Source organism: Gorilla gorilla, chromosome 5 (genome assembly GCF_029281585.2).
Source record: "Gorilla gorilla gorilla isolate KB3781 chromosome 5, NHGRI_mGorGor1-v2.1_pri, whole genome shotgun sequence".
Taxonomy (NCBI): Eukaryota; Metazoa; Chordata; class Mammalia; order Primates; family Hominidae; genus Gorilla; species Gorilla gorilla.
The window spans coordinates 25,341,465-25,627,287 of NC_073229.2; the positions used below are offsets into that span (position 1 = coordinate 25,341,465).

Consider the following 285,823-nt stretch of genomic DNA (forward strand, 5'->3'; position numbering starts at 1 on the left):
TGGGGGGGAGGGGAGAGGGATAGAATTAGGAGATATAGCTAATGATAAATGATGAGTTAATGGGTGCAGCACACCAGCATGGCACATGTATACATATGTAACTAACCTGCACATTGTGCACATGTACCCTAAAACTTAAAATATAATAATAATAATAATAATAGTAATAAAATGGAAATTATAGAACTGAAAAAAATATAATTACAGAAGGAAAAAAATCTTCTGGATAGGCTCAATCGTAGAGTGGGACGACAGAGAACAGAATCAGCGCACTTCAGAACATATCAATAGAATTCGTCCAATCAGAAAAACACAGAGAAAATAGATGGGAGGGGCAGTGTGTGTTGAGGGGAATCAATAGAAACTCAGGAACGTAGAACAATAACACGAGATGCAACAATTTACTGTCAGAGTCTCAGGAGGAGAGGAGCAAGAGAATCAGACTCAAAGAGTATTTGAATAAATAATGGCTGAAAACTCTCCACATTTTTTGAAAAACACACACGTACATGTTCAGGAAGCTGAGCAAATCCTGAACAAAATAAACCCAAAGAAATCCATGTGAAGACACATCATAATTAAACTTCTGGGAACTAAAAGTAAAGAAGTCTTGAAAGCAGCCAGGGAGAAACAATTCATTACTTCCTAGGGAAAAACAATTAGAATGATGGTAGATTTCTCATCTGAAACCATGGAGGCCAAACAAAGTGGCACAACATTTTCAAGAACTGAAAGAAAAGAACTGTCAACTGCAAACTCTATATCCAGTGAAGCTATCCTTCAAGAATGAAGGAGAAATAAGCTAATTCTTAGACAAAAGAAAACTAAAAGACTTTGTTGCTAGTGTACCTACCCTTAAAGAATGGCTAAAGAGAATTCTTCAACCAGAAAGAAAATGATAAAAGAAAGACTCTTGGAGCATCAGGACGGAAGGAGGAAGAATTTAAAGGGCAGAAATATTGGTACATACAATCGAATATGAATTTCCTCTTGAGTTTTAGAAATCATATTTAGGCCAGGCATGATGGCTCATGTCTGTAATCCCAGTACTTTAGGAAGCCAAGTTTGGGCAAATCACCTGAGCGCAGGAGTTTGAAACCAGCCTGGGCAACATGGCAAAACCCCATCTCTACAACAAATGCAAAAATTAGCCAGGTGTGGTGGTGCATGCCTATAGTCTCAGCTACTAGGGAGGCTGAGGTGGGAGGATAGCTTGAGCCTGGGAGGTTGAGGCTGCAGTGAGCCATGAGCATGCCACTGCACTCCAGCCTGAGCGACAGAGAGAGACCCTGTCTCAAAAAAAAATCATATTTGATGATTGAAACAAAAATATAACACCATCTTATATGTAAGACAATGAGATAATAATATTCAATAGTGGGAAAGTAAAGGGAACTAAGTGAATTGAACCTCAACTGAAGTAGAAATAGGTAGACATATGTTGATACCAATAGACTGTGATAAGTCACAAATGCATATTTTAGTAACCTGAGCAACCAGCATGAAAGCTATACAAAAAGATAACTAAAAAATGCTATCAATCAGTCAATCAAAGTGGAATCCTAAAAACAACGTGCAAGTAACTTACAGGAAGGCGAGAAAAGTTGACACGAAATTTAACATCTTTAGGTAATCCCATAATTTTGAGTTAAAAATGAATTATGGAAAAACTCAACACTAAGTGGCTTGAGACAATGTGTAAGGAAACAGTAAATTGGGAGCTAAGAAGCTTGGCTTTAGTAATAATTGATTTAATATAGATTAATGAATTCAATCCTGAGTAAAAACTTAGCGATATAATTTTGTCATTACTAATCTAATTGGAATAAAGGCATGTATTACTTTTTTTTTTTTTGAGACAGAATCTCACTCGTGTTACCCAGGCTGGAGTGCAATGGTGTGATCTCAGCTCACTGCAACTTCTGCCTTCCAGGTTTCAGCAATTCTCCTGCCTCAGCCTCCCAAGTAGCTGGGATTACAGGTGCCCACCACCACACCTGGCTAATTTTTGTAATTTTAGTAGAGACAGGGTTTCACCATGTTGGCCAGGCCGGTCTTGAATTCCTGACCTCAGGTGATCTGCCTGCCTCGGCCTCCCAAAGTGCTGGTATTACTGGTGTGAGCCACCGTGCCTGGCCCAAGCATGTATTACTTTCTACAGCAAAGGAGGTAACTGAGCTTGAATTATTCCATCGTAAGATTAAAGCTACAAGAATGCTTTTTTAAAAAATTAGCTTTAATTTTGGCATAATTTTAAATCTACAGAGAAATTGCAAAGATAGTACAGAGAGTTCCTGTATATCTTACACCCAGTGTCTCCTATTATTATAACATGACATTTTACATCATAATTAATGAATCAACATTAATATAGTATTACTAAGTAAACTCCATACTTTATTTCAATTCTATTAGCTTTTTCTTAAAGTTCTTATTTTTGCTTCAGTAACTCATCCAGGATACCACATTTATAGGAGTCCTTTGAAAATGAATACTTAACCATCCTGGCTAACACGGTGAAACCCCATCTCTACTAAAAATACAAAAAATTAGCTGGGTGTGGTGGCGGGCGCCTATAGTCCCAGCTACTTGAGAGGCTGAGGCAGAAGAATGGCATGAACCCAGGAGGCAGAGGTTGCAGCGAGCCGAGATCGCGCCACTGCACTCCAGCCTGGGCAACAGAGCGAGACTCCATCTCAAAAAAAAAAAAGAAAGAAAGAAAATGAATACTTAATGGCTAAACTTCATATCTTGGAAGAAATTTTATGTTCAGAGATGGAGCTATTATGTTACTACAGAGGGAATCTTGTGGGGAGGCTATTAGGGGACTTGTCTTGAAGCTGTTCTTTCCTAGCAAGCCCTCTGAATGTTTATTGTGAGTATTATGAGTGGGTTTTTGTAGTGTGGGTGCTGATGCCAAAGCTCCTCCAGGCCACTTTTTGGCATGGTCAGCATATTAACCCACAGTCATTAGTGCATGAACACGATCTTCCTCAGCCATAGTAAATTCACACTACTACCCCAGGCTTTGTGCAGTGGGAGGGACCTCTACAGAAGGAGAAGTTGTTGCATGGCTTGTTTTTCCACGCAACGTGCACATCCTCTTATCATCGGGGTTTGCCTTCAAATGTGTCCAGAATCCAACTACTTTTCTGTACCTTCACTATTTCCATATGAGGTCCCCTATGAGCCGTTATCATTTTTTGTCTAAGCATAAACGGTTTCCTGACTAGTGTCCCTGATTCTGCCCTGGCAACTCCATAGTCTGTTCTCAACACAGTGACCTGAGAGGCTCTTAAAATTTAAGTTGGCTCCTGTCACTTCTCGCTCGAAACCATCTAACAGCCCTCCCATCTCACACTTGTTTGTTGTTGTTCTCATACTTATTTTTTTAAACCAAAGTTTTTATTGCAAAGTAACATACGTACAGAAAGCATACAGAGCCTCTGTGTAGCACTCATGAAATGATTAAAATTGACTACACCTGTATAACCACCACCCAGGTAAGGAAATAGACCAACTGTTGGGAAACCCCACGTGCTGTCATTCAATCAATACTCCCACTTGTCTCTCCAAAGGGAACCACTACGCTGTCTTCTAGATTAGGTAAGCCTGTTTTTGAATTTTATGGAAATAGAATTACAGTATGTGTTGTTTCTCATCTGGCTACTTTTCCTCACTGTTATGTTTGTGAGATTTTTCCACGTTGTGCCATCCCGCGCTTTTTTAAAAGCCCAGACCTCCTCCAAGGTGTCTGGTGTCCAGAACTCTATAGCACCTTGGCACCAATTCCCACCCTCCCTTGGCTTTCTGATCCAATTTCCTACTGTTATTCCCCCTTATGTCCTCTGTTCTAGCCTCATTGGCCTTCTTGTTCTTCTCAAACTCACCAGGCATGCCCCTGCCACAGGGCTTTTGCACTTACCATTTCTGCTGCCTAGAGAGCTCTGTCTGAAGGTATCCCCATGGCTGGCTCCACAGACTCTGTCAGGTCTCTGCTCAAGTGCTGTCTTCTCTGTCAGGAGGTGATGCCTTACCTGACCATCCACACACTCCCTAGCCCCCTCCCCTGTTTGAATTTTCTCCGCAGCACTTACCACCCTACTATATATGTGTTAGTTTCCCATTGTTGTCAAAACAAAATATCACACATTTAGTGGCTTAAAACAACACAAGTTCATTGTCTCAGGGTCCCAGAGATTGGAAGACCAGTAGGCTAGGCTCCCTTCTTCGTTCTGGGTCTCACCAGGCTGACATCAAGATGTCACCTGCCCTGGCTCTTATCTGGAGGCTCTGAGTAAGAATCTGCTTCTAGGCTTATTCAGGTTGTTGAAAGAATTCAGAATTAAGACTGGGGTTGCTATTTTCTTGCTGGCTTCCAGAGGTTGCCTGAATTCCCTGGCCTGTGGCCTCTTCCCCTTCAAAACCAGGGGCAAAAATCATGAGGGCCAACATCCTGCCTACCACAGTATACATTCCTAGTTATTTTGTTTACTATCCATTTCCCCATCTAGAATCTATGTGGACAGGGATTTCTGTTTGGTATCCGAAAACCTAGACCACAGCCTGGCACATAGGCATGGAAAGATGTGTTGAATGAATGAATGAAGACTGGGTAATTAGCCTTTCTCTTCTTTTTAAAAAGCTGTCAGTGACTTTCATTTTAACCTGATTTTACCACCAGTGTGCCTTTCCCTGGCTTCACGTGCCACTGGTTACGGCTTTGCTAGTTAAGGGGATTACTAACAGGATAATGTCATATTTTTATGTTACCTCCTAGTGACACAGAGACACATCCTGGACAGGAGGTACAGAGTGGGGTCACAAAATGGACTGAAGCTCAGAGGCCAGCACAGGCCAGGGAGCCTCATGCACCCCGGTTGAACTAAGTGTCCAATCATTTCTTGGAATAAAACTCTTCAGGGATAGTAAAACTAGTCATGGAAATGTGTTAAGCATTGTTTTGCTCAGAAAAAAAACTGAAGACTTAGTCTGCACATGTTAATTACTCAATGAAAATTTCACAAACGATTTAATCATCTGGATGTCTCGAAATATTCTGTTGCTTAATATTATGTAGACAGCCTAAATCCTAGGATCATAGAGATCTGAGTTTGTGTGAAAAGCTTGAAACACGTACAAGTAACAGATTTGCTATTTGGGTTATGGTGTGGAAAAAAATCTCTGGAAACAGATTTATGTATTAGTTTTTCACTTTGCCACCAGATGTCCTTCATGAGTAGGAAAATATGATGACTTGAATGATATTTTGAAGTGTGAATGCCCAGCATTTTTGAGTAGACAGTGAAAGCGGAGTGTGACTGAATGTAAATGTTACCACAGACTTTTGGATGAGACACGACTTTTGAAGGCTGTCTCACAGGTGTAGCTTTCAGAAGCAATACTTATTTCACTTGCAAATTTTCATTTCTCATACTCTACAACCATTTATCTATTTTCTTTTCACTCAACTCTAAATCGATATTTTAAAAATTTGATCGAATTATTATACTTTGAAATTAACATTAAGAAGTACTCAGGTCCTTATGCTAATAGTAAAGATAAAAAGTTGGTCTTTGGAGTGGAACGTCTCAAGAATTCAAGGAGGCTAGACCTCAGTCTTTTAAACATGACAGCTACACAGTTTACAAGATTTTTTTTTTTTTTTTTTTGAGACAGGGTCTCGCTGTCACCCAGGCTGGTGCAGTGGTGTGATCTGGTGATCTGGGCTCACTGTAACCTCCACCTCCCTGGCTCAAGCGATCCTCCCACCTCAACCTCCTGAGGAGCTGGAACTACAGGCGTGCACCACCACACCCGGCTAATTTTTGTTTTTTTTTTTTTTTTTTGTAGAAACAAGGTCTTACTATGTTGCCCAGCCTGATCTCGAGCTCCTGGGCTCAAGTGATCTGCCTGCCTCAGCCTCTCAAAGTGTTGCTATTACATACCTGGCCAAGATATTTTTATTAAGTTAATTCTAAAAGCAGCAACTTACATCTTCAGGAAATGCAGTTGAAAGGGACCAATGTAAAATTTAATATAAAATCCAAGACTGAAGTTGCAGTTTATTGCTAATAAGGTAATATAGAATATGTGTTTAATATGTCAAATTAATAAACAGCATGTTTACAAAATAGATGCTATTTGGTCAAGTGTGTTATAAATGTATAACAGAAACCCTCAGAATATATAAGGAACAAGGACAACTACAGGTTTAAAGGATTTGTTGCATGAATTACATGGTGCCTTGATAAACACTTGGAGACAGAATTCCCGTCCTATTCCCACTATCACTGGAAGTATGGGATGAACCTGTGCTTTTTGGTGAGGGCTCCTCATTTCTTCATTAAGTGGGGCAGGGAGATGGGACAGGCAACGTATTGCCAGAAAACTGAAGGCCATCTGCATGAAACGTCAGCCGAGCAACCAGATGTTTGATTGGATTGGCTCCCACATCCGGCTTCTTGATCGAATTCCTCATCTTTCCACCCAGATGTTTTAGAAACACTCACAGAGAACTTCATGAAGCTTGTTCTGGGCCCACAGAGGAAGGGGCGGTAATATTTTGGTGTCCTGCAGGGGGCGAAGTTACCTCTAATTTTATCAAGTCGGTTCATACATTCCAGCGGACTTCAAAGCCAGATCTGCTCCTGTCCCTCCAACTCCACCCACCCCATGCCTCCTCCTCTTGAATCACATGTGGACGTTGTCTAGCTCCCTGTCCTGAGGCTTCCAGGGGAGCACTGGGGCTGTCTAATGAGGAAGGGTCCCAGAAGCAGGGAGTAGACAAGGTGGGGGTTAGGGGATTTTTATCCACCTAGAGATCCAACTGGCTTGGAGAAAGAGTAGTCCCAATTTCAAGGTTATTAAAATCCTAGAACTGTATCTCTTCCTGTCCCCTTTGTCCCAATGGATACAAGGGCTTGCCTGCAAGTGTCCCGCAAACATGATGTGCACATGTTGGGAGCCATAGTGGACAGAAGAGGAGCACATCCTCAGTTGGATGTCACTGTCCTTATGATCATTGTAATGTCTCACTGCACATCTTTTTTAGGAGCTTCTTCTGGCTCTTAAGGGAGATGTGTGTTCTCATGTTCATCACCTGGAGGTACTCTCGACACCTCCTCATTCTAGCCCCATTCGACAGAAACTGAGAATCCATCTTGGTGGGGTGAGGAGACTGCAACAGACCTGAATCAGAGTTGCTGCTCAGATGTTTAGTTGATAGTCACTTTAGACTCATGTCACATGAACCCATCTACTTCTTAGTGTCTAAGGAAAGGGAGAGATGGCGTGCGTGTGTGTGCGTGTGTGTGTGTGTGTGTGTGTTCTGCACTAGGTCCACCCCATAGATGTATACACAAGTTGAGTATCCCTTATCCAAAGTGCTTGGGACCAGAAGTATTTCAAATTTCAGATTTTTAGATTTTGGAATATTTGCATATACATAATGAGATACCTTAGGGATGGGATCCAAGTCTAAACATGAAATTCATTTGTTTCGTATATATCTCATATACATAGTCTGAAGGTAATTTAATACAATATTTCAAATAATTTTGTGGATGAAAATTTTCACTGTGTTTTGACTGTGTCCCATCCTATGAGGTCAGGTGTGGAATTTTCCATCTGAGGCATCATGTCAGCTCTCAGAAATCTTTAGATTTTGGAGCATTTTGGATGTCAGATTTTTGGGTTAGGGATGCTCAACCTCTACAATAGGTGGGTCACGCCTTGATTTTGTGTTTTAAATGACATAGCCCCACCAAGGTGCCCTCATCCATGCTTGAAATGTTGAGTTTCCTGTGTCTTCCCCACCTCCCTCGTAGGTAGAAATTCTTTTACTCTGCCTGCATCTCACCAGAAGTCTTATGAAGAAGGTGCAACTAGGTTTAAAAAAGGAGGCTCTTGGCAGGAAGCCTAGGTGTATTTGCTGGAATTTCAGATCTTCTGAGCAGAGCTCTTGGCTGCTGTGGGGCACTGCAATGAATTTATGTCCCTAACATGTTCCCTACAGAAAAAAGAAGTGACAGGGCTCTTGAATTCTAAGGGTCCTGGCATCCCAGACGAAGTATCGTATTATCTTTTCGGATGGAAGAAATCCCTGTAGAGATGGTTAAAGACTGGCATTCACATAAGTTTTGTGCCCTGAAATTAATAGCTATCAGATATTTGTAGAAATAAAGACTCTTCTAAATGACCGCTTGTGTCTGGGCCAAGACAGAACTAGAAAGAAGGACTCAGTGGGTAGTTGGAGTCAGTGGTGGTCTCTATTTACCCATGAGAAATAGATTCTTGGAAATAGGATAGGAATGCTTATAAGATTTGGACCAACAGAAAGCCTATGATCTCATAAATTCATGAATCCCACAGTCTATAATCTATTTGACTTCACTCTCAAATGCCTAGGACCATTTGGACTAAGGCTGGAAGTCAGAAAATTGCAGTTTTTATTTTCAACTCCACACAATTTTCACCAAGTAAAAAACCTTCATGTTTTACGTGAATTTGCTTCTACGATCCATAGATGACTGGATGTTCTTGGGCGGGGTAAAGGCAAATGAATTTGTGTCCTCATTGGCAGATGGTGTTGGTGGTGGTGTTATCTTGTCTAAAATCCACAGCAACCTGTGTTTCAGGACCCTGTCTATTGTCCTGACCATTCAGAATGCATGCCAAGCCCCTGCTCTTCCTGGAGTTATCTTTATCACCTCCCCTCAAGTTTTATCTTGCACCATATAAGTCACATTGTATTTCAATATTAAAATGCACCATTAATAGATAAGCTGGAGAATCAAGACATTTCCAAGAAGACAGGGGACGCCTTTTCTAATATATTGTCTGATTACACCCTCTTTCTTTTGGGTGCTAGGTTAAGAAGCCAAACCAAAGCACAAATGAACAGATAAGTCAACACATCCGACCCCAAACTCTCAGGACGCTGGCTTGGGTTACATGTGGCCCTCTCTGTGGTCAGTTTGTGAGTAGCCTCCCCGGAGGGTGTGTCCCAACTTCCAGCAGCTGCCGTGGAAAGCCACGTGTCCGCTAAACGTCTACATTACATCAATAAGAGAAACTAAGGAAGGGATGGAAAAGCTATCATTTTTCTTTTCTTCCTCAGTTCTGGCAGTATAGTGATTTAATCGCTGTTATATTTTTATTTAGTTAAAGCATCAACTTAGGCCTTTTAAATGATGGTAAAAGAGAAAGCTTCAGATCGGGGTATTGGTCAGATCATTCTTACTAGCGATGACCTCTTCGCCTTTGGCACCTCGCGGCTCTTCGCATGCCTCCAAGAATTCCCGGGTCTTGAAACCTACGCGCGGCGGAGGCGACGCCTCTCGGGAGAGGGAGGGTGAAAGAAGGGGCGGGGCTATTTAAATAGCCCGCGAGCTTCGCGTCCCCATTGGCTGCCAGCCTGTCGGTTACCGCGGGGCGGGGAGTCCCGGAGCTGGAGTGCGGTACCTGAGCCGGGCGCGCAGCAGAAAGCCCACGTTGGCCGCTGCGGGGAGCGCGGCGTGGCGAGGCGGGAGACCGAATTCCGGCGCCGCCGCCGCGGCCGCTGCTCGGTGCACTAGCCCACTTCCTTCCCATCCTTTCTGCGAGTGGGTTTGCTGGGCAGCCGGGCGACCGCCGAACGGAAAGCAAGATCCTCGCCGCCTCCGCTTGAGGAGGCGTGCGGCGCGCGGAGATTTTGAGTGGGAGCGACGGTGCCCGAGAGCTCAGGGGCGCGGAGTTCGTGAGCGAGAAGGAAGTTAAACCTCGCGGAATAGACTGGCATTTCGGGACGCCTTGTCGCCGCAGCCTGGGCCCTGCAACGGGGTAAACTTCATGGTGGCCCTGCGATCCGGGGAGGGGCGTGCGCCACGGTGATGCCGGGCATCTCCCGCAGCTCGTGAGCGGCCCCACTCCCCGCTGCCCCGGGTCCCACTCAGTCGCCAGGGAGAGCGAGGGGCAGCGCACGTGTGCGGCCAGCGAGGCCTAGAGTGACCGCGCCGCGACTCGCAGGAGCCAGGGCGCAGGCTGCAGCGCAGCCCGGACTCGGACGCACCTGGCCTGGACCGCGCGCCTCTAGAGAGCTGCGCGAGGCTGTGAGGCTCCCCTTCCTCCCCTCCAAGCGGTTCTCCTGGTGATCGCCCCTTCGCCACCTCTCTAGCCTGGGCAACTGGGGGCGCCCCGGACGACCATGAGAGATAAGGACTGAGGGCCAGGAAGGGGAAGCGAGCCCGCCGAGAGGTGGCGGGGACTGCTCACGCCAAGGGCCACAGCGGCCGCGCTCCGGCCTCGCTCCGCCGCTCCACGCGTCGCGGGATCCGCGGGGGCAGCCCGGCCGGGCGGGGATGCCGGGGCTGGGGCGGAGGGCGCAGTGGCTGTGCTGGTGGTGGGGGCTGCTGTGCAGCTGCTGCGGGCCCCCGCCGCTGCGGCCGCCCTTGCCCGCTACCGCGGCCGCCGCCGCCGGGGGGCAGCTGCTGGGGGACGGCGGGAGCCCCGGCCGCACGGAGCAGCCGTCGCCGTCGCCGTCGCCGCAGTCCTCCTCGGGCTTCCTGTACCGGCGGCTCAAGACGCAGGAGAAGCGGGAGATGCAGAAGGAGATCTTGTCGGTGCTGGGACTCCCGCACCGGCCCCGGCCCCTGCACGGCCTCCAACAGCCGCAGCCCCCGGCGCTCCGGCAGCAGGAGGAGCAGCAGCAGCAGCAGCAACAGCAGCTGCCTCGCGGAGAGCCCCCTCCCGGGCGACTGAAGTCCGCGCCCCTCTTCATGCTGGATCTGTACAACGCCCTGTCCGCCGACAACGACGAGGACGGGGCGTCCGAGGGGGAGAGGCAGCAGTCCTGGCCCCACGAAGCAGCCAGCTCGTCCCAGCGTCGGCAGCCGCCCCCGGGCGCCGCGCACCCGCTCAACCGCAAGAGCCTTCTGGCCCCCGGATCTGGCAGCGGCGGCGCGTCCCCACTGACCAGCGCGCAGGACAGCGCCTTCCTCAGCGACGCGGACATGGTCATGAGCTTTGTGAACCTGGGTAAGGATTTGGGGTAACGTAATGACGAGAACATTTCCCCCTTTTCAGTGTCCCGGGCCCAGGGGATGGAGTGAGGGGGTGGAGGAGCTCCCGGCGCGCGGGTCCTGCCAGGTGCGCCAGAGAACGCGGGGACAGGCAGGCTGTGCTCCCGCCACCTGCGCGGCGGTGGGCGGCACATGCGCTCCCCCGCGCCGCGGGCAGGGCAGCGCGCCGAGGCCCCCAGAGGCGGCTGGCCGGCCGGGCCGCGGGGCTCCGGGAGCGCTGTCCCCAGCGGGCGTGTATTTGCGGACTCCCTGAGCACGTTCCGCGCTTTTTTTCACTTCTGCCCAGCTCTGGCCAGGTTAACTCAACTGCAGCAGAAGAATCCAGCCCGAGTGTGGCCATCCTGGGAAGAGGGCTCTTCAGTACGATTTTTCCCTCTAAACTGCCTTCTTTTGCCCCCTAACTTGGAGTGCAGTTTTCCCACCGAGACTTTTAGGGAATCCGACAGCGGCTGGGAACTTTGAAAACTTGGCATGAGTATGTTTAGAGGTATCCACGGGACTGGGGGAGGTTGCAGAGGGAAGTCCCGAAAGCACCGCGGAAGGCGCTCGGATCCCGGCCGGGCGGGGCTCGCTTCTGCTTGGGGCGGGATGAAAGCTCAACTGGGGTAATCCATCCTGTGCCCCCGCTCACATGCCCTTGGCCATTGTCCCCAAAGGCTGAACCTTTGATCAATGCAGCCCAAGCTGCACGGGCAGAGAAAGGGTGCGGGGTAGGGGCCGGGGTTGGGCGCTGAGCTCCTCTGAACCGGTTGCCAGGCAACAGAATGGAAATTCAAGGGCGGCTAAATCGAGCTCCGCCACAAACGTTCTGTGGCAAACCCGGACCGAGTCACATCGCCCTTTCTCCCCCCTCCCACCCCCCTGAGTTTTCTCATCTGTAAATGAGAAGGGTGCAAAGACGACTCTTTTCTTCGGAGTCAGTGCCTCCGGTTTGCACTGCTTTTCATTCATAAACTGACTTAGTTTAGCGCAGACAGGATGGAGGGACGCGCTGTCAGCGGACAGATCGTGGGTGCACTGGCTACGCCCGGGATGGTTGCAGCTGCGCGGCGGGGTGGGTCTTCGCGGGCCTCCTTCCCATGTGAGATGGTGGTTGTGCCCAGGCCCTAAAGTGGGTGAGCAGACACTCGCCAAAGGAGCACACGGGTCTCCCAGCCACGTCAAAGACGCTCGTATTTTAACGGCATTACTTACTGGAATGATTCCCGCGTAGACTATCTGGGTGATTTCTTTACCAGCCTATCTATGATTCCCAACTCCACTGAGCTTTGAGGGAGAGAACATGGGGGGTAAGAGCCAAGGGAGGGTGTGGAGGCAGGGCGATTGGCATCCAAGTGGTGCAGAAATCCTCCTGGGAAATTCGTGAAACAGAATCTCACAGGAGTCCAGGCTCAGGGCCTGCCAATCTGGCTGCTTGCACTGCCCGGGGTTCTGATTGGACAAGAATTTTCACAATTTATTGGAACCAAATCCAAGGTTGAGCCACCTCCAGGAAGCATTCTAAGGAAATTCTCATGCCAGTCAATAAAATTTGTAGTGGGTGGGGGCCAGGGTGGCAGAGGACCAGCGCTGTTCCTTATTCTAACTTTTCTGCTGCTTCTGACTTAGTAAATTCCTCCCCTTGCTCTCTTCCTCTCCTCTCCTTCCACCCTCACCCCCCGCCCCCACCCCGCCTCCAGGTTTCCTGGCAGCTCTGGGGAAATGTTTTATTGCCTTTTGGGGGTAGTCCTAACCTGGACAAAGGGGAGGAAGACTGGCACTCCTGGCTACTTCACAGAGAATCGTGTTACAGTCCCTGGGAAAACAATTCCTGGGCTTGAACCGAGGTTCTCAGCATTAGCTGCCCTGTAGTATCACCCGGGGGACTTAGAGATCTAGGGTTATTAGGGCCGCTTCGTGGGCCCAGATCAGTTAGGTCAGAATCTTTCGAGGGTGGGGCACAGGCATCATTTTTTTTAAGTACCTTAGGTTTTTCTAATATGCTACCGTGGTCAGGAAACACTGGCACAGGAGATCCCAATGTCTGATGGAAATGGATACATTGTCCCAGTAAGAGATGAAGAGCAAAGCTTTCAAACATTGCTACACATTAGAATCACCTGGGTGTTACGTGGGAGGTAGGGGGGAACGCCTTAAAAAAATCCAGATGCCCAGGTGGCACTCCATATCAAATCAGAATGTGTGGAGGTGGAAACCAGGTAGCAGTATTTTTTTGTACAAAAATAAAGAGGATCTCCCAACGTTGCCCAGGCTGGACTCAAACTCCTGGCCTCAAGCAATCCCCCTGCCTCAGCCTCCTGAGTTGCTGGGGAGATAGAAGTGTGCCACCATGCCCAGCAGTGTCATTGTTTTGTTAAGATCTCAGGTGATGTCAGTGTTTGGAAACCACTGCCTTAGATGGTATTTGAAATTTCAAGAGCTGGGCCTAAGGCGAATTTGTAAAGTACAGTCATATTTACTGTATTTAGTGACCCCCCAAATTACCCTTATTCCTTGCTTCTCTGACTTTTCGTGGGCTACAGGGACACACTGCCTCTGAGTCACACTGCTTAAAGCTGGCTGTCAGCTAATCCTTGCTAGGGTGATGGTTTAACATAGTATCTCCCTAGGGATATTGACATTTTTCATAAAGGATTTTGAAAGATCTAAAAAAAATCCCCTAAAAATTTTCAAGAGAACTCACCCAGTAGTGCAATTCCAGGCCCCAGGACAGGCTGACATAGAACTGAAAGAGAATTCTAGGATGGGAATTCTATCCCAAGCCCCTCATATTCCTATCACTGGGCTCCTTGTACAAGTTATAGCTACTGTAGGTCCACTTCTGGACTCTATACTGATAGTATGAAGAGAAAACCTTTCGCAGGTAAGTAGAATCCAAGCAGCAAGCCATGCCACCTGCCAATGAAGCAATTCTATTTCATCTTAATCCATTTAGCAGTAGGAACGGGGTATTTCATCATCAGAGGCTAGAATGGGGTAAAATCTGATTGCCATGACTCTGAACATAGGAAGGACAGTTCATTTGAACAAAGTTATTGCATACCAATGTTGGATTCTCTATATAGGGGTGCTAGAGAATTACAGATTTCCTAATTGCTGTCAATGCCATGTTAACTGCCACATTACCTGACTCATCTATTAATCTACAGAAAGATAAACATGACAGCGCTGCGTTTTAAAGTACGCTTATACCTACTAGGTTAAGTAAATTACAAACTGGAAGTACAAGGGAAAGTATTACATAGTTGTAAACATCCGACTTCCCTGGGACTGGGGGAATAATTTACTCATGAAATACATTTGAAACACCCCGAGCCTTGTAAGCCAGCCGGACTATCAGGAAGTATGAATCAACAGGATAAATTTCTCTCTCATAGCGCAAGTGCTGGTCATCCAACCAGCTCATTGTTGTTTATGTTGACTGTTTCAGACTCTTTCTGGGTGAATAGGCTGGGATGTATCACCTTCTAAATGCTAACCGTCTGCTGCCTGGGCTGCTGGTGTGCAGAGTGCCTGGGTGAGCTCGTGAACTTGCATTCACTCAGGGCCACAGATGCCATTTTCTGTTTGTTTTCTAATGCTAAAAATGTCTTGGCAGCCTAGTCGACATCCCTGCCAATTTGGTGACCTTGGAGAGGTATCCTTCAGGTCTTAGCTTAAAATTCACCTAAGAGAGACCTTCTCTGCCACTCTATATAAACTGGTCTTGCCTCCATCCCACCCACTTCTGTACCATGACAGCACTCTGCTTATTTCCTTCCTTGTACTTATCACAAGTTTTTCTTTTTTCTTGTTAAATTTGCTTACTCATTTGTTTGTCTCCCCTGTAGGATGTCAGCCTCCAAAGGCGGAAACCACACTAACCCACCACAGTAGCCCAAGTGCCTAACATAATGCTGACCACATGGAAGATGCTTTGAAAAGGCTGAATTAGTGAACATATAGACATAGCCCATGCTTCAAATTCATATTTCACTGATTTGGAAGATTTGATTATTTAGAAAGGGTATACCTGATTTTTATTGAGTAAAATGTTTAAAGTGAAGACATTTAGGACAGGGAGGTTCACAGTATTTGAGGTAAATCATCGTGCTTTATTAATACACCTTTTTTATTAGTCACCCATATGTATATTAATTTGTAATATGCATTACATTTGAGAATAGTAAAAACATTTAATTAAATATCTGCATTTCAGATTTCACTTGTTTATTTGAATTCACAAGGTATTTATCTCCAAATGCTAGGATTAAATGGCAATTTAAAAAACTCAAATTGTGTTCAGAAAAGGGAATCAGTATATATTAGTACAAGCAGCAAGAAACTTGTGCTAAAAATACTGGCAATCTTCTGAACAAAATTACTCTTGGGAAACATAAATAAGAAGAAAAATGGAATACTCCCTACTTGTATATGTAACTAGATATAATGCACTATCTCTTTCTCCTAAACATAGCATCAGTAGTACTGTTTTTCATTTAAGCTACCTGTACTTAGGAAGATTTTTGTTAGCAGAAAATAAATCCATGCCTGCAAGCTACTCACAGCAAAAACAGTTTGGAGAATTTGGTTGCAAGAGTGTGATTCAAAGAAGCAGTAGATGTTCTTCTAAAGAGATTACAAAGAGTAAATTTGAAATTCAGTGGCATTTCAACAAAAAAAAGTTGTACAAAGTGTTCTTAAACTAAGATCAAAGGGCAAGCAGATACTATTGTTCAGACCTCAGATGGTGTTTCCTCTGGGTGTCCTTCTAAGAATGGGTATAAATCCTTTTTAAATGTGCTGAATCATGGTTAGTTCCTCTATTTGAGAGCTTACCTCTGATCAGCTTGGAGGAGGGTTTCCCTGGGATAAGAATCTGTTTAAATACAAAAACAATGCTCAGTGCTTGCTTTAGCATATAATAATTTGTTGCCCCTCTGTGTCTTCAGAGAGTAGCTACTTTATATGTTGGATTTCAAATTGATATTTTACTTGACTATGAATACTGGCTAAATACTGGCTATCAAACGTAGTATAGTATAGCATACTAAAAGATAGCAGCTCTGCTGTCTTTGCTTCACTCCTATTTACGAAGGTGAGTTAGACAAGGAAAATGAAGAGGGTACAATGTCTTGCATCATGAAGCAGCTTTCTGTAACTTTTTCGCAAACCAATCCTTCACTTTCTGCTTCCCATCTTATATCAAAAATGAACTATTCTAGGGAATGATTTTTTTTTTTTTTTAAGACAGTATCTTTTTCTGTCACCCAGGCTGGAGTGCAGTAGCGAGATCTCGGCTCACTGCAACCTCTCCGTCTCCTGGGTTCAATCAATTCTCCTGTGTCAGCCTCCAGAGTAGCTGGGATTACAGGTCTCCGCCACCACACCTGGCTAATTTTTTTTTTTTTTTTTGTATTTTTAATGGAGCTGGGGTTTCACCGTGTTGGCCAGGCTGGTCTCAAACTCCTGACATCAAGTGATCTGCCTGCCTTGGCCACCCAAAGTGCTGGGATTACAGGCTCACGCCACTGCGCCCGGCCAGGAATGACTATTGTTTAACTTAGCCCAATGTCATTACAGTTTTAATTTTTCTACTTTGATCTTTATTCTATTTTTCTTCCTCTTCTGTTCAGAATTTTAGTCATTTTGCCATCTTTGGTGCTTCCAGTAGTGGGAAGAAAAGTAGACAATATTTTAATTAGATAATTTTGTTTTTCACTAGGAGTTTTCATAAATATCTGAGTAAAAGGAGTAGAAATCACTGCAGAAACTCCCTAAGATAGAAATAGACAATTTACCAAGGCCCCATTCACGTAAACAGCTGTTACACATTAACCATCCTGTCCCACCCTCCCTAGGCCACAGCACAACCCAGCCATGTACCCAGCAGCTGGGCTGCTCCAGCCGCAGGGTGTCACCTGGGGGGCAGATATAGGGGATAGCTGGCATCTTCTCTTGTGTTCCCCACAAGGAACCAGTGCATTATGTTGTTCTTATTTCCCTGTTTTCATCACGACAGCAGAGTTAACTTTATTCAAATACACTTTCTTTTCTGATCATACCCTTACCTTCTCTTCAACACCCTCACTCCCATCTCTGATCCAGCTTTTACCAACTGGAAACGTGTGAGTCGGAAAACGGCACTAGTCTCTCCTGGAATATATGAAAGTGGTGATAGTTGTATGAAGGGGAAGGAAAGCCATCACCACTTCAGTGAAAATTAGAGTTAACTCTAATTTTTCAATGCCATTAACCTCTGAAGTTTCGAGAGTACCAGAAATTCTCAGAACCTGCATTCCCCCTGTTCACCTTTTACTACAAGCATTAGAAATCAGTAACATATTGTGGGTCACTGAAATTTATCAGATTTTGTGTTCGGTCACTAGTGTTTTGAAGATTTTGTTCTCTATACTTTTTTTCCAATGTGAATATATAGTATTTCAGCACCCTATGCATAAAGTTAAGGGTCTGAAGCCAGGCTGGGAACACAGCTACCATCCCTAACATGGTTTTTCTGGGGACACGTATGCCCCAGCAACAGAAAACCCATTTGGGGTTTATTGGTTAAATGAGTTTGGGATGACTGGTGAATGTATGTTCGCCATAGATCATAGAATTTAGAGCTTGAAAAGTTCTCGCATATCATCTAATCTGTTTGTTCGCAGTTAAATTTGTTAGATGTTTTCACCACCATTTTCTCTTTACTGCTGTTACCTCTTAAGATTGAGGGACAATCCATGAAAACACACAGAGATCCTAGTGCATCAGAGCAATAGGGCTGTTGGCCAGGCTGGAGTGGATAATGAAGGAGAAATTACAAAAGCAGGCAAGAGCACAACCCTGGAAGAGCCAAGGAAACCCAAATCTGGAATTGTTGGGGTTTTCTCTTAGTGGATAGCATCTTCTCCAAGAACTCTACTTTTAGAAAAGAAAATGCTATGTATATCTATAAATATCCAAAGGACTATTGACCCCAAAGAATTGTTTTCTGCTCCGAAATTGAGTTGAAAACCACGTTGCTCTGAGCGGCATTGTTCCACTGATATCCACTGATTCTCTTCCTGCCCTTCCCATTTCCATTATTAAGGAGATTGGGTCCATAATAGAGATGATATCTAAATTACATCAGTTAATTCCTTGATGGGTCCCCACAGTCTCGTTATCTCAAGCACAGTCCCAGATGACTGGGTCGAAGAATCTCCTTCAAACATTTTTGCAGGATGAGGTTCTGGTTCCAAGTGGGAGAGCCTTCCTGACTTTCAGATTCATAGGCATACGCCCTTGATGACTGATCCTCCTGCTGGCCAGGTCAGGATTGTCCTAGGCCTGAAATGTCCTTGCCACACAGTGCCGATTATATGTTCAGATTGTTTTCTTATCACCAAAGAGCTCAGCTGGCCACCGGGGGGAGTGGAGTGGAGTGGATTCACAGGGCGCAGAAAACAGTGCCCCTTGGAGGCAGAGCGCCGGAGCCCGCTCCACCCTGACCTCCGATATCCGCCACGGGCCTTATTATCACTCTCCTGCCGCTTGCCCTTTCACCGTCCAGAACGTCTGCGTTTGTTGATTGTTGTTGCTGTGTTTACAGTCCTGTTGGTTTCCTGTACGTGAACATGGGCTGGAAAAAAAATTCTGATTTGTGTCTCAGCAGAGCATGAGTGAACCATATCATTGGTGAGAGCTGATTAGGCCAGGAGATTTCTTATAATATTAGCCTTGCTTATTCTCTGAGACCAGTTATTTTCCCTCCCTCCTTTTAAATCTATGAATTACATTTAAATAGTCCAAAGACTGAGTTTTGTAAACTACAAAATTAAGGACTAAAAGTTTTTACTTAATTTTGATTTATATTCAGATTTTATTTGTAGACTTCCATATCGGAATAAGTTAACAACGGAGAAACTGTACATTTTTTAGAAAGAGAGGGTTTTTTTTTTTAAGATCAGTTTGAGGTTCACAGCAAAACTGAGCAAAATTTTGCAGAGATTTCCCATGTACCCCCTGCCCCACAGGTGCACAGACTCCCCCATTATCACCCAGCAGAGTTTGGTATCTTTGTTGCAATTGATGAACTTATATGGACACATCATTGTCACCTAAGTCTGTAGTTATATCCCGGTTGACTCGTAGTGTTGCAGATTCTGTGGATTTGGACAAATGTGTAATGATGTTATCCACCGCTATAGTATCATGCCGAGGAGTTGTGAAACTACTCTGCCCTACAAATCCTCTGTGGAGAAGCTGTACATTAAACAAGGAAAAACAAGTCAATGAAAGTATAAAAATTCAAAATACGCAGAGTTCGGGGAAAGAATTATAAAATACCTCAGTTGAAGAATATTTTGCTTCTGGGGTTTTACTAAAGTGGTCCCTAAAGAAGTAATTTTGATAGTCTATGACAATGTGGGATTTATTTTATAGTGCTTCTATGTGTTGACAACAAATCCATCAGAAATCTTTCTTTTTCCTTTCTTTGTTTTTAAGTGTAGGAGTTTAAAAATCTTTTTTCCTCCGCATAGTTTCACTGAGGTGTCTGTCACCATAGTACCTAGACAATCCCTCAGGCAGAGATATGAGTGATTAAATTTCTCCCTGGCTTGTGCCCTGTTTGATCCATGCTAGGCAGGATTTGGGGGAGTAAAATAAAGAAGCCTGAAGAATGAACAAGAATTATAGGAATTTTGTGCTTGTGAATTATTAAAATTTGGGGGGGTTATTAGGGGAGAGGTTAAATATTTTTCCTTTCTGAAAACTTACATTAAAACTTAATGTGACTTTAGAATTGAGAAACTGACAAAATACCGTACTGGCCCTAAGGGCAGGATCAGGGGACTTTAAAAGGCTTCCTCAGGAGAGACTATTTAGATCAGAGTAAAACTAAATTAATAGAGACTCCATCAATCCCGAGGTCTTTGTAAGTGATATATCGAATAGGCTTATTTGCCTTTGGACTGTTTTCTATGACAAAGCTACACAGGTTAATGGTAAATAAATATGAGAAGACAATAATGGAGACAGAAATGTGGTAAATGAAGAGCAATTCGTTTGAGGGATATTAGGGGTTTGTGTTTATTCTTTTACAAATATTGTGCAGGTGAGACATTTAGTGAATTCTCTCCATCTCTCTTCACGTCAATTACTCATTGTAGTGGGGTATTACTGAATTCTAGCTAAATTGCCCGCCCGTTATCTCCCACCCTATTCTGCTCCCTTACAGAGGAAACCTCTTAAAAATGGGGAAGAGGGCCGGGTGCAGTGGCTCACACCTGTAATCCCAGCACTTTGGGAGGCCGAGGAGGGTGGATCACTTGAGGTCAGGAGTTCAAGACCAGCCTGGCCAACATGGCAAAACCCTGTCTCTACTAAAAATACAAAAATTAGCCAGGCGTGGGAGCACACCTGTAATCCCAGCTACTTGGGAGGCCGAAGCAGGAGAATCGCTTGAACCCAGGAGGCAGAGATTTCAGTGAGCCAGGATTGCACCACTGCACTCCAGCCAGAGTGACAAAGTGAGACTCCATCTCAAAAAAAAAAAAGAGCTTGGGGCCGTGGCACTGTCACTGGGCTTGAGAAATTCAGCCTTGTCTCATAACATCTGACTTAGGATGTGCTGTGGTTTAATACTTCTCTGTGGGAGGATAGGTGTTTAATGGAGCAAAAAGAGAAGTGATATCCATGGGCAGGACTAAGGTGTATGAAGGGAAGAGTAAGAAAGCCATAGGTGCCTGGAGCCAAAGATACCTGGAGAGTTGCCTTTCTCCCCATGGAGAAAGGCCATGGAGCAGGCCTTTGCATTTTTATGGGGTCTGTTTAGGGCAGAGCCTTCTAACACCAACTCTTGATTTGTTGAGATTGTTTGACCCTGTTGTTATGCATGCACATACCTGTCATCATTGTAGGATGATCCCACGTGGCTGCAGGGGTGAAGGAGGTATCCAGTGGATGTTAGAGTCCCTTTCTGTCTTGCTTTCCCTTTTTTTTTCTCTTCTTTTCCTCCGATTAATAAAATTGGCAACTCCATTTCACTTATTTCCACTTTCGTATGTGCTCTTACCTATAGTTTTGGAGCCTTTACTATGGATCTAGCAGAGCAGATTATACACGTCCATGGAGTCTGGGAGTTTTCTACCACAGGAATGACTCATTTTCACCCACTACAATGGTTAAGTAGCTGGTTTTCTTGACAGTGCTGGAAGATGCTTATGATCAGTTTATTATAGAGGAAAGAGAACTGGATTAATATCCAGGAGGCTTGAATTTGGGCTCTAGTTCTTAGTATTATTCTTTTTTGTAATATCTTCTTCTTTTTTTTTTCTTCTTTTTTATAATATCTTGTTCAAGCCACTTAACCAAATTTCTAGGTCTCTTTCCTTGTCTGGAAACTGTATTGGCTAGATCAGCATTTTTCAAAAAGTTACTACTTTTCCAAAATATTCTGCAAGAAAAGGCCGTAGAAGCACTTTCTATTCTATTCCTCTCTTTGAGGTTTACAAATCTTTCTCCTGTTAATGCCCTGACAAGGCCAGAAGTAAAGACGCCTGCTAACTTGGTTCAGCAGAGTTTGAACTGACTTTTACTCTCTAACCCCTTTTGGCTGAAACCCCCTTGTGTGAGACCCAGGCCTCTCTGCCCCCACACCCACTCCTGAACCTTCTCCTGTTGTCCTCATAGATCAGGGGAGGGACCCCAGGAGGCTGCGTTTCCAGCTGCTCTGCTCTTCTGTGGCTCCAGCTCTCTCTGGTCCCCACCTTATGCTAGGGACCCCTTGGCTCTCCTCCCTCCTTCATAAGAGGGAACGTGGCTTCCTGCAGTTGCCAATCCGTGGGCTGCCTCACCACGTTTCCTGCTTGGCCCTCCCGCTTCTGTGCCACCAGATCCCTGCATTAAATCCCCTCTGTTGTAAACTCTTGCAGAAGATTCTCTGTTCCTGGTTGGACCCTCATTGCTAAAGGCTCTTAATTCCCTGGAACACAGTTGAGAAACCCCAGGCTAGATAATTCCCAAGATGATTCTTTTTAAATTTTTTGGTAATGCAGCTTAATTTGACACGTTGACGTATAAGGAACAGCTTAAAGTGTACAGTTTGATAAACTTAGACATAGGTAGGCACGGCTGCAACCATCACGGCAGAGAAGATGGTGAACACATTCTGAGCTACACTTTAAAGAATCTCCTGTGCTAGGGAATGAAATCATCACTCCCAACACACAGGAAGTGCTGTGCAAAGTCCCATCTTTCATCGACACCTTGGCTCTTCTTGCTTTTCTCTTATGGGCTTTGTACATCCTTAAGAATGGAATTTGCTGAAGATCTTCATGGCTTGTTTTCTTGGATCAGAGAACCATGGGGTCGAATCTTCATAGGGTCAAGCCTGCTCTTGGCAACTGTGATTGACCTTTACCCTATGTCTCACTTTCCACATTGATTTTGGGAAATAATAATAAAAATAGGCAGACCTCTTTTCTAATTTTGAAAGCAAGTGTCTGGGAGTAGTTTTGCATTGTGGTGACCCTGTCAGCATTTTGTTTCTAAAGACTGAAATTTAGAAGATTTGATCCTGCCGGAACACAGCACAAAGATGCTTCCCTGTGTTTCTGTTTTAAATTTGGGCAATTTGGGTAGGGCACAAATCCAAGAACTCTAGGAAAGTAGACTCCAATTTACCCCTGACATTTTCCCTATGCTCATCCTTCTCCAAATGTTCTGGAAGCTTAAATAGAAACTGCATTTTTTTCTGCACAAAAATACAAGTACTGTATTTCTTTATGGCCTTTTGCCTTAAAGAATGGCTGATGTCACTTATTATTCTATTATCTCAGCAAGGCAAATACTTACACTTTTACAGCTGCAGATACATAAAAGTTCTTACTTTTACAGTAAGAACTAGTAGATAGTAAGATAGGGGAGAATTTGGAGGTTTTTGGAGAAAACTAATATTTAGAGCAATGTTAACTGAATGTTCCAAATAGCACCCAGTCATGTAATAGAACAGTTTTGTGAAATAACTTAACTGTCCCCTACCTGCCCACCATTCGGGGAGGTTACTCTTTCCTTCCCACTGTCTTCTCTGCCCTTGTGGTCTGACTTCCATCCCCATCCCTCTGCTGAAAGTGTTTCATTGAAAGCAGCTAATGACTGTCCTGAGTCCTCATCCTCCTTTCCAAAAGCCTTGATAATGTTGACGATGCTTTTTTCCCTACTGGGCTATTTTTTAGCGCTTCTAAAAAATCCTCTCCTTAGTTTCTACAACACTGCCTGCTCACTCTTGGTTCCTTTCCTGTCTCGAAGACTGCTGCTGTATTTGGGGATATTTTCTGAAATACAACAAAAGATTCAGAAGGGTTGGCCTGTGGCATGAGACCTGCACACTGGGCTGAGACAGGACACAGGCAGGGAGCTGGGCATAGGGAGGAGGTCACACCCAGTTGCAGGAGTAAAGAGAGAACATGTGGCCATAGGTCAGGATGATGGGCAGGTACCAGGCTCCCAGGTGACCTGCCACCAAGGCTCAGTGGCCTGGTGGTAGCTGTTGTGTTCAGAAAGTGAGATGCATCTGCAGAGATGTCCCCCAGCTGTGAGTGCCTCCTCACATGTTTGCCTTCTCTCTTATGACCCATCTGTTCAGAGCATGCCCCAAGTGTGGTCCCATCCCAGACTCATGCAGCACAGCTTTTCTCAAACTTTGTGCAACAACCACTTGTTTTTCAAATTTGTTAGTTTTTGTGGACCCATACTTTTGGATCCACAAAAATTCATTACAAATGCATTTGTAGAAAAATGACATGGAAAAAAACCCGAAATATGTTCAAAATCACGCCTCAACTTTTAATCATTAGATTCCATTTGTAGAAAGTTGTCAGTCAACTTGCTGTTAAACCATCTAAACACTCCATTTCTGTATTCTCATTGCAAGCTGGTAACAAAGTTTGTGGATCAGCACAGATCTATTAACAAGTAGCTTCTTGGACCCCACCCTGACTCGGGGGATTTGGGTGTGGGAATCTGCACTTTGACAAGCGGTGACTGAGGTTTGGGAACCACAGTGCTAGTTACTCAGGCTTAACTTCAATCTTTGCCCTCTCGCCCACATCAAGTCAGTTGCCAGGCTTAGTGATCCTGCTTCTGAAATCTCTTACTCCCATCTTCCCATCATCTTTTCCATCTATCCCTAAGTTTCCTGCAGAAGGTCTTTATAATCGTTGGCCTTGACTTTTGCACTGGTCTCTCTGCTATGAATCCATCCCTGCATCGCTGACAGGCTGGCTTTTCTGTGGTGCAGGTGTGATCTGTTAGTTCTCCTCCATCACCTTCATTGGCTCCTGTGGCCACTAGATTAAGCTGATGTCTCTGAGGTCCACCCTGTCCATCTCCTCTACTCATCTTTCCATATGCTGTTATCCAGCCAGCACACTCTGCTCTGTGATTTTGCCTGTTTACCTAGTGAAACTGCCCATTGCCACATTCTCAATTCTGTTTTTTAAACCCCAGTTCAAATGCCATCTCGTCAAGAAAGGCTTTCTGAAATTTGCTTACCCATGTGCCATGGCTCTCTAGAAGAACATTTGGGGCCAAATGACAGGGGACTTGTCCTATGCAGAGAGGCATGGAGCAGCATTCTTTATTATCATTATTATTATTATTTTTGTAGACAGGGCCTCTCTGTCACCCAGGCTGGAACTCAGTGGTGCAATTATAGGTCACTGCAACCTTGAACTCCTGGGCTCAAGTGATCCTCCCACCTCAGCCTCTTGAGTAGATGGACTAGTAGGTGTGTACCACCATGCCTAGCTAGTTGTTTTAATTTTTTGTAGAGGTGGGGTCTCATTATGTTGCCCAGACTAGTCTCAAACTCCTGGGCTCAAGCGATCCTCCTGCTTTGGCCTCCAAAAGTGCTGGGCTTACAGGCATGAGCCACCAGACCCAGCCTAGAGCAGCATTCTAATTTCTGATGCCTGTTTGCAGCTGAGCTGCATGAGGCTTCAACGAAGAAGTTGGAGGTGTGAAGTTCCAGCGCTGGCTCTGCTACCCCTCAGCTGTGGGATTTGGTGAATTACCTTCAACACTGACTTCTCTGATTCCTATCCTATTAAAATGTTTTATTCATCTTTGACACATCCCTCCTCCCCGCAAGTGCCTAGCATGGTGCCTTTCCTTCGTCGATACCCAATAAGTGCACATTGAATAAATGTCAGTTTCTCAAAAATAAAACTGGTGTATGCCGTCTCCTTCCATTCTCTCATTACAAATAACATGAAGCATTTGAACGAGAGAATTATAAACTGTGAAGCATGTGTGCTATTATAACAAATGCTTATTAAGTTCTGTATGTGGCAGTGGTTATAAAAAGGGAAAAGAGAAGTTACCTTCTTGCAGGGTTTATGTTCTGTGACTTTCTAAATTTTTTTAAAGGCTTTGGGAAGAAGAAATATTATTTTCCTTCTATCTGATGTCATTATGACTTTAATAAGTATGAATACAAGTCAGACATGCCACTGAGTCTAAATTTAAATTTCCTGGTTGTGCCAGGCAGAAAGCTTCGAGCTTTCGTGCATGCAAGGAGGCACGACTCTTCACGCAGGTGCCGTTGCAAAATACTTATCTTGTCAGCTTCCACTTCAGGCTGGCAAGCTTGGCATACATTGTGAAGGTGTTAGACATTCTGTTTACATAAGGACTGAGGGGTGACATAATGTCTATTGAAGCAAAGTCACTTAGCTCCCCACTAGGCAACAGGGAGCATTTAAAAACTGAAAACTGATCAAAGCCATGGGCAGGATTGAGATACCTTTACCCAGGGGGCGGGTGGTCTCTTGGTTCGTTGCCCGAAACAGATGTGCATTATTGCTTCACTGTATTTCCAGACCATTGGTGAAATGAATCAGGCAGAATTAAACCCTGAGTGGCCAATCCGGAGAGCCTGCTTAAGTGGGCACAAGTGCGTCCAAATAGGTTGGAAAAAATGTCAAATCAGAGTAGGCACATACAAGATGTGATGTTTCTCTTTTTATAGACTGCTATAAAAGTTGTTTAAAATTAAACAACCCTTCAGTACTTAAATTATGTATAATGAGACAGGTAGGTCCTGGAACAGAGATCTTTGCCCCGCTTCTTATCCCACTTAAATTTTGCACTCCCTACCAGAGTATGTGAGATATAAACACTTTCATTTCCAGGATATAGTGTAGTCTTAGGATGGAGCAAAGGGAGAGAGAGAGATGGCTTGACATAGACCACAGAAGTAGCAAATATCTTTCACATTTTATTCCATGAACTTCAAGGATGTAGCCAAGGGAAAAATGAAAATAATTTCAGATGCATCTGTCCTATCAAGTATTTTACACTTCCAAAATATATGTAGATATAGAGGAAGGTGTATTCTATAGTGTATACTCCCTCTACCCCCCTCCCAAATAAGTAGTTTATTGCTGTTTTGCTTTTTATTTTGGGGGGCTGTATTTAGGAACGAACAATAGTATATAATGTTGCATTATTCAGGGTTGACAAGGTTAATGTGTCTTGACAATTGAAATATCTGTGCCCTTTTTTTCCATTTGGCCGGCTTCTGTTAGAATCATTTATCTTGTGCCTGTAGGATGCAATCTAACTAGGGCACTGCTATTCTCCTCTCAGTGTTGGATGACATGAGATGCTCTTTTCTGAAGCCAATGGATTGGGCATCTCTGATTTCTTGTTCACCTAGAGGACTTTGTTTTCAGGGCAGGATAAATGCTTGTTTATTCTCATGCATGCATGCTCTCCCTCCCTCTCTCATTGAGCGTGATGTTTTCGTGGCCCCTTGGTGCTTGAGACCTGGCTCATAGGAAGCTGAACTCAGAATCAAAACTTCTCCTGAGGTGCCACCTAGCATCACTAACCCCAGAGATGACCGGGGTAGCCCTGTTAACACTACACAAATAAAATATGTCACCAGAACATTTCACTGAGATGAGGAATTTATTTCCATGATTCTCTAAGGTTCAACTATAGTACATGCTACTTTTTCCTACTGGGCAGCAAACATGTTTTACTAAACTCTTACCTAAGTGCTTTCTGTTTACAATTCTACAATGAATTCCTGGCTTCCTTCATGTTGATTTCTACAAATATTGTGATTTACTTCCACACCTTTTTGAGGAAGCAAATTCCAAGTTGTGATGCATCTTTTAACTTTTACCAGCATTTTATTGTGAACAAAATTTCAACATATGGAAAAAGGGGAAGATTTTACAGCAAATGTCTGTATACCCTCCACTTAGATTCTATGATTAACGTTTACTGTATCTGCTTTATCAGGTATCTATTCTGTTTATCCATCCATTTTCCCATTCAGCTGTCCATCTTTTTTCTTTTTTGATACATTTCAAAGTAAAGTTGCAGACATCACCGGACACGGTTGCTCACGCTTGTAATCCCAGCACTTTGGGAGGCCGAGGCGGGCGGATCACCTGAGGTCAGGAGTTTGGTCTCAAACGTGAAGCCTCGTCTACCAAAAATACAAAAATTAGCCTGGTGTGGTGGCGGGCGCCTGTAGTCCCAGCTACTCGGGAGGCTGAGGCAGGAGAATCACTTGAACCCAGGAGGCCGAGGTTGCAGTGAGCTGAGATCGCACCACTGCACTTCACTCTGGGCAACAGAGTGAGACTCCATCTCAAAACGAAAAGTTGCAGACATCAATACACTGCTTTCTAAATAATTCTGCTTGCCTGCCATTAAAGTTCAATGTTTGTAGTTTTTTGAGGTAAAATTTCTATACAATGAAATGCACATTTCTTAAGCATACCATTTGATGAGTTTTGGTGTGTGTATACACCACTGTAACCCAAACCTCTGTCAAGATACAGAACATTACTAGAAAGTTCCCTCAGGCTGCTTGTTATCTGCCCTGAGCATGGGTGGTCCAGGACTCACCCAGAATTTAGGACCATACCTCTCTTCATCTTTCCTTTCTGAGGTTCCCTTCCTTTCTGGGATGCCCCAGATCTGTTCTCTGATTCTCCAGGCAGAAAGACTGTTGGTTTCCTGTTGGCATTCCTGCTGGCCAGCCTGGTGCAGACCAGGCCCTCCCTTTAAGCCAGAAGTCATGAAATTGGGAAATACATACCGTGCTGTTTCCTGCTTCCAGTGTCAGTGCCCAGAATGTGCCTAGTTTTGGTCAATCTCCAGCGCCTTCAGGTAGCTGGGTGTTATTTTTTAAAAATAATTTTTGCCAGAGTTTATGTTTCTAATCTGTGGGAGGGTCAGTCCAGTAGGATCTTATTGGCCATTGCCAGAAATGGAACTCTGTTCATTGTTTTAATAATTTTTTGTGTGTGGATGCCCAAAAGATCTATTTATAAAAGGATTTCAAATAGCCTATGAAGGAAAAAGTGTATAGGTCCTGTTGCTGCATTGTGTTATGTTCTGGGAGATGCAGTGACAGTGTGTCTCTAAAAAAATGGCATCTAAGGACTACTTGACACACCCTGAACAAAGAGTCTCACTCTGTCACCCAGGCTGGAGTGCAGTGGTGCAATCATGGCTCAAGGCAGCCTCAAACTCCTGGGCTCAAGCTATCCTCCCACCCTAGCCTCCCGAGTAGCTGGGGCTACAGGCGTATACCACCACACTCAGCTATTTCTTTTTTTGTAGACATGGGGTCTCACTATGTTGCCCAGGCTGGTGCCTTAATTCCTGGCCTCAAGTGATCCTCCTACCTTGTCTTTCCAAGGCACTGAGATTACAGGCATGAGCCACCATGCCCAGCCTTGAATAAAAGGTTTTTAAACTCAGGGAGTGTCTTCAGTGTTAGACATGACAGAGTTAATTTGGTTGTCCAGTGTTTATTGATCCCTTTCAAGGCACTGCAGTGAGCACTGGCTGCAGTAGGGAGGGGGCAGGATGAGGATACAAATGACAGGAAGATGTGGCAGCTGGCTTGAGGGAAGGAGGAGATGCACAGACGGCTGGCCCAAACAGAGCATGATGGTATCTATGATAGAGGTGAAAAAAAAAAGAGGCCGGGTGTGGTGGTGCATGCCTGTAATCCCAGCTATTCGGGAGGCTGAGGCAGGAGAATCACTTGAACCCAGGAGGCGGAGGTTGCAGTGAGCCGAGATTGCGTCACTACACTCCAGCCTAGGCGGCAAGAGCAAAACTGTCTCAAGAAAAAAAGGGAGAGAGAGAATATTGAGGGAGCACCAAGGAAGGTATGGTTAAGTTCAGGGTACATGACATTCAGGCTGAGCGTGGAAAGAGAATTTGGATTTCCCTTGGCAGGTATAGAGGCAAAGGCATTCCCGCTGGAGGAATGCATCAGGGGCAGTGTTGATTCGATGGTGCTGTGGCCCTGAGAGGTCTGAGGTGCCTGAATCTGAGCGTGAGTGGCTACTGGTGCTGGCACAGGACTCGGCAGGGGAAGAGATTGCAAAGGTAGGCTGACGCCAGATGCTGAGGGATAATGAAGCCAGTCTAAGGAGTTTGGACTTTATTTTGTAGGCAATGAGGAACTATTTACAACTTTTTAGTAAGACTGTGGAATGACTGATGTGTGCTTTGGGAGATATTCCTGGCTGCAGTGTGGAAGAGGCCTGAAATGGGAGACCAACTGGGGCATTTTTGCAATTGTCTAGGTAACATCCCCCCTCCCATTTAATCTGTATTTATAGCATTTGAGGGTCTTTTTGAAATTTTAAAATAGTTTACATTTTTTCTTTCCTGCAATTAAATTTAGACTGTTTAACCAAGAGGGGCAATTAGGTGACAAATTCGTGAATCGCACCCAAGAGATTAAAACTTGTGGAAAAAGTACTAATTCCAGTAACTAAAATCTGAAAGGTTACGATTTAAATAGACATTTAAATAGACTTAACCTGGTCCTCCTGGAACTCTTTCCCTCATTCCTCCTTACAATTAAAAACACACCTTTGTGAGCTGGTTGCTTAGAATTAGGAGTGTCATCTGCCGTCACGGTGCAGACGGTATTCGCGTCTTTGAAGCTAGTTGGCCCACGGGAAACTTCATCAGTGAGCTGGGCCTTGTTCACAGGTGCTCAGCCACCTGAAATGACCAGATTGAAATCCAGCTTCATTTTCCACCTGGTTTGTCTCCACTCTGTTGGCCAACTCACACCTGTTCCAGGTAGCGTGAGAGAGAGCTGTCATCTCCTGGGGATGGGGATTCGTCAGTGCCAGTTCAAACCGGTGACACACTCTCCTCCTTTCTACCTTCTGAACGAATCCCATAAGGCCTGGCTCTTAAGAAAGTTTTATTTACCAAGGACAATCCACAAAACTTCATTACCTCGGTTCACAAAAACAAGGGCAGCCCTGCGTATGGGAGATGATTTAGAGAAGTTGAGATGTTCGATGTCAGTGTTTGCGGTAGGCAGGATTCCAGCGCCGTGGGCTTTGCCTCCTGGTGTTACATCTGTGAATATGCCACCTTATATGGCAAAAGGGAATTATGGTTGCTGAGCAGCTGGCCTTAAAATAGGGAGATTATCCTGGATTATTAATCACATAGGCCCTTATAAACAGAGAAGAGGAAGGCAGAAGAATCAGAGGGATTTGATGGAAGAAGAGGCAAGAGGGACTCGAAACATGAGCACCTTTGAAGATGGAGGAAGGGGTCCCCAGGCCGAGGAATGCAGTGGCCTCTGGAAGCTGGGAAGGGCCCTGAGCTGACAGCCAGCAAAGAAATGGGGAGCCCAGCTCTGTACTTGTGAGGAGCTGGATTCTGCCAACAACCTGAATGAGCAAGGAAACATATCCTCCCTCTTCCCTCCAGATGGGAGCACAGTCCTGCTGACACCTGGTTTTTAGCACAGGGAGACACCTGTTGGACATTTTTTTCTTTTTCAGACAAGGTCTTGCTCTGTTGCCCAGACTGGAGTGCAGTGGTACAATAATGGGTCACTGTAGCCTCAACATCCCGGCCTCAGGCGATCCTCTCGCCTCAGCCTCCCTGGTAGCTGAGAGTACAGGCATGCACTACCTTGACTAGCTAATTTTTTTTTTTTTTTTGTAGAGATGGGGTTTCTCCGTGTTGCCCAGGCCGGTCATGAACTCTTGGCCTCAAGCAATCCTCCTGCCTCAGCCTCCCAAAGTGCTGAGATTATAGGCGTGAGCCACTGTGCCAGGCTATGGACTTCTAACCTGCAGGCCTGTGAGATAATACATTTGTGTTGTTCTGAGCTGCTCAGTTTCTGAAGGCAGCAATAAGAAATGAATACAGTGTTATTTATACAGGGCTTTGTTCCCTTGGAACCTTTTAAATTGGAGTGATCTGGGATGCTGGCATTTGATTGGCAGGTGCTGGAGTCAGACTGTGTTTGAATATGGGCCTTTCCCCTTAGAGAGTGTTTGGTTTTAGGTGAGTTTTCCTCTCTGTGCTCCAGTTTAGCACTGTGAAATGGAAGTAATAACTGCATTGGGTTCTCAGGGTGGTTGGGAGGATTGAGATAATACATGTAAAGAGCCTAGCCCAGTGGTTGGTACCTCTTAAGTACTCAGTAGTTAGAAGCTTTTATTAGAGTTGTTTGCAATAAGGGGCCATTAAAAAGATCTTCCTGTTCCATACCTGTCACACTATTTCAGACATCATTCTCTTATGCTAAGAGCAGGAAACTATCAAAAAGAAAACTGGAACAGTTTAGGCAGCGCTTACTGGGTTTCTGAGGTCTAGAAAGCACTTATATATGATGGACCCTCTGGCACTTGAGCAGCTCATGCTTATGAGCGAAACCTACGAGGCTGAAGCATTATGTCAACGCAGGGGAAAATGAAGTAGGACCCTTGGGGGCTATGCCAGTTTGGAGGACCACAAATACCCCGTGAATAAGCTCAGTTCCTACAGTCAGCTTCTGACTGGGGCAGAGACGTTTCCCATTATTAAGCTTACCGAGGTGAACGATCAAGATTCATTGCCAGTGTCCAGATAATCGTCATGTCCTGAGAAATATTTCCAATTCCTTAGTCGTGCAATTTCAGAATTTCATGCTCCCATAATTTCCATAGTCCTCTAATGTTCTTGCATCTCACCATACCCCCATCTCTAGGATTGTGAATTTCCTGCTATGTTATGATGATGTCCTAATCCTGGAATCAGTAGAGGATGAATCTGTCAAAGCAAAAAATCGGGAAATCCTGTATTATTTAGCAGCATCGGGTGTCTTGGTAAAAGAGGAAAGACCTGTAGTACCACCATTTTGATCTTCCACATTGATGCTACTAGTATTCTACCCTTCAGGACAAGAGCTTAGCGCTTTCCTGCAGATTTCCATTGTCCACAGTGTGTTTCATCTACAAAAGGTAATCACTGATGAACCCTTGTACCTCCACCGGGGAGGGGTGGAGATCAGGATTCCACGTCACCAATATGATTTGCAGAGTATGAAGCTATGCTTAGTTCAGATCGCCAGTATCAGGAAAATTCAGTATTTTTCTAACCAACTGTTGTTTTATCTTATGAATATTGAGACTCTTATAAATGATCATGTTTCTATATTCTTTGGTCACTTCAAAAGTCAGATCAACCTCTCTTTATCATATGGTATTTAGTATCCTATATTAACCGTATCTTATTTTCTTGCCCCATTTTCCCTTCATTCCTATTTCCACATATGTTCAATGTTTATTCCATAAAATGGTATTTCTATAAGTTGTCTCAGATCTATTTTCAGAACGAGGCAGGAGCAAAACGAATTACTGCTCAAAATCAATAATAAATGGTCAAAGGAACTATAGCCTGTTGTCATGGGAGCCAGTAGGTCCCACACCTATCTCTATGGTCATGCCTTTGGGACTCTCCTCTGAGGATGAGCCTACACCCTGTATTATGTCACCATGTGTGTGGGGCTGGAGTCTTTTGCCAAGTGGTTATGTGTCATGCACAGCCCTGAGTGCAGACGGGACACCGTGACATTGCCTGGTTGATTCATTGTGAAGGCATCACTACTAGGTTTGACTTGACATTAAACTTTCTTAAAGTATGGTTCATGGATAATGGGCATCAGAATCAATGGAGGGGCTTACTCCCGGAGATTTCAATTTAGTACGTCTGATCTGGGACCAAGGAATCTGCATTTTAAGAAGCATCCCAGATGGTTTTTAATCAAGTGGTTCATGGGCCAGATTTTGAGAAGTACTGCCTTAAAGGGTTGGTAGGATTTAAAGAGGCAGGGGTGTGCACTTCAGAGTATAGAACGGGTGAAAACAGAGGCACAGATTCTGGCAATGGGCACAGTGGGTGAGACAGGATGCTTAAGGGTGGGTGCCATGAACCCTGAGGGTGCTTTTACTCACTGTCAACGCCATTTGTAGATCTACATCAACATTGAAACATTCAGCGTCAACATTTGAGCGTGCTAGCTCAAACATTTAACATGTTGTGTGCCCTTGAACATCTGGGTGCCTACTGTGTGCTGGCTGATTTGCCAGGTGCCAAGGATCCTGAAATACTAAGGCCACATTCGTCTAAGAGCATGCTGTTCCAAAGGAGAGGCTGACGTGTAGACACACGGAACTTCCGAACTGCAGAGGTACCATGATAGAGATACGTTTGGGGGAGTATCAACGAGGAAACGATAAGGGCAGGATGAGGAAGCAGAGGAGATCTGAAACTGAAAGCCGAGCAGATATTTTTATTCTTTGGAGTTTCTGAAATTGTGCAGTGCAGTGTTTTAGCTTAACATTCTCACAGTGACTTTTGCAATAACGATAACTTTTTATTTTTATTGGATGGTTTGCTTGTGTGTTACCTGTCTTTTTACTGCTTAATTAAATGACCTACATAAATATAGCAGCCATGACTAGGTGTATCTTGAGACTTTTCCAGCTGGTTCTGGAACTTGAAATTTTTTTTAAAAATGTTAAAAGTCCTCTTTGACTTTTTATTCCCTAGTCTTAAAAACAAAATGACCTTTATTTGAAAGATTTAAAATGGCAAGATTTTAAATAACTTGGCTATTTTTTATTTCTTTTTAAGTCAGGTTTCCATGGTCATCAAACACTTTATGACTAAATATAAGATAACCTCCTCACTCTTGTCCACTTCTGCCCCATCCTGAGATGTTTGAGCTGTAATTCTGCCCACCTTGCTTCTTGTCCTGAACTGTATTAGCAGTGATGTTGGATGGATCCATCTCAGGATACAGCTTAAGTGACTCTAATTTAGAGTGAGAGCTAAAATTCTCAACCTACTTATCCTTGGCTACAACCCAAAGTTTCAAATGTTGTTGGATTACTCTCTTCCCGGCCATATTAAGCTCAGTGCCTTTGATGTAGCTTGAAGGCAGACTTGACCAAGTGGTATTGCCTCCCGCTGATATTTAGGTGGAAGCCAACACTATAAAAATGAACGTTTTACTAAGAGTGCTCGCTCTACTACCTGCAAACCCAGCCAGTTGCTCTGCCAAATTGGTCAAAGAAAGAACTGGCTTGAGAATTGCAAAGTGTGTTCCTCTGGCAAAGAAATGAAGCTCAGATCAATCTCATGGGGCTCCCTAACTAAAATGTAGTAGACATGTCAAACACTTTAATTGGAAACTTCCAAAAAATACCCATCCCAAATGCTTAGTTTATTATAAAAGCAATTTTGTTAAGAAATGAATAACAAGGATGAATCTTTGATATCTTTTTAAGCCTTACTTTATTCTTCCACTAGCCCATGCACCTGAATTTCTAGGACACAATACCTAACAGTGCAGCAGATATTTCAGAGTATATAATTGGGTTGACACATATATTTTCTGCCTCGACATTCTCTATAAGGTTGCAGAAAGATCTGGTGATCTGGATTACACAGAAACATCATTAAATTATATTTACAAATCTCTATGGAACAACCGTAGCATGTTAAGACCTATAATGGTCACAGAATTAGACATGGCTTCTGTCCAGTGGAGTCACTTCACTGGGCCAATTACAGATGAACTGGCAATCAGAAGATGCCCAGGGATCTCCTTAGAGAGCCTAATTTTCTTAGTTAGAATGTAAGATGTTTTCTTTTTTAGTCAAGTGAGACTATTTTTCAAGAAGTCTAATCTGGACCTCTGAGTAATTGATGACATAAAATGATGCGGAATCTCAGAAGTGATTTAATGGTGTACCTTTGAATGGTGTATACATCTCCTTCAGCACAATTCTAAGCCGGGGTCCTTTAAGAGCTGCTTAAACACTTCCAGCTACAGGAAACTCACTACTTCACAAACACACTTCATTTGAATTTTGTACTGTGATAGTTGATAGCTTTCTACTCAGTGGAATAATTTTCTACCTCCTTAAAACTTATTGGTCCTTGGTCATCCTTCTAGAGCAGGAGTTGGAACATTTTTCTTAAAGGGCCAAATGGTAAATATTTTCAGCTTTGCAGGTGTGATCTTTGTCTCAGCTACTCAACTCTGTCATGGCAGTGCAGAAGCAATACTTCAACAAACAGACATGGCTGTATTCCATTGAAACGTTATTTATAAAACTAGGTGGCTGGCTCATGAGCTGTAGCTTGGTGACTCTCATTTTAGACCTGTGTAATCTAGGTCCTGAAAATGAATTACTCAAACTCTTAATTCCAGGTGGGTTCCCTGACATATAAGGGGCACTTGCTCTCCCTTTGTATAGGCTTGATGAGTGAACTAAGAAAGTCTATCTAATGCCATTCAACTAATCTTATCAAAGTTTTTAAAGTCCTAGTAGAAATGAATTTGTAACTGGAATTATCTGCGGTTCTAAATACGTACCTCATGTTATTATGGAGTTCAACATAGGTTTTTTTTTTTTTTTTTTTGCTTTTTAGAAGGAGGTCATTTTAATGCTATATAATTTGTTGTGTGTGCCAGAAAGCCGTAACTTCAGGAAGGTGCTTTTAGTGTTCCATCATTGAGCTTTCTGGGATGGGAGGTGGCAATCTGGAGGTGAGAAAGATACAGGTGAACAAAAATCTTTGCCCTAAAAGTGTAGACTATTTTTATGGTTCTGAATACAGCCCTCCTTTCAGAGCCGTGGATTATAATTTAGATATCTGCACAGAATAGCTACCTGAAGCATTGCTCATGTGTTTTCCCTCTTTTCTCTTGGCTCTTCTATAGGGCTGTGGTAGTGCCAGCTTATTATCTGCTGGGCATAATAAACACCTACACCTAGCCTCCAGGGATCAAGAAACTGGGTCAGCCAGGAGTCAGCCTATCATGCTGCAGAAGCTGGTAATATTAAGCTCAGAACCAGCCTCATTTTAAGATTTTACATTATATAATGGTAAGAGCAATGCTGATGTTAAAAAAAAAATACTGGTTGGAGTCCAAAGTAATTGTAGACATTAAAGAAAGGTTTCAGAACATTTTAAGTAATGTTTATTAAAGCTAGCCCTGACCTCAATCAAGCACCTGCTACTTAATTGATCAAATGGTCACTGGTAAGCCCTGTCTCTTCTAAAGTGACTTTGCCCCAGTCACCCACTGACCTTTGCTCAGCACCTTCTCCAAATGAAAAAACAGATTTGGTGGGAATTGTTGTTCCTGGTTGAAATGAAATGTATGTATCCCTGCTACCCAAATGTGGTCTGTGGACCAGCAGCAGCTGCCGCACTAGGGAGCGTGTCAGAAATGCAGCATCCCAGGCACCTTTAGATTAGAAACCTGCATTTACAAGACCCCTAGGTGATTCGTAGGCACAGTAAGGTTCGAGAAGCACTGATCCAACCCACAGCCCTCCTTCTGCACAGCGGTAACCCAGCAGGGCCATCTTTGTTTCAGAAGCACCCATATTACAAAGAGCTTGAGTTATTCTGGGGAGGTAAGGTAAAGGAGAGAAGTCATACTTCAACGGCAGTGAGACTTTGCCCAGAAATCTACAAAATAACATTACTCTGAGTGCTAGAACTGTAAGTACTTCCATCACTCTGCTATACAGCCTTTTCTAAATAAGCATTAAAGGGTATAGGTTTTCGTCTAACATCAATTTTTTTTTGATATGTTGTGCTTTCTATTTGCATTCAGCTCAAAATATTTTTAAAATTCCCCTCGTGATTTCTTCTTTGACCTGTGGATTATTTAGAAGTATGCTGTTTAGTTTCGAAATATTTGGGGATTTACTGATTTCTAGTTTAATTCCGTTGTAATGAGAGAACACTGTATGATATCAATCATTTTTAATTTTGGTTTTATTTTAGGGCCATAATATGGTTGATCTTGATGGATGCTTCCTGTGCCCTTCAAAAGAATATGTGTTCTGTTGTCATTGGGTAGAGTGTTCAATAAATGGCGGTTAGGTCAAGTTAGTTGATAGTGTTGTTCTTTATTGTCTTTTTTTCTTTCTTTCTTTTTGAAACAGAGTCTTCATGTGTCATCCAGGCTGCAGTGCAGTGGTGCAATCACAGCTCACTGCAGCCTCTCCCTCCTGGGCTCAAGCGATCCTCCCATCTCAGCCTCCCAAGTAGCTGGGACTACAGGCACATGCCACCATGCCTAATTTTTGTGTCTTTGGAAAGATCGGGTCTCTCCATGTTGCCTAGGTCTCAAACTCCTGAGCTCAAGCGATCTGCCCTCCTCGGCCTCCCAAAGCGCTGGGATTAGAGGCATGAGCCACCACACCCAGCCCAAATCTTTATTGGCTTTCTTTGTACTTGCTCTATCAATTACTGGATGTTGAAATCTCCAACTATAATTAAGGATTTGTCTACTTCTTTTTTCAGTTCTGTCATTTATTTTTCCCCTTCCTGTGTTTTGAAGCCCTGTTCCTGGGAAATCCACATTTAGGACTGTTATGTCTCTGGATGAACTTGATTATTCTCTTTGTCCTTGATAATAGTCTTTGTTCAGTAGTCATCTTTGTCTGAAATTAATATGACCACTCTAGCTTTCTTTTCATTTGTGTGCACACGGCATAATGTTCTAACCTTTTTTTTGTTGTTGTTTGTTTGTTTGAGACAGAGTCTCGCTCTATTGCCCAGGCTGGAGTGCAGTGGTGCGATCTCGGCTCACTGCAAGCTCCGCCCCCCCCCCCCCCCCGGTTCAAGCCATTCAAGCCATTCTCCTGCCTCAGCCCCCTGAGTAGCTGGGATTACAGGCACCTGCCACCACGCCCGGCTAATTTTTTTGTATTTTTAGTAGAGACTGGGTTTCACCGTGTTCTCCAGGATGATCTCCATCTCATGACCTCGTGATCTGCCTGCCTCGGCCTCCCAAAGTGCTGGAATTACAGGCGTGAGCCACCGCGCCCGGACTAATTTTCTAACCTTTTTAACTTTTAACTTATCTGTGTCTTTAGTCTTTATATATAAAGTGGGTTTCTCATAAATAACATAGAGTTAGGTCTTGTTTATTTCTTGAAGCAATCTAACAATTTCTGCCTTTTAATTGGTGTGTTTAGAATATTTACATTTAATGTGATTATTGATGTGTCTGGGTGTAAATCAGACGAGATCGGGCGCGTTCAGGGTGGTATGGCCGTAGACTCTGGGTGTAAATCTACCATCTTGCTATTTGTTTTCTATTTGTCCCATCTGTTCTTTGTTCCCTTCCCCCCTTTTTCTGCCTTCTTTTGGATTGTGTATTTTTTATGATTTTATTTTATTTCCACTACTGGTTTATACCTTTATGTTTTATTTATTTTTAGTAGTTGCTCTAAGGTTTATAGTATGTGTGCTTAACTTACCACAGTCTGTTTTTAAATATTTTACCACTTCACGTAGAATGTAAGAATTTTACAACAGTATACTTCAATTTCCTTCTTCTGTTCTTTGTACTATTGTTTTCATATATTTTATTTCTTTTATGTTATACCCTGTTAGTGTTTGCATCAAGCAGTCAATCACGTTTTAAATAAATTAAAAATGAGAAAAAATCTCTTAGGTCTACCCACCTATTTACCATTTCTCGCAGTCTTTATTCCTTTTTGTAGATCAACATTTTTTTTAAATCTAGAATCATGTTCCTTCTGCTTGAATAACTTCTGTTAACTTTTCATGGAATACTTGTCTACTGGTGATAAATCCCCTCAGCTTTTATTTATCTGAAAAAATTCTCTATCTGTATTGTGGAAAGATATTCACTGGGTCTATAATTTGAGATTGACAGTATTTATTTCCCTTGCAGCACTTTATAGATAGTGTTTTACTGACTTCTACCCTGGATGGCCTGATGACATCTTGGTTCCTTTGTACATAAATTGTCTTCTGTTATATGGCTGATTTTTAAGATTTTCTCTTTATCACTGGTTTTCAGAAATGGTTTTATCATGTGCCTTGGTGTTGTTTTATTTAGGTTTCTTCTGCTTGAGGGTCTTTGAGTTTCTATCTGTGAGTTTATAGTTTTATTTAAATTCAGAAAAATTTGGTCATTACTTCTTCAAGTCACTTTTTGGCTTTCCTCTTTCGTCACCTCCTTCTGGGTTTCAAATTACCCATAGGCTGGACTCCTTTATATCTCATGCTTCAGTGTTTTGTTTTGTTTTGTTTCCTCTCTGTGTTGTCTCATTTGGGCAAGTTTCTATTGCTATGACATCAAGTTCACTAATATTTTCTTTTTCGGTATCTAAACTGCTGTTAATACCATCTAATGCATTTTTCATTTGACTAAAAGTTTCATTTGCTTATTTCGTGTGTCTTTCATGTATTTCCTTCTCATGCTTATGCTTTTCTTTGTATTCTTGAGCATATATTTATGATTTATAATACCAATTATATTGGTATTATATACCAATTGGTATTGGACCAATTACTTATAAGTAAGGTCCTTGCCTTAGTCATTCTATCGCCTCTGTTATTTCTGAGTGTGTGTTTATGGATTGATTTTTCTTTTAGTTATGAGTTATTTTCCTACATCTTCAAATGCTCACTAATTTTTGAGCATGCAAAGATGCTGTGTGCTGGATTTTGTTATATTCCTTTTTAAAAAGTGAGCATGCAAAGATGCTGTGTGCTGGATTTTGTTATATTCCTTTTTAAAAAGTTAGATTTTATTCTTCTGTGCAACGAAGTAACTTGCAGATCAATTTGATCCTTTTGAACTTTGCTTTCAAGCTTTGTTATGGTGGATTCAGACAGGCCTTTATTTTAGGATTAATTTATCCCTTCCTAAGACACATTCTTTTAAGAACTCTACCTAATACTCCATATATTATGAGGTGACTACATTCTGGTTCTCCAGCACACAAACTTTCCCCAGCCTTGTGTAAACTGGTAATTTTTTTTCCTGCTGCTTTCCCATAGTTCTTTCCCTGCCTTGGAGGTTTTCTTTGTACACAAGCAGTTCAGAACTCAGCCAAAGGTTAGAGAAGACCCCTCTGTAGATCTTTGGAGCTCTCTCTCTATGTAGCACTCTCTTCTCCAGTATATAGCCCTGAAAATTTAGATGCCTTGGCCTTCCCAAACTCCAATCTCTGTCTTCTAAACTCAATGAGATTGTTGGACCCTATTTAGTAGCCCTCTCCCTGGGCTGCCACGTAAACATATAAGTATCCTTCCATTTGTGAAATACATAGCATAGTGTGTTAGTTTCCTAAATCCGCCACAAGTGGATGACTTTAAACAACGAAGTTTATTCTCTCATAGTTCAGGAGGCTAGAAGTCTGAAACCAAGGTGTCAGCAGGCAATGCTCCCCCTGAAGACTCTAGGAAGGATTTTGTTCATGCCTTTCTCTGAGCTTCTGGTGTTGCTGGCAATCCTTGTCTTGTAGAAGCATCACTTCCATCTCTACCTCGGCCATCATAGGACATTCTCCCTATGCCTGCTTATGTGTCTCTTTTTCTTCCCTTATAAGGACATTAGTCAGATTGGATTAAGGGCCCACCCTACTCCAGTATGACCTCATCTTAATTATATCAACAAGGATGCTATTTCCAAATAATGTCACATTCTGAGGTTCTGGGAAGGACGTGAATTTTGGGGGGACACTATTCAACCTAGTACCTATGGCAACTGTGAGTCCCAAAGTTGCTCTGATCCCTTGATAAGGAAATTCTTTATGCTGAGATAAGACTAGTTTCAGATATGCTGCCTGCATCATTTCCAGACTGCTCTCCCTACGTCTCTGCACCCTACCTGGTAATCTGTGAGTGTTCTTTCATAATTATACAATGTATCCACAGCTTCATCTTCATAGATCAGGAATGCCCATTTCCTTGCAGGTTCCCTGTCTATTCCTGAACTTCAGGGCAGTGAGAAAATTCCATCTTGTGTGCCACTGAATGCCCTTCGTAGCTTCAGTCATAACTGTTCATCATCACTCTCTCACCCTGCTAAAATGCCCACTCTGAAAGTTTGTCTATTTTAGAATCTTGCCTCTAATTATCTTCACAAGTTTCCTTTGTGATGCACTGCCCTAGAAGTGGCTCCTTTTCCATATCAAAGTTCTGCAGATGAGAAACAGAATTATAGTAGATTACTCTTGCTAGTAGAGAAGAATGCCCCTGCATGGGGAAGATGCCAATCAAACATAACATTTTCCGCAAACGTTTTGCATATTGCCTTATGTTATAGTCCAGCTTCTTTCTGGAAAGATGACAGTCCATACAGGCCCCAGCATCTTTATGAATTCGTACTGAGAATGTGAATTCGCAGATTGAATAGCCACCAGACTTAGACAAGTGATCTCCCAGCTATCCAGGCAAGGAGCTGGATAAAGAGATGATGATGGTCACCAAGGTTAGAAATAACTGGCAGAATCAGGAATAGATTCAGTGAGTTTTGGCTCACAACTCACCACCAGGCATTTTTTTTCAAGACAAAGAAATCCATCTGGGTTCCTGTTGGGTCCTTGCAGGACCTGACTAGATTTGTGTTTGGAAAATTGCCATACCAACAACTACGGTTTGCAACCAAGCCTATTTAAAACAAGATCAACAAAACCCCTCTCTTCCCTACAGTGCCTTGTGGTATTTGAGTGTTAATTTTGACTTCTTTTGAATAGCTGTGGTGGCAGCGGCTAAAGGGTGAAGCTTTAAGATGCCTTAGAGGATCAGTCATAGAAGGCGGCTTGCCAAGCCTGACACCGAAGAAAAACGCAGCCCTTGGGTCCGGCTGTGCCTCGCAATTCTGGCATCCAGTCTTTTCTCTGACCCAATCACAAACCCCTTCATCCTCTCTCCACCCCCTTCCACATGCTCACACGCACACGAGGTGCAGCCACTGTCCCCTTCTCTGTGTGCTCCCTTGTCCACGGATGCATTTGTGGTTGGAGGGGAGTCGGTGCAGCCGTGGTAGAATAGAGGTCCTCGTGTAAGACTAACATGAGTGGTCTGTTTATTCATCTGTGCTTCCCACTAGACCAAGAGCTCCTAAGAGCAGAGACTGTCTTATTCTTGTTTATATCTTCAATGTCCAGCACAGTGTCTGCTCAGGACAGCCATTGAATTATCTCCTGAATGGTTAGATGGTACAAGGAAGGCTTCCCTTAAAGAATATCTTGCCGCTGTGTTGGGATTTGACATTCAATGAATCAGGAGATGATTCTTGAGGTTTCATATCCTTTAAGTTCCTCATTACCATGTATGTATGTATGTATGTATGCTTGATGTTAGTAATATCATCAATCTTACCAGGAACCTGGTGTCCCCAGGAAGGTCATACATTGCCACAGAATCTGGCCAAATGGTTCCTTGAGCAATTCCACGTAGAGGGGACGTCTGTGCACATGAGTGGATAAAAAATGCAAGCAATGTTGTTGAAAGTTAGAACTCAGCTTTTTTCCCCTTGAGGTCCTTGGCCACCACTCAGCTGCTGAAATCCAGAACACTTTGGTTCTAGTCCTGGTTCTGACACGAATGCCCTGGTGACCTTCGATTCACTTAACCTTTCCAGACCCTAGTTTTGCCTCATCAGCAAAACACATGCTCTTTAAGGCCCTTATAACCCTAAACTCTTGCCTTGCACCTGCTTTGAGTTTTAAGTAATGAACACATGAGACTAAACAAATCAGATTTTAAAAGCTTGAGTGAAATAAAAGAATTAAAAAAAAAAGAAGTGAATTTTAAAGACTAATTTCTTTCTTCTTCTTTTTTTTTTGAGACTGAGTCTCACTCTGTTGCCCAGGCTGGAGTGCGGTGGCACAATCTCAACTCACTGCGGCCTCTGCCTCCCAGGTTCAAGCAGTTCTCCTGCCTTAGCCTCCGAAGTAGCTGGGATTACAGGTGCCAGCCACCACGCCTGGCTAATTTTTGTATTTTTAGTAGAGATGGGGTTTCACCACATTGGCCAGGCTAGTCTCGGAACTCCTGACCTCAGGTGATCTGCCTACCTTGGCCTCCCAAAGTGCTGGGATTACAGGTGTGAGCCACTACACCTGGCCTCTTTCTTCATTTTACCTAAGAAAGCAGAATTTCACATCTTAATTTTTATTTTTCAACTTTTTTTTTTTTTTTTTTTTTTTTTTTTTTTTTTTTTTTAGATACAGGGTCTCGCTCTGTCACCCAGGCTGGAGTACAGCGATTATAGCTTACTGCAGCCTCGAACTCCTGGCTTCAAGTAATCCTCCCACCCCAGTCTCCCAAATTGCTGGGATTACAGGAATGAGCCAGTGTACCTGGCCTTCAAGTATATTTTTTGAGGTGGTATGATAGACTAGTGAAATTGAAACAGGAAATGTGAAATTATAATTTATTTGTTCCTTTTCCTGAATATGTCAGTCTGCATGTGAATTAAAGTAATTATTTACTTTATATCAGAGTAGAGCAAGGAACACCGTCTTTCCACCTTGACTTTGCTGCTCTGGGTGACTTTGGGCAAGTAGTTTAGCTCTCTTGGACCATAGTTTTACTTATTTATTTATTTATTTGTTTCTTTGAGACAGAGTCTTACTCTGTCACCCAGGCTGGAGTGCAGTGGTGCAGTCTCAGCTCTCTGCAACCTTCACCTCCCGGGTTCCAGCGATTCTCCCTGCCTCAGCCTCCCAAGTAGCTGGGATTATAGACGCCTGCCACCACACCCAGCTAATTTTTGTATTTTTAGTGGAGATGGGGTTTCACCATGTTGGCCAGGCTGGTCTCAAACTTCTGACCTCAGGTGATCTGCCTGCCTTGGCCTCCCAAAGTGCAGGGATTACAGGCGTGAGCCACCGTGCCTGGCTGGACCATAGTGTTTTAACATGTGAAAGTAGATGTCTGGTGAATAAAAGTTAAAGTTTTGAATGCATCAAAAACGTCTCTTTGAAATAAGTGCTGTTAATGCGGAGCCTCCAGAATGAGTTTTCTTCACCTCGTGCTGTAATTAGTGAGTAGAAAGTCTCCAGTTAATTTTGTAAAATATAAGCCATTACGGACATTGTTCTTTCTCCCTGGATTAACAACTCCAGCAGATCTGAGTGGCAATAGCACATATTAGTTGAACGAGGGTCAGTTTGGCCTTTGCCTTATATTCGGCATTATCGTTACAATGCGATACAATATCCTCTTCAAGATTCAAGCTTTCTTCTCTTATTTTATGCTTTTCTATGTCACATTTCTCCAAGACTATCTTTGGATTACTTATACACACAGCTGTTTTATGAGACTCTGTCGGAGCTTATGAGTCAGATTACTGTTACCAAAATGTTTGTGAAATCACTTCTTAAGTCATATATTTGCATCATGTACAACCTGTTTGACAATCAAAACATTATGCCCTTCAGCACTTGGCTGGTTATGATAGTAAGTTTTCCAGTAGAGTGTTCCAGCATAATATAATTGGGCAGTAGACAGAAGGAGCACAGTATATTATTTTAACATAGAATTCCAAGTGCATTTCTCTTCTTGTAAGATTGAGAAGGACACATAATATTCTGTAATAGACTCAGGGTGATCAATTAATAGCATAGAGAAATTCCAGTGCAGCTGGGGCATTACCAAGTGCAGCCCTGGAGCCAACAGGGGTGGATGGAAGGATGGAATGGCCGGAACACAAGACGCAGACGTGGCCACTGACACAGCACTGCCTGTCTGTGTTGGTTAGTATCTCAGGCACCTGCTGACACTGGCTGTTCTTTACCTGCTCTTGGCCAGCCTTCAAGGCCCATCTCAAATGGTGGCTCCTTCAAAAAGGCTTCGTTGATATCTTCAGAGTAGACTTAGAGACTCCCTTTCCTCAAAGTCTTTACGGCATTTTCTTTGTACTTTCTGATCGCTCAGTTGTCATTTGTCATTTGTTATTGTCTCATTGCCCCCACTTGTCTGTAACTTCCTTGAGGACAAGGAATGTGTCTTACTCCCCTTGGATTTCTTTTCTTTTCTTTTTTTGAGACGGAGTCTGACTCTGTTGCCCAGGCTGGAGTATAGTGGTGTGATCTCAGCTCACTGCAGTGGCGCGATCTCAGCTCACTGCAACCTCCACTTTCTGAGCTCGAGCAATTCTCCTGCCTCAGCCTCCCGAGTAGCTGGGATTACAGGCGCCCGCCACCATGTCTGGCTAATTTTTGTATTTTTAGTAGAAACGGGGTTTCACCATGGTGGCCAGGCTGGTCTCGAACTCCTGACCTCAAATGATCCACCTACCTCAGCCTCCCAAAGTGCTGGCATTACAGGTCTGAGCCACCGCACCTGGCCTACCTTGGATTTCTTAAAAGGAAGGGGTTGTATCTTGATTAAGGTGTGAGTGGTCAAATGTCAATGCAGTGTTATTATATGTCATTTTTCAAAGGACACATCCAAATTCAGCCAGTGACTTCCTGGGTTGACACTTGAAGGTCTGCTTTAATGATCTTGAAGGTTTGCTTTAATAGTCTTTCGCAGTAGTACTGGGCACTGACTTTTGCTAAGGCATGATGTGGGGGAATTCAAACTTTTATGCAGTCAGCCTTGCCCTCTTGGAGTTTATGATATTATCAGGGACAATATACAAATATATAACATATATACATATGTCTTAAGTGCTAGCTGAGTAAAACGGCACATAAATTCTATAGAAATATAAGCTTCATCCCCAGCTTACTAAATAAATACTCTTTCTAGCTCTGAACATAATTGCATCTGTAACAATGCTTATATTCTGATTAAATAAAAAGATGCAACTCAGTGTGCATGTCTGAGTGTGTGTCCACACATTTTAAGTGTTTTTCCAGTGGCCATAATATGTCTTATCAACATATTGATTTTCTGTCCATATTCTCGCAGTTCTTCTCCAGGGGATAAGAGTATGTTACTAGAGGGGATCTTAATAGTTGGCTTGATGTTTAAGCCGCCGGGCGATGCAGATGTGCAGCCAGCTGAAGTCCGTTTTGCAATGCCGGTATCCTGGGAGTCTGGAGGAGAAGCCTTTTAACGACTGTGAGATGTAGCCACAGCCCATAAAATGTGGCCGTGCGGCAGGGGCCCAGCTCTCCACCTGACCTCTAAACTCCTATGCGCCTTTGCATCCCCACACTCTGCTTTGCAGATACTCTTATGAATTCTGCAAGTCTTGGTAAATAGGTTAGCTTTTAGAAACCTGTGTTTTAAAGTACAAAGCATGCATCTCAGATGCGAGTTTAGAACTTGGAGAAAGTTCTCCTGTGTTTTCAGCCTCCACTGTCTGCAGCCAACCCCAGGGGAGGAATAGTATGGAAGAGAACTCAAAGAAATGAAAGCACAAGATACCCCTTTACTTTGAAACAAGAGGCCTGTAAGTATTCATGTAAAAAGTCATGGTAAAATTCTGTGTTCTTACAGAATGATGATCCTCTTATTTTAAAAGTTGTGGGGAGGCACTCTTATGGGAATAAAAAGACACCAAAAACAAAACAAGAAGAAAAAGTATTTTTCTACACAGAAAAACTTCAAGAAAACATCCCATCGCCTTTTATGTCCTAGCCTTTTATCCTTATTCTTTTAAAACACCCATTAAAAAGAAAGAGGCTGGCGAGTTTCATGCTAAAAGCTATTTGCTACAGGGGACAATTTGCCAGATATGAAAGTGTGGTTTGTGGGTGTTGACATTCGGGTTTGTCCTATCATGGCTGGGCAGAACCTCTGATGGACTCCACTGGGCTATTTACTGGGCTGACCCCTCTGAGAAGTGGGGACACTGTCCCTCCATTTTAAGGAAATGGCAGGCTCAGATGGTGAATGCAGGTGCAGTCCTTGGCCCTGCTAAAAGGAAAGAAAAAAAAATCTGTCTATAGAATGTGGAGCAAATAATACAAGTTTGCCCTCCATGGTGACCTTCTCTCTACCCACCCTCTTGGCTCACATCAATGGCAAGTTATAATTGGACTACAAGGACCAATATATTGTGTAGTCTAGAGGGGAAAATGCCAAAAGAAAAACTCTGTTGGATCAAGCGTATGTGTCCTGCGTTCATTTCTAGGTCTGTAAACAAACACAGCTGTTGAGTGAAGGATCCGTCTTCAGAAATGGTGAAAAAACAGCCATGCCCTGCCAGTGAGAGCGCAGCAGGGGAGAGTTGTTCCAGGGCTTGGGAGGAGCAGGCGAGGCGCAGCAGGGCCGGGACCATGTGTCTCCTCTGTATTCCAGGAGAGGCCATTCTGTGTTTTCAGCTGAGGCTGTTGGAGCATGGAGAATGATGAGTGTGGGAAGATTGGGAGGGAAGAGGATTCTGAAATTTCATCTGCTTTCCTCAAATTAAACCTTTGTTTAACATACAAGACCTTGGCTGCCTTTTTCTGGAGGTGGTGGAAGGGAACTTGTATCTTTTTCTCGACTAATTTTAAAATAATCTGCAACTTGGAGCAAAAGACATTAGAAACTCACGGGTCCAACAGCTTGTATTTATATCAGTTATTGCTAATTTATATCAATTACTGCTAAGATGAAGTTTTGGGCCTCACTCCTGTCTCTTTTCTCTCTCTACAGCTAAAACTTAGGTAATATCTATATTGTGTAGAGAACGTGCTATTGCGATGGACCTGCCATTTGCACATCAGATGTTCGTTCTGATGGTGTTATATGGAGGTCAGATTTCTTCACCATGATGGACCTCTGGCTTTTGGTTGCCTCTCAGTCCCCAATTCTTTTTATTAAAAAAATTTTTTTAGGGGCAGGGTCTCGCTATGTTGCCCATGCTGGATTCAAACTCTTGGACTCAAGACATCCTCCCATCTCAGCCTCTGGAGTAGCTGGGACTACAGGTATGCACCCCCATGTCCGGCTGCCCTTCACATTTTTATTACCGGAAGTGCAGGTCCCTCAGCAGTAGCTGATGCAGGACGAGGCCCAAGGGAGAGTAGGGGAGTGAGGTCGAGGAGGGATTTACTTTATGCCTGGAGATCTTCTTAGCTTGGCAGTTGATGGCTTGAGGCTTCCCTTCATGCCTTCATTTATATAATAGACATTTTCATAATACTTACGCTGTGCAGGTAATTCGTTGACTTCCTGGCCAAATTTTTTCTCGATAGTGGGAGACTGGTCGAAAGTTTGAACTTTGGCTTTTTGCAGTTGTATTCCTCCCTGCTCCCACTTGCAGTGTCGTTTTGAGTGAATCACTGCCCAGGCATGGACCATTCCCGAGACTTGTAGGCCTCGAGTTTCCCAGTGATTGGTTGATACTTCTGCCTTCTGATTGGTTGGGCGAGTTGGCTGGTGCAGGGATGCTAATGAGCCCAGGATTGTGGATTTATTCCCCCAAAAGTTTAAATTAGTTTCCCAGAGAGGGGGAAACCCCAGTTTGACCACATTTATTATTTTATTTGCTGCCTCAGGATTGTAGGAGGGACAACGTAATAATGTAATAATCTAATAATTGGACCAACTCTTAGCAGTACAGGTAAAGAAAAAAAGATTCCCCTCAAAAACAAAACAATACAAAGCTGGGTCAATCCTTGCTTGGTGCAGTTAGGTACCTTGCCCCGTGACCACACCTGATATTAATAAGGGATGCGTACGTGTATCAAAAACACACATTAACCAAGGTACATTTCTCGCCATGTCAGCAGCATCATCTCCCAGGGGGAGGGACCACCCTGATTCCTGCTTCTCTATCACTCATTGGCTTGACCCTCTTTTAGCACATGCTGGTAGACGGCAAGCATGTTTCTTGTGGCTGCTGTCACAAATTACCACAAACCTAGTGGCTTACAACAATCCACGGTTATTCTCTCACAGCTGTGTAAAGCAGAGGTCTGGCATGAGCCTCACTGGATTAAGATCAAGGTGCCGGCAGGGCCGTGTTCCTTCTGGAGGCTCTAGGGGAGAATCCATTTCCTCGCTGTTTCCAGTTCCTAGTAACCGCTTGCATTCCTTGGCTTGTGATACCGTCCTTCAAGTTCAGATTTCTCTCCGTTACTCCCACTTCCATCACCACGTTTCCTTCTCTGACTCTCCTGCCTCCTGCATTCTCTTTGTGGGCCCAGCTGAATAATCCAGATCCTTTCTCCATCTCAAAAATCTTACCTTAAGCATTCCTGGAAGATATTCACAGCTTCCAGGGATCAGGATGAGGACATCTTTTTTTGAGCGGCAGGGAAATGGCCTTTCTCCGTCGGCCACAATAAACTTAATGTCTTCACAATGACACAGTTTTTAAAGGGGAGATTCTTTCTGCATTTAGTGTGTGCTTCCAGTTTTTTTTTTTGTTTGTTTTTTATTTGGCAGATGGAAGAAAGATCCTATGAATGTTGAGGACTGTATCTTGTCTGCTGATTTTCTGAGTGGCTTTGCAATCTACCTCTAATAATGAGCTAAATAAAGTGGATTATAAGAAATCACTAGGCTGGGTGTGGTGGCTTACACCCATAATCCCAACATTTTGGGAGGCTGAAGTGGAAGGATTGCTTGAGACCAGGAGTTTGAAAACCAGCCTGGGCAACATAGTGGGACCCTGTCTCTACCAAAATGTTTTTAAAAAATTAGCCAGATGTGGTGGTGCACACCTGTAGTCCTAGCTACTTGGGAGGCTGAGGCAGGAGAATCACTTGAACCTGGAAGATCAAGGCTGCAGTGAGCCAAGATCGTGCCACTGCACTCCAGCCTGGGCATCAGAGTGAGATCTTGTCTCATAAAAAATAAAATAAATAAATAAAAAGAAAACACTAATTAGAAGGTATGCAATTCATAGACAATTTCCTTGCTCCTAAGTGTAGACTTGTTTTAAAGAATAGCCTACATCATTAAATAAAATCAGTTATATATTTTGAAGGCCTATCTTCTATGTCTTCATGGTACATGTGAAGACATTTTAGCTATCATTCCTATCCTATTGGTGAATTTATTGCTTTATTTCAAAAAAGTCAAACAAAATCAAAAAGAATCAAATACCTTCAGACACTTAGGATTGGCCCAGTAAGGTATAAATCAAATGGATTTGGAATAGTATAATTTTTATTTTTATTTTTTTAAATGATTGTTTGTTTTTTTTTTTTTGAGACGGAGTCTCGCTCTGTCACCCAGGCTGGGGTGCAGTGGCGCGATCTCGGTGCACTGCAAGCTCCACCTCCTGGGTTCACGCCATTCTCCTGCCTCAGCTCTCCGAGTAGCTGGGACTACAGGTGCCGACCACCACACCCGGCTAATTTTTTGTATTTTTAGGAGAGACGGGGTTTCACCGTGGTCTCGATCTCCTGACCTCATGATCCGCCCGCCTTGGCCTCCCAAAGTGCTGGGATTACAAGCGTGAGTCACCGCGCCTGGCGGAATAGTATAATTTTTAAAGATGTTTTATGCTTATTGTGCTTTTTATAAAAGATAGCAACAATCTTCCAATGAGGTCATTCATTTCTGTTGGTACAGTTAGAATGTGTGTCTCTGGGTTGGTCTCTTTGAGTTTCTTTTGGCATAGAGCAGTATTCTCACCCTGCATGATCATCAGAGCACCTGAGATGCTTCGTAAAGTGTAGGTCTGAGCCCCACCACGGAGATTTGGATGCAGTAGGTTGTGAGGGGGGAGCGTCGAGCTTCTCAGGAAACCTAGTTCTCAGCTGTTTTTCTCCAGATACAAATCTGTAACTTTTTGTATTTATCTTAGGGTGAAGATTTCATACTGTGAGCTCATTCAAGCCAGAGATAATTTCTTATCCAGGAACCAGTTGGCAAATCTTTTGTACCTGCAGTTAGTCCTACTTATTTTAATTTCCTGATTTGATAATTCCAACAGCCCTGCTACGTCTGAGTCTGCTTTTGGTGCTTGCTGTGTCTCTTGTGTTTTTTGCTCTTAGTGTGCCTTGTAATTTTTGTTGAGAGCTGGACATGATATCCTAGGTGAAAGGAACTGCTGTAGCTAGGCCTTTGGTGAAGTGGAGGTAAGGTGTTGTGGAGGGGAAGCCCTCTGTGGTCTGTGATTAGATCTGGGTCTCTTTAATGAGCCTGTGCCCTGGGCTCAGCTTTTTTCTTTAATGACCCTGTGCCCTGGGCTCAGTGGGTCTCAGGTTTTTTTCTCCCCGCTTGGGTGGGACAGGATGGCTGGAGATAGGTATTTTCCTTCTCTTCCTGGGGAGGCAAGAGCGGGCAGGAAGTGCGCATGTCCCTTCCCCCAGGTGGTTTTGGCTCTGGTTTATTAGTTTTTCCTGAGGGCAGGCCTTATTAAGAAGAACGGAGTGCTCTGGTGTATTGCAAACCATTCCCTTTCCTCTCCCACTGTGAAGTATGAAAGGATTTTTCTCCCACATTCACTTGGAGGACCTGGTCCAGCTCCTGGAAGTAAAACTTGTGAAAGCATGCCCCTCCCATGACTGGGTCGCCCTGGAGTTTTTCACTCTCAGTCTTGTCCACGCTGAGCCTCCAGCAATTCGCCACTTAGGATTCAAGGTTTCTCTGGCGTTGGTTCCTTTGGAGGTTTCTGCTCTGGTAAGTTTGAGTCTTTGTTTTGCCCTGGGCAGAGCGGGGTCCTCTGGGTGTTTCCAGGCCATGGGTTCTGGTCTCTTTGCTTCTATGTCCCAAGGCTGTCTTGTGGTATTTGCCACCTGCTTCTGAGCATGGGTCTCAAGCCTCGAAATGGCCTCACCTCAGCGTCCTCAACATATGTGTTCACCATTCTTATTTTTCCCCTGTTCTTATTGACTGTAGTGGTTCCTCTGAAAAAAAGTCACTCCACCCAGCCTGGCATCTTTTTCTCACTTCTGCCCAGTCTGCACAGGGACACAAGGTGTTCCTCCTTATTTCAACAGCTTTCTAAGAGTGCCAATTTAATCAATCCTACATCATTATTTTGAGCGGTAAAGGAACATTTCTCCCTCTCTTGAATTCCCCTAACACTTTGTGGCTTTCTTGTTGTACTCATCACAGCTTGCCATGATCTGTCATATATTATAGTTATGTGTGTCCTTTTCTACCACTTTATAAACTATAAAACCAGGAGGCCAGAGACTGAATCTTAACCAATTGCTGTTACTTCCAGGGCCAGAAATGATATATTGTAGTCAACTTGCATAACAGCTTTACTGACTAGATACAACAGTTCAAAAGGAATATACGCTTCTCCCCAAAACTAAACACATACACTGAGTATGTGATGTGTTAATATGCTAATGCAGGTAGGAAAAACAAAACCCAAAGCAAACAAGTTTTGCAAATGTGTCCCAGGTAATTTCTAAATGAGACTGGCTAAAGGTAGGGGAATTGAGCTAGCTGTTGGGAAGGACAAAGCGGAACTACACCGATCAGCTCTTCAGAGCCCAGACTTGCCAAAATGATGAGCAGCCTGAGAATTGTTTCAGCCAGTGCCTCCCAAACTTTGTTGGAATCACCTGGAGAGCTTTGAAAAGCCCAAGTTACACCCCATCCAAATCAGGATGCCTGGGGGGTGGGAGTTTGGCATCAGCATGTTTAAAAAGCTCCCCAGGTGATTCTAGCATGCAGCAGAGTTTGCTATCGCCCTGGCTTTTGCATCAGATGCACTGAGTAGGGGTCAAGTTCTGCACAGGTGTATTTGACCTTACGCCCTTGTTAAGACCTCTGCAGTGTTTTTGTTTTTCAGCATTTTCTGGCCTTTGAATTTAAAACTTGAAAGACTTAACTGGGAGGATCACGGGTAAATCAAGCATGGGAAAACCCTTATGGTAGTTGCCTTAGGGTTTTGGAATTTCAGGGGGAAGAAACAATTTAGAAAAACAATTCTTGTTACAATGCGCAAATTGTAATTTCGCAATTATTTTTAAAAGTCAAACAAGACAATCTATGATGCAAAGAGGTTGAGCTTGAATTTTTGAGTCCTACCGCATGTCTGCAAATGCAGATAGTTTTTCTTTCCAATATTCCTAACTTGTCTTTTCATTGTCTAGAACCTTGTCAAATAGATCATAATGACAACAGGTATCCTTGAAAACAGTGAATTGTGTAAACAGATTTTCTAATGTTGAGTCATTCTTGCATCAAAAACCCTTAGTCATCATATATAATTATTTTAGTAGACTACTATTTTAGCATCTTTGGTTGTAGTCAGATGAGGTTGCCTATGTCCCCTCCCCCAACACCACCCCCCTGCACCTCCCCTCGCCCCCCTTTTAAATGCTGCTTGTCAGGTTTTGATATCACGGTTATATAACCACTTGTAAACTTCAAGAGTGAGCTTGGAAACTGCCTTTTTCCTTTTTTAAAAAAATGCAGTGGAGCATTTTAAATGATACAGTGTAAGATTTATTTAAAATGGGAAAATAAGCCACATCCTGTTTTCAAGCGGTTGAACATACTTTCAAGTGAATTGATATCTAAATGCTTCTTCAGTGATGTGAATACAGCTTACATCATTGTTAAATACTAGGTCCTGGTGGTTTGGTTCAAATAATAGTGAAAGAAAAATCCCTTAAGGAATGACTGGAACCACATGTAACAATTGGTTCTGTCTCTGGGCCTTGTGACCTACCCGGTAAAGATTGCATAGTCTCGGGACTGGGAATGTTTTTCACGATTTATCTTCATCTGAGTCCTGGACATAGGTTGGGACTGGAACAAAACCTCAGTTGGAGGGATTCTGGATTAATAGATGTAAATATGTGTACTTGGAGTCATTACTGTCAATTTAACATCCCTGTTGATTTTATGGTATTACCCACACCCTGCCCTAAAAGCGCTCCTTGTTTTCTGAACCTTTTGATTCTGTACATCACCCGGGGTGCTCGTAAGGATTCCTGAGCTCCTTTCCAGATTTGCTAACTCAGAAGTTCTAGGAAAGGGGGCTGGGAAATCGGTGCAGTCAGCAGTTACACCAGGTGATCCCTATTATTTGAAGTTCATCACAGCAGTGACTCCTAACCTTGCCTTGCATTACAATCACTTGGAGTGTTAAGAATCTTGATGCCCAGGCCTCCCTTATTGAGTGAATCCATCTCTGTAGGTGGGGCCTGGGCATCAGGATTTTGTAAACATTCTGCCAGCATTGAGAGTCATTGAGTTTCAGCATTCTTAGGAACTGAGTGGTATTATTTGAGATAATTGTCAATTCCTTGGCTCGTTGGAAATTCAAGACTGGGTATAACTGAGTAGAATCTGTGTTTTTGCTTGTAACAGAAATGAGACTGAGATCCTCTTTCTGCTCTGATTTTTATTTTTTACCTCCTCTTCTCTCGGATTTAATTCTACTTAAAATCATACTGGTCAGTTAAGCCGCTGCAGAAAAACAGATGTGTACCTGACACGTAGTAAATGTTTGATAAACGTTAATTACTGTTACTGGAATCCAGATGTCAGCTGGGCTTGTCCAGCTCCTTAAGCTGACTGCATTGAATCTCCAGTCCATGTCCTCAGAGCATCTGCTAATTTGATGTTTGTGGGACTCTACTGGCCTCTGCCTTGGTGTCTGCTGCTGTGCCTAGAGTTGTTCTGCACTGAGTTGACCCAGATGTGAAATCACCCCTCCTTCACACAAAACCCTCATAATAATACCATATGTATATAGCACCCACGTAAGGTAATTGCTGTCATTATCCCCACTTTGCAGATGAGGAAACCGAGGCAGAGAAGTTACATAACGTTTTTCCTAGATTATCTAGTAAGTGCGTGGTGGAGCAGACATTAAGCCCAGGCGTATTGACCCCACAGCCTATGTTGAGGTTTCATGGTCGTATTTGCTGGCCTCTCAGCAGCATTCTACTGAAGACTTCGGCAGGGCATGGAGGGGTGTTACACAGAGGGTGGTGCAGGGCAGGCTGTATAGCAGAAACCCAAAACTGCGCATCAGCCATTCCTTTCCGTAGAAGTCCTTTTAGGTCGGATGCGGTGGCTCATGCCTGCAATCCCAGCACTTTGGGAGGCCGAGGCGGGTGGATCACCTGAGGTCAGGAGTTTGAGACCAGCCTGGCTAACATGGTGAAACCCTGTCTCTACTAAAAATACAAAAATTAGGCAGGCGTGATGGTGGGTGCCTGTAATCCCAGCTACTTGGGAGGCTGAGGCAGAGAGAATTGCTTGAACCTGGGAGGTGGAGGTTGCAGCGAGCCGAGATTATGCGATTGCACTCCAGCCTGGGCGACAGAGCAAGACTGCCTCAAAAAAAAAAAAAAAAAACACCAAAAAAACAAAACCCAAAAAAACCCTTTTAGCTGTCATGCTTCAACCTCCTCGGGTCACCCTTGGGAACTCCACACTCCCCTCCCTCTATTTTACAGACCACTCTGCTCTCAATGTGCATAACCAAACTCATTCAGGTCCTAAGCCAACAGAGTGGCCTCCAGTTAACGAGACACCCTGTGTCTTCTTGTCATTGTTCACGGAAAAGGCATGGTCCTGTTCGTCACTTTTCTTGCTTTCTCACATACAGAATTATACCTGTTGGGATCTTTTCATTGGTGAATTTAGAACCTGTCTTAAAGGCCCACAGCCCAATCTGTCAGTAATGAATTTATTTATTTATGATGAAATTATAAGGACTGAGGGGACCAGACCACTCTAGTCAAACAGCCAGAACACTCTCTCCCTGTAGATGGGGCCAAAGCAAACCAAATCCCAAACTCAATGCCAGTTTGTTGATCTACAATGAGAATGACAACTGCCAAAGGGACCGACCACCATTCCTTTCTGCCATTGCGTCCTCTCCCTCAGGACCAGTGCTATGGGGGTAAAATTATAACCAAGAGCTGGTTAGGCAAAACCAGAACCAGGATGCAAGAATCAGAGACTTCCAAAATTTGGATTTCTTCTCAGAATCCATGAGGCTAGGTCTCCTCTCCCCCCGGACACCGCTTGGGGAGAACGTGTCCTGTCTTTGTCTCTGGACCCTTCTATCTAAGGTCCCATGGCTGGCAGGTGACAGATTCCCCTCCCCTAGTTGGTGTTCCCATTCTCACATTTCTTCTTTAGCTATTTTACTGAACATTTGATCTGATTACTTTCATGCTTGACAGGTCTGGGAACCAATCTATCTCCTTGTGGTGGTTTAATTTGTCTTAATTGAGTTCATTAGGGGTTGATTTTAAAATGCAATTTTCTGAGGGCAATTTTCTCTTATTTCCAGAGTCTTGGAGGGGACTCTTCCAAGGCCCTCCAAGGGCCCTATGTGCCATTAACAGTCAGGAAAATGGCAGAAGAAAAATGCTTAGATGAACGTAGCAGATGCTCTGTTATGAAATTTTGCCCAACTGATGCCTGATGCTGTTTCTGTAGTGCTGTTTCTTGTACCTGCTCCCAAATGGTGCACCTAACACCCCAGTGTGACCCTCCCTCTGCCCTTCACCTCCATGTACACACATGTATACAGCCAGGAGAACTAGTTCTGTAGATTATGCCGTTTTAGGCAAAGCCAGATGAGTTCCCATATTCCAAAAGGAATTAGGGAAGGGCCAGAAGAGCAGAGAACACCTGTTGTTAAGTGTTCATTCGCCCCGGTGCATTTTCCTAGTGAAGGTGGTTAGGCAGGGTTCTAGGGAGAGGCTGGAAGGCAGAGGTCACTGTGGAGAGTATCCTATAGACAAGATCAGAAATAGGGGAAGGGATAAGCCAATCTCTGTCATGCATAAACATAGGCTCAGAAAGGATATGCAAATGACTCATACAATAGCAGAATGTGCACAGTAGCTCTGTTTCCATTCAATGTATTTTCTTTCAGAAAAAGTATCCAAAAGTTTTAAAAGGAAAGGGATAAAGAAAAATTTGAACAATGGTTAAATGTAAGCACAGGATTTAAAAATTTAAATATTCTAAGGGAAGCCTTCTAGCTTAATTGAATCATGTACATGGGGCCTTTTCAGAAACAGCTCACTAGATTGCTTGGGATTTCCACGCGTTTACTACCTGACTTTTGGTCATCTTGTTTAGGCTAGGGTTAATGGGACAGGTTCTCTTCCTCATTTCTCTCTCTTCTGGGTGAGCCTATTTTCCTAGGCTGTTTGGAATTTTTGGATAATGGCATTTTATCCACTTGGTCCTTATTCCTTGGGAATGTATGAAAGGGCCAGGAGCCCTGAACATCTTTGACCATCACCTCTGTTATTTCCAGAGAGACGTGGTCATTCCAGCCTCACCTGCCGGAGGAGGTATAGTCCTGGGCCAAGGTGGGAGTGGACTGCAGTTAGCAGTGGCACCTGGACTTCACGGAATGGGTCTTAGAGGCTAGAATAAGGAGTTTTTTGATGAAGAGAGACACATGGTACTCAATCCACGGCAGGGTTTGGGTGGCTCCCTCAGCCCGGTGGCAGAGAAAATTCTCAGCTTGCTTGCTCTCATTCCTGCTGTCTGCCTTCCACCCAAGAAAGCATAGCAGGCTGGGTGTGGTGGCTCACGCCTGTAATCCCAACACTCTGGGAGGCTGAGGAGGGTGGATTACTTGAGGTCAGGAATTTGAGACCATCCTAACCAACATGTCGAAGCCCCGTCTCTACTAAAACTACAAAAACTAGCTGGGCATGGTGCTGGGCACCTGTAATCCCAGCTACTCAGAAGGCTGAGGCAGGAGAATCACTTGAACCCCTGGGAGGCAGAGGTTGCAGTGAGCCAAGATCGCGCCACTGCACTCCAGCCTGGGCAACAGAGGGAGACTCTGTCTCAAAACAAAACAAAAATTAGTCAGGTGTGGTGGCACATTTCTTAGTCCCAGCTACTCGAGAGGTTGAAGGCCCTCTTGAACCCAAGAGGCGGAGGTTGTAGTGAGCCCAGATCGTGCCACTGCACTCCAGCCTGGATGACAGAGTGAGACTCCGTCAAAAAAAAGATCAACACAATACATTTTCCTGGACCCTCAGCTTTCCTTCCTTATTGAAACAAACATGGATATTGCCTTAGTTCTTTTTTGGTTGCTATAACAGAATGCCACAGGCTTGGCAATTATAAAGAAAAGAAAATTGTTTGACTTACAATTCTGGAGGCTGGGATGTTCAAGAGCATGGCACCATCATCTGTTTGGCATCTGATGAGGGCCTTCTTGTTGTATTATTTCATGGCAGAAGGTGGAATGGCAAGAGAACACTCAAAGGAGAAACAGAGAGGAAGGGGGCTGAATTTACTCTTATCAGGAACCTACTCCTGAGTTCACTAACCTACTCCCACAATAATGGCATTAATCCATTCATGAGGGCAGATCCCTCGTGACCTAATCACCTCTTAAAGGTCCCACCTCTCAACAGTGTTGCGTTGGGGATTAAGTCTCCAACACATGAACTTTGGGGAACACCTTCAAACCATAGCAGCTATATTGAGGAATACAATGGAAATTAAGATGAATGTTTGAGATAAGGCACAAGGTGTTAACAAAATTGTGGACTTTTGGCTAATCTGGAGATCTCTAGGATATATAAATTCTCTCTCCTTTGCTCCAAGGATGATGACCTTGGTAGTGAATGTTGAAGGTCACAGAGCTGCTGAAGTGGTCCTGAATGGCTGTGGAGACCAAGCTTTTATTTTGGAAAGATACAGAACACCCATGGTGTTCACCATGAGCTTGTGATTTAAAAAAGAATCTCCCGCATGCTCTCAAAGCATCATGCAGATTTTGGTTTTTATCCATAATACATCCCTGTTTATTGTAATGTAAGAATAATGTTTGTAATTATCTCCTAGTGATTAAAATAGGAGGAAGATGTGCTCATTAGTCTGTGTGTCCGCCTGCCTGTTGTCAAGTAGTCAAGGGACCAGGTTCATGTCCCCAGTTGTAGAATGTGGTAAGGTCAGCTCACTGATTCTGTTACCCTATCCCTTGCTTGCTTCCCAAGTCAAAATTTCTTTTTCTTCCAGGCGTCTGGGGTCAGGTTAGTTCTTCTTGATTGTTGGAGATAAATTTGCTAATGTTCTTCATCAACTCCAATGACTTAGTTCAGTATTTATAATCTATTTTCTGTGATTCCAAAACTAAGCATTTGGGGTAGCAACGAATATACCATTCTCTACCTTCTAAGAAGAAATTATATTTGTTTTCAAATAACTTTACTTCGCACTCATTCTACTTACATTAGAATGAAACAGCACTTCCTCTACGTCCATACCACCCTGAATGCACTTGATCTCGTTAGAATGAAACAGCACTTCAAGTACACTTTCTGTGCTTTTCTTTAATTAAAACAATTAACTAAAACACTAGATGATGTTTGTTTTATAAGCAAGAGAGAGAGTAGAAGGTAAATTTTGCAGCGCTTGGAAATTGTTTGACTTCTTAGGGGCAGTTACCTAAGTTGAAGCAGAATTTAGAGCTGAGTTAAAGAATTTAGTCACTGAGATAGTTGCCCAAGTTATACATGCAGACGTTGAGCTCAGAACTTCCATCACTGCCTCCCTTCCCTCAGTTTTCCCACTTTGGCCCAAGGGCTTTATCTAGTTGATCCTGGACTGGAACATTTAAAGGAGATTTTATAGAGACTTCGATATAATAAAAGATGAATCAACAGTAACATGAAGCAAAGTTGTCTGGCTTAGATGTATAGCTTCTTTCATGGGTCTCCAATAAAAAGGTTGGTGCCCAACAAATCTTTTATTTAGTCGGCAAGTCATGTGCCCATTTTGAGTCTTCTAGGAGGAAGAACCTCATGGTGTCAGTCAACCATCTAGTCATTAGGGTGGCTTCCTCAGAGTCACTGGTTCTCTAAAACTTGTTCCTATGTGTGTCATTCCCCAACTTTACTATTGGTAGTTGTCAAATTAAGAGAGTATTAGGTACGAATACTTGTGTGTGTGTGTGTGTGTGTGTGTGTGTGTGTGTGTAAGAGACAGGGTCTTGCTCTATCACCTAGGCTTGAGTGCAGTGGTGCAATCATGATTCACTGCAACCTTGAACTCCTGGCCTCAAGCAATTTTCCCACCTCAGTGCCCCAACCAGCTGGGATCACAGGCAGATAGTATTTTAACATTTTTATTGATATGGGAAGCTGCTTAGCTCTGTACCCCAGTTTACCTTACAATAATAGCAATGAAGAAAAGGTGAGAAGATATAAAAGAAGACATATAGTAGGGTGAGAATTGGATTCTTAGGAATACTGCTCAGTCTGGCTACAACTCAACTATCTACGCCCAGATGTTTTCTTTGAAGATCAGGCACCTACATTACTACAATATGGGGAGGACATAATGAGAAACTTTGTGGTATAGAGCTGAGAATGGCTCCTAAGCCTTCTAAATCACAGCCCTTAGGGCTCCCATGGGGAAGTGGAGTTCATATGCCGTGATCTAGCAAGGATATCTTCCACCTGAGAAAGTCATCCTTGGAACTGGCAGGTGCCTTCTGGATCTGTGCATGTGGTGAGGGGAAGGAGGTCAGAGGTGCTGGCTGAGTCATTCGGATTAGCCCTAGTGGTGGCAGGTGGCCTTCATGTGTGTTTCAGCTGCCAGACCTTAACAGACATGCACATTCAGGCACATACTTCAAACAGGCAGCCTTCAAGGCAAGGGAGAGGGGAGTGGATGCAATTTTATGCACTGTGGTTTTCAAAATGTTACAAGTAATACATGAATACTTTCTTCCAAGTATTCTAAAGCTCCCTCAGAGTACCTCTGTGTCAGTGGAATGCCCCCCTCTGGCTCCAGTATGGGGACTGGAGAATCGAAGATATAGAGGAAATTGAACTCCCTTGAGGCCAGTTGGGTAAGAAGGAAGTGCCATGTTTCTTAGAAGACTTCTGGTGTTTGTAGATTTGAGAAGGGAGGTGGGAGAGGACTTAGGTGAATATTAAAACAAACACATAAACCAAATGAAGACCTCTATCTTTCCGGCATCACTAATAAAAAAAAAAAAAGGGAGAAAAAGCTGAAAGTAAAGCATAAAACCCCAGTAAACACATCAGAACTACCAAATTAGTCCTCTGCACAAACACACCTTTATATTTAGAGCTGGAACCACTTTGGGAGTGACCTTTCTCGGAGGTTGCTGGCTTGGGCGGCAGTGGGACTCTCCCAAGCGACAAACACTCTTTAGAGCCCCCGTCCGGGACACCACTGTATACATTAGTTCATGTTTTCTTTGGCTTAAGGAATAGTGATGGCATTGCCCTTCTGTTTTTCCCCCTTTCCCAAAATGAGTGCTAATAACTTTTATATAAGGAACATTACCTGTTCGTTCAGAAGTCTGGTTACATACTCCCAGGCAGAAGTGCATCTCCCTGGAGAGGGAGACTGTGCCATTTGGAAATTATTTTAAATTACTGTTTACTGACTGTCGGCGACCATCAGAGCACAGTAGGAAACTTTGTAGGGAGAGGTGTGTAATAAAAGGCGTGACATATCTTTTACACCCTCCTCTCAAAGCAGTGGGAGTACACAGGATAAATGCACGTTGTAGAGAAAGAAGCGTGTATGGGTGCAGAACTTTAAAACAAATATTACTAACAGCTCACATGTATTGAGGGTACTTGTTCCAAACATCGTACTCTGTTCTTTAAAAAAGTGCTTTCTCATCGAATTTCCTCAATCCTTGAGGTAGTTGCTGTTATTCCTATTTTAGAGATAAGGAGACTGAGGTTTTAAAGAAGTTCAGTGCCTTGCCCGAAGTCACACAGCCAGCAATGGCAGAGTCCACGTGTGTCTGACTCCAAATCCTGTCTCTTGGCCACAAGAGGATTCTGCCTCTTTCTAACTGAGCACATATGGGGAGCTGCTTCCTAGCAGCTCCACATTGTTTCTGTGGTGGTAAACTTTGGAGTTTCAAAAACCGAGGCACAGGGTAGACTTGAAGGAGAAACTGGAACTGTGTCATAATTCTAGGGTTTCAGACCTAGAAAAGAGTTTGGGATTATCTGGTCTTCACCTTCACTGTTTTTTCTGAAGTCTGTATGAAGTGACTTCTGAAAGTCACTAAATGAGTCAGTGGCGGAACTGGAATCGAGTCTGGACACCAGACACCACCTTTCTGCCATTTGGCCTTCATCCTTCCCATTCCCGGAGGGCACTGTCTATCATTTCTGTTACCTCTGTTCATCATTTGGTGTTTACTCATCTGGCCTCACTGTTTATTTTCTCCTGTATTCGTATCCTATTTCTCCAACAAGATTATACACTGAGGACAGGTGCTGTGCAACTTTTTTCTCCAAGCTCACAGTCCACTGCCTCAAAGAGGTAGGCATTCAAATCCTGTGATTTTAGTGTTGCATTAGGTGTGCCATACAACTGTGCCTTTCGGGAAGCAGTGTTTCTGGACTTGGCTCTGGATCCTGAGGGTCTCCCCAAGGAGCCGAGTAGGAGGACCCATTCTTGCCCTGTGGCCCAGGCTATAGCCCAGCAAATATTTGTGGTGGGTGCCCAAGAAATCCAGTACTTTATTGAAGTGTCCCCAGTGCCAGGCAACCATGGTGCCCTCTGGGGGATGCTCAAGTTATTACCTCCACTCTACACCTGGGTGAATTTAAGCTCTAGTAAGATTTTAATTTGTAAACTTATTTATTATATTTTTTAAATTTCTTGAGATGGAGTCTCGCTCTGTTTGCACATCCCAGGCTGGAGTGCAGTGGTGCGATCTTGGCTCACTGCAACCTCCACCTCCCAGGTTCAAGTGATTCTCCTACCTCAGCCTCCCGAGTAGCTGGGATTACAGGCGCCCACCACCATGTGCAGGCTAATTTTTATATATTTGGTAGAGACGGGGTTTCACCATGTTGGCCAGGCTGGTCTTGAACTCCTGGCCTCAAGTGATCTGCCTGCCTCGGCCTCCCAAAGTGCTGGGATTACAGGCGTGAGCCACTGAGCCCAGCCAATAGTGCACTTAAGAATGATAATAAAAATGCGATTACTCTTACATAGAACATTCTCTTTGCCCAAGTGTTCTCAGGTGCACTATTTCATTTCATCTGTACTGAGCTCTCATGAGGCCATTATTCTTATTTTAGAGACAAGAAAACCAAAGTGAAGGGGGAGAGGGGTACTCAAATAGCAAAGAGATGCCATCTGAGGTCAGGAAGGGATTGATGAGAAACAGCCTTTTCCTGGTACCTCCTTGGGGCTTGCTGTGTCTTTTTGTGGTGTCTGGTGAGTGTGTTTGGGTGTGTATGGGCTTTCTTCCCTGAAACCACAGGCCACCTTTGGGAAACCAATTTACAGCTCTGGTTCACCTCACACTACCTTACTCCATGGGCTGTGTGGTTGAGGATGTGTTTGAGTTAAGTAGGCTCTAGATAGCACACACACTCATTTATTTCCGTGCTTCCTTCACCTCACTGTAGTGCTCATTTGTCCAGGCTTATTCTAGGGAAGCAGGAATAAATGTTCTCGCACTTGTGTTGTGTTTCTGTGATCAGTTTAATTCTGCATCTCCTAGTGGGTGTTAGACTGTTCACCCACCACAGTGGCACGTTTAATTCTTTTTAAAAAGCCAGGGAGGCTGGGCACGGTGGCTCATGCATGTAATCCCAGAACTTTGGAAGGCCGAGGCGGGTGGATCACCTGAGGTCAGGAGCCCAAGACCAGCCTGGCCAACATGGTGAAACCCCATCTCTACTGCAAATACAAAAAATTAGCCGGATGTGGTGGCTGGTCGCTGTAATCCCAGCTACTCGGGAGGCTGAGGCAGAAGAATTGCTTGAACCCGGGAGGCGGAGGTTGTAGTGAGCCGAGATCGCGCCATTGCACTCCAGCCTGGACAACAAGAGTGAAATTCCATCTCAAAAAAAAAAAAAAAAACAAACAAACAAGGGAGACTCTTCAAACTTAGTTTCTTTTAATCCTTGACTTAATATACATTTTTTTTATATGTCCCCCAGACAGCTTCTAACTTAGTAAGGGATCAATATATATTTGTTAAATGTGACACAGATAATTCTATTTCTATTTTATTATTATTATTATTATTATCATTATTATTTTGAGACAGTCTCACTCTGTTGCCCAGACTGGAGTGCAGTGGTGCAGTCTCAGCTCACTGCAGTGTTGATCTCGGGGCTCAAGCCATCCTCCCCATTCAGCCTCCCAAGTAGCTGGGACTACAGACACCCCCTACCACACCTGGCTAATTTTTGTATTTTTTGTAGAGATGGAGTTTCAACATGTTGCCCAGGCTGGTCTCAAACTCCTGAGCTCAAGCGATCCTCCTGCCTTGGCCTCCCAAAGTGCTGGGATTACAGGCATGAGCCACTGCGCCCAGCTAACAACTCTTTTTTTCAATCTGTACCTCTTAATGACTTCCTAGTCCACACAGTACAGTGCGTCGTGTTGCTGTCCTTTATTTGCCCTAACACTATCATTAAAGCTATGTCCGTGGTTACTTCTTGTCCCCTCTTATTGAATATTTAGTATTCAGTAGCCAAGAGACTGTTTATATTCTGCTTAATCCTCACCAAATTTCTTGCAAAATAAGTAGTATCATTACTTTTATTACCACTTTAGAGATGAGGAAGCTGAGGCACAGAAAGATTGAGTGATGTGCTAAAGTTCACATGGCCAGTAAATGGCAAAACCCATGCTCGTTCATACGTACCATGCCACTGTCTCTGTCAGCTTCAAGGTGTGCTCCTTGGGGATGTGGGCTGAGGCTTAGTGAGCTCGTCTATTTTTGCTGTGTTTGTACAGATTCAGCCTCAGCAAGCACACAGCAGGCCTGGCTGTGGGAGGCAGTGTGGTTTAGAGCAAAGAGTATGATGGCCTTTAGCATTTGTTAGATCTGGCTTTGGCTTGTACTCTGTCACTCACCGCCTCACCACATTATTTAATTGAGTCTCTCCATTCATTCATTGTTTCATCCCCGTGTTCACTGAGTGCCTATTGAGTGTCAGGAACTATGCCCAGTGATACACTTAAATAAAAAACAGACATGGTTATCAATCAAGTGATCATAGTTCTGAGTATAATGACAGACTGAGTGAAGTTCCCTGAACGAGCAAAAGCCAATAGGGAAGACTGGGAGGTCTGGGAAGGTTTCCTGGAACAAATGGCGCTTGGTCAGAGGCCCCATGTCAGTGGGGGAATATGAAACTCTTGGAGAACTGAAAAGATAGGTGAGAAGTGTGAGGTCTTTCAGGCCGTATTCAGGGTCTCCACCTTCTTTCCAAGAGCTGTGAGTAGTCATGAAACGGTTTTAAGCAACTGTGGTGAGGATGGTAGGGGCTGCCTTGATCACACTTGGAAGGGATGGAGTGGACACAGGGGGCCCATTTAGGAAGCTTTTTAGTAGCTGGGTTGAGAAATGGTGGTGGCTTGAATGGCAGAGGAGGTGGAGAGAAGCAAATGAACTTGAGAGAGATTCAGGGGGCAAACTGCCAACAAGACATGGCGATGGATAAGATGTGAAGGAGTGCCAGAGGGGGAGGCAAGATGCACAGGCTTCCAGCTTGCCAACCTGGAAGGAGGGTATCTTCTTCATTGAGTTAGGGAACTCTAGGAAGCCCCCCACACCAGATTGGTGGAGGGAGATTGTAACTGGGGCATGCTCGTGTTGAGTTTGAGGTGTTTTTGAGACATCAGAGGGGGATTGTTGAGTAGGCTTTGGTTGACAGAGTTCTGGAGGCTGAAAGAGAGGTGGGGTAGGGATAGGACTTGGTTCTCTGTGTGTACAAAGTAACTGAAGCAGGCCAGGCACGGTGGCACATGCCTGTAATCCCAGCACTTTGGAAGGCTGAGGCGGGCAGATTACCTGAGGTCAGAAGTTTGAGACCAGCCTGGCCAACATGGTGAAACCCTGTCTATACTAGCAATATAAAACAAGCCAGGTGAGGTAGCCCACGCCTGCAGTCCCAGCTACCTGGGAGGCAGGAGAATTGCTTGAACTGGGAGGCAGAGGTTGTAGTGCGCTAAGATGGCGTGACTGTACTCTAGCCTGGGTGACAGAATAAGATTCCATCTCAAAAAAAGAAAAAAGGAAAAAAAAAGTATAGATGAACTTGCCCAGGAAAGGAGTATAGAGCAGACGAGACAGCCCAGGACTAAGTTTGCAGAAGAAACTAAAAGGGAGCAGCCAGAGAGGTAAGAGGAAAACCGGAGTTCTGAGAAAGGGCTTGTCAAGAGGAAAGGCAATTAACAGTTTAAAATACTGCTGCTGAGATCTTGATAATATGAGATCCTAAAATATGAGAACTGAAACTTGGTTATTGAACTTTGCAACATGGCGGTCACTGATCATTGAGATCCATTTGGTAGAGAGATCTAGGCAAGAGTCAAATAGGAAAGGGTCAGAGTAAAAATAAGAGATAGGGAAATGCAGACATAGGGGCAAGACAGCTTTTATGAAATCTGGCTGTGAAGGGGAGGAGAGAGAAAAGGTCTGCACTGGAGAGGATGCACAGCAAAGAAGCGTTTGTGGCATTTGTATGATTAGAGGAGGAGAGATCTGAGTGTATGTAAATATTCCCTGGGAAGGAACCAGTGGAGACAGAGGAGCTCACTCTCCAGGAGAGAGAATGGATGATTGAAAATGTAAAGTGGAACTATCTTCTCCATAAGACTGTTGTGAAAATTAAATGAGATAACATGTAAAGTGTCTGGAGCAGTTGCTGTTCCTGTCCTCTATGACGCTGTATATTTTTATTGGGTCACTTCTAAGGTTCCATTTTTCTGGGTCTGAAAAGTCTTACTTATTTTTTATTCCTCTTTGCCGCTTATTTTCTTTATATAGAAACATGGTTTCTTTTCATTTAATTAGGTCCATTTTAATAAAGGGTATAGGAGTTTACAACTCAAAACAATTCGTAAGAACTATCAGATACGTACAATAAATCACACCAAGGGCGCAATAACATAAATCCAGTGGTCTGCAAATAAGAGGTATTGTAAAAATTGTTAAGATTGACTTTCATGTTTTCCCCCTCCTTTCTCTTGTTCACAGCCCGAGATTATGTACATATTGTTTTCTGAGGCCTGATGACCTCAATACTCCTTCTGGCTGGGGAGACCTCCTCATTCAGTCCATTCCAAATAGTCAGCAGAGGGAGTTCACCTATTCTTCATGGAATGAGCATGGTCCTTGTCCTTTATTATTTGGTTTCTGTCTCCTAACAAATGACGTTAAAACATCTTGCAGGCCTTGTGTAATTCTGGTCACTGTTGCCCTCCAAATGCCACACATGGGCCCTCAGGATGAGCCCTACAGAGTCTCATCCTTGTAGATAGGAAGATGTGTATTTGGGAACGAGGCTAAAGCCATGGCCGATTTCCCCAACATGCTTTCTATTTCTATTTTCGTTAATCTTTTTAAGTTCAATTTTTAAAATCATCTAAATGGATCTAAACATTCTTTAGCAATTTGCTTAAATCATCTTGTATATTATATAGAAATGTTAGATGCATTTATTTCTAGCCTGCTTACTCTGTATTTCACATAGGAACCAAAAATAATCTTTCCTTCTTCCCAGTTTCCTTTTGTGATTGTTGACATTTTTTTATGTTTCATCATTAAATTTATGACTTATCTTCTTGTACCTCTGCCCTTCTTATTATCTAAGTCCATCCTATCTATTTTTAAGGAATATGAAAGTATGAAAGTAATCTTTAGTACCAGTTCTTTCCAAATGAATCGACTGTCTTTTCATGGTGCTCCATGGGTGTGTGTGTAGGCGTCTGAGTGTGTGTAGGCATCTGAGTGTGTGTTCGGATCACGTGATAGTAAAGTGTTCACAGTGTTATCACAAGTGTTATTGCAAAATAAAGCTTCTCTGTGCCAGGATAAATTTTTTAAAAATTCATGTCTCAATTCAGATATTTTTTCCAGAGTTGCTTTAAAAAAAAAATTAACACATTTGGCAAAATTCATTTTTTCTTGCAAACTCCTTTGAACTTTAAATGACAATGTTTTATATGAGCAAGGGGGAAGATCAAACACAAAAGAGAAGGAAGTGTAGTAAGTTGATCTTGGACCATACTTTGAAGTGGTCTGTTTTCTCAGTAGGATGCTAACCTACAGCTAATAGGAGCAGCTGAGGGAAGGAGGGACCAGCTGTCCCCACGGAGCTTGGCAGCCTTCTACCTTGGGATTGCACAGTCACCTCCTCCTTGCTGGGGCTGCAGAGTTTATGCTGAGGAAGTGAAAGAAGGTTTTGTGTTTATTACAGTTTGAGGTGTACTTTTCACTCCAGGAAGGGGAAGCCCCTAGAACTTTTCCCATTTGGCAAGGGGTAACCAACGCTTGCAAACCAAGAAGTGTAGTCATGGAGATGAGAAAGTTTAGATGAATTCTGATCTCCCAGCCCCAAGCACCTGTTCCAGGTAGCTAGACACAGGGGGCCCCTCAAGGTTGAAGGTGTATGGTAGTACACCAGATGGCTTTTATGGTGGTCCGCTTTTAGCATTTTATAAAAAGTGACTAGTACTTGCCTTCTACCCACTAGTGTCATAAGAAGCAAAGAAGATAGCAGGTCTACTAAGTTGGGTGTTCTTCAAATAGATGATATTTTAAAATGCAAGGAATTATTGCTGTAATTAATATAGCTGGGAGTGTGGTGGCTAATTTGCTTGTTTCTCTCAATTTCTTTTCATGTGTCATAACTGAGTGCTTGTTTGTAGCTTCCTTTGTAAATCAGAAGAGTTATTTGGTGTTAGAAACTCAGAATTGTCAGACACAGTAAGATTGGTTGTGTTTTATTATAGGATTTAATGTCAAGCCTGTCATTTTGAGTGATGAGAAACTGGGAAAGGCGTCCTTCACTGACATAGTAGGAGAAGGAGGCACTTTTGTTTTCAACTCCAGTTTGGTCTGAAGCTATTAAAGGAATAAATGGAGGTCGTGCAACATGTTGATTTTAGACTCTTCCCATGTCTGCTGCTAGAAGGAACGTGAGGAGCAGCTTAGTATTTTGTTGTGTCTTGCAGACTTCTTTTGCCTTAAAAAAAAGTCTGTTTATGGAGGGGGAGGACATGGCTGAAAAAACACTTGTACATAAAACAGCTGTTAAGCGAATCTCCACACACTGAGATCAAGAGAACGTGAAGAAATATGTCCTTCCGAGGACCCTTTTGCCAACTTGGAGCCTCCTTCAGAAAATAAATACAGCCACGCTACAAGTTTCTGGTAACTTAGTTACTGAAAAATAAATTGAGCTACTTAGACCCTTGAACCTTTATTTAAAAAAAAAAAAATCTCTGAATTCTATTGCAGTGATGCAAATGAAGCCAGAGAAACTATGCAGAATGTTTTTTGCCCTTTTATTAACGAATGTGCCCCTGAAGAGTCTTGAAAATGCAGGAGGCAGAAGCCCCGGCCTCCTAGTAGAGGGAAAGCAGGTACACACTTCTTTGGTCTCTAAGCTCCATCTGCAATAAGGAAAGATTGCCTGATAGTGAAGTTTTCTCTGGATTTTTTTTCCTTCTCCGTGACTTGCTGTGGTGAAGGACAGTTGTGCTCAGTGGCTTCCAGAAAAGCTGGACGTCCCACCATGATGGCACATCTGGGCACACCACACCTCTCCTCTCCACTACTGGGAACACTGGAGAGGACTGACTGCCTGTGGCATATGCTTTGTGCTTGGAGTGTTGCTTATGAAAGATGAGGCCCCTTTAAAACCTCATGCTCACACTTAGAGAATTCTGGTCGTGTGCTACAGATGTTTTACAGTTTATTTCCAAACAGCTGCTTTTCCCTTCTTTAGTCTGTTGTTTTTTTTTTTAAATAAAATCCCTCTGGAAACCTTTCAGCTCACATCCTTGGCAATGCTTCCTTAGTACAAGTCCTTGCATTCTATGCCATGACATTCTCCTAACCAGCACCTGTTACTATAGGCAGGCCATCGATTTAGCAGGTTGCTGTTCTGTGAGTTAGAAGTACTATTGTGTATGTGGATCAGAACTGTAGATTCAATCAGCCTAGAACAGACAGCCCCCAGTGACAAGCCCTCCCTAGCATTTCATGAGAATACACAGAAAGAAGAAGGAAAAACTTGACTTATAATGTATGTCTCCCTCAGAACATCAGGTAGAAAAGCCCCATGCAGGTGACTCAATCCAGGGTCAAAGCAGGGAGGGTTTCCCTGAGGGCACAGCAATTTGACAAGTTTGTCCCATTTCAAACTTCCCCAGCAGCCAGCTGTCAATAATATCTTTGACCTTCAGAGGTAGGAAGAGCAGGAATAATTAAGATCCACAGACGATCCCCGAATCCTGGTAATGATTTTCACATCCTTCTTTCTCATGATCCTTTTCCCCAGAGCTGCCATTTCTCTAAACTAAAGTGACGAGTGTAAGTTCAGCCTCCTTCAGTTTCTTTTCCAATAATCCTCTGATAAAGATATTAGGAAGAAGTAAAAGTCCAATTGAAGAGGGCAGTATCAGGGAGGGAACAGAAGTAAAGAGTTTGGGAGATCATTCCTTGAATAACTAAGTGTTGATCGGCTCTTGGGAAAATGTGTTGATTTGTCTTCTGGCCAGTTGTACATATGCAGATACACCATCTGTACTGAAAAATATGCATGAACTTCTCTGGAAGCGCCTGAGTGAGTCAGTGTCTGAAAAGGAGCTACACCTCTAAAACAGTTATCAAGTATTTAGGGATGAGGTGCTGCAAAGCCAAGAGAGTGAAAACAATCCTTAAAGGCGTGTTTGGCCAGCTCTCAAAAATCTTAGACAGTTGCAACACAGTCTTTGGCTCAGACACTGGATTTTTCCCATTCATGTACTTTTTTGACAGATGAATTGTTGCAGGCTGCAAAAAAAGCTCGAAGAGGAATCTGTTAGACTCCTCACTCAGAGCAGGGATCTATTTGCTTGCAATCCTGTTAGCAAACCAAGGTGCCATTTGCTTTGTGTGATGTGCTACTTGACCACTTTTTCTTAGCCGTGGCTGTTCTGTCTGAAACGGTCATGGTCTCATTCAGCTCTAGCATATTTGCGTGTTAGGTTGGCATGAAGATTCTCAATTTAGTAAATGCTAGACACTAGTATAACTTCCCTGAATTCCTGCCTCTCAACTCCTATGGAATGTTTATGGCTTTCATTATAGTAATAACAAGATTTCTTGCACAAAAACTCACTTGACCTTGGCACTTTCTTTCTAGAGCCATCCTTCCTTTTTGCTGATAGGTGGGTTTGCATTTATTTTTGGCATGACTTTTTCACCTTCTGAATTGCTGACTATGGTAGATTGATTTTTTTTTTTAAAGAAACGCAAGTCATTTTGATGAAATGATCAACCCAGACTGATATAACTTTAAGTATAGTTTCACACCACATGTAATAAATGTGACCCTTTAGAGATACTAGAAACTGATGATGAATGTTTAGTTACAAGAACAGTTCAGACCCTCAGGTATGGGTATTCTTTGCACAACTCTGGAATATATTTCTTGAGTCACTGGAAGAAGATGGAGTCCTTGGAAACATGTTGTCAGGGGCTCAATTACCTTTAGACCTTTAAGTGTTCTTGGCCAAAGGCTTGGTAGTAATTATTTGAGGGCATTAGTGATAGACCACATGTTAAGGCTGTAGCTGAAACCAAGAGTCATCATATGCATCCTATATGGAAAGAACTGGGGATCATACTTCAGTCTTTCCAGCCAAACTATGTGTGTACCATCAGTAACTTAAGAAACACAGTGTATGCTATTGTGTGCTGGTACACAATGGGGAAAATGACTGGCTGCCTTCAAATACTGTCTTCTATGTCTAGGCTCAACGACGGTGGACCCCTCCGTATGTTTTTATGCCGAGAACTAAAGAATTTTAAAAATAAACTTGGATAGTTTTAAAGGGTGTAATATCCTATGAATTGTAATACTGTGTATATGCTTTAAGTGTATTATCAAAGAGTCAAAGTTATGGACTTTTCTCCTTCATACTTGGAAAATGTTCATCCTTGTAAAACAAATGGCAGCAAAATCAGTCCTTAGGATGAAGCAAATCAGAAGGAGTGACTTTGTTTTTAAAATTTAAGTAAATGTGTTAACATGTCATTTCAAATAATCATCTTCCTTCTGAACTAAAATTCCTAAGATACGTAGATAGAAAAGGCAGTGAGTTTGTCACCTGGTAGAAATAAGATCCCTCCCACCCCTTATTCCATCCTATCTCTATTTTTTTTTTTTTTAAGTGTTCTGTGCTTTGCTCTCCAAGGCGCTTCCTCAGGAATGCATTCTCAAATTACTCCTTGTATTTGGCAACCCAAGGAGCTTTTTCCTCCAGCTTTATTGAAGTATAGTTGACAACTAATTGTATGTGTTTAAGGTATACAACTTGATGATTGGCATATGTATACATTGTAAGATATCCAGTACAATCAAGTAACATATCCATCACCTCGGTGTTGTTAACTATAGTCAGCATGCTGTATGCTAGACCTTCAGAACTCGTTCATCTCGCACAGCAGGGATTCTGTACCCCTAGCCCTACGTCTCCTCAAAGGCTTTACTACACTGGTCAGTAAAGGGGAGGAGGAAAGGAGAACTGAATGAGTAATCTCAGGCTAATCGGTTTCAGGAAAGAGTTCATATGGAAACTGAGGTTCTGGAAATGTAATCTACTTTTAAGAATCAACCACACCTGTGCCTCCTCCAGAAAATCTTTGTAGTGCATGACTCTTACCAGGCGTATATGTAGAGGAAAAGGTCAAAGAAAAACATTTCCAAAGATACTGTGAAAAATAAAATTGTATTTTATCATAGAATTATAAAAGGTATAACTGGGGAAGTTTAAACATGGGTAGAAAAATGGAAAGAAGAATGAGACCCATGAGACGGTAATTCACATGAATCATTGATGTGAAAATATGTGGATGATATTGAGGGACAGATGGACAGACAGGTTGGCAGGTGCTCCTGGAGTTTCATGGAGAGGGGGTCACTTGCTCCCAAGCAGCCAGTTCCAAAGTGTCTTGACGGCTTCCTTTCTGGAAGTACTCGGGGCTGGTTAGTAATTATTTCCCAGCTTATGGGATTTCTTAGACTCTCCCTGGCTGGCCTTTTGAAAATGAATGACCCTCCTATCCTTTCAAGATGAAGCAGGCTCTTTAGGCCCTCTGATACCCCTTGCCAGCCCACACTGAGCCTGTGGGACCTAGAGACAGGCAGCCTTTCACACCTTCTGGATTGCTAACTATGGTAGACTGATTTTTTTTTAAAATAAAATCAAGTCATTTTGATGAAATGACCAACTCAGCCTGATATAACTGGGTCTGCTGCAGGAGCAGGCTGGCTGGGTTCTGTGTCCAAAGACCTGGGCCTGCTCTGTTGCTCCTTCTCAGGGTTGCCAGTGCTGCTTGGCACTGTTCAGTGTGTGGAGGTGTTGTCTAGGGCTGTTCCCTCTGTCCATTTTCTGTGAGCAATACATGCCCCCTGCTCCTTTCCAGAAACCACTTGTATTTTACTAATTGCTACAGTCAGCTCGAACGTGGGCCGCTTATTTTGATACTGGCTTGAGAACACACACAAGGCTGGGTGCAGTGGCTCACGCCCGTAACCCTCGCACTTTGGGATGCGGAAGCAGGCGGATCTCTTTAGCCCAGGAGTTTGAGACCAGCCTGGGCATCATGGTGAAACTCCATCTCTACCAAAAAAAATACAGAAATTACCCAGGCATAGTGGCACACTTCTGTAGTCCCAGCTACTTGGGAGGTTGAGGTGGGGGGATGACTTGGGCCCTGGAGGTGGAGGTTTCAGTGAGCTGAGATCGCACCGCACTCCAGCCAGGGTGACACAGTGAGATCCTGTCTCAAAAAAAAAAAGAAAAAAAAAAAGGACACACACATATACAGCTGTTCTTGTTGGGGTGTGTGTATATTAAGTTTGTTTTCAAGTAAGCTTCTCTGCCGCCTGCCCTTCTACTGGTTGATAATTTTTCTCGTATCTATCAGGGACAGCAGGTTGATGGTGTTGGCAGAGTTTGTCCGTAGCATCATGGTCCTTGAGGCTTTTGTGGTACAAACAAAACAGAATACCACACAACTACCAGTTCTCTCATTCCATAGGACGTCGCCACATGGCCCAATACTCCTTCTTGCAGGTCTGTCCTTGTCACACGGAGGATTCTAACATGATTGACTCTGTTGGGTCAATTTCTACTCCCAGCCCTTCTAGCCTCACAAATCCACTTATCTCCCTTTCCATTTGCATGTTCGAGTCCACCCTTTCTGTAGGCTCCTTCCCATGAGCATTTATACATGCTTGAGTCTGTCTTACAGAAACCTCCCTTGGCCCCTTCACCCTAAAGCACATGTGTTCTCTCCCCTCTCCTCAGACAAAATCCAGAAGTATGGTCTACACTCATACTTCCCTTCCTTCTCTTCTGCTCCCCTTGACTCCCTTGCCTCTGGTTTACCCCACCAGAGGGTGGAGGGGGCATGGTCGCTTGTATGAGAGGATGGCAAAGTTCCTTCTTTCTTAAAATATGTGACTTCTCCATCATCCCAGAGCAAATCACATCCTGTTCCACTACTTATTTAACTAATGTCAACGACTTTGGACTATCCTAAAGTATTTTCAGTAGACCTGTGGGTCCCTCCTCTGTGTTTGCGTCCACTCCCACTGCTTCGGTGAGATGGATCAGTGACTCTCTCATTGCCACATCTTCTTCCTGTGGGGAGCAGCATCTTCCCCTAGCTTCTGTGCCACCCTATCTCTGTCTGTCACCTCTACAGTCACTGCCTCTGGCCCCTTAAATGTTAGTGTTTTTCAGGCACTGTCCTTGGCCCTCTCTGCTTCTCCATCTTCATGGCAACCTCACATCCTCCCAGGGCTTCAGTTGGTCCTTGAGCTGCTGCCCCTTAACCCAGAATTCTGTCTCTGGAACTTTTGACTCTCCTAATGGCGCTCTGAACATCACTACCTGGAAGTCCCAGAAGCCCCTCAAATTCAGCATGTAGGAAACTTATTTCATTGTGACCCCCGTGCCTGCCACTCTTTCTGTGTTCCCTCTCCAGCGAATGACATTGCCATGTACTCAGCTTCCTAAGCCAGCAAAAAGGGCTTTATCTTAGATTCCTTCCTACCTGTTGTCTTATCCCCAGCTTCAATTGCCAAATCACATCCATTCTACCTCAGTATATTTTATATCCGTCTACTTAATTTTATCCTTTCCCACCCTTTGCCTCCTACTTAAGAATCAAAAACCCTGTAAGACTTCCTTGACCTCATAAGAACAGGTTAGATTCTTGTATCAGTCAGAGAAACAGGACCGATTGGATGGATGGATGGATGGATGGATGGATGGATGGATGGATGGATGGATGGAAACTTATTTTAAGGAATTAATCATGAGGCTGACAATTCAAAATCCATAATTGCGGGAGGAGGGTGCTAATAATTCTGAATCTGTAGGGCAGGCTGTAAACTTAGGCGGGAGTTGATGCTAAAGTGTCGAGGTGGAATTTCTTCTTACCTGGGAAACCTCCGTTTTTGCTCTGAAAGCCTTCAACTGGGTGGATAACACCCACATTATCAAGGGTGGTCTCTTTGCTTAAAGTTAACTGATTGAGGATGTTAACCTCATCTATAAAACACCTTCACAGCAACACCTAGATTAGTGTTTGATTACATACCTGGGGACTGTAGCCTTGCTCAGTTGACACGTAAAACCGACCCTCACAGTTCTCCCTCTGGGTGGATGTTCCCACACCACACATCTTCTAAACAGTATTTTACTATATTGAAGTGGGCTGTGTACTCACCTGTGTCCCCCACTGGACTGCAGGCAGGTATTATGTCTTGTCCACCTAATGGCTGCGTAAAATAGGAATACACACAGACATACCCAACTCAAACAGATGCAAACACATAGACAGGCACACAGGCATACCCAGATGCGTGTACATATCTGAAAGTGAATGAATGAATGTTCTTAGCCTTCTATTTTTTCATGGATGGCCTGTAGGAAGCAACATTCCAACAAGGCAGAGCCAGGAACAGAGGACACTTGATGGCAGGGAATGGTTGTCAGATATGAAAAATGTTTCAATGGGCCCTACAACCAACATGTGGAAGTTTACTCTAGCCTAGGTCTTGATTCAGCCATAGCAGACAAACTGCAAGAGGGAAACCAAAGATGAGCCCCTTTGCAGCTGAGTGTTTCATACTCAAGGGTCTAGTAACATAAACTAACTATTGTCTACCATGTATCAGATGCTCAAATATAGTTACATGATTTTTTCATTATGTAGCAACTATGCATCTTCATGTCACAAACTTGCAAGAAATAGAATTTCCTTATTATCTTATAAATTGGTTTGTCTCACGTGTCCCACTTCTGCCTGATGGGAGAAACTTAATATATAGTTAATGCCAGGAAAACTCAGTCGATTAAGAGTTTTTTTTAGGTAAGTCTTAATATTCCTGTAGATGAATGGATAAACAAACTGGCACATCCAGACGATGGGCTATTATTCAGCACTAAAAAGAAATGAGCTTTCAAGCTACAGAGTGATGTAGAGTTTGCTCTACATATTGTTAACTAAAGAAGCCAAACTGAAAAGGTTACATACTATATAGTTCCAACTGTACGACATTCTGGGAAAGGCAAAACTGTAGAGAGAGTAAAAACATTAGTGGTGGCCAAGGGTTTGGGGGAAGGAGGGATGAATAGATGGAGCCCACATGATTTTTAGCACAGTAAAAATACTGTATGATACTACAATGGTAGATGCATGTCATTATACGGTTGCCCAAACCCATAGACTATACAACACCGAGAGTGAACTCTAATGTCAACTGTGGACTTTGGGTGATAATGATGTGTCCGTGTAGGTCCACCGATGATAACTAATGTACCACTTTGGTGCAGGATGTTGATATAGGGGAGGCTGTGCTTGGTGGGAGGCGGACAGGGGGCATATGAGAACTCTCTGTACCTTGTGCTCAGCATAGCTGTGAACCCAAAAGTGCTCTAAAAGATAAAGCCTATTAAAAAACAAAGCCTTATTAGTCCTCCTCCATGGGGTTGCTTTTCATTTATGGGGAGTTCACATGGCTTCAAAGAAGTGAGAGGCGTGTGACCATCCTCAGTCGCCATGATTCCAGATATCCACGGGCTGTCAGTCTTCTCATCTTGTCCCCAGGCACTGCCTTCCCTCCACCCTGATGCCTGCTGATGTGTCTGTGTTTCTGCCTGAGCCCCAGCCACCTAGTCCAGGCTCGCATCTGCTGCTTTCGTACTGCATGGCATTTTCAGAGCTACCAGCTGCCTATTCCCCAGCACAGGATCCACAGGCCTATCTGGGAGTTCTGTTGCTCTCATTCGCAAGCTCTGTCCATGGGTAAGGCTCGTACTCAGAGGCCTGTGGCACTGATGCTCTTCACTCTTGCTCCTTATGGCCCCTTGATTTGGAGATTCTTTTTGTGTCTGGGAAGGAGTGGAGGGAGGTACACCTGGCTCAGCATGTGTTCTGTCAAACCTATTACTTATCAAGGGTCTTGACTCTTGAAACTCGAAAGCCAAAAGTTGGGCCATTTCGTTCTCTTGCTCTGCTGTAAGGATTTCTGTCTGGAATAATGGGTTGCTTCATGTCTAGTAGCCCAAATAGAAAAGTGTCATGGGGTAACAACAAGAATGTACACTTCGGGGGAGGCCAAGGCAGGAGGATCCCTTGAGCCTAAGAGTTCTAGACCAGCCTGGCAACATAGCCTCTCTACTAAAAATTTTTTTAAAAATAGCTGGGTGTGGTGGCTCATGCCTTTAGACCCAGCTACTCCAGAGGCTGAGGCAGAAGGATTGCCTGAGTCCAGGAGTTCCAGGTTGCAGTGAGTTGTGATAGTGCCACAGCACTCCAGGCTGGGTGACAGAATGAAACCCTGTCTCAAAAGAAAAAAAAAAAAAGAAGAATATAAAGGGTGTGGGAAAGTAATATGTTAGTTGATACCTTACAATAAATTTGCCACATTTACAACCTTAGGAGATCGTATTCTCAGCCCTAGGTTGAAGGTGAGGAAATGTGAGGCAGGGAGTTGGAAGAGCCTTCACTTGCCCAGGGTCGTAAGTGGTAGGACAGGGATTTGGACACAGGTTGGTCTGACTTCACTGTGCTATACTGCTCATAAGAAGAGAACATGGAGGAACGATCACTTTCTAAGGGATACCCAACAGTGTGAAAAGACCCATTTATAGTATTTCTGAATCCTGGAGAGGCTCTCGCTATTCTATAGAGAAATTTTCCAAGACCTCAGGATTCCAGTACTATCCATGGGAACACAGGAGTCCTTGACAGGAAACATTTATGTTTTTCCAGTTTATTAAACTGCAAGATAACAGCCACCCAGTTAAGGAAGGAAAGCGTGTTGAACATCTCTTTGCCAGGCACTGGAGATAAAGCTCCTGCTGTGTGCTGGGTTTTGCAGACATAAAGGAAATGAAGCATAGTCCCTGTGTCTGTAACCTTTCATGGGGAAAAACACAAGGGCAGACAATTTTCATTCATTCCCACTCTTGAGATTTTGAAAGAGGCATGTGCAAGGGCAGCCAGAACCCCAAGGAAGGACCCTGGCCTGGTCTGAGATGGTCAGTGTGGGTTTTTGAAGGACAAAGTCAAGTCCTAAGAAGAAGGAATTGGCCTGGGAAGATGATCTAGAGAGTGTGACTGGGGAGTGCTCCAGGCTGAGGGGATGGAGGAACAAAGCAAGGCAGTGGTAAAACAGCCCTGTTAGTTCAGGGATCCCCAAGGCAGAGGGATGTGGCTGGACAGAGAGGCAAGGTCCTGGCTACAAAGGGCTAGTTTGTCATGAAGCCACTTAGATTCAACCCCACAGCTGATGACAAGCCATTGAGGGAGTTTAATCAGGAGCGATGTGACCAGACTTGTGTTTTTAGGTACACTGCTGGGTGGCAACGAAGAGAGTGCATGGGATAGAACTTGGAGAAGGAGGGCCATCACATTGTCCAGCAGAGAGATGAGGGCCTGGGCTAAGGTAGGGGTGGAACAGAAGGAGAGCAGAAGACAAAGCCAGAAAACCTCGGGGAAGTCAAATGAGTGGGACTTAGCGCTGATTGGAAAGGGGAGAGCAATGGTAGGGAATGAGGTGTTGAAGATGACTCCTGGGCACCCATCTTGAATGTATGGGTGGATTGAGGCGCCTCTAAATGAGAGAGTGAGGAGCAAAAGTAGATTTGGGGGAAAACATGATGAGTTCAGTTTGACATATGTTGAATTTGAGGTATCCTTGGGAGATAGCAAGTACGCAGTTGGAGTCAAATCTATCATTTGTAAGAAAGGTGATAGAGATTTAGGATTGGCAGTCTATAGCCTGGAGTAAGAGTTAACACCATAAGGGCAGATGAGATTGCCCAGGGAGAGCACCCAGGGTGAAAATGAAATAGTTCTTGAGATAGACAAAGAGGCAAGCAGTGAAGAGGATCCTGGGGAGGAGGTTGGACACAATCAGACATTTATGGAATCTCAAAAATGGAGGAGGCCAGTGGGATCAGTAATGTCACATTCTGCAGAGAAGTCCTTAAAAAGAAGAGTGCCATCTGGATTGCCAGAGGGAACACATTGGTGGCCCAAGGGAGGAATGTTTTGGCAGATTTTATGAGGATGAAGCCAAACTGCCACCCTCGTGGCCAAGATGGCCTTGATCCTGTCGCAGGAAAGTCCCTTCTGTGCTTGGTAGAAGAAGAATACTTTTTTCACCCTGTTCCCCACACTGTTGCATTAAGCATGCTAAATAGCATCACCCCCTTCCTCATCTATAGGAATATTAATTTTAGGCTTTGTCTTGCTGTCACAATATTTTAACTAATTTTTCCTAAGTTCTTATCAGGTACATAATGGACATTCTAATTAGAAAAAAACCATCCGTATGCCCTAAACCTTAACTCTGAGGGTATCTTCATAGTGAAGAAGTTTCTATTTTGCCAGAAAAAAAGCGATACTTATAAAATAAATGTTTTCTCTTTTACTGCTTAGTAGAACCAATACATAATGGAATTTTAGTTTCATTTCATAAAATATTTACTCTGTAAGCCAATTAAAGTGACTTTTTTTAAACAAAAGAAGGTTGCTGTATTCACCATTGAATCAAATCTTTAGATTTCCAAATTAGTGAACTAATTCTGTGAAATAATCATCTTATTCATAGCTATTCAAATCTTTCTGGACAATTCGTTCTGTTTCCCAGGTATCGGCACGATCATAGGCTCATAAACAGAACTCCAATACGTTGTTTCTGTTTCTCTTTGTCATGTGATTTAGGGTTTATTTTTGTTTGTCAATTTAAATTCTAAGAATCTAGATCTCAGTGTCTCCTTGAAAGAATACTTTATTAAGTACTCCCTATTTGTAATATGTTTCAATGTAGACTAACCAACCCAATAATGAGTATTTGGTAAAGCAATAGGAAACTTTGCAGTAACTACAACAAATATACGTCATCATGCTCTTTGTGGAGATGACACGCTGGAAATTTCAGGTGGTGCTTATTTTTAAATGTATGCTCTATTTAATGTGTCCCTAAGTTCTCAGTCTCCAAAATAAATCTAACACGGGCAGCACCCCCCTCCCATCCACCACACAAAACATGAGCTGTTACACATCCCGAGCAATGAAGTGTATAGTCGCTTCAGCTTTCTCTTGGCATCCGAGGCTAAGGAGCTAATATTCTAAGAGGTGATGTATTTTAATCCTAATAAGCACCTAAGAATTCATTGAGTGAAAAGTTAAGGTTAGCAATCAACCTTGGCAAACTGATGCTTATAAATTATACCAATGTGAAATTGTGTTTGAGGTGAGAAACAAGAGTGGGTGCTGAGAGGGAGTAATAAACCATCCAACTGCAAATGGCGACATTTCATCACACCACTGTTCTCATTGGACATTATTCACAAGCATACTTTTGATTTATTTTTCTCAGTGGGTCTGTAAATCTCTTTCTTGGAGTGCAAATTGCATGAGTAGTAAGTTCCATGTGCCAGGAGATGGCTTGGTTCATCTCTTAGACCTTGACTTTATTAATAACAGCAACAAAAAGAAGAGACCGATGCAAGTTTTAGAGAACCTCAAAATGAAAAGCAAATTTATTCTAGATTCTACCTTTTTGTTTTATGTGTGTTTTTCTTTTACTATAAACAATCTTATCTGGTAATTTGTTCCATCATGATGCTTTGAGAAACGTAGAAACTGGTTATTGAAAAGATCAGATGTATATGTTGGTTTGTCCTTCCCCTAAGATAAGGTGACTTCTACTGCCATTGTGTTGTAGATCCTGTGCCTCTGTCATTCTTTCCCTTAAGCTAAATATGCTCTAGTACTCTCTATGAGTCTAATCTTATAGTCTGTTAACTAGTTGACTTGTTTGGTGGGGTGTGAAGTACCAAGGAGACCAAGTCTTGGATTTAATGATGACAAAAGTCAACCTATATTCCACATATGTCCTTATCTCTGTAGAGTCCATTAGGCTTCTTGTATTTGAAGGCCACAGGGTATACCTTTAGGCCACTCAGCCAAGTTCTTGCCATGAGTCACAAAGTAGAACCAGATGTAAGACCAGAGGGTGAGGACTTCGAGCCCAGCGGGGACCACAGGGATGGTCTGGACCACTTTCCTCACCTTACTGATGGTGAACTGAAGCCAAAAGGGGTCAAGTCCCTGTTCGCAGTCATGCAGCCCCTTAGAGTTGGTTCTGGGTGACCACCCTTCCAGTCCAGCACTGTTTCTGATACAGTGAGCATGAGCATCTCAGCAAGTATCTCACATCATTTTTGCAAATGAGCAAAACCACACAAATTTAGGGTTCGTGTTCTACCTGTTCCCAACAGTCTGCTTCCTACTTCCAATGCCAGTGACATTTTGCCAGTCCCATTCATCTTGGGGACAATCCTCAGATGTTCCTTCCGCACTCACTCACTTGGCACTGCTGCTTGCCACACACTGTGCTTTGGTTGCAGGAACAAGGACAGACCTCCACCTGTTGAGAAAAACTATTTCAAAATAATCCTCGCCACCACACCACATGTAGCATAAAGAAAATTATAAAGTAATTCCCTTAGACTTAGACTTTGTAATAACCAGCTCAGGAACCAGAGAAACCCCTGCTAGGGTTAGAGTTGACTTTATTTCACAGATTCCATGGCCAGACGCCAGAGTGATACAGAGAAACTCGGAACGTGGTCACCAGTGGGCCTTCTGGCAGGCCTAGGGAGATTGGATCATCTCATTACATCATTTTTAATTATTACCTCTTGACCTCACTCACTTTCTCTCACCACATCATGTACTGGTTTTAATTGGTCAGTAGCCGAAGAGTAACAAGCTTACTCGAACTTTCCAACATAGAACATGAAAACTTTGGCTACTGCGAATTCCAAGGTTTTGGATGGCAAAAATCTGGCAATGACTCCAAAGGAGGGAGGGAGGAGAGAGCAGCTTGTTCAATGGAATAACCTCATTTTAAGGCTGGAGTGCCAAGCTAATTTGTTAAAATTACTATACTCCTTTCTCAATTATCCATCTCAAAGTTTATTTATGTTGTGGATTTGTGATGGTCGCCACATCTCAGCCAATCAAAGTAGGGGACAGGGTCAGGTGCTAAATCAGTAATTCTGTATAAAGTAGAATTCAGAAAACTGCTAGTCACTTGGATTAATTCAGGGAAGTCCTGTTCAGATTATTGAAAAGATCAAAGTTATGATTTGTTTTTTTGAAGAAGGGCTATTTGATTCCAACTGAATGTTAGTGTGCCAGTTATTTAACTCTTCTGGGCCTTCCTTATAAATAAGGAGTATAGACAATGATGAAATTAAGGTCTCTTCTAGGCAGGCATCCTATAAGATTAGAACTATTACTTTGAAATACCTACAGCAACTGGTAATGAGCTGGCAGAGTAGTCCTCACCACTCAGCTTACTTTAATAAATAAGCAGCCATGATTTATAGTTGACAAGAGCACCAGCCGAAATCTATTCTCCTTGACTTATAGTTACACTGATTATAAAAAAAAAAAAAAAAGATAATGTCTCTGGTGCTTAAAAGCATATTATCATAGAGTCTTTAAAACTTGAAAGGATTTTGATTTTATTCTCTACTCTCATTCACAGTTGAGCCTGTGCCCTGACCTAGGTGTCATCTGCATTTGCTTAAGGAACCGATCACTTATTGATAGGTGCAAATGTTGAAGGGTCAGGTGTCATCAATAAGCATACATTCCAAAATCATGAAGTCCTGAATTGATGAAGTTCTACTGCACGGTTCTTTTGGAGTTGTTTATATTAACTTTATCAGGATATCTTCTCTCATCCAAAAGAGATGAGTGTTATTACGATAAAGGAAGGGGTCTGTGTGTGTGTGTGTGTGTGTGTGTGTGTGTGTGTGTGTGTGTGATCTAAAAGAAGCCACCCTGGCATATGATTTCTTCCCTCCTCACATACCCACTTCCAAACATGTCAGATTTACTGCAATCCTTTATCTCAGATGCCTGTACTATAAAATGGGATAATCCTTATCTTTGCTAGTTCACAGTGAGTAGTGGAGACAAATGAGATAGTAAATAGGAACATTCTTTGAACTCTTATGGAGAGAGCTTTTAAATACAGACTTTAAAAAAGAGTCAGATAATTCCAGTGGAAAATTTTGTAGATAATCAATAATGTCCATAAAATGTTACATTAGATCTCACATCTCCTTCACAGAATGGCCTTTGTCCCTGTAGCCTGAGTGTCTCACAAAATCTCTAACATTTATATCCTGAAAAAGCTCTTCTTCTGTCCCTCCCCTGCCCATGGCGTCTGGGAGGCCCAGTCTAAACCATGTCTGGGTGGCAAGGTCTTTGTTTTCTTCTTATTAAGCTCTGGGGGTTTGATTGTAGCTCTCCCCTACTATAAAAGCACCTTTCTTTTCCTCTAGGGTTTGGGGATGGATTGATATATTTACTTCTAGTTATCCTGGGGTTCCTTTTATTGTTCTCTCTTATTTCCGTATGCAGGAGCATGATAGAAGTATTTATTGGACTTTGTTTTACAAACCAACCAATAAATTGATTCATTAAAACTTCATTAATTTAAAGAAATTATATTTAACCCACATTTTCTAGGGTTCTAGGGCCAATGATTTGTCATTTGAACTAGCTAGGGTTAGGTATTAAGGCTGTGGTCATAAAATAAAGCGGGGGGGGGGGGGTGCCACATGTCCTTGACCTTGGCTCCAGTCAGTCAAGTTGGTCAGTGCCACCATGTGTACTTCCATGAGAGCCTGCTGCAGGTACCTAAGTTTTTCAGAACTGAGACTGTTCTCATCTGGCCACTTAATTTGGAGGAAGATATGTATCTCAGTTCCAGAATGTAGTAACGAAGGCAAAAATGAAGCAAAATATTTCTAAATTGGTGCTCTCTCCTGCACAAATGAATAGTATTCGTTCCTTTGGGTGGCTTGGCATCAACTTTTTAAGACAGCCTTTATTAACTCGAACCGAATCCTCTTAAAAATTTTCTTGCATAATTTCCAAACTGCTTTGTTTACTGTTTTCTTGAAGACCAGTCCTCTTGTTTTTGGCATTGGCTGATACTATTGGACTTCAATCCAGTGCTTCATCGCTGAGCGGTGACGCACTGAGAAACTCGATAGAGAAGCACCTGCAGTGAGTGACGCTCGGGTGGACTCTGCCAGGCTGGATCTGAATAAATCCTTAAGAGCAAACCCAGGTGAACAGGAAATCATTTCCTTCTGGTCAACATTGAGCTCTGAGATCCATAGTGATCAAATGCTGAGGTCCAGGACAATTGGGTGCTGCCAAGTCACGTTTCATCCACAGGTTTGGCATCACCTTGTGACCTCGGTGGGTTCTGTGAAATAGCTCAGGGGCTGAAGAAGTCTGTCCAGATAATAGAGTAGTGTCAGAGAAAAAATTTCCCACCACTTTTCCCTCCCAGTCTGGGAGATGTGTGCCAAATTGGGGTGGGTGGGAAGCTGAAGTGGCTTGCAGAATGCAGCATGAACACAGATGCCTTCTGCTTCTTTGCAAGGTTTATGGAGAACTGAGACATGGGGGTGCTGCTCATGATTTAGTGGGCTCCTGAGCCACAGTAGACACAACAGATGTTGTTCTTGTTGGCAGAAGCAACGGCCTGATATCAAGCAATATGGGGTGCAGATGGTCCTATACTACAATTGATGAATCCGGTCAGCTTGCTCTAGGTCAGGGAGACATAGGCACTGCCCAGAAATTCATAGAAGGCCCCTTCTGTCAGGGAGATGTGGAGTGCCCCTAGCCAGACAGAGATCCAGAGGGTACATTCCAAATCTGCTTCCTGAACACAGAGGACCTGCCAACAGGCCATTTAGAAGGCATTTGGTGGAATGCTCAAGAGAAATGCAGCCTGGATGAGAACCTTATGTGAGCCATTTCATTTGCTACCTAACTCAGTTCATCTCTTTGTGTCTGTTATTAAAGAAAAAGCTCTATTGCTTACAGATATTTTGGATTTAAGAGAAGAGTATGATTGATTATATAACGGAGCCCAATGGGAAGAGTGTCTTATTTGATGTTTTCCCTCATTCAATCATTAAATGTTAATTGAGGGCCTCTGTTCTCAGCACCAGCTGTGATGGTAATGAAACAGGTATGATCCCTCACCACCCCCTTGAGGCCCATTCAGTCATATGATGGAGCAGCATTCAGAGACCAATGATGGGCCCAATAGCTGTTCTTTATTAAACTGTTTCCCAGACCTTGTAATCCTCACAAGTAAGGGGTTTCTAATAAGGCAGTCAAAATTAATGGAACAGGCCCAGTGTTCAGCATGACACTAGATTTGTGGCAGGATTGAGTGAGGACAACACTATTTGATGGGCTTGCATCAGGGAGGGAGGAAGACAGGGCAGTCACTTGATGAGGAGGGAAGGGTGCTGCCATCAACAACAACCTATGCACCTTCTGAGCAGGTCACTGAAAGGAGAGGGAGGTGGCAGTGTCCTTGGATGGAGTGAGACTTGTCCTTTGATTGTCACCTGACAGTGAAGGGTTTCCTCATCCCAGAGAGACATTCTTAGGCAATTGCCTTCTTTCCAGATGGTGAGACTGAGTAGGTCTGGGGCCCATCTGGCCTTCTGGCTTAGAGTTGAATATGCGGTAGGGAAGGAGGGGGTCAGACACTCATTTATTCATTCACCGAATGCTCATAGAATGCCTGCTCCCTGCAGGTGCTGTGGGATACAACAGATGCTAAGAGAGATATGGTTGCTATACAGACGAACCTTTCTTTCCAAGGAGGGAGACAAAAGCAAATCGATCTGGGAAGAAAAACACTTCAAGCTGTGATGGGTGCTAGGAAGGAAGCCTGCAAAGGCTTGAATGGGAAAATAGTAGACTCGGGATGGGGTTGGCCAGGGCAGGTCCCTTCCTCCCAGGGAAGAGTGGCGCAGGCAGAGGGAGCAGCGTACATCCACCTCAAGGTAGAGAGACCGTGACTGGCTCAAGCTTGGCTAGACCATCCGTGGTCAAGAGCGGTGGGACAGGTTGGGGAGGGAGGTGACGGCCAGATCATTGAGAGTTTTAGCTTCCTTGAAAAAAAGTCTGGGTTTGGTCCAACTCAAATCCACTGAAGGGTTTGAGCGTAGCTGTGATGTCATCCTAGACACCACTACCACATTAATGGTCTCTGTGGGTTATGATACAACACTCAAATCTTAGGGGGTTCCCCACTGCCTTCTCGTTGGCATCAGCTTGTCTTAATCTTTCATTTCTTCCCATCCTGCACCTTAAGCTCTAACCTAATGGCAACCTCAACTCCCTACACATTCACATTCTACTTCAAGCCTTTGTCCATGCCACTGTCTCCACCTACAGAAAACTCCCCACCCTGCAAGGCCTGGTTCACGTGGCATCCCCTTCACCATGCCTCTCTTTTGTAGTTTTCTCGGCCCAGATGTGATCGCCCTTCTCTGCCAGCCCTTTGTAACTTATGAATACCGCTATATTTCATTGATTTCAAGATGCACCATTTTTTTTTTCACATTTAACTTCCGAAATCAGGTCGGGCCTAACAATTGCTAGTGTATTGTTTAATTGGCCCTGCTTTTCCTCTCTTAGCAGTTACATAAATGAACGCTGCATTTTACTATCACTGGCATATTAGATTGGATGAAATATGGTAATTAATTTTTAGCAGGTACTACAGTAATCAATATAATTGCATTTTCCCCTCTTGAAATCAGATCTCTGAGCATAGGCCCACATGGTCCCCCTTTCAGTATCCCAAGGTAAGCACACTTTTCGACATGCAAAGTTGGTGCCCTCCAATGAATATAAAATGCTAAAGGAGAGGAAAATGTGCAGGAAACAATAAGGGATTTGTTCCAGCTGGATCTGACACACTAAATTGGAGCATTATAAGAGATGGAAACGTCTAGAGTGGGATGGGTGACCCGTTTAGTAGTAAGCCCAAATGTCAAGCTAAGGAATTCTGATCTCTCAAGGATTATCCCACACTGTAAATTGCAGGCAAAGCCATCGGGTAGGAAATTAAAGCAGAGGTTAAAGTAACTTTTTTCTTTTTAAACTCTCACTTAAAACTTGCATATTTTTAAAAATTACCTCCTCTTCTCATTAGCCATCTGGCCATGTAAACTGGCTTTCACACTCCTTTCTTTCTTTCCTTCGCTTTTTTCTTTATTATTCAGTAGAGGTGCTGGTTTATACATAGTGATTGTCAGGACAGAGTTTTCAGGCAGCTCTATGACTATTGGGACCAGTCGCCAAAGTCCTTCATTTAAATGACCAATTTCACATTCAGTCTGGACTTCAATGGGGATGAAGATTTTAGAACCCGAAGACACATGGGTAATGCTGGAAGTCTTTTTCTCTTTCCCTATGAATGGAAAATTCATTCATTCATTTAGCAAACATCTGGTGTCTTTTACGTGCCAGTCACTGTGCTGGGTTTGAAGAATACACAGATAAAAATATGCTCGGTCCCTTCACATAGCTTCTATTCTAAACACAAAGAGAGTTTGTTAGTAGATGATTTATACAGTGTCATGTATAGATGTATAGACTACCTTCTGTACTGGATTGGTTTAAATTAGATGATTTCCATGATGGGACTAGAGGATTTTAAGAATATTTTCCAACTCTTTCTACAACTGATTTTTTTTTTCTTAGTGTATTAAAAAACACAGCCATTGCACAGAAATAATCTCCCACTTTCCAACCAACCTGATGCTTGTAAACTCCCTCTCAGGTCACACCAGAGGGACGAAATCATTTATAGAAAGCAAATTACTATTAAATCCTAAGCAATTTTATTGTTGAAAGTTTAACCCTATTTATATAATGCTGTCATTGATGTGATGTAAATTTCTTTGCCCATTTCAATGTTTTGTCCCTAGTCTACAGATTCTGTTAGATCCAGTAGACAGTGACGTGAAGGATTATGAATCCTCCCTGAGGTCTTTTCCGTGTAAAAGAGCTCTGTTGGTTGCTCATCTGTCATCTTTTCAGTGCAGCCAGAATAATCGCTGAGCTCACTGTCCGTATCTTATACAATGCGGACTTCATAAATGTTATCTTTTGGATTACAGAGCTGCACACTGACACACAGGTATGTGAAGAGATCTGTATCTATTCAACACACACATGATTATTATCTTGGTTGTAGTCACCTTAAAAAGTAGAATGAAATTTGTGTTATTTTAACGAGAGATACTGAGATGCTGCTATTCTTTGTGGTTTTCTATTAGGTTCATTTAAAGAAGCAAGCCTGTCCTGCTGTCTTATTTTAATGGTTTAGGACGGATGGAATTTTAATTGTATAGATGCAGCAGATCCTTTGGAAGGAAACCGGATCTACCCCATTAGAGTTTCATAGAGGTTTCAAATAACAGAAATGAATGTGAATCAACCAGCGCCTATTTCATTATGACTGGGGAAAACAAACAGTGTCAATATTTGGTACAAGAGCTCTTCCGTTTTAAAAGAGCCATGTAAGGCAAAATAAAACCTCACAAAGAGAATTTTGAGGGTCAGTAGAGATGATAAAATATTCTAGCACAGAAATCAAAAGACCATTAAAATCTTAAATATGCCATGATTTGAAAAACGTCCCAGTGAGGCTTCCCACACTAAGCGAGGTCATCGTAGAAGGCACGTTTGAATCTGTTTATCTCGGGTTGGAATGACACATGACTGCAGCCACACTCAGGCTCATTACTGCTGAAGTGTGAAGTGTCCACTTGGAAAGAATGCATTCTTTCACACATAAAGATTGCTGCATTCTGAGATGTGGGGTCAGCAATGTGGTTGGATGTTTTTTAGGAGATTAACATCGAACATATTTTCTACAAAGCCTGCTCAACAAGTTAACCACTTGGTGCCAGCCTCCTGGGGGCCCAGGGGACATGGGGCAAGCACTGCTCTGGGGATTTCCAGCATCCTGAGACTTTCCCTCACCCTCACACATAGCGGATCAGGGTCTTCAAGTGCAGATGACACATACATTGTGATCCACCTCAACCTGATGAAATTGATTTCTCTTAGTACCTATTGCTTCTACATGTGAATAGGCACCTATAAGTTACATTCCCGGTGTCCCATTTTTAGGATTACTAACCAGCTGATTGCCCATGTGAAGACATCTTTATAAGTATTTGCATTATGCTGGTGAGAATTTATGTAGCTCTTCTAATGTGTAAATTGCTAAACTTTTTCTTCCCCTACCTGAAATTTTGACTTACATGTGTATGGCTTTTGTAATTGCGTGAATGTATTCTATTGGCTATTGATGGTTTCTCTGATTCTAAGAAACACATACTTCTGCTGATCCTGACAACCAGAAAAAAAAAACAAAAACAAAAAAAACAAGTGATTTAAACAAAGCAAGTACAAGGTCATTACAGAGATTTTTTTTTTAGTATGGACTATTCTATCTTTTTCTTTTCTTGGGTTGGATAATTTTAAATATTTTATACATCCTAATGAAATTAATATTTTCCACTTAAAATAGCTTATCTTGTTGAACTGTGATTGGATTGCTAAATAATTTTTAAAAGAAGATTAAAGTTTCATGCCTTGTCAAGAGGCCAATTAATGTAGCACAGCTAGGCAGGTAGGAAAGAAAAACTTCACCTATCACGAGATAGGAATGTGTTGGTTGATACTCCCTGTCTTCCTTTGAAATCATACCATCGAAATGAAAGTTGTCCCTAGTTTTAATAACCTCCTGACAAGAGGATTCCACTGTTTCTCTGCTATCCCATTTCAATATTTAACAACTTTCTAAAAGTCTGAGCATCTCTTACTTCAGATTGTCAATTTTTCTGTTATTGTTAGGAAACAGAGGGTCATTCTCTTATGTAATACTCTCCTTATGATTGTGGTCGGGGAAGAGAATGGTGCCCCACAGGAATCTTAGACCTCCTGTTCCATCTCCATCCTTTCGATACACAACGGGCAGCAGTTCTCAAAGTGTGGTCCATGGACCAGCAGCATCAGCATCTCCTGGGACCTCGTTGTTTTTAGTTTGTTTGTTTGTTTTTGTTTTGTTTGTTTGAGACAGATTTTTGCTCTTGTTGCCCAGGCTGGAGTGCAGTGACGCACTCTCTGCTTATTGGAACCTCCACCTTCCAGTTTCAAGTGATTCTCCTGCCTCAGCCTCCAGAGTAGCTGGGACCACAGGCCACCACACCCGGCTGATTTTTGCATTTTTAGTAGAGATGGGGTTTCACCGTGTTGGCCAGACTGGTCTCGATCTCCTGACCTAGTGATCTGCCCACCTTGGCCTCCCAAAGTGCTGGGATCACAGGCCTGAGCCCCCGTGCCCGGCCGGGACCTTGTTTAACATGCACATTTTGGGGCTCCATCCCAGACCTACCAATTCAGAAACTCCAGGAGTGGGTCCCAGCAATTTGTGTTTCTACTGGCCCTCCAGGTGGTTCTAATGCATGCTAAGTTTGAAAACCCTTGTTATGTTGGAGGTTAGAATCAGTCAGAAAGAAGACAGAGCAATTCAAACTACCCAAAGAGGAATGGACAGCCTTCACCTTCCATTACACTTCAGGTACACTTTGAAGACAACCAAAGAATGCAGACATAGGCCTGCAAATGCCTGTGCCTGCAATTGATCACAGTTCTTTTTGTATTACTAACGGGAAGTCTTTACTTTTTTTTTTTTTTTTTTTTTTTTTTTTGAGACGGAGTCTTGCTCTGTTGCCCAGGCTGGAGTGCAGTGGCACGATCTCGGCTCACTGCAATCTCCACTTCACGGGTTCATGCCATTCTTCTGCCTCAGCCTCCCAAATAGCTGGGACTACAGGCACCCGCCACCACACCCGGCTAATTTTTTGTGTTTTTAGTAGAGATGGGGTTTCACTGTGTTAGCCAGGATGGTCTTGATCTCCTGACCTTGTGATCTGCCCACCTTGGCCTCCCAAATTGCTGGGATTACAGGCGTGAGCCACCACGCCCGGCCTTAAATGTTAAAAGAAAAGAAAATATGCATATAAAGAGATTGCACTTAAAATTAGTCAGCTTGTATTTTGGTTGGTAGAAAACAAACTTCTGCAAAATCTGAAGATTTACTGATAGGTGGATGAGGAAGTATTTCTGAAATGTGTTAACCACTCATTTCATTTACCAGAAACTGCTCAGAGCCTCTTGGAGGGGGCGATCATTGCAAACTTAACAAAACCAATCGCCTGACATTTCTGCATTGCACATAACTTCTTAAGACTGCCAGTTCTGAATTGTCCATTTTAAACTTTGCATTTATTCTTAGGACATGGGAAGTCTAAAGAAGATTTGGATGTTCCCCGAAACGCTTTCCTTCTTCATTTCCAACTAGCACCAAACTTTTGTCTGATTTTATTTACCTTCAAAAAGTTAGGCTGGGCACAGTGGCTCATGCCTATAATTCCAGTGCTTTGGGAGGCCGAGGTGTGAGGATTGCTTGAGTACAGGAGTTTGAGACCAGCCTGGGTAACATGACAAGATCATGTCTCAAACAAAAAATTTAAAAATTAGCCAGTGTGGTGGCATGCTTTTGTGATCCTAGCTACTCAGGAGGCTAAAGCAGAAGGATTGCTTGAGCCCAGGAGGTGGAGGCTGCATTGAGCTATGATAGTGGCACTGCACTCCAGCCTGGGCAACAGAACAAGACCCTGTCTCTACAAAAAAAAAAAAAAAAAAAAAAAAACTAGGTGAACATTCACCTACTCTGATCAGAGGCATCCGCTTCCCGTGAGCACTTCTGTGCCTTGAGGATCCTGAGCACATGTGATCATAAGGAAAATTTAGGGCTAATTTTTAAAAACATAGGGGTTTGGTGAGGGCTCCATTTCTTCCAATGGGCGTATAGTACCCCCCCCCCCCACAAAAAAGCTTTTTAAATATGTTGACTAAAAAATGTAAAAGTGATAACTTCCTTTAAAAACTTTGGGCTGGAGTTTATTTAAGTGGAACTTTCTGGTAGCTTTTTGCAACCTGTAATAAACTCATCGGAATGAGTGGGAAATAGATATCATGTGTTTCCTGAGCCTTCCTTGGATCCGTGGCCAGGAAAAAAAGCTGCTGTTCAAGGGGTTAATGGTGTCCAAACCTTATTTATATTTGTGTGATTAGGGATGTGCAAAATGTGCCTCTTGCACTCAATCCAGGTTTGTGGAAGATTAGCTGTTCTAAACAGAAATGGAAGAACAACCCAGAAGAATTGTAAAAAGAATGCGTAGCATGAGCAACAGGATTTTTTTTTCCTGTGTGTGGCTATGTAGAGGCGGAAAAGGATGAAACGCGGTTTAAAAATTAAATGCAGACTAACTGCTTTCCTCCTCTGAAGAATGCCAGAAAACATTTAATCCAGGAGATACTCCTGACCATTGACCACATTCCACCCACCACCATTCAGTCGGAAGCTTCAGACTCTGTAAAATAGGCGAACATGGTTATTACTGCAAATGCTATTTGTTGATTTTTTAGGGTCGACAGCCCAATGGGTGAACAGTGCATGATTGAGTATGAATTCATACTGCGTTCAGCTTGTAAAAAAGACTTGCTGTGTACAAAGTAGCCTCATCGGTTTGAATGCTTAGGAATTTTTCTAGGGAACAAAACATTATCAAAGACAGCAAAATTAAGGGAAACTGAGTAAGATTATTAAAATAGATCATATTAATGCCAAAATCTCTTGTACAAAGAGACCACTTATTCATATATTTATTCACTGAGCAAATATTCATTGTTACCTATTATGCACAGCTAGAGAATGTTAGCCCAAAGTTTTCAAACCATTTTTTTAAAACAAATATGTTTATATATCCTCTACAGATTCCTAAAGTTGGATCTTATTTTCTTGGTTAATTGTATGTATTGATGGGGGAAATTTTTAAAAGTCATATTCAAATAGATTTCTTTGATTCGCTGGAGAATAAGAATTGGACATTTGCTCCAGGACAATTGTTCATCTTATCCATAAATAGCAAAATGATGTCACTCAAATTGTGGGATAACCCCCCAACCCACCCTCAAAGTTTAAGAAAACAGCTACATAGATAGCATTATGGAATTCTTAAAGCTCCAAGGGGTATGAGAAGACATCAGTTCAATATCTTGAATTTGCAAAAGAGCTCACTGAGGCCCAGTAATCGTAGCTCAAGTTTGACTTTCCCAAGGCTCCAGAGGCAGCTGGTGGCAGAGCCAATCCCGGCAGCCATGGTTGGTCTTTTCTTGTGTTTCCCTCCAGGTCTTCTGCGTGCATTAAACTCTTACAGAGGTACTAACTTGGTTCCAGACATGTACATGTACATGGGAAGTCCCTGTACTTGGGTAGCTCATGGTATTCATATTTGTCTTAGATCTTTCTTCCTTGGATATTACCAAGTGGAAGCTTATAAAGTGTGAAAATTAACCAAAGGATCTTAGAATCCTTCAGATTATTTTCTGAATCATTCATTATACTTAATAATTGCATTCATTGTATTTTACTAAAACTATGTGTATAAAGCATGAAAATACATTTGTTCTTGAAAGAAGGGAACACTCAAAGTATATGCTACATTTGGCTCTTTCTTATCTTGCTTCTCTGCTACCTAGGCCAACACTGATTCTTGGCGATGGGGTCTCTGAGAGGAAACATCCTTAGCTACACGATCCTGTGGGTATGACAACAGTGGAGTCAGGTGGGGCTGTGATTCAAACCCTGCCACAGCCATACTTTGAAGCCTGGGTCTGAAACTGGGCCCTCATTGAAGTATCTTCAATGTGTAGGGCCTGATAGGTACCCCCATGTGGCCCCCAGGGCCCCCACCATGGCCTGATAGGTGCCCCATTACCTCTTTGGGACGAATCAGTCCCACTTGGTAAATCTCAAGGCTCATACTCAAGGGCATCAAAGGCCAGTGTGTAAATTGGGGCTATTCTCGTCTTGAGAAGGCATCCACCTGTCACTGTGTCACAGGCTGCTGACACCTCTCAGCCTACATTCTCAATGACTGTAGCAATGATACCTAGGTGAACAGAGCTGCTCCCCCAGGCCCCCTTGCTTCTGGCCCCAGAAGTCCAGGACACCTCTCCTAGGTGCACGGCTTCCCAAGCTCCTCTGGGGGTCTTGGGTTGGGAAATACTTGCTTGGGGGAGAAAATGGGAGACTATCTAGAAGGAAGGTCTGATTTGGAGGGATGTAGCGCTGGCATGGTAGTTGCTATGTCCGCCTTTCAAATGGTTGCTATGGGGTTGAGCCCCAGTTCGGGCAAATGTATGTTCCCGGAGAAAAGCATTTTCAGTCGGCAATTTCTGACCCACCCTTTGAAATGACTTGATTCAGATACTGTTTATGAAGCACTCTTCGTTCTGAAATGGGGCCTAAGTTCAGGGTAGTGTTCTTTTCTGCTGTTTCGTTTGACTGTAATGGGAGTTACACAAGTAACACAGGGTATAATTTTACCTAATTGATTCCAGGCCTCTTCATTGTCTCTCTAACATCTTCCTCCCTTTATTAAATTCACATCAGTTCACATTTCCCTTCGTTAAACTTCCAGTTAAACTCTTGCAGAGATGAGAATGCTTTCTGCAGATAACTTCAGTAATGGAAGCACCTAATTTTCTGTTTGGGTGATAAAAAGCCTCTGGTGATGAAAATATTTACTTTAAAAAACTGGGATTCTTAACTAAGTGAAAAATGTATATATGAAAATTACTGTTCTGCAAATAGTTAGAACAGGGTAGTGCCTCTGCTCAGAGCTTTGTATCAACATAGGCAGGTGTTCAAATGGAGAGAGCAGGGTGGGGGGCCCAAAGCGAGGAGACTGAGTTTCCAAATTCAACATTTAGCTGTTTTGGGTTAGGGTTGAGTTAGATCAAGGCTTGTACATTTTATATACTTTGACAGAATTGTGTTATAATTGGATTGAGAAAAATAGAAGGACTTTAGGGAGAGGGAGTAATCAGTGAATCCATCTGCGTGTTCTCAGAACTCAGTGAATTAATTCCATATAATAACTATTTTAAATTTTCAGTCTTAAAAAAAGGTTCCTTTGGTTTGCTTGAAGAATACTATCCATTCCAGTTCTTAGGAACATTGGCCTAGACACATTTGAAATTCAGTAGACTTTGGGCAACTGAAATTTACAAGATTAAACTATTAACAAACTAGAAGAAAATAAAGGTGATGGTTTTAACTGGTCTCTCAATGGAGAAAAGCTTTCTGGCTATAAGTAATAGGAGACTGTATAATGTACATGTACACATGTAGATACATTTCTTACACATACAGTATATGTAAAGAAATACCCAGATATTAGATGACATAAAATTTTCAGACACATGTCAAAATATAAACAAAATTAAACATATACACATTAACCCATTGGTATATTTGTTGCAAATATGATAGACAATAAATATGGCAAAGACTTATTCTTATATAAAAAGCCCATATAAATCAAGAAGAAAAATATCAAAGTTGAATTTAAAATATGTAGAACACATGAAAAAGAAACTGAGAAAGAACTATAAATGCCTGTGGTGTATTTTCAACAGCTCTGTGAATTTCATTATTATGTTTCTGAAAGTGCCGTGGGGCCCTCACCCACGTGATTGACATGGTGTCCCATTTGTGAGGACCCACACCAGGATTTCCCCCAGGTCTGGGCTTTTCCTGGGCTACCTTTCTCTAAGTTCTGTAACTGGCCACGTATCTGTGTTTTCAGTGATTTCTACAAAGGTGAGAAAAAAAAAAACATGCTGGGTCAGGTGTGATGGCTTATGCCTGTAATTCGAGCACTGGAGGCTGAGGCAGGTGTTCAAGACCAGCCTGAGCAACATGGCAAAGCCCTGTCTCTACAAAAAAAATATATATATATATAAAATTAGTGGGCATGGTAGTAGATAAGGGATCTTCATGACACATAATTTGTATATCTCTGATTGTGTTTTCTTTTCTCTCTTTAGTTTCTCATTTATTTTTATGATGATATATTATTTGATTTTTATAAAACACCTCCAATACTTTGTGGAATGACATGGGTTTTAAGTAAATCATTACATAAAAATATATTTGAGGCCAGATATGATGGCGTATAACTGTAATCCCAGCACTTTTGGAGGCCAAGGCAAGAGGTTGCTTAACCCTAGGAATCTGAGACCAGCCTGGGCAACATAGTGAGATCCCTGTCTCTACCAAAAAAAAAAAAAAAAAAAAAAAAACCTACTTAAAAAACTAGCCGAGCATGGTGGCATGTGCCTGTAGTCTCAGCTACTAGGGAGGCTGAGGTGGGAGAATCATTTGAGCCCAGGAGTTCAAGGGTCCAGTGAGCTGTGATCGCACCACTGTGCTCCAGCCAGGGTGACAGAGTGAGACCCTGTCTCAAAAAAACAAAAACAAAAACAAAAACAAACAAACAAACAAAAAACCCAGTATAGAAAATATATATTTGAAAATTTCTATAGATACTCCATAGCATCTCCTTGCAATTTATATATATATTTGAAAATTTCTCTAGATACTCCATAGCATCTCCTTGCAATTTATTTATTTATCTTTATAATTCCCTTGATTCTGAATACCTGAGTTGGAAACAGTCACTGTATAAGTAGCCAGCTAAAGAGTGACCCCCTCACCCCTACTGCCCCATCAGTCACTCCCTTTTCTGATTTCCTCTACGGAGGGAAAGCCCAGCTGTTCTTAGATGTTGCGACCACTGGTGGCCAGCTTGGGGACATCCAGGTAGTCCAATCCTTCCTTTCAGGTTGTTGGAAGAATTCAGTTTTGCAGTCATAGGACCGAGGTGCCCCTTTTCCTGCTGACTGTCAGCCAGGGCTGCTCTCAGATCCTAGAAGCTGCCTGTATTTCTCACCAAGTGGCCCTTTCCATCTTCATAGCCAATAACAGCTCATTATGCCTGGGATCCCTCTGCCTCTCTCTTCTGTTACCAGCTAGAGAAAACTACGTGCTTTTAAAGAGCTGCTGAGATTCAATTAGGCCCACATGGGCAATCTCCCTTCTGATTGTACTCAAAGTCAACTGATTAGTAACCTTAATTATATCTGCAGAATCCCTATTGCCACGTAACATAATCAGGACGTGACATCTCATCATGTTTATACTCCTGGGAATTAGGGCAAGAAATCTTAGGAGTCCATTTTACGAATTTGCCTAAAACAGCCAGATGTCAAAAACTCTTAGCTTCTCTTCATTCATAAGGTTGTATTTCTTCCACTCCCCGATTTCTGTCTTCCTGTTGTTTGCAGACTTTTGCTGTTCTTTAGTTTGAGTGTTTTTTTCTTCTTTCACATACAGTGTACAATATCCTTTTAAATCTTATCCTTTGTTACAGTCTCTGAATTCTTCACTAATAACTGTAGGAAGTATCTCTCTACCTTTCTCTTCCTCTCATTCTCACTCTTCAAGCCATTGGCAGGAGACATGTAATGATGTGAGGGTCAGGAGGCCAATACACCAGTTCCTGTTCTGTCCCTACATTAAGTATGTAGCTTGATCTTAGTGTCTTGGTCTCTTCAATCAGTAATAACTAATAATTCTCTCTCTTTAAATGAAAACACATGGACACAAGGAGGGGAACATCACATACTGGGGCCTGTGGGGGTGAGGCAGGGGAGGGAGAGCATTAGCACAAATATCTAATGCATGCAGGGCTTAAAACCTAGGTGACAGGTTGATAGGTGCAGCAAACCACCATGGCACATGTATACCTATGTAACAAACCTGCACATTCTGCACATGTATCCCAGAACTTAAAATAATAATAATTTTCTCTGTTTAGAGTATAAAATGAGCCTATTTAAATGTCTTTCAAGATATTCAAATTGTGTGATGCTAAGTTCCTAAATCACCTCTTGTAAGATTATTCTTCCTTTTCTGGGATCCCTTCTCTCATGATATGCCCAAGAATTCCTGGGACTTAAAGGGTCAGCCTTGGTTTCTCTTACCAAGCTATTAGAGTCATTACTCAAAATACCTCCTAGAAGCTGACGACTCCGGACCTCTACCGAGTGCTGTGGCACCTAAACACTGATGAACTTGGAGATATTTTTGGATGTGCAGCAACTGCCTCTATGTGTGCGGAATAGCAGGGTGACTAAGAGCAAGAACTTCTGAATAAAAAATATCTGGGCTTGAATCCTGGCTCTGCCACTGATAAGCTTTAAGAATTGGAGCAAGTTTCACATCAGTAAATTAGGATAATAATTGGGATTGAGAGAAATAAATCAGATGTTTATAAAAAGCTTATCACTGTGCTTGGCACATAATAAATGTTTAATAAATAGTACCTACTGTTACTTTTGCTGCTAAGAATTAACATGGCAGTGGCAAAACCTTAGTCTTGGTTGAAATTACAGTATTATGAAAATATTTTGGAGGTTAAAATGATCATAGAAGGATCACACAGTTGAATTACAAATTCAAAAAGTTTTAAATACTAAAATTTAAAAATACAAAATACCAAATTTTAAAAAATAGAGAACACACACTGTAATTAGACCCCTACGAAGGGAAGAAAATGGCTTAATTCATTCCCGTTATAATTAACAGTGGGCGTTTAACAGTAAAGATGTGCTTCGTGTTAACATTTTCCTTTGTCTCCAGTTGCTGGACTTCCTAATACAACCCATTTATCCAAAAATAGAGCAAGAGGAAACAGAACATAGTAGCATTGTAGAAATAAATAGTCGTTCTGGCTGGAAACCAAATGGTTGGCAGGGGCATTTTACTAACCACTGGTGTATTGATATGGCCTAAGCTGTGCTTGTTGGCAAAATTGTTACAGTCTGACTTGGTGACTCTTCAGGATGGGGTTGTAATTTTATTTGAGAATATTTCACACAGTAAAGGACTAAGGAAGTCCGGCCTCCTAGGTTGCAAAGCCATCAGTTAGTAGGTTAGAAAATTGCTGGAGAGGCTTGTGTGTGCACTTACACCATTGTTCAGCATTAATTGAGGATGTATTCTGACAAATGGATTAAGAAGGGAGCAGGAAATAGTGGAAACAGAGAAATACATAGAAGTAGTTGAAGAGAATGGAGTTTACATGTGTGTAACTTGTGGGCTCTTCGCTTGATCCGCTCCGTAATCCACAGAACAGATATCCTCCCCGTTTTAAAGGTAAGCAGCTTGGGGGTCAAAAAAACTCTTCAAGGTCATGCTCATTGATAAGTGGTAGAGCTGGAATTTAAACCCAGGTCTGTGTGGCCACAAATCCCATGTATTTTCCACTGATTTGACTTTAGATTTGAAGCAGAAGTAAAACTGGGAAAGTATCAGTACATTCAGCCATGGCATCACCGATGGGGGAGATGAAGTTAAAGCAGAATTTGAGAGAATCCCTTCTGGTGGAAGGACTCTCAGTTAAAGCCCCATCCATAATTGCTTTCTGTTCATGTTGACCTTTATTTTAGACTAATGGTTTGTTTATTAATTAAACTGTGAAAACTAGTTTTACTTGATTAAAGTGCACAGCAGAGTATACTTTGTTTTGGTAGTGATTGTTTTTTCTTCTATTTTTTAACCCTTTAATGTCAGTTTTCCCTTGGAGGGATAATATATTAGATTAAAAAAAAACACTGTGACATTAGGGGAAAATAGTATAGAATGCTACATAGGCAGAAGTTATTACTCTGCTGTTTTTCATATGGCTTATTAGCTGGTCATTCTTTTTTATTGTGGCAATATTTCAATTACTAAGATCAGATCCTTCAGTTAACCAGGATTGTCTGTTGTTCTGAACTCTACTTGGAAAAGAAAGAGATCAATAAACTCAGAAACAAAGGCAAACAAAGATACACGTCCTCACCTTCTCATCACCAGTCCACTCGAGAGAAACCAGCTTTCAGAACATTCGGTCTATTTTTTAAAAACCTTGCTTTTTAACTTTACAATTTGTAACATGCTTTTAAGTGTGTTAATGAGCTCCTTTGATTATCATGTTTTTTTAATGTGAGAAAAAATAGGCATATGCTGTTCTTCCCAGGTCTTCTGGTGTTCAAAGTTCTATCAACTAAACAACACTGGACTTCTTATCTTTTCAGTGGATGCTTATGTGGAGGTGGTGCAGGATGCTCATTATTAAAAAATGATGTGATTATATATTAAGGTCAAAAACTGCCTGATGCACGTATACACCATGGAATACTATGCAACCATAAAAAAGGATGAGTTCATGTCCTTTGTAGGGACATGGATGAGGCTAGAAACCATCATTCTGAGAAACTATCGCAAGGACAGAAAACCAAACACTGCATGTTCTCACTCATAGGTGGGAACTGAACAATGAGAACACTTGGACACAGGGCGGGGAACATCACACACGGGGGCCTGTTGTGGCGTGGGGGTGGGGGGAGGGAAAGCATTAGGAGATATACCTAAAGTAAATGATGAGTTAACGGGTGCAGCACACCAACATGGCACATGGATACATATGTAACAAACATGCACATTGTGCACATGTACCCTAGAACTTAAAGTATAATTTAAAAAAAAAACTGCCTGATGTTTTAAAGCTGAATTGAAAGAGTATTTTTAAATTTAGATTTGGCCTTTTGCTAACCAGGATATTGGATTATCTAGAACATCTCCTGTAATGATAGAAATGTAGTGTTGCGAAGGGCTTTGGGAATCATCTTGTACAAATGCCTCACATTGCAAAGTGAGAAAACTGAGGTTTGTGGATGGCAAGCCATCAGTCAGCTTGTCTGGGATGTCATGTTGTGGGCCCAACAGGTGGGTAAATTTAGATCAGGTCACACATTTTTTAAAAACACATTTATAATTGGACTGGATACTTGAAAACTTTTAAAAAGCATAAAATAGACCAAATCCATGGCTTAGACTGTTTTGTTCTGCTGATTTTTCTCAGAATTTACAAAATACAGAGGATTGCAGCAGATCAAAAATAAGCAAATACATACGAATTAGAGCCGGAGAAGCTTTCCAGATTTCCTGATCTTACTGCCCTACAAGTATGAAAAAGCGTTTCTAAACATGTCTTTTTTTAATGTCAAGATGAGCGTGGCAACCTCGTGTTTGTTTTATACTTTTGGACATTTTATATTCCACTCTGCTAAAGGGGACTTGGGGTGAAAAAATAGAAAAGATTTTGGAATCTTTAATACTCCCTGTAGAATCATGTTATTTAACTTACGGCCACAACTTGTGGAATATTTCAGCACTTGTAATTCTGATTTGGAAAGTGTTTTTGTTTTTTCCTTCCAACTTGCTAGCAGCTGTAGGCAGTAACTGACATCTTTATATAAGTTGCACATTGTCGACATAGATAACTGGACAAGTTCTTTAGAGTGGCCTGGCACTTTTAGAGGTTTCTTTTCCTGCTAGACGGTGTTTAATCATGAAACAGCCCCTAGAGGGAAGTGCTTCTAGCTGTCTCCATCACAAACAAAGCCAGCACATTGGCTCAAACCAAGGGGCCTCCTCCAGAGCCTGAGGTCCTGGAACCTTGCCCCGTAGCCCTTGCTTTCAAACGAACAGGGGATGTGTAGCCACTTACGATCTGACGTCAACTGTCAGGTCACATGCCTAATGCCTAGGTCAGAGGTACATCACTTTTAGACACGTTGATACTATCAAGAGAAAGGAAAAGACCATCAGGATCTGGGGAAAGGAGATCTTTTTGAGCCAATGATTGCATTTTATAAACACGTGAAACTGGCAAGACATTCTTTCCAGATTTCACAGAGGGATATCCCATGTCCAACCAGGGTAAGACATGAGGACATGAGTAATTAGAAGGAGAAACATTGTTCATAATGACAAGGTGGAATGTGAAAATTGGCTGGAGCAGAAAGGGGGAAAAAGACAAGCTGCAATGTGAGATTTAGGCACACAGACAGGCGTGTGGTGTCTTTGTGTGTGAGTACATATGTGAGTGTGTGACTGTTCACGCATACACGTGTGACCTCTAGCCTACCAGATCATGTGAGGCTTTATTGAAGAGATGTTCTGTGACAGTAGGGTGACCAATTTGTCCTAGTCTTACCAGTCTGTCCCAGTTTTAGCAGCTGGAGAAGATGATCGGATGAAATTCAAACCTGAGTATACTGGGTATAATTGCATATACACTTCATTGTCTCCACAATGAGTTTGTGTAACTTGTAGGTTACACAAATTGCTGGCTGAAGTTCATCCAGGTCAATTTATGTGCTAATGTTTTAGGGATTGCATGGCTGATAACAGTATTTTTTTTTACTATCAGATCTAGAAAACAATTGAATTTGAATTTGGCAAACGGAGATAAACAGGGAGAAGGAGAAGTAAAAAAAGGGATGATAAGGTGAGAGAAAGGAAGAAAGGGAAGGGGAAAAGGCCTCTAAGCCTCACTGGGAAGGTCCTGGTAATGTCACTGAACCAACATGAGCCCAACCACAGGAACCAAGAATCTGCTCTGGAAATCCTGTTTAGTTGTATTTAAGTTTTTTTTCCCTCCAGTTACCATTTTCTTCCAAAACTCGGCATGTAAGTGAAGATGGTCTTTAAATCCCAAATGTTGTTTTTCCATCTTCCAGCTGGAGTTGAGGTAATACTGTGATATTCAAACAGAAACAGAAGCTGCATTTTTTGGGTTATTTTTTTCTAGCAGCATTACCATAAATTGGACTGCAGTGAGTAATCTTTTAATCAGATGGAAAGAGGTATTCCAAATATGTTTCTAGTCATCTGAGAGTATTTAACAACTTCTTTAAGAAATAAAGTTAAGAGTTGGTGAAAGTGAGGATATTGGTGGTCTGTTTAAGTGAAATACTTTTAAACTTTTTGTTTTAAATAATGTAGGTGTGTTTTATTACAAATAGAATGTACTTAGTATGAAGAATTTATAAAATAGAGATAACCAAAAATAAGACACTAGAAATTATTCATACTCCATCATCCAGCTAACTACAATTTTGTTTCAGCCTTTTAAAAAGTATGTGTATATACCTTTTAAAATGTGTGCGCATATACAAATGGCATCACTCCATACATGTGATTTTGTAAGTAAATTTTTAAAGGTTTGCTCTCTTTTGTTTTGAGATTGCTTTGGGTATTGCAGCATTCCTAATACAGGACTAAAACTTTCACCTCAAGATGATAGATCCCCACCCAGGTGCATTGGTGGTGGTTTGGGAAGCTGTGACCAAAACTCCACAAACCTCGCAAATCGAAAGCTCTGAGAAAAGTGTTTTTCTGGCTCTCAGGACTTGCTGATGACTGTGCATTGGCTCTTTTTGCTTCATGTGACCCCTTCTGTCCCCACCAAAGGGAGTTCTGCCTGGGGACCTTTCTAGCGCTCCAGTTGCCTTATGGCCTGGGAGCCCTCAGCATCTTTCTGTCTGCCTGCCTGGAGGAAATTAGGTGGGGACAGTAAACTAGAGCCTGGCCCAGCTGCTCATTCCCCAAGGCAGGTGAGCATGCCCTGGGTGGAAGCCTGCAGCACATTTTTCTAGGAGCTGAGTTGCTCGTTCTTCATCTTTCCCTTATCCCCTAGCACATGTGTCTTAGGCAGCAGTCCCAACCTTTTTGACACCAGGGACCAGTTTTGTAGAAGATCATTTTTCCATGGACCAGGTGGGGAGGGGGGTGGTTTGGGATGAAACTGTTCTACCTCAGATCCCCAGGCATTAGATCCTCATAAGGAGCACGCGATCTAGATCCCTTGCATGCCCGGTTCACAGTAGGGTTTGTGCTCCTATGAGAAGCTAGTGCCAAGGCTAATCTGACAGGAGGTGGAGCTCAGGCGGAAATGCTCATCGCCAGCCATGCACCTTCTGCTGTGCGGCCCAATCCCTAACAGGGCACAGGCCAGTGCCTCGGGTCTGCAGCCCTGGGGTTGGGGACCCCTCTTCTATGGGACATCATTCTGCCTGTTGTGGGCTGTTTCTCCAGTGGTCCCTTTCTTCCAGGGCAACTTCAGCCTTCTTGAGCTGAATATGACACCAGCCTTTTAAAAGCTTTCCACCTTGTTCTATCCAGGTCTGGCAGTTTGACCCAAGAACTGTGGGGATTGGGGCCCAAAAGGACTCTCCTGTCCCCACCCAGGGGTGGCTTCACCTAGGCTGAGTGGCAGAACTGATGTTTGCTTCTGGGTTCTTGCATTGTGCCCATGACTGCTGAGCCTTGGGCCAACTCTTTTGTCATCTCTGCTCTCAGAATTACTCAAGTGAGCTGGTCATGGTTGCTCACACCTGTAATCCCCGCACTTTGGGAGGCTGAGGCAGGAGGATCACTTGAGGCCGGGAGGGCAGCCTCGTGAAACCCCATCTCTACAAAAAAACTTAAAAAATAATAAAAGAAAAATTAAGGAATGACTCCTGTAGTTATCAGTAGGCATCATAGTGTAATGATGACTGTGTGGGTTTGGGATCATGTCCCAGTTCTGCCCTCATCAATCACATGACCTTGAGTAAGTTACTTTCTTCTTTGAGAGTCAGTTTTCTCCCAAACTGCAGTGGGTATAGTAATGGTGACTACCGTGTGTGGTGATTATAAAGATGCAGTAAGATCGTGCACGTATGCCACTCTGCAAACCATTTGGCTTACTGTCAGGAGTCAATATATTCATTCTTAAACAAGACATTCTCCACTGTCTAAGACTATCCAACACAAGGCACACTGAAGAGGTCTATACAAAGGGACTTTGGCTGTTCGGAATGTGAAGGGGAAAGTTGCAGGGAATGAGATTTAACCTAAAATAGGGCTTACGGTTATGAATTTTAACTATCCACATTCCCTCTACCCAGTGAAACCATCAACTGACTGCACGTTGCCATGGACTGCGGGAAGGACTTTTTTTTTTTTTTTGAGACAGAGTTTTGGTCTTGTTGCCCAGGCTAGAGTGCAATGACACGATCTCGGCTGACTGCAACCTCCGCCTCCCAGGTTCAAGCAATTCTCCTGCCTCAGCCTCCCGAGTAGCTGGGGTTACAGTCATGCGCCAGCATGCCCAGCTAATTTTGTATTTTTAGTAGAGATGGAGTTTCACCATGTCGGTCAGGCTGGTCTCGAACTCCTGACCTCATGTGATCTGCCCGCCTCGGCCTCCCAAAGTGTTGGGATTACAGGCGTGAGCCACCGCACCTGGGAAGGACTTTTAAGCAGCCCCAGCATTTGAAATGGGACGTGGTCTGCAGAGACGGGGTGCATTCTTTTCTCTGTCATCTTTGTGCAGTTGCCTTTGTGCACTGGATCAGGTCCCTGAAAATCTTCTTTCCCCTCTTCCCTCCTCATGCCTGCAGCCCAGTTCCTGAACCACCTTGTCTGGCACTGATTGCAGCCAGCAGTGGTGCCACCTCACTGCTCTGTTTCTGTGGGTTTTATTTCTATCCTGGGAGCATGTGTACAAATATCTTCTTCCCCTCCCTCAATCCCACCCTGGCTCTTAGGTCTCCATCCTCTTCTTATGGTGCTATCGAAACCCAGATGCTCTCCTTTTTCTCACTACCTTTTAGATTCTCCATCCTAATTGTTGGGAACAGCAATACAAAATGAGGCAAAATGGTACAAGTGACCAAAAGGGTGATGAGACTTTCAAAAACCTGAGTTCCAGAAGGCACCAGTGTCAGCAATTCAGAGTGTTTTGGATCTTAAGCCATAGCAAGTAGTTCCTCCAGGCCATTCCCTTGTGGAAACCTCAGCAGGACCCCCCATGCTACAGTAGGATTGGTGTGTGTGTGTGTGTGTGTGTGTGTGTGTGTGTGTGTGTGTGTGTGTACGTACACTGGTAAATAGGGCTCTTTTATTTCTAGCACTGGTCTATTCTGAAGTTTCCGAATATAGAATTACATATTACAGCAGGGCTGCTTAGCATTCTTGTAACATTCTGAACCCCAAGATTTTCTGTGTTATATTTTCCCAGATCCCTCACTTTGTTTTTCCATGGAAAATTTTCTGAGTTGGGGGATTGCAGTTACCACCACGACACGTCCCAGACATTTCCTGAGCATCTCCTGCAGATGATGATGAGGCTGACCGAATTGTGGACTCTGCTTTGTTCCAAGGCAGTGGACAGACAAATTACACCTTCCACTTACAGAATATTGTACTGATACTTCTTGAAATGCTTGCACGTATATTACTTCATTTTAGCATTGGACAGCTCTTTGAGGCAGATGAGTCGTTATTACCTCCCTTTAGCCAATGAAGAAAATAAATTTGAGAAGGTTACTCAAAGAATTATTGACTATCAGCTATGTGACATACACATGGGATATTAAAAGGCACCACACGAACTCCTTGCACTCATGAAACGTGCATTCTAGTGGAAGAGGTAACAATAAATTAATAAATTCAATGTAATGCCAGATAGTGACCAATGCTATGGAGACATGTATTTTAAAAAGCAGGCATTTTAAGAAGATGGAATATGACCAGACACGCTGTGTTAGGTGGGCAGGTCTACCTAACACAGAAGGTCTCTCTGAGGAGATGATATGTGAGCAGAGATGTGACAAGGGGAGAGAGAAAGCTGTGTGGCTGTCTGGGGTAAGAGCATCTGCACTGAGGAAATAGCATGTGCAAAGGTCCTGTGGCAGGAGACTGCCTGGGGCCTTCAGCGTTTCCCTGCTGAGAAGCTGCATCAGTAGAATGAAGCTAGGTCAGAGAGCAAGCCAGGGCCCTATGTGGGTTAGGCTTTGTGCACCACCCTAATGATTGTGAAAAATATCCTGAAAAGGTTTTTGCTCTGAGGAGGAGGACTTTTGAGGGTTACCTACTGGGAATGATATCATCTGGTTTATATTTTAAAAGGATCCTTCTGGCCACTGTGTAGAGAATAGGCTGGAGGGGCAAAGTAGAACGAAAAAGGCATGTTAGGTGGCTGTTGCAGTGGTTTAGACAACAGATGGTGATGGTTTAGTCCACAGTGTTAGTGGTGGAGGTGGTGAGCAGATTGGGTTCTGATAGATTTTGAAGATAGGGCAGGCAGGGTTTGCTGGTGTCGTGGAGGCAGGTGTCCAAGAAAGACAGGAGTCAGGGGGACCCTGAGCTCAGAAGAATTCAAGAAGTCATATAGTCATGTTGTGGTTGGCTGAAGATAGATCTAGACTTCCTGATTGGCCCAGATCTCCCAGCGATCTTTCCAGGGCCACTTTGAGAAAAGGCAGTGAGTAGCAGGGGTCTCCGTCTGGCTTGGCACGTTCTCCTTGAGGCCATTATGAGTCCTCTAAGAAGGGACTCTGTCTTTGTCAACCCACCTTTGACCACAGACGTTCACTGATCCTTTCTGATTGATAAACAATAGAGGGAGGAGGTTGTGTGATCTTTTAGTTTATATCAAGGATATTAAAGGGGAGGGGAAGCCCTAACTGAATATCTAGCTAAATAGGAGATACCATTCAGTCTATTTGTAGTGTATTTTAAAGCCTGTTTCATGTGCAAATGTGAACTACACAGAGGTAATCTGATAATCCCAAAAGGGTAATCTGATAATTCCAAAAGGGTAATCTGATAATCCCAAAAGCTTATTAACATACCTTGTAGATAATAGATATCCAGTTAGTATTTGTTGCATTTGGTGATTTGTGGTTGAATATTGAGTGTTGGTATTTTCTGGAACCTTTAATTCAATTCTCTTCCCTATATTTGTGGTTAGAGTCACACTTCACTTTCAGATGGGATGAGTGTCACTGTTTCCAGTATTTTCCAGATGAGGAAACTGAGATGGGAAAAAGGGAAAATGTAGGCGTTTAACAAAGGCATTTCACACCACTGGCTTATTGTCGATGGAACAGGCAGAAGAATCTTCCTGCTGTATCCCAGGCATTCACTATCGGGATTCACACCCTGTTGTATCATTGAAAAGTGCGCAGACTTCGCTGGATGAGGTGCTCATGCCTGCAATCCCAGCACTTTGAGAGGCCGAGGCCAGAGGGTTGCTTGAGGCCAGGAGTTCGAGACCAGTCTCGGCAACATTGTGAGACCCCATTTCTACAAAAAATATTTTGAAAACTAGCTGGGTATGGTGGCACACACCTCTAGTTCCAGGAGTTCAAGCTTACGTGAGCTGTAATTGCATCACTGTGCTCCAGTCTGCTCAACAGAGCAAGATCCCATCTCTAAAAGGAAAGAAAAAGAGAAAGGAAAGAAACAATGAATGAAAATATGTAGACTTTAATTCACACTGACCTTCTAAGTTTTTCTTTGGCCTTTATTGACATTGTTATGTCACAACAAAATCTGGCCATCTCTGAGAACTTATAAAACTTTAGTGGTTTTAGGCCAGGCGTGGTGGATCACACCTGTCATCCCAGCACTTTGGGAGGCTGAGGCAGGCGGATCACCTGAGGTCAGGAATTCGAGACCAGCCTGACCGACATGGTGAAACCCCATCTCTACTAAAAATACAAAATTAGCCAGGCATGGTGGTGCATGCCTGTAATCACTGCTACTCGGGAGGCTGAGGCAGGAGAGTCACTTGAACCCGGGAGGCAGAGGTTGCAGTGAGTCGAGATCGCATCATTGCACTCCAGCCTGGGCAACAAGAGTGAAAGTCCATCTCAAAAAAAAAAAACCAAAAAAAAAACTATAGTGTTTTTCAGAGACATAGTGTTTCCCCAAGTTGTCATTTGAAGTACACACCACTTCTTCCAACCACATGGGCGTCAGCAACTCCACTATGATCAAAAGGCAGCCTGTCTGACAGAATATTCCCCAGTCTTCTTCCCTATCGGCATTTTGAGGCAGGGACACGCTACAGCAAAATCAGTCCAGACCCTTATGTAAAATAACTCTTCCGTCCACCACAGTGGCCAATATTTCCTTTTCCTGCCTTGGCCCTGCCTGATCACACACACCAGCTCTGCAGCCAGAGGACCCCCATGGGTGAAGTGGGCTCCGGGTACCCTGTGAGTTGAGACCACGGTCCCCCAGGAGCATGCAGTGGCGCCTGAGGGTGGTTGGCAGTGGTGGTGGCTGTGTTATGTGTCCTTTTCTCTCTGTCTGCGAGTCTGGTTGGGTGGACTTTGTCCTTGGTTCAAAAAGCTCTCAGGGATCAGCTCCCTGTTCTCTTACTCACAGGTCGCTTCTAGTCAAGTTTCTTCTGCTGTAGGATTCACGTTCTCTTTCTCCTGTTCTGACTGTCCTCTGTGGCATACACCTTTGATGTGTTGATCTCCCAGGTGGCTTCCTAATCCTCAGGGTGCTGCAGAGGTCAGAGGGGCAGTGTGACCACACACCTGGAGGGGCCTGGGGAAGTGCCTTTTGTCAGCCCAGGTTTGAATGACCTGCAGGCTAATTATGTTACTTACGACTTATGTTTCACTGGGCTCCTTACTGCCAACGTCTGGGCGTTTGAAGGTTATAAAAAGAGAAAAATCAAAACTCAGACCATCAGTTGTACTGATTACTAATCACTTTGGTGGGAGATTTTGTGGGAAAGACACTAATAGTCAAAGGTGGTTTGAACAATCACCTGTGACTTAACCTAATTCCGACTTTTCTTTCGACTACTTATTGCCAGCACCAGACAGGAAGAGCAAAAGGCAGGGCAAAGTGTCTGCTGCAGGTGAATCAAGATGTAGCATGATCTTGTCCCAAATATGCATGGCCACACAGTCACCTCTCGTGGGAGCACAGTCCTGTGTGTTTGCCTATCCACGCTGCATGGCTGATTCCTTTCTTGATACATGCTTCCTGTCTTTTGTGGGGGGAGGTGCTCTTTGGCATCTCCAGACAGACCCCTCTCCACTCCTCTCCTATCTCTTGTCTTCTTTTGCCCTATGAGCCATGACGTTTTAGAATTTCCATGCCTCATTGAGGCTGGAATGTTGGTACAGATCCACCACAGCCCAGCATCAACCTGGAAACCAATGCAGCTCTCCTTGGGGGCTTGCTGCCCGTATCTACAGCTTTCTTCACTTTTTCCCCAACCTGCGGAAAGGCCTGTTTGCTGATCTCATCAATCTGTGATTTGAGATCTTGAAAGAACCAGGATCTTGTGACTTGGCAGGGGGAGCTACCCGCCATGTAGCCCCACCCTGTGCCCGCCCTGCCCTCGTCGCCCCCTGTGCGGACCTGCTGCGCTTCAGGGGAAAACAGCATGTTAAGTGAGCAGTTTAGCTTGGACTTAATCCGGAGGCAAATCAAGTAACTTTATACTGAGATACTCTCTCCATTGTGTTCTCAGGAAGATGAAGTGAATCACCAGAGCAAAGAATGTGCTCTCTGGTGCTACACCAATAATAAAGTACAATGTTTTGAATTAGAGGAGGGAGAGAGAGTAACTGAGAAACCTTTGGCTGGTCACTTTGTTGTTCCTTGTGGCTCCCCCTTCCCTTCCCTCGGATATATACTTGGATAAGAATTTCCTTCTCCAGCCCAGTATTTCCTAAACTCAATCCTGCAGTAAAATGACAAGGCCGTGTTAGACATGGAAATTATTGCAGAGCAACAAATCCAAGATTGTTATTTCACCAAAGGCCCCAGGAAGTGGAGATGAAGAACTGTGAGAGCATAAGCCTCCAGCTCAACCCAAATGTGTTTTTCTTGCCCCACTTGTTAATTAGTAAATCAAAACCAAATGAAAAATGCAAATAAGTGCATGCCACAAATCTGTCATACTTGAATGTTTCCCAGTTTCTGTCTTTCTGACTTGATCCTGTCCATCATTCTCGTAATCTGTGAGTAAAAGCACCCAAAAGCACCTTGGTAGATTGGAGTCAATTTGGGTCTTATACATAAAACTGCCTGAGAAATGACAGCGTTCAGGTAGGGATTATTTAGTTAACTCAGAAGTTATGTGATTTATGTTTTTTAAGAACAGAAAGATGGGAGTGATAAGGCACTATTTTTCCCACTCTTTTTTAAGTCTCTTACAGGTGTTTTCTGTTTTTGTTTTGTTTTGTTTCTAAATCATACATTCAAATGCTCGAGGCTGGTGAATTTTTTGTTAGCTTGCTTATTTTTGGTCATTTAGGAAGCATTGCCTATTCAGATAGACATTTACAATCAAATAGGGCTGAACACACCAGCACAGCTGTTGCTCAGAAGGGACCAGGAGGCCTGGTTGCCCCAGAAAAGGAAAGATATTCTCCAAGAACAGTCCTGGGAGAAGCATTTTGTTGTGTTTTTGCAAGGACGTGGGGATCCAAGTTTTGTCTATTAAAGGAAAGGAATGGCCCTGTTCTGTTTGTGTGTTCAGAGCGCACGGCTGTGCTCAGAGACGTTCGTGCACCCTGCGGTGGTATTTTTCCATTCTCTTGTTTAGAACCCCTGGGCATTTAGACACATGTCCTGCACACAGCTCAGCATCTGTGATCACATGGTGGTTTAGAACTGAGGTCTTGGTTCTAAACCAAGGAAAGATTCAAGTGTCTGTCCCTTGCTGCTTCCAGGCCAGGCCAGCCAACTCTTGAGAAGTGTGGCTCCTTCAGGTCCAGATGGGTGGCTCCCTCATTCAACAAACATATACTGGACACCCGCTATGTGCAGGTACTGTTTCGGGCACTTGGACTGCATGACGCGACAAAACAAAACTCCTTGCCTTCCCTTGTGGGGCATACGTTGGAGGGGAGTTTAGCCCTCAGCAGGAGCATGCCTGTTTTCTTTCTCACTGGCTACCGTTTCGGTGTTGTTGAGGTGAAGAGGGACAGCCGTGTGCAGATGCCCCCGATTAGGGATGTGTTCTGACCGCGGCTGCCCAGGGCTCAGGCCAGCCTGGGCCCATCACGCGGACCAGAGGTTGGATGGAACCATGAGAAAAGACTCTCCCTGTGTCCCAGGGCTTGGCACAGTGGTGCTGTGCCGCGAATAATAGGTCATCTGATGCGGTGTAATTTAATAGGAATATGAATCCCCAGTAACCCTGGGAACCAAAGCAAGCAATTGGCCTCTCAGTTACTTTTAACTTTCAAAACTTGAACGTTTCCTTAAACCAAATAGCTCCATCGTCATGGTCAGAAGTCCACTGTGGAGAAAGGCAGGATTTAGTGTTTATTTAAGCTGCCACCCAATGAGAGAAACTGTTGCCCAGTGGAGTTTGACTCTCAATTTTTCAAGGAATGATTTTCCATTTTGTGGATTTTTTATGTATGTCTTCTCTCTCTCTCTGTCTTTCCTTCCTTCCTTCCCTACCTCCCTCCAGAAATGTTGATGGGAGCAGGAAAATTTATTGGCCAGGTAAGGGTGTATATGAAGAAAAACCTTGATGGTAGGGATCCTGATAAGTAAGGCTCTTAAAAAGAATGCAGTTAGCCAGGCACAGTGGCTCACACCTGTAACCCCAGCACTTTGGGAGGCTGAGTCAGGAGGGTTGCTTGAGGCTGGGAGTTCAAGACCAGCCTAGGCAATGTAGTGAGACCCCATCTCTACAAAAAAATAAAAAACATTAGCTATGCATGGCGGTGTTTGCCTGTAGTCCTAGCTACTCAGGAGGCCAAGGCAGGAGGATTGCTTGGGCCCAGGAGGTCGAGGCTGCAGTGATCTGTGATTGCACCACTGCACTCCCGCCTCGGCAACAGAGGGAGACACTGTGTCGAATAAAAATGCACCATCTGGTGCCATGTAGCACTGTTGGGCGTCTGCAGAGCATTTTGGTCACAGGGTCTTCTTTGCCTCCCGTCTCTTCATATGTAGATGTTACTACCCCACAAGCAGAGGGAGGTTGGTCACCAAATCCGGAAACATGGGCAAACCCACAATAAATGGGTTATTGATACTACATTCCAGTATACAGTAAGATACTCTTGTCTTTGTTTCCAGATTTTATGGGCCACTCTGTAGAAGCTTCAAGGGACTGAAAATAAGTCATTTGATGCAGCTAAAAAGAGACATTGCTGCCGTTTGATCTCACATCTTCAGCCTGACGGTCCTGTGTTCTCTTCATATCAGACTCCTGACTTTCAAAAAAGAGACAATCACCATTTGACTAGGGCTTATCACTTCTCAACTTTTTCAGGATTTCTTTTGACAAGAGCACACCCTCTCTCTCTCTCTCACGTGAGCTCACTCTCTCCTCTCTCTCTCATATCCATGCTCTTCTTCCTACAGTGCTGACCTCTGAGGTATCCTTTTTTCTTTTGACTCTCATCAGTCTACAACCTCTGTCTGTTTCTCCTTCTCTTAGTCTCTCTGTGACTCCCCTGGATTAAACCTTGTTTCTGCTCAGACTCAGCAAATATTCATTGTGAGCCTACTATGTGTCAGGTGCTGTGCTGGGCTTATCACTCAGTATTCACTGATTCCCCAGCCTCTTTCTGCTCAGAGGTCCTACATAGCCTTGGGGTGAGGGTGTTTAGTTAATCCCCTTGTGTTTGGGGTGGGCCGTAAATGAACTCTGATGGACCATCCTCAGCCCCTCCAGAATGACCTCTGAGGAATCAATGGCTGAGAAGGAGAGATGTGGAGAGTGTATTAGTCCATTTTCAAATTGCTGTGAAGAAATACCCAAGACTGGATAATTTACAAAGAAAAAGAGGTTTAATGGACTCACAGTTCCACATGACTGGGGAGGCCTCACAATCATGATGGAAGGCAAAGGAGGAGCAAAGGTACACCTTATATGGCAGCAATCAAGAGAGAGCATGTGCAGGGGAAATGCCCTTTATGAAACCATCAGATCTCATGAGACTTATTCACTATCACAAGAACAGCACGGGAAATCCCACCCCCACGATTCAACTGTCTCCCACCAGGTACCTCCCACAACACATGGGGATTATGGGAGCTACAGTTCAAGATGAGATTTGGGTGGGGACACAGCCAAACCATATCAAAGAGGAAGAGCAAAAGAGAATGGAAGAGGTATATGCCCCAAAGAACTGAAAACACGTACTCACATACAAGTACATGCATGTTCATAGAAGCACTATTCACAATAGCCAAAAGGTGGAAAGAGTCCAAATGTCCATCGATGGATGAATGGATAAACAAAATGTGGCATGTATCCATACAATGGAATGTCATTCAGCCATAAATAAGGATGGAGTGCTGATACACACTACAACATGGATGCACCTTGAAAACATGATGTTAAATGAAGCCAGTCACAAAGGATCACGTGTTGTGTGATTGTTTTCATGTGAAATATCCAAAATAGGCAGATCCAGAGAGGCAGAACACAGAATGATGGTTGTTACCAAGGCCGCGGGGGAGGAGGAAATGGGGAGCTTTTGCTTCATGGGCTTTCTGTAGAGGCGATGAAAATGTTTTGGAATCATTTAGAGGTAGTGGATGCACAACATTATGCATGTACTAAAACGCCACTGAATTGTCCACTTCAAAATGGTTAATTTTATATTATGTAAATTTTACCTCAATTGAAAAGAATGAAAGATAAAGGAAGGAATGTGTTAGGGGTCTATTGCTTTGCATTAAGGATGCAATTTAGAAATCTGGCCTGACTTTCCTATGCGTGGTGACCTTGTGATGTGGCTTGAGTATAATTGAAGTAATTTGAGTAGATTAATTTCCTTCCTTGGCTTCTTAAAATTTAACGTGCTTGAAGTTTGCATCCTGAATTTAGAATGCAAAGCAGTATGTGGATTAGTATTCTGGGCCAATAGTGCTGCTGCTTAAAACAACAAACCCGGACAGATGTGTTCAGCAGGTTCTCCCGCTTAGCTGTTTGCATCTTGGAGAACTGTTCCTGGGTCCTGGGGAAAGACCACTGGGGCTGGGGTCAGAAGCCTGAATTCTGTTCTGTCTCGTTATGCCCATGGGGGATACTGCAGAGCTCAGGAAAGAGCACGAAGCAGGACCCAGTCCTGGCTCACACGTGCATTCAACACACATTCTTGGGCACCATGTACTAAGCCTTCTTTGGGATATGTGAAGGTGAACATGACATGGACCCTGCCTTTGAGAGGCTTGCAGCCCAGCAGGTAAGGTAGACACGCAAACAGCTGATCGTTTTGGTATAAGGTAGGGGTTTGATGCTGAAGATCTTCATGGGACCTTATAGAGGTCTAGAGTTGAGGGTACTAAAACTACCTGGGGGTGAGGTTTGGTGGAAGAAGGCAACTAAAGAAGGCTTCCTGGATTCAGTCTTAAAGGAAGATTTAAAATATTGCTGAATTACTGCAATAAACCAAATGTTTGTTTCCACGCCCCTGCAAATTCATATCTTGAAACCTAACCCCCAAGGTGATGGTATTAGGAGGTGGGGCCTTTGGGAGGTGATTAAGCCCTCATGAATGAGATTAGTGCCCTTATTAAAGAGGCCCCAGAGAGCTGCCTCACTGCTTCCACCATGTGAGGGCACAGCGAGAAGACAGCCATCTATGAACCAGGGAAGAGGCCCTCATCAGCACCTTGGTCTTAGACTTCCAGCCCCTAGAACTGTGAGAAATACATTTGTGTTGTTTGTGAGCCACCTAGTCTATATTTTGTTACAGCAGCCCAAATGGACTAAAACAGTTACCCATTACGTACTGCAAGTAGGTGGTTAGAGGAGTAGCAAAACAGGAACTGTTAAAACTGAGTGAAAACATGCTTACGAAGAGTTTGTTATTTTGCACCAAAGCATTAATAATTAGAAATAAGAACACTGATGTACCTACCCTTGTTTTATGGCTTTAATTATTTAGGATGACGTAGGCGCACCAAGCCTTTTCAAAATTTGGGTTCTGTAACAGTCTCAATCCAGGAAGTAAGAGAAGGAAAGGTCACTTCCAGGGCAAGTGTATTGTATGAAGAAGGTGAAGTCACGAGATCCTGGGCAGTGTGGCGGGACAAATAGAGCAATTTAAGACCTTCAAAGATAGAGTTTAAGGTGGAAAAGGGTGAGGGACGAGGCTGGGAGGTGGCTGTGGGGTACAGGCTGAAGGGCTCTTGGCAGGCCTGTTACAAGTCAGACTTGTGGCCCTGGTACTAGCTGCAGTGCGGAGAGAGTGGATGGACATGGGGCAAAATGCGAGGCAGTGGGACTGAGGCTCTGCATGAGGGCAGTGGTAGTGAAGGGAGTGGGACCCACTGGGTTTGAGACACTTCTAGAATGATGCTGTCCAGTAGGACTCTCTGAGATGATGGAAGCATCCAACGATGTGCTCTCCAATACAGGAGCCACCAGACACGTGTGACTCTTGAACACTTTCAGCGTGACTGATGTGACAGGAACCAAATTTTACATTTTAATTTATTTAAATTTAAATAGCTCCCCGTGGCTGTAGCTTCTATATTGGACAGTATAGTTCTAGAAAGCAAAAGCAACAAGAGTTGATGATTAATTGGGCAATTTAGGGTGGCAGGGTAGACAGAGCTAGAGACAGAGGGGCAGGTTAATTGTAGAGGGGGGAAAGATGAGTACCACTGTGTGCATGTTGGCTCCAAGTGCGAGAGACATCTGGGGGAAGAAGTATGCCCAGCAGTAAGAAAAACAAGCCTCTTTGGAGAACGCTGGGCTGGAGATAGGAATTTGAGCGCTTTCACTGTTAACTATGATAGGTGAGTTCATAAAACTGAGTAGCACAGGGAAGCCACTTCACTGCTTTTGGCCTCAGATTCCTGTTGATTTGATGGTGGTCATAATATTTGCTCTGCCTACCTTCTGGGACTGTTCTGAAAAATTCAGATGGGATTACGTGCATGAAAATGCTTTGTAAACTCTTCAGACATTAGGCAGAGTTTATAACGTCTTTAGGAGTGAGAGGAATGTGTCCCACATGTTATTTTCCAAACATGAAAGATAAAGACTTCAAATTCTGGAAGTATTGCAGAGTAGATCATCTGCAGGGCCTCCTGCTAAAAAACGACAAGATCCAGGATAAACAAAAGCAAACTTGCCTAAAGTATGAGTGTCACGGGCTCAGGGACAGCTTTCAGGACTCCCCTGTGGGAGTTTCCATGAGCAAACAAACATAAAAGTTGGGTGTCTGTGAATGCAAAGACCAACACTAGCACTGATCCTGAGACCAGCTTGGGGTCTGGGACAGGGTAGTGGGGAGCTGTCCCTGAGGTTCCCACATTAAGCCGGGACTGTCAAAGGGAGATAAAGTGGTTCTGGCTGGTGGTGTTCCTCACAAGAACAAATGCTTATCTTTTTTTTTTTTTTTTTTTAGGAAAAAAAAAGTAACCCAATTTAAACATTCAGAATGAATTTCAATTAAAAACTACCAAAAAATCAAAAATCTTCAAACACACAAAGAAATACACCACCAAAATGTGTATCATCAGAGTGACGGGAGAGTAATTTCAGTCCCCCAAGAATTTCACATATTGGAGAACAGGCACCAAGTTAGAAAATGCAAGACAATAATATAGAAATACAGAAAGGATGACAGTATAATAAATAATAGTAAATATATGACAATTTACCATTGAAAATGACAGCACAAACCAAACAAAAAGGGAGCAATTTGAATTTTTTTTTTTTTTAAATTATTGAGGTGGAAAAACTAGGGTATGGTGACATGCACCTGGTGACATGTAGTCCTAGCTACTTTGGGAGGCTGAGGTAGGCTCACTTGAGCCCAGGAGTTCAAGACCAGCCTGGGCAAAATAGCGAGGTGCCAACCCAAAAAAAATAAGAACAAATAAACAAAACTCACTAATAGATGATTTAAACTACACATTAAACAGTGAAGGAGAGAACTGGTAAATGTGTAAATAGAAGATATTACCTAAATCTAGTCCAGAGATCGGGAGATAAATGGTGTAAAATCAGTAGCTAAGAGATGTGGACATTAGAAAGTCTAATATATATCTAATTGTCATTTTTGAAGGAAACTGTAAAACAAATGGCAGAGAGGCCATAATTGATGAGTGACTGGCTGAGAATTTTCCAGGACTGATGGGAGCTAGGAACCCACAGAGAGATGAACTATGACGGCATCCGAGCCGGGCAGAATGAATAAAAAGAAACACACAAGTAGGCACAAAACACTGTAGCAAATGCAGCATACCAGAAGACAATGGCATTGTCAATGGGACCACAGAACCCAGATCACCCGGGAAGGAATGCTGAGTCTGAAGGAATGAATACAGGCTGAGAGTTGTTCTTAGTCACGCGGAGGATATTGTGCCTGTTGTTACCCTGCAGTGGAAATCAGGTGTGGGAGGATCTTTCGTTCTCTCTTTAAGCTGGCCTATCTGTGTTTTGACTGGAGATGTAGCAGTTTTTCTCAAGTGTGAAAAAAGGCATGTTGTGTAGATTGATTTTTACTAAATCTGGTCTGACTGCTTCTTTAAGGCAGCCCTTGTAAGGGGGCAAAAATGCGGTTATTTGACATTAATGGAACTCTATCAAGGCTGTGATCATTCATTTGAAATCTTTCTTCCCGACGCATGTTTACTGACTGAAGTGCCTGAGTGTGCTCTCATAGAAGCCAAGGTCCACTACTGATTTCCATAATGAGACATGTATAGTGGTAGCTACTGAGCATCTCCCCAATTTTTTTTTTTCTTTTTTTGAGATGGAGTCTTGCTCTGTCACCCAGGCTGGAGTGCAGTGGCGTGATCTCGGCTCCCTGCAACCTCTGCCTCCCGGGTTCAAGCTATTCTCCTGCCTCAGCCTTGCGAGTAGCCGGGACTACAGGCATGTGCCACCAAGCCCTTCTGACTAACTTTTGTGTTTTTAATAGAGGCAAGGTTTCCCCGTGTTGGCCAGGCCGGTCTCGAACTCCTGACCTCAGGTGATCTGCCCACCTCGGCTTACCAAAGTGCTGGAATTACCCGTGTAAGCCACTGTGCCCGGCCTATCTCCCCAATTTAAAGTGAAATTAATACCTATATTTGGGTATGAAAATGGTTTTAACATGATTTTTTTTTTAAAAAATGACTATTAACCCTTTGTACTAATAATATGTAGGTGCCTAGTGTCCTAAAGCTCTTTACGATACATGTACTGGATATCTTCTTAAAAAGTCATTTGGAATAAAAGGGTAGCCCCAGAGAGTTTTATTGTGGCAACGGAGGATTTCTGGATCTGGATTTGGGTGGTGGTAACATGGATCTATACATGTCATAAGGGGTCATAGAATAATACACATACGTACTCAAACAGTGCTTGTGAAAACTGGTGAAATCAGAGTGGGTGTGGTCTAGTGAATGTATTGAGCTAATGTCAGTTTCCTGGTTTTGATCTTGTACTTCAGTTATGTAAAATGTTACTATGGGGGGAAGCTGGGTGAAGGGTGCATGGGGCTTCTCTACTGTTTTTTCAACTACTTGTGGGACTTTAATTATTTACAATAAAAAATAAAGTTTAAAAATGTCATTTGGAGCATGGCAACCAGAAAAAATAGATTCTTCTTGATATTTGTGGTTCTTATAGAATATGAATACAAATACTTAGAAATATTTGATGAACCCTGGAGGGTAAAGTCTTTTGTTTCACCTTGGTCAAAAGTGAATTGGAAAGTTTAGCTCAGTGTTTGTATTACAATTCAAGGTTATATGCTTGCAACATGAAAGTCAAAAGGCCGCTGTCGTTACAACCCTTGGAAGTCCAGCCAGAAATGTCCTTGTTGCCTAAAATTAAATAAGCTTGTGCCATAGCATGAAAAATTGCTTACATTAGTCAATGGAATGACCATGTTTCAAAAAAAATTTCAAGTTTGGTGTGTAACTGTAAATGGAAACGTGAAATATCTGGAAAATGTAGGATTTATTGGGAATTATTGTAATTGCCTTAACTAATCTAGACTAAATTAACCAGAGAGTAAGTCCAGTTAGTGAGAGAATAATGAATATGTGATTACTTTTAAAGTAAATATGTTAAATCGATTGCTCTGTTCGTTTCCCTCTCTGTTGTTCCCCTTTTTATTTTATCTTTTGTGTTTGTAGTTTGAGATAGGCAGTGTCTTTGTTTTTCTCTGGACAATTTTAATTGAAATAATTCAGACTTAGATACCATTCAGAAAAGATGTATATTAAAATATCTTTATTAGCATCAAACAAAGCAGTAGTGAGAAAAAAAGAAAAATCTTTAGTAAGATCAAGGAAAAGTGAACGTACAAATTAGGATGAAAAAGGAGAAACAACCATAGATAGAGCAGAGATGAAATAAGGAGAGGATTCTATGAAAAATTTTATGGTAATAGTTCGCTGCAACCTGGATGGGGTTGGAGACCATTATTCTAAGTGAAGTGACTCAGGAATGGAAAACCAAATATTGTATGTTCTCACTTATAAGTGGGAGCTAAGCTATGAGGATGCAAAGGCAAAGAATGACACGATGGACTTTGAGGACTTGGGGGAAGACTGAGGGGGGCTTAGGCATAAAAGACCACATATTGGGTTCAGTGTACACTGCTTGGGCGATGGGTGCACCAAAATCTCCGAACCCACCACTAAAAAACTTACCCATATAACCAAACACGACTTGTTCCCCCAAAACTATTGAAATAAAATAAAATTTAAAAAAAATTATGGCAATAAACTTGAAAAATTAAAAATGGGCAGACCTCTAGAAAACAGACTTAAAAAGAAATAGATTCAATATTTCTATGTTTAAAGGAAAATGAGTAATTTAAAATGTCCCCCAAAAGAAAACACCAGAATCAAATGACTCTACAGGTAAGTCTGCCAGATTTTCAGGAAGCATATTACTTCTTGAAAAGAAGGAGCAGAAAGGCTCCCCAGCTTATTCCAAGAGAAAGTGCAGTAGTTCCCCCTTATCCACGGTTTCCATATCCACATTTCAGTTTCCACAGTTTGCTCTTGAGGTCTGAAAACAGTTGAGTATAGTATAGTAAGATATTTTGAAAAAGAGAGAGAGACCATCTTCATATAACTTTTATTATAGTATATTGTTGTATTTGTTTTATTATCATTAATCTTACTATGCCTAATTTATAAATTTAAATTTATTTTCCTAGGTATGCATGTATAGGAAGAAACATAGTGTATATAGGGTTGGCACTATTCACGGTTTCAGGCATCCATTGGGGCCCTTGGAAGGTATCCCCCTCGGATAAGAGGGGAAAATTGTGTAACTTGAAACCACACAATGCCATAGGAAATGAGAACATCGCCAGTCTCACTTACGAACTCACACATAAAAATTCCAAATAGTAAATATATGAAAGCAACCCTCTAAACTTTCTCGTTAGGTCCAATGCTTTGCAATGTGTCTCTTCTTTTCCTGTTATTTAATCTTAATAGTACCGAACTGGACTCCAACATCAGACTGAAAGTCAGAGTCCTTGCCACTCTCCTGATTTTAAAGGCAGTGATGTGAATGTATCACCATTAAGAATGTCCTTAGCTGGCTAGGCGCGGTGGCTCACGCCTGTAATCCCAGCACTTTGGGAGGCCGAGGCGGGTGGATCACGAGGTCAGGAGATCGAGACCATCCTGGCTAACACGGTGAAACCTTGTCTCTACTAAAAATACAAAAAATTAGCCTGGTGCGGTGGTGGGCGCCTGTAGTCCCAGCTACTCGGGAGGCTGAGACAGGAGAATGGCGTGAACCCGGGAGGTGGAGTTTGCAGTGAGCCGAGATCATGCCACTGCACTCCAGCCTGGGTGACAGAGCGAGACTCTGTCTCAAAAAAAAAAAAAAAAGACTGTCCTTAGCTGTGGGGATCTTTTTAATAGAGACTCATTATCAGGTTAATGGAGTTCTTTCTATGCCTGGTTTGCTAGTTTAAAAGAGACTTAAGAGGTAGAATAATCAAGTGTCATGAGTGAACACTGGCTCCTGATTTCAACAAACAAAATTTAGACAGTTTTTTAGATATTTGAGGAAATCTGATCACTTTAACAATTTTATTATTATTTTACAGAGACAGGGTCTCACTCTGTTGCCCAGGCTGGAGCGCAGTGGTGTAATCATAGCTCACTGCAGCCTCGCACTCCTGGGCTCAAGCAGTCCTCCTGCCTTGGCCTCCCAAGGGGCTGGGACTACAGGCAATGCCACTGCACCTGGCTGCTTTAACAGTTTTTAAGTGTACGGTTCAGTGGCATTAAGGACATTCACATTGATTGTGCCACTATCACCACTTCCTCTCCAGAACTTTTTCTTCTTCCCAAACTGACTATTTGGGTACTTACTAAACCTGAACTTCCCATTCCCCTCTCCCATAGCCCCTGGTATACCATTCTCCTTTCTATCTCTATGGATTTGACTAGGCTTGGTACCTCATATAAGTGGAATTATACAGTATTTGTCCTTTTGTGGGTGGCACATTTCACTTCACACAGTGTTCTCGGGGTTCATGTGGTACCATGTGTCAGAATTTCCTTCCGTTTTAAGGTTGAAGAGTATTCCATCATGGGTCTGTACCACATTGTGTTTACCCATTCATCCGTCAGTGGACATGTGGGTTGCTTCCAGCTTTTGGCTATTGTGAATAATGCTGCCATGAACATGAGTGTACAAATATCTGTTCAAGGCCCTGCTTTTAATGCTTTTGCATATATATCCCGAAAGATAATTGCTGGATCAATGCTAATTTTATGTTTGTTTGAGGAATTGCCACACTATTTGCTACAGTGCTGCACCATTTTGCATTCCCATCAGCAAAGCACAAGGGTTCTAGTTTCTCTAAATCTTTATCAACACTTGTCAGAAAATGCCCATATTTTTAATAGATCTCTATGAAGTAGGGCTGAAGAAGGAGAGGAGTTACTGGTCACCATTGCCTGCACAGCGGCCATGCCCACCTGTGACACATGAACCATTCACCCGCTGACAGGCAGATGACCCTCCGCACAGGCTGCCTTGCTCTTAACCATAACCAGGCCTACGTTTTCCATGTGAGCCTGCCTGTACAACTTCATCATGTCTCTAAAAAGGAAAGGGAAAGGAGGAGAACAGAACAGTGTATGATGTAGTGATACACACATGCAGTAGAATTGTTAGGTTTTAAAGGGCAGGGGAGTGATAAACATTATTCCTGATGTGAGGTACCTTTGGAGAGAAGCAGTTGAAGAGGATCAGGAAAGAATACAACAGTCTCAGTCACTTTCTGGTTTTCAAGTTGGGTGATGGTTTCCTTGGTGCTTTACTGTTATGCTTCATTACCTCCGTAAATTGCATACATCCTTTTGTATGTATAATTACATAATTTACATTTTAAATCTTAAACCAGTGACTTTTATTCCTTAAGGCTTTTGTTCCTATGTGTTGGCCAAAGGTCTAGGACAGGTCAGAAATTTCCACTGGGATAGTCTGAGGCAGAAAGGAGAGAAGGAAGTGAGTTTTATAAAGCTTCATTTGTTCAGTATGTCTTCCCTATTTTATTTAGTATTAAAAAGACTTTTAGAAATGCAGTGGTAGAGTTAGAGCATGCAGTTTGTTGTTTTGTTTTTATAGTCCTTAACAACGGCAAACAGAAGAAGCAGATAGCCTTGTGTAAGGTCATTATCATTTCAAAAACTGTCTTGACTGGTCCTTGAAATTTAAAAATTCTAGGAATTATTGCCTCAGAGAACACAGCACCGCATTCAGGAGCCAGCCACCAAGGCTGATGCTCAGTGAGATTTCGCTTACTGGCCTTTCACAGAATGCCTCACTCGAATTGAAAAAGCTAATTTAGAGGGAGCAGCCGTCAGTCCTATCTGTAGACTCGTGAATAAATTTGAATTACTCAGCAAAGACATACTCCAAGCTCCGAGGACCTGGATTCTCAAATAACAGCCAATGATTATCACAGCTAACATTGATTGGGCATTGACTCCGTGGCTTTGGCTATTTTGTATAGATTGTCTCACCTAATCTTTAGAAATGTTATTATTTCAATTTAACTGATACTGAAACTTTAATATTATTTAACTCAGCATCATATAGGTAAGAAAAAAGCTAGAATTCAACACCAGTGTCTCAGTTTGACATGTCACCAACACTCTTAACTACAACTTAATTGTGACTGCATCTGGCCCCATCATCAGTAAGCCAAATGCTAATGAGTATAAAGTAGGTACTGAGGGCTGAATTTGGAACTCAGCCCTCTCCCTTTCTCTCCCATTCATATTTCTTGAACTGTCTGGCATTTGAGGAGTCTTGACTCATATAGCTTGAATTGCTGCGCTCATTGGAAATATTACCGTTTTACCATTGTGGCGTTCAAGTGCACATACAGGCAGTAACCTAATTGTATTTATTTCTTATATCCCTATGAGACATTAGCAAACAAGCTGTGTACATTCAATCGCAGGCAAAAGAGTGGGGGGAACGGAGGAGTTCTGAGCAAACTTCAGTGATCAGTGGCTGAGGTATGATGAGGAGAGTGAGGAAGGTGGTACAGCTTTGAGGTAAGAGGCACAGGAGCAGCTTAGAAGACCAGATGGTAATGGGATGGGCGTGAGAGTTTAAAAGGTTGTGGGTGGCAATCAGAGACTCGCGGATGACACTAAGGAAGCCGTGCATCTTTTCTAAGAAGGATAAAGGAAAAGAAAGTTCAGAGTACTTCATGATATTGTTGTTTTCGTAGAGGAAAAATTGGAAAATCCACGTATGAGGCAATGGGTTCTATTTTACGTTGTAATAAAATGAATGCTTTGAACTGTGCTTCTGTTTTCTCATTTTTAGATTTTTTATCTCCTCACATCTTCAAATCTGTGAGCATTTGCCAAGATTCTTCCTTAGTCGTACATATTGCCTCCCAGCATTGCACAACATTTATCCTTAAAAGTTACATGCAATTTATCCCCTTCCTGGCATGGTCAGACTTCCCTTCTCTCTCCTCCCTCCTCTTTTCCTCCCATCCCCCTTTCCCTTGTTGTGTTAGTTGTCTATTACCGTGTGACAAATCCCCCAAAACATAGTCATTTAAAACAACAACGAGTTACCATCTCTCACAGTCTTGTGGAATGACCAGGTTCAACTAGGTGGTTCTTCAAGGCCTCTTGTGCAGCTGCAGCCAGGTGGTGGCTGGGGCTGAGTCATGCAAAGGACATCCAAGATGGCATCTTCATAACACTTCTGGTGCCTCAGCTGAGGTGCTTGGGGACAGGCTGGACAGTTTGTGTGTTCTGTCTCTCTCTTCTCCCACCCACCCCCATCTCTGTTCTCCTCTCCCACCCCTCTGTGTAGCTTCTCTACATGGCTAGCTTGGGCTTCCTCACAACATGGAAGTTTCAGGGTAGTCACACTTCTTAGATGACAGCTGTCTTTCCTCAGACAAGCATTCCAAGAAGTCTAAGTGGGAGGAAGTTCAAAGCTTATGACCCAGCCTTGGAAGTCACTCAGCACCACTGTTGAAGACTTTCGTTCTGTTGGTCCAAAACAGGTCATAGAGCCAGCCATAGAGCCAGCTCAGAGCCACCCAAAGGGAGCAGACCACCCACGGGCATGGATGCTGGGAGATGTGGTTTATTGGGAATGGCATACCTCTCAGAAGACCAGCTACCACATTTGTCCTTTGTTAAAAATGTCTGTCTGTTTCTCTGCTCCTTATAACTGAAATATCTTAAAGTTACTGTCTTATGTCTTATTTCTTATATTTTTTCTAAGGAAGTTTATTGAAAGACTTCTTTGAAGAATTCTTACACATGCTCTCCAGCGAATCTTAAAATATTATTTTCATTTAGTAATATTACAATTAGGCCTCCAAAAAGTTCTATAGAGAAAAGCTGTGTGACTGTTTTTTAGAAAGTCTCTTTGGAAAATCAGATTTGATTCACTTTTTAACCAACGATGATAACATATCAAACTTAAAAGGCAGATCGGTTTTAGGGAAAAGTGATACACCGTCCTGTGTGGGTGTCCTTGGGTGAACTTCCCAACAATATTGCTTTTCATGCGTAGCCACTAATTAGAAAACCTGCTCTCTTGTTGGGGCTAAACTGTGGTTTACTTTTCTGGTTGGACTTCTTTTTGCTTATATTCAAGCTTTTACAGAAGCCAAAGCTTATTCTTTTTTAACCCTCAAAATAAAAAAAAAAAAAAAAGAACTCGAATCTAAAAAATGTGTTGTGTAATTACATGGCAGTTTCAGAAATTCTTTTTAAAAAATCTTGTACCTATAGATGGCTTAACTTAGCTTCTGCAAATGCCATTGAGGACTTAGATTCTTCTGGGGAGTTAGCTTTTTTTTTTCTTTTCTTTTCTTTTTTTTTTTTTAAGAAGCTAAATCTCCAAAGCTTTTCTCTGGTAATTATGAAAAACAACATGTGTAAGAGAAAGTGGGAAGCTGGAGGTGGCTAATAATTTGATATTTTTTCTACCCACAAACCTTGGGAAAACTCTGCTATAAGGATTAATTTGCTCATGAGATTTCACTTTGGTTGCCATTAAGGAAAAACGAACAGGAACAGCAAGGCAGAAGTGTTTCCTGACTCTGGGGAAAAGAGTCAAGGGTTTATGGTGGGAAACAGAGCACTCCTTTTTTCCTTTTACAGCAATTATAAGTGAGGCATCTGAAGTTTGTTATCACTTTTCTCACACAGGACTTTGTATAGACACCTAAAATCTGACTGAAAAATCATCAGTAATTGCAATTTCTCATTTGTCTTCATGCGGGAAAAAGATTTTATTTTAAAAACGTATTTTTTCTAGCTTCATTGTGGTGTAATTGACAAATATTGTATGTATTTAAGGGGTACAACGTGATTTGATATACTAATACATATACATTATGACATGATTACCACTATCAAGCTAATTAATGTGTTTATCACCTCACAGAGACACGGCTTTATTTTTTTTGTGGTGAGATTGTCCCAGCTCCTGGTAACCTCCATTCTATTTTCTGCTTCTGTGAGTTCCACTTTTTTAGATTCTGCATATGAGTGAGGTCGTGCAGTGATTGTCTTTCTGTGCTTTGCTTATTTCACTTCACATAACATCCTCCAGGTTCATCCATGTTGCAGGTGGCAGAAGCTCTCCCTTTTTTAAGACCAAATACAAATGCATTTATGCACATACCACGTTTTCTTCATTCATCTTTCAGTGCACAATAGGTTGATTCCATATTAAAAAACCTTTTAGATTCTATCCTTTCCCCCCAGTTTTTTTTTTTTTTTCAATGTAAACCATGAGAAAATAGCAGTGGCTCTGTTGGTGATTTCCTTCCACATCTTCGTGGCATCTACATGCAGATTAAATGGGGGTTCCAGCAACTTCCCAGTATGGAGAGTCCCCCACCGCTCAGAGTCATGGAGCCTTCAGGTTCTACCAGTAGGAGGAAGGCATAAATATTTCCACTGAACAGGCAAAATGTGAAGACCCTTTACACTTCAGGCCCAGGCAAAATGCTTTGCCCACCCCCCTTCCCCACCCACAGCCATCCCCACCAATGTTCAGCTCAGGGCTGCCCTTGGTTATGTCAACTGCTGATGGTGACACGTGAACCAGCCTGAGGAGGGAAGAGTAGCCAGGAGGAGAGGGGGCCAGGAGGACGTAACGGGGCCAGGATGGGCAGACGGGTTCTTCTTCATTGCTTCATTAATTCTCATACCTTTTTCTGTGAAGTCATACTCTTCCCATTTTTGCAGATGAGAAAACTTTAACCCAAGAGTTTTCATAACTTACTCTCATGCAAATTCATTCAAATAAGTGTATAAGCAGAAGTATTTAAACTAAATAAAATCTAAGAATTTTGCTTCATTTTGGGTAACATGAAGGATTTTCATCTCCTCCTCATGGGCCAGCCAGTGGTCTCTTCACTACCCGATCCCCCTAGTAAGCCGTGGGTAACTGGTAATCCACCTATGAAGTCAAACGGGGAAACTGGTGAGGTAAGCCCGTGGCACTTAGTCAAGTAACAATAGTTGTCACTCTCTCTTGTTTAATCTTATAGTGGAGTACGACAAGGAGTTCTCCCCTCGTCAGCAACACCACAAAGAGTTCAAGTTCAACTTATCCCAGATTCCTGAGGGTGAGGCGGTGACGGCTGCAGAATTCCGCATCTACAAGGACTGTGTTATGGGGAGTTTTAAAAACCAAACTTTTCTTATCAGCATTTATCAAGTCTTACAGGAGCATCAGCACAGGTATGAAGGCTCGAGAAAGCCCCAAAGGTGGGGCTGGCCCCTGTTTCCCACCTTTTGTCATGACAATAACCCCAACTATGTCTGTGCAGCGTGACCTGGAGTTCAGGGGCAGCATGAGGTGGGTGTTCTCAATGGGAGTGTTTAGCTGGTGAGATCTTTTGCTATTTGATTTTCCAAATAGCTATCTTTTCCTAAGAAAGCTAGTGAATGTATTTATTATAAGCATCTTTTGTGATCAGATAACTCCATAATAGGGTTAAAATGTTCCCACTATTGATTAGTCCTCATTTTGAATGATAGGTGAGGGTGGCTAACATAAATTCATACATTAAAATTATAGGATGCTTGTAAGTGATAATAATTCCAGTGAATACAAGGCAGTGTATTTGTGCACATAAGATACACATACACACATGTATCTTTGAGTAAGCTTGTGTGTGATTTTTTTTTTTTTTATCACTTGGATACAAGGGAGCAGTAGACTTTTTCCATGTCTGTATTACTCTCGTTTCCTAAAACAAGGCCAGACCATTTTACAAAAGAACTGCAGTGAAGCATGTGCATGGAGCTGCCTAGCAATACAGAAAAACTTCCATGGAACAATTGCTGGAGGACTGGAAAGGCTAAGGGATGAAGTTTTAGAGTCGTTAGTATAGAAGAAGCCAATACACAGAAGCCAATGACCTCGAATTTTGCTTAGTATTTAGGGGTCAGTTTAGTAAGTCAGTGAGAATCAAGGCCTTTATGCATAGTAGATTAGTATTACCGTGTAGTTCTTAGTGTGTACAAGGTGGAAATTAAGCAGGTGATATGATGGTCTGGCAATTATATGGCAGCTACAAGGATAAAAATGAAGGGAAGTGAACATATGGGGGAGGGAACTCCATGCTTCCAGACTCCATAAGGGATTTGTCAGCTTTGGTTTTATAAACCAAGTCCAGGTTCCCACTTTTGGTCTTGTGAGTCTATTGATTTCCCAAGAATTTCCAAAGGCTTAAGAATGACTTTGGTTTTTCCTGAATGTATTGATCTGTGTGTGGGTCTGTCACAAATACACACACTGAACTCATAAGCAACATTAATTTGTCCGTGAAAGGTTCATTTTTGTTTTGAAAGCACCGCCAGCATCCAGCCCTTGTGCATATTTAGATCTGTAATGGGGAAACACAGTAGGAGGAAGGACAGATGCATGCTTTGGGACATTTCATGGTATGAACGTACATGCTGATAGTTGTAGGTAATTCATAGCTAGGAGAGCTAAATAATGAGTAAAATATATCCATTGTGGTATCTTTATAATGGTCCACAATTTTGGAACAAAAGGGAAGTTTTCTGATATCTGATTTTCACTCCTAAATAAAAATATATTCAGTGGCTATACTACTGAGGGCCTCTTTTGAAAAGTACATTTTTTGTTGCTAGATTTTTGTCTGTTGATACTTCAGAGATAATTGGTATTCACTGACTCTTTGGAACTGTTTTAGCCATTGATTTTCAGTCTGCCTAATTATTTACTTCATTATATTTCTCTGGTTAGAATAACCTACTGGTATCTTTTTGGCTCAGAAATATATTGGGAATATATGTTTTTCTCCATCCTGCGGGAAAACCTTTACAGTGAAAACCCTAGGCTGGGAGTTAAGTGACTATGGCATTTAAAAAAATTGTTATTTGTTTTAAAAAAGAGAGAGAGAAAGTTAGCAGAACATTTGTAAGGTTTATACTGAACTCCAGCCAAAAAAGAACAGCTGCCCTGTGCTTAGGATGGTGGTGTCATACTTCCTCGAGGCCAGCAGTGAGTTTGGAAAATAAAATCCTGAATGGTCCCAACCTTTGATGACTCTCTATCAAAGCAGAGAGTTGTAGTTTCTTTGCCTTCTAGGATGGGAGCATTTGGCACCTGCGTGTGTTTCGTTGTTGTGCATAGGAAAGGGGAAATTCTGGGAGAACTGGGAGAGTTTCATGCTTTTGAAGGGCTCCAGTTTGGCCAGGAAGAGATTTTCTTTTCTTATCTGTGGGCCAGGAGCCCAGGCCTCCTGCCGCCTCCTAGCGTTCTTCCAGAGGCCTCCAGATTCAGCTGCAGGACTCCTTTCGGGGGAAGGTTTGATCTCCCCATCTGTACCATCTTGGGGTGTCTTGGCTGAAAACAATTCTCCAGGCTTGTGAAGAAATGTATTTGTCTAATCTGTGTTTAAGTGAAATTTGTAGTAGTAGATGGATTAACTCCATTTAACAAGGGTTTGTGTTGCAAAATAGTTGGCCTCCTTGAAAAATTAAAAACAGAGTCAGGGTTTTAAATGCTGAGTCACACACTCAGCTGGGGTGGCAGAAGTTGTGTGTCGGCCTTCTGATATTAAAGACAGTTAGGAAGCCTGACCCAGGGAGGGTCAGGGAAGATTCTTGCAAGATGGGCTTTTGCTGTGAACTCTGCACAAACATGTTCCTTTGACTGAAAAGAAATGACGGGACCAGGTAAGTTTAAAAAGAAAAAAGGTGGCTGCTTGAATAGACGGTACTTTTAGTAAGAACAAGCAAACACTTGATACTTTACTCAAAAGTTGAGAATAAGCCCTTAGATGGAGTCTAAGTCATGGAAGATTTGATTGAAGCAACTCGTAGATTAGAATGGAATCAGCAACCTAATAGGGAAACAGTTTTTGCAAAAATTACATTGGCAAGGGAAATCTGACTTAACTGACTCCATCTTGCTTCTACTTGGCTAAATTGCTCTTGCTCATTCTTGTGCAGAGGCCATAGTGGTCCTTTCCTTGAACGGATCCCCTTCATGTTTAAAAATTGAAACTATATTTGTAAAGAGGTCACAAGGTTAGAATTATGGTAGGGGGTCAAGCTTTGCTAAAGAATAGGCATAAACAGTGACTTGCCATTGATCAGCTTACTTGTCTATAAGTTGCTGACTGCCCCAGAATCATGTAACTGGGGTTCACAAAGTGTATGACTTCCCCAACTACACCTGTAGATAACATCACTATTGTGAAAGCTAAAGAACTTGTCTTTGAGATATTTTTCAGAGTTAGCATTTCAGCAGACCACGAGATACCACCTGGTCCTGAGATTCCTTCCTAGGAACTGACTCAGCTATGTGAAGACAGTTTTAGACACCCCTGTGATTTCATCCTCGGTCAATCAGTGATTTCAGTTCCCCAGCTCCCTGCCTGTCAAAGTACCCTAAAAACCCTAGTCTCCAAATTCTCGGGGAGGCATATTTGAGAAATACCTCCTGTCGTACTAGTTGGCTGGTCCTATGATTATTAACCTCTTTCTTTGCTGTAATACCTGCTGTTTTCAGTGCATTGGCTTTTCTGGGCAGTGGGCAAGAAGAACCCATCAGGCTGCAACAATAGTCTGCATCATTAAGCTTGAGTAACACATGATGCCTTTGCGCTTTATTTATTTTTAGAAGTTTACTTCATGGTATTGCTTGGTGTTTAAAAGATGACTTTGGTGTTAAAATTTGGTGTTACAAATCATTGTGTCCTTGTGATGATGCAGGTAAAAAAAATTGCATTTATATAGTAGTTACAGTTTGGAAAAGGCCTTCTCTTATATTTTCTCATTAGGGTTTTACCATGACCTTATCAGATAGACAGGGCAGGCATGTTATCTTTGAGAGAACAAAGTATGGCACATACGAATTTTGCCAAGACCAAATAATTCCTAAACTATTGTCTGCTGTGCTTCCTAAAAGTCACTTCAATTATGTGGGTACAGTCTCAAGATAAAGACGAAGTACCGGAAAGAGGTAAGCAACCTCCTTATGACACATCCTCACACCTCCATGTCCTTAGGTTTGAAGCAGACATCCCAAGAATGCTTCTGTTTGAATGGCAAATGTTCTCGTAGGTAGTGAAGATCTGTGTCTGTTAGAATTCAGACTCCGGTACTTTGATGTCTAAGGCCTTCCTCCAGAAAACCTTTGCAAAACTTTGTTGATCTCTTGATCAACCACTGGTCTATTAACAGTTTTTCTAGAGGAGGGGAATAGAAGGGAAGAAAGATTGGAATAAATTTACACAAAAATATTATATATTTGTCAGTTTACTTCTTTACTATTTTTTCTGTATTGCATACGTACTAAGCTGACTTCACAACGGGAGTGTAGACTGCTCTGAATGACTTCTGACCTTTCATAGTCACGCATGGTAGCATCATGAGTACATGCTTTTCACAACATGCACTCATGATCTTTGTTCTGTAGCACCTTTATATGAATAGTGACATTTTGAGGTCTTTAGAGAATATCATTTACTTCTATGTTTTTTACTTGGTTAAAGGCATACTTTTACTGTTGTAATTGAATTTTGTATACCTAGAAGTCAAAGAGCATCTCTTGAAAGCCAACCAGAAATTTTAACAGACACGTTCAGTATCTGAACCGTGGTCCTGTTTGGTCCATGAAGATCGGCCACACTTGTCTCTGCTAGTTTTGAAATTCCGTGTTCTGCTCTCTGTGTTTTGGCATTTGCATTGCTCGGCAGTGATGGTCTATATTCTGTGTGTATGATAACTTTTCTTCTCCATGTTGTATCATGGTACAATCTTTTGGGAGACATTTGAAGAATTACCAAATATAAAATTTATGTTCCATTTAAGCAATATGCCAGGTTACTCCTCTGTTTAGAAATAGGCAAGGATGTTTTTTGTCATTTGATTTTAGAGTTTGGTTTATATATTCATCGTAACTTCAGAATCCTTAGGCTTTGAAGAAATGCATCTTAAAATCAAGGAGGGAAATGCTGCTCTATAGTTGGTTTTCATGTTTTTGTTTTTTGTTTGTTTGTTTGTTTGTTTTTGAGGCAGAGTCTCGCTCTGTTGCCCAGGCTGGAGTGCAGTGGTGTGATCTTGGCTCACTGCAAGCTCCGCCTCCCGGGTTCAAGCCATTCTCTTGCCTCAGCCTCCCGAGTAGCTGGGACTACAGGCGCCCGCCACCACGCCCGGCTAATTTTGGTTTTCATGTTTTTAATACATTTTTATTGAAGTTAAAGCTACATATAAAATTTACCATCTTTACTATTTATAAGTGTGTAGTTCAGTGGTAATAAACATATATTCTTCTCTTCCCCCTTCATCCCTCCCTCTTTACTAAAACAGGAAGATTTCCTCAGGCAAGCACAGGAGGCTGCTGTTGGAGTCTCCAGGAACAATCCCAGACTGAATTATTGCTTTAATTTTTGACAGAATTCACAAAATCTTACCTATTTTACAGACAGAATATAATTGTCCCAGGAGAGAAAAGGGTAAAAACACATTTTCCAGAATTTTTAGTTTGGTACTGCACTCTGAACCATTCACAGAGATCGGGAACACAGGAGTAAGCAGAGTTCAGATTTGCACGTTTGAGTCATGGTGTGAGTACCCGAGACGATGTGAGATGTAGAAGTTTTGAGCTCAGCAGAATGAGCTAAACTACAGTAGGAGATTGTTGAGACCATAGGCGAACCACTGAAGTAGGTCACATAGACCAGAAGTGTAAGAATAGAAAACCTAATTGACCCTGTACCATTTATTGAAAATATTATCTTTTTCTCATGTGCTTTAGTGGCAACTTTCTCATAAATTAGGTGACTATATATGTGTGAGTCCATTTTTTGGATCTTCTATTCCATGGGTTAATTTTTCTCTTCTTGCACCAATACTCCACTGTCTTAATTCCTTCAGTTTTATAATAAGGCTTGATATCTGATGTGTAACCTCAAAATTGTTCTTGAGACTTTCTTGGCTTTTAATGGCCCTTCACATTCCCATGTAAATTTTAAAATCAGTTTGTTTCCACAAAAAATAAAAACAAACTTGCTGGGCTTCTGATTGGAATTGTACTAAATCTAGAGATCAATTTGGGAAGGATTTACATCTCACCGATAATGAGTATTTCAGTTCAAGAAAGTGGTATTTACTTAGGCCTTCTTTAATAACTCTCAGTAACATAGTTTTTTGTATGTCTTGAACATTTTTATTAGATTAATTTTAGGTATTGAAGTTTCTGATGCTGTTGTAAATGGTATTAATAGTTTTTTAGAAATTCAGTGCCGAATTGGTTTTTGCTCACATATAGCATACCATTGATTTTAATTTGTATCCAGCAACCTTGCAAAGGAGAAAATCATATAATTTTTCTCCTTTATAATGTTATGTGTCTGCTGTATTAAATGACTTTTAAATGTTAAACTAACCTCATATCCCTGGAACAAGTTCAACTTGTGCTTTATTATTCTTTTTTATATAAGGCTGGATTCAAAGACCATATCTGATAACTTTGCTATCTGGATCACCTATGGGTCTATTTCCACTACCTGTTTGTTCCCTTAATTTTTCCTTGTTTGGTTTTATTTCCTGGCAAGCCTGCTAATTTTCCATTTATGAAATTCTGGACATTAAGAAAAAAGTTCTAGATACTGTTATCTCCTTCCAGACTAGATTCAATGTTCTTCTGTAAGGCAGACAAAATATGGCCAAATCACCTTTTTCTTTTTGTTCCAGGTTAGGCAGGGTTTAAGGATGTATTAAGGCTTACCTGTTTATGGTTTTCCCTTTCTCCTAGAGTTTAGCCCTTTCAACTAAAAGTCTAGGATGCTGGGCACAGCGGCTCACATCTATAAATTCAGCACTTTGAGAGGCCAAGGTGGGAGGATTGCCTGAGCCTAGGGGTTCAAGACTGGCCTGGGAAACATAAAGAGACCCTGTCTCTACAAAAATAAAAATAAAAAAATTAGCCAGGCATGGTGGCTCATGCCTTTAGTCCCAGCTCCTCAGGAGGCTGAGGTAGGAGGATTGCTTGAGCCTGGGAGGTTGAGGCTGCAGTGAGCTATGATTGTACCACTGCACTCTGTGCTGGGCAACAAAGCAAGAACTTGTCTCAAAAAATTTTTTTTAATTTTAAAAATCTTAGAAAAATAAAAAACCATAAAAGTCTGGAATGTTTACAAGAGCCCCTCTTCCTTGGTGGACTCTGTACTCGATTTTTTAGCTCCTCAGCACTGTGATACTGCCAAACCGTCTGCTTTGCTTTTGAGCCTCTAAACAGTTTCTTTCTACTTGTTTTCTCAACTCCTCGTCCCATATAAACACAGCTTAATATCTGGTAAATACCTCAAGTGGAAATGTTGGAGTTCAAGGAGGCCAGGACTTGAAGAGCCAGAGTCCTAGAGGAAAGGGACTGCACAGAAGTGACCCAGGCTTCTATGAGATCACTTTTATGAGCTCATTTCCATGCAGCCCCCTTTTTTTCTGGGACTTTAGCTCTTCTCACGCACTAGCTGCCTTGAATTTTGATTTTCTCCCCAGCCGGTGATACTGCGTAAAGCTCTAGGCCACTACCAATGGCTGCTTGGTGTCTGTGCCTTGTACTAGAAATTATCAAATGCCCTGAAAGGAAAAGGCAGCAGCAAACACAAGGCTCACCTTAATGCATTTCCTTTCTCCCTGCGGTCTTGACCCATCTAGTGTTGCCTTGCTTGGTTGCTCTAAGAGAACTTCAAACAAGTGTGTTTTTTAGTTAATTCAGTATTTTTTTTAGTGGGAATGTTAGTTTGATACATCATGACCAGAAGCTTAAGTCTTTGAAGTATAGTGTGTTTTATCATTTTCATTTGGAAATCTTTTTAATGAATCCCGACAAATGTTGACATTTGATTCAGTAATGAAATGGCATAGTCCTTGGAAACAAGATCGGGACCCAATGCTGATCCATTTCCAGGATGGAGGAGAGTGGTTTCTTTAGAAAAGCATTGCCTATGGACTGATTGCTCTATAAAGTCTGTTGGATTTTCAGTGTTGCCTGCTGAAATGAAGACAAAAGTTCACCCTTTTTAGATACCTGAGACGGGTTTCTTTTTTGAAGAGAAGGGCAAATTTGAGAAAGCCAGGATGGGAAAACACTATTATAGTTTGGGCAGAAGAAAACCAAAGCCTTTTATCCCTGTGCCCAGCCACACCTTTTTCTCTTTCTGTGTCTGGCTTTCACAGGCATGATCCTTAGGGACTCCTGAAATGTTACTGCTGACTTGATAATCTCTGGCTCCCTCTGTGTGGGCCTCGAGAGGCAAGCAGTGAGCTTTTCAGTATTTGTTCCTTTGCCCCTGAGAAAGGGATAATACAAGTGACCCATGGTTCAGGTTATGTAACTGGTTAGTTTCATCTTCCTAGTCAAGGGCATATGACTTATACCTAGAACGGTCTACTTGGGGAGAGAAAAAAAAAAAAAAAGACTGCTCAAGGAGCCATCAGACCTTCTTGTTCCTCAGCCTGTGTTCTGTTCTTGGTAAGGCACAGGGTAGAAGAGAATGTTATGGAGAGGAATTAAAGTTATAAAGAATCATATACACTCAAAAGAATGCTAAAACATTTTATGCTGGCGGGAAGAGCCAGTGGGTGGTGGGCAGGAGACGCTGTTCTTTGGGAACTGCTTATCTACTTGGTAAACATGAAGAGAAAAGAAAATAGGTTTTTATTTCTGGAAACTATGCCTTATATATTTATCATTCATGCCTCGAAACAGATCGCTTTGGTTACGTGTGTCTCCATACTATGTTGTCCAGCTTTGTGGGAGGCAGGCCATGCCGGTGGTTAAGATTACTTTGTAACCCCATAAATAGGTACAACTGCTATATATACCCATAAAAACTAAAAATAAAAAACTTTTTTAAAAGATTACTTTGTAAAACATCTTTAAAAAAAAAAATCAATAGCACTTTTACTGTTTCATTTCCCCACCTTGGACAGGAATGTGGAAATGTAGGGTTGGTGATGAGAACTAAAACATGTAAGATTTGCATGTCACATGTTTAAAAGGTAGCGAGGGCTGGGTGCAGTGGCTCACGCCTGTGATCCCAGCACTTGGGGAGGCCGGGGCAGGCGGGTCATTTGAGGTCGGAAGCTTAAGACCAGCCTGACCAACAGGGTGAACCCCCGTCTCTACTAAAATACAAAACTTAGTCAGGCGTGGTGGCATGCACCTGTAATCTCAGCTACTCAGGAGGCTGAGGCAGGAGAATCACTTGAACCCAGGAGGCGGAGCTTGCAGTGAGCCAAGATCACGCGCTCCAGCCTGGGTGACAGAGCAAGACTCCCTCTCAAAAATAAATAAATAAACAAACAGACAAACTAACTAAATAAAAATAACAGGTGACAAACTCCGCACTTGATCACTAGTGAAGATTAGAGTATACCCCAGTGTATGGAAGCATTGTTGTGTTTATGTGGCCAAAGAGAGCAGACTGGGTAGCCGTCAGTTTGTATAAAGTTTCCATCCTCTTTCCCCCTCTTACCCTGCCTTGGACATATAGAACCAAGACTTCTAATAACACTGATACTTTGGACTCGATCTTGCCTGCAGTTCTGTTTATTAGCCTAATTCGATGACACCCTGAGGGTCATGCCCATCCATAAGACACACTGACTTGTGGAGCAGCCTACATTTGGTTTGCACTGTTTTAGGGAGAGGAGCAAGAAATCTTGAGAGCAGATAGCTTTCAACTCTAAGTTCACAAAACAGGCAGAGGTAGTACTGCTTATATTTCATGGAGAGGTAGTCTGGCTTTAGGTCCTTGGCTCACAAAGTGTGGTTCTTAGACCAGCAGCATCAGCATCACGTGGGAACCTGTTAGAAATGCAGATTCTCAGGCCCCTCCCCAAGCTTACTGAGTCAGAAGCCCTAGGGGTGAGGGGCAGCAATCCGTGTGTTAAGCCCCCGCAGGGAATTCTGATGCAGGCTACACTTGAGAACCACGGATAAAAGAGCACGTACAACACATGAGCCAAACTGCCTGGGTTCAAATTCCAGCTCTGCATTTGCTGGCTGTGTGACCATGTGCAAGCCACTTAATCTCAATCTCTCTCTCTGTCTTTTTTTTTTTTTTTTTTTTTTTTGAGGTGAGTTGTGCTCTGTCGCTCAGGCTGGGATGCAGTGGCACAATCTCAGCTCACTGCAACCTGCACCTCCCAGGCTCAAGAGATCCTCCCACCTCAGCCCATGCCCAGCTAAATTTTTTATTTTTTGTAGGCGCAGGGTTTTGCCATGTTGCCCAGTCTGGTCTCGAACCCCTGGGCTCAAGTGATCTACCTGCCTCAGCCTCCCACAGTGCTGGGATTACAGGTGTGAGCTACTATGCCCTGCCCACTTAATCTCTTTGTGCCTCAGTTTCTTCATCTATAAACCTGTAACAGCATTAATAGTATTTACCTCTTACGGTTGTTGTGAGGCATTAATATACGTGAGAGTACCTAGAACAGTCGCATAGTAAACACCATGTTAAGGTTTGCTATGTTAATATTCTAACAGCAAAGTGACTTATATTGGTTTTTTTAAAGATGAAATAGCCCCTACAGAATCAAGGTGCATTTGATATTTGAAACGTCTCTTCATACCATGCTAGCCATTGGGTGAAAATTGAGTAATATCAAAGACTGTAAAAAAAAAAAATGCAAGTGTAGCCAAATAATGTTCATTCATCTTTGTTACTCAAATTTGTATGTGTACATGTATGCAGCAGTTTACTCTTTTTTGTAGTACTTTATTTTCAAATATATGATGCCTTTTCTATCTTTCTAATGGTAAAAGTTTAAACATAATCTATACTGTACTTTACGTAAGGAAAAAGTAAAAAGCATGAGCTTGACTCCTTAATTTTCTAAAATGAAAATGTATTTTACTTTCATTCTATTTGAAAAATGAATTTTTCTTATTGCAGAAAGTCAGTTCCTCCATGTATGAATGTTGTTTTGTATTTTAATTTAACATCAAGTCCAGACGTACAAATGCAAAGGAATGTGTTATGGAGAAATAAAGAACAAGACCACAGAATCACCTTACTGAGTATTTCATAAATCTGCTTACTTTGAATATATAAATGCCAGTTTATCAAGAGCATTTTTCTATCAAAATGGTTAGTAGTAAACACTGTTGTACTTTGACCCCGGCATTGTGACCTTGATGGGTGTGTGGTTTGTCAGGAAAGGGTCGAAGCCTGTCCACCAGGAGCTCAGGCACCTCCTGCCCTTGTCCGAGGGCAAAGGAGAGAAAGGCCTGCTGTATTTTGGCAATGGTGCTCTCTGTCTGTCAGCCCAGTGGTGTATCACTGATGTGAGCATGTGCCTTGGAGGCTGTGTGATGGGAGGGATATGCAGGGATAAATCTTGCCCACAAACACCAATTCTACTAGTCTTTATGAGTGGCTTTCTGATTCATCAACTCTAAAGCCAGGGTGAATTTTTGAAATTTTCCAGAAATATCTTACTAGCTTATTAATTTGTTAAGAACCTCATTTGCCCAGGATGACCACAATATGAGGAATATCATGCTCTGAGGTTGGAATAACATTGAGAAGAGTAACACTGTTACATCCTTGAAGATTGGAAGTGTATTCATCATGCAAATGTAGGGTCTCAGTTAGTTGAGAACAAAATAGTCAATAACTGCATTAAAAATTATCTTCCCTTGTTTCAAGATTTTCTTTCATGGTTTGCCAACTTGAGAGTATGTCACCTCAGTAGGAAGGTCCAAGTAATCTAGGCATGGTGATGATTTTGGCCAGTCTCTAGGATTCTTTATCAGTGACACACATTTTAGGTGAGAACATCTCTTCTGAACTCTGCCAAAGTGAGATTTAGAAGGGAAAGCTTATTTTTCACGTGGCAAAATCAGATGCATCTTCTTCGAGGCTACACTTTTACAGTCCGCAGACTAGGAAGGCCACGTATCCCTGAGGAAACAGTACATGTGGGTCAGACCAGAACCGTTTTAGTGATTTGTCATCAACAGCATCTCTTCAATATCTGAGTTGTTGGAAGCTTTGAGGGTGAGCCCATAAAGTTGTGTCTTAAAGCTTCATTCCTTTTTCAAGTTCCTCTCCCTGGTGGTGTGAACATATTAGTGATGTTCTCATGCTGGGCACAGCATATTCTGCTTGGAAGGAGCAGAGCAAGATTGGGAGGGTCACTGGGGCTCCACCACAATGCCACCATCTACAGCTGACACCAACCACCTCGGGCGCCTTCCTGCACGCACTCTCATACCTACCTGACCCTGATGGGGGAGGCCCACTGGTGATCGATTTATTTATTTATTTAGACAGGGTCTCACTCTGTCGTCCAGGCTGGAGTGCAGAGGTGCAATCATGGCTCACTGCAGCCTCCACTTCCCTGGACTCAGGTGATCCTCTCGCCTCAGCTTCCCGAGTAGTTGGGACTACAGGAGTGCACTATCATGCCTGGCAAATTTTTGTATTTTTTTGTAGAGGTAGGGTTTCGCCATGTTTCCCAGGCTGGTCTCAAATTTCTGGCCTCCAGCGATCCTCCCGCCTCAGCCTCCCAAAGTTCTAGTATTACAGGCATGAGCCACCACACCCAGCCTTCCCAACTGGTGATTTTTAACCTGTGTCTGTCCTGTGTATCTTATTGTATTTTCTGTATCCAGCTGACTTTAGCATTTGTATGTGGTAGATTTTGGTCCCTTACTTTATTCTGAGCCCTTGGACAGTACTTTCAGCCTCTGCCCTGTCTGCTTCATGACTCTACTTTTTAGATATGTGACGGCTAAGGACCTGGGCCCTAATTAAATTCCATTTGCCCCACTTAACAGCCATGTGCCCTTGAGACTCTCTCTGGGGGCTCAGCTGTAGAAGAGACGACATAGGTCCTGCCTTTTCTGGCTGTCCTGAGGAATAAAGGCTGTTGACACAGTCAATATTCGCTGTTCCTCTGTCCCACTTGGCCCAATCATCTTAAGTCCATGCTCTGCCTCACTTCCCTTCCAAAGGCCCCGAGCATCCTAGATCTAAACATTGAAGTCCAAGCCTTCCTCGCTGCCATAGGACCACATAGAGTTTTCATCTTTCAAGGCTCGGCCACTAGATTGCACTTGTTGACCTCACAAGCTTCTTAAGCAGTGAGAACAGTCAGTGTTCTCATTGTACGATTACAAAAGTGTGCCACAGAACAACGCAAATTCATGGGGCCCCAGAGTGACTCGGTAGCAGAGTCGGGATGGAAACTGGGCTCTCCACATCCACGAACCTTCACTGACCCCATAGGCGCAATTGCTTCATGTCATGACGGGTAATCCTCATCTTCCGCCTTTGCCCCAAGTTTAACTTTTGATTCATGTTCTCCCTCTTTAATTCATTCCTTCTCTTTCTGCTCTTCTCTGTTTTCCTCCTCCTCCTTGGATGATGTGCGTCTGTCTCATTCCCCACATTCTCTTGGACGAGGCTGCCATTTTCTTTATCACAAACCCTGATCTTTAAAAATAAAAGCTCATTCTGCCAGCTGTGCTACCCTCACGCTTTGAACTGTATTTCTCTGTATCCTTATTATAAGTCTTTAAAATGTAGGTGCCTAATCTAGTCATCAGAAGTAACTCGGCATGTGCTCACGGGCCCCGCCTTGAGGGCAGCCTTACCCCCGAGATTCCCACTGGGTCTTGGTGCTAGAGAGTGCCAGCCACATTCTGCCCGTGACACCGATGTGTGCTGTGCTTCCTCTGGGACCGGGGCTACTTTCCCACAGTGCTGTCTGTACTGTCTGTGTTATTGCTGGATAAGGGTCTTCTGTGACCTTCCAGAACAGAATTGATGTCCTCTTACATCTGACTTCAAAGCCTTGGCCTTCCAATCTCTGCTTGCTGTTTTCCATGGACACCCCCCCCACCCCGCCAATCTCCCTGCTCACAGTTGTTACCTCAGTGATGGGGGGTAATTTGTCAACAGGGGATGTGACGCATCCACATCAGAGAGAGCTTTCAACTGGGCAGGCCAGAAGTGGCCTCCCGCAGACTCTGTTAAGCAGCTGAGTAAATGACTTTTAACTGTGCCTACTGTTTATACTTGGAAAAGACGACAATAGAGTTCCCTTCTCACTTTAAGTGGCCATGGAGGCAGGAGAAACTGTTCACTCCTCCTCTGAGAAATCTAACCATTTGAACTTGATGTTTCACCGGCCTCATAAGTATTTGATGGATTAGAGATGAAGTTCATTCATTCATCACAGGTCGTCTTTGGTAATCATCTCAATGAGACAGTATGTTATTATGGAAAGCTCTTTGAATCCCAAACTCGGTCCTGTTTTTTCACTTGCTAGCTTGAGATCTTGACCACATATGATGGTAGCCTTGTGTCTGAGTCTCAGGTTCCCCAGCTGTAAGGTGGAGACCGTGACACTCTGCCTGGCTTTTAGGATTGGTGTAAGGACCAAACAAAGAGAAGTACATGAAAGCACTTTGTAACTTATGTAAATGTATGCTCATCTTAAACTTAGTATTTAATTTTAGTCGTTTTTCTATCTCTGTAAGATATTGCAGCAAAATATTTCCAATACCAGGAGCTTTGAGTCTTTCCATGGCGAAAATATAGCCCTCCCTGTCATGGGAATCCCAGGCCATCTCATTCTAGTGGCCATGGGATGGATACGCAGATTCAGATTGTCCCTAAAGCACACAAAGATGACTGTCTCCTGGCACTGACCTATCATAAAATGCAGGTGAGCAGAAGGAGACCCTCACACCGTCATCCCACAGCCCCTAGATTATGTTAGTTCAAAACTGTGAAAAATGTCAGTCTTCCCTGAAGGGCCTAATGGAAGGAATGGATTCTCTGACTTTGCCTCAAAGAACCCCAGCTGTAGCTCACCACTGTGCTGGGATGAACTTTAAAATCACTCAGCATCCACCCTCGGCTACACAGTCCATATGGGGAAGGACTGGGTACTCACTGCAGACCATTCAGAGGCCTTAATTAAAATAGTAGATGATTACTTAGGCATGTGATGTGGCTTCTTGTTTCTCCTTATTTCATAGGAACAAACGAGAAGATTTCCAGTCCCAATTTCAAAACAAGAAAAAATGAGCAAAGCCCAGTTTATAAATGCTCATATGGATCCTGATTTTTATCTTTCCTCAATCCTGTTTCTCGCTGTCTCCTACTTTCCCTGTTTTTAGAGCTTATTAGCCATAAAGTAAGCTAGTCACTAATAGTATCATAAATAAATTTTTAAAACATAATAGAAGTATTAAAATGTAAATGCCACTGCACTACAGCCTAGGTGACAGAGTGAGACCCAGTCTCAAAAAAAAAAAAAAATAAATAAAGTTTTTAAAAAAATCATTTATTTGTAATTTATCCTAATTCGCAAAAAGATCTGTCATAAGCAGCACTAGCAAGATTTTTGGTAAAGTTGAGAGGGTCTGCCTGTGTCCGGGTGAAAGCTGATTTCTATGAAGCGCCTTATCAGATGTACCTGTCTCTCGTAATTGTGTCATGCCTGTGTCCTGGGTGGTACCACGCCTTTCAGAGCTATGGCAAGTCACTGTGCTTGTGCCTCACAGGTAGATGTGATCTGACTCGGGCATTTTTTATCCTGACGCTGAGACAGGAAAGAGTGGGAAGGAGCTTCAGGCAGTGCGCTATTTACCAGGCCATTTTTTCTTTCTTTCAGAGACTCTGACCTGTTTTTGTTGGACACCCGTGTAGTATGGGCCTCAGAAGAAGGCTGGCTGGAATTTGACATCACAGCCACTAGCAATCTGTGGGTTGTGACTCCACAGCATAACATGGGGCTTCAGCTGAGCGTGGTGACAAGGGATGGTAAGTTATTATCCGCAAGCCTCCAATGTCCAGCAAGTCATCAGTTTCACGCATTTCCCTTACAGCAGTTGTGATAGAAACGTGGGCAACAGTCAAGTCCTCAGCTTCAGGATGGCCTCATTTACTGATCCCCCATGACTTGCATTGAGAACCAAAACCTTTCCCGGAGGCCTCCTAGACAGGAATCGAAAACAGGCTCGGGCAACTTGGAGACAGGAGAGTGGTAATGTTTCCAAGAGGATGGCGATGGGAGGACAGCTTTTCTAGGCAGAGGCAGGTTGCGGGGGATGCAGCGAGTAAGAGAGAGGCAGGCGCATCTGTTTAAATCCTGACGGATGAACAGGTTTGCAGTACCCACTCCTCCTGCAGCATCAGAGCCAGCAGCTTGAGGTCCCCACTGCTGATCTGTCCACCAGGGAGGGCAGGGTAACTGCAGATTCATAATCTAGCAGAAACAGGAGAGCCCAGGAGTTCACGCCACTCCTTCATGTGATTCTGAAACTTTGAAAGGAGTGCTTTGATTCTGCCAAAAGATGCCATCCCATGGGTGCCAGGCAAGGTTTGGGGATACATGATCTTCTTCACACTCGTTCTTAATTATTAGCACTTGGGAAACTAGGAAGTATCCCTTAACTGTTGTAGCTACAGGAATAAGTTTCTGTGGAATAAAGAGATGCATGCTTTGATTTGCATTAAAGGAGTCCACGTCCACCCCCGAGCCGCGGGCCTGGTGGGCAGAGACGGCCCTTACGACAAGCAGCCCTTCATGGTGGCTTTCTTCAAAGTGAGTGAGGTCCACGTGCGCACCACCAGGTCAGCCTCCAGCCGGCGCCGACAACAGAGTCGTAATCGCTCTACCCAGTCCCAGGACGTGGCGCGGGTCTCCAGTGCTTCAGGTGGGTTTGTGGGCAGCCTGTGTTTCCAGAAAGCCTTGTTGGCCTCAGTGAGAACAAAAGTTGTGTCCACAGTCTCAGATGTTGAGCAGCTTCTGCACAGCAAATCCAAAGGCAAGTAGGTGTCATATGCATGATGGTACCTTGTACAGTCGCAGAACATCTGCGTGGGTTCTGAGGGCCCTCAGCGTGGAACACTTGTTACCTGAAGACTCAGGCTGCCCGCATCATGACTGCCTGTTGATCCAGACAAGCATCTTTCTGTTTGGTTACATTTCTCCAACTCTTTTTTAAATTCCCATCGAAACCCTGGGAGCACCTAGATTCTTTCTTCTAGTTGCGTTATGCTGGGGGGTTATGATGTGCAAGCCAACTTGGTACCCTTGTGTAATATGAACTTGTATTTGTCAGTGCTCTTGGCTGGAAGGGAAGGAAGGTCAACTCAGCCCTCTAGGATGGATTTCGTTGGCTCATTTAATGGAGAGGTTCAGGGTTTTTTGTTGTTGTTGTTTGTTTTTGGGAGACAGAGTCTCCCTCTGTCGCCCAGGCTGGAGTGCAGTGGCACGATCTCAGCTCACTGCAAGCTCTGCCTCCTGGGTTCATGCCATTCTTCTGCCTCAGCCTCCCGAGTAGCTGGGACTACAAGTGCCTGCCACCACGCCTGGCTAATTTTTTGTATTTTTAGTAGAGACAGGATTTCACCATGTTGACCAGGATGGTCTCGATCTCCTGACCTCGTGATCCGCCCACCTTGGCCTCCCAAAGTGCTGGGATTACAGGCGTGAGCCACTGTGCCTGGCCAGGGGTTCTGTCTTTAGGCATGGCTGGATCCATGGGCTCAGATGATAATCAGGAATCTCTCTCTTTTTCTGTTTTTCTATTTTTCTTTGTTGGTGGAATTCTTAGTAAAACTATCTCTATATGGTGGCCAGGAAGGCAACCAGTGGTTCCAGGATTTTTGTTACCCTTGGCAACCTCAACCTCAGACAGAGCCCTTCTTCAGCAGAAATCCAGGGCACGACTCCGGTTGGCTTGGCTGGGGTTGCATCCTCCACCCTGAAGCACACTGCTGGGTGGGGAGTGCTCTGATTGGCCAGACCTGAACTGTGTGCTCACCCGGGAGCTAAGGAATAAGGTGAGTCCCATTCTGCTCAGAACAGACACATTCAAAGGGCAAGAAAGAGAAACCAGCTCTGCTACCTGAGTGTCAGCTGAGTGGTCCTTCAGAAATGTTCTCCCTGGCAGGGTGCAGTGGCTCATGCCTATAATCCTCACACTATGGGAGGCTGAGGCGGGCGGATTACTTGAGGTTGGGAGTTCGAGACCAGCCTGGCCAACGTGGTGAAACCCCATCCCTACTAAAAATACAAAAAATTAGCTGGGTGTGGTGGCATGTGCCTGTAATCCCAGCTACTCGGGAGGCTGAAGCAGGAGAATCACTTGAACCCAGGAGGTGGAGGTTGCAGTGAGCCAAGATTAAGATTATGCCTGAGTGACAGAGCGAGACTCCATCGGAAAAAAAAAAAGTTCTTCCCAGTGTGTTTTTAGGAAGTGGCATGGAAGTCCACCCATGGAAGCCCAGAGGAAGGGAGAGTGGATGTTCCCTCCCCACAGCCAGTCCCATAGCTAGTTAGGATTGAATGGAAACCCAGACACTTCTGACTCTAATGCCGGTGCTTGCAAATTCTGGGGTCCTTTGGCTATTTAAATAGCTTGAGAATCAACCTTAAAGGTGAAGATTGGCAGTGGGATTTGCAGTCAGAGAACTTGTTTCCCTGGTTGCTGCCATGTGATTATGGACACATTTAATCTGTTTCAGCTTCCATTTACTCATCTGTAAGATGGGGATGATGAATGCCTTGCAGATTTGCTGGAATTAAATGAAAAGCATCAAAATCTGGCTCATAATAGCACTCCAAGATTATTTATATGCCATTGTAGGAAGTAGGTTCTCAGGGCATATGTTGGGATCCCTGGAAAACAAGTAAAATAATTCTGGAAGATGCATTAATTCTTCCAGGTAATTGTACAGAAATGTCATTTTTGGTGGCCAAACATGTTGGGAAGAGTTAATGCAACTTCCCAAAGTACCTATTTCTTCTTTGGGAAGCAGTGTCTCCATTTTGGGTTCCGACTTAAATCAACCGTCTATTTTACCAGTGACTTGGATGTGGAGCTTGAGGATCCACCACCCAGTGTGATGTGACATTTTGCTTCTTGTCATCCTGGTGTTTCTCGGAAGCATTGCTCACAGCATAGGTGTTCCTGTATTCACCACTAGAAACAGGGTTGGGGTTTTTGAAAAAGAGGAGAAATGCTTGCTTTCCTTTATTCACTTCAGAGGCAGCCTGCTGAAGAGAGTTAATAATCTCAGTGTTTTCCTTCGGGCTATGATGATGAAGTCTGCCAGTGGTAGGCTTCAATTTATTAATGAACTGTGGTCAGTTTGGTACTGGGACCTCAGACACAGAGGCATCTCTTGAAATGTTGATTGCTTTTTAAAATTAAAATTTCACTTGATTTTATTCAGGACCCCCCTACCCAATGCACACACTAATGTTTTTAAATTGAGAAAAGATGTTGTGTCTGATTTTGATTTTAGCAATATCAACCAATTATTATTTTCCAAGTCCCTTTCAACTTTTTTCAATTTGATGAGTTTAAATTAAATATGGATATTCAAGTTGATCTAATTGGTAATAGGTGCAAATATCTCTGTTTTTCAGTGGTCTCCCCCCGCCCACCTCCCAAGCCAGTACTTCCAAATTTGCTTTGTCCCTTTCAGTAGTACAAAGGCAAAAGGGTTCATACGAAATCTCTCCGGTCTCACCTATTTAAAGGCCCCCAAGAAAGAATGACGATGAAGGATGCTCCCTCCTTCTCATTCTCTTCAAAGATCCTCTAAGTGATCTGGGAAATTGCTCATGTCTGGCCCACTGAAGCGCTTCTTTATATTTTTGGCTCTTTCTTCCTTATCTATTCTTCCATTAATGGGAGTGGGCATGCTGAGGAAGAGATTCCCAGAAAAGATTTCCAGAGAGATGGCCTGCTACCTGGAGAAATGGCCTGTCTGGTGTTCCTCTCCCTCGGGGTCTCTGTGAGGCCAGATGTTGCTGGGCCTTCATGAACCAGGTAGACGTTACAGTAACAGAAAAGTGGTGTACTCTGGCGTGACTGCAGGCAGACTTTCTGCTTGTGAATCTTTTGGAAGTTGGAAGGAAAAGATTGCATTGTCTCTGCTGCCCCCTTCTTCCATGGCGTGCTCCCAGGGAGTTGATAGTTCTCCACCAAAACAACCACCACCAGAAGCAGCCCACCAGGGATCGTCCTACATCTGGGTAAAGAAGTTAGCATTCATTCATCAAATTGCCTGTCATCAGGGTGAAACGTGGCAAGAAAATAAGAGGCTATTTTTGGAATTGTGCTGTCAGTGCCTGAGACGGCAAGACTAGTGCACAGCAGGCGAGAGGCCAGGAGCCCCACCACCCACCAAAATCTACTCAAACATTTGTACTTGGCTTTCAAGCTGGACTTTCCAAACATGTGCACTGGATAGTGGCTTGGATCGACGTCTCCCTGGATGGCTTTCACTTGCCCTTGCTTCTCTGCAGCTGGCTGCTCTAAATGAAGGCTGGATGTTGGCTCTGTTACACTTCTCCAGGGGCTTGGATAGCCTCTGCATGGTATCATTTATTGTTTTTACACATGTTTGACTAGTCCTGGTCCTAGCCGTCCTTGCCCCATTGGGGATTTTAACCAATCTACCAATTCTTTTTCAGCCTCCATTTCTTACCAGCCTGCTGCTCATGCAACACCTGTCCTCAGGTTCTGTAGCTCCAGTTTGGTGGTCTCCTTCTACTTGTTATCATTCACCCTCTTTTATGGTAGCTCTCACTTGGGGTTCACTATTTTATCTTCTGGGGGACTGTGATACCACTTGGCCAATCCATGACAAGGTCCATGAACAAATGGCCTTGAAGTTCCATTGGGTGATTGTAAATTTTCATTTGGCTAATTTTCCGGATCTTTCCAAGACCTCTTTTGAGAGGGTGTAGCTAAAGCAATTTCAGGTCAGCTGGTAAGTCTGAAGTCTGCTCTGCTGCTGCTGCTGCTGCTGCTATGAGGCAGAATTGGTCTTTGTTTTGATAGATGAGTTTGGAAACATTATCTGCACTTTAATGATCCATGTGAAATTGGAGTAGTCTCTTTCAGTCTTGATGTTTATGTTGTCACTACCCAGCTCTGCCAACCATCTATGACCCAGCAGCCTCTTGAGACCGTGTCTGTCCTTTGGAATGAGTCTGCCATGGCATCAATGCCACCTATTAGCATTTCTTTTTTGTTTGTTTGTTTTTAAGACAGTTTCACTCTTGTTGGCCAGACTGGAGTGCAATGGTGCCGTCTCAGCTCACTGCAACCTCCTCCTCCCGGGTTCAAGCGACTCTCCTGCCTCAGCCTCCCAAGTAGCTGGGATCACAGGCATGCACCACCACTCCTGGATAATTTTGTATTTTTTTAGTAGAGACGGCGTTTCACCATGTTGGTCAGGCTGGTCTGAAACTGCTGACCTCAAGTGATCCACTTGCCTTAGCCTCCCAAAGTGTTGGGATTACAGGTATGAGCCACCGCACCCGGCCAGCATTTCTTAGAGTAAGTTCTCCTTCCCTCCTTTTCCCACCCCCAAACATGTATCTTTAAGGACCTTGGGGGAAATTGTGGCTCTAGTACATTCAGGGATACTGCTGACCTTCTTCTTGATAGTTTATATCTTCTGTCCTTTAAGCTTCCCGGTTGGGACTATTCAATAGGCTTTCAGCATAAATTAACCAGGAGTCATCTCTTGCAAAACAGCTGTTTGAGTAGTTTATTATAACTGTGCAATCTTTTGCTATACATTTCAAGGAAATCCAGTCCAGACTGGGGGTCTCATTGTTACAGTGTCCTCACTACTTCACCATTGGCTTCCATGGATTGGGGATAGCCAGAGCTGACTGGGTCGGTCCACCATGGACATTCAAAGCTTGGGAAGAATAGACACAGGTCAAGACTGTGAACTAGCAGTTTCTAGTTCTCCAGGAAAGTTGGGAATTGTGATTTGTCATTGTGATCTTAAACTTTTAGGGCCTGCAGCTTGGCTTGCAGATGTCTTGGTTAAGTAGAGTTTGGTTCAGGCTTCCTATATGAAATCAAACCTTAATTCTCCATAGACATGGAGGACAGTCATGGCAAATAGTGATCTAAAAGTTAGAATCACCAAAAAAAAAAGTTAGAATCAAAAGCTTCACTTCTATCATGCGCAACTCTTGTTCGAGGATAATGGCTATCGAAGAGTGGAACAGACTGGAAAGTTCCCTTCTACCTCCTCCCAAGGTTCACTCCTTGCAAATGTGCAAATGACAACAATTCTAAAAGGCAATAAGAAGAGGCTTATGCAGGTACCGTGAGATGCCTAAGTCATTCCCAATCATTGCCAACCCTGGGAGGGCACTGGGGCCAGGAGACTCAGTCTAGAAAGTGGCAGAGAGTATAGAAGGTGCTTAGAGCACAGAGGGTCTTAGAGCTAAGTTTTTAAAGGAAATCTTTGTCTATTTGTAGGACAGTTCCATATTCTTTTAGAATCAAGACAAAGGCTGAAAAAAGACCAAAGTCCCACCCAGATTAAATGGGGCCTTATGAGATCCTGAAATCTCCTGGAGCAACCAAAAAATAGGGCCTCACTGTTGCTTCTCAATGTTGACCATCCAAATTATAAACAAAATCTAGACTCTGATCAAACTGTCCACCCCCACCCCAGCCCTATCAACTGTTAGGAGATTATTGACACCAGAAATCAAAACCCCAGTGTGGTCCCTGGCCTCCTGTAGTGTCAGTGACACAAGGAGCTGGCACCTGCTGCGCGTTCCTCAATGGCTGTATTGATTCTGCTGGGCGAGTGGGAGCGAGAGGCTTGTTTTGGATAAGATGGGGCTGATAAGGCCCAGAGATATGGAAAGAGCGGCCAGGCCCATGAAGACAGAGGTGCCACTTTAACGGCCTCTATGTGGCCCTCACCCTTGTCATTCTAGGAGAGAAGGAAAATTAAAGTAGTGAATTTTCCCTCTAAAAAACAAGTTTCCTTTGGGAAGAGTCTGTAGCCTGAGCTCAGGAAAGCTGGGAAATACACGTGGAGCATGCCGCTTTGTCCAGTCCCCTGCCATGCTGGTATTTTCTTGGCTCTGTGTGACCTGCTGAGCGGGGACACCCGGCTGAGCTGGCAGGGCCTGCGGGGTCAGCCCAGGGCAGCCGAGTGGCCCCTCTGCAGAAGCCCTGGTGAGGAGACGACTCCCTGCCCACCTCTCTCCCTCTCCCTCCTTCTCACCTGCTTTCTGTGGTGTCCCTGACATTCTCTCTCCCATGCCTTTGTTTCCCTTCTCCCTGTCTTGCCCTTTGTTTCGCTGTCCTCCTCTACTGAAGTTGCAAAGCGCAGCAGGCAGGGTCACTGGGACCCAGGCTGGCTCTGGCTGCCGTGACTCAGGCGCACCTGCCCTGGGAGTCCACAGGCTTGCTGCAGCGCCCTAGCCCCGTCAGGCTCACAGCAGCAGCTGCGTGGTGGCCCTCCAGCCCTGCGGTGCAGCCTCCCCGCACAATGCCTGCCTGAGAGTCAGGATGGTGGCTGCGCCCTTCCCTTCTCCTCTGGGTCTCATACCTATGGGCCTCTCCTGGCCTCCAGTGCCAGGGAAGCCTGCCTGTCACTGGCCCGTCATGGCATATAGGGATTGAGCTTCAGAGCTAACCAACAGTGGGCTCCTTTGCACTTTGCTGTGTGCGTGGCTCTTCAGGAGGGCCAGACAAAAAGGAGGCTGGATGGAATTAACCCAGATGTTATGCTTAGTGTGGGGTATGACCCCTGCATTGGGGGTATAGGCAATGTGTACAGTGCATGTGCCGGTGCCTGGGGACATGGCTTCTGTGAGGAAGTCCCAGCCCAGCTAGCCGCCTTCTGTTGGGGCCAAGGGTGCCCTGTCCTCACTGCACTGGATGAGAGAGCTATTCTGCAGTTTTCAGTTTGCCTTGGGACGATTAGGATGCCCTGCCCCATCACTGTCACCTGGGCCCCAGCAGCCTTCCCATTTGTTTTCTCCTGTAGATGGAATGTCTCCTCAGTCATCACAGGGGAGACCAGGACTTAAGGTCGGGGAGCAGAGGCTGTCAGCAAGGAAGCTTATTGTCAGGGCCAAGGCCCAGCAACTGAGATGAGAACTCCCCACCAGAACTGAGCAGACTGTAGTAGCTCAGCAGAGCCTGTGTGGAACGTGCACCTGCAACAGGAGGAGCAGGGGCAGGAAGATGCTAGAGGACAGAGAAAGGGGATCAGCCAGAGGCGTGTGTGCTGGGAGCTGCAGCATGTACCCCTGATGGCCCCCAGGAAGGGAGCTATGCCCCCTCCACCACCACCCTCAGAACAGGACTCTCAGATGTGAAAGCTCAGTTGTGTCTCAGGGACAAGAAGACTCCATCACTGTGTCCTCCCTCCCATCTGCTGGACTCCAGAAAAATGCACCTCCATATGGCTCCTTTCAAGTTAGCCCCCAACCCCTCCCAGGTATACTGGCCCCCAGGTAACCTGGAGGAATGACAGATAATGAAAGACACACCTGGGGCTTGGGAGAGGGATTTCAGAGCCATGGCTGGACCTGATGCTTTATTCCGAGATGAATTCTGGATTGGAACACCCCGGTCTCTTATGGTAGAAAATGGCAGGTACTTCCACATGGTCCCGCCATCGGGAATGGATGGGACACTTCTGCCTGTTTCTCTACCACTGATTTCATCGTGCAGAAGGCCTAAATGAGATGCAAGCCTTCCTTTGGCAAAGTATTGGAAAAATGAAGGCAACGTATTGGAAACATAAAGGCTTCATAAAGGACACGCTTTGGGCACCACAGCTGGGACCTCTCTGCCCAACTCTGTTCTCCTTCTGAGGGGGACGGTGCCTGTCTCTGCCACCTTCTTTTCCACTACAGATCATGGAGAGTCTTGCTGAAGAACCTTCCTTAGGGGAAACAGGCATGTCTGTCTTGGATCTTTTTAAAAAAAAAAAAAAATGGGTCTCACTCTGTTGCCAGCAGACTGGAGTGCAGTGGCACAATCTCAGCTCACTGCAACCTCTGCCTCCCGGGTTCAAGCGATTCTCCTGCCTCAGCCTCCCGAGTAGCTGGGACTACAGGCATGTGCCATCATGCCCCTCTAATTTTTTGTATTTTTAGTAGAGACAGGGTTTCACCATGTTGGTCAGGCTGGTCTCAAACTCCTGACCAACATGATCCACCTGCCTCAAATGATCCACCTGCCTCAGCCTCCCAAAGTGCTGGGATTACAGGCGTGAGCCACCGCGCCCGGCCTGTCTTGGATCTTTAGAGTTCATCTCCATCCCCGAAGGGAGTTTTAGAAGCTTCCTGTATCATGGGCCCCACTTGCCTGTCCCACACTGTGAGACGAAACCCATTTACATCTCATGTCCAAAGCCACTTTTTTCCTACAAATAGTTTTGTGTGTGTGTGTGTGTGTGTGTGTGTGTGTGTGTGTGTGTTGAGGGGTTATAAAGGAAAGCAGAATGTTTTATCATGGTTTTTGCTTCAGTGGCTTTAGGACAAATTAGAAGTCAACTCTGGTGCTAGAAAAAAAAATCTCCACTTAAAACCCATGTTCAAATATCTGTAATGTTCATTTGGAGAAGAGAGGAAGGATTTGGGCTTTTTAATACTAATTGTACCTGAAGGTTTCCCTACGGAAGCAGTTTATTAAATGGGACTGAAAGCCGTGCTGCTAAAGGCAATTAACATCTGATATATTCTCAAAGCTCAAAAATCTTTGGCGAGGGGAATGTTTCTGCCTGCGTAAGAGCAGGCCAGGGAGTTACCTTCTGCTTATGGAAGGAATTCGTCCTGGGGGGCTTTTATGATTGTTGGATTTTGTCATCTGTGTCACCTGATCACTCAACAGTTTTTTGCCCAAACCCACCTATGGCTGGGCCCTGCTTGTCCAAGTTGCCCTGGATGAGCACCTGGGGCCTTGTCTTGAGGGGGAAAATTGCCTCTGGGCGGCTGGTGCCCCTGCCCTTGAGGGGGACCAGATTTCACTGTGCATTCAACTTTGAAAAAGCCAGAGCCCTTGAAAATGTCTCTCAGGACCAATATTGGGCCTTGACTGCAGCTGTGTCTGGGGATGCTGGGGAGCCTTGGGGTCCCAAGACAGACTTTGTGTCTCAGCAGGGCAGTAGTGCTACCTGTGTGTGAGCCTCTTGTCTAGAGGGCAGCAGTTCCAATTCTTGTGTCACAGGCGCATGTGGACAGCCAGGGGCCTGATCTCAGTGGCTTTGACTCATGGGTCTGGGATTGGGCTGAGAACTCCGCACTTTAGAGAAACTCCCTGATGATCCCCAGTATTCGGCACAGGCCGCCTACAAGTCACACACTGAGAGCTTCTGTCTTGGCGGCGGGGGTGGTGGGGGAGGCTCCTCTGTCTTGGGTCAGCTTCTCTGGTTTTTGGTTTGTTGCCTCTCTCTAGCTGTCTCACTTCCTTTCTCTGCCCTGCCCTTGACTGGTGAATCCATTGGGGCAAAGCTGTGTTACCTCTCTTTGTCCCACTGGAGTGACCATGTTCCTGTTGAATTGTCACCACATACATTTCCACTGGCCCTCTTCAGCCCATTCATCAAAACCAATACCAAGGGCAGTGGGAGTGAGGGGAAAGTTTTTTCTGTAATCTGTCAATCTGTTTTTAAAAAAGAAAGTGTGTCAGTGTAATTCCATGCAGAACCCAGGGTACTGACCCTGAGTGGCAGACACAGGTATTCCAAGGAGCATCAGCCTTCACAAATATTTATACGTTCTTTGCCAGCACTTAACATGGAATTATAAGGAAATTTAAGCATGGCCTGAGAGTATCTGTAGGAAGAAAAACAGGAGAGTTGAATTCCTCCCTTTCCTCTCTCTGGCCCTGATCCTTACTTAACAACAAAAATGCCAGTGTCTGGCGCTAAAAGAAATAGCTGTTCTTCCAGAGAAGGTTCTCTTTGTTGAGCACTGAGAGAGTCAAATCAACAGCAGGTTCACAGAAACCCAGAACTGCTGGTGAAGTTAGAAGCAAAGCCCTTTGACTATGTCATCTTGGTTCCATCCAGCAGAAAAAGAAACTGGAAATCCAGACATGAAGTGGTGGTCTCTGCCTGTGTTCTGCCAGCAATTCTTCAACACCAATTAAGTGTCCTGCAATTCAATCCAATTCTTTTTTTCCTTTTTTTTTTTTTTTTTTTTTGAGACAGGGTCTTGCTTTCTCGCCCAGGCTGGAGTATGGTGGCATAATCAGGGCTCATTGCAGCTTCAATCTCCAGGGCTCAAGCAGTCCTCCCACCTTAGCCTCCCAAATAGCCGAGACCACAGGCACACACCACTATGTCCAGCTAATTTTATATTTTGTAGAGACAGGGTCTATGTTGCCCAGGCTGATCTCAAACTCATGAGTTCAAACAATCTTCCCACCTTAGCCTGCAATAGTGCTGGGATTGCAGGCATGAGCCGCCACATCTGGCCTCAGTTCAATTCTGATGCCACCTGCAGTTAGCACAGGCCCAAGTGAAAGGGCAAGGTCCCCAAGGAGACTGCTGTCATTTCAGACACCAGGCACAAGTGAGGTCCACAGGGCAGCCATGCTTCTGTCTGTCTTACCTACAAATTTGGGAGTTCACTTTACCGCCCTTCATGTTTGATAATTTGCTGGAACAATTCACAGAACTCAAGAAAGTGCTATACTTACAATCATAGGTTTATTATAAGGGGTATGACTCAGGACCAGCCAAATGAAGAGACTCTTAGGCAAGGTCAAGGGGATAGGCATGGGTGGTTGGAGCTTCCACACCCTTTTGGGTGCACCGTCCTCTTGAAACATCAGTATGTTCACCAACCTGGAAGCTCCACTGAGCCTCAGTGTCTGGAGTTTTTATGTGGGGTTTAATTGCTCTGCACAATTGAATCATTGGTCACATGATTGAACTCCATCTCCAGCCCCCCAGAGGCCAGGCTAAGCCAAAGTTCCAACCCCCTAATCCTGTGCTTGGCTTTTTTGGTAACTAGCCCCCATCGTGAAGCTAATGAGGTCCTAGAGAGTGTATGGGGCTCACCATGTACAATCTAGGGCCTCAGGAGCATAACAAAGATGCTCAGGAAAGTCCAAGGTTGTCAAAGCTTGGTGCCAGGAACTGGGGACAAAGACCAGAGATATATTTATTATTTTCACACTGCCCATGTCTGCTTGACCTGGGAAAGAAAGTTGTTTGTAGAAATCTTTGCTTTTTACATGACCAAATGATGCCAAGATGGTCTTCATGGAGATTTTGGTCCCTAGCATGAGACGGTATTTTGGAGGAAGCTTACTTCACAAGCAGAATGAGGTTGGATGGGGAAAATCCCAGGCTAAGACTGTAAGTAGTGTGATCATGCAGTTTATTGTCTAACCCAGGACACCTTTAGGAGCGCAGGGTGTTAGGACCTTGGGGTCTTCAGGAGACTCCCCTGCTGCACCCAGCTGGCAGGAGGGGAAAGAGTGAGTGGAAGGCCGATGGGGTAGGGGGCAGGTGGTTAGGAGGGCCAGGCCTGGCAGCACCACGCATCCCTTCTTCCCCACATTCATGGGCAGAATCCAGGCACATGGCCACAGCTAACTGCAGTGGGAAATGTCATCTGGCTGTGTGCTCAGGAGGCTGATAGAGGATGTGGGTTGCTAATAAACACATCACAGCCGCCGCATGGTTGCTCCTGGAATAGGTGAAGCAGGCTGCTTCCTCGGGGCCTTCACATTGTCATTCCCACTCTAGGAAATTCTCTCACCCCAGATGGCCTCGTGCCTCACTCCGAAGGCTCCTCTTTTGCTTAGAAGATACCTTAACAGAAAGACAAGGCCAGGCGAGGTGGCTCACGCCTGTAATCCCAGCACCTTGGGAGGCTAAAGCAGGAAGATCACTTGAGCCCAGGAGTTCAGGACCAGCCTAGGCAACATAGAGAAACACCATCTATACAAAGTATTTAAAGAATTTCCCAGGTGTGTGATGTACACTCAGCTACTCGGAAGGCTGAGGTGGGAGCATCACTTGAGCCCAGGAGTTGGAGGCTGCAGTGAGCCATGATCACACCACTGCACTCCAGCCTGGGCAATAGAGTGAGACCCTGTCTCAAAAATTTCTTAAAAACCCACAAAAACAAAAAAATCCAGACAAGCTTGTCAACGCTATGTGAGATAGCACACTGCCACCTTGTACTCTCTATGCCCTAACTATTGAATAATAATTTAGCTAGTCCGGGTTTTTACTAGTCAGAATTTTCCAGAGAAACAGAATCAACAGGATATATATAGAGAGATATATAGAGGAGGAGATTTATTATGGGAATTGACTTGGGCAATTACGGAGGCCAAGAAGTCACATGAGCTGCTGTCCGCAAGCTGGAGAACCAGGAAAGCTGGTGGTGTAATTCAGTCTGAGTCCAAAGGCTTGAGAACCAGGTGAGCCAATGGTGTAAGTCCTAGTTGGAAGTCAAAGCCCTGCGTACTGGGGAGGGCTGCTGGTATAAGTCCTGAAGTGCAAAGCCCTGGGAACTGGGAGCTCTGATGTCCCAGGGCAAGAGAAGACAATGACCCAGCTTGATAAAAGAGAATTTGCCCTTCCTCTGTCTTTTTGTTCTCTCTGGGCCCTGAACAGAGGAGATGATACCTATCCGTGTTGGTGAGGGCAGGTCTATTTTACTCAGTCTACTGACTCAAATACTTATTTCTTCCAGAAATACCTTCACAGATACACCCAAAAATAATGTTTTAACAGTTGCCAGGCTCAGTAGCTTACACCTGTAATCTCAGCACTTTGGGAGGCCAAGGCAGGAGGCTTGCTTGAGGCTAGGAGTTCAAGACCAGCCTCGGCAACATAGCAAGTCCCCATCTCTGCATTAAAAATTAGCTGTGGTGGCCCGTTCTTGTAGTCCCAGCTGCTTGGGAGGCTGAGTGGGAGGATTGCTTGGGCCCAGGAGGTCAAGTCTGCAGTGAGCCATGATTGTGCCACTGTGCTCCAGCTTGCGTGACAGAGCAAAACCCCATTGCAGAAAAAAAAGTTTTATCAGCTACTTGGGCATTCCCTAGTCCAATCAAGTTGATACAAAATTAACTATCACAGTGCTCTAGATTGCATGCAGTAGAAGCAGACTGTAATGAGAGAGAAAAATAAGCGTACCAGGGAACTTACCCAATCAACAAAAAGGCTGGAGACTTAATTCAGGAAATCAAGGCTCAGATCTAGTCATGGAACAATGTGCTTTGGATCCCTCCAATGTGGTCATCACCCTAGACACTGGCTGCCGTACTACCCATTCTTGATTTCACCTTTGAGTCACTCCCTCAGGTTATATACTGCAGGGTGGAGACATTTGATTGGCTTTGATGAAGTTATGAGTCCGTACTTCAGATGCTAGGGGACAAAGAGGGGAGCTATCTGTCGTGGGAAATGGGGCTCTGAGTCCCACCTATCTAGGCATTCCCCCACATGCGAAGTGTTGCCAAAAGCTGGGTAGTAAAAGCAGTAAATATCCACTACAGCTGGGTATGGCATTCTAGGTTTGATGGCATCATTTTCATATTATTTAATTTTTTAATGTGTATTTTTGTTAAGTTTGCTATCCATTTTGTGTTTCTTAGTAATTTTCTTTTTATCTCTGGGTTACTTTTAAGAATTTATGTGTTTGATATAGTTTCACTACATGTGGCTAGATAAGAATTTATCTGATCCTCTTGGAACTCTTTGGGCCTTTTCAACTTAAAGATGTTTGCCTTTCTTTAATTGTAGAAAATTCCCAGTCATCATGTCTTCAAATACTACTACTCCCTATTACTGTCTTCTGAAATTCCTATTAGAAATATGTTGGACTTTTCATTCTCTCTTCCATGTCTCTTTACGAAGAGACAGTCATGTATTTTGGCCATTTGACTCTGTGCTATATTTGAAGAGATTTCAAATATAGTGTTGAATTCTTTAATTCTGTCTTCAGTTATGTGTAATTTGATGATTATCTGTTTAATGTATAACTAATCTGTTAAGTAATCTGTTTAATCTGTTAATTAGACAACTAATGTTTAACCTGTTTAATCTGATCTTTAGTTATATCTAATCTGATTTCATTGTTATTTTCAATTATTATGGTTTTTATAAAGTTCTATTTGACTCTTTTTACATCTACCTGTTCTTTTTTCATGTTTTTTCCCCATAATTTAGCTTTAAGGTTTCTAGTCCTTTTCTTCCTTCCATTATTTTAGGTATTCTTCCTTTTTTTTCCTCTAGTTTTTGTTTTTAGTTTTGTTATTGTTTTGTTTTGTTTTGGTATTCTTCCTTTAGAGCTTAGTTCAGATGACTCTTATCCATAGTCTCTGGGGTCCTCTGGGTCTTCCCTTGCATTCCAGCCATCCTCTTGAGAGACTTTGTGTGGCTGATTCATTTTTGTTCAGGGGTTCTTTTCAGTAGGAAGTTTCTGTCTCATGGTGATAGTTGGTTGATTGTTTTTACTGAGAGAGTCCTTGTCCTGCATTGTGAAAATTTCCCTCCAGGGCTTCTCTGGGGTCCTTGAAGTTACAGGCAGGGTGGTTCTGTTGGGTAACATAGGCAGGTGGAGAGGATGAATAAATTTAGAATTATAAACCACCTAAAAAAGTTGCCCCATCTCTTCTCCCAGCATAGGCCACTGGCCTGAGTCACTGTTTGTCTCTTTTCCTTAAAAAATCATGAAATCTGGTGGGGCATGGTGGCTCACACCTGTAATCTCAGCACTCTGGGAGGCTGAGATGGGCAGATCACTTAAGGTCAGTAGTTCGAGACCAGCCTGGCCAATGTGTTGAAACCCCATCTCTACTAAAAATACAAAAACTTAGCTGGGCATGGTGGCTTGCGCCTGTAGTCCCAGCTACTCGGGAGACTGAGGCAGGAGAATCGCTTGAACCCAGGAGGCAGAGGTTGCAGTGAGCCGAGCTCGTGCCATTGCACTTCAGTCTGGGTAACAGAGCAAGACTCTGTCTCAAAAGAAAAAAAAAATTAATGAAATCTGCATGCTCTCTCCTGCTTCAGAGCCAGGAAGACTGGGAGTTAGAAGTTAGAAAATCAAGTTCAAACAGGCTTTCAACAATTAGGTGACTTACTGGCTTATGTAGTTGAAAAGGGAAGGGATAGCCTGCAAATGACCTAGGCTCTTAAACCCACTGACATCCCACATTAGACGACCTTTCTCTAAAGCCTTCTGCTTGCCTTTTCTCTCTCCGTCCTCTCTCGAACTCTCCAACACAACTCCAGATGGATTAATCCTTTCGAATCACAGCGGGAAATGCTGCTCTGCAGCTCAGAACCCTGCCAAGGCTCACTTTGTGCCTCTGGTGGGAAGTCCGAAGCATTGTGGTTGGCAGCCTAGGCCATTTATTTCTCCAGCTTTATCTCATCTGACCCTGCTTGACACATCCTTAAATCCATTCCAGCAGAACTCCTCTCGCTTCCTCTCACTCCCACTCTGAACTGTCCCTTCTCTAAAGGGACATTTGCCTATGGCCCTTGCCTGTGTGATATTTGCCTATGGCCTTTGCCCGTAGCATCCATGTTCTGGTTTGTATTGGAGTTATTTGTGTGTCTGTTTGACACTACCCCTTCATTCACTGAGTTCTTGGAGGAGGAAAGCCATGTCTGACTTACCGTCTATTGGCCGTGGTGCCAGGCAGAAGGCATGTCACGTAAGAGTCGCTCCAGTGGGCCTCAGTGAATCGGGGCACCCCCAGTGCTCTTGCTGGTGATTCAGTTAAGCCAGGCTAGTGGCCCCTGTGCTGCACAGGGTGGGTACATGCACTTCAGCAGAGTCTCCTGAGGAACCGCTGGCTTAGTGTTATTGCATCAGCACACAAGAGCTCAACCCTGGCAGTGAGGTGGGAGTACAGCCAGAGAGAGCATTGCTCCTGCATGGTGTCTCCCTCTCGCCCGTTCCTGGGCCTCCTGGTTAGGCCCACTCCACCATTACTCTTCCTTCAGGATACTCTTCTGGCCCGGCAGCTGTCTTGAAAGCCCCGGTGCAGTTTCAAAATGCTCCGTGTTTGGACTGCAGCAAATCCTGCCTAGAAGCGTTGTCTGATCATGTGAATGTGATGCCTTCCCGGTCAGGCGCCTCCGGGGTGTACTGGGCAAGTCGGCCCACGCCTCCATAGGCCTTGCATGCAGCAGGGCTCACAACACACCTCTGTTGCTTAAGGGTGTCCATTCAAGTCCCCCTCCTACCAGTACTGACCCCAGGGTAGACAAAACGGACTCCGTAAGACATTCAAGCCAACAGTCAGGAACCTGATGTAGCTGTTGGGTGACCACACTTGTATCTAGGAGGCTATCCTGAGCCTAGCACAGAGCCTGGCATGTGGTAAACTCTCTATGAAGGAATTAATGAGTTGATGGGTGCATCTTTTGATCTCCTCCAACAGATTACAACAGCAGTGAATTGAAAACAGCCTGCAGGAAGCATGAGCTGTATGTGAGTTTCCAAGACCTGGGATGGCAGGTGAGTTCTCCGGACACGGGGGACAAAGGTCCTTTCTCAGCAGTTTACTCTCATCTGAATGGTGGCAGCCATCACCAAACACCTAGAGCTTGAAGGCTGAGCTGCTTCCTTCTGTGGAAGTCCTGAGGAGCCCTCCCAAATGCTCAGGCTCCTGGAGTAAGGCAGAGGAAGCTTAGTCTGTGGGGCACCAGGCACTCCAACACCTTCCTAGGGTGCCTGAGCTCTGTGATCCCTCGAAAATCAATAGCCACATTTCCCAATATTCTCACCTCATCCTTTCAAAGCCCATGGGACATACATTTATTTGGGCATTTAAACAAATTTTAATTGAGACAGGGTTGGAAAAAAAATTACCTAATGGTTAACATCTCCAATGGCTGCAAACCAACTCACGAAACGATGCAGAAGAGCACACGTTTGCCTCGTACCTGAGAACCATCACTAGTTTGTAAGAAAGGCAGCAACTTTAATCACAGGTGGTGAGCGATAAAAGGTAGCTTCCATATGCAGGTGGCACTACTTCCGCAGGAGCACCGTGGGCTCCTGGAGAGGCTTGCTTGGGTCCAAGCACATATTGCTGGCAACCTACGTGCTTCCAGGTAGCAGCCGAGGCCCTGTGGGCCTCTGCAAGGAGCGAGGGCTCTGGGGTCAGATGGACCAGGTTCACTTCCCAGCATTGCCACTTGAATGTGAACTTTGGACAAATTCCTAAGCCTTCCTGCATCTGTATCCTTGCCTGTGCAATGTGAAAAATACCTTTTCACAGCATTCCTGAAAAGCACAAATAGTGTGAGAAGTGCATGCTCATCTTTTGTTGCTTCCTTTGCACGAAATTAAGGACTGGATCATTGCACCCAAGGGCTATGCTGCCAATTACTGTGATGGAGAATGCTCCTTCCCACTCAACGCACACATGAATGCAACCAACCACGCGATTGTGCAGACCTTGGTGAGCTCTCGGAGACTTTGTTTTGTAAGTGCGAGTAAGCCAAGACCAGGTGTCATTTCTAAGGTAACTTCTCCCCTTCTGTTTTGGAACAGGTTCACCTTATGAACCCCGAGTATGTCCCCAAACCGTGCTGTGCACCAACTAAGCTAAATGCCATCTCGGTTCTTTACTTTGATGACAACTCCAATGTCATTCTGAAAAAATACAGGAATATGGTTGTAAGAGCTTGTGGATGCCACTAACTCGAAACCAGATGCTGGGGACACACATTCTGCCTTGGATTGCTAGATTACATCTGCCTTAAAAAAACGGAAGCACAGTTGGAGGTGGGACGATGAGACTTTGAAACTATCTCATGCCAGTGCCTTATTACCCAAGAAGATTTTAAAGGACCTCATTAATAATTTGCTCACTTGGTAAATGACGTGAGTAGTTGTTGGTCTGTAGCAAGCTGAGTTTGGATGTCTGTAGCATAAGGTCTGGTAACTGCAGAAATATAACCGTGAAGCTCTTCCTACCCTCCTCCCCCAAAAACCCACCAAAATTAGTTTTAGCTATAGATGAAGCTATTTGGGGTGTTTGTTAGTAAATAGGGAAAATAATCTCAAAGGAGTTAAATGTATTCTTGGCTAAAGGATCAGCTGGTTCAGTACTGTCTATCAAAGGTAGATTTTACAGAGAACAGAAATCGGGGAAGTGGGGGGAACGCCTCTGTTCAGTTCATTCCCAGAAGTCCACAGGACGCACAGCCCAGGCCACAGCCAGGGCTCCATGGGGCGCCTTTGTCTCAGTCATTGCTGTTGTATGTTCGTGCTGGAGTTTTGGTGTGAAAATACACTTATTTCAGCCAAAACATACCATTTCTACACCTCAATCCTCCATTTGCTGTACTCTTTGCTAGTACCAAAAGTAGACTGATTACACTGAGGTGAGGCTACAAGGGGTGTGTAACCGTGTAACACGTGAAGGCAATGCTCACCTCTTCTTTACCAGAACGGTTCTTTGACCAGCACATTAACTTCTGGACTGCCGGCTCTAGTATCTATTTCAGTAAAGTGGTTCTCTGCCTTTTTACTATACAGCATACCACGCCACAGGGTTAGAACCAACAAAGAAAATAAAATGAGGGTGCCCAGCTTATAAGAATGGTGTTAGGGGGATGAGCATGCTGTTTATGAACGGAAATCATGATTTCCCTTCTAGAAAGTGAGGCTCAGATTAAATTTTAGAATATTTTCTAAATGTCTTTTTCACAATCATGTACTGGGAAGGCAATTTCATACTAAACTGATTAAATAATACATTTATAATCTACAACTGTTTGCACTTACAGCTTTTTTTGTAAATATAAACTATAATTTATTGTCTATTTTATATCTGTTTTGCTGTAACATTGAAGACCAGACTTTAAAAAAAAAAAAAGTTTATTTAGAAAGTATCATAGTGTAAACAAACAAACTGTACCACTTTGATTTTCTTGGAATACAAGACTCGTGATGCAAAGCTGAAGCCACTCTTGACAGTTGTGCTTCTCTAGGAGGTTGGGCTTTTTTAAAAAAAGAATTATCTGTGAACCACACGTGATTAATAAAGATTTCCTTTAAGGCAGAGGCTGTTGGAGATGCTGCTGTTATCTTCTGCCTCAGACAGTATAAGTGGTCTTGTTTCTAAGATTCCTACCACCGGTTACTTTGGGCCAAGTATCCACATCCCCTTGCGTATGGGAGGTGGGTGAAGAGTGTTGGACGCAAAGTGGTTATTATGGGAAGTAGCTCGATGGTAAAAGGACAAACACCTATCTTAGAGCTTAGTCGTCCTGTATGTGCTTATTCCCAAGGGAGATAGTAAAAGTGTTTAATCACAAGGATAGCATGATAATCACAAGGACAGCATGAGTTAGAGGACACTGGCATCAACAGCTGCCACAGCCATGCACACCAGGGCCAGAGCAGCCCGCTGACATCTGTCTTTGGTCTTGAGATCAAATGCATCCCATTCTTCATACATTAGAAGGTCGACCTCCTTGAAGCAGACCAAGTATAGCAAGCCTCTAAAAGGACTACTGAGAAACAGAATCAGAAACTCTAGAACTCTAGTTAGGGCCCTTCAGCAGGGCTGCAGAGCCTCCCTGGATACCCAGGCCTGGGAAAGCCTGTCTGGTCTTGTCACCCCAGGTGACAAATACAACTGGAATCTTTCAATGAGTTAATGAGATACTGAGAATGAGCCTCGTGGAATTTTCCATGCCTACCCTTTCTAAGGAAGACATCCAACAGTTCATGTGGGCTCTGGCTTCGTGTTAACATGATGAACTAAAGAAATGTTTCACCCCGTGAGAAACAGAAGGATCCCCTGAACAGTAACTGATTTGACAAGTATCGACACGTAAAGTTATGGCATCAGCATTCTCTTACTCAGGCACAGTCAGAAGTAACGCTGCTTTCATTACGGCTAACCTCTCACACTGAGAGAAGTATTCACAGAAACAGAAGCTCCAGCGGCGGCCGCGAAGGTATCTTCCAGAGGTGTGGGTTTTTGCATTTCAGTCTGCTCCATGCTACGGACCAACACAGTATTGAGTCAACTGTGACCTTAAGATCAGAGGAACGTCAATACTGCCACAAGGCCACCTTTCCAGAACTCGTGGGCAGGTAAACTATGCTTTGGATGTGCTTTCTTTCACCAAAATCACTCAACTCAGGAGCCACAAATAGTCCAGCAATTTGATTCCCCTCAACGCTATTTTAGTCTCAAAGGAAACCATGTAAATTTCATCAAGAGAAGGTCAAAGGGGATATATCGCCACTGAAAATGTTTACACAGTGACCATGAGTTACACATTTACTTAGAGAAACTTAATAAAGAATCTGTAGAGTGTGTTGGCTTGGAAAACACACACACAAAGAAGATACCGCACGCTTAGTATGTTCTGCTTTCTGAACAGCTACCACTGGGAAGCCAGTGGCCTCTGTGGGATTGAACTCCTGAACGCAGGGTGCAGGAGAGGTGACTTCCAACTGTGTTCCTAAAGTTCGTCTTTCGCTTGGCCCAGGACAAAGCGGTGTAACGAGTCAAGGTCTCTGCCTCCACTGTGCTCACTGACTTTCTTCCCTCCTCGGAAAAGCAATAACGTGGGGTAGCCTCGTACCTTAAAACAAAAAAGAAAAAAGTTTGCAAACCAGCGGTCCAGATCACATGCAAATTGCTTCCTAAATAAAACCAGATACACTCCTACCATTGTGGCTGGAAAAATTCTGTGGCTAATTTTTAAAGGTGTATATTCCATTAATTCCATTAAAACAGGAGCAGACTACTGTTTAGAAAGCAAAGCCGTGGGGCTGTGTGTTCACTTCTGAATTCAAAATGACATTAAAGATCAGCCTCAAAGGAACGACTTTACCCTAAAGCAGGCCCTTTCAGTCTTTACTGTGCACACGATCACCTGCAGATCTGCTGAAGATGCAGATTTGGATTGAGCAGGCCTGGGAGTCTGCATTTCCAACGACCTCCCTGGCGATGCCCTGGTGGTCTGCAGACCAGACCATGAGAGCAAGATCCTCTTGAGGATACATTTTTCAGTGGCAACTCGTTTCTAAGAATTTTAGGGCACAAAAAACAACTGGTATCTTTTAATGATAAGGAAACTATGTCTGGGTTACGTCTATTCTCCATCTAAAAGGCTCCAAAAGTGTCTGAATAACAAAGGAGAAAAAAAATGACAAATCTTCCAGGCCATCAGACTGTGCTAACAGCTTGGAATGAAGGCAGTAGTTAACCCAAGCACAGGACTGACTTGCTGGCATGGCCCTTTCAGAAAGGAGGTTATGTTGAAATGATTCGTAGATTCAGCCACTGCATTTTATAATGCCAGCTTACGTGTGAAAAATGAGCGACTCGGGTATTTATGGTGAAGGCTACAGACCACACTGGTCAATCATCAAGAGTTGCGGTGTGGGAAGCCCCACAGTCTGTGGCGTGGGGTCTGTTACTTCACGGCCTTATTACTCAGACAGCAAGGCCTGAAAACCTGCGCTGAAACATGGATACTAACTACAAAGCGGGCGGAGAAGAAGAGAGAGGATCTCTTTTGCTTCTCCAAACAACTCAAAGGGACATAAAAACCACATTGTTGAGAAGATGAGAGCAGAGTGAGTTATCGTGGTTGAGGCACAGTTCCCTTGGGATCTGCCCCCATACTGAGAGCTCCCATAAGCACCCATCCAAGTACCCACCGAATACTTGCTGCAGATATTCCGTTCAGCAGTGCAGTCTACTTCGGCGATCTTGACCCCCGCCAGACCAGGGAATTCCTTTTTAGAGAGTTCCTCCCAAGTAGGAGCCAGAGTCTTGCAATGACCACACCTAAGAAGAGAAAAATGGCAGCTTCGTTGAAATCCTGCGTCGAGATCATTCACCTACACTCTGCTGCCAAGACAAGCTCTGTTTCTTCTGTATGGGACAGTCAACAATTGCCTAGAAATTTGTAAAATACCAAATTCTCCCACTGGGTGCACATTAACTCTTCCTCCTCCTATCCCAAACGAAGAACCCAAAAGTTGATCCCAGGTAGACTTTCAGATAACGTGACAGAAGCAAGCCAGTATGAAAACAAGTTGAGATTCTGAGACCATTTCCATGCCATGGTGAACTGTGCTAACTGGTTTATGAAAGCACAGGAGCAGAGGAACAGGGAAACAGGGCAGATGCCACACAATTTCTAAAAAATCACTTGAATGCCAAAGACATTTTAGATTTGATCGCTTATGGTCTCACAATTTCAAAACCATTTTAAGGCCTCCTTGGTACTTCAGCAATGTGGGGTGAGCATCAAGGCCATGATTAAGTTTGGTTCAAACCCTCCCTTCTACCCGACTCTGTTCCCTTGTCTCTTCTGACCCCCTCCTGCCGTATGGATGGCTCCCCTTCAGCTAAAGGGGATCCTCTTTCTTGATACTTGATCTGTGGAGCTTTAGGTTTTTAAATGTTGCAAATGATTTGAAAGGCATTGCTACGGTTCGTTCAAGTCCTGTGCTTATTAACTTTTTACCCCTATGCTTAGTTTCTCAGGAACATGTGGAGTGTAACAAACAAGAAAAGTGACGCCTTTATCATGTTTAGATAAACAATCTAATGTTGTCCTAAACACTCTGCTTTTCCAAATGGATTTTTTTATTTGTGAAGACAAAAAGTTACTCCCATTTTTCAGCTGAGGGAACTGGGGTTCAAAGGAATTAAAGGACATCCAAGTTTACTATACAGTCATTCATGGTAAGTCTTAGAACCAAGGTTGTCTGGATCTCACACTACCTGCAATCCATTTCTGCTCTGGTCTCCACGACCATGTGGCATGCAGGTTCAGGAAACTGCGTAGCATACTGAATGGCTCTAACAGACTCTACTGGATTTCTCTACAAAAGAAATCCGAGTACTTAAAAGAACCGAGGAGCAAAGCTACATCATGACACACTGTTTAGCCAAAAAAAAAAAAAGCCATCTATTTGGAAAAGTGCAGATACCACAAAACTGAATACGGCCATCATAATTTGCCTCCATTTTTATGTTTTCTCCAAAGTTGATAGAACTTTAGCCTCATTCTCCATATATAATTAAGGCCATTGAAGTTTAAAATATTTGAATATAGGAGCATGATAACGGTTCCTTATTTCCTACAACATGACCTACATATAAATGTAACATGTGCCCAACATTGAGTCTGGGGGGGTGGCAGATGAGCTGAAAAACATGATGTGACTTAGTACACATGGACAAAGTAGTTTCTAATTAAACAGCCACTTACCATGGAGCATAAAACTTGATGAAGGTTATTCCTTCTGCAATGGTGTCATCGAAGTTATTTTCAGTGAGTGCCAACACAGTGCCCTTCAAGGGAGGAAAAAGCCACAGTTCAAGTACATTCCTTAAAGTTGAGCAGGGCCATGCTTTGGGATTGCAGATACACGAATCAGTAATTTTTTAAAAATGCAGTTATGTAGGCTCCAAGGTCACACAGAAATACCTACACAATCTGCATTTCATAGGCTACACACAAAGGGAGGCTGGCAGCCTCTGAAGGGCAGAGAGATCAATGCAAGTCCCTGGGTCCCAAGCCTGGGAGATGTGGTGAGGAGGTGGCTGGACACTGTACAGGGGGTGAAGGGGGGGAGGGGGACTGTCTTTTGGGGATGAGGCAGGTTGAAAACTCTCCAGGGCGCTGTGGTGTGGACCAGGCAGCCCTGGGTGTCCGACACTTGAGTCTGCACCTCTAAGCTTGGAGTCTCCCGGATACCCACTGAAGTCTCATCCTCAGCTGCTTTTCTCACTGGCCACTCTATTCTCCTAGCACCCTTTGTGACATCCTCTCTATGCAACAGAAAAGAACCTAGTTACAATAGCAAAGGCAATGATATGTGTTTTACATTGAACATAAAAATGGAAAGCAGCCTGTTCTAAGTCAATGTGAAAAACGCTGATGGAAGCTCTGGCTGGAGAATTTAAGGGAAAGGTGCTACATGGTAGTCTGCTTTAAAGCCATTCTCCCTTGACAGTTCTTTACAGAATGACGTCTATGTGTTTCTCCAAAAATGGATCTGCGATTCTCTCCTGAGAGCAGGAATGGGATGATTTATCACGTGGCTAAGTGTACCAGGGCTGTTCCATTTGAGTCTGGCATCGAGTAACATGTCAGTGACGGAGGCCAAGGGGGCCATTGTGGAACACTACCATCTTTATGTCCAGAAACATGACGCCACACGCACTGAAAAGACCCACTTCATGGCGGAAAACTGCATTATAAATAGAAATGGTGCTGCCATGAAAACATCCATGGTATATAATTATACTCAATTTGGGATGACCTTTGTAACCACCATGACACATATACTCCTCTAACATATGTGGTCCTAACAACTACAAAATCAGCTGTTTACTTCTTCAACCAAAACATCAACTTTTAAACAACACTCAGGCCATCCCCGACCTACAAGAGTCCAACTAGGGACGGGGTTGTAGGGGTGAGGAGGCCTGGTGTGGCCCCACCAGGGAGGAGGGGTTGGTGGCTCCACTGGTTTTTCCAAATCCAAACTCCTGGCCTTCAGGCATGACTTCTATCTGAAGAGGATGACATGGGCACTCTCGTCCAGTGCAGACCTCCTGCCGCAGCCCCAGGCTCATGGTTGGAACTGCCACTGGACACTGCCACCTACACAGCCGAAAGCCTCGAAGATCAACACCTTGAAAACCAAGCTCATCCCTTTCCTCGAGCTCTGGCCCCGCCCCTGTGCTGGGTACCATCCTCCACCAGATATGCAGGAATCAGACTCGCCTCGGACGCTCCCTCCCTCTCCTCCGCGCTGCACAGCGGCTGGACTCCTTATGCTGGCTTTCTTCTCGCCATCGCACAGTCAGGCTGCAGCAGGAGGGAACTCATCATCTTTAAAGGCCTAATAGAGCAGCTTCCCACCTCCAGCACACGTGCATGCCGGTCATTTTCCTACAACTCCAATCTGCACAGAGCCTCCGTGGGTTCCCTGTCAATATGGGATACAGTTCATAATCCTTGGCCAGCTGCCCACAGCCTCTCAACTCCAGCTCCTCTCTCTCTCTCAGGGATCCTACACCACACCCTGACCTGTCTCCCACTGTGTTCCCCCAGCCCCAGCTCTGGCCCTGCAGAAATGCCGGCTGATTCTTGGGTTGTGCCTCTGCCGGTGCAGCCCCTCAGTGGCAGCCCTGCCCAGCCTATCTGTCCAGCACAGATCCCATCAATCAGCTCCTTAGGGACACTTCTTGCCCATTTGCCCCCACTTCTCTCTAGCAGCCAAGCGCTGCACACATTTCTGCCCCAGCCCCCTGCCAGTGGCTTGTGTGTCTTCTCACCATTTGCCTCAGAGACCTGTATGCTTCAGAGGCAGGAAACCGGTCTTATTTTTATTTCCTGGTGGCCTAGAACAGTGCCTGTGACATAACAAGGGCTTGATAAAGCAGAACAAATGAATCTAAAACCTCCTGCTACCTGAGTGAAGGAAGGAAGCCCCTCAGTGCGTCAGGACTGCCTAGGCAGGTTACAGCTACAGTCACTGGCCTGATCGCTGCGGATGCCCTCGTGGCTACAGGTCTTCTAGGGGCCTTTACAACGGGTAAAGGAAAATGCCCGGAGCAAGGTCAGGAATAGAATCGGGGCCCCAGGGCCAGCAGCGAAGATTTCATAGCAGAAACATGCCCAGCAGAGTCATTCTTTAAAATGAATGAAGCGGAAAGGAAGAATTCTCTAGAGATTTTTGACACCAAATATTGTCTTGGGATTTGTCTCACATCCATTTCATGTTTTTAAAAGGAAAGCTTTTGTTTGCATTCGCCCCTGAAAGCATGTGAAAGTCGATGAAAAATACGTGTTGAAAACGCAACTGGAGCCAACCATCAGATGACTGTGTCCCCAAACTGTCAATTTGTCCAAAGCATTTGAGGAGGCCTCTGAGGGTGGGGAGGTGGGGGGCCGGGGGCCACGGGCCACTCAGGGGGATCCCGACTCCAGCAGGCACCCACCTTGTCAGCCTCGGGCTCAGCTGCCAGCACCGGGGCCTCTGAGGGCGTGACGGTCTCCGTCGCTCCAGTCTCTGTGCGCTGCAGCTGCGACTCCACGTACTCCCTCAGTGACTCCAAATCCCGCTTTCCCTTGTACTGATCCACCTGGCCGAGACACGGGCACGCGGCTGAGTGAGTCCACTGAGGTGTTCTGAATCACTTAAGCCTTCCTGCAACCCCTGCTCGCCCGGGTCAGAGCTCCCAGATGTCTTAGCGGTGGTGCAAAGTCTGCATGTTCATATTTAGACGGGAATGTAGAGAGGATAACTGAATGCCTCGGCTTTGGTGAGAGAACTGTACAGGCCCCTCTTCCCTCCACGGGGTTACACATCATAGAAGTCTGGGGCAGAGGCCTGCCAGCGAGCCGTTGTGCTGATGGGGAACTCTAAGCTGCTGACCATCGGCCAGGGAAGGAGGGAGGGAGGCAGAACCGGACCAAGTGCAAGCCTTAGCTCTGTTCAAAGGCCTGAAGGTTTGTGTTCACGACCAGAGCACAGTTACCCTGTGACTGTAAGATCTGGATTATTCTAGTGATAACTTGGGCCACTGAAATGTTTCAAGGTAGTATAACAAATGAATTCATCTCCACAACCCAAATCTTATCAATTAAGAGAAAGACGTTTGTTTCATTATACACATTTCTCCAAACCAGTGCCCTAACAATCAAGATTGGCAATTCACTGTACCCATTAAACTACTCAGTAGCTCAGCCTGATGGGGTTAAGAGATGAAGAATTCTCAGTACTAAGAAGTGCAGACGTACCTTTTTCCCATCTCGGAACCAGAGAAGAGTGGGATAGCCACGAACCTGGTTTCCGGAGCAGAGTTCATAGTGCTGTGTACAATCGACCTGAGAATAAAAGCAGATCAACTTCCCAGTCAGTTTCTTCATGAACCTTCTTGCTAATGGGACTACTGGATGCTTTGTACGTTACAAATATTCTTTTCAAAATCCACGTTCTGTAGCAACTCTGCCAGCAAGGTGCAGTTTTTGAAGAGAATGTTGCTAAAAGCTATGCTAAAACATACCTGAGCTAAAAGGAGTAAAGGAAAGACTTTAGAGGTAAGATTTATTGTATTAATAGCTCAGTTAAACATGCCAGTTTTTAGGAAGCAACATTTTAACTCGAGCAAGTGAAGTCAGCACCTGGTAGCTGGAGTCAGGGCCCTGGCTTGACATTTGGTGGTGGTGGGAGGGGGGTTAGCCTGGCTGTCAGTGACTGGGACCCAGACCAGTTCACATGCCAGCTTAGAATTTACTCTCATGCTGAAGCTTAGAGGGTTTTAAAATCAACAGGGAGCAAGAAGTGAATTTTAAACCGGAGTAGCTGGTATATAATAAAGGTAAGACTGCAAAGATGTCAAGATTATAATCCGTCCTTAATTCTATAAACTTAATTTACCAACAAGCACAGCTCTTCAAGCTTTTTCTTTCATTTAAATCTCATAAAGCTTCTGCTTGCCCAACATTTTCATGAAACATCTTGTTCTAAGTCATTGCTTTCTTTTTTATTTTCTACCAGCACTAAAATAGGCAGGACTAAGTTGCTATTCACTATGTCAGCAAATGGGGGTAAAAATACTATTTCAACACCTAAGACCCGTCAGAGAGCAGCTAAGGTGCAGAACTGAAGTACGAGAGGCCTCAGCCCAAGGTCGGGAGAGGACAAGCATTTTTAAGGGCCCAGTGTAACCCAGCCACATGTGCCAGGGATGAAGGGCTTCAGCATGGTCACCTAGGCTTGTGTCTGCTCATGCCTGGGTCTGCTAGGATCCTCTATGGATATAAACCTAAAAGAATCTCCCATAAAATTTCATACAATAATTAAGTAAGGATACAAGGAATGGGGTAAGACAGTAGACAAGATTATTTTATAATTACTTCCCCGAAATGTTCAATAAATATAAACTGATAATAACATGTATAATTAGTATATATTATCGTAAGCATTTAAGAGGCAACAGTGAAAAATCCATTTAACTGACAACAAAAGTGATTACAATTTACTAAGCATCTGCCCCATGCTAAGCATCACACTAAGCAGTGTACTTTCATCTGCCCAGACACCACACAGTAGATCTTAGCTCAGTTTTGCAAAGGGGGAGACCGAGGCGTGGAGAGGTTTTGCCCAAGGTCAGCCAGCCAGGTCTACCCAACCCCCAAGTTTATGCTTTTGACCATCTCACCATCCCAAGTAGATCATCCTGTTAACCATCATTCAGTCCTAGACACGCAGCATTACTTTTGTACACAAATCAGCCCCATGGCAAGGTAGAAAAATGAGATTTTTAAGAAAGGAAATCTATGCATGGTGTCTGGTGGGTGCTGGAAAGTGGACAAGAATAAAAGTGATGTCCCTGGAGCTACACTGGATATTTCCAGAAAATCCAGTTACACAGAAGTTGTCAGACATCACTCTTGGCTTCTCTGTATAAAGTAGGAAACACGCTGGAAAGAATCCCAGGCACAGTGCAAACTGAGGGAGGGTCTTCTGCGTGCCTGGAGGAGCACAGAGCCAGGGTCCTTTTAGAGAGAGCTCTTGGGTGAGGTCGAACGTGGATGGTCTCCAAGTTCGTCCAGTGAACATTCTACAAGGCTCTACCCCATCTCTTTGCAGAACGGGCTCTGGGGCTGCCAATTCAGATTTGGCCATCTCTTCAAAATAAACAAAGCAGCCGAGGCCATAATTTATCTCTAGGCTGTGGAAAAGCCAGCAAAACTCAAAATCAGACTGCCATCTGTGAAGGTGAAATGAATTATCAAGTGGCACACTAAATGGAATTAATAAATCAAGTTTGCGACTTTGCACACAGAATGAATAATGGGCCACTCTGCTAATTAATCCAGCCCAAAGCAGTCCATTTCCAGTTTAATAAGGGCTTTCACTCACCTTGCCAATCTTGACAGTTTCGGAATGTTCAAGGCCCAGAGCCAGCTGCTCCCAGGTTGGAGCCAGGGCTTTGCAGTGACCACACCACGGAGCGAAGAACTTGATAAAGTGGTCGCCTGGAGTGGAGAGCCAAGGCAGAGACGGGGTAAAGAGGAACTGTAATTTATGTCAGACCTCACTAGAGAGTTAATTGAAGAATCAGATCTTTGTCCTGCTTAGCAAATCTTAGTTCGGCATGAGCACTTTAATTGGTACAAAGGGACTCCATCAAATGTGTTTCTGTTCATGAGTTCATAACAATACTCAAAACCAAATTTGTCATCTTTGATGGGACAATCAGCAATCAACTCATTATTTGGAAAACTGTAATAAAAGGAAAGAGTCAGGCATTTCTCCCACCTCTCCTATATGCACTGTACCGCTGAATAACCAGGTGATAAATGAGGGTGAGTTTCTCTTGGTTAAAAAATGAAGGGACGCTTGAATGAGTCTCGGCACTTGGCAGCCTTAAGGAATGAATGGACCCAGGCCCTGCCTGTCATGGTCGCCCACATCCCAAAGAGAGACAACTGGACGTTCTGTGCCCCCACCAGCTATGAGGTCTTCCTGTGCCCCCAAAAAACATCACACTGAAACTGATTTTGTCCCCAGACCCAACTACCCATTTCCAGGAAACAGAGAAATCAGGGAAACATGTAGACCACACTACGGGGACACAATTAGCAAAGTCTGGACCACGGGGAGCTCTACAGGTCAAACCACCTATGTCTTCAGCAAGAAAGATAAAGAGATGTCTGGAGAACATGCAGGTTAAAAGAGCCTTAAAAGATATATAAACACATACACATATAAAACTATAGTGCTCAGGAATGCGCACTTCAGTGATGAAACCATAAAAGGAGTTGATATGGTTTGGCTGTGTCCCCACCCAAATCTCATCTTGAATTCCCACATGTTGTGGGAGGGACCAGGTAGGAGGTAACTGAGTCACGGGGACAGGTCTTTCCCATGCTGGTCTCGTGATAGTGAATAAGTCTCATGAGATCTGATGGTTTTAAAAACGGGAGTTTCCCTACACAAGCTCTTTTTGCCTGCTGATATCCACGTAAGATGTGACTTGCTCCTCCTTGCCTTCCGCCATGATTGTGAGGCTTCGACAGCCACGTGGAACTGTGAGTTCTCCATTAAACCTCTTTCCTTTGTAAATTGCCCAGTCTCGGGTATGTATTCATCAGCAGTGAAAAAGGACTAATACAAGTGGTTTCCACAAATGTCAGGCAAGTGCCTTCTTGGAGAAGGGAGGGCGGGCTGTGCCCTGCATGGGACACGGGAAGCTGGCAGTTTTATTTCTTGAACTGGACAGTAGTTACAGTGTGACCAAGCTATAAAAATTCATTAAGCCCTACATTTGTTTTCTCAATCTGTATTATATTTTATCATAAAAAAAAGTTTAAAAAATGAAACATCACCCCCTTGGCTAGGGGGAAAAAACAAACAAACCCTCACAGCATCATTATTTGGATACAGAAGGTGTTTAGCTGTTCTACCCTGACACTGGGCTGATACCAAACTCAAAGCAGGCTGTGGCCAGGGAGAGAACTCACCAGTGGCACGTGGCCTGGTGTCTGAGCAGGACTCTGCCACACTAAGGCTCACAGCTACTGCCTCATCAGCACAGCAACAATGCACTTGAAGAAAATGGTGAAAAACTTCCTTTAAAAGTTAACAACTTTCATTAAAAAATGTGCAAGGCTGAAACCATGTGCAGGTGCACGGTAGATCCTGTGCTGTAAGGTGGAGACAGGCTCTCTGGGAACCTAATCAGAGTACTGATGGGAAGCCAGCAAGGGCAAGAAGCCACCATGGTACCTACACGACACAGCTGTGTGGCAGTGACCCACTTAGGGAGGCGCTGGCTAGGCCTGCCGGAGTCGGTCTGTCCTGCCGGAGTTGGTCTGTAACAGGTGATTTGGGAAACACACCCTGCTCAGAGCCCAAGACAATCCCAGCTGAAAATGCATTCCCGTAGCGGAAAGCATGCTGGAGTTCTGCCATCAGGGCACTGGTATGGATGAAATAACTTTTAGCAAAAGTGGGAAAAGGCTGAAGGCCTCACGTAAGTTACTGTGGACAGTAAGTGTGGTGGGGGAGGGGCTCTGACTCCCAGCAGGCACAAGTCACAAGGCCAGAGGCAATCCAAGCCATTTCTCACGTTTCCAACCCAGTCTTCTAAGGGGATTTCTCTCCATGGTAGCATTTGGTAATGGGAGCCGGCCAGGAAGCCAAAATTGCTTTCAAGTCATTCGGTGTTGGGCCAAGTTTTCTGAAACACATCTATGTGTGAATAAAGGGAGACTTATGTATTCACACTGGAAATTTTATGGGGATCATTCTGATATTAGGAGACCATTTTCAAAAAATGGGATGTGGTATAGGAAGATCTTTTAAGTGTAAAGAGTAACTAATTTGATTCATGTTATAATGGTGTCATTAAATTCTGGGTTTTGTTTGGTGGTTTTCTGAGACAGGATCTCACTCTGATACCCAGGCTGGAGTACAGTGGCATGATCACAGCTCACTGCAGCCTTGACCTTCCAGGCTCAAGTGATCTTCCCACCTCAGCTTCAGGAGTGTGCTTACCATACCCAGCCTTTTTTTTTTTTTTTTTTTTAAATCTTCTGTAGAGACAAGGTCTTGCTTAGGCTGATCTTGAACTCCTGGGCTCAAGCAGTCATCCCACCTTGTTCTCCCCAAGTGCTGGGATTATAGGCATGAGCCACTGTGCCCAATCTAAATTCCGTTTAGACAGGGAGAAGCTTTTGTTTCTGCCTGAGGTCATTAAGCATATGATTACCATTAATACACAGGCATACTTCCGAGATACTGTGGGTTTGGTTCCAGACCATTGCAATAAAGATAATATCACAATAAAACAAGTCACACAAATTTTTTGGTTCCCTAGTGAATATCAAAGTTATGTTTACACTATAGTCTATGAAATGTGCAACAGCATTACTTCTTTAAAAACAATGTACCTTAATTAAAAAATATTTTATTGCTAAAAAGATGCTGACAGAGGGATACAAAGTAAGCACAAGCTGCTGGAAAAACCGCTAGACGTGCCAGATGCTGGGCTGCCAAAATCCTCAATCTGTAAAAAATGCAGTATCTCCAAAGTGCAATAAAGTAAAGAGCAATCAAGCGAGGTGAGTCTGTCAATAAACACTCTTAGCCAAGGATGCACTGTCCAGCTAGTGTGCGGGTCACGTGTGCTTAGCATTAGATTCGGCGTTTCTATAAGGGCACAGACAAAAGGAGAACTCATGTTTTAGAGGAGGTGCACTGCACAACGGTCCCAACAGCTCCTCTAGAGTGACCCTTTGTCAGTGCCACTGATGCTGCTATCTAAGAGCCCTTGAGTGGCAGGAAGGAAAAGACCAGCACGCCAAGGAATAATAGCGATTCTCTGAAGCTGGCATCAGGACGTCCCCCTTACCTTGTGCGACATGCAGCTCAAAGTTGCTTGCTGAGAGCTCATACAGCCCCTGCTTGAGCTCAGGGGCACTGGGCGGTTCCACTTCCGGCTCCGGTGTCTAACAGGAGGAAATAAAACAGTCATGGGTGTGTCAGTGGAGACACAGGGAAACCATCCAGGAAGTGACTGTGTCTGTGGGGAACCGCCTGCAGATGCCTCCCTCACCCAACAACCTGGAACCTTTGTACGATGCTGCTGTGCTGAGTGAGGCCAGATCAGGAACTGATCTCGTCAAGCCCTCTGGAAGCTTCAGCAAAAAGCCCCTCGTCAGCCTCACCCTCGGTGAAAGCTCTAGGTCTGAGTCTCCAGGGCAGCCAAATGATAGCTGTCCCTACCCCAAAACCCAACCAAACAAAGCAGACAATGCAAAGGACAGTCTTACCCTATACCCTGTCCTCTTCTTTGAAACGTACTTGGATACTTCACAAAGAATACAAAATACAACGCCCGATGGACGTATTCTGAAGGCGTCAGCACTTGCAGACGCCAGAGTGCCCAGCAGTTCAAGACCAGCCTAGGTGACAGCCTAGCACTTCGGGAGGCTGAGGCAAGAGGACTTCTTGAGCCCAGCAGTTCAAGACCAGCCTAGGCAACAGAGTGAGACCCCATTGCTACAAAAAAAAAAATTTTATTTACCTGAGCATGGTGACGTGCGCCTGTGGTCCCAGCTACTTGGGAGGCTGAGGTGGGAGGATCACTTGATCCCAGTGGGTGGAGGCTGCAGTGAGCTGAGAACATGCCACTGCACTCCTGCCTGGGCAACAGAGTGAGACTCTTCCTCAAAAAACACACAGACAGACACTAGGGTAGCAAAATGGACAAAGCTGAGAATGAGAAACTCAGGGACCAGGAGGGCCTGGTTATCCTTACTTCACACAAATGACAGGGAAAACTGTGAGGAAGACACAACTGTGGAAGACTGATCAGAGAGAAAAGGAGGTGACGAGAAGGAAAATGCAGGTGAATGAAAGGCAACAGAGAGAAAACCATGGCATGAACATAAGCTGCACCTTCAAGAAAGAATGTAATTCATGTGACTAAGTCTCGTACAGAAAGAGGGGGAAAGGGGCTTTTCAAAAGATGCTTCTGCCAGGACCCAAGCAGACAGCAATGTGTGCAGCTGTCTAGTCACAATCCTACATTTCTCAACTTTTCAGACCAGGTACAGCTGTGGCTTCCAACCAAAGTAACCAGAAATGAGGGAAAGATAATGGAATCAGTGTTCTGCTGCAGACACATTAAGTGTGTATTACTCAGCTTTTATCTGGGGGTTCATATTCCTATTAAAAAGAATATCCAAGCTAAGTTGTTAAAGGCTTTAAAAGTGCTGACAGTTCAAAGCTGTGCAGGGCTGGAATCATAAAGAACCATAAAGTTTCCCTTCTGCTGCCAGCGCGTCAAGACTTTCAAAGTGCTAAATACCCACACAAAAGAATGCCCGAGGGAAGAATGGCTATGTGAACAGTCAATGAGTGCACATAAGGTGAAATAAAATACCGTGTGCCACTCTCCATGAGATGTTCAAGGGCCTTTCAGTATGAAGTGTTCATTTATGGCACGTGCGGGGCCTCTAGTTGCTTCCTGGGTTCCTGGCAGACTCCAGAGCAGTCCCCCGGCACGGGAACACCACAGTGCATCCCAGAAACAGGTCACGTCTCGCCTTGCAGTGGCAGCATAAGCTGATATGGTGCTTAAGAAACCTGGCAATATTCATCAAGAGCCATAAAAATGATCTTTTTTTTAATTCTTGGCCTTATAATTTTATGTCTGGGAATACTATATTCTAAAAATATCACTCAAAAGAAGGGGGGGTGGAAAGTCCTTTACAAAAATAAACTTATTCCCTACATCATTACTGATGATGGAAAAAGTATAAATAACCTAAATATCCACTGACAGAATTAGAGTTGAATTATGGCAAATCCACATGATAAAATAATATAAGACATGATCAATATAAAGACCACATAAATATATAAAATCATTAGAGATGAAACATGTTTGTATAACTGTTCAAGAAAAAATACAGAAGCAAACATGGAAATAAAAAAATTGCAGTAGAATGTACAAAGTGACAAATTGTCTTTTGAGTTTCTTGTGTATTGCCACAACACTTAAAAAAAATCTAAATTTATCCCACGTGAATATTAAAAAATGTATGTACTAAGTTACTTAGGTATACAGATAAAGAACTTTTTTTAAAGTTTTCACTTAAAAAGCTAAGAGAATTCTGGTTTGCAGTATAAAGTGTATATACTTAAACTTTTCCACAATAAGGTGCACTGTCATTGTTTCTGGCAATTATCTGGGGCCTGCTATTGCTGGAGACACTAAAATATGGCAAGTTGGTGACTGTGGTTCTGGGGTGGCATGGGGGGATTCCACGCGGCCATCCTGCTCCCACACTGAGGAGACAGAAAGTCCCTTGCAGAGCCTGGACTCAGCCTCTCAGCCCTTTCCAACCTGCAGGTGAGGCCGCCACCTCCACTAAGGGAAATGGGCCGTGAGATGAGGTCTTTCTGCCGTCCTGATACTGGCTGCTGGTTTCTTGAATAAAGCCATCACAGAAGACTGGCTTTTTTGGTGAAATTTATTTGAAGCTATTAACTCCTCCTTAAAATTGGTTTCCTACCATCCAATATACGTGTCCCCACAAAGAGAATATTTTCACAAAGGAAACAATGTCCAATTGAAAACTATGAAAGTCACACCTGCTCATTCAGCTTTCTTGCCAGGACAAAGATGCAAATTTCCTGAGAGGTCTGTGGTTCTCTCTTTTAGCTAAAGTTAGGTAAGTCTCTGGTTCAATGACATAACATCACACACCAACAGTCTCTACCATACAGTTCAGAGAGTCTTTTTTTTTTTTTTCATGACAGTTTTTGCTCTGTTGCATAGGCTGGAGTGCAGTGGCATGATCTCGCCTCACTGCAACCTCTGCCTCCTGGGTTCAAGTGATTCTCCTGCCTCAGCCTCCCAAGTAGCTGGGATTACAGGCGCCTGACACCTGGCTAATTTTTGTATTTTTAGCAGAGACGACGTTTCACCATGTTGACCAGGCTGGTCTTCAACTCTTGACCTTGGGTGATCCACCCGCCTCAGCCTCCCAAAGTGCTAGGATTACAGGCATGAGCCACCACACCCAGCCAAGTTGAGAGAGTCTTTACAGGTGAGGGATGGAAGCACTGAATCAGCAGCCAAGTTTCTGATTAGGTCATCAGAGAAGATGGGGCAGAGCGGAAGAGCCGCACAGACACACTGGAAACTGGCAACAGTAAGCGGCAAAGCTCCAAAAGGACCACCACAGACCACCTTCAAATCAGTGGGCGCTTAGCTGATACAAGAAGGTAGTCTTAGGTATTTGTTGAAATTGAAATTACAAAGACTTCAGATGCTCTTCCTAGCTCATCAGGATCCTACAGTGTAGGAACACGGGTGTTTTTCCAGTCCCTCTCCCAACACAGCAGCATGACCCACCAGGTCTACCCGGCATCCAGGGACCTGAGCGCTTGGCATTAATCAGAAGGCACCACCCACAAAGGAATACTTAACCAGTGGTTTATGATCATGATGATTTATAACAAAGTGAAGACTTCCAACATCAACTGGGGAGGGGGAGGATTATAAGTCCTTTTTAGTACATAATATTCTAAGAGTCTACGATCTCCTGATATTAGCCTTAGTATGGGAAGTGCATTAAGACACAGAGTATTAATGGTACAAAATGAGGTTATAAGCAAAGCCCATTAGAGACCCGGGGACTGAGCACTGAGAAGAAAAGGAAGGATCCACCCTACGGGTACAGCTGTCGGGCTAGGCCCGAGCCAGAGGGCTGCAGGTGGTGGAGGGCAAAGGTCAGGGGGATGGGAGGAGGCTCCAGTGCTGGCTTGGATAGGAGATTCTAGGCTGGGCCCAGCCCTGACCCCAGGTGGTCCAGAGTCAGTCTCTGATGCTGGGGTACAGTTGTGAACTGAATTACCTGTGACAGTGGCAGGGTGGCAGTGTTAACAAAGAGTAAGTGCTTATCTGTGAGACCACACAAGTGACTTCCCTGAAGACTGACTACAGCCAAAGAAGGCGCAGGGTGGCAGGGAAGACAAACACCAAAATGGTGGTAACTGCTGAAACTCAGGGTTTAGCCTTCTCTTGACTTTTGTGCACATTTAGGTATTTCCACACCAAAAAGTTTCTGTAAAAGTTCATCTTTACCTATAATACCAATAAGCTCCAAAAAAAGTAGAGTTGCTTTAAAATGGCAGCCTTAATCATTAACCTCAACTGGCCTCTGCCCCATTACATATTACCCCAAAGATGTAGCCAGGGAGAGAGGGAGGGAGGGAGGGAGGGAAGGAGGTAGACACTCACCACTGGCTCCTCGTTCAGTGTCTGCAGCATCCAGTTTTCCAGTGTCTGGAAGTCCCGAGGACCCTGGTACTTCACAGCTTCTTGGCCTGGCTTGAAAAGCTTTAAGCTGAAAGAATAACAAAGGATTAGACAGAGCAAAAAGAAAGTTGTCTTATCAGAGAGCAAACTCATTTAGTGAAACAATCAGAAAATGAGCTGTCAAGGGGCTGCAGCCAGGCACGTATCTGCTCCTCTCTGATAAAAAGGAAACAAACATAACGTTCCAGGAGATAATACACTCAGTTAATCCTAAACTTTCAGAAGTTTCTGGTTTTATTCAAGGAAAACTAAAATGAGGTGAAAACTTCCAGCCCGCTGCTGTGACTGAGGCCTCAAAAGCTACAGTATTCAGTGCTCCTCTGCAGCAGCCTCGGGCCTTCCCTGCAAGCTACTGCTATGCTTTCCCGGCTTCAGCAGTTGTTGTGTCTGTGTTCAAATTAGGACTGCAGTAGATACGGTGTTGTTTTGCAATTAAGGTATTCTTCCAGGCCACCTGGCAGGTATCCAACTGTTACAAGGCCTGAATATCCAGTTACTGTGAGAATTCAAGTTTCCAGCTGTAAGAACATCCTTGACATTGACTGATGCCGTCCATTCACCTTCCCATAGAGAAGGAATCTTTTCTTTTTCCTACAAATGTTGGCCTCTGAAGGAATCTGCAGAGAGGATACGGGAGTAGGTCCTTTAACCATAAGCAAAAGACATCACCAGAGGATGAAATTAACACTCAGTTCCTGTATCCCTCCAGCAGTCATGGGAAAACGTGCTCTAATACTCTAGATAAAAATTCATAGAAGGTGTCAAGGATAGGCAAAAATGTGACTACCAATAGAAGAAAAAAGAAATACAGAGTACCATTTGTTGGCAAGCCTGCTCATCTAAACACCCCTGCCACTTCTACAGCACGTATGTGGATTTTGTGAGCAAATGCCCAATGTACGGTATCAGAATTGTAAGACGGCAACATATGTAAAATCTGACATGAAGGTTTGAATAGTGTCTTAGTTCAACGGCTGTAACAGAAGACCACAGACTGGGTGTCTTAGAAACAACAGAATCTATTTCGCCTAGTTCTAGAGACTGGGAAGTCTGAGATCAAGGTGCCAGCAGAGTCAGTGTGTGGTGAGGGCTTTCTGGTTCACAGATGGTGTCTTCTTGCTGTGTCCTCACATGGCAAAAGGGGAAATAGAACTCTCTGGGGCCTCTTTCATAAGGTATGCAACCCTATTCATGAGAGCTCCACCCTGATGACCTACTCCCTCTCAAAGGCCCCACCTCCTAGTGCCAGCATTGGGGATTAGGATTTCACCTATGAATGCTGGGGGACACACACATTCAGTCCAAAAAAAAATGGCTAATTCTCCTTAAAATGAAGTCACATGGCTAGATTAGGCTTTGAAATTAAAATCAGCATACTGGCCTTACCCAGACCCTAAGATGGTATGATGGGGCACAGGTAAGGTCCCTAATGTGTCTCCAATGCAGAATATACACCCAGCTTCCTCAGCAGCTCAGACTCTCATAACCACAAAAAACAGCCAAAACTGAACTAGATTTGGCCAGTACACCGGCTACGTCACGAAGTTCCACATGATAAGCAACTGCAACGTCTGCGGTATCAAAGATGATTGCCCTCACCTAGCCTGGCACCTCCCCAGGCTCCCACAAGGTGTGTTCCGCACCTGGAAACAGAAACTGCTTCCTGCACAGCTCTGCCTCCCGCTAACGCTCTTCAGGAAGGGAAATGGGTGGATCCTCAAGACATCAGAAAGGACCAGGGATGGTCACACTTGTGTCTTTGCTAAAAGTAAAATACAGTAAGACCTAGCCTATGATTTTTTTGTAATTTGCTATTCATTTGCAAAACAAATAATTTTAAAAAAACCATCTTCTTGTTGTTGGACTGATAATCGTTCTAACCTGCCCAGGAAGTCTGAGATTCTTCCTCGGTAAGTTCACAGAGCCCAGGGACAGAGCGGACACTTCTGGTCCAGACCTTGCAGTGAGTTTGGGACATCTGACTTCAATTCTCACTGTCGACAGGGATGAGGGAGGTGATGGAGACTGGGCCGTAGGGTACAAGCCCAAACAAAGTATTGCCCCAGATTTCCGCTATTACCAAGCCTCCACATGGGCATTTGAGTCTCCTCTTTCAAGGAGACTGCAGGGAGAAAATCCCCATGTAGGTATTGCCTTGGCAAACAGCATGATGAAAGTTCTACTACTGTAGACAGTGTTATCAGTTGAACTGTGTCCTGCAAGACAGATCTGTGTAAGTCATAACCATCAATCTCAGAAGGTGACCTTATTTAGAATAAGGTCTTTACAGAGATATTCAAGTTAAAATGAGGTCACTAGGATGGGCCCCAATCTAGCATGACTGGTGTCCTTGTAAGAAGGGTTTGGACACAGAGACACACACACACACACACACACACACACACACACACACACACACACACAGAGAAGGGCATGTGAGGACAGAGGACGGCAGTGATGCATCTACAAGCCAAGGAACGCCAAAGATGACCAGGAAACCAACAGGAGCCAGGACGAGGCAAGGGAGGATTCCCCTACAGGTTTCAGAGGGAGCATGACCCTGCTGGCTCCTTGATTTAGGACCTCTGGCCTCCAGGACTGTGGAGAATACATTTCTATTGTTTCTGGCCACCCGGTTTGTGGAACTTTGTTACAGCAGCCTAGGAAACTAACACAGGTAGTTCCCCCCGTCAGTCCTGCCCTGCTGTAATGATTCATGACTGGCCCAACAGGAAGACCTCAAAACATTTTCCTGAGCACAGCCAGCCATCTCTAGGGAGCATGGGAGCCCAAACTCCCTGCCCCTCCAATCCTTTACTCCAGTTACACTTGCCAGGAAAGAATAACGTGAAAGCTCATGTCCTGACACATGCCTGGACTCAGGCAGGTACAGTCGTCACCTGCTTCCGGCCTCACAACCACTCTATGGGATGGGCACTTGTCTTAGAGGAGTCAAAGCTCGCTCAAGTCAATCTACAGATGCCCCAGTGCGACCACATTGCACACAGCACATTCCACCTCCTGCATTCTCGGGGGGAAAATAATCTGTTCTCGGAGCTTCTGCAGGGCAGTGATGGTCACAGAGGTTCCTTCCCAAACTGTGTTCAGTGTGGTGTACGTTCATTTTTGTTCTTTTTAATAACACAAAACCAGCCATGGTTTACTTGGGGAGACCAGATCTTCTCATTAAAAATCTAAACACATGATCCAACACGGGCCTTTTTACATTTGTGACTTTTTACATTTGTGACTTTTTAAATTTGTGATGGTTTTTGGTGAATACCAACTATGGAGTAGCTGATATTGCAGCTGATAGCTGTTATGGCCAGGCTGAGGTGGAAGCCTTCGCTTCCTTCTCTGAAGCCCCGTAACACATACCACTCTCAGCTCCATTACAGGTCCTGTGTCACCTTCCCTGTGGCATGGTGTGTGGTGCACATAGTCTCAGGCCACAGACGGTCAGCAGGTTAAGAGGAAAGACACCACAGCCAGCTCACCCCTGCTGCCCCTGAACTTTGAAAGCAACAGTCTCTCAACAGGTAAGCATTCACCTCCTCGCCCTCATCTCTGCTCACTACCTGCTTCTTTGGGATGCTCTTGATCCATACTTTCAATGCAATACTATAAAGCATAGAATAGTTAATGCTTTTATGTAGATACAGATAGTAAGCAATTTTGTCTCCATTGATCTGATTTAAAGTAAACCCAAATTATGGCACTTACATTAGCAAGCAGTCACCAAAGACCAAGAATTCCAGAGTCCTTTGTGGAAACGCCCACATTTCCAAATGGTAGGGAAAACCCTAACATGTATTGGGTGTGCTCAGATTGGTGTCTGCACACATTCCATGTAAGTCCTGTAACAATGTTTGGGGGATCACCTTACTTACAGGTTAAGTGACGAGGTCAGAGCTGGGTGGTAAGTAAATGGTAGAGCTGGGATTTGACTACGACTTCCAGGTTCAAGCCTAGAGCTCCCTCCACTTTTCTGCCTCCCAGGTTTGAATATAAGCTCCAATTTTATGCTTTATTGATGGCCCCCATATTACTCAATTAAGCAATAAATTGTATAGAATTGACTTCATTCCTCAATTGAAACAAACAGCAAGGAAGTGACCGTGGCACTCCCTCCACCTCCTTCAGAAACAGCTTCTTCTCTTTTTTGAAGAACTGCTTTTCCCTCCAACACTTGGCACATGGTGTGAATGGGCATGTGTCTTGCTATAAGCTCCTGTTTCCCTGGCCACAGTGACTATTCCTGGAACGAACATTCCAGCCAAGCAGGGCCAGTCAGTGGTGGGCCCTTCTGTGCAAACAGAGATACAGGCCTGGAAAGCCGTCATCTCAAGGGAGGCGCAGGAGAAACAGACCCCAGGCCCCTGCAGCTGGGTCTCAGAGGTTCCTCCACAGCCTTTTAAATAGTCCTCTCTTTCTGTTTAATAAGAGAACAATTCTATTTCTAGAATTGAGAACATTTCAATTTCTATTTCTTATAACCAAAAAAATTCTTAACTGTCAAGGAAGTAAGTATCATCGTCTGTCAGACTCTATACTTCTTTCCAACAGGAACAGCCCTGTGGGAGTCACACGGGAAGGAACTATAGGAAGGGTGTTTGCGAATAAGTCACCAGAAAAAGCAAGCCAAAACTGATGACAGTCCATGCACACTGTGTAAAATGTACCGGTGAACATCTAGCATGGCGGGACCGCCATTTTTGTCTTGCAAACACATTCTCTTATAAACAGGAAAACCCAACACTGATGAATTAAAGGTTATCCAACTATAAAAGCCATCTAAAACAGACACAGCATTAAATGCAGTTTCTCCCTAATGACAGCGACTGCCTGCTTAAATTTAGTATCTCTTCACACCTTTACCAAAAGTTTAACTAGGACTTTCTTTGTAGCCAGGAGCCACCTAGGAAGTGTGCCCCCTTCCTTCCAACTTACGTGGGGTATCCTCGCACCCCCTGGGCGGAGCACACATCGGAGTGGGCCGTGCAGTCCACTTTAGCCACATAGACTTTGGCATCTTCCATGCTGTTGTATTTGTCTCCCAGGTCATTCCAAGTCGGCTGCAGCCGCTGGCAGTGTCCACACCTGGAACAAGGCAAGAGTACAAGCACACTGAGTATCAGGTCACAGGGCAGCCAGCCCACAACTTTAGCTCTGTCCAGGGGGCAATGGGGCTCTCAGTCCTTTCTTTACACCACTGCAGATGGCAGCTCCTGGACCAGTACTCCAGGACCTCTCTCCCCTGCTCCCATCCCTCCAGAGTCGCTGCCCTGTTCTCGGCATGAAATCTTGGCCTTGTTCCAGTATTAAACTTAGCAAAGTGTTGTTCTGGATCCTACTTGTTCTGGCCCTGCTGACCTCCTGCTTGACTTCTATCCCAGAGTCCACCCTCCTTCCCCTGTGGCCTACTCCTGAGCCCTACTGCAGCATCTGCAGTGTTCCCAAAGGACTATAGCTTGGCTTGGCCCTGGGACACATTCTCTCTGACACTTCCTCCCTAAATTCCACCTAGCTAAATCTATCTGCCCTTCAGGTTTAGTTTGGGTGTCACTTCCTCTAGCAAGTCGGCCCTGACTCCCCGGGCTGTTCAGCACCCATTCTCTTCTCCTGCCCTTCTGGAAAGCCTCTCTACTCCTCCCTTGGACAGTAGCTTAGCACTTCCTGCTGTATCTGCTACTTTTATTCGTCAAGTCTCCTCCACTATATAACCAAATGGCTACAAACACAAGGCAATCTCAAAATTTAATCAACTGCAATTTTCTCCAATGAGAAGGAAAAAAAAAAGTTTGTGGCCACCTAAACTTCTAGGGTTGAAGTAAGCAAATGTCTATTCTTAGTATTCATTGTATGAATTCAGTTATGTATAAATATTTTAAAATCACCCATCATTTAAAATAGTATCTTAACTAGGCTTCTTGCCATGCTTCACATTTCATGAGGATATCAGCATCTTTCCTAACACTAGACCTTAAGTCATACAGCTGACCACAGCTCTTCCTGTGTTCTCTGGACAGTATGTCTACAGTGCCATACTAGAATTTTGAATGAGACAACCCTAGAAACTTTATCCCAGGTTTCAACTACAATCCCATAGCATTATGACACATGGGTTTGTTTGCTATTTAATATGGCAGGAACACACTGATGCCTACAATGTAACCACTTTGCTGTATCGCTTTTTAAAATGCTTTTTTTTAAAACACACTTGCTTATATGAACACTCAACGCTTAGAATTGTGACTTCTTCCTCAAAATAATTTAATAATCTGTTAAATCTCCTTTTATTTTCTGACAGATTACCTCAAAAATAAGCATTTAAGTCGGATGCAGTGGCTCATGCCTGTAATCCCAGCACTTTGGGAGGCCAAGGCAGGAGAGCTGCTTGAGTCCAGGGGTTCAAGACCGGCCTGGCCAACACAGTGAGACCCCCATCTACAAAAAATTTTTAAAAATTAGCCTGGTGTGGTGGCACACACCTGCAGTCCTAGCTACCTGGGAGGCTGAGGCAGAGGGATCACTTGAGGCCAGAAGTTTGAGGCTGCAGCGAGCTATGATCACACCACTGCACTCCAGCCTGGGTGACAGAGTGAGATTTTGTCTCTTAAGAAAAAAAGGATTTAAGCCAGGTGTGGTGGCTCACACCTATAATCCCAGCACTTTGGGAAGCCGAAGCAAGCGGATCACAAGGTCAGGAGTTCGAGACCAGCCTGACCAACAAGGTGAAACCCCATCTCTACTGAAAATATAAAAATTAGCTGGGCATGGTGGCACACGCCTGTAATCTCAGCTACTCAGGAGGCTGAGGCAGGAGAATCGCTTGAACCCGGGAGGCGGAGGTTGCAGTGAGCCGAGACCATGCTATTGCACTCCAGCCTGGGGGACAGAGCAAGACTCCATCTTAAAAAAAAAAAAAAAAAAACAGATTTAAAGGTAGCACTGAAAAAGTCTGCTTCAAGTTAATGTGTCTTCCCTAAACAGCACTTTCTTGGCCAGCTAAGAGAATCCCTGCTTTATGAGATACTCAGATACAAAAAAAAAAAGCACAATGAAACTATACATGCAGATTTAACTTCTGTAGATTCAACAAAGTGAGTTTATGTGGGGGGGAAGAAGGAAACAAGAAAAAAAAAAAGGCAATTCCCACAGAACCCTGAAGTGTGTGCAAGCTGGGAGATGTGAGGTTTTTGTTCCTCAGCAGGCCTTGGTTCCTACATGCTTCTCATGGCATGAGCATCTCTCTGACTACATTAAGTGTGACCCTGCTGTCTAAAGGCACAGGTTTGAGAACTAGTCCATTTGGTGTTTAACCAAAGAAGCCATGATAGTTCTAATGCTGGAGGAAACACTGGCAGTGGGGACTGACTGACTGACTGGGGCGGTGTCCAACAAGGCACCTTCCTAAGGGACTGTCAAGGGCAGTTCTGACCTTTAGGGGACTTTGATCAGATATGCTCATTCTGGAACTTTAGGACTCCTCTGCAATCTTGACAAGGTTTTGTTTTGCTACTGCTGTTTTTTTCCTTTTTTTTTTTTTTGAGAAAACACAAGATTAGATTAAGAATGAGAATAAACAATAAATAAGTTTGTGGTGCGCTAAATCAAAACTGACCATTCTGGGCCGTCACCAAGTTGGGCGTGCCCTTGCTCCTGGCTGTGATGGGGCCACAGGTGCTATCTAGTCGGCCCTGCGGCTACAGCACCCAACTCTGAGACAGGCGGCTGCACTCAGAAGGTAGCCTGTGGCCAAGAAGTAGAGCAAAGCTACCTGGTCCAAATCTTGACCTCACTGTCACCAGGTTCAGGGTGACTCACAAACTGGCCATACAGAAGTTGTGACCTGATGTTGGCACAAAATCTACAGCAGCAGGATAACCCTGCAGAAGCCAAGTGCAGGGCAAAAATACACAGATCGATGTTTTTGTTACATCAATGTTTTTGTTACAGGGGCCCCAGCCCCTTAATCACACGTGGGCTTTCACCATTCCATGGCAGCTGAAACTGGAAAAAGGTATGTGTGTGTTGAGGGGGAGTCCACTGAGTGTTCTATCTGAGCTCCAAACGCTCAGCTCACCACTCCAGGACCTCCTTCCCTCTCCTGCATAGACCCCTCCAGAGTCACCACCTTGCTCTCAAGCCTTACAGTTACCAAGGTGTTGTGCCAGGTATTGTTGGTCCTACTTGATCTTGCCCCTGCTGACCTCCCATTTGACTCTCCGCCCACTCAGCCTCCTTTCCTGGCAGCCTATTCCTGAGCCCTATTGCAGTATCTGCAGTTTTCTGAAAGAGCCCTCTTAAAAGTCCAACTTAAACACCATCATAGAAACCCACATATCTCTATTTAAGTATTTGTAGTAGACTATCAAGAAGTCAACAAATATGCCAGGTGCGGTGGCTCACGCCTGTAATCCCAGCACTTTGGGAGGAAGAGGCGGGCAGACCACGAGGTCAAGAGATCGAGACAATCCTGGCCAACATGGTGAAACCCCATCTCTACTAAAAATACAAAAATTAGCTGGGAGTGGTGGCACGCACCTGTAGTCCCAGCTTCTCAGGAGGCTGAGGCAGGAGAATCGCTTAAACCCAGGAGGTGGAGGTTGCAGTGAACCGAGATTGCGCTACTGCACTCCAGCCTGGCAACAGAGCAAGACTCCATCTCAAAAAAAAAAAAAAAAAAAAGTAACAACATAAAGCTAATTATTCTGGAAGCATCCAGCTAAATGTCTACAAGCCACATATAATGGAAAAGGAATTTACTTAATACCAAGTGCCCAGATGTGCCAGTTTTCTCTCACTCAGCCCAGGACTAGCTGGTATTTACTGCAAAGATTCTAAACTTAAAATTCCTTTGGCACTGTGGGGACTTATTACATCTGCATGTCAGTTTTTCTTTAAAAAAAAAAAAAAAAAGTAAAGAATGGGATGCGATGGCTCGTGCCTGTAATCTCAGTACTTTGGGAGGCCAGGGCAGAAGTACCGATTGAGGCCAGGAGTTTGGGACCAGCCCCGGCAACATAGCGAGACCCTGTTTCTACCAACTACAACAAAAACAACAACAAAATAAGCTGGGTGTGATGACCTGCGCCTGTAGTCACAGCTACTTCAGAGGCTGAGGCAGGAGAATCACTTGAGCCCAGGAGTTAGAGGCTACAGTGAGCTGCGGCTGCATACCACTGGTTTCAGGCTGGGTAACAGAGCAAGATCCCATCTCTAAAATAAATAAATAATGAAGAAAGAAAAAAGAAAACCCATGGACAGATGTATTCCACTGAAATGGGCTCCAATTAAGTAGTACATTTAATTGAAATAGTTGCTGAGAATACTCCCGAACAGAGAGAAACTGTTAATACTGCCTGATTGTTTTATGTTACAAAGTAATTTCTAAACCATTGGAGTTCTAAAAATTCGAGTCAGTTGGTTCTTAGGAATGTGAAACATAATGTACTTCATATATACATTGTTAATAAACCCACAGTGGCCCAAAAAGTTGATTTAACTCCAAATGAACTGAAACGCAGTAATAGCCTGAATACAGGGTTAAGAGAAAAACGTTTCTCCCAGTTTGAAAGGTACAATTTTTGAACTGGCCATTTTTCTTAGGGTACCTTTTCTCTGCCTCCCTACATCCCTTTCCCAAGTGAGCCTCTACTGAGCTCTGGGGAAGAATACCAAGTTCTGCAACAAGAACCTCCAGGCTATTCCAACCTCTCAAAGGTCTTGTGTCCTAAAATTATGGCTTTCTGCTCTGGCCTGTGGTCACTTCCCTTCCTCGGGGCATCCTGGCACTGGCAGGAAAGCTGTGCACATGCTTGTGTGAATGACAGGAAGCTCTTCCGTGGGATGAGTGCCAGCGTAGGGGTCTCTCAGGTCAGCAGCGAGGCCCACACCAAAGCCTCGCCCAGAGAACCAAAGCAAGAGGGACCATCTGCTCAACGAAGGGGCTTTTCCGATCTCACACATAACAAGTGACCTGGACCCGAGAGAGCAGCAGGGAGGTGACAGGACAGCCTGGAGTTGAGGACCAGTGGGCTCCGTTCAGAGAGTACATCCACCCTGAGCTGCAGGGGGGCGGAGGGGTTCCAGAATTCGCACTACCTTGGTCTTCCCGGGGTAGCTCAGCAACCCTCCTCTGCCTGGACCACTCCTTCCTATCCCACAAAACACGCACAAAGTGGGAAACCACACCTTCCTGGGTTCTATTTTTCAATTAAAGCCTCTGGAAGGGGACGTGCCCGCAGTCTAAGTGTCCCAGCCGACCCCGGTGGCCGCGGGAGCAGCAAGGCCGCTCTGGTGAGTGCACGTGGCCCACGGGCAGGCCGCGCGTCCGGCAGGCACAGGAAGTTTGGGGCGCTGGGCAGGGACCGCGGGGTGACATTTGGACTCCCGGCTGCCCGAAAGGGCGACGACCCCACCTTCCCCTCCCTCGGTGCCGAGGTGCAAGAGGGGGTTGAATTCAGGAGCGCGGCGCAGGGCGGGCTTTTCCCGGCTGTCCCCTCGGGGTCCGCCCCCTCCTCCCGCACCGCCCAGGCCGCCGAGCGCCACGTCAGCCGCGAGTGCCCGGCCCGCTGAGCTCACGCCCCCCGACCCGGAGCCCCAAGCCCTCGGGCCCCTGCAGTCCCCGGCTCCCGGCCCCGAGCCGCGGCGCCCGCGCCCCCCGCCCCCCCCAGCCGGAGCCCCGAACCCGCAGGGTCCCCGCGCTCCCGGCCCCGCGCCCCCAGTACTACACCCCGCACCCCTGAGCCCTGCGCCCCGCGCCCGTAGCACGCACGCCTCTGACCAGAGCCGTCGGCGTCCACGTGGCCCCGGGCCCGGGACCCCCCGCCCGCGGCGCCCAAGCGCCCCACGCCCCCCGAAGCGCCAAGTGCGGGGCAGGGCGCCGGCCTGCGCGGCGTTACCAGGGCGCGAAGAACATGACGAAGTGCGCGGCGCTCTGGATCCCGTGCGTGAACATGTCGGCCGTGTACAGGTGCTTGCTGTGCGGGTCCTGTCCGTCCCCGCCGTCTGCCGCGGGGGGCCCGTCGGCCGCCGCCGCCGCCTCCTGGGCCCGGGCACCCCAGCGCCCGCCGCCGCCATGGCCCAGCAGCAGCAGCAGCAGCGCAGTCAGGGCCGACGGCCGGGCCAGCAGCGGGAGGAGGCGTCCTGGGCGCGCGGGCATCGCGGCGGGGCTGGGCGCGCTCTCGCCGCGGCCGCCGGTCCCTTCGCAGCGCCCGCCCCGCGCCCCGCCCCGGAGAGGCCGCGCCCCTTCCTCTCCCCGCCCGCCCGCCCGCCCGCGCCGGCGCGCGACCGCTACCCGCCCGAGGCCCGGCTCCGCGCACCGGCAGGGAAGGGCTGGAGCGAGGGACCGAGTCTGGGAGAGCCTTCCGAGTCCGGCCTCCTGCCTTCCCGCCATGGGACGGCTCGCCCCAATCCCGCGAGGCTCCTGCGCCTCCGCAACCCAGGCCCTCACCCCTTTCCCCAAGGTCCCGCTGTGCTCAGAGCGGCGGTGAACACACGAGGTAACGATGAGGCCAGCGGGAAGCCACGGAGGGGCCGGTCAGCCTCGGCTAATCTCAGCTCACACAAGCACCCCGCGATTTCAGGCCAAAGGAAGGAGAGAGCTGCTGTCAGCAGAATATAGGAAATCGGGCAAAAGACTGTGGGGTTTGCACCTGAATTAGTTAGATTCTTGGCCAGAGCTCAACTGTGATTCTCGACCTGGGCTCAGAGGGGTGATGAAACCCGCTTCCCAAGTGAACCCCTTGCTGGTTACCCCTGCCCGGCCTTAACTCGGGGATGAAGAGGAAAGAACGTCAAAGCGGCCTCTTCTAGACAAGAAGGCACCTAGCAGGACTGACTGGGGTCCTGCTGTGCCCTCATTTATCCCGGTTACTAAAATGAATGAAAGCACGCCTGCTATGGCTGAACTCAGCCTGTGGAATGGCCCGAAGGCATCCCTGCCCGGCGACTCATAACTCGCACCTGCACACACACCTTACAGCAGATGGTAATCGAAAGCTCCAGCCCTACCCCGGGGATCTGAAGCTAAATTAGAATCACCGGGTTGCTTTCCGGGATCCTGCCTGCTCTTTGATTATCCTCAATCCAGGAAGCCCCAGGTAGTTAACTCCTGGCTTGGCAACAGGGGACGCGCCCACTGTCTCACCTGTCATTATTCTGCTCCTGCCTTAGGCCCAGCCACTTATGAACCTTTAACCATGGGTTGCCAAACACCGAAACCATCAATCTCCCTCCGAAGTCTGTTCTCCCAGCCACTTAAGCTTGAAACATGGGAGACATCTTGCATTGCTCGCTCTTTTCCCGTGTGTCTCAAAATTCAACCGCATTTCTTGTAACCATGATTTCCTTCCAGCATTCTCAGTGTTCATACCCTGAACGGAGACTAAGCCTGGCCTATTGCAGTAGCTTTCTAAGAGTCTCTTTCATTCACATGGCTGGAAAATTAATTTTCCTAAAGCCTGTCTTTGACCAAGACATTTTGCTGCTTAAACTTGGACCAACACACCACCACTGTCCCCATGGCCTTGGCCGATGGGGTGAAATAGTAATTCCTGGGGCAGCCATTCAAGGCCTTCCGTGATGTGGTTGCATCATGCTTTGTGTCCCTGTGAAACTCAACACTAGAAATCCAGGGATTCTCTCCAATAACTGTTATTGCCAAACTCTAATCCCTGTGTTCTCCAACACCTCAAACCTCCCAAACCCTTCCACGGTGCTGTTGGGAAATTCCCACAAGCATCGCCATACACTCTTACAGCATCAGTGTCTTTCGTTTTTAACTGAAACACAGTTCTAGGAGCTCTCTCAAGTGTTGGCTGCTCATTCTTTCACACCTGGAGTCCCTCAGAGCCAGGAAGTAAAGCTGATGCCTTCCTGGTTCCCCATTGCTCCTTCCAAATCCTACAAAACCTTCAATACTCCTTAAATTGATGCCACTGAGCATGGCACCCTCTGCCCTGCCAGTTCCTGTCATTCTTCCACATCACTCTTCCTGGTTCAGTGAAGACTTTGGTTCCTCGCTCACAGTGTTCCTGGCCACCCCTTTCCTGTCTTTCATTCCTGGCATCTTCAGCATCCAGGTGGATGCTCCATCTACCTTTCCCTCAGTAACTCACACCCAAAAGGGAGACCCTAGCGCTTGTCATCACCAGCATCTGCACCATCTCCAAAATCTGAAGGCATCCACTCTGCCCAGCACCTCCTTGACTGTTTGCTCAAGAAACCCATTTCTGCAATGCTTCTTCCTCATCATGACCTCTGAGCTACCCACCCCACCATCTTCTACAATCCCCTCGCAGCCCAACAGACTGCTATGTCTTCTCTTGCCTCTTGGCCAAGTTACAGCCCATGGAGTCTCACCCTTCACTTCCTGCCCTGCCACATTCTCCCCACAGATGCTGGTGAGCTTTGTCTCTCTGGGTTCCCTGTGCCTTCAACCAGGTAGCCAGACTCTGCTGGAGAAAAATCGCACAGTCAAGCAGCACGTCTCCTTCACACTGGTAAAAATAAGCCTTAAATTCCTCCTCACCCCTGCCCTAAAACTGACTACCTCTCCCTAGGCAGTGTGCTGCCCCACTCTCTGAGATGCTTCCATACTTCCACTGACACTGCTCCTCCTCTCCTCTCCCCACCCCACCCTGTCAGTCGCCATCCTCTCAGCTACCAGCTTTATCTCATGTTTCTAAGAAAAACGAAGCCAAACACATGAGCTCCCTTATCCCTCCCCCGCCAAATCTACACACCCCTGCACAGGCGCCTTTCCCTCTGCCCACAAAGGAGCAAGTCAGTATATCCCTGCCTAGCAAAGCCCAGTCCTCCAGAATAATGCCCCTCACAGATAACCAGGTCCTAATTCCTGAAACATCTGATTGTTTCTTTATATGGCAGAAGGCTTTGCATGTGTGATTAAATTAAGGGTCGTGAGCTGGAGAGATTACCCTGGATTATCTCGGTGGGTCCTAAATGTGATCACAAGTGTCCTCATAACAGAGGGGCAGAAGGAAATTTGACTACACAGCCGGAGGCAACGTAACAAAAGCAGAAAGAGATTTGAAGATGTTACACTGCTGGCTTGGAAGATGAAGGGGCCAAGAGCCAGGAAAAGCAGCTCTAGATGCTGGAAAAAGCAAGGAAATAGACTCCCCCTCAGAGCCTCTGGAGGGACCTGCAGTCCTGTGGACAATTTATAGTCCAGTGCAACTGGTTTTGGACTTCTGACCTCCAAAACTGTAAGAGAATAAACGTACGTGGTTTTCTGCCACCAAGTGTGTGGTGTTACAGCAGCCCTAGGAATCTCATATGCCCTCCCTGCTCCCTGCTCAAAGGCTTTGTTCTTCAGCTCCTCTCTTTCTCTCCTGCACAAGTTACTCATCACTCCTTCCTACTGGACCATTTTCATCAGTGTATAAGCAAAAAAAAAAAAAATTATCTGTATTTCACTTTCCATTCATTCTTCAGCTCGTGCCACTCTGACTCTCAAACCTGCCACACACCAAGTCTTCTCAAAGTCACTGAAGATGTCCACATTGACAAGTCAAATGAACACTTTATGTTCCTCATCTTCCTGGGCTTCTCAGCAGGTTGGTACAACTGCCATTGGCCCCATCTGGATCCACCGTCCTTTCTGCTTCTCTGATCTACCTCCTACCATCCCCACGTCACTCCTCAGTCTCTTCAACCCAACCTTTGATATCAGTTTTCAGCGCTCAGCCTCCAACCCACTTTTGTTTCTCTACACTCACTCCCTAGGTGATCTCATCCATAGCCATGGCTTTAACACCATCTATATGCTGATGCCAAAGTGTACATTTGCAGCCGAGGCCTCTCTCTGAGCTCTCACTATCTACAGGATGCCTCCTCTTGTTTGTCCTGCAGGTGTGCTGAAGCTGACCTTGTGCTTCCCTGCAGCAATCTGCTTGTCCTCCGATTTCCCCTCCTCAGTAAATAGTTCTTCCTCGCTGTTGCACAAACCAGAAACCTGAGTTGCAAACTTTGTCTCAGACTCCTGGCCTCAAGTGATCTGCCTGCCTCAGCCTCCCAGAGTGCTGGGATTACAGGTGTGAGCCACCACCCCTGGCCTCTGAGTTGTAAACTTCGTTCCCCTTTTTCCTTATTGCAGTGCCTTAATCCCCGCCTCCTACTCCATCTCCCCATCAGCAAGTCCAATCATTGCCATCTCTGAGCCACAGCTCCCACTGACTGATACCTCTCCCCTGCAGCCATATCCTTCTCTTCCTGTCTGCTACAGTAGCCTCCTGAATGTTGTTTCCACCCTTAAGTCCTTCCCATCCATCCTTCATCCAGCAGCTAGAATTGAATCATGTCACTCCTTTGCTTAACTTCCTTCAGGGGCTTCCCTTCACATACAGTCAAATTCCAGCTCTTTGCCTTGGCTTGCAAGGGCCTTCAGGAAAGATGCAATCTCAACCCATACCACTCTGCCCTCTGCTCGCCTAGATTCTAGCCATTTGGGATGATTCTAGATACCCTCCCAGCATTCCCCTTCTCAGGCCCTTGTGTGTGGTGCCCTGTGCTTGTTCCCTTCCTGTCTTCTGTGACTGGACTCCCTGCACCCTCAGGTCTCTTGCCCCCACGCCACCTCCTCAGTGCCTGGCGATTGCCTTTCCACATTGACAAGTCAAAGCCCCTCTCTGCAGCAGCCTCCCTCTGCCCACTGAGCTCTCACCAGTGCCACGCTGTTTAATTTCTGCATAACACTTTTTGTCATTTGATGCCATTTTGTTGCAGACTTAGCTGGTTAAGGTGGCCGTCTTCTCCATCAATAAGCTCCCCGAAGGCCAGGGGCTATTTGCCACATTCACTACTCTCTCCCTAGCACCCAAATGCCTGGATACAGTCGAGGCTCAAGAAGTGTTGGATGAAGGAACCCCTCTTTCTAACCACATCTCTTTCCCAGGCTCCACCAAAACAAACTGACTCACTGTGCCTGGCACCTTCTCTCACATGCGGCCTTTCCTGCATGACCCGGCCACCCCTCCACACAAGCTGCTCAGCGTCACTTCCTCTGAACTCCCAGCCCTCCCAAGGGACTGACATGCTGCTTCATATGGTAGCAGCCACACATGGTCCTGCTTAGATTCCCATCGCCAAGCAGAGTGGCTTCCAGCTCAGAAAGCCTAAAAGTGAAGATACAACTGAATTTGTGTACAGCGATGAAGTAATACAATGTTCTCAGTAAAAAATTCCCTGACCTCCAGCTGGGGTTAGGCTTCCTGCACTAATATCTTGTCCTTTCTCCCCATATCGCTTCACAGAAGGGTAATTATTTGGTTGTGTAATTTTTTGTTTAGCCTCGGACTTTCCCTCTAAACTGTAAGCCCCATGGCCTGAGAGGTATTAACGTGATGTCTGGTACACAGCAGGCATTTAATACCTGATATGGTTTGACTGTGTCCCCACCCAAATTTCATCTTGAATTGTAACTCCCACAATTCCCATGTGTTGTGGGAGGAACCCGGTGGGAGATGATTGAATCACGGGGACAAGGTCTTTCCTGCACTGTTCTCATGATAGTGAATGAGTCTCATGAGATCTGATGGTTTTAAAAAGGGGAGATTTCCTTCATAAGCTCTCTTCTCTTGTCTGCTGCCATGTGAGACGTGCCTTTCACCTTCTGCCATGATTGTGATGCCTCCCCGGCCACTTGGAACTATAAGTCCAGTAAACCTCTTTCTTTTGGAAATTGCCCAATCTCAGGTATGTCTTTATCAGCAGCGCAAAAACAGACTAATACAATACCTGTTTGTTGAATGAATGCATGAATGAATGGATGAAAAGTCACATTTGTCTACACTGAGAGGATGGCTTGCTTGAGAGAGACCCCCCTCAAAATCATGGCCTTTCCCAAGCAGAAAAGGCAATAGGTATGTTCGTCTGTATTGTTAGAAGTTAGTACTACTTCCAGCAAAATAGTACTGCTACACTGCCTTCTTTTTTTGAGACAGATTCTTACTCTGTCACCCAGGCTGGAGTGCAATGGCATGCTCTTGGCTCACTGCAACCTCTGCCTCCTGGGTTCAAGCAATTCTCCTGCCTTAGCGTCCCGAGTAGTTGGGACTACAGGCACGTGCCACCACACCCGGCTAATTTTTGTATTTTTAGTAGAGATGGGGTTTCACTATGTTGGCCAGGCTGGTCTCAATCTCCTAACCTCGTGATCCACTCACCTCGGCCTCCCAAAGTGCTGGGATTACAGGCGTGAGCCACCACGCCCGGCCTACACTGCCTTCTTATTGCAAATCCACAGCCTTCAAGGAGCTGCACTCCCTTCCGACAGCAGCCCTGTAGGTGCATGGCAAAGCCTCTTGTTAGAAGCTGTCCTCATCCCAGGGAGCACATAAGAACCGACATGGGAGGAATGGCTACTGAATGGGAAAAATACAGCTTTTGTTTTCCACCTCCAGAGGATAACACAAGACCCAAATGTGTTGTAACTTTGTCAAGACAACCCCAGGACATTCAGAAACTGAAATGCCACCATTTGAACCACTTTAACAGGTGCATCCTGAGTTATTATTGGGCGAACAGTACTGCTTTTAGGAGGTACTGAAAGCATTTACATCCTGTTGTTCTAATTTGGTCAGAACACCTTGGTAGGTGCCTCTAAAGAAGAAGAAAAACTGTGTTTTTCTTGATGAGCTCATGTGACCATTCAAATGTGATTGTTGAGAAGTGGGGAAAAGCTAGAGGATTGCTGTCATCAGAGAAAAAAGACCAAAGTGAATTCCCAGGCTGGAGTCATACAGGGAGTAGAGCTATTTTCAGTGTATTGAAATGGTTAATGGAAAGTTCATGTTTACTCACTACTCTCACAAGCTCCTTGGGCAACACAGCCTACTAAACAATTAATAAGCGCCAAAACCCCACATTACATTATAACATAACAGATTCGGGTATTTGGCAGATAAAAGCTTTCAAAATCCACGTGGGATCTGTGAGGTCTCGGGGGTAGGGGGGTGGAGAATAAAGAGAGTTTCTTTGTTGACTGGATCATGACCACTAAGCTGAATGATCTGTGCTGTTTCTCAAAGTGCACAGAACACTCACGCCAGCTCCCATGAGCTCATTCAGTCTGTGCAAGTGCTGGCTCTTCTCGTTCATGCCCCTGTCATTCTCCCAGCTCTTTGTCTGCTAGATGCTATTACAGGAGTTCTTATTTTTCCCAGAGTCCCCAGGTGCAGGGCCAATAGGCTGATCCAGAAGCTGATGCTCACCAGCACCTGGACTTCATAACAGGAGCGAAGACTTCTCCCTGATGCAGGTTGCTCACTGAGTTGTTCCACTCCTCTCTCAGCTGTGCTGGCCTGCAGTGATGGCCTTGGCCTTGGATCTGTGGCATTCCACACAGGCATGGGGACATGCCTCTCGCAGCACTTAGGGGCCAGCTCTTCATAGCTGCCTGAATTTCAGAACACTATTCCAAGTTCAGAATCCAGGAAAATGTTTATCCTACCTGGGGGTTCTCAATTCTGGCTGCATATTGCAATCATCTAGGTCTTGAAAGCAATACTGATGGCTTTGTCCTACTTCCTAGGGTTGAGAATTCCTGGGATTAGAGGAGACACAGCCAGGATCTCAGTCCCTGGTGCTCCTGTGGAGGACTGTAGCAGGGCTCTGAGAGCACAGATGTGGAGCAGACCACCAAAGGAACGCTGATGTTTGCTGGAAGTTAATAGGTGTTTTCTTAAGAGAAGAGCTCTGACTGAGACATGTTTGAGGAACGCTTGGTTAGGGTTAGGGTTAGGAGATAGAGAAGCCAGGAACAATGCCCAAATTAGACCACAATACTGCTCAAATTAGATTACAATACTGCTCAAATTAGATCACAATACTGCCACCACTGCTACCACCTCGACATGCAGATTCCTCCTATCCCACCTCTGGTACAGGACACTATATGTGACCATGGGAACCTCCGCAACCGCTGCCCTGCAGGATGGACTTTGCATGACCCCTGCTTCTTCGCAAAACTACTTCCAATGGAAGCCTCACTGCAGTAGGGCTCAATGGTCTATGCTCTATCCTAACTTGTGGCGGTTAGGTCAGAGGCTCCACAAATGCAGGAAAGGTGTCCAGTGAAGCTGGGCAGCCTGAAAGAATGTCAACTGTTGATACATTGAGTCCTTTTTTTTTTTTTTTTTTTTTTTTTGAGACAGAATTTCACTCTATTTCTCAGGCTGGAGTGCAGTGGTGAGACCTCGACCCACTGCAACTTCTGTCTCCTGGATCCAAGCGATTCTCATGCCTCAGCCATTGAAATAGCTGGGATTACAGGCGCCCACCACCACACCAAGCTAATTTTTGTATTTTTAGTAGAGACAGGATTTCACCATGTTGGCCAGGCTGGTCTCAAACTCTTGGCCTCAAGTGAGCTGCACACCTCAGCCTCCCAAAATGCTGAGATTACAGGCATGAGCCACCACACCTGGCCAACACACTGTGCCTTGAAGACTACTTAAGAATTGGCTGGATGAAGTGCTAATGGAAGAAGAAAGAAAAAGATAGAAACCTATTTCCTAAATGATTTATCAGAGATTTTTATTTGCGATTGCACCATCTGAATTCCTAAAAGTATCCTATGCAGTATTTCCCAACTTATTTGATTGTGGACTCCTTTTTATTTGTGGTGTCTCTTGTGTTGTTAATCCTCTGCAGAACACTCTGTGAAGTATTATATATAGAAGTTTGGGTCATATTTCACATGGAAGGATCAATGTCTGGTTTCTTTTGCTTATTATAGCTGCAACATCTCCTCTTCCATTGTGTGCATTTAATTGCAAGAGAATTCACTCAACAAATATTTATTGGATCTAGTCTGTGTCAGGCACGTTTTTAGGTGCTGAGGATCAGCAACAACTGAAATAGACAAAAACCCTAGTCCTAATGAACTTCCATGGTAGGCGGGGAAACGGCCAATACGTAAGATATAGAAGATAAACACTATGTTAGCCAGTGGTAGAAGCCCAGAAGAAAACAAGGCAAGGAAGGGGGTATGAAGTGTCAAGGTTCAGGTGGGATGTCAGGGTTTGGATAGGCTTATTGGGGACATGGCTTTCAAGTAAAGACGTGAGGGAGTAACACATGTGAATATCTGGTTCCAGCCAAGGGATCAGCAACTGCAAAGGACTTAGAGCGAATGAATAAGAAGGCAGTACAGAATGAGAACACTGGCTTTTACGAATGAGAAGGGAAGTCATCGGAGGGTTTTCAGAAGAAACACGACAGGATCTGGCTTCCAATTATTTCTACAGCATGGCTCTTGAGAGCTGTAGCGAGGAATGCGAAGGGGGCAAGGATAGAAGGGAGGTGACCACTCAGGGAGCAATTACAACCATCCCAGAACAAGATACTCGTGACTCACGCTAAGGCGGAGGTGGGAGGGTGATGAGAAGCAGGTTCTGGGTCTCTTTTGATGTATGTGCCAACAGGATTTGCTGACTCAGCAGATGTGGGCTGAGGGTTGTGAGAGAAAGAGAGGAGTTAAGGATGACACTGAGGCGTTCAGCCAGAGCGGCTAGGAGCACTGAGTTGTTATAATCTGAGATGGGAAACAGGTTTTGGGAAAGAGTTGCTCAATGCTGAACATACTACAATGGGGAAGTCTGCAGATACACAGAGTGGGCAGATGGCTATTCAAGTCCAGGGCAGAGATGCAGGCCAGATATAAATTTGAGAGTCGTTAGCATTTGATGGTATTTAAAGCCCTGGGACAGGAGGAGATCCCCGTGGGAGTGAGTGCAGAGCAGGGAAGAGGTTTAAGGGCTGAGTCCTGGGGCATCTCACTGTTTTGAAGATCAGGAGATTAGGAGGAATGGGCAAAAGAGACTGGCATGGAGTAGTCAGGAAGGCAGGAAGAAAACCTGATTACTGTTGTCCACAGGCCCAGAGTAGAAATGTTTCAAAAGACGGAAGGAAAAGCTGTTTTGAATCTGCTGATACATCATGGTTTGCCCCCAGACAATCCCAGTTTACACCTACTGACATGATCTAGTCATTCCTCACAGCCATTCCCCCTCCCACGTGTCTCAGTTTGGACAGTACATTGACAGGGCATCCTGCTGACAGTTCAGGTGTAATGAGCCCTAAGCACTCACCTTTGGATTTGGAGACTTTGGTAATAGTAGTTTTGGTGAACAGGTGGTAGTAAAAACCCAACTGGAGTGGCTTCAAGAGGGAGAAGAAAGGAATTAGAAACAATGAATATAAACAACTCTTCAGGAGAACTTATCACATAAAGCAAAGGAAAAGAATACAATAGTAACTAAAGGAGAGAGAGGGGCCCAGAGGGTTTTGTTGTTGCTGCTTTTAACATGAAAGAAAAGTCAACATGTTTGACTGTTTGATGATCCAGAAATAAAGAAAACATTGGTTGCCACAGGAGACAGAGGGAGAATTTCTGGAGTAGTGGCCCGAGGGAGTGCAGGAGGATGTTGCCGATGAGTAGGGGCAGACGTTGGCTTTCCAAGGAGCCCCAGTGGTTGCCTGTGATAAGAGGAGGGCAGGCACAGTGGGTGGGCACAGATCCAGAGAGGTGGGTCCAGGTGGCTAATGGTGGGAGCTGGCACCTGTCCCCTCCAGTGGCTTCTGTTTTCCACTGTAATAGAAAGCAGTATCATGGGCTGACACTGAAGATAGGGGAAGTGCTGGAGATTTGGGGAGGGCAGTGAAGGTCTGAAATAGAGGTCACAGTGAGAATGGGAGAGGGAAAACAAGGCAGTTTGGTATTAATGCTTGGTGGCCTTGAGGCTCCACTTGATGTCAGTGTGACATACCCGGATTTTCTCCAGGTACGTTCTGTTGTGTGGTTCAGTAACACAATAGACAGTTGGATTTAGTCAGGCCTATGATTTAGCTAAGTGAGGAAACAAAGGCAGAGGGCGGCAACAGAGCGAGAGTGTATGTAGGGGAGAAATGATCATACTTGACTATGGAATTTAAGCAGGGGAAATTATAAAACATTTATCTTAAGAAGTTGGAATACTCAGCCTTGTATACACACAGTACACAGGTTCGTTATCTCTTTGACATGTTGATAACTTCCAGTGGGTCACGTGTCAGTTCATTTATTGAGAAGTCCTATTCCACGCCTTCCTCTCTATGTCTAATATGACCATGTGGCTCAGGCCTTCACCTCCTCCTTCATGGATTATCTCCACAGTGTCTTGGCCATGACTCCTGATTCCATGTGCTCCCATCCAAACAATGTGCAATTGTTTTGGCCAGGATCATCTTGAGACAACAGCTTTATCATCTCACTGCTCTGTCCCAAAATAAAGAATAGCTCTGTATCTCCAATTATATCATATCACAAGTCCTCTGCCCGGCTTCTGTAGCTCCCTCTACTTTTGCAAACTTGTCTCTGACATTGCATAACTCCGCTCCAGACAGGCTTGCTTTCCTATTGTCCCTGCCAGATGTTGTGTCATTTCCAACTCTCTTCCTTTGCTCATGCTGTGCTTTCTGCTTGAAATGCTCTCCTCTCTGCTTTCAAAATCCTATCCATTATACATGGCAGACAGCAATAGTGGTTGGTACAGGAAGAGAGGTAGGATTGGAGTGGGCCAGGAGTAAAGACACACAGAGACATATATATATATATATATATATATATATATATATATGTATCTATCTATATATATGTATATATACATATACATATACACACACACACACACACACATATATATATATACATTGACCCTTGAATGATGTGGGAGTTAGGGGCATTGACCCCCACACAGTCGAAAGTCCATGTATAACTTTTGACTCCCCAAAATGTAACTACTAATAGCCTAATATTGATCAGAAGCCTTACAGTTAACATAAACAGTCAAATAACACACATTTTGTAGGTTACATGTGTTATATACTGTATTCTTCCAATAAAGTAAGCCAGAGAAAAGAAAATATTAAGAAAATCATACAGAAGGGAAAACACATTTGCACCACTGTGCTGTATTTATCAATACCGTAAGTTTATGTCATCTGTTTACAAGATGCCTCATCTGTCTGAGATGGCAGCAACCACAGCTGCAGACCTCAGTGCATATCAAACAATTCAACTTTTTTCTTGTAATGTCATGACTTTTCTCTGCTTCCTGGGAACCCTTCCAGCATCCCTAGTGGTGTGCTTTGTATGGGTCCCCTGGTATTATTCCAGGTTTTGGTATTGCAACAAACACAATGAAAAATACATGAGAACTACAAGATCACTTTTTGCTGTGATATGCAATTTACTGAAGAGAGGAGCTGCTTGAAGGGAGATGATGAGCATCACACAGCATTTGAAGCTGATACAACACTTGAGCTCACTGCAATAGCTATAGGAGGTGGCTGCAAAATTATTATAGTAGTACAGTACGTGCTACAGTTAATTTAATGCAGTTATGATTTAATACTGCATCTTTATGTTTGTTTATATGTCTCTTGACTGAGAATGGTGCCATGTATGGTCTGTAAGTGTTTACATGCATGAGTTTTGATATATTTTAACTTTTTATAATAGCTTTGTGTATATTTTATGGTAGTAAATGATAAAATAGAATCTACATATATTTTATATATTCATGACATACCTAGTTTTTTCTTAATTGTTAAGCATTTCTAGGTTATGTGCATATAACTAACATTTACATTTGAATTTTTGCAATAAGCTTGTCTTCATACCACTTCTGTAATTTTGTCATTGAAGAGTTTAAATGTAATTTTTAAAGGACTCTTCCTAGTTGCTATTTGGCAGTAGGTATTTTAAATTTAGATAAGTATACCTTTTGACCCAGCAATAGGTCCGGGACCTTATCCTTGGGAGATAACTTCACAATTTCATTGCAGCATTGTTTATAATAGCAAACGATGGGAAGCAAACTGCTACCCCTCAGGAAAGCATTGAGTAAATTAAAAATGGCATAGGTAGACCATGTGCAACATGCACAGTGGTGTATTTTAGTGGTTCATGGTGCAGCCTCTGCCATCAGACTACTGAGAGGCTTGAATGTCAGCACTACTCCTTCTGGCTGTATAACTTCAGGTGATTAAAATGTTCTGTGCTTAAATTTCTTCATCAGTTAGAGATTTTAGGGATTTTTTTTTTTTTTTGTAAAGAAGAGATAAACTATTTGAAACCACGTCTGGTTCCATGTAGAGTGTAGAAAGCAGGAAAAAATATTCCCCTACCCTAATAACAGAAAAATAAACTACAAACAAAACAAAACAAAAAAGACCGGATATACTACAACACGATAACTTTTCATGAACTCATCAAAGAGCTGAGGGCACGGGGCAACCAAATATCCTTAAATCCAAGAAAAGTCAGGCTTCTCCAAGGAAAGATGGAGCACCCTCACTGATTTCTCTGTAGCAGAGACCAGGAGGAAGAGATGCTGGGACTGTACAAGTGGGTAAGAAGAATTTGGCTAAACTTTACGAATAAGAGCAAAGGCCAAGTGTGGGCTGGCACAAGAGTATAGCACCCCTGAGAACTCCACACACAAAGGGAGTTTGCACTCACATGCAGGACCTTCTACTGGGCCTCCACTGGATGCTCATGAGAAAGTCTGGAAGCAGAGCAATGAGACCAAGGGAACCTCCTTTGGTGGTGTGGACCTGAAGAATGGGAGTGGTTGTTGTTGTAGGAAATTCACAAAATCCTGACTGAACTCTCTTCTCCTATAAATATAGTTTAGGTTTCCAGGGCACTGGCAAAGTTGGGGGAGCTCAGAAAAAGGTAAAAAGAAAAGAAGTAACATCCTCTACCCCTGGAGAAGGGGCAGGAAAGAGTTCTGGGTCAAGGATCATATATATGACAATATGAATAGGGGTCTCCACCATGTGGGGGAGGGGCAAGGAACTGTCCTATTCAAGACCCAGCACAGATATGAGGCAGTTTGGCGGTCACTGGGAAGAAGAGCAGGATCACTGAGAAAGTCCCATTCCTAAGACCTAGGCAGACAGACTTGCCTAAGACTGAAGCTGGATCTGGACAAGAGAGAACCTCCCTTCCCTGTCTCCACCACCAAGCAAGCACCAAGTAACGAGCAACAGCAGTCTACTTCTGGGGAGAGGGCAAGAGCATGGAGATAGGCCTCCCAGTCTTTGTCACAGACAAACTGGTAAGACTGAAAATTGAGGGTGAAGCAGGAGCTCTGAGAAAAATATCCTGGAACCCAAGCCTCCACCCTAAGCACAAAGTAATGCTAGAAAAATTAAAGTCAGTGATGTACTGAAGGTCACCATAGCAACAACAAAACTCAAACCCACCTCAACTCCTAAGTAGGTTTACTCAGGAGGATGTAATATCTCATAATATAGCATTGCCAACACTAATAGGCTAGCACAGGAGGCATGCCCATTTGCAGGAATAAATACTATTTACCATAGTGTTGGTTATTCTATACCTGATGCCCAACATTCAATCAAAAATTAGAAGACATACATGGAAAACAAGATAAAAACAACCAAAGTCAAGAGACAATGCAATCAACACAACCAGACTCAGGAAGAACCCAGATATTAAAGCTATCAGATGAGGAATTTAAAATAACTATAATTCATATGTTAGATGCTCTGGGGGAAAGTGTCAGCATGCATTAAGAGATGAACATTTTCAGCAAATAGATGGAAACTGTAAGAAAAAGTCAAATGAAAATACTAGGGGATTTAAAAAATATATTAAAAATGCTTTTTTAAAAAAGAAAATACTAGGGGAAAGAAAACCATTGTGACTTAGCTGACTCTTCAGTACACTTGAGAGAACCAAGAAAAGAATCAAGAAACTTGAAGACAGGATATTACAAATTACCCAACCAAAACACAGAGAAAACAGTTAAAAACACACACACACACACACACACACACACACACACACACACACACAGAACATTGAAGAGCCGTGGAACAATATCAAATGATCTAACAATGAGTGGTTACAATCCCAGAAGAGAGATATAATCGTTCAAAGAAATATTTACAAGGAAATTTTCAAAATTAACAAAATACATCAAACCACAGATCCAAGGAGTTCAGAGAATCCCAAGCAGAAAAATGACAAACAAATAACAACAGCAGCAAGACGGCCAAATAGGAACAGCTCCAGTCTGCAGCTCCCAGCGTGATCGACGCAGAAGATGGGTTATTTCTGCAATTGCAGCTGAGGTACCTGGTTCATCTCATTGAGACTGGTTGGACAGTGGGTGCAGCCAATGGAGGGCGAGCTGAAGCAGGGTGGGGCATCACCTCACCTGGAAGTGCAAGGGGTCGGGGGATTTCCCTTTCCTATCCAAGGGAAGCTGTGACAGACTACCTGGAAAAACAGGACACTCCCGCCCAAATACCGCGCTTTTCCAGTGGTCTTAGCAAACGGCACACCAGGAGATTATATCCTGCGCATGGCTTGGTGCGTCCCACACCCACAGAGCCTTGCTCACTGCTAGCACAGCAGTCTGAGATGGAACTGCGAGGCTGCAGCCTGGCTGGGGGAGGGGCGTCCGCCATTGCTGAGGCTTGAGTAGGTAAGAAAAAGTCAAATGAAAAGTGGCTGGGAAGCTTGAACTGGGCGGAGACCACCACAGCTCAACAAGGCCTACTGCCTCTAGACTCTACCTCTGTGGGCAGGGCATAGCTGAACAAAAGGCAGCAGACAACTTCTGCAGACTTAAATGTCCCTGTCTCACAGCTCTGAAGAGAGCAGTGGTTCTCCCAGCATGGTGTTTGAGTTCTGAGAATGGACAGACTGCCTCCTCAATTGGGTCCCTGATCCCCGTGTAGCCTAACTGGGAGACACCTCCCAGTAGGGCCCGACAGACACCTCATATAGGCGGCTGCCCCTCTGGGATGAAGCCTCCAGAGGAGGGATCAGGCAGCCATATTTGCTGTTCTGCAGCCTCCACTCGTGATACCCAGGGTGGACCTCCAGCAAACTCCAACAGACCTGCAGCTGAGGGACCTGACTATTAGAAGGAAAACTAACAAACAGAAAGGAATAGCATCAACATCAACAAAAAGGTCTTCTACACCAGAACTCCATCTGTAGGTCACCAACATCAAAGACCAAAGGTAGATAAAACCACAAACATGGGGAGAAACCAGAACAGAAAAGCTGAAAATTCTAAAATCAGAGTGCCTCTTCTCCTCCAAAGGATCGCAGCTCCTCACCAGCAACGGAACAAAGCTGGATGGAGAATGACTTTGACGAGCTGACAGAAGTAGGCTTCAGAAGGTCGGTAATAACAAACTCCTCCAAGCTAAAGGAGGATGTTCGAACCCATTGCAAGGAAGCTAAAAATCTTGAAAAAAGATTACATGAATGGCTAACTAGAATCAACAGTGTAGAGAAGACCTTAAATGACCTGAAGCTGAAATCCATGGCACGAGAACTTCATGACGCGTGCACAAGCTTCAGTAGCCGATTTGATCAAGTGGAAGAAAGGGTGTCAGTGATTGAGGATCAAACCAATGAAATAAAGTGAGAAGATAGGTTAGAGAAAAAAGAGTAAAAAGAAACAAACCAAGCCTCCAAGAAATATGGGACTATGTGAGAAGACCAAATCTACATTTGATTGGTGTACCTGAAAGTAATGGGGAGAATGGAACCAAATTGGAAAACGCTCTGCAGGATATTATCCAGGAGAACCTCCCCAGCCTAGCAAGGCAGGCCAACATTCAAATTCAGGAAATACAGAGAACACCAAAAAGATACTCCTCGAGAAAAGCAACCCCAAGACACATAATTGTCAGATTCACCAAAGTTGACATGAAGGAAAAACTGTTAAGGGCAGCCAGAGAGAAAGGTCAGGTTACCCACAAAGGGAAGCCCATCAGACTAACAGCTGATCTCTTGGCAGAAACTCTACAAGCCAGAAGAGAGTGGGGGCAAATATTCAACATTCTTAAAGAAAAGAATTTTCAACCCAGAATTTCATGTCTAGCCAAACTAAGCTTCATAAATGAAGGAGAAATAAAATCCTTTACAGACAAGCAAATGCTGAGGATTTTGTCACCACCAGGCCTGCCTTATGAGAGCTCCTAAAGGAAGCACTAAACATGGAAAGAAACAACTGGTACCAGCCACTGCAAAAACATGCCAAATTGTAAAGACCATTGATGCTATGAAGAAACTGCATCAATTAACAGGCAAAATAACCAGTGAACATCATAATGACAGGATAGACTTCACACATAACAATATTAACCTTAAATGTAAATGGGCTAAATGCCTAAATTAAAAGACACAGACTGGCAAATTGAATAAAGAGTCAAGACCCATCAGTGTGCTGTATTCAGGACACACATCTCACATGCAAAGACGCACATAGGCTCAAAATAAAGGAATGGAGGAAGATCTACCAAGCAAATGGAAAGCAAAAAAAAAAAAAAAAAAATGGAGGGGTTGCAATCCTAGTCTCTGATAAAACAGACTTTAAACCAACACAGATCAAAAGAGACAAAGAAGGCCATTACATAATGGTAAAGGGATCAATTCAACAAAAAGTTAACTATCCTAAATATATATGCACCCAATACAGGAGCACCCAGATTCATAAATCAAGTTCTTATAGACCTACAAAGAGACTTAGACTCCCACACAATAATAATGGGAGACTTTAACACCCCACTGTCAATATTAAACAGATCAATAAGACAGAAGGTTAACAAGGATATCCAGGACCTGAACTCAGCTCTGCAACAAGCAGACCTAATAGGCATCTACAGACTCTCCACCCCAAATTAACAGAATATACATTCCTCTCAGCACCACATCACACTTATTCTAAAACTGACCACATAATTGGAAGTAAAGCACTCCTCAGCAAACGTAAAAGAACAGAAATCACAACAAACTGTCTCTCAGACCACAGTGCAATCAAATTAGAACTCAGGATTAAGAAACTCACTCAAAACTGCACAACTACATGGAAACTGAACAACTTGCTCCTGAATGACTACTGGGTAAATAACAAAATGAAGACAGAAATAAAGATGTTCTTTGAAACCAATGAGAACAAAGACACAACATACCAGAATCTCTCGGACACATTTAAAGCAGTGTGTAGAGGGAAATGTATAGCACTAAATGCCTACAAGAGAAAGCAGGAAAGATCTAAAATTGACATCCTAACATCACAATTAAAAGGACTAGAGAAGCAAGAGCAAACAAATTCAAAAGCTAGCAGAAGGCAAGATATAACTAAGATCAGAGCAGAACTGAAAGAGATAGAAACACAGAAAACCCTTCAAAAAATTAATGAATTCAGGAGCCGGTTTTTTAAAAAGATCAACAAAATTGATAAAACGCTAGCAAGACTAATAAAGAAGAAAAGAGAGAAGAATCAAATAGACGCAATAAAAAATGATAAAAGGGATATCACCACTGATCCCACAGAAATACAAACTACCATCAGAGAATACTATAAACACCTCTATGCAAATAAACTAGAAAATCTGGAAGAAATGGATAAATTCCTGGACACATACACCCTCCCAAGACTAAACCAGGAAGAAGTTGAATCTCTGAATAGACCAATAATAGGCTCTGCAATTGAGGCGATAATTAATAGCCTACCAACCAAAAAAAGTCCAGGACCAGATGGATTCACAGCCAAATTCTACCAGAGGTACAAAGAGGAGCTGATACCATTCCTTCTGAAACTATTACAATCAATAGAAAAAGAGAGAATCCTCCCTAACTCATTTTATGAGGCCAGCATCATCCTGATACCAAAGACTGGCAGAGATACAACAAAAAAAGAGAATTTTACACCAATATCCCTGATGAACATCGATGCGAAAATCCTCAATAAAATACTGGCAAACCGAATCCAGCAGCACATCAAAAAGCTTATCCACCATGATCAAGTCGCTTCATCCCTGGGATGCAAGGCTGGTTCAACATATGCAAATCAATAAACATAATCTATCACATAAACAGAACCAATGCCAAAAACCACATGATTGTCTCAATAGATGCAGAGAAGGCCTTCAACAAAATTCAACAGCCCTTCATGCTAAAAACTCTCAATAAGCTAGGTATTGGTGGGACGCATCTCAAAATAATAAGAGCTATTTATGACAAACCCACAGCCAATATCATACCGAAAGGGAAAAAACTGGAAGCATTCCCTTTGAAAACTGGCACCAGACAAGGATGCCCTCTCTCACTCCTCCTACTCAACATAGTGTTGGAAATTCTGGCCAGGGCAATCAGGCAAGAGAAAGAAATAAAGGGTATTCAATTAGGAAATGAGGAAGTCAAATTGTCCCTGTTTGCAGATGACATGTTTGTATATTTAGAAAACCCCATTGTCTCAGCCCAAAATCTCCTTAAGCTGACAAGCAACTTCAGCAAAGTCTCAGGATACAAAATCAATGTGCAAAAATCACAAGCATTCATATCCACCATTAACAGACAGAGAGCCAAATCATGATTGAACTCCCATTCACAATTGCTATAAAGAGAATAAAATACCTAGGAATCCAACTTACAAGGGATGTGAAGAACCTCTTCAAGGAGAAATAAAAACCACTGCTCAATGAAATAAAAGAGGACACAAACAAATGGAAGAACATTCCATGCTCATGGATAGGAAGAAACAATATCATGAAAATGGCCATACTGCCCAAAGTAATTTATAGATTAAATGCCATCCCCATCAAGCTACCAACGACTTTCTTCACAGAATTGGAAAAAACTACTTTAGACTTCATATGGAACCAAAAAAGAGCCCGCATTGCCAAGACAATTCTACGCAAAAAGAATGAAGCTGGAGGCATCATGCTACCTGACTTCAAACTATACTACAAGGCTACAGTAACCAAAACAGCATGGTACTGGTACCAAAACAGATATATAGACCAATGGAACAGGACAGAGGCCTCAGAAATAATGTCACACATCTACAACCATCTGATCTTTGACAAACCTGACAAAAACAAGCAATATGGAAAGGATTCCCTATTTAATAAATGGTGCTGGGAAAACTGGCTAGCCATATGTAGAAAGCTGAAACTGGATCCCTTCCTTACACCTTATACAAAAATTAATTCAAGATGGATTAAAGACTTAAGTGTTAGACTTAAAACCATAAAAACCCTAGAAGAAAACCTAGGCAATACCATTCAGGACATAAGCATGGGCAAGGACTTCATGACTAAAACACCAAAAGCAATGGCAACAAAAGCCAAAATAGACAAATGGGATCTAATTAAACTAAAGAGCTTCTGCACAGCAAAATAAACTACCATCAGAGTGAACAGGCAACCTACAGAATGGGAGAAAAAATTTGCAATCTACCCATCTGACAAAGGGCTAATATCCAGAATCTACAAAAAACTCAGACAAATTTACAAGAGAAAAACAAACAATGCCATCAAAAAGTGGACAAAGGATATGAACAGACACTTCTCAAAAGAAGACATCTATGCAGCCAACAGACACATGAAAAATGCTCATCATCACTGGTCATCAGAGAAGTGCAAATCAAAACCACAATGAGATAACATCTCATGCCAGTTAGAATGGCAATCATTAAAAAGTCAGGAAACAGCAGATGCTGGAGAGGATGTGGAGAAATAGGAATGGTTTTACACTGTTAGTGGGAGTGTATAAATTAGTTCAACCATTGTGGAAGGCAGTGTGGCGATTCCTCAAGGATCTAGAACTAGAATTACCATTTGACCCAGCAATCTAATTACTTGGTATATATCCAAAGGATTATAAATCATGCTACTATAAAGACACATGCACATGTATGTTTATCGTGGCACTATTCACAATAGCACAGACTTGGAACCAACCCAAATGTCCATCAATGATAGACTGGATTAAGAAAATGTGGCACATACACACCATGGAATACTATGCAGCCATAAAAAAAGATGAGTTCATGTCCTGTGCAGGGACATGGATGAAGCTGGAAACCATCATTCTCAGCAAACTATCACAAGGACAGAAAACCAAACACCGCATGTGCTCACTCATAGGTGGGAATTGAACAATGAGAACACATGGACACAGGAAGGGAAACATCACACACCAGGGCCTGTCGGGGGGGTGGGGGGCTGGGGGAGGGATAGCATTAGGAGAAATACCTAATGTAAATGATGAGTTGATGGGTACAGCACACCAACATGGCACATGTATACCTATGTATCAAACCTGTACGTTGTACACATGTACCCTAGAACTTAAAGTACATATATAAAAAAAAGGCTTAGGGTAAAGTAAAAAAAATAAATAAATAACAACAACAACAAAATATATACCTAGGTCCATCTTATTCAATAGGTAGGTTTTAAAAATGTATGTATAGCATGGTGTCATTTGTAAAAACTAATTGGTCTGTGTTTTGGAAAGATGATCATCAGAACATTTACAATGATTCTTTGTGTATAATGATTCTTTGTGTATAATGATGTTTCTGCTTTGTATTTTCTATTTTCTTTATATTAATAGTAAAGATGAGTAATAAATCTATTTTCAGTGACAAAAATCTGCCTACTTTGAATAGGGAGAGTTTATCCCATTTACATTTGTTTTCACAAATAATGTGTTCTGATTCATTCTTCATTTTTTATTTCTTTATTTTTTATATTAAATAAATTTTCTTCCTTTCAAATAGTTTTTTATATAGCTAATTTGTAATTTGGCATCATTCACCTTTAAAAGCTTCAAGAACATCATTGAATATATATGTCTACCAATTCCAAGAATACAACATCCCAAGATTAAGAACTCTATTGAATATCTTTGAACTAGACGACACAATAGGCTTGTTTTATTTCCTGTCACCTACCCTTTCTTCCTCTCTGTTTATGTTAGATTTTGGACAATATTTATTTTCAAGTTACTATTTTATGTTATTGTGAAGTAGGTTCACTGTGCACTGGTTGCCAACTTGCCTGAGTCCAGTGAGACAGAACATGCTCACATGCAGCAAGTTATATGAAGTGAGTTTATTACTTGCAGATAGGCAGCAAGAGGCAACATAAGCCTAGGCTCCCTTGTGAGCTGGTCTCCCGAGGCTCAGGAAAGCTGCTTGGAGAGATGGAATCTTGAAGCTACATGCTTCACTTGCACCGCAGCTGAGGGGCCCTGAAAGGCAGCCCTCCCTGGATTATATATCTCAGGGGCAATGTGTCATACTAGGCTAAAGCTTTGAAAGACATCCTCCTTCTAGGGAGAGAGGCACAAAGCCTGGGCTGTCCTGGGCAGTTCCTCCATAACTCAAGGTGTTACAGTCTCTAGGAGGGACAGGAGCAAGGCCCAGGCTGCTTCAGGCAGTTCCCTCCATCTCAGAATACTGCATTCTCAGCACATTCTACAATTATTCTTGAGAACCATAAGCAAAAAGCGAAGAAGGTTGGGTTAATCCAAAGCCACCAGAAGAATTGCCCTGCAATTATATTAACATACATGTAGACCTTCAATATACATTTATTAATATTTGATTCTATGGTTACTTAAGTTAAATGTTCACTACAGTCCTCAACTATGACTTCACTGTTTTGAGGGTTTTACAGTGTGATTAATTACTTGGTTTACTACAACAGTCCTTCTCAAACCTTAATATGCATATAAATCACCTGGAGATCTTGATAGATTGCAGGTTCTGATTCATAGGTCTGGGGTGAAGCCTGAGTTTCTGGTTTTCTAACAAGCTCCCAGGTGATGAGATGCTGTTGCGCTGTGGTCCATAGTTTGAGCAGCAAGAGGTTACTTCTCTGAGAGCTCTTCCCTCCATGAATAATACATGGACTACTTATTCATGAGCCCTTGAATCTTTGAAAAGCTTTCTCTGTTCTTGACAGGTGAAAACCAGCTTGGCTATGTAAGGAACTTCGGGTCACAAAGTTTCTCCCTCAGAATTCTACAAATGTTGGTTGCTTCACTGATTTTAGCATCTATATTATTTGAGACCAATCTATATTTCCCTTTCCAATCTCTCTCTCTCTCTCTCTTTTTTTTTTTTGGTGTATGACCTTGTTTCAGGATGTTCTTTATTTATAAATAAATTTCAACTTTGATCAGGGTATGTTCAGTGTTTGACTCTCTTCATTTTGCCCAGTACCCAGTGAGCTATTTTAATGGAAATATTTAGGTTTCTAGGACTTTTATATGTCTTTAAATATTAATTTTTATTCCATTTGTTCTGGTGTTTTCTTCATAAATACCAATTATCCACATGTTTTATCTCCATCATTTGGCCATGAAATACCCCATATTCTTTTCTCCTTTTTTTGGCATTAGTTTTTTGCATTATGGCATATATTTTTTTTCTCTGGGCTCTCTTCTGTATGACTGAAATAGTTCTTGGCAGGGTTGATGCTGCTCTACTGGTTCTGATGCATTTTGAAACTTTAGTGTTATCTGTACAGCTCTAAAACACTTCTTCAGTGCCCCCTTACTTCCCTTTATGGTTCTACTTACGTCTCAACTGAATCTTCTGTTGACATGTCCTCTCACGGTTCATCTTACTTTAGGGAGATCATATGTCTAGAATGCCATGGAGAGTAAAAAGCAGATGCTGTCTGAAATTTATTTTTTGCCAACAATATTTTTCAAAAATAGACTTCAAAAATATTTCAAAAATATTCCAGGAGTCTGGAATCTCTGAATCTTACTGGTGGGATGTCATGATAAAGAATCTTTTCCTAGACACCATGTTAGTTTTGTTCTTGCTTACTGATTATCATCAATCCGTTGATCCGTTTGAGGACAGTGGACAGCATTTGAGCCATAGGCTATGCCGCGTAGGGAACTTTGTGTCATTGCTCCTCTGTTCATAGTGAAGCCACTCTGCCTAGTAGCAGGCTTGTTGTGGCCAGGCCTCCAATCTGGCACATATGTATCTACCTGTTCAGCCTTGTTTTTCTATATAGCTTTCACTGTGTCAACAAAGACTGGCCTTTCTGTGAGCCCCCATCCAGGGATGCTGCTCCCACCAGGACCAGCAGCTTCTTGTTCAGTGTGGGGGGTCCTCTCTCTGCAGCCTCCCGCACAATTTTACCAGGCTGCTCATTACCACAGTTAGGATCATCTTTACACTGGGAAAAGCGTAAGTTCCTCTCCCCAGAGCCACAGAACCACAGTTCTTCACTAATTGCAGTCATCTGGACCTCTGAGTTCCTGCACTGACCCCCAGAACAGGGATCCTCGCAGTCCACATACCTAGACTCCCTTCACCTGGAGCTTTCCAGGTATCTTAGTTCATTCGGGCTGCTGTGACAATACCACCAGACTGGGTGGCTTAGAAACAACAGAAAGTTAGTTATTGCTCACAGTTTTGGAGGCTGGGAAGTCCAAGATCAAGTTGCTGGTAGATTCAGTTTCTAGGGAGGGCTTCTTGCTGTTTCACAGATGGTGCCTTCTTACTGTGTCCTCACATAGTGAAAAGGGGAAGGCAGCTTTCTGGCCTCTATTATAAGGGCACTAATCCCATTCACAAGCACTCCACCCTCATGATCTCACCACCTCCCAAAGACTCAGCTCCTAATACCAGCACACTGGTGATTAGGTTTCAACATATGAATTTGGTAGGGACACAAACATTCAGACCATAGCCCCAGGTGAGTTTCGCAGCCCACTCTTTCCTCCAGAACTCTGCCCTCCAAGCCTAGAGATTCACAGGGAACAGAACTTTGCCCATCACTTCCCAGGAGGCTGTGTCATCCCTCAAGGTGGGACTTCTTTCTGCCGTTTTAATGATTTTCTTCCTTAGATTTCTGTATAAGTAGAGGCTTTTGCTAAATTTACATTTCTTAGGTTATTTATGTAGAATTGGTTGTGGAATTAGTGTTTAGAAATAAATTGTGTCCCCAACCCAAACATCTTTACCTGAGAGACCAGAACATCTTTTTCAAATGAAAGAGCAGGCCGGGCATGGTGGCTCATGCCTGTAATCCCAGCACTTTGGGAGGCCAAGGCAGGTGGATTGCCTGAGGTCAGGAGTTCAAGACCAGTCTGGCCAACACAGTGAAACCCCATCTCTACTAAAAATACAAAAAAATTAGCCAGGCGTGGTGGCATGCACCTATAATCCCAGCTACTCGGGAGGCTGGGGCAGGGGAATTGCTTGAGCCAGAGGGGTGGAGGTTGCAGTGAGCCAAGATTGTGCCACTGCACTCCAGCCTGGGTGACACAATGAGACTCTGTCTCAAAATGAAAAAATAAAAAAGCATAATTATCTTAGGTGTGGTGATTACAACGGTTTTTGTTTTCCCTTCCTTTTCTCTTAAACTATATGAACCTTGCAAATTGCACATTCTAAACCTGAAAATTTAGAATTTTTATTATTTTTGCATTGTAGAGTATATGGACTGTAAACTGGACACTGCCTTCACAATTAATCTATTTGTAAATTTATTTGCTTTAAATTAAGAAATTTGAGCAAACTTTAATACCTTCACCAACCAGTGAAAGACTCCACAGTCCCTATTGTATTTTATTTAATAAATAGCTGATTTAGAAATATCCTACCACTTATTATATGTACACTAATTCAGAGTAAATTAACACCTGTCTCTGAAAAAAGGCAACTTCTCAGTGCTTGACATTCAAATGTCTAAAGATGCATCAGTTTATTCCTTTTTACTTCCAAAGGATACTGCATCACTCAACACATCTATTTCACTTAATGCACATATCCAAACTTTCTTTGTTTGAGTCAAAATTTCTGGTACCAAAGACAATAAAATTAATTTCAAAGTTACTTATAAACAGAATCTCTTATGAAAAACTTACAAAAATATTTTTAAAAATTTAACAAGTATATTTTCTCTTCTTCTCTCTTTGCTGTTTAGTGAAGTTATAACTCCATAGACATAAAAATCTTTTTTTAGAGAATTTTAGTCCACATTTCTTTTTTGCTTTTTCTTTCTTTCTTTTTTTTTTTTGAGACGGAGTTTCTCTCTTGTTGCCCAGGCTAGAGTACAATGGTGCAATCTTGGCTCACTGCAACCTCTGCCTCCTGGGTTCAAGTGATTCTCCTGCCTTAGCCTCCCAAATAGCTGGTATTCCAGGTGCCCACCACCACGCCCAGCTAATTTTTGTATTTTTAGTAGAGACAGATTTCCATCAGCTGGCCAGGCTGGTCTCAAACTCCTGACCTCAGATGATCCGCCACTGGTCTCCTAAAGTCCTAGGATTACAGGTATGAGCCACCGCACCCAGCCTTTATTCCATGTTTCATCTCCTGTGGCTATGTCTTTGTTATCTTCTTTATCTTCTCTTTTTAATCCATATGTGTAAACATAAAAGGTTAAGAAATTTTAAGAACTGATTGCATTCAGGTAACAAAATCAATGTAATATCCTAATTCTTCAGACTTATTAATAATGGGAGAACTGTGAAGCCAAGTTCATAAAAAATCAGGTCTTGGATACCTAGTATTTACTCAGTTGTGCCTCCTCGCTCAGTGTTTAAACACAGAAGAATCCACAGCCTCACACACCTAGGTCAGACATAATATAAAATATACCACATGCATTTAATGATGGACAAACCCCAGTGATGTAAGTATAATTTTTCTGCTCAATTAAAAAAACTCTCTGCAATTTTTCATAAACATAAATGTGATTTTTGTTGCTCCAGCCAAACCCTGACACCCACAGCAGCAACCTCCCTTTTGTATCAAAGGAAGAGTCGTGGGGTTCTGAGGTGTGTTGTGTTGCTATGTTCAGCCGAGCAGCTCCAGGGTACCCCACCAGAAAGAGCTACTCGTCCGCAGTGGTAGCAGCTACCCCTGCTCACATCTGTGTCACTGAGGCTGGAGTCTGGAATTTCTGAGTTACGGGGCTGTCTCTGCCAAAGACTTGCTGGCAAAGTTTTTTGTCTGCAAAATAGACACAATAATGAGGACCTCATAAGGACTTTAAGAAGTGCCCTACACCCTGGAAACTTCTGTTGGCAGAAGTGAAGGGAGAAATTAACTCTTCCCCTAGGAAAAAAAATTTTCCATAGCAGTTCTAAACTTTGTCCCTTGTGTAGGACGATAAGCAGTTTTTAAATGCAAGTAAGGCTAGTGATGGAATTTTACAGTAGAGCTCTAAAGACAAACCCAAATGGTGTCATCCTTGATATTCTTTTTTTTTTTTTTTTTATCGAGACAGAGTCTCACTCTGTTGCCCAGGCTGGAGTGCAGTGGTGCAGTCCCGGCTCACTGCAACCTCCGCCTCCCAGGTTCAAGAAATTCTTCTGCCTCAGCTTCCAGAGTAGCTGGAATTACAGGTGCGCACCACCACACCAGGCTAATTTTTGTATTTTTAGTAGAGACGGGGTTTCAACATGTTGGCCAGGCTGGTCTCGAACTCAAATGATCCGCTGGCCTCAGCCTCCCAAAGCTGCTGGATTACAGGCCTGAGCCACGCACCTGGCCCGAGATTCTCGAGTGGTCCTTCCTGGTCACACCACGGCAATCCTGTCCGGTGAGGGCAAAAGCGTGCCTGAGTTTAGCTGCAGGAGACACGGACTCTGAAGATGCTCTCTGTTATGGGCTATGTTGTGCCCCTCCCAAATTCAAAAGTAGAAGTCCTAACCCCCAGGACCTCAGGTTTTCTACAGAGATAATTAAGTTAAAGGGAGACCATTAGGGTGGGTGGGTCCTCAGCCAGTATGACTGGTGTCCTTACAAGTAGGGGATTAGGACACAGAATCACAGGGGGAAGACCACATGGGGACATGGGGAGAAGATGTCATCTACAAGCCAAGGAGAGAGGCCTCAGGAGAAACCAACCCTGGTGTTTGAGCTACCCAGTCTCGCGTACTTTGTTATGGCAGCCCCAGCAAAGTAAATCACCTCCAAATCTTCCCCCACTTGGCAATACCGAGCCTCCGCATATCCTTCCATTTTGGAAGGAGACGTGAATCCCAGGAATGAATCATTGCTGGCTCCAACTAGATGGCTTCTGCCTAGGGATACACAGCTCTTTGAAGGAGGTGCCTTTTTTTGTTGTTGTTGTTTGAGACGGAGTCTCACTCTGTCCCCCAGGCTGGAGTGCAGTGGCACGGCGGCACCTTTTTTCTGCTGTCCTGGTGAACTTCCTTTTTTTATTCCCCTCTCTGCACTTTTTTAATATAACACAAGACAAGACTGAGGAGCTAAGAGAGCTCCAGCACTGTCCCGCTGTCCAGAAGAAGAACAACCTGAAGTCCTGAACTGCTCAGAACTCTGTGCCGGTGACTCTCCAGTATGTGTCTCAGAGGTCCAAGTGACACACTTTTTACACAAAGTATAGTAAAGCCATTTCTGATAGCCACCAACTAGGCATCTTCTGTGAGTTAGGCAGTTTTTGCCATTTGTAGAATAAAGGAAGTAAACCTTCCTTTGGTTCACATTTTAATCCACAGTCAGTCATGTCAGCCTTTCCTGTTCATCTAGGAAACATCTTGTCAGCTGACACTTATTCCAACATCAGGAAGCTTCTTCTGCTTTGCACTGTGAGCTGACAGTATCTGCTTATTATGTACTGTTGTTACATTTATTTGATGGGATGCTTCTCCAGATGTGGAATTATTCATTGTCAAAGGTGCTCAGCCTTGCAGATCTTGAGAGTGGTTATAGTAAATGTTGTCTTCAGATTGGGAAATAATCACTTGGTCCCCCATAGTTATCAGCTGGTGATATAAATGCCCCCCAGCCTTGTGGACTAAGGGGAATTTGCATGGCAGGCCGGCGTTTGCTCCATGGGCTGTCAGGAGCACTTCTACCCAAGCTCACACTGGGCCTCCACGCAGGAACAAGACTCATGACAGGGGCTCTACTGACAGGGCCCAGTCACGGCACCCACGCCTGATCTCTCAGGGCCCCCGGAGCTCCTGAACTTTTCTCTGACTCGCAGCAGCAACAATTTTGACATTATATTTTTGATATTACTTTTAAACAAGCAAACCAATTAGAATGTGCTTTGAGGATTTACTAAGCTCACAGCAAAATCTGTTTTGTTTTCACAGCTGTGCTCACACGCTTGAATGATGCCATTTCGAGGGAGATAGCATGATGTAATGTTGACGACAGCACAATTGTCATCCTGCTAAAGAGTATTGTGAACTCAATGGAAATGAAAAGTGAGGCTTTCATCTGTAAGCTTAGATCTCATTTATGGCAATCATCTCAACCTCTGCGCAGGGCTCACAGTGGAAATTACTACAAGCTGCCGAACATAGATGACATCATCTTGCCACCCACAAATGTTATGGGTTTGACAGCCCAGAAGATGGCATCCCCTAGGAGGAATACAGCTCTAACTAAGTTGACAAGTTTTGTGTGTTTGAGAGGAAATAGTTTCATAAAAGTTGTTCTCCTCTCCGTTTTCTCTTTGGGTTTGGCAACTGCCACTACAATGAAATTATGGTCACGACAAGGAGCCATTAGCTTTCCCCAGAGCCATGAGCCACAGCTCCCTCTGTGTGGAATGATGTGAGTTTGCAGCCCTTTCCTGTTAGAGCTTTCACAACTTGGAGCTCTGGAGGCTGAGATTTAAACCAGTGCCTATGCTATTGTGCTGTTAGTCCTTTGCGCTTTTCTCTGCTGTACTGCTAATCACCAGGGCTTTTCAGTTAGGCCACCAGAGCTCATGCATGCCACACAGCTACTGAAGTTGTCATGGATCATAAAGACAGTGTTTCCTGACTGCTAATTCTGCAACTGCTCTCCTGTGTTTGATGGAAGGCTAGACATTTTTTTTTTTTTTAATGCTCAAATTATCTTCCATTAAAGGACACACACCTTCTTTACATGACCTGGAGCTGTTTCTACCTGCAGTTCTGGAGTCACGGTCATTCCAGATATGCTATTATATCATATTATGGAACCATGACTTTCTAGTAATCGTAAAAGTGGAAATAAAAGAAAAAGAGGCAGATTCCACAGAAAACAAAAAGAAAAAAAGAAGAAAGAGAGAAAGAAAATGAGAGAGAAGAAAAAAGAAACGAAGAGAAAGAATGAAAGAAAGAAGAAAGAGAAAGAAGAAAGAAAGAAAGAGAGAGAGAAAGAAAGAACGAACGAACAGAAGGAAGGAAGGAAGGGGCGGCGGGCAATAATAGAAGCACTAAAGCCATAAGCCACCCTGGATATAAATAAGGCACCAAGAGATAAAAAAAAAATTATCTGGTCTCTTATTTATTAAATCTCAGCACTTTGTCTGGCCAAAATAGGGTTAGTGGAAAAACTGGTTTTAATTACATTTTAATCATCAGTGTCTTTCTTCACTATCCACAACTCTATTGGTGGCTTTAGAACCAATGTATTTCAATATCAACCACCCCCCAAAATGGGGCTTAGGGGCAACTGGCATTTCTGAATCCCCGCACTGTCTTCTCTGCCACAGCGCCACCTCTGGTAAGGAAGGCTATCGACTCGCCATAGTTTGGAATGACTGGGCGCTGTTCTCCCAATCTTTACACCTTCAGTGTGTCTCATCACCCTGGGGAATATTTGGGGAATGCTGAATCCACAGGATCCCTTAGTGCTCACAGAAAGAGTGTCAACAACACAATGTACTATTTAGAAAGAAAAAGGACTGAAAATATTGAGCCTTTAAACAATCTTCTCTCCCTCCTTGCTGCATGCAGAATGGATTCTGTCACCTTCCGGGCCCGGCCCTGGGCTCTCACCCATCTTTGTGATCTGATTATCATCCTGTTACAGCAGTGAACTCAATATACCTTGTGTTAAATTAAAATAGAAGTGTTTTCCCCACTACAATGCAAATTCCTTGGGAGCAGCAATCACCACTTGCTAGTCTTTATATTCCCATACAAGGAAACTTAGTCCATTTTCTGTTGCTTATAACAGAATACCTGAAACTGGGTAATTTATAGAGAAAGGGAATTTATTTCTTACAGTTATAAAAGCTGAGAAGTCTAAGGTCAAGGTGCTGCATCTGGTGAGGGCCTTCTTGCTGGTGGGGACTCTCTGCAGAATCCCGAGGCAACACAAGTCATCATGTGGTGAGGGGGCTGAGTGTGCTAGCTTACATCTCTCTTCTTCTGATAAAGCCATCAGTACCGCTCCTATGACAACCCAATTAGTCCATTAACCCACTGACCCATTAATCCATGAATGGATTAATCCATTTATGAGGGCAGAGCCCTCATGACCCAATAACCTCTTAAAGGCCCCACCTCTCAATACTGCCACCTTAGAGATTAAGTTTCAACGTAATCTCAATAGAAGAGACAAACATGCAAACCATAGCAGAACCTGCTCAGTAAATGTTTGTTGTACTGAATTATGCTCTCGAAAATATTACCAGATCTGAGGCTCATAGATTTAGCCTGAATAAATCTACTGGCTCATAAATTTACCCTGAATAAAACTACTAGAGCATGTGTTTTATTCATGAACTTAATATACATATTCAGGTACGCACCATTCCTTATATAAAATCTGGTATATCAGAATTTTAAGATTTTCAAAAGTTAGTTCCTGTATATTACATAGCATGTTAACACTGTGTACATTTACAAAAAGTGTAAGTACAGAAATAAAAACTAGCCTCACATTAGCGAAGATTATGTTTTATGATCAAATAAGCTTGCTGAAAATGTATGAAAAAAAGTCTTTGCTTTCAAAACTTTTTGGATTTCAGAATAATGAAGGAATGTGGAACTACAGTTGAAGAAAAAATGAGTTACTTCTTTTACATTAAACTTCTATAACTGATTTAATATTCCTTAAAAAACATCCTATTTTATTTCTGTACACTTTCATTTGAAAATTACAAGTAATCTATTAAAACATGCTCATTACTTAAAATTCTACCAATGGAGATAAAGCAAAGCCCTCTTAGATGGCCACCCTTCTCACCTCAATTTTCTTTCCACAGGAATCCCTTGGCCTCCTGGTTGCTCCACAGGCACTCATCAAGGCACGGAGCAACACCTTGTCTTTATAAAGTCCCCTCGCAAAGCACCCTCACCTCATCTTCCCCCATGACCTGTCCTCACTGCATTCCTTGGAGGCCTATAAGGTCTATAAGGCAAATTGTGTTATTCTCCATGTTGAGAGATGAGAAAAATTAGAGTTAAGCACATCAAGATTCTTGCTTCCTGTGATAGCGCTAACAAGTGGAAAAGAAGGAAATAGAACCCAAATATTCTGACCTTCAGCATTCTTTATGTTTTCTGTCATCACAACCCCAAATTCTGCTATCATGTGTATTTCCAATACCATGTCTACAGCCAGGGGTCATTAGTGTATAAACAACTTTTCATCTAAAAGGGTGATATGGGTTGGCTCTGTGTCCCCACCCAAATCTCATCCTGTAGCTCCCATAATTCCCACATGTTGTGGGAGAGACCCAGTGGGAGATGATCGAATCATGGAGGTGGGTTTTTCCCATGCTGCTCTCTTGATAGTGAACGGGTCTCATAAGATCTGATGGTTTTAAAAACAGGAGTTTCTCTGCACAAGCTTGCTCTTTGCCTGCTGCCATCCACATAAGATGTGACTTTGCTCCTCCTCACCTTCCACCATGATTGTGAGGCTTCCCCAGCCACGTGGAACTGTGAATCCAATTAAATCTCTTTTTTTTTTTTATTATACTTTAAGTTTTAGGGTACATGTGCACAACGTGCAGGTTTGTTACATATGAATACATGTGCCATGTTGGTGTGCTGCACCCATTAACTCATCATTTACATTAGGTATATCTCCTAATGCTTTCCCTCCCCCTTCCCCCACCCCACAACAGGCCCCGGTGTGTGATGTTCCCCTTCCTGTGTCCATGTGTTCTCATTGTTCAATTCCCACCTATAAGTGAGAACATGTGGTGTTTGGTTTTTTGTCCTTGCCATAGTTTGCTGAGAATGATGGTTTCCAGCTTCATCCATGTCCCTATAAAGGACATGAACTCACCATTTTTTATGGCTGCATAGTATTCCATGGTGTATATGTGCCACATTTTCTTAATCCAGTCTATCATTGTTGGACATTTGGGTTGGTTCCAAGCCTTTGCTATTGTGAATAGTGCTGCAATAAACATACATGTGCCTGTGTCTTTATAGCAGCATGATTTATAATCCTTTGGGTATATACTCAGTAATGGGATGGCTGGGTCAAATGGTATTTCTAGTTCTAGATCCCTGAGGAATCGCCACACTGACTTCCACAATGGTTGAACTAGTTTACAGTCCCACCAACAGTGTAAAAGTGTTCCTATTTCTCCACATCCTCTCCAGCACCTGTTGTTTCCTGACTTTTTAATGATTGCCATTCTAACTGGTGTGAGATGGTATCTCATTGTGGTTTTGATTTGCATTTCTCTGATGGTCAGTGATGATGAGCATTTTTTCATGTGTCCGTTGGCTGCATAAATGTCTTCTTTTGAGAAGTGTCTGTTCATATCCTTCACCCACTTTTTGATGGGGTTGTTTTTTTCTTGTGAATTTGTTTGAGTTCTTTGTAGATTCTGGATATTAGCCCTTTGTCAGATGAGTAGATTGCAAAAATTTTCTCCCATTCTGTAGGTTGCCTGTTCACTCTGATGGTAGTTTCTTTTGCCGTGCAGAAGCTCTTTAGTTTAATTAGATCCCATTTGTCAATTTTGGATTTTGTTTCCATTGCTTTTGGTGTTTCAGACATGAAGTCCTTGCTCACACCTATGTCCTGAATGGTATTGCCTAGGTTTTCTTCTAGGATTTTTATGGTTTTAGATCTAACATTTAAGTCTTTAATCCATCTTGAATTAATTTTTGTATAAGGTGTAAGGAAGGGATCCAGTTTCAGCTTTCTACATATGTCTAGCCAGTTTTCCCAGCACCATTTATTAAATAGGGAATCCTTTCCCCATTTCTTGTTTTTGTCAGGTTTGTCAAAGATCAGATGGTTGTAGATATGTGGGATTATTTCTGAGGGCTCTGTTCTGTTCCATTGGTCTATCTCTCTGTTTTGGTACCAGTACCATGCTGTTTTGGTTACTGCAGCCTTGTAGTATAGTTTGAAGTCAGGTAGTGTGATGCCTCCAGCTTTGTTCTTTTGGCTTAGGATTGACTTGGTAATGCAGACTCTTTTTTAGTTCCATATGAACTTTAAAGTAGTTTTTTTCCAATTCGGTGAAGAAAGTCATTGGTAGCTTGATGGGAATGGCATTGAATCTATAAATTACCTTGGGCAGTATGGCCATTTTCACGATATTGATTCTTCCTACCCATGAGCATGGAATGTTCTTCCATTTGTTTGTATCCTCTTTTATTTCGTTGAGCTGTGGTTTTTATTTCTCCTTGAAGAGGTCTTTCACATCCCTTGTAAGTTGGATTCCTAGGTATTTTATTCTCTTTGAAGCAATTGTGAATGGGAGTTCACTCATGATTTGGCTCTCTGTTTGTCTGTTATTGGTGTATAAGAATGCTTGTGATTTTTGCACATTGATTTTTGTATCCTGAGACTTTGCTGAAGTTGCTTATCGGCTTAAGGAGATTTTGGTCTGAGATGATGGGGTTTTCTAGATATACAATCTTGTCATCTGCAAACAGGGACAAATTGACTTCCTCATTTCCTAATTGAATACCCTTTATTTCCTTCTCCTGCCTGATTGCCCTGGCCAGAACTTCCAACACTATGTTGAATAGGAGTGGTGAGAGAGGGCATCCCTGTCTTGTGCCAATTTTCAAAGGGAATGCTTCCAGTTTTTGCCCATTCAGTATGATATTGGCTATGGGTTTGTCATAGATAGCTCTTATTATTTTGAGATACGTCCCATCAGTAACTAATTTATTGAGAGTTTTTAGCTTGAAGGGCTGTTGAATTTTGTCAAAGGCCTTTTCTGCATCTATTGAGATAATCATGTGGTTTTTGTCATTGGTTCTGTCTATATGCTGGATTACATTTATTGATTTGTGTGTGTTGAACCAGCCTTGCATCCCAGGGATAAAGGCCACTTGATCATGGTGGATAAGCTTTTTGATGTGCTGCTGGATTCGGTTTGCCAGTATTTTATTGAGGATTTTTGCATCGATGTTCATCAGGGATATTGGTATAAAATTCTCTTTTTTTGTTGTGTCTCTGCCAGGCTTTGGTATCAGGATGATGCTGGCCTCATAAAATGAGTTAGGGAGGATTCCCTCTTTTTCTATTGATTGGAATAGTTTCAGAAGGAATGGTACCAGCTCCTCCTTGTACCTCTGGTAGAATTTGGCTGTGAATCCATCTGGTCCTGGACTTTTTTTGGTTGGTAAGCTATTAATTATTGCCTCAATTGCAGAGCCTGTTATTGGTCTATTCAGAGATTCAACTTCTTCCTGGTTTAGTCTTGGGAGGGTGTATGTTTCAAAGAATTTATCCATTTCTTCTAGATTTTCAAGTTCATTTGCATAGAGGTGTTTATAGTATTCTCTGATGGTAGTTTGTATTTCTGTGAGATCAGTGGTGATATCCCCTTTATCATTTTTTTATTGCATCTATTTGATTCTTCTCTCTTTTCTTCTTTATTAGTCTTGCTAGCGGTCTATCAATTTTGTTAATCTTTTCAAAAAACCAGCTCCTGGATTCATTGATTTTTTAAAGGGTTTTTTGTGTCTCTATTTCCTTCAGTTCTGCTCTGATCTTAGTTATTTCTTGCCTTCTGCTAGCTTTTGAATGTGATTGCTCTTGCTTCCCTAGTTCTTTTAATTGTGATGTTAGGGTGTCGATTTTAGATCTTTCCTGCTTTCTCTTGTGGGCATTTAGTGCTATATATTTCCCTCTACACACTGCTTTAAATGTGTCCCAGAGATTCTGGTATGTTGTGTCTTTGCTCTCGTTGGTTTCAAAGAACATCTTTATTTCTGCCTTCATTTTGTTATTTACCCAGTAGTCATTCAGGAGCAGGTTGTTCAGTCTCCATGTAGTTGAATGGTTTTGAGTGAGTTTCTTAATCCTGAGTTCTAGTTTAATTGCACTGTGGTCTGAGAGACAGTTTGTTATAATTTCTGTTCTTTTACATTTGCTGAGGAGTGCTTTACTTCCAACTATGTGGTCAATTTTGGAATAAGTGTGATGTGGTGCTGAGAAGAATGTGTATTCTGTTGATTTGGGGTGGAGAGTTCCGTAGATGTCTATTAGGTCTGCTTGGTGCAGAGCTGAGTTCAATTCCTGGATATCCTTGTGAATTTTCTGTCTCATTGATCTGTCTAATGTTGACAGTGGGGTGTTAAAGTCTCCCATTATTATTGTGTGGGAGTCTAAGTCTCTTTGTAGGTCTCTAAGGACTTGTTTTATGAATCTCGGTGCTCCTGTATTGGGTGCATATATATTTAGGATAGTTAGCTCTTCTTGTTGAATTGATCCCTTTACCATTATGTAATGGCCTTCTTTGTCTCTTTTGATCTTTGTTGGTTGAAAGTCTGTTTTATCAGAGACTAGGATTGCAACCCCTGCCTTTTTTTGTTTTCCATTTTCTTGGTAGATCTTCCTCCATTCCTTTATTTTGAGCCTACGTGTGTCTCTGCATGTGAGATGGGATTCCTGAATACAGCACACTGATGGGTCTTGACTCTTTATCCAATTTGCCAGTCTGTGTCTTTTAATTGGAGCATTTAGTCCATTTACATTTAAGGTTAATATTGTTATGTGTGAATTTGATCCTGTCATTATGCTGTTAGCTGGTTATTTTGCTTGTTAGTTGATGCAGTTTCTTCCTAGCCTCAATGGTCTCTACAATTTGGCATGTTTTTGCAGTGGCTGGTACCAGTTGTTCCTTTCCATGTTTAGTGCTTCCTTCAGGAGCTCTTGTAGGGCAGGCCTGGTGGTGACAAAATGTCTCAGCATTTGCTTGTCTGTAAAGGATTTTATTTCTCCTTCACTTATGAAGCTTAGTTTGGCTGGATATGAAATTCTGGGTTGAAAATTCTTTTCTTTAAGAATGTTGAATATTGGCCCCCACTCTCTTCTGGCTTGTAGAGTTTCTGCCGAGAGATCAGCTGTTTGTCTGATGGGCTTCCTTTTGTGGGTAACCTGACCTTTCTCTCTGGCTGCCCTTAACATTTTTTCCTTCATTTCAACTTTGGTGAATCTGAAAATTATGTGTCTTGGAGTTGTTCTTCTCGAGGAGTATCTTTGTGACGTTCTCTGTATTTCCTGAATTGGAATGTTGCCCTGCCTTGCTAGATTGGGGAAGTTCTCCTGGATAATATCCTGCAGAGTGTTTTCCAACTTGGGTCCATTCTCCCTGTCACTTTCAGGTACACCAATCAGATGTAGATTTGGTCTTTTCACATAGTCCCATATTTCTTGGAGGCTTTGTTCATTTCTTTTTCTTCTTTTTTCTCTAAACTTCTCTTCTCGCATCATTTCATTCATTTGATCTTCCATCGCTGATAAACTTTCTTCCAGTTGATCGAATCGGCTACTAAAGCTTGTGCATTTGTCACGTAGTTCTCGTGCCATGGTTTTCAGCTCCATCAGGTCCTTTAGGGACTTCTGTGCATTGGTTATTCTAGTTAGCCATTCGTCTAATCTTTTTTCAAGGTTTTTAACTTCTTTGCCATGGGTTCGAACTTCCTCCTTTAGCTCGGAGAAGTTTGATCATCTGAAGCCTTCTTCCCTCAACTCGTCAAAGTGATTCTCCGTCCAGCTTTGTTCCATTGCTGGTGAGGAGCTGCGATCCTTTGGAGGAGAAGAGGCGCTCTGATTTTTAGAATTTTCAGTTTTTTATTGTTTTTTCCCCATCTTTGTGGATTTATCTACGTTTGGTCTTTGATGATGGTGATGTACAGATGGGATTTTGGTGTGGATGTCCTTTCTGTTTGTTAGTTTTCGTTCTAATAGTCAGGACCCTCAGCTGCAGGTCTGCTGGAGTTTGCCAGATGTCCACTCCAGATCCTGTTTGCCTGGGTATCAGCAGCAGAGGCTGCAGAACAGTGAATATTGGTGAAAAATGTTGCTGCCTGATCGTTCCTCTGGAGGTTTTGTCTCAGAGGAGTACCCGGCCATGTGAGGTGTCAGTCTGCCCCTACTCGGGGTTGCCTCCCAGTTAGGCTACTCAGGAGTCAGGGACCCACTTGAGAAGGCAGTCTGTCCGTTCTCAGATCTCAAGCTGCATGCTGGGAGAACCACTACTGTCTTCAAAGCTGTCAGAGAGGGACACTTAAGTCTGCAGAGGTTTCTGCTGCCTTTTGTTTGGCTATGCCCTGCCCCCAGAGGTGGAGTGTACAGAGGCAGGCAGGCCTCCTTGAGCTGTGGTGGGCTCCACCCAGTTTGAGCTTCCTGGTCGCTTTGTTTACCTACTCAAGCCTCAGCAATGGCAGGTGCCCTTCACCAGCCTCGGTGCTGCCTTGCAGTTTGATCTCAGACTGCTGTGCTAGCAATGAGCAAGGCTCTGTGGGTGTAGGACCCTCTGAGCCAGGCATGGGATATAATCTCCTGGTGTGCCGTTTGCTAAGACCATTGGAAAAGTGCAGTATTAGGGTGGGAGTGGCCCGATTTTCCAGGTGCCATCTGTCACCCCTTTCCTTGGCTAGCAAAGGGAATTCCCTGACCCCTTGCACTTCCCAGGTGAGGAGATGCCTCACCCTGCTTCGGCTCACACTCGGTGCACTGAACCCACTGTCCTGCACCCACTGTCCGACAGTCCCCAGTGAGATGAACCTGGTACCTCAGTTGGAAATGCAGAAATCATTCGTCTTCTGCATCGCTCATGCTGGGAGCTGTAGACTGGAGCTGTTCCTATTCGGCCATCTTGGAACCCAACCTCTTTCTTTTGTAAATTGTCCAGTCTCGGGTATGTCTTTATCAGCACATAAAAACAGGCTAATACAAAGGGGGTCTCCTCAGATCAACGTAGGCCAAGTTATAAAGGTGTGTAGGGACCTCCCTCCTTCCCCTGCCCCTTTCCCGATTTAGCCTGGGAGCTTCACAAATTCCTGGGAGTTCCGAAACACTTCACCAACAGAGATTTGCCAGATTTCAATGACAACCCATCCTATCCCTCAGCCACCCCTTAACTGGACAGTCCGTTAGTGCTAACGTCACCTTTGCATTCTCACAAATGTGTGCAATTCACCAATTTTCGTTCTCCAAAATCACCTTTCTCAGGATCATATTTGTATTATGACTTTCAACAAAGAGTGCACATACCTTCACATATTGTCTGTTTGTTTGTCTTTAAACTGAATTCTAAGAGGAAGGGGGAGGCACTCTTATTCTTCTGCTATAGATAAGCTACATAAGCTTCCATGGCTTATAGTCTGTGTTTTCGCATTCCAGAAACACATCTGCTTGGCAATATAGAAAAACCTTTCCCATTCAAGAAAGAAGTTTTCTAAACATATTCTGAAGCATAAACATCTTCAAATATAACATCTTTGAGGCAAGTAGAGAAAGTTCCTGGGAACAAAGGGTTATCATGAGAGATGAGAGCTTATTTTATTAATCCGGTATCACATACAGTCTGTTTAAAAGAGATTAGTACTTATTAAGTGAATCTGGTATCAGTAGCTGCCCTAAATAGAACACATTATTTGGCAAGAGCTCTTAAGGAACTTGTCCTACCTACACAAAAGCAAAGAAAGAGTAGTATTAGCCATAGTGTTCTTAGGAAATGGTTTCTCATTTTAATTATCTGTATTTTAGAATAAGTGTAATGGTGTAGAGTATTTGAATAAGCTATTTGCCATCATCAAAAGTAATCAATCCCTTGCAATCATTTTGCTTTTTTTAGAATGGATAATCACTTTCTTATACAATAGGGGTGACTTTTAAAAAATCTTTTATTCCTCATTAAAATATTTTAGCTTTTTCTTGGAGGAGATGAGGATAGAAAAGGACAGGTAGCTTTTTCATTGGCAATTTATTTTATTTTATTTTATTTTATTTTGTTTACTTATTTTGTTTTGAGATGGAGTCTCACTCTGTCACCAGGCTGGAGTGCAGTGGTGCAACCTCTGCCTCCCAGGTTCAAGCGATCCTCCTGCCCCAGTCCCCTTGTAGCTGGGATCATAGGCACGTGGCACCATGCCCAGATAATTTTTGTATTTTTAGTAGAGATGGGGTTTCGCCATGTTGGCCAGGCTGGTCTCAAACTCCTGACCTCAGGTGATCCACCTGCCTCGGCCTCCCAAAGTGCTGGGATTACAGGCGTGAGCCGCCATGCCTGGCCTCATTGGGAATTTTAGAAGAAGCACTACTGTATATAATTTGGTGTGTTCTAGAAAACATTGTTATAATTCTATTACTAGACCAACTCTTATTCAACTAGAAATGATGGAGAAAATTTTTTTTTAAATATTCCCAAATGTTATTAGTTCTTTGCTTAAATCCCATCTTTAAATAGGAATGGGTTTCACTTTCTCCTGTCTCTGATCATTCTTAGCACTAAGCAGGGCTAACAAGGATTTAAATGGCAGATGATAGAAAGAAGGGAGGTCTGAAGAGGTAAACTGAGGCCTGGTCAGAGCAGCAGGGGTGGTTTGACAGAAAGGAGCCAGATTTGGGAAACTCCCAAGTGACATCAATAAATGACAGTGACCAGGTGGGGTTGAGGGAAAGGAAGGGGCTAAGCAGTATTCTGAAGTTTCTAGATTGAAAGCCACTCTGAATAAATAACTTAGCTTTACTCAGGAAGATGGGAAAGAGGGAAAAGGAAAAAGGCAAGTGAGAAGTGAAAGGATAGAAGAAAGTTGTGTGGGAGGCTTGAGTGATGGAGCTGAGAGTGGGCGCTCTGACTTGGAGAGTCCCTAGTTCCACAACTGAAGGGTGCAATGTTTTGTCTGGTCAGCTCTGAGCCCATCCATCGAACTCCTCACTAATTCTCAGAGCTCCTTCTCTCCTCTCCATCCTCGGCATCCGTGGCCTTGGTTGGGGGCCTTCAGCTTCCCTTGCCTGACTTTCCAGCTACATCCTTCCCCTAACCGATCTCCCACCATTCAGTCTTATCTACTGCCAATCCTTTAAATTCCAATTCCAATTTCATACCATCACAGCATTGCTAAAAACTGATCAAGGCCCAGCTGCTCCAGAATAAAACCCAAATTCCCAATCTCCAACCTCTGCCTCTTTTGGCTCTTCCTACTCCCAGCCATTCACTGTCAGTCCCAAGATACTGAAGTCCTCCAGGTTCTCTGAGCCGGGATGGTTCTTTTTCTCTCATTTCCAGTTTCTTTTGCAGGCTGCTGTCTGTCTACAATACCCCTTTCTTGTATGGCCAGCTCCTTCTGTGGGACTCAGTTGTTGACTTCCTCCAGGAATGGTCCCTGATCTTCTGGCCTCACTGTCGGGCAGACACTTTTCTGCTCTCTATCTCTTCACACCACTGGGAGACTATTTCATTGTCACCTGTTGATTGTCTATCTCCCTCCCGACAGCGGAAGCTCAGAAATAGCATAGATTATGTTTTCTTCATTTTTAAAATTTTTTGTACAGACAGGGGTCTCACTATGTTGCTCAGGCTAGTCTTGAACTCCTGGGCTCAAGGGGTCCTCCCCCCTCAGCCTCCCAAAGCTCTGGGATTACAAGCATGAGCCACCGCATCGGGCCCTTCATTTTTGTTTCCCCAAGGCTAACACAATTCTGCCACTCTCCATAAAGATTTCTGAATTAAAGACAAAGGTGGCATTGCTTCCATTTCAAGGGGAAAAAGGCTCTTGCATGAGGGTGGAAAAGCTGCTTCTAGTTTACTACTTGTCCTTTTCCTTGTTAAGAAACAGCAATGAGGGGCAGGCAGGTGGCCCACCCCGTCTGCCCTTACATGGGAGAATAGCAGGCAGCTTTCACCTGAACGTGCCACAAAGGAGGGCTATGCGCAAGGGAGAGCCAGGTTTTAGGAAGCTGCTCACCCACCCCCATTTTAAAATTCTATCTTCCTTCAATTACCCAAATGTTTCTTGGAACTCTTGGTTATAATATAGTCAAGTATGGGTATATTTTACGGAGAGACCCTGAAAGGAAATCCATCAAAGACTGGAGAACTGTTCAGCAGGGGCACTTTGCAGCAACACTGGGTATATTCAGCAGCATAAAATTTCCTACCATCCAGCCACCCAATAGGAATCTAGAGGAACTGAAAGAAAGGCAAACACCAAAAATATTAGTAAAAAACATAAGAATTTGGAAAACCTGTATCTACCTTTTCCATGTATCTTGAAAACTGTTAGTAAAGATGTCTTTTTTTTTTTTTTTTTTTTTTGAGACTGGGTCGCCCAGAATGGAGTGCAGTGGCGCAATAGTGGCTCACTGCAATCTCCAACTCTCCGGCTCAATCAATCCTCCCACCTCAGCCTCCCAAGTAGCTGGGACTCCAGGCATGTGCCACTACGCTGGGCTGATTTTAAAATTTTTTGTAGAGATGGGGTTTTGCCAGGTTGCCCATGGCTGCTCTGGAACTCTTGGGCTCAAGCGATCCTCCCACTTCAGCCTCCCAAAGTGCTGGGATTACAGGCGTGAGTCACCGCGCTCTGCCTAGTAAAGATGTCTTTAAACATGGCAGCATTATAAATAACTAAAGCAACTTTAACTGCCGTTTTAAAGTTGAATGCTTAATTGCCACTGAAAAGAGCACAAGGAAGACTTTTTTCCAAGTTACTATCATCCTTTAACAGAAAAAAATTCTTTGTAAGGACTTGTAGCATATCATAAGTGCTTGATACATGATTGACAAATGTTCTTGCTGAATATACATAAATAAAACATTGTTTTCAGTATTATGTAGAGGGTATATATATATGCTATAAACAACAGTAAGAATAAGTTTAGGACCACTAAATATTATTAAATATTAAACATAATCACTTAATCTATATTACAAGTTGATAGTTCACACCACCCAGGTCATAGTTCATTTAATGGAATAGCACTTTTTTTTGAAAGTTAGTGAGAAAATAAGTTTATGCTTATTTTATCATCAATAACTTTCTTTATAAAATTGTAGGTATATTCTAACATATGATACAATTAGGGAAGTACAAATCATAGTAAAGAAGTAGACAAATTGAGAAAAGTCACATTTTTAATGAAAAACCTATTTGAAAAGCCATATCAATATTTATAACTCAATGTACAATACTGAGAGTTGAAATATTTTACCAAGAATTATATTCTCTTGGGCCCAGCTAAATCTACAGAAGCTGGAAAAGTGTCCTACTTCAAATTAAATTCATGATTTTATTTCTGCCTCAAGGCCAAAAAAAAAAATCATTTTTAAGCCACAGGCTTTTAAACCACAGTCAAAGGACATGTATTGAATGCCATACATTGATGGCACTAGTTTTTTTAGCCTTAAAAATATTGTTACCTAAGAAAATATTCCTGGCTGACACTAATTGCTTTTTTTAAATGTGTAGGTACCAATATGAATTCAGGAAGCCCATTATAAATGACTCATGAGTAATAGGATATGGAACAAAATAAGACTCTCAGCTAGCATCCAAGGCAGACCGAAGTAAATACTCAACTACTTTCCCACCTTCTTAACTAACAGAGGAAATATGATTATTTCAATTTAGATAAGTTCACCAATGTACAGATGATATTTACCTTTTTTATTACAGCTTGATTCTGCAAAGAAGAAGGAACTACTATTGTTAGTCATCTACCAGTTAATTCCTTTTTGAAGAACCCATAAATGAGTCTAATTGTTTATTAAAAAGGTAGGGAAAGATACTCAAATACTTGGTTATAATTAGTTTGTTTTTTTTTAACCTGCATTCTTGGTATTTTTGTGAAAACAATTTTTTTAAAGTTTCCAATTACACTATATCATTTTCTCAAAGGGACAAAACAAAGTCATAAATATGGCAGCATATTTCAGAATAAAATCCAAATCATGAGGCCGGGTGCTATGGCTTGCACCTGTAATCCCAGCACTTTGGGAGGCTGAGGCAGGAGGATCCTTTGAGCCCAGGAGTTTGAGACCAGCCTGGGCAACATGGCAAGACCTCATCTCTACAAATAATAAAAAAATAAACTGGGCGTGGTGGTGCCCATTTGTGGTCCCAGCTGCTCGGGAGGCTGAGGTGGGAGGATTATTTGAGCCCAGGCAGTTGAGACCATGATGGTGCCACTGCACTCCAGCCTGGGTGATAAAGCAAGCCCCTGTCTAAATCAACCAACCAACCAATCAATCAATCCAAATTATGAGAGAACTGGAAATCATGAGTCATGCAGAGGCTTGAGGTCAAATCTGCCTTTACCAGTATTCTTCCTGTTCTTCCTTTTGTCTCTCTAGAAGGAATTTTTACAGTTCTTCCATATTTACCCAAGACTATCATTTTCCTTGGTCTTAAAGATGAATTTCCTTTTGAGTTAAGGGAATATTAGAGTTGACCTCTTTAGTTTTTTATTTTTACTTTTTTTTTTTTTAAGAGATGGGGTCTTGCTGCATCGTGCAGTTTGGAGTGGAGTGGTGCGATCATAGCTCACCGTAACCTCAAACTCCTGGGCTCATGCAATCCTGTGTCTCAACCTCCCAAAGCGCTGGGATTACAGGCATAAGTCACCATGCCCTGGAATTGACCTCTTGAATGTCCTCACTGCTTGATATGAACACTGCATATGATCTTGGTATTTTACCCATTGTTGCTGGACAGCAAGGACACATAGAGGATCTACATGCTCTCTTTGGTGCCAATGTTGAGAGTATCCAGAACCTTCTGGGGACTTTTCCAGGGATGGTAGTGGATACTGTATGTCTCAAGATGCCCACAGCTCCCAAAGGCATAAGGTCCCAAGATGTGGTCTCCACATTCAGATATCCCCACACTGCCAGCTAGACTTACTTCTCCTCCTAATCTTTCTTGATAATTCCTTAGCCACGTGTCTCAGAGCTTGCATGTGATGGTGAAGGAAGGGGCCTATGTAGAAAAACGTTGAGGTGTGGGCTTTAAACGATACAAACGTTCATTAGGCATTTACGCCTATAAAAGCTTAACCGAATTATTCCTTCGAGCCGAAGAAAAGGCAACTGCGTGGCCTCCCTGAGTGTTTTAAGTAGGTATCATGAGCCCAATAAAGCGTTCCACCATTTTGCCAGTCAGATGAGTTCCCGGCAACTCAGAATTTGTGGCTGCTGCAGAGGCAGCCCATGAGTGATGTCATTCACTCTGTGTACTAAATTAACTGATTGTTTACACTACTGAAAAATACCAGATAATCATTAAATCCATTTTCTTGTGGACATATAAACACTGAATACAAGAAGAATATCTCTTGTAATATCTAGTAATAGGCTAAAAATTGCCCAAGTCCTGGGGTTCAGAACTCTTTCTAAGAATCAATCCAACGAAAACAATCTTGGAGGCCGGGCACGGAGTCTCATGCCTGTAATCCCAGCACGTTGGGAGGCTGAGGCGGGCAGATCACCTGAGGTCAGGAGTTTGAGACCAGCCTGGACAACATGGTGAAACCCTGTCTCTACCAAAAATACAAAAAATCAGCCGGGTGTGGTGGCACACACCTGTAGTCCCAGCTACTTAGGAGGCTGAGGCAGAAGAATCGCTTGAGCCCAGGGAGGCGGAGTTTGCAGTGAGACAAGATCGTGCCATTGCACTCCAGCCTGGGGCACACAGAAAGACTCTATCTCAAAAAAAAAAAAAAAAAAAATTCTTGGAGGTAACAAAATATTTTCTTCCTTGTTGAGTTTTGTTTTGTTTGTTATTGCAAACAGTACATGTCATCAACAGTATTTATTATAATAGCAAAAAAAAGTTCAAAAAACAAAAAATTTGATTAAATACATTTATTTAAAATATTATGCAGTTACTTAAAGTGGTATCTTAGTAGAGTATTTAATGAAAAAAAAGTGTTGCACAATTTATTAATTTAAAAACTGCCAGGAAACACATCAGAGCCTGAGCCCATTAATTACATGAGACATTGCATGTGAGAGGCTTATATCATGCTGAGATGTTACTGTTGCTCATGCACATAAATGTTTATTATTGTAGATTATAAAAGGCTGGAAGGCATATACTGAAACAACAGTGGTGGTGCCTGAATGATAGGATTATGAATAATTTTATTTTCTTCTTTTTGGTTTGTGTATTCTAAATTTTCTACAATGAATATGTAAAACTAAAACACTAATGAAAATGACTACTCCTCAGGACTGTATTTTTATACAGGATGCCCAACTGAGATTCCTTTTTAAAAGTACTTGGAGCTGCTGAGCGTGGTGGCTCACACCTGTAATCCCAGCCCCTTGGGAGGCCGAGGCAGGCAGATCACCTGAGCCCAGGAGTTCGAGACCAGCCTGGCCAACATGGTGAAACCCGTCTCTACTAAAAATACAAAAATTAGCTGGGCATAGTGGTGCATGCCTGTAGTCCCAGCTACTCGGGAGGCTGAGGCACGATAATTGCTTGAACCCAGGTGGCGGAGGTTGCAGTGAGCCGAGATCGTGCCATGAACTCCAGCCTGGGTGACAGAGCGAGACTCCATCCCCCCCACAAAAAAAAAAGGACTTGGAGCTAATTTATATATATCTGTGTGTGTGTGTGTGTGTGTGTGTGTGTGTGTGTACTTGGAGCTAATTTGTAATTTGTACACACACACACACAGATATATACAGATTAGCTCCAAGTACTTTTTTTATACATACTTTTTTTACACATACTTTTACAGTGTGTGTACTTATATATACACACACTGATATATAATATATATAAATTATAATGTTTATTAGAAATAAAGTTTCAGAATAGATATTTACCATTTATCTTGCAAAGGCAAGATAAATAAGTTTGATATTTTTAATAAGAAGGAAAAAATTAAAAGCTTACTTGTAGAATTGTGTGAGAATATTTGAATTTCATATGGCATCAGATTACTGTTTTCCTCTCAAAAAAGTCTGTGTCTTCTGAACAAACTAAACCGCATATTAATCACATTATAAATTTTTTGAGGGCCGGAATTATTTCTTATTGGCTTTTGTATTCTAAGAACTTGGTCCCAAACAAATACTCTATATTGATCAAATGAATATGTTAACAAAGACTTAAATACGTTTTAGACAATCTAATTTTCCTACTACATAACTATTAAAATACCCTCATCTACATTAAGAAACATTTATCTCTAGAAAAAAACTTGTAAGTTGGACAAACCAAGAGGATAGACTGTATAATGGAATATTATTCAGCCTTAAAAAAGGAAAGAATCCTGCCATTTATAATAACGTGGATAAACTTGGAGGATGATATACCAAGTGAAATAAGCCAGACACAGAAAGACAAATATTGCAAGATATCACTTTTATGTGGAATCTAAAAAAAGTCAAACTTAAGAAAACAGAGAAAGGTCATTTCCAGGGGCTGGGGGAGGGCAGAGTAAATGGGGAGAGGTTGATGGAAGGGTACGAACTTTCAGTTAATGAGTAAGTCCTAGAGCTCTAGTGTGCAGCATGGTGACTACACTCAATAATACTGCACTGTGTACTTGAAATTCACTAAGAGACTGACCTAAAGTGTTCTCACCACACATACAAAGAATAACTATCTCAGGTGATGGGTATGTTAATTAGCTTGTTTGTGGCAATTATTACATAAGATATACTTACATCAAAACACCATGTTTTACACTTTAATTTTCTTTTCTTTTTTTTTTTTTTGAGACGGAGTCTCGCTCTGTTGCCCAGGCTGGAGTGCACTGGCACAAGCTCGGCTCACTGTAACCTCTGCCTCCTGGGTTCAAGCGATTCTCCAGCCTGGGCCTCCTGAGTAGCTGGGATTACAGGTGTGCACCACCATGCCCAGCTAATTTTTGTATTTTTAGTAAAGATGGGGTTTCACCATGTTGGCCAGGCTGGTCTCGAACTCCTGACCTTGTGATCTGCCCGCCTCGGCCTCCCAAAGTGCTAGGATTACAGGCATGAGCCACCCCATCTGGCCAATTTTCTATTTTTCAATCATATCTTAATAAGCCTGGGGGGAAAAGGATCGTATTTAGAAAGTGGCTTCTATGGGCTGTTTACCACTGTCTCCTTCTATGGAACCAAGAATATAATTGTATAATAGAAGTTTAAATGCTTTGGCTTTGGGTGAATTGGCCAAAGGTAACGCTTGTGTTACCTGGCCAAAGGTAACACGGGTTAGAGTGTTTCCTCTAAACCACGAGAACTGACCTGAAAGGAAACAGACAGGGAATCCTTAGTCTGTAACCAGCTGAACCAGCCAAGCAAGCTCACCAGTGCCTGTCAGCCTCAGTGGCTGAGGACTACTATGTGTCAGGTCAATGAGATAACCTGCAACTTGCCCACAATAGAAGGATGGGGCCACTTTTTACTCTCCTTTTTATTTTTTAAAGTTTTTTTTTTTTTTTTTTGAGATGGAGTTTCGCTCTGTCACCCAGGCTGGAGTGCAATGGTGCTATCTCAGCTCACTGCAACCTCTGCCCCCCAGGTTCAAGCGATTCTCCTGCCTCAGCCTCCTGAGTAGCTGGGATTACAGGCGTCTGCCACCATGCCCAGCTAATTTTTGTATTTTTAGTAGAGATGGGGTTTTGCCACATTGGCCAGGCTGGTCTCCAACTCCTGACCTTAGGTGATCCACCTGCCTCAGCCTCCCAAAGTGCTAGGATTACAGGCATAAGCCACCGTGCTCGGCCTCTGCTTTTTAAATGACAATGGTTTTGGGGACCGTATGTTCCTTGAGTGAAAGATTCCTTATAAGCAGCCTACACCATTCACCGCCACGTAGTTGTGGATTTTAGCATCCTTCCATGTGCACAGGCTTCTCCTGCCTTCAGGAGTTCACATCTGAGTGGAATCTACTCCGGTAGGTCCCCGGAAAGGTTCAAAAGCTCCTCTCAGAGCGGGAAGTTATCAACTCCTTAATTTCCCAGGCTAATTTTACAGACTAGTCTTTGGAAGCTCTTGATGTTGACGGTGACCATGTGGTTTTCTTATTGAAAACCCAAGTGCCCAGTAAATAATCCCGACTACAAAGTAAAGAAGAAACGTAGTGCTCAATTCCAATGATTCAAAAGTTTAACTATTGCTTTTAGGAGTTAATCACTCAATGACATATTTCCTTTCCTAAATAAACATTGACTTTTTGACATCTGGTGTTGGATCTCTTATGTATATGGGTATGGCTCAGTTCCTGGAGAGAGTAGAGATAGTGACACAGAATGGGCCATCAGGCCACACCTCAGTGTACTTGCCACTAGGACGTTAATAAGGGATGCACAGTAGTGTCACAGATTCCAGCCCTGCAAGTAGGGCCACGAGAGGAAAAGTGGTTGTTTTTTGTTTCATCGTCAATATTCAATACAAGAAAAATGAGTTGGGCATGGAGGCTTATGCCTGTAATCCCAGCACTTTGGGAGGCCGAGGTGGGCGGAGTTTGAGACCAGCCTGGCCAGCATGGCGCAACTCTGTCTCCACTAAAAATACAAAAATTAGCTGGGCATGGTGGCAGATGCCTGTAATACCAGCTACTCAGGAGACTGAGGCAGGAGAATCACTTGAGCCTGGGAGGCGGAGGATGCAGTGAGCCGAGATTGCACCACTGCACTCCAGCCTAAGTGACTGACAGAGAGAGACATTGTCTCAAAAAAAAAAAAAAAAAAAAAAGATAAATGGTTCTTAAACATGAGAATGGCAGGGGAAGTTGGAAAGTTTTGTTGTAGTGAATACAGATTTGATTTGGTTACTCCACGAGAGTCATTTTAGCACCAAGTATATTAAATGATGACACGAAGAAGAGCTTCACATGCTGAAGAGACCAACTGACAACCCGAACTTCCACAGGTTCTCACCTTCTGTGGCTTATTATAGTTCATTTTCCTTTCAGATCTTACAATCTCCCACTTTAGGAACTGAAATTCTTCGGAATTTCCTGTGATTATGTTTTCTAGTGTTACGGGAAGGAAAGTTATCTTAAGGGTTAGACAACATGTAAAGTTGAATACGGAATTCAACAGAGATCTTAAAATACAAGTCCAGGAATGAAAGCGATTAAGAATGTACACTGGGCATAATTAATGTAGACTATAACTAGGTTCATAAAACAATTGTAAAAATTGTCTTTGAAGAGAAAGTTTATTAACTTCATTTGAATATTCACAATACAGATTTGAGACATTTTATGGGAGAAAAACCACAAAGTTCGAATCCTCTTTAAGAACTAGGATGTGTCTCTTCATTGCTCACAGGCTGCGAATTAAGCTTTCAATTCATTCAACAGTGAGTACCTACTATGTGCCAAAAAATGTTGCCAGCAGTGGGAATGTTCCAGAGAATGCCCTTGTTCCCATGGGGTTTACAACCTAGTGAGTGAGACAGTTAATGTACAATAAAGAAATAAGTACAAGATCTTTATACAAGATTATAAGATTAGGCAGTGCCGAATGTTAAAAACAAAATAAAACAGGGCAGCATACATTTATCTAGTATAGTTGCTGCTTTGGCATCCATTTTGGGCCTGCGGTAAGTTATTGAAACCCAGTCGTATCCTATCACCTTTGGTCTAGTTAAAATGTTCCCTCCCTGTGTGGTTGTTTGTGAAACAGCCTGCTTGCTCTTCACCCCACAACTGCTGACCACAGTAAAACTTAATGATCAACACCAGAGTGATGTAAGTTCCCCCTTTTGCACATTTTAAAATTTAACTAATTAATTAATTTGTTTGTTTTCTGAGATGGAGTCTGGCTCTGTCACCCAGGCTGGAATGCTGTGCTGCAATCTCGGCTCACTGCAACTTCCGCCTCCCAGGTTCAAGCAATTCATCTGCCTCAGCCTCCCAAGTAGCTGGGATTACAGGCGTGCACCACCACGCGCTACTAATTTTTTTTTTTTTTGTATTTTTAGTAGAGACGGGGCTTCACTTTGTTAGCCAGGCTGATCTCGAACTCCTGACCTCAAGTGATCCACCAGCCTCGGTCTCACAAAGTGCCGGGATTAGAGGCATGAGTCGCCGTGCCCAACCACACGTTTTTTTAAATTAGCCAATCCACAACCCCCATGGGAAACCCTAAGGGATAATGTCCACGGATCTTAATAAAGGCATAATCCCACAGGTCCTCTCTCTCTCTCGCTCTCCCCTCTCTCCCTTACTCCCCTCTCTCCCTTACTCCCCACTCCCTCTCCCTGGTTGAGCTCTCTGACACCCCTGGACTTTTCCTTAGCCTCCTCTTGGCAGCTCTGACCTTTCCGGGATCTGTAAGTTATACAGTTCTTCTGTTTCAGCCATTTTGGTTTCATTCCCTCATTTTGTCTCACTTGATGGACACAGGTGAACCTAGCTCCCCCACCCCACGCTGTTAGGGCTCTCCCAGAGAGTGGCTTCTTGGTTTTTGGCGTGTGTGTGTGTGTGTGTGTGTGTGTGTGTGTGTGTGTGCCGCAGTCTCACTCTGTCACCCAGGCTGGAGTGCAGTGGCGCGATCTCGGCTCACTGCAGCCTCCGCCTCCCGGGTTCCCGCCATTCTCCTGCCTCAGCCTCCCGAGTAGCTGGGACTACAGGCGCCCGCCACCACGCCCAGCTACATTTTGGTAGAGACGGGTTTTCACCGTGTTAGCCAGGATGGTCTGGATCTCTTGACCTCGTGATCTGCCCACCTCGGCCTCCCAAAGTGCTGGAATTACAGGTGTGAGCCACCGCACTGGGCCAGGTTTTGGCCACTCTCAAAAGTGGAGACCTCAAGACCAAATTAGAAAGAACCACGGCGATGGAACTGACGACACAGGGTAACGGGATAAAGAGAGAAAGGGAGACACTTCAACATCCCTGTATTAGCCTTGACGGCTCAATTCATCAAAAAATACAGATTGAATATATAAGAAATACATATAAAAATGAAAAATATAATTAAAAGTACACATTATTTCATCATAACTTAAAAAATTAAAAGCTAATTAAAAAATTTTGGTTAAAAAGCTATTTAGAAAATGTTTAAAAACTCAATAAGTGGTTAAAGGAGAAAATTAACACTATAGTTACAATTATTTAGAAAAAATATGAGAAATGTAAGTAAAATTATAGGAGACAAATTTTGCTCCTTGAGGCAAAGATTTTCACAGATTTCCCAAAAATAACATAAAAATCACTTACCATAAAAGAAAAATTTGATAAATTGGACCAAAATTAAAAACTTTGGCTCTTCAAAATAAACTGTTTTTTGGGGAGCTGAAGGAAATGTGCATTATCTTGATTGTGATGATGGCTTCAAAGGTGTATATATGTCAAAACTCATCAAATTGTACACCTTAAACATATGTAATTTATTGTGGTCAACTATACGTCAATAAAGTTGCAATGAAGAATTGGAAATAAAGGCACCATGGCAACTAAATACTATTTTTTTTTTTTTTGAGACAGGGTCTCGCGCGGTCACCCAGGCTGGAGTGCAGTGATGCCATCGTGGCTCACTGCAACCTCTGCCTCCCGGCTCAATTGATCCTCCCCCTCAAACTCCCCAATAGCTGGGACTACAGGTACTTGCCACCATGCCTGGCTAAATTTTGCTCAGTACAACTTTTTAAAACATGAACTAATTGTTGAGAAAATTAAAAGGCAAGCCATCAACCAGGAGAAAATATTTGTAATTAATGAGTCTGGCAAAGCACTTAAATTTAGAAAATATAAATAACTCTTACTATTCAACGATGGAACAAACAACACACAACCACACAGCCCATAAACTAAAGAGATCGGCACTACCCCCAGAAATGTACAAATGACCAAAAATAACATGAAAAGATGCTCACTATCTTTAGTCATCAGAGAAATGCAACTTAAAACCACAAAGAGATACCATTATACCAAAGCGAGAACAGCTAAAAATAAAAAGACTACTAATAATCTCATTTATATACAGAATCTAAAACAAAAACCAACTCATAGAAACAGAGAGGAGAATGGTGGTTGGCAGGAGTTGTGGGTGGAGAAATGGGGAGATGTTGGTCAAAGGGTACAGAGTTTCACTTACAAAATGAGTAAGTTGGCCAGGTGCAGTGGCTCACACCTGCAATCCCAGCACTTTGGGAGGCCGAGGCAGGCAGATCACCTGAAACCAGGAGTTCAAGATCAGCCTGACCAACATGGTGAAACTCCATCTCTACTAAAAATACAAAAATTAGCTGGGTATAGTGGTGCACGCCTGTAATCCCAGCTACGTGGGAGGCTGAGGCAGAGAATTGCTTGAACCCAGGAGGCGAAGGTTGCAGTGAGCCAAGATCACAAGATCACGTCACTGCACTCCAGTGACTCTATCTCAAAAAAAAAAAGCAAGTTCTAGAGACCTAATGTACAGCACAGTAACTGTAGTTAATAATAATGCATAATATGCCCGAAATTTGCTAAGAGAGGAGGTCTTAGGTATTCTCACTGCAAGAGCACGCACGCACACACACACCCCCAAAAAGGTAACTATCTGAGGTGATGAATATGTTAATTAGCTTGTGATAATCATTTCACAATGTATACATGTATCAAAAATCATGTTGTACAACTTGAATTATATAATTTTTTATAAATTATACCTCAATAAAGTTGAAAAAAACTAGGTTCAAGTTATAAAACATAGATATGTATAAGGATGTGAATATGTATATAAGCAATCAATATAGGAAAAATACATATACACAAATATATGCACATATACATTTCCTATTGAAAAGATGATGGCACCACATCCCTCTGTCTTGTCAAGGCAGTGCTTAGTTAAGAACACACCCCATCTACCACCAGGCAATTCAGTAAAAACAATGAGTGCTTTGTTTGTTTTTATGATGAGAAGGTAATGTATATAGTCTGCCACAATAATTTTCTGCTGTCTGCTTTTTTCATACTTAACAACTACTCTGATAACTCTTTCTAGAACATTCTCAGAATTAGCTCTAACCAAGCTCTAGCCCAAATGCCACTTTTACCTCTCAAATAAACTGCTTTTCCTACTGCCTGGACATCAAAAAAGTCCAAATAAGTGACCAAGAAATGGAAGAACACTTTTGAGTGACTGAGGAAGGGAAGAAATTAAATGAGCCAAGTCAGAACTCTCTGTAGGGTGAAGGTGAATGGGAAGCGTTGGGAAAAATCATTAGCACTTTTATGAAATGTATACATTTAAGATTATTTGTTGTTTTTGCCAGACTCCTTCCAGGCAAAGCATACATTTATAAATGTTTAAGTGTATTTTTTTTAAGTTCATTGCAGCTATAGAAATTGTTCCATAATGTGGAAGCCCCTGCCAAGTTTCCAGCTCTCAATTTCCTGAGATGTATAATTATATTATTATTATTTTTTTTTTTTTTTGAGATGGAGTCTCACTCTGTTGCCCAGGCTGGAGTGCAGTGGCACGATCTCGGCCTACTGCAAGCTCCACCTCCCAGGTTCACACTATTCTCCTGCCTTAGCCTTCTGAGTAGCTGGGACTACAGGCACGTGCCACCACACCTGGCTAATTTTTTTGTATTTTTAGTAGAGACGGGGTTTCACCATGTTAGCCAGGATGGTCTCGATCTCCTGACCTTGTGATCCACCCACCTCGGCCTCCCAAAGTGCTGGGATTACAGGTGTGAGCCACTGCACCCGGCCAGAATTATATTATTATACTATTTCGATTAAATGATTTGACTCCGTTTCTTCTGTATTAATGTTGATGTATCTTTCAGTGCACACTTGATACTTAAAAAAAAGAAAGACTACCAATACCAAGTGTTGGCAAGGATGTGGAGCAACTGAAACTCTCCTGTACCACTGGTGGGGATATAAAATAAAACATCTATTTTGGAAACGTTTGGCAGTTTCTTACAAAGTTAAGGATGCACTTAACATATCATTTAGCAAATCTGCCCCCAGGATTTTGCAAAAAAGAGATGAAAACACATCCACAAAAGACTTGTCTATGAATATTCATGGCAGCTTAATTCAAAATAGCCAAAAGGTGGAAACAACTCAAACATCTATCAGTGAGTGAATGCATACACAAGTTGTGGTATGTTCATACAGTCATAAGATGCTACTCAGCAATAACAATAAAAGAACTGTTGATATACAGAACAACATAGATGAATCTCAAAAACAGGCTGAGTGAAAGAGGTCAGATACAAAGATTCCACTTACGTATGCATGATTCTACTTCTAGCAGCTTTCTGGATGGATGGAAATGTTCTGTACCTCGACTAGGGTGCTGGTACGTGGATTTATACATTTGTCAATACTCATCAAACTGTTAAGTGTACACATCTTATTGTACATAAATTATACCTCAATAAAGTTTATTTAAAAACACAAAAAGCAGCCATTCTGTTGCAGCTCATTGTGTAGGAAAGACATGTACACAATTTTGATGTGCTTATATTAATTACAGTGCAAACCGTGTTAAGAGCGCAAGCATGAAGAATATAAGTACACACCTTCATATAGCCAAATCCACAGATTTTCACTTGATATATTGACTTTAAAAACATTTTGAGTCTTTGCTTAAAATTTTTCAGATACTCAAAATGGATAAAACTGGAAGACAGGTTAGGTTTTGGTTATTTTAACTATTAGTAAATCCACAAATAATTTATATTAGACACCTGCTATGGTCTGAACATTTGTGTGCCCCCAAAATTCCTATGTTGAAGCCTAATCCCCAGTGTGATGGCATTAAGAGGTGATTAGGTCATGAGGGGGATTAGTGCCCTCATGAATGAGACTAGGGCCCTTACAGAAGAGGGGGCTTGTTTGCCCTTGTATCGTATGAGGGCACAGCAAACAGCCACCATCTGCAAACACTACTCTCACCAGACACTCAATCTGCTAGTCCCTTGACCTTGGACTTCCAGCCTCCAGAACTGTGAGAAATAAATTTGTGTTGTTTATAAGCCACCCAGTTTATGGCACTTTGTTATAGCACCCAGACTTACTAAGATAACACCATAATAAAAACCAAAAACGTGGCTGCAGGATGTCACGGTGGCTGGGAAGGTGGATTCTAATACTGGGTCCACCACACTGGCTGCACAGCCTTGGGCCAGCTATGAAATCATTCTGAGCTGTAGCTTCCTACTTTGTAAGTTTGTGAGGGCTAAATTAAATGAGAAAACCTATGTAATGCTTTTAAAACAGTGGCTGTTGGCCAGGTGTGGTGGCTCACACCTGTAATCCCAGCACTTTGGGAGGCCAAGGTGGGTGGATCATTTGAGATCAGGAGTTCGACACTAGCCTGGCCAACATGGTGAGACCCCGCCTCTACTAAAAATACAAAAATTAGCCAGGTGTGGTGGTGGGCACCTGTAGTCCCAGCTACTCAGGAGGCTGGGGCAGAAGAATCTCTTGAAACTGGGAGGCGGAGGTTGCAGTGAGCCAAGATCATGCCACTGCACTCCAGCCTGGGTGACAGAGCGAGACTCTGTCCAAAACCCCCCCAGAAAAACAGTGGCTGTTATTAAATAAGCCCTCAACATAAATATGTAATGCTATTACTATCGTCTCGGGACATTTGGATGAGTTCTGTCTGGGAAGGCAGATACTCCTAGTACAGTCCTATGCCTGCCCTTCCTGAGTTTGCAAGTACAGAGAAAAATACACAGGAATTACCACCCCCCATCAAATATATATATTCAGATCCACACACGCACCATCAATGTCTTTAGGAATACATAACAGGAGTACCATACAGCTAAACTTCTCAGGTGGGAGTATCACCTAGTGGATACCATCCCAGTATTCCCATCAGAGGAAAAGGGGCCAAAAGGGATCAGGATTGAAGGGAAGAGGGAGGTTGAAAGCAAGTGAGAGGGCACTGAAAGAAGTGGGTTGGAGCATCACAATTTGAGAGACAGAGACAAATTAGAATTCAGAAGGAGGACAAGCAGGTTGGTGAGGGAATTTGAAAAAACTTGATATAAAAATCTTCACTGAAATCACTGTGTTCCATCTAGGGATATGACACATGAAAGATTCTGTAGCCTCTCTACTCACTATGCCTCCCATCAGGCACACAACTATTTCCAGTGCATACAGAGAAATTTCAGCCCAATAAAAGAAAGAACTCTCTAATAGCCAGAAGTGTCCAACATTGGAACCAAGAGCCCCAGGAGTGAATGAACCTGCAACACTGGTGGGGGGCTCTACCCGGAGCCTTAAGTCCCTGTTGATAGAGCAGTCTTGGGAATTGCTGGCTTGTTTATTTCTACTTCTTGCACTGATACTATTCTCTTGAGTGTAATATGTTTTCTACAGGCAACTTTTCATTATTTACGAGCAGGCTATTCCTGATGAGTGGTTAATGAAGTCTTTATACAGCAGGCGATACCCTAGTAGTATAGCTAGGGTAGTGTTCTGGCTTGGGAGGCAATTCCTGTTGACTTTCTAACTTCCTGTGTGAATTCATCGGGGTATAGCTATCAGTTTGGCAGGAGCTCGAAGGAGAAACACCTGAAAGGAATCCCAGCTTATCTTTAGGATACGCCCCTTGGAATGCTCTGTACATTTCTATTTCTCTCCACTTCCATTTTTCAGTGTAACAAGTGAGATGGGGAAGATGGGAGAGACAGTCTTGCCAGGCCATACGAGGTGATGGCCCAGCATGGCATGGGGAATGGTGAGCACAAGGTGAGTGGAAGGAACAGAACAGGAAGTGAGAATGAAATTTTGGAACTTCTAGACAAAAACATTTGCATACAAGTATTTTATAATCTATTAAATTAAGTTGGATTAAACACATTATTCTGATGTATCAATGCAGATGACTAGAAATGGACGTACGTGTATTTCAGATGAGTTACTATTAAGGACTACAACAAAAGTGTATCTTTAAGCCACAGTTGAGACTTAAAAAAAATCTGTTTATAAAATATTCTGAGCAAGTTGCCTTTGGTGCTGAACATACTCATATTTGGTGTCAGTCCGAAAGTGATTATTTTCCCCTTGCATGACTTAATAATAAGGCATTCAGTCACCTAGGGGCTGCTTATAAAAAAAGCAGCAAATGCCTGCGGAGTGCTCCTGGCCCCCCAGCATTCTTCCCAGGTCACTGTCACTGCGGTGCTGGTGTGCTCCCCACCAAGATGCCCGAAAGCAGAAGGCCTCACGGAGGGCAGCCAGGCTGCCTGTGACCTGTGTGCCGTAAAAAGAGACTCACTCACCACCCTACATAAACAGAGGGAGGTTTAGTTAGGAAGAGAGAGAGAAGGGGAGGGAGAGGGAAAGGGAGGCAGTGAGAGGCTGAGCTGTGGAATGTAAAGGAGCAGCATCAAAAAGGCTCAGTCCTGAGCTATCACTTCAGCAGGAAACTCGTATGGCCCCCAGAAGCTCTTCTGGGGACACTAAGGGGACCAGTGTCCCCAAAAGAGCTTCTGGGGGCCATATAAGGGGAGGATGTAGTAACTTGATCATGTGGTCTTATCACACTGGCCCCCAGAAAGGATGTCAGGGCTCTCAGGGCAGAAGGCTTTCCTGATGTGAAGAGCAAACTCAAGCTGGACAAATTTTGGCCCAATTTCTCTGATTTCAGAACTTGACTTAAGATCCAATGCTGCCTCCTCAGAGAGGCCTTTTCTTTCCGATCTAAGCTACACACCACCTCCCATCATCCTCTATCACCTTAGCCTAACATGGTTTTTATAGCCTTTATCACAATCTAAAGTTATCTTGCATATCTGTTTACTTATCTGTTGCCTCAGCCTCTAGACTGGGATTTTGCAGAGGATGGGTGCCATGTTTTGTTAAACACTGCTCTGTCCTGATGCTAGAACAGTACCTGGCCTGGAAGAGGCACTCGAGACTGGATAAATGAATAAACAAAGGCTCAAATGAGTGAATGGATGCACTAAAGAAGTAGGCCAGGAAATGTTGCTTTGAGGGATGTATAGAATAGATGAACAAAGAAAAAAAAGAAAGAAAAGAAAAGGAAAAAAGAGATCAGCTTGTTTGTAACCTGCAACCACCTACTGCCTGCCAAGTCTTCCTGCCACTCCCATGCTACCCAGCCACCCTCCAGGTTTAAATGCAAAAACCTGCTTTGCAAGATATCTAGTGGCAGTTTGTTGAGGACCCAGGGAGCAGTTCCCTCAAACACTACTACTGGTGATCTAGATTCAGAAGGGCTGAGGATGACTAAATTTGTATTTGCAATTCAACCATAATCTAGCCCAGAAATTCTTGACATACTGGAATCTCTGGGAGAAAGGACAAGTAAAGAAGTATATAGAGCTTAACATGACCCAGATTCTAACTGCTTTGTTTGCTTTGGGACTTTTAACACTTTTTAAGCAGAAGTATGTTCAAAAGGGTTAGAAAGTAATCTAAATAATGCAGTCAGCAGTCAGACAAGATTTAAAGAAAATCTTAATAATAAGAGAGAGTCAAGGGTTAATCTAAAACTTGGAGCTCTAATGTCCAGGAGGGCAGTGGTTTTTATTGATCATGGGGAACTTGGGAAGCTAATTTGGGACATGACACTAAGCATAACTTGAAATTTGCTGAAGTTCAGATGACAGCAAGATATGCTGCAAGATTGCAGTAGCCTGTAAGTAAGCCAGTAGAAAGGTAAGAGTTAGAGCCACTAATAAGAACCTTATACAAAATCTGTATAATGTGGTATAATGGAGACCATAGATCTAGTTTTCATTCCCTGTTCCTGGGGCAGAACTTCAAAAGCCCTTGGAACTTCCTGAATGACAGGAATTATTATGCTAATGAGGTGATCCATGGTGGCCCCTAGGTAGCTTCAAGATGGGGGCTAGTCACCAGAAAGACCAACTGTGTGATTACAGTGTTGGAATTCTTAGCCAGTCCAACCTGCAGGGAGAGGAGGGGACAGGTAGAGACTGAGTTCAATCTTGTGGCCAATGATTTAATCAATCATGTCTATATGATAAGGCCCCAGTAAAATCTCTGGACAACGAGGCTCAGTAGAGCTTCCTGGTTGGTGAACAACTCAGTGATATCCTGGGAGGGTGATGTGCTCAGATTCCATGGAGGAGGGCATAGACACTCTCCATCTGGGACCTTCCCAGACCTTACTCTATAAGTCTCTTCCATTTGGCTGATCTTGAGTTGTATCCTTTATAATGAGACTGTAATCATAAGTATAGTGGTCTCCTGAGCTCCCACTCTTACCATGTGAGATGCCTGCTCCCCCTTCACCTTCCACCATCACTGTAAGCTTCCTGAAGTTCCCCTAGAAGCTGAGCAGATGCCCGGTGCCACGCTTCCTGTACAGCCTGCACAACCATAAGCCAATAAACTTCTTTTCTTTATAAAATTACCCAGGCTCAGTTATTTCTTCATAGCAATGCAAGAATGGCCTAATGCAAAGAGCCTGTACACATTGCTTGTATATGCACATATGCATTACACAATAGTTGCCAGGATATATAGGGAATTTCAGAGGCCTACCTTCAAGTGGGAACATTATTGAATTTTATATTTTATTTCTTACCATTCTGAGTCATTAACTGTCAGTAATTAAGGAATTCTAAATGTTATAATGGATAATAATTTTGCTTACATCTTATTCAAGAAATGTAGAGTAGGATGATCACTCTTGTATGTGATATTAAGTATATGTATCACAGCCACTTAATCAAAAATTAAAAAAACCTAATCTTTAAACTTTAATATGTGAAATTACAGGCTCTGAGGAAATCTAGAAAAATTACATCTCTGTTTAATTCTTGAAACTCTTTATTCCTTTAATTTTAAGATGTCATTAATTTTAAGATGATGACAGACTTTGGGGGAGCTGGGGAGAAAAGGAACACTCGCTCATGAAATACAGATGCTCCTTGACTTACAATGGGGTTACATCCCAATAAACCCATTGTAAGTTGAAAATACCAGATGTTGAAAATGCATTTAATACACCTAACCTACCAAACATCATAGCTTAGCGTAGCCTACCTTAAGCATGTTCAAATACTTACCTTATCCTACAGTTGGGCAAAAATCTTCTGGCAATGCAATACACTGTTGAGTATTAGTTGTTTAGCCTTGTGATTGCATGGCTGATTGGTAGCTGTAGCTCACTGGTACTGCCCAGCATCCAGAGAGATTACCGTACTGAATACTCTACAGAATATGGTATTGCTAGTCCAGGGAAAGAGCAAACTTCAAAATTTGAAGTACAGTTTCCACTGACTGCATATCACTTTCACACCACTGTAAAATTGAAAAATCATCAAATTGAACCATCATAAGTCAGGGATATTTATACAGTGGAGTATAAATATCCACCGTAAGATATTATTTCGCTTCAGCAAAGGGAGCATGTAAAAAAATTGAGTGCAACTTATATTTCAGAAAATACAGTAATATGGTAGGAATTCAGATTGTCTTTACTTCTTTTTAACTTTCAGATGATTTGCCTTAAATGTGTTGAATGTAATCACTTTTACCTTACACAATTTTCTTTTCCAAAAATATGATGGTCTGAAAGCAGAACTGTATTTATAATAAAATGTCCAGATTGGGGGTAAAGTGGCTGAGATAAGACAAGGGCCAATTTCATTCTATAATAAGCAGTCTGAAAATTTTAAAAAAATACTTAATTTTCTATATTAACCGAATTTTGGAGGGCAATTTTTCACTAACCACATCTTAATACATTATAGACTAACAGAAACCAGCTTTTTCTCATATATACATGTAAAGTACAGGCCTTCTATGGAGCAAGGAGACTTTATTCTCCCATTGGGCACCATTTTACTGTGTGGAGAAAATCACTGAGAAAAAGACACTGTCATTAAGCCTATACAGTATCAGCTTAATGGACATGAAAATAGGGGGAAACAGGAATAATGTCAAAGGATGTAAATACTCAGAGTGATTCACATGCAGAAGCTGGTGGCAAAGAACAGAAACACTGAGGCCTCTCAGGGAAGCAGCTTGTGGAACGGCCCCTGATCCCGATGCAGCAAGGGACGGATGGTGGGTCGCTTTGCCAGCAGCCACCTGCAACCCTAGGGCTTCTAGACAACGGCATCACGTCCCACCTGTCCCCTAGATGGCTGGCCCAAAGGAAGCAGTATCCACAAAATTCATGATTATATTTTTATGGCTCTGTGAATGAAAATCCCCTCATAACAAGTAAGTCAATCTTCTCTCTTTCTGATCTTGAACTTTCTTTGGGTTATCTGTGTGAATTTAGCAAACCACCCAGTGCAAGAAACGGCACTATTGAATTCAGATGGTGAATCACAGCCTTGCTTAGACCAAGAGACTAAGAACGCTACAAGCAAAGTGTGCGGTCCTTACCCAAGCCTAAGCAATCTAGCTAAGCTTCGCCTTAACTTGCTAGAAACATGCTGAAAATAGGTTGTATGATCGGGCTTTGATTGAGGTAAGACTTCCACTCTGATGAGGTCCCTCTCTTCAGGAGGTTTAAGTCACCAACATTTAAAAACAAACCTATCCACATATTATGAAAAAAGGGTGTTGTAAAATCTGAAGTGAAGAACATTCTGCCTTTCAGTAGATGACCTAATTAATACAATACCATGATAGATGCCTGATAAATACTTCTGGAGATGATGCTTATTATTTTATAGTGCTGTCCAAAAGTGAGTAGGTGTTAGGTCAAGGGAAAAAATATACAGCCGTCCCTTGGTATCGGTGGGGGATTGGTTCCAGGACCTCCAGTGGATACCAAAATATGTGGATGTTCAAATCCCTTAGAGAAAATGGCACCGTATTTGCATAAAATCTATGCACATCCTCCTGATATCCATTAAAAATCTCTAGATTACTTCTAATACTTAATACAATCTAAATGCTATGCAAATAGTTGTTATGCTGCATTGATTCTTATATGTGTTATTATTTGTTGTTGTATTGTTTTTTTAATTATTTTTTTCTGAAATTTTTTTTTTTCTCCAGACAGAGTCTTGTTCTGTCGCCCAGGCTGGAATGCGATGGCGCAATCTCAGCTTACTGCAACCTCCACCTCCCGGGTTCAAGAAATTCTCCTGCCTCAGCCTCCCAAGTAGCTGGGATTACAGGCACGCATCACCATGCCAGGCTAATTTTTGTATTTTTAGTAGAGACAAGGTTTCACCGTGTAGGCCAGGTTGGTCTTGAACTCCTGACCTCGTGATTCGCTCACCTCGGCCTCCCAAAGTGCTGGGATTACAGGCATGAGCCACTGCGCCTGGCCTTTTCTGAATATTTTTGATCCACAGTTGGTTGAATCTGCAGATGGGAAGCCTAAGGGTAGGGAGGGCCGACAGTACTGTATTTATACATGGTGTAATTAAGTTACTTAGTACTGACATGGGAGCTTTCATGTTGAATTGTAAGTCATTATGTAAATATTAACTATGTATCAAAATTCTTATAACAAAGCAGGCTATGGCATTTGCTTTGAGTCACTGTTGAAGAACAAGCTCTGTGACTTTGGAAAATGATGAAACAGAACTCATCTTCCTTACTCCCCACTGTCCTTGAGTTAATAATGGTTAATAACACTGACATTGCCATTCAGGACTTACATTGTACTTCAGCAGTTAAGTGATTTATAGTACAATACTGAGCTTGTAATGAAAACAATCACTATTTTAGTTATTATAAAAAATGTCTATGAGACCATGAAAGGCATTTTTATCACAAGTTTACAACAGAATCTTTCAAAGGTGATGGCTACCTGTGCATCTAATGATTTGGGCTAAAGAAGCCTGCAAAGCAGTGTAGCCATCTCTACATCTAAATGGTGCAGGGCAGGTGAGCCCCAAAGTGGGACTTAGCCCACGAGGGTTCTTGGCTTTGCCCAGGAAAGAATTCAAGGGCATGCTGGAGGTAGACAAAAACAGCTTAACTGAAGCAGCAGTGTTATACCTCCATGACTGCTCCTGCAGATCTGGGCAACCCCATAAGCAGAGAGGAGCAGCTCAGGGCAGCTTTGCAGTCGTATTTATACCCACTTTTAATTATATACAGACTAAGGGATGGTTTATGCAGAAATTTCTAGGAAAGGGGTAGTAACTTTTGGGTCATCAGATCATTGCCATGGAAAGGAGCGATAATGCCCGGGTGTTGACATGGCAATGGTAAACTGACATGGCACACTGGTGGGCACGCCTTATGGAAAGCTGCTTCCACCCTGGTCCTGTTTTAGCTAGTCCTTAATTTGGTCCAGTGTCTGAGCCCCGTCTCCAGAGTTGAGTCCCACCTCCTACCTCATAAAGGCAAGGTTAGTGAGTGGAACAGTTAACACTAGTTTCAGAGGCTCTTTAGGCAGCTCAAAACAAGCAGGTCCAGTCCTAGGCTATTCTCAATTGCCTCTCTAGGTTATCAATGCCATCCTTTGAGAGTCAAGGGTGTGTCAACCATCGAGAGAATGATTTATGTGACAATCAAACCCTCATCCTGTCAGATAATCATGCATTTTTTTCCCCAAGAGCAATGGAAAGTGAGCAAACTCTTCAAGATGAGTTGATTGCATTAGTTTTTTTAAAAAAGTTAAGTACTCTTAAGATGACGGCAAGGAGTGGGGGGAAAAGTGAAGTACTCTTTACGTGATCCAGGAGTAAACGAGATCCTTTTGGCAAACCTCAGAATGTTGGATGGTGTTGACAGCATGGACTGGGCAACCAGGAAACCATGTGCTAATTGGCTGCTTCATCCCTTTTTCCTTTTCTGCGTCTGCCAGGTGGGGCCCTGAGTTCGGAGCACGTCTGGCTCTCTGCGGCATCCTGCCTGTTATCTCTGTCTGGCAAACAACCACTCCGTGCTCCCAGAACTTCAGAGCCTTCCAGGGCACTGATGATAAGTTATTCTCAGCCCACTGTGCCAAAGGTTTTTTTGGCCGAGGGACTGAGGAAGACCATTGTTGTCGCTGGCTGTTATCTCTCGAGCCGACTCCACTTGGCAGAGGCACAAGTCCATCTCTCTGGTGTGGAACAAGGCGCTGGGCTCTAGATGAGTCAACACGCTAATAAACAAGAGGCATGGAGGAAATAGCAGCCAGTCTTGAAAACAAAAAAAAGAAACATTTTGAAGTGTACTGGATGCCGAGATGTTTGTCCTCCATAGTGCAATCCTGCTTTATCTCACTCCACAGCCTTCCTATCAAAGAAATGGGGAAGTTAATAGTTTATCAAATGTGAATCGGCTGTAGTGTTTATGCATAACTTACATAGCATGGAAAGTATTTTTTGGTGCTGGGGGTACTGTTTTCTTTCATTGCAAATTTATATCTTTGTCATTCATCTCCCTTTTTGTCAGACTACATATTTTAGGAAGTCTTCTGTCTACCAAGACGTTTATTGTCTCCTGAACTTATCCCCATGCCATCAGGGAAACCACCCCGACGGTGGCTCGGCAGTTCCCGGAGTGAGATAAAAAACAGCAAGCTTTCCCCTAATGTAGACAGAGAAGCAGGATGGAAACCCTGCTCTGGGGAAGGTTCTGTCTCTGAAGCAGAAGACCAGGGCAGAGGGAGAGCATGCTGTACCACACATGTGTTCCCTGCAAGCACAGCATGGTGCTGTCAAGTAAACACTGGCCACAGCAACCAAGCAGCAGCAAAGCCCTGCCTCTCTGCACCTGCGTGGGTCACTGTGATGGCTCACACCAGGTGCACCAACACCTCACTCTGGTGATTTAGCAGGAACCCACAGATTCCACATGAGGCGGGAGCTCAACTGTTGAAAACACAGTGTGTCGCCATTAGGATTCTTGGGGAAATGCAGGTGGAGGAAGCCAACTCTAGTCCCAGGGCAACCTTTGCTTCCAGAGATCCCAAATGCACAAGAGTGTTCCCTAAGCTTGCTCTGGATGGAACGCAAGGGACACAGGACTTCCTAGGGTGACTCACAGACACCTTGTAATAATCCTGTGTTGACAGTCATAAGAAGGTGACTGTACCTCTGTTTCCTCCAGAAAATCCTGGTTTTGTCCTACTGTATGTATTAGTGACACCCACTTTCATGCTCAAAAGGTGTTTTCATGTGGATGACAAATGCTCCTCTTGTCAGTCCACTCCCTCATGGAACTAACGATCAGCTTCACTGATGCCACAGCTGCACTATTAGGGCCACTTTCCACCTGCACTTTATTTCAGCAAATGCCTGTTAAGCACCCGTGGGGCATCCCTTTGCCTCCCACTGTGCTTGGCAAACAGGACAACATGAATAGATGGTCCTCACCACAAGCCTTAGTCTAGTCAGAGAGACGGACACCTCAATAGATGACTACACAGCCCTGTGTTAAATGTGACAGCAGAGGCATGCACAAAATAGGGCCGCAGTGTCTCCCCTCAACGTCAGTTTACCATCCGCTCACTTGGAGAGTTATCTAGGGGATGTCCCAGCTTGCAAGTGGGGACGGCAGTGCTGGCATCAGCAGTGTGAGCAGACAGAAACTCAGAAAGCCATGGAGTAGGCGTGTTTCTTGCTGTGCTTTGGGAAGCGTCATCAGCATCTGGAGAGCAGAGTGTAAACGGGGACACAGAAGTGCTCACTTTTTCCCCTAAAGATATGCACAATTTTGTAATTTAAATATTTACTTCTGTTAGTGCTTAGCTACTACAGAATGCAAAATAAATCCACTCTAAAGAAGCTAAGATCCAGGTGTCTTAGTCAATTTAAGTTGCTATGAGAGGATACTATGATTTGCGTGGCTTATAGAAAACAGAAGTTTATTGCTTACAGTTCTAGAGGCTGGGAAGTCCAAGATCAAGGCCCTGGCAGATTTGGTATCTGGTGAGGGCTGCTTTCTGGTTTACAGATGGCACCTTTTCACTGTGTCCTCATGTGGTGGAAGGGGGAAGGCAGCTCTCTTTTATAAGGGCATTAATCCCATTCATGAGGTCTCCACCCTTGTAATCTAATTATCTTCCAAAGGCCCTACCTCCTCATACTGTCACCTTGGGGCTTAGGGTTTTTCTTTCCTTTTCTTTTTTTTTTTCTTTTTTTTGAGATGGAGTCTCATTCTGTTGGCCAGGCTGCAGTGCAGTGGTGCGAACTCAGCTCACTGCAACCTCCGCCTCCTGTGTTTAAGCGATTCTCCTGTCTCAGCCTCCCAAGTAGCTAGGTCTACAGCCAAGCGCCACCATGCCCGGCTAGTTTTTGTATTTTCAGTAGAGACAGGGTTTCACCATGTTGGGCAGGCTAGTCTCGAACTCCTGACCTCGGGTGATCCACCCATGTTGGCCTCCCAAAGTGCTGGGATTACAGGTGTGAGCCACCTCTCCTGGCCAGGGGCTTAGGATTTCAACATGTGAATGTAACATGTGACCAAGAGACTAATGACAAAACTGCTACAATCAAAGCATGCAGTCCTTACCCAAGCCTAAAGAATCTAGCTAAACCTTACCTTAGCCAGCCAAAAACTCGCTGAAAGTATGTGTATGACAGCCAGTGAACATGACTTTGATCGAGGTAAGACTCACACTCTGATGAGGTCCCTCTCTTCAGGGGATTCAAATTACCAACATGTCAAAACAAACCTATCCACATATTGCAGAAAAAGGGATGCAAATATTCAGACCATAGCACTAGGCATGGAGTTTAGGATTAAAAAGGAAAACTTCTGCTGATTCTATTTTTACCCATGTCCACTGGAGGCAGACCCTCCTCTCAGCAGTCTTTAGCACTGATGCAAAATTTGTAAAGTATTGAGTTTTCTCATTATCTTTTGAGTGGCTGAGTGGATATGCCTGCATTTTTAAGCTTTGTTCATTTCATGCACTTTCTACGTAGAACATCTGATATGGTTTGGCTCCATGTCCCCACTCAAATCTCATGTTGAAATGTAATCCCCAATGCTGGAGGTAGGGCCTGGCAGGAGGTGATTGGATCATGGGGGTGGTTCCTCATGGTTTAACACCACAGGGCCCTTAGTGCTTTTGTTGCAATAGTGAGTGCTCATGAGATCTGGTTGTTTGAAAGTGTGTGGCACCTCCCCCTTCTCTCTCTTGCTCCTGTTCTGGCCATGTAAGACATGCCTGCTCCCACTTTGCCTTCCGCCATAATCGTAAGTTTCCTGAGGCTTCCCCAGAAGCTGAGTGGATGCCAGCATCATGCTCTGTGCAACTGTGGGCCAATTAAGCCTCTTTTCTTGATCAATTACCCAGTCTCAGGTATTTCTTTACAGCAATGCGAGAACAGACTAATACAACATCCCTCTCCCTCTTTTTCACTTGTTGAAAGGTGCCAATCCAAAGAACAAACAGAGAGGGAGACTCTCTAAAAGACAATTATGTTTATTTGGGAATAGGGCGTTGTAATGGGAATATGCACGCCATAGTCAAGTGTGTGCGAATTCAGGGAGATTAATTTAAAAGGCTTTTAAAGGAAAATGAGGATTACATAATTGTTTTGAGATAATTATCCATGGCTACAAGGATTAATAGCAAGGATAGTGCCAGTCTGAGGCTAGACAGGCAGTTGCTAGGCAGACGTCTTCACAGAAGTGTTTTTGTGTGTGTTAGGGTTGCAAGGGCCTTTGTACAAGGTTGTGGTTTTTGCAAAGTCTTTTGTGGTAGTTCTTGTTATCAGGCATTCATGCATGAGTGCCCTGCATTCATGGCCTTCCTCAGCTCTATTTGTCAGGGCTTTTAACACAAATGACTCCATTTTGATCCTGACAACTTTCACAATGGCAAATCATGAGACCAATTCACAGGTCGACTCCTTAAAAAAAACCAATCCCTGATCCCACGAGGCAGGACTGGTCCTAATCTTATTCTGTATATTAATCCTTGATAGCACTCGTAATATGTTAGTGAATTGTCTATAAGTCATTGTCCACAGTTAGACTCTGAATTCTTGGAAGCCAAGCACTGTTTCTGATTCATTTTTCTAATTCTAGCATTTAACATAGAGTTCAGTAAATATTAAACACTAGTTTGGATAAACACAATCATAGTTTTAAAAAGTGCACAGCTCAATGAATTATCCAGAGAGAATATACCTGTGTAACTATCACCCAGGTCAAGAGTTAGAAAATTAGCAGCACCCCAGAAGCGCCACCTTGACCCATCTTCCAATCCCTGCATGCTTCCGTCTCTTAAAGGTAGCAGCTATTTTGTCTTCTACCACTACCAGGTATTAGTTTTACTGTTTTAAGCATTATATAAAGGAAACCATATAGTATATTTAATTTTACATTCAACTTCTTTCACTCAATATTATGTTACATATTATCTATCTATCTATATATATATTTATATTATTGTAGGCAGCTGAGTTAGTTCATTTTGGGAGGCTGTATAGTATTCCATTGGATGAATACACCAAAATTTATCTACTTGACTCCTGTTGGATATTTATTTCCAATTTGAGGCTTTTACATATTATGCTCTTATAAAGTCTTATATGTGTTTTATAATATACATGGACACAATTTCTGTTAGAAATGAATTTTCCAGGTCTTTGAGCACAGCTCTGTTCAGCTTTAGTAGATAATGCAAAACATTTTTTTCAAAATGTTATGCCAGTTTATACTCCCAACTGTACTATGTATGTTCCCATTGCTGTGGATTTTGACCAACACTTGATATTATCAGTCTTTTAAATTATAGACACTCTGGCATGTGTGGTATGTGTGTATGTCTGTGTAATAGTATTACATTGTGGTTTTAATCTGTTTTCCCCATGATTAGTGAGCTTGAGAAGTTTTTAACATTTTTATTGGCCATTTGGATACTCTCTTTTATGAGTTTCCTGTTCAAATCTGTGTTGCTCATAATTTCTATTAGGCTTTCTGGCTTTTTATTTGATTTTCAAATGGTAATCCAATCTTGGATTCATAAGATAATCCAAATTTATTTGTGATGTATTATTCTTTTCTTGATGAATTACTACATTGTTTTTAAATATTTTGTTCAGTTTTTGCATCTATGTTCATAATGGCATTGTCTATAATTTTTCTTTCTAGTAATACAATTGTCATAATCTGATGTTAACTTATTCTGGTCCCATAATAATACAACCCCAAACTGGGATGTATTTTTTCTTTTAATCTCTGGAATAATTTGTGTAAGATTACTATGGTAGGCAGTCTCTAAGATCATATCCCAAAATGCCCTTGTGTAATAACCTCCCTTTAGTGTGGGCCAGATTTAGTGACTCATTTCTAAGAATATAATCTATCAGGGATGATGGGATGTCACCTTCAAGATTAGGGTACAAAAAGACTGTAGCTTCAGTCTTCAGTGCTCACCATCCCTTGCTCAGTCTGAGGAAGCCATCTGTTATGTTGTGAACAGCCTTATGGAGAGACCCACATGGTAAGAAACTGAGTAAGGTCTCTGGCCAACAGCAAAGGAAGAAGTAACACCTTCAGTCAACAGCCTGTGAAGAACTGAAGCCTGTCAACAACCACGTAAGTGAGCTTGGAAGTGCACACTTTACCAATCAAACTTTCAGATAAGACTGCAGCCCCAGCCAAGAGCTTCCCTGTGGAAAAACCTTGGACCAGAGTCATGTGGGTAGGCCACACCTGGATTCCTGACCCATAGAAACCGTGAGATAATAAATGTTGTTTAAAGTTACTAAGTTTTGGGATACTGTGTTTTGCAGCAATAATCAATACAATTACCATTATTTTTCTTTTAAATGTTCGAAAGAATTCACTGGTAAAATCATTTAATCTTGGAGTCTTCTTTATGGACAGACCTTTAATTACATATTTAGTTTAATAATTATAGTACTATTTAGATTTTCCATTTCTTTCACTTAGTTTTGTTAAGTTTTATTTTTCTAGGAATTTGTCCATTTCTCTACATTTTCACATTTACCGGCATAGAGTTGTGTCTAAAATCTTACTATCTTTATGATAATTAAGATTCTCATTGTAAGATCTGTAGGATCTGAAGTATGTTCGCTTCCACATTCTTGATACTGGTTATTTATGCCATCACTTTTTCCTGCACCAGTCTTACCAGGAGCTTGTCAATGTTATTAGTCTTTTCAAAGAAACCACTTTTGGCTTTGTAAGTCCTCTCTATTTTTATTAATTTCTTTCATCTATTTATCCTTTTCTTCTACTTTCTTTAGGCTTACTTTGCTGTTTTTCCCTAAAGCATTTCCTTTCCAAATTTATTTTTTGTAAATTTAAATTTTAAACTTATTTTTGTAATTTTTGTAAATTTAAATGTACAGTTAAAACATTCTTAAAGTTTATTTAAAATCATACATTTTCCTTGAAGCATGGATTTAGTTGCAACCCCAAAATTTCAATGTCATACTGTAATCCTTTTTCAGTTTGCAATATCTTCTAACCTCCACTGTGATTTCTCCTTGGCCCAGGACTTATGTAGAGGTATATTTGAGTTATTTCTAGTAATATTTTACTTAATGATTTCTAGCTTAATTCTACTGTCATCAGAACATACTCTGTATAATCTTAACATTTTGAAATTAGTTGAGTCTTGTTTTATGGCCCAGCATGAGATCACGTTTTATACATATTCCTGTGTACTTAAAAATTATTTGCATTATGAACATTATGTAATAGTAAGTACACTGTTCTGTATATGCCAATTTGAATTAAGCTTGTTAATTGTCTTGTTCAAAGCTTCTATATTTAAAGTGCTTTTTCTATCAATTATTGAGGAAGCTATGTTATTTGCTGAAAATTTAGAATTCTTATACCTTATTGTTGAAGTAAATATTTATTACGAAGTATCTCTTTTTATGTCTAGGAATACCTGTTACCTCAGTGAACTTTCTCTGATATTAATCTTTGTGGTGTGATATTAAATTACACCAGTTTTATTTTCATTAGTGTTTGTACACTGTATCTTTTCCATTCATTTACTTTCCATCTTTCTGTGTTCTCAAAATTTAAATGTGTCTCTTCTAAAGCATAAAATTGTTTTAAAAATAAATTCAGGCGGGGCACGGTGGCTCATGCCTGTAATCCCAGAACTTTGGGAGGCCAAGGCAGACAGATCAGCTGAGGTTGGGAGTTCGAGACCAGCCTGACCAACACGGAGAAACCCCATCTCTACTAAAAATACAAAATTAGCTGGGCGTGGTGGTGCATGCCTGTAATCCCAACTACTTGGGAGGCTGAGGCAGGAGAATCGCTTGAACCCAGAGGGCGGAGGTTGTGGTGAGCAGACATCATGCCGTTGCACTCTAGCCTGGGCAACAAGCGTGAAACTCCATCTCAAAAAAAAAAATTAAAATAAATAAATAAATCCAGCTATTAATATTTTAATAAAAGCATTTAGTTGCTATGTAGTTAACGTATGTCTTGATATATTGGGGTTTACATCCTCCTAGGCTTCATGCTTCTCTTGCATATTCTAGTTCCTTCTCCTGTACCTCCTCCCCCCTTCCATTTTGCTTTCTTTTTGAATTAACTTGGTATTTTAAAATAATTTTCTCTCGTTTATTTGGCATTTTACAATCTTTAATTACTTTTTAGTTACAGAAATTACAGCATTCAGGCCAGGCACGGTGGCTCATGCCTGTAATCCCAGCACTTTGGGAGGCCAAGGTGGGCAGATCACTTGAGTCCAGGAATTTGAGACCAGCCTGGCCAACATGGTGAAACCCATCTCTACTGAAAACCCAAAAATTAGCCAGGTGTGGTGGCGGGCGCCTGTAATCCCAGCTACTTGGAGGCTGAGGCAGGTGAATCACTTGAATCTGGGAGGCAGAGGTTGCAGTGAGCCGAGATCAGACCACTGCACTCCAGCCTGGGCAACAGAGCAAGACTCCTACCCAAAAAAAAAAAAATTAATTTTAAAAAATGAAGCTAACATCATTAACACTTTTACTTCAAAATGCAAAGGACTTTATAATACTTTAATTTTGTTTAGATCCCTCACTTTTGTTGAGACTTTAAACAATTATGTTTTTAAACTCCAAAGCATAGCATTAATATCATTTTTTGAAGAACAACATTCATTTGGATTTACTCATTTATTTATTCCCTTTCTCTCGCTCGCCATTTCATCCCCCATCTCTAAAAAATTAGAGTCACTTTTCTCTTGCATGAGAATGTTCTTTAGTGTTCCCTTTATTACAAGGATGCCTCTGGTAAATTCTCTCAGTTGTTGTTTACCTGAAAATGCCTTTGTTTCCTTGTCAATCTTGATAGTTCTTTTTGCTAGGGATAGAATTCCAAAATTCAAAGATTTTAGTCTTCTGTCTTCTATTATTTCTGTAAAGAAGTTAGCTGTCAGTCTTATGATTCATTATTTGAGGATAATCTCTCCTCACCTACCACCTCACTTTGTTTGCTTTAAATTTTGTTTGCCTTTCAGCAGAATTTTACTATCATTTTTGTTTTTATTTATCTTACTTGAGGATTACAGTGACTCTTAAAACTATGACTTTAAGTCTTTCATCAATTTTGAAAAATTCACAGCCATTATCCCTTGAAATGTTGCTTCTGTCTCATTTTCTCTCTCCTTTCCTTCCAGGACTAAATGTTACATTCTTTCACTGTATTCCCTATCTTTTCTTTTTTATGTATTTTCTTTGTTTTCTTCCTGTCTTTTTTTTTTTGAGATGGAGCCTTGCTCTGTCGCGTAGGCTAGAGTGCCATGGAGCAGTCTTGGCTCACTGCAACCTCTGCCTCCCAGGTTCTAGCGATTTTCCTGCCTCAGCCTCCAGAGTAGCTGAGATTACAGGTGCCTGCCACCACCCCTGGCTAATTTTTGTATTTTCAGTAGAGACAGGGTTTCACCATGTTGGCTAGGCTGGTCTCAAATTCCAACCTTCAGTGATCCACCCACCTCAGCCTCCCAAAGTGCTGGGATTACAGGCATGAGTCACCACGCCCAGCCTCTTTTATGTATTTTCTAAACTTTTATTTTTCTATGCTTCATTCTAGATATTTTCTTCAGATTTTCCAACTCCACTCCTTCTCTCTTTAGTTGTCTCTAATCTGCCATAAATCTTATCCATTGAGTTTTTCTTTTATCATAATTTTTAGTAGTAGAACTTTGTTCTTTTATAGCATTTCTAGTTCTCTGCTTAAGTTGCCAATCTTGTCATTTATTTCTTTAAATATATTAATCAGTGTTACTTTAAAATCTGTATAAGAGAATGACATTACTGAGATATGGCAGGATCCCCTGTGAGTCCATTTCTATTGTCTATCATTTCTCTTGGTATTCAGTCACATTGTCTTGACTCCTTATGTACATAATAATGACTGCCTGAATTCTGGACATTACACATAAAAAATGAGAGAGAATTTAAGGGCTAGGACAATGTTATTAATCTATTTCTCCAAAGAGGAATATAAATTTGCTCTTTATAGACATCTAGGGATATTACCCATCTCAATTATCTTGATCCCACCAGGGATTGAGGTGATTCGCAGCTGAATTGCAGTGTCTGTGAGGAACGGTCTATTTCTATACATATTTTACTCCCATGCTATATAGCCTTTCAGGGTCTCAATCCGAAGTTTTGGGAAGTTTACCAGACAATTGCTGTATCAGACCCCAAACTCAGTTTTTTGTTCCCTAATCCAATGAGTTTGTCAAAAACTCTGCTAAGCTTATCAGACTCTCAGCTACCTCTAATGGAACATGCAGAGGTCCCTAAGGAAACAGTGGGCCCAAATGCTCACCTCTCTGTACTTCTTTCTTTTCCCAGATCTCAGTACTATAATTATTCACTAACTTCTTAGGACTCCAATGTATCCGATCAAATTTTTAAAAAAATTTGTTCTCTGAGGGAGGTTGGTTTAAATTGACTAGTCTGCCATAAACAAAAGCAAATCCCCATTTATAAATATTTTATTATCACAAATACTTGTCCATTCATGGTAGTATGCTGGGGGCATAGCAGCACACATAATAAATTTCATATAAATAAAGTGTACAATTTTTCTGTCTCATAAGCGAATATATTTGCGGCATTATTTGTTAGCATGTCATTATCATAGGTTTTGACAGGATGGTAGGGAATAAATATTATTCCTTAATTCCATAGGTTTTAGAGTATGGAGCGATCATGTAAATTCACTAAACTCCTCCCTTCCCATTTCATAGAGGCAGCAATAGAGCCCCAGGGATGTTGAGTGACTTATCCAAGATCAAACAATCAGCTAGTGGCACAAGCAGATTCTTAAATCAGTTATCACACTTCTAGAGCTTTGAGGTCTTTCTTCCACAACACACTGGTGTTGTTTGAGAAAGCTTCTATACATGAATTGGAATTTCAAGTATGTTTCTGATACTAAGAGAGAAGTGAGGCTAGAGGACCCGAGATGATAGGGCATTCGAGTCATCAGGTGCAACTTGGAAAAAAAAAAAAAAAAGGCTTAGGTAGGAATGGCTTGATCACGTAAATAAACTGATGGATCGGCTGGGCACAGTGGCTCACGCCTGTAATCCCAGAACTTTGGGAGGCCGAAGAGGGCGGATCACCTGAGTTCGGAAGTTCGAGACCAGCCTGACCAACATGGTGAAACCCCCATCTCTACTAAAAATACAAAATTAGCTACGGCGTGGTGGCGCATGCCTGTAATCCCAGCTACTTGGGAGGCTGAGGCAGGAGAATCGCTTGAACCCAGGAGATGAAGGTTGCGGTGACCTGAGATCGTGCCACAGCACTCTAGCCTGGGCAACAAGAGGGAAATTCCGTCTCAAAAAAAAAAAAAGAAAAAAAAAAAAGAAGGAAACTGATGGATCGAAGCGGCTGGGTTGGGCGATAAACAGGCCGTGGGTAGGGAGGACAGAGAGGCGGCGTTCGCTCCTCTGGGACTTTTCATGCCTCGTTTTGTTTTTTTTTTTCAGATGTGGCTTGTTCCTGACGCAGGGTCCAAGCAGTCAGCTTGAGCTTACTCTTTTGTGAAAGCGGAAAGTCTCCTCTGTGGAAAGCGGTTAAACTTGTGGAGGGCGTGCGAGATGGGCGTTCTCCCCCATGCCAGGCGAATGGTGCGGCCTCGAGCTGGTCCAGCAGCCGGCTCGACGACATGTCTGAGGGAGGCCCCAGAGGGGGCGGGGACGTGGCCCGCAGAACGCGGGTTCTGTAAAGACACGTGGAGAAGATTCGATTCCGACAACAGGAGGAGGCGGATGGAAAGAGAGCCAGGCGGCTGACGGGAAGGGGGCTGCCAAGATGGCGTCGGCCTCCTCCCAACCGTCGTTGGCGGTCGGTTTTTCATCCTTTGATCCCGGGGCCCCTTCCTGTACCGCGTCCTCAGCGTCTGGAATCACGAGCCCCACGGCATCTGAGGTGCCTTATGCCTCTGGCATGCCCATCAAGAAAACAGGCCATCGAGGTGTTGATTCCTCAGGAGAGACAACATATAAAAAGACAACCTCAACGGCCTTGAAAGGTGCCATCCAGTTAGGCATTACTTACACTGTGGGGAGCCTGAGTACCAAACCAGAGCGTGATGTCCTCATGCAAGATTTCTACGTGGTGGAGAGTATCTTCTTCCCCAGTGAAGGGAGCAACCTGACCCCTGCTCATCACTACAACGACTTCCGTTTCAAGACCTATGCGCCTGTTGCCTTCCGCTACTTTCGGGAGCTATTTGGTATCCCGCCCGATGATTACTTGTGCTCCCTCTGCGGTGAGCCGCTGATTGAACTCTGTAGCTCTGGAGCTAGTGGTTCCCTGTTCTATGTGTCCAGCGACGATGAACTCATTATTAAGACACTCCAACATAAAGAGGCGGAGTTTCTGCAGAAGCTGCTTCCAGGATACTACTTGAACCTCAGCCAGAACCCTCGGACTTTGCTGCCTAAATTCTTTGGACTGTACTGTGTGCAGACAGGTGGCAAGAACATTCGGATTGTGGTGATGAACAATCTTTTACCAAGATCCGTCAAAATGCATATCAAATATGACCTCAAAGGCTCAACCTACAAACGCCGGGCTTCCCAGAAAGAGCGAGAGAAGCCTCTTCCCACATTTAAAGATCTAGACTTCTTACAAGACATCCCTGATGGTCTTTTTTTGGATGCTGACATGTACAATGCTCTCTGTAAGACCCTGCAGCGTGACTGTTTGGTGCTGCAGAGCTTCAAGATAATGGACTATAGCCTCTGGCTGTCAATCCACAATATAGATCATGCACAACGAGAGCCCTTAAGCAGCGACACTCTTCAAGTGTCAATTGACACTCAAAGACTGGCTCCCCAAAAGGCTCTGTATTCCACAGCCATGGAATTCATCCAGGGAGAGGCTCGGCTGGGCGACACCATGGAGGCCGATGACCATATGGGTGGCATCCCTGCTCAGAATAGTAAAGGGGAAAGGCTTCTGCTTTATATTGGCATCATTGACATTCTACAGTCTTACACGTTTCTTAAGAAGTTGGAGCACTCTTGGAAAGCCGTGGTACATGACGGGGACACTGTCTCAGTGCATCGCCCAGGCTTCTACGCTGAACGGTTCCAGCACTTCATGTGCAACGCAGTATTTAAGAAGATCCCCTTGAAGCCTTCTCCTTCCAAAAAGTTTCGGTCTGGCTTATCTTTCTCTCCGCATACGGGCTCCAGTGGCAACTCCTGCATTACTTACCAGCCATTGGTCTCTGAGGAATACAAGTCACAAGTGATAACAAAGGTGCAAGTGGAGCCAGGTGTTCACCTTGGTCGTTCTGATGTTTTACCTCAGAATCCACCTTTGGAGGAAATCAGTGAGGGCTCACTATTACTGACCACAGTTTCTCACCTGTAGTTGGAAAGACTCTGCATATGCTAACTACAAGTACAACCTTGGAAAAACTTGAATGTACAGAGTCAGAGTTCACCCATTAAGCGCAAAGCCTCAGAAGACCTGGAACAAGATTCTGCTTCTCTGTGATCCCAAGATGTCAGCCCTTGCCCCAGCAATGTTGAATTTTCTTCTACTTGGTCATCAAAAAAGGAGTGTAAAAGAAGCGAGGTGCGCTCTCCATCTTCTTCCTGAAGAAGAGCCTCCTCTTCTTCTCTGTCCTCATAAATGGGCATTAGTGCCTTGGACAGTTGAGGACCACTCCATCCTCTCCACAGCATCCCCTCCACTCCAGAGTTGGGTGGCACGGATTTTCAACTGGCTAACCTTGGCTTCCACAACTGAATTTTTTTCAGACCCCCATTCTTCATGCTGGAAATGAGATTACTGGACTTGGCAGTTTTCTTTCCCCTCATCTTTCACCAGGAACTGGACTCTTAATTTCCTCAGGACAGACTAGCTGCCACATTATCCCCACCTTAGTTCTTTCTCTCTGATCCCTGGAAGAAAACCCCTGTAATCTCTGTATAGGTTTTTGGGGGATAAGGGTGTTTAACCACCTCCCAACTTTGTTTTTTTTTTTTTTTTCCCTGAAAAAAGGAAAAAGCACACAGCACCAAATTTCAAGCCAGTTTCAGATCAAAAATCCAGAAGTGTTGACGAGATGCCTATCCGTAGGGTTCCCTCAGAAGATCCACGGTGTTTGTGAAGAGAAAAGTAGTGATTGCTCTGCCAGAAGCAGCTCCTCTTTAAACTCCTCTCTTGATGAATTTCTTAAGGCTGAAGGAATGGAGAGAGTGGGACGTGGGGTAATCTTTACCCCTTTTGTTAAAACATGAGGCAGCCATGGGTTGGGAGATCATAGCCCTTCCTGGGCAGAATCCTATTCACTGCCAGGCTATAATGATTATTACAGTTTTGCAATTTGAAACATATTCTGGTTGCTTTTCTAAATATGAAGACTTACCAAATGAATTTTAGATCATTCTCCAAAGGAGATTTTTTTGCTCTTCCCATCTTTTCCAACAGTGTTCTCCTGTTTGTGGTGCTAAGGTGAAGAGGGGGCACCTCTGTCTGTTTAAAAGGCAGTCCGTATCTATGAGGCCAGCAAATATTTTCTTAAATTCATGGGGAGACAGTGGATTCTTGTCTCAGTGAGGTCACTGCTATGCCATATGTCCTACCCCCATCTTCATGCAGAGAAGTTGGAAATGGGGGCTACATATGCCCTCTCCTCCCCACCTACAAGAGTTGTGGTTTTCCATCTGATCCTTCCACTGTTGTCAGGAGAAGAAGGGGGCCTGGTATCTCAGGCATATTGTTGAATTCCTGTTCTATCCCTTCTCTATCCCACGCTGCCTTGACAGTAGGTTAGCCCATACCCCAAATAACTTTCTATATTAGACACCCCCAGCCAGTTTCTGGCTGCCTGTCTTTGCTGCCATGTTCTTTTTTACAAGAAGGAAAGAAACAATTCTTGCTATTTTTTTCATAATTTACTATTTATGATGTATTTAAGTGTTTTATTAAGGACAGAGTTCTGTAAGGGGTGGGAGAGAATATTTGAGGGAGGGCTGGGTCTTAGGGAAAGGAATAGGGAATCAACATTTTAATGAAGTGTCTATTTGCTTCTACTTTGTATCATTCAGAAAAAGGCAAATGCAATATAAAAGTGATATATAGTTTTAATGTAATAAACTTTTATCAGTTATTTAGAAAAAGAAAAGAAACCGATGGATCATTTTGACAACAATGAAGAAAGGAGACAGGGACAAGGAAAAGTTGAGGTTATCCTGTAAAGCATCTTAAAGCAGAAAGCAAGGCTCTTAGTTTGTAATTTAATACATCTGACTGTAATAATTGTAAAACAAGGCAGGAGTCAAGGAAGGGAGGCAGCTGACTATGCCATGTGTCTGTCAGCATAAGGCAAAGGCAGAGCGAGGTGAAAAGGCATGACCAGGAAAGATGACGTGCATTGTCATAAATAAATGCAGAGAGAAATAATTTTTTTTGTGAAAACGAATGGACCCATATACTTTATAAACACAGGGTACCACTTATTCTTCAAACTACCTAAACTAGTCATGGATGAGTTTTCAATGTTTTTATATGAGTTCTTTCATGAGTCCAAAATACTATTTCTTACATTGTGTCTTTCCATAACTTATCTGCCAATAAAGATACCTGCTAGGGCACCAGGAGCTTTAATGAGAGGCTTCTTTAATGTTATGTGACTAGCATGACTTCTGAGACACATTTATTCATCCACTCATATACTAAAGCACTCATTTGAGAAGCACTTATTAAAATTTATGCTAGAACTAAGGAAACAGATAAAAGACACAATCCCTGATGCCAAGAAGTTGCCTGGCTTGCTGATGGAATTTCCTAGTACCCCATGTTATTCTTGGCTGTGAAAAAATTAGATTTTTAAACTTTTATTATTGTCTAAAATTATGGGTTATACCATTTAGAGAAAAAAGCCTCACTACTGTTGCAGGTTGAGGTTACCATTGGGATATTAGGTATCAACACAGGCCCCATGACAGGATTTGAGTAAAAACCATAGCCTTTGCATAATGACAAGTCTGTGTCACTTTTCCTAAAGTTGTGTGAAAACAGCAAAATTATATCTTCTTCTTCTTTTTTTTTTTTTTGAGACTAGGCCTGGTCTTGTTGTCCAGGCTGGAGTGCAATGGCATAGTCTCGGCTCACTGCAACCTCCGCCTCCTAGGTTCAAGAGATTATCCTGCCTCAGCCCCCCAAGTAGCTGGGATTACAAGCACGCACCACCAGGCCCGGCTAATTTTTTGCATTTTTAGTAGAGATGGGGTTTCACCATGTTGGCCAGGCTGGTCTTGAACTCCTGACCTCAGGTGATCCACCCTCCTTGGCCTCCCAAAGTGCTGAGATTACAGGCGTGAGCCACCATGCCTGGCTAATTATATCTTCTTATTGCTTTCAAAGATCTTAATGACAATAAAGAGAGCCAACGCTCGATCCCAGAAGGAAGAAAATGACCATGTCACTTCTGAATGTTTGCTAGGATGCTAAAGTAAAAATGGGCTGAGGATATAAGAAATGCTAAAGTTCAGGTGGCATTGTTGCTTATAAGTCAATGAAAATTAAGTCACATTAAACATTCAGTTCCTCAGACACATTAGCCACATTCCGAGTACTCAATAGTTACATACGGCTAGTGGCTACCATATTGGACAACACAGATATAGAACACTTCCACCACTGCAGAAAGTTCTACTGGACAATGCTGGAAGTGAAATGGGTCTCCTAAAAAGCTTCAAAGGTAAGGTTGTACATGGTGTCGATGAGTTTGAGTAGCAAAGAAATTATTTTAAAATTATAATTAAATGTAATAAGAGATATTTTTTAAAATTCTGTTGGAACTTTTAAAGACATAATTTAGCCAAACAAAAATGATACAAATTTTCTCCTGGAACTTTGGGTGTTTGGGTGACGGTTTTGAATCTTGTCTGTGGGACAAGCAAGAGGCCGTGCCCCTGTGTGTGGCCACCAGATGGGCCTGGGATCACTGACTGTGTTGTCTTGGAGTCATCCAGCTGTTGGCTGACAGAAAAGGGAAGGGCATTCACCCTGCATGCATATACATGCACACAGACATACCCTGCCTGCCTGTTGCCAGCTTCCATAACATGGGGGAGAAACTTTTAAAAAAGAAGGTCCTCTTATTTATGTGACTAAAGTTTTGCCTTTGAACTAGTCACATGGAAGAAACAGAATGGACTCATCTGTAGTAGATTTTAGTTAATGCAATTTATCTGGCTCATGTTGACATACTATACTATTCTACACTCTACTTACTTGCTCAAATCGAAGTCAATTTGATACATCCTACTCTTGATCTTAAAATATAAGACAGTAAATGGGTGCAGTATTTCTTGGGTTATTTGGATGAATGAGACCTAGAACAATATGAAACCTGTTACTGGGGCCTAAATGAGATTGGTCAGTGCTGGTTTCTTTTATGTCTTGTGTCTATCCCCTGGTGGAGGGATTCATTACTAGCCAGAGCCAAAGAAGGAAAGAGAAAGAGAAAAAAGCATGAATTATTTCCTGAACATCTATTCAGTCCCTCAATAATCTTGGGTTTGTTGTTTATACGAGAGTGCCAGCTCAACGGGAGAAGAGCTGAAACCCATTATTTCCCTTTGAACATGTTCTTCACCGGGAATGGCAGGAGGAGCGCAGCAGCAGGAGGGCTGTCCTGCCAAAACGCTGAACTTGGAACTGAAGGGGCCATCGCTCTGGGTGCAAAAAAAGAGTTCTGAGCTTTGCTGCTCTGGCAGGCCTGGAATCCTTCCCTTGGCTGTGGATAATACCTAATGATTCAGAGGAAGTACTGTCAACTCTTCAAAGCAGACCTAGCTAATTGTGTAATGTTATTCTGAGGCACTGGGAGAAGCCAAAAAAGAAGGGAGGCTGGGGAGAAATTCCTTCCTTTGCAATGATCAGCTTACATCCTGCACCATCAGATTTGATTATCCTTATCTTTTCTTGCATAACTACAAATGTTATGACTGGTCATAGTGACCAGACTTCCAAAAAAAAATCCAGCCACAGTATTTGACTCTATGACTGCCTGTGGCGGTAAATTCCTTAGACTAGCTACATGCTGTGCAAAAAGCTATTTCCTTTGATTTATTCATTTCCCAGTTCTTAACTCCATCAGGTGCCCCCTTGATCTCACATTAGAGAATGAGGCAAAAAGAGAAAAGGAAAAAAGAAGTCTGTTCATTCTGCCTTATCTCCTTGCAGTTAGGAAATTTAAATATCCACTAACCTCTTTCGCTCATATTGCACAGTAATTTTTAAAATTAACTCCTTTTAACTAGCTCTTTTTTTAATTGAATAAGTAATACAAGGACCTGATTAAAAGATTTAGGCACTACAGGCCGGGTGCGGTGGCTCACGCCTGTAATCCCAGCACTTTGGGAGGCTGAGGCTAGCAGATCACGAGGTCAGGAGATCGAGACCATCCTGGCTAACACAGTGAAACCCCATCTCTACTAAAAATACAAAAAATTAGCTGGGCGCGGTGGCGGGTGCCTGTAGTCCCAGCTACTCGGGAGGCTGAAGCAGAAGAATGGCGTGAACCTGGGAGATGGAGTTTGCAGTGAGCCGAGATCGCACCACTGCACTCCAGCCTGGGCAATAGAGCGAGACTCCATCTCAAAAAAAAAAAAAAAAAAAAAAGATTTAGGCACTACAATAAATAGAAAAAGGAAAAGTAAGTATCCCTCCCATTGCAGACCTGCAGACCCTTGATTCCTCAGACCCTACCCTGAGGCAGTCATCAGTACCAGCTGCTGGTATACACTCTAGAAATATCCAAATGCAAGCATGTGTGCATTTTCTCCTTTTAAAATGTATCTTTCTTTTTCACATAATAACATCTTGGAGATCATTCCATATTATCATGTTTAGTGCTAACCCATCCTTTTTCATGGCTGCATAGTATTCCCATTCAAATATACCACACAATTGATTAACCAGTTCCATATTAATGGATATTTATGTTGTTTCTAGTATTTTTATCATATGAAAAGCTACAACAAAGACCTTTGTACACATCTTAACAAGTATGTGCCATATACCTTGTTAAGCACTTACCAGCCAGTATGTGCATTTTAAATGTTGATAGATATTTTCAGATCGCCCTCCAAAGAGGTTACATCAATTTATACTCTCCTTTGAGAGTATGTAGGAGTATGTAGGAGTCCTCTTCCTCACTTCTTTGCTAACATATATATTAACTATAACAAATAACTAATAATATTTTACAATCTTCCATCATATGACTGTTCTGCCTGAAAAACCACACAAGATGCAGTGACCTCTACGTAACCATCAGGTCCTGACATTAAGCCTTTTGCCCAGTCTCCTGTAACACCACTCTCCTGTAACACCTATAAGCCCTAACATCTAATAGGGAAAACAAGCAAGATGAAAAAAAACAAAGAAAACGGGTTACATAAACTAATGAACCAGCGCCACCTACATGTCCCTGGGCTTCTGTACCACCAAATTCGTGAACTAGCCAATTTGCACCTATAATTGTTTGTGTATGTGTTTTGGGGGATGGAGTTACCAAAAGATTCCTAAAATGGTCTGCGATTGCTACTTAAAAAAGATAAGCATCAGTGATCTACGTAATTAAAAAGAGAGCAAGAGAAAATTAAAATTGGAGGGCTGGATGCAGTGGCTCACGCTTGTCATCGCAGCACTTTGGGAAGCCGAGGTGGGAGGATTGCTTGAGGCCAGGAGTTCAAGAGCAGTCTGGGCAACACAGCAAGACCCCTGTCTCTACACAAAAATAAATTAGCTGGGTGCCATGGCATTTGCCTGCAGTCCCAGCTACTTGGAAGGCTGCAGCAGGAGGATCGCTTAAGGCCAGGAATTCAAGGCTGCAATGAGCTATGATCACACCACCACACTCTAGCCCAGGCAACAGAGCAAGACCTTGTCTCTAAAAACAAAAAAGAAGGAAAAAAAACTGGATAAAAATCCAAATGCCTGATTTTATGGCTTCATGTAGATAAACTAAGTATTACGGTATACTTAACTACTAATATGTAAAATAATGAAATGACTCTAGGGCAGTGATTCTCCAATTTTGGACTAGAAACATTTCTAAAACAAAACCTGTGACTCAAAGTGGTCTTTGTCAAAGTCCTCTTACTTCAGATAGAGACATTAACCAAAAAATAGCTACCATGATCTGTCATCATTTCATAAGGTAATTTCAATACCAAAAAGTAGAAAAGCTATAACATGATAGTAAAAGGCAGTTCCTTAAGGTGGATAAATTTAACTCTATCTCAAGTTCACTGCTCTAACCCTCATGTTCTCATTTCACCATCCAGTCTGAGAATCCAAATGACACACACGGGAAAACTCTGTCCTGTAGGATCACTGTCTGTGGACTGGCATTTGAAAACTACTGCTATCAGGAACCTTCGCTTAAATTCATAAAGGCCAGGGATTCTTGCCTCTGTCTTGTATTTTATGTGTGTGGTTTAGAAATCTAGAGGAGACAGCCCCTAATTTTCAGTTCTGGATTTGCCGCTAATTAACTTCAGTTACTGAATCCTTCTATGAACTTCAGTTCTTAATATCAGATAAGAATAACACCTTTCCTGTCTATTTCACAGCACTGACAGGTTCAAAGAAATTCAATATGTGAGCAAGGTTTTTTGTAAACTATCATGCTTAATATAATGATTAAGTACTAACATTTATCAAGCATTTTTAAAGTGCCAGATGCTGTTCTAAATGCTTCCCAAATGGTATCCCATCCAGCCCTTTTGGCAGCCAAGTGAGGAAACTGAGGCTCAGAGAGGATAAAGAACATGCCAAGTTCATACAGTTAGTGAGGAATAAGGTCAGGAATGGACCCCATGACTGTCTGGTTGCAATTCCATTTTTTTTTGTTTTTTGTTTTTTGAGACAGGATCTCTCTCTGTTGCCCAGGCTGGAGTGCAGTGGTACAATCTCGGTTCACTGTAATCTCCGACTCCCGGGTTCAAGCAATTCTCCTGCCTCAGCCTCCCTAGTAGCTGAGACTACAGGCACCCGCCACTGCACCCGGCTAATTTTTGTATTTTTAGTAGAGAAGGGGTTTTGCCATGTTGGCCAGGGTGCTCGCGAACTCCTGACCTCAGGTGATCCATCCGCCTTGGCCTCCTGAAGTGCTGGAATTACAGGCATGAGCCACCACACAAGGCCTAATTCCATATTCTTAATCATTCTGATATACTCTTTCGTAATTAGTGATATAATTATATCATTGCAATTCTTGTATGCTACTGGCTGAACACTCTAGCTACTGGCTGAACATGCAATATTAATTAACAATTTGTCAGACTCAGGCCCTTCTAAGTCAGCAAGACCTCCAGATGATAGCTTTTAGTTTAATAAACAAAGGATTTGCTCAGGATCCATTCAGCTAATAGATGCCACTTTTTATGTTCAGATATTAACCTTTGTAGATAATTACATGCCCTAGCAGATAGAGTGCTAGTCTACATTTCTAAGAAAAACGATTGGGCATTATTGCACTCAAGCTGGAAACATGTCATTGGGTAAAGATGTAAAAAAAATAGGAGGAAAATGAGATATACAATCAGAGATGTCAAGCCTTTTGAGAAGTGTAGTGAATTTGCTAAATCTTTAGTAAATTGTACACATGCATTAAAACAGTATATGAGGCTTGCTGAGCTGAAAACTTACACCTTAAGTGACTCTGTGGTACACTATATTTTTCTCATACATTTTATTTTGTGATTTATTTAGAATAAAACATCACCTACTTTTTATTTTACAGAAGGCAGAATCGTTTTTTAGTTAACATTGGCTTTCAGCTTTAGCATGTCTACAGCAGAGAAATGCATTGTGGCATTAGTGCCAGGGCAGGGTCTGCTAGTAGAAACGGCAGCATCCAGAGTCCAGGAGCCGTGTGTGGTGGCGCGGCCAGCACCAGCATCCTCCATGTGCGTCCTTTCTTTGGACGTTCTGGTTTTGCTCCCCCCAGCACAAGACTACATTACCTCACACTTTACTTGGCAGTTTCCCAAGTAAACTTCCAGCACCCCCACCCTTCCCCTCTTTGCCGCCTAGAGCAATGCTTTCATCATGCTATTCTCCGTCTAGGAACTAGCTGGCTTTCCTGGTCTCTGTGGCATCTGGTCTGAAGTTCTCCCTTCAAGGTCCTACATAATTAGCTTCCATCTGCTTTAGCCAATTAATTTTTCATGACTTCATCAACCCAACCCTACTTCAGGCATGCAGGGGACGTCACCTTTCTTTAGCAGACAAAATGCTTATTCTTATTCTCCCATCTGGAATTTTCTACCTGCTCCCTCTACAGCGTAATATACTACAAAGAATGTAGACTTTGGAGTCAGACAAGATGTCGCTATGACTCTCAGTCAGATTATCTGTCTCTCTTTCTATATATATTTAAACACATACTGAGTGGTTACAGCATATGAAAAACTGTGTGAAGTTCTTTGTCTCATTAAGTAATTTATTCATCACTCTATACCTGTGAGGTCACTATTATTAAGTTCCCGGTTTACAGATGAAACAATGGAAGCACAAGGAGACGAAGGGCAGCCAGTCAGTGAGGAGCTGAGATTCAAATCTAAAACTGCCTGGAATTCAGAGCCAATCGTCTTAACCATGACTTAGGAGCATCTCACTAGTTGTATAAACTTGAGCAAACTGCTTAACCTCTCCAGTCTTTAATATTCTCATGTATAAACAGGGATATAAATGTCTACTCAGCAGGATTAATGAGATTATGTGTATAAAGTTGCTATCAAAGAGTCTGGCATTCAAAAGAGGCTCCATAAATGTTTCTGTCTTGTCTCTTTTCTGCCCATTTACATTCCATTCATCTTTTACATCCTGCCTCTTCCATGAAGCCTCTTTGGAAGACGCAATGACCTATTTCAGCCTACAGTGATTTCTTCCTCCTGTAAAATCCAAGCGTTCTAAAATGTAGTTTTAAACTGCTTCCCAACTATTTCATTTAACTTAGCCTTTGCTTCCTCAACAAAAGTTTTTTTACAGGGCAGTAATCACATATTATATACCTCATTTACACTCCCTGTAATTAGCCAAGTACTGGATACATGTTGACTGGCCTAGTGATACAGTCCCTGCATGCAGTCTAAGACAGATGTTGCTTTAGAAAAATTTCATTCTATATTTAACAATGCTTATAAAAAGGTATATGGCAAATACAAATTCATAATCTATCACTTGTCCAGTATAAGTAACAATGAATTAAAAATTCACAGACTTGAATTTAACTTTCCTACCTGTGTAAGTCTGTGCTATGCCTAGTCATTGAAGACTAACAGACAATTGGTATTTGCTTACCAAGCTATACTATATCTTGCCAAATTTCAATATTACCAAGAAAATAATGACCATTCCAGAAAACATTAATAACACTTATCCTTAAATATAAACAGCAGCCCATTAGGGCTTAAGTGCGTCATAGACAGCTTCATTGAGTTGAGTATTCATGGCTGGCGATTTCCCTCTGAGGTAGCTATGAAGACTAGTAAGGTAACTGGAATTTATAGAATTGGGTAACTAGTGTGTTAAGCCAATCCTGGGAGTGAGCCAAGATAAGAAAGCCAAAAATGATTCCACTGCTATAAACTAAAGCCAAACAATGAAGACAACTGATTTAAGACTCCAGACACTGTTCATTCTCAAGTTCTTAACTAGGCCTAGACCACTGAAATCTGGCCCCAGCATATTCTGCGGAATGAACGATGTGCCAAGGCCTATGCCTGGCCCTCCTCCACCCAGGACTGCTTTCCCCACACCGCAGGCTGCACAGCCCCACTCGCTGTCCCTTGGGGCATGGTGGCACAAACCCTACTTCTGCTTTTAGCTTTTGTCACTGACTCTTCTTCAAGAGGTAATTTGACCTATTACCTTTTTAATAAAACAAATTGACTCATTCCACCTATAGCTTCTCAATTTGAGTCTCCTGGCTTGAAAAGAGCCAGTGGGAATCAAGGAACAATGAGAAAGGTAAGGGATTTTCTAACATGGATGTGTGGCCAACCACACCGTTCAGCCAGGCAGCGGCCAGGCCAAATGGAAAGATGCCTTAAAGAAAGAAAACCTCAATTTAGCGATTTCCATAATTTATGAGGAATTGGTTAATTTCTGATACAATCAGAAATAAGCATTTTTATTTTTTAATTGTTTTGTGGAGATGGGGTCTCATTATGTTGCTCAGGCTGGTCTCAAACTCTTGGGCTCAAGTAATCCTCCTGCCTTGGCCTCCTGAGGCTAGAGCCACCATATCCGGCTGCCTGAAATAAGTAGTTTTAAATGCCAGTTTCACACTATACTTGTAAAAGTTATACATTTCACTACAGCAAATGTCAAACAAGTTGATTTTGAGGTGGAATGAAGAGACACGACATAGATACCTAAGCTTCCACACAGGGAAGAGGATTTACGAAGACCCAGAAAGCCAGACAGAGAATGGTCTATCTTTCCGGGAAAAATGCCCAGAGGCAGCCGATGAAACCCCCTAAGTAATGCTGCAGTGTCTCAAGTCCCTCTTCAATCTGCTCAGTGTTCCTCCCTGTGACTCTTATATCCAATTTATTACACCTTTCACTCATGGGGGAGGATATGTCAACACAAAGGCAAATTCAAACATTCAGATGAAATGTAAAACACAATCTAGTTTCCAAACAGCTTTCTAGTTGGCCTTGTACAGGCTCAACAGCCAGATGACTATTCTCAATTTTTTTCTCATCCCTGATTAAATACAGTACCGACTTCCTTTCAAATGAGAATTCCAGAAAGCAATGTCTAAACATTAGCAATCTTCCTAATTGTTATTCTTTGCCATGGGTACCATCAGGCTACCTTGGTGATGTTTAGATTGCTAAGATAAATAAAGATGCCTCTTCATAGGAGTATTTACCAATCCACATTCAAGGGGCCCAAAAAACTCTCACACTACCCCAAAACATGTTTTGCTGAAATAGATATTCATTCTTCTTTTTTTTTTTTGAGATGGAGTCTTGCTCTGTTGCCAGGCTGGAGTGCAATGGCACGATCTGGTCTCACTGCAACCTCCGCCTCCCAGGTTCAAGCAATTCTCCTGCCTCAGCCTCCCAAGTAACTGGGGCTACAGGCGTGTACCATCATGCCTGGCTAATTTTTTGTATTTTTAGTAGAGACGGGGTTTCACCATGTTAGCCAGGATGGTCTCAATCTCCTGACCTCGTGATCTGCCTGCCTCGGCCTCCCAAAGTGCTGGGATTATAGGCGTGAGCCATCGCGCCTGGCCAATATTCATTCTTTCTAAAAGTTTGCATTTCTTATCTGGAAAGTCTGAAACAGAAGTCCCAAATTCTCTTTAGGAGTAAAAGGAAAACAATGTTGTAAAATAAGAATAGTTCAATAAACTGCAAGTAATCTCTGGGATGCTTCCCAAAAGTGTACAAAAAGGAACCCAGGGCCATCATCTCCCAAGAGGTTGTAAGGCAGTACAAAGACAAACAGCTCACCATGGCCACAGCCCCTGTCAATAGCGCCGAGTGCTTGGTAATTTATTACCTCTGGTCCCTGGACTGCAGTGAAGGAAACTGGAATGTCATACCTTCATTCACAATACTGTCTCATGGAATTATTTTTTCCGGATTCCTTGGGAAGTTAAAGTATTTGAGAAGAATATCAGGAACTGTTGTTTCAGCCTGTTTTGTGAGTAGATAATTGCCTTCCAACTCCATTATTTCAGGAAATGATGTGTGCGGCATTGTTCCTAGATGAGGGGAGCAATGTGTTTTAGCAAGACCCATACATGCATATGAAAACAAAACAAAACAAAAGGCATGCAGTCTAAGTCACTTCACTCAACTCAGACTTTTAAAATCTGGTCTCTAGATAAGAGGCTGGCCCCAGACAACCTACCCACATACCAATAACATTCTTTTGAAAGGGTGTAAGCAAAATTTGTTTTAAGAAGTGAGAAATTTTTATCAAAATTACTAAATGTGGTAATAAATAACTTCGACAAATTAAGTGCTATCAAAATGGGTTCAGCAGAGACCTATTTGAAAGGCTAAATTTTTCTCTAATTTGGGTCTGAGTCAAAGACCAGCATGGGAACTAGAAGTAAAACACATTTCATCCTGAGAAATACCTTTGATTCCATGGAATATATTAGCTGATCTTCCTGAAATGTGACATCATTTGTGGTACCAGCTGTATGGGTGTGCCATGTAAGGATTTACTAAACTAGTATTTCTTTGGTTTAATATGTATTTTAAGACCACAGAAAAAAGTCTAATCCAACTAAGTGGTCCAAGGGGAACTGTTATGGACTTCATTCTAAGAAGCTTAAATTTCTTATGATCATGACCTGTTGACCTTTTAATGGATGGATTACACAGAGCAAATTCCCAAATGGACATCTAGAATTGATGATAATGATAATCACTGTTATAAAGGAAACATTAAATATAGCACATGTGAGGTTCTATTTTACATATATTAACTCATTTAATCCTCAAAACAAACTTACGAGGTTAAGTATTGGTCTTTTTACCACCCGTATTTTACAGATGGGGAAACTGAGGCACAGATATTGAGGTTTGAGATGCCTATTAGGCATCTCAGTGTAGATGTTAATCAGGTGGTCAAATATGTGAGGAAAAAAACAGGGCTGGAGATACAAATTGGGGAGTTGATAGTTAATCATCCTAAGACTGGCTGCAGGGAAGAGATAGCTGGAGGTCTGGCCTTGAGGCATATCAATAATTAGAGGTTGGAAAGAGGAGGAACACCCAGAGAGGCAGAAAGCAAACCAGGAATAGCTGGTCATCAAAAAGCCAAGTGAAGAAAGTGTTTCTAGAAGGAGAGAGTAATTGATTGTACCTACTGCCGTGGAAAAATAAGGTGAAAACTCAGGACCATTGGATTTGGCCCAATGGAGGTGGCTGGTGGTTTCGGGGGAGGAGTGGTACTGAAAGCCAAGCTGGAAAGGGTTCAAGGGAGAATACAGAATGCGGTAAGTGGACACAGCAGCAAATACTGGCAGCTCCTTTCAGGCATTTTGCTATAAACGTGAGCAGATAAATGGAGCAGTAGCTAAAGGGAAAATGGGGAGCATAGGGAAGGCTTCTTGGGGTTAGGTGGCAGTTTATAACGCATTTATAATATGCTGAATTAATGATTTTGCATAATCTAAATTTTCTTCACCTTCTGAAAAAAAATAAAATTAGTTTGATAATTAATGTTCAAAACATGCATTTCTGTTCTGCACACATTTAATCCATGTTTCGTTTTGCAAGAAGCAGGATAGGTTACAAATGGTTGTCTACACTTGGTTCAGCCAGTCAGCCTCAGCAATGAGTGTTCCAGGTTACTTTTCAGTTGCTATAGCCTGCAATTTTGCTATCCCTAACACTGTAAGTGTTAGGAACTTGCAGAGGGAACTTGCCTTTTTCATGAAAATTTAGTCTAGATGCTCCTAGGTGGGCAATGGAGGGGGAAACGTCCACATGGAGAGTAGTAACTAGACCTCACGGGACAACATCTACCTTCTCCTTTGAGATTTCTCCCTGCCACCACCACTATCCAATACATTTGGTGTTGAGGGACAGTGCCTTGCTTAACTTCCTCTACATAGCTGAGATCATGTTGGAACATTTAAACGAAGTTTCATGGAGAATTTGGGGGTTACAACATGGAAATGGCCACACAATACAATATAACTAGAGAATCTGGTTTACAAAGCATAACTCACTCATCTCTGGTTCAGGGGCTCCTACAAAGATGACTGCGTGACCTGTAGTCCACTTCCGTGAGGCAGAGGTTATCTGTAACCCCTGCCCACTGTGGAGGGAGAGAGAGAAGAAAGAAAAGGGGTAGGGGGAGAGAGAGGGTGAGAGAGAGAGGTAAGTTCTCACACCCACCTAGTCCTCTTTAAGAACGCACCACTTTCTCAGGTGATTAACATTAGTAAGGTCTATTCATTTCAGGACTTAAGTATAGTCTTATTCTGCGGCCTTAATTAGATACCTACATAAGATTTTAACACAGTAAACCCAACATCCATATAAGACACACACACACACACACACACACACACACACACACACACACACACACACACACACACCAGATACAGAAGAGAAGAGGGATTTTGTTATGCTCTCATGATTGCAGATACCACTGGGACCTGGGATCTCCAAGTGGGAGCCGAATTCACTTCATAAGATACCTAGGTCTGTGATAGCCAGGGGCCAGTTGGGGCAAGAAGGAAGGGATGAAAATAAATCCTTGGGGACTGCTCTGCACTTTCACTAGTCATTTGTTCAGCCCTAGTGTAATCCCGTAGGTAGCAACCTCAGAGCCGACTTACCCCACAGAACATCCCGCACTAAGGAAACCAAGAACAAAATGTTACAGGAGCTCGTTTAATCTGCACATGGAGATGCTTTTATCCAGTGATGCGTTTAGGGAACCATCAGTGTCACCTAAGCACTCTTAAAGCTGTGTGTGTGTCTAGTGGTGATGGAAAGGGGTGCTTCTCATCTGCTTCTCCTTATTGTCAAAAACCTTAGTAAAAACCTCAAAATCTCTTCAACACCAGATAAAAGGGAAACTGCGAGACTTTTTCTGAAAGTGAGTTGAAGAACAAACTGTTTTGAGGCAAGGCAGCAAGTAAACTGAAAGGGAAGCAGGCCGGTGGGAGGTTGGGGCTGCAGCCGCAGAGGGAATGGTCCTAAACAGCAGATACCTCCTTCAGGGACCGGGAGCTAAGAGATTCTGCTTTGCTTTCCCACCTGGCAATATGACTTTCAGAGCTGCAGCCAAATGGGGTACATCCCAGGTCCCACAAGTTAAGGCTCTGAATACAGTTCTTTAAAAAAAAAAAATCATCAAATATAGTGGCTCATTATTAGCTTAGCGCATTACGTATCACTACTGGTACTATGGTATTTTGAGGCATGATACCGTGTTTGTGG

The 285,823-nt window shown here is 43.3% G+C and overlaps 3 protein-coding genes across 3 annotated transcripts; 2 read left to right on the top strand and 1 right to left on the bottom strand.

The window, feature by feature from the left end:
- The first annotated feature begins 9,480 nt into the window (after positions 1-9,480).
- On the top strand, positions 9,481-165,008 carry BMP6 (bone morphogenetic protein 6). Its single transcript, XM_031012563.3, has 7 exons — positions 9,481-11,016; positions 128,104-128,296; positions 143,741-143,889; positions 144,588-144,785; positions 161,295-161,371; positions 162,210-162,320; positions 162,413-165,008. The coding sequence occupies exons 1-7, from the start codon at positions 10,341-10,343 to the stop codon at positions 162,560-162,562; spliced, it is 1,554 nt and encodes a 517-aa protein (XP_030868423.2). The 5' UTR covers positions 9,481-10,340; the 3' UTR covers positions 162,563-165,008.
- On the bottom strand, positions 163,727-192,980 carry TXNDC5 (thioredoxin domain containing 5). The gene is made up of 10 exons (XM_031012564.3): positions 192,677-192,980; positions 186,720-186,869; positions 181,692-181,797; positions 177,288-177,384; positions 173,792-173,907; positions 171,664-171,750; positions 170,862-171,005; positions 168,118-168,200; positions 166,553-166,682; positions 163,727-165,468 (listed from the first exon to the last, which is right to left on the bottom strand). The coding sequence occupies exons 1-10, from the start codon at positions 192,934-192,936 to the stop codon at positions 165,346-165,348; spliced, it is 1,296 nt and encodes a 431-aa protein (XP_030868424.2). The 5' UTR covers positions 192,937-192,980; the 3' UTR covers positions 163,727-165,345.
- Positions 192,981-268,474: 75,494 nt separating this feature from the next.
- Positions 268,475-271,198, top strand: LOC115935026 (phosphatidylinositol 4-phosphate 5-kinase type-1 alpha-like). The gene is given in 2 exon segments (XM_055390786.2): positions 268,475-270,195; positions 270,198-271,198. Coding segments are annotated over 2 exon segments (1,650 nt in total). The 5' UTR covers positions 268,475-268,655; the 3' UTR covers positions 270,308-271,198.
- The last annotated feature ends 14,625 nt before the right edge of the window (positions 271,199-285,823 follow it).

What these genes read in the sequence shown, in the direction of transcription:
- BMP6 (XM_031012563.3), top strand. Translation starts at nt 10,341, where the DNA reads ATGCCGGGGCTGGGGCGGAGGGCGCAGTGGCTGTGCTGGTGGTGGGGG. An exon ending in TTACAGGAGCATCAGCACAG is followed by an intron (nt 128,297 to 143,740) that starts GTATGAAGGCTC and finishes TCTTTCTTTCAG; the next exon opens with AGACTCTGACCTGTTTTTGT. An exon ending in TCCAAGACCTGGGATGGCAG is followed by an intron (nt 161,372 to 162,209) that starts GTGAGTTCTCCG and finishes CACGAAATTAAG; the next exon opens with GACTGGATCATTGCACCCAA.
- TXNDC5 (XM_031012564.3), bottom strand. Translation starts at nt 192,936, where the DNA reads ATGCCCGCGCGCCCAGGACGCCTCCTCCCGCTGCTGGCCCGGCCGTCG. An exon ending in GTCATGTTCTTCGCGCCCTG is followed by an intron (nt 186,870 to 192,676) that starts GTAACGCCGCGC and finishes GCCTTGTTCCAG; the next exon opens with GTGTGGACACTGCCAGCGGC. An exon ending in GGTTCCGAGATGGGAAAAAG is followed by an intron (nt 171,006 to 171,663) that starts GTACGTCTGCAC and finishes TGTCTCGGCCAG; the next exon opens with GTGGATCAGTACAAGGGAAA.